The 246,136-nt window shown below is 42.0% G+C and overlaps 17 protein-coding genes and 3 long non-coding RNA genes across 35 annotated transcripts; 10 read left to right on the forward strand and 10 right to left on the reverse strand.

Moving 5' to 3' along the window:
* Window positions 1–8,720: 8,720 nt before the first annotated feature.
* klf1 (Kruppel-like factor 1 (erythroid)) lies at window positions 8,721–11,615 on the reverse strand. Of its 2 annotated transcripts, XM_034596660.1 has the most exons (4): window positions 11,396–11,615; window positions 9,567–10,389; window positions 9,251–9,475; window positions 8,721–9,048 (listed from the first exon to the last, which is right to left on the reverse strand). In XM_034596660.1, exons 1-3 carry the CDS (start codon window positions 11,471–11,473, stop codon window positions 9,300–9,302), a joined length of 1,077 nt encoding a protein of 358 aa, XP_034452551.1. In that variant the 5' UTR covers window positions 11,474–11,615; the 3' UTR covers window positions 8,721–9,048; window positions 9,251–9,299. The 2 variants fall into 2 exon arrangements, with proteins under 2 accessions (XP_034452551.1, XP_034452559.1); XM_034596668.1 differs by lacking the exon at window positions 8,721–9,048 and having other exon boundaries at window positions 9,230–9,475.
* Window positions 11,616–14,200: 2,585 nt separating this feature from the next.
* c1h22orf23 (chromosome 1 C22orf23 homolog) lies at window positions 14,201–17,916 on the forward strand. Its single transcript, XM_034596695.1, has 7 exons — window positions 14,201–14,347; window positions 14,550–14,643; window positions 14,806–14,868; window positions 15,447–15,620; window positions 15,727–15,861; window positions 16,040–16,140; window positions 16,681–17,916. The coding sequence occupies exons 2-7, from the start codon at window positions 14,550–14,552 to the stop codon at window positions 16,786–16,788; spliced, it is 675 nt and encodes a 224-aa protein (XP_034452586.1). The 5' UTR covers window positions 14,201–14,347; the 3' UTR covers window positions 16,789–17,916.
* On the reverse strand, window positions 17,133–32,557 carry micall1a (MICAL-like 1a). Of its 6 annotated transcripts, XM_034596607.1 has the most exons (17): window positions 31,621–32,557; window positions 28,602–28,650; window positions 25,702–25,843; window positions 25,296–25,396; window positions 23,925–24,064; window positions 23,132–23,534; window positions 22,909–23,101; window positions 22,765–22,825; window positions 22,150–22,586; window positions 21,416–21,807; window positions 21,191–21,325; window positions 20,905–21,031; window positions 20,636–20,726; window positions 20,007–20,080; window positions 19,456–19,570; window positions 19,319–19,365; window positions 17,133–19,156 (listed from the first exon to the last, which is right to left on the reverse strand). In XM_034596607.1, the coding sequence occupies exons 1-17, from the start codon at window positions 31,764–31,766 to the stop codon at window positions 19,014–19,016; spliced, it is 2,796 nt and encodes a 931-aa protein (XP_034452498.1). In that variant the 5' UTR covers window positions 31,767–32,557; the 3' UTR covers window positions 17,133–19,013. The 6 variants fall into 6 exon arrangements, with proteins under 6 accessions (XP_034452498.1, XP_034452490.1, XP_034452512.1 ...); XM_034596599.1 differs by having other exon boundaries at window positions 22,933–23,534; XM_034596621.1 differs by having other exon boundaries at window positions 21,416–21,765; window positions 22,159–22,586; window positions 22,909–23,534.
* A 1,593-nt stretch (window positions 32,558–34,150) lies between these two features.
* On the forward strand, window positions 34,151–43,668 carry LOC117768356 (ADP-ribosylation factor-binding protein GGA1-like). 2 transcript variants are annotated; one of them, XM_034596641.1, is made up of 18 exons: window positions 34,151–34,209; window positions 34,887–34,971; window positions 36,520–36,595; window positions 36,757–36,855; window positions 37,214–37,337; window positions 38,296–38,396; window positions 38,604–38,684; window positions 39,026–39,163; window positions 39,274–39,355; window positions 39,484–39,594; window positions 39,707–39,835; window positions 40,197–40,240; window positions 40,518–40,708; window positions 40,865–41,139; window positions 41,268–41,437; window positions 42,473–42,583; window positions 42,884–43,011; window positions 43,044–43,668. In XM_034596641.1, exons 1-17 carry the CDS (start codon window positions 34,164–34,166, stop codon window positions 42,992–42,994), a joined length of 1,974 nt encoding a protein of 657 aa, XP_034452532.1. In that variant the 5' UTR covers window positions 34,151–34,163; the 3' UTR covers window positions 42,995–43,011; window positions 43,044–43,668. The 2 variants fall into 2 exon arrangements, with proteins under 2 accessions (XP_034452532.1, XP_034452525.1); XM_034596634.1 differs by having other exon boundaries at window positions 42,884–43,007.
* A 2,766-nt stretch (window positions 43,669–46,434) lies between these two features.
* LOC117768367 (probable ATP-dependent RNA helicase DDX17) lies at window positions 46,435–55,412 on the reverse strand. The gene is made up of 13 exons (XM_034596652.1): window positions 55,076–55,412; window positions 53,352–53,511; window positions 53,159–53,255; window positions 52,730–52,863; window positions 52,409–52,474; window positions 52,187–52,328; window positions 51,594–51,754; window positions 51,324–51,496; window positions 51,088–51,198; window positions 50,916–50,977; window positions 50,303–50,362; window positions 47,871–48,107; window positions 46,435–47,743 (listed from the first exon to the last, which is right to left on the reverse strand). Exons 1-13 carry the CDS (start codon window positions 55,126–55,128, stop codon window positions 47,238–47,240), a joined length of 1,962 nt encoding a protein of 653 aa, XP_034452543.1. The 5' UTR covers window positions 55,129–55,412; the 3' UTR covers window positions 46,435–47,237.
* Window positions 55,413–55,541: 129 nt separating this feature from the next.
* Window positions 55,542–59,610, forward strand: ntan1 (N-terminal asparagine amidase). The gene is made up of 10 exons (XM_034596680.1): window positions 55,542–55,782; window positions 56,229–56,331; window positions 56,729–56,794; window positions 56,891–56,999; window positions 57,108–57,181; window positions 57,281–57,334; window positions 57,431–57,484; window positions 57,565–57,662; window positions 58,220–58,333; window positions 58,507–59,610. Exons 1-10 carry the CDS (start codon window positions 55,702–55,704, stop codon window positions 58,675–58,677), a joined length of 924 nt encoding a protein of 307 aa, XP_034452571.1. The 5' UTR covers window positions 55,542–55,701; the 3' UTR covers window positions 58,678–59,610.
* Window positions 59,611–60,614: 1,004 nt separating this feature from the next.
* LOC117778955 (mpv17-like protein) lies at window positions 60,615–67,351 on the forward strand. Of its 2 annotated transcripts, XM_034614933.1 has the most exons (5): window positions 60,615–61,448; window positions 62,925–62,995; window positions 63,184–63,213; window positions 63,576–63,845; window positions 67,216–67,351. In XM_034614933.1, the coding sequence occupies exons 1-4, from the start codon at window positions 61,145–61,147 to the stop codon at window positions 63,819–63,821; spliced, it is 651 nt and encodes a 216-aa protein (XP_034470824.1). In that variant the 5' UTR covers window positions 60,615–61,144; the 3' UTR covers window positions 63,822–63,845; window positions 67,216–67,351. The 2 variants fall into 2 exon arrangements, with proteins under 2 accessions (XP_034470824.1, XP_034470788.1); XM_034614897.1 differs by lacking the exon at window positions 67,216–67,351 and having other exon boundaries at window positions 60,617–61,448; window positions 63,576–65,162.
* bmerb1 (bMERB domain containing 1) lies at window positions 67,312–79,183 on the forward strand. Its single transcript, XM_034615057.1, has 7 exons — window positions 67,312–67,610; window positions 72,096–72,216; window positions 74,536–74,609; window positions 76,114–76,228; window positions 77,144–77,226; window positions 77,320–78,012; window positions 78,049–79,183. Exons 1-6 carry the CDS (start codon window positions 67,523–67,525, stop codon window positions 77,436–77,438), a joined length of 600 nt encoding a protein of 199 aa, XP_034470948.1. The 5' UTR covers window positions 67,312–67,522; the 3' UTR covers window positions 77,439–78,012; window positions 78,049–79,183.
* On the reverse strand, window positions 78,610–97,118 carry LOC117778723 (meiosis regulator and mRNA stability factor 1). Of its 3 annotated transcripts, none has more exons than XM_034614676.1 (27): window positions 97,008–97,118; window positions 96,236–96,446; window positions 94,654–94,869; window positions 93,604–93,766; window positions 92,951–93,165; window positions 92,235–92,352; window positions 91,969–92,141; window positions 91,149–91,667; window positions 89,382–89,536; window positions 88,967–89,128; window positions 88,656–88,842; window positions 88,334–88,512; window positions 88,096–88,176; window positions 87,739–87,978; window positions 87,506–87,625; window positions 87,222–87,400; window positions 86,919–87,139; window positions 86,678–86,820; window positions 86,424–86,557; window positions 85,770–85,972; window positions 85,075–85,302; window positions 84,174–84,413; window positions 83,806–84,051; window positions 83,511–83,577; window positions 83,309–83,413; window positions 82,947–83,114; window positions 78,610–82,414 (listed from the first exon to the last, which is right to left on the reverse strand). In XM_034614676.1, exons 2-27 carry the CDS (start codon window positions 96,389–96,391, stop codon window positions 82,209–82,211), a joined length of 4,824 nt encoding a protein of 1,607 aa, XP_034470567.1. In that variant the 5' UTR covers window positions 96,392–96,446; window positions 97,008–97,118; the 3' UTR covers window positions 78,610–82,208. The 3 variants fall into 3 exon arrangements, with proteins under 3 accessions (XP_034470567.1, XP_034470411.1, XP_034470489.1); XM_034614520.1 differs by having other exon boundaries at window positions 93,979–94,869; XM_034614598.1 differs by lacking the exon at window positions 91,149–91,667 and having other exon boundaries at window positions 93,979–94,869.
* An 886-nt stretch (window positions 97,119–98,004) lies between these two features.
* LOC117778883 (pannexin-1-like) lies at window positions 98,005–103,877 on the forward strand. The gene is made up of 6 exons (XM_034614801.1): window positions 98,005–98,452; window positions 100,558–100,679; window positions 101,287–101,480; window positions 102,357–102,858; window positions 102,939–103,108; window positions 103,252–103,877. Exons 1-5 carry the CDS (start codon window positions 98,269–98,271, stop codon window positions 103,098–103,100), a joined length of 1,164 nt encoding a protein of 387 aa, XP_034470692.1. The 5' UTR covers window positions 98,005–98,268; the 3' UTR covers window positions 103,101–103,108; window positions 103,252–103,877.
* Window positions 103,878–105,916: 2,039 nt separating this feature from the next.
* On the forward strand, window positions 105,917–111,937 carry LOC117752613 (nuclear distribution protein nudE homolog 1-like). Of its 2 annotated transcripts, none has more exons than XM_034570238.1 (9): window positions 105,917–106,089; window positions 106,519–106,606; window positions 106,730–106,883; window positions 107,318–107,466; window positions 108,239–108,375; window positions 109,438–109,614; window positions 109,697–109,782; window positions 109,897–110,051; window positions 110,773–111,937. In XM_034570238.1, exons 2-9 carry the CDS (start codon window positions 106,521–106,523, stop codon window positions 110,864–110,866), a joined length of 1,038 nt encoding a protein of 345 aa, XP_034426129.1. In that variant the 5' UTR covers window positions 105,917–106,089; window positions 106,519–106,520; the 3' UTR covers window positions 110,867–111,937. The 2 variants fall into 2 exon arrangements, with proteins under 2 accessions (XP_034426129.1, XP_034426049.1); XM_034570158.1 differs by having other exon boundaries at window positions 105,918–106,089; window positions 106,486–106,606.
* Window positions 111,938–114,078: 2,141 nt separating this feature from the next.
* On the reverse strand, window positions 114,079–146,933 carry myh11a (myosin, heavy chain 11a, smooth muscle). Of its 3 annotated transcripts, XM_034570028.1 has the most exons (43): window positions 146,789–146,933; window positions 142,684–143,048; window positions 141,963–142,119; window positions 136,867–136,894; window positions 132,571–132,670; window positions 132,425–132,451; window positions 128,871–128,963; window positions 128,678–128,741; window positions 128,024–128,119; window positions 127,563–127,706; window positions 127,372–127,467; window positions 126,620–126,738; window positions 126,341–126,493; window positions 126,025–126,198; window positions 125,734–125,907; window positions 125,459–125,573; window positions 124,686–124,879; window positions 123,985–124,106; window positions 123,829–123,898; window positions 123,551–123,711; window positions 122,781–122,889; window positions 122,500–122,631; window positions 122,120–122,326; window positions 121,843–121,980; window positions 121,604–121,727; window positions 121,330–121,501; window positions 120,957–121,169; window positions 120,640–120,784; window positions 120,298–120,504; window positions 120,100–120,204; window positions 119,685–119,837; window positions 119,252–119,500; window positions 118,738–118,950; window positions 118,392–118,604; window positions 118,120–118,281; window positions 117,065–117,193; window positions 116,893–116,981; window positions 116,671–116,794; window positions 116,357–116,565; window positions 115,746–115,854; window positions 115,432–115,604; window positions 114,998–115,030; window positions 114,126–114,524 (listed from the first exon to the last, which is right to left on the reverse strand). In XM_034570028.1, the coding sequence occupies exons 2-42, from the start codon at window positions 143,023–143,025 to the stop codon at window positions 115,006–115,008; spliced, it is 5,829 nt and encodes a 1,942-aa protein (XP_034425919.1). In that variant the 5' UTR covers window positions 143,026–143,048; window positions 146,789–146,933; the 3' UTR covers window positions 114,126–114,524; window positions 114,998–115,005. The 3 variants fall into 3 exon arrangements, with proteins under 3 accessions (XP_034425740.1, XP_034425829.1, XP_034425919.1); XM_034569849.1 differs by lacking the exon at window positions 114,998–115,030 and having other exon boundaries at window positions 114,079–114,524; XM_034569938.1 differs by lacking the exons at window positions 114,998–115,030; window positions 132,425–132,451 and having other exon boundaries at window positions 114,079–114,524.
* A 5,109-nt stretch (window positions 146,934–152,042) lies between these two features.
* cep20 (centrosomal protein 20) lies at window positions 152,043–155,276 on the reverse strand. The gene is made up of 4 exons (XM_034595880.1): window positions 155,140–155,276; window positions 154,204–154,401; window positions 153,064–153,148; window positions 152,043–152,569 (listed from the first exon to the last, which is right to left on the reverse strand). The coding sequence occupies exons 1-4, from the start codon at window positions 155,165–155,167 to the stop codon at window positions 152,440–152,442; spliced, it is 441 nt and encodes a 146-aa protein (XP_034451771.1). The 5' UTR covers window positions 155,168–155,276; the 3' UTR covers window positions 152,043–152,439.
* A 415-nt stretch (window positions 155,277–155,691) lies between these two features.
* On the reverse strand, window positions 155,692–180,646 carry abcc6a (ATP-binding cassette, sub-family C (CFTR/MRP), member 6a). 2 transcript variants are annotated; one of them, XR_004614739.1, is made up of 32 exons: window positions 180,040–180,646; window positions 176,967–177,143; window positions 176,686–176,811; window positions 171,804–171,941; window positions 169,351–169,473; window positions 168,179–168,240; window positions 167,911–168,042; window positions 166,667–166,873; window positions 165,283–165,460; window positions 164,885–165,046; window positions 164,688–164,780; window positions 163,916–164,119; window positions 163,389–163,535; window positions 163,204–163,291; window positions 162,567–162,636; window positions 162,352–162,478; window positions 162,077–162,253; window positions 161,803–161,970; window positions 161,381–161,567; window positions 161,175–161,259; window positions 160,969–161,086; window positions 160,221–160,428; window positions 159,794–160,104; window positions 159,295–159,494; window positions 158,996–159,122; window positions 158,700–158,801; window positions 158,449–158,595; window positions 158,181–158,339; window positions 157,846–158,012; window positions 157,490–157,684; window positions 156,436–157,136; window positions 155,692–156,386 (listed from the first exon to the last, which is right to left on the reverse strand). XR_004614739.1 is itself a non-coding variant. In XM_034594034.1 (31 exons), exons 1-31 carry the CDS (start codon window positions 180,079–180,081, stop codon window positions 157,028–157,030), a joined length of 4,536 nt encoding a protein of 1,511 aa, XP_034449925.1. In that variant the 5' UTR covers window positions 180,082–180,646; the 3' UTR covers window positions 155,692–157,027. The 2 variants fall into 2 exon arrangements, 1 of the variants encoding a protein (XP_034449925.1); XM_034594034.1 differs by having other exon boundaries at window positions 155,692–157,136.
* Window positions 180,647–185,984: 5,338 nt separating this feature from the next.
* On the reverse strand, window positions 185,985–187,450 carry LOC117765267. Its single transcript, XR_004614539.1, has 2 exons — window positions 187,303–187,450; window positions 185,985–186,341 (listed from the first exon to the last, which is right to left on the reverse strand). It is a non-coding gene; the product is annotated as an uncharacterized LOC117765267 (long non-coding RNA).
* An 8,688-nt stretch (window positions 187,451–196,138) lies between these two features.
* coq7 (coenzyme Q7 homolog, ubiquinone (yeast)) lies at window positions 196,139–199,912 on the forward strand. The gene is made up of 6 exons (XM_034594896.1): window positions 196,139–196,338; window positions 196,704–196,882; window positions 197,716–197,830; window positions 198,157–198,296; window positions 199,164–199,232; window positions 199,556–199,912. The coding sequence occupies exons 1-6, from the start codon at window positions 196,254–196,256 to the stop codon at window positions 199,631–199,633; spliced, it is 666 nt and encodes a 221-aa protein (XP_034450787.1). The 5' UTR covers window positions 196,139–196,253; the 3' UTR covers window positions 199,634–199,912.
* Window positions 199,913–200,641: 729 nt separating this feature from the next.
* On the reverse strand, window positions 200,642–201,058 carry LOC117767350. Its single transcript, XR_004614872.1, has 3 exons — window positions 200,866–201,058; window positions 200,748–200,753; window positions 200,642–200,709 (listed from the first exon to the last, which is right to left on the reverse strand). It is a non-coding gene; the product is annotated as an uncharacterized LOC117767350 (long non-coding RNA).
* Window positions 201,059–210,008: 8,950 nt separating this feature from the next.
* notum2 (notum pectinacetylesterase 2) lies at window positions 210,009–217,372 on the forward strand. Its single transcript, XM_034583363.1, has 13 exons — window positions 210,009–210,108; window positions 210,286–210,486; window positions 210,619–210,967; window positions 211,148–211,200; window positions 211,633–211,728; window positions 211,849–211,909; window positions 213,020–213,132; window positions 213,388–213,490; window positions 213,887–214,075; window positions 214,170–214,270; window positions 215,063–215,210; window positions 215,318–215,365; window positions 215,837–217,372. Exons 2-13 carry the CDS (start codon window positions 210,288–210,290, stop codon window positions 216,138–216,140), a joined length of 1,764 nt encoding a protein of 587 aa, XP_034439254.1. The 5' UTR covers window positions 210,009–210,108; window positions 210,286–210,287; the 3' UTR covers window positions 216,141–217,372.
* Window positions 217,373–219,040: 1,668 nt separating this feature from the next.
* rps15a (ribosomal protein S15a) lies at window positions 219,041–222,979 on the forward strand. Of its 2 annotated transcripts, XM_034583384.1 has the most exons (5): window positions 219,041–219,242; window positions 219,864–220,001; window positions 220,234–220,313; window positions 220,892–220,977; window positions 222,847–222,979. In XM_034583384.1, exons 2-5 carry the CDS (start codon window positions 219,869–219,871, stop codon window positions 222,938–222,940), a joined length of 393 nt encoding a protein of 130 aa, XP_034439275.1. In that variant the 5' UTR covers window positions 219,041–219,242; window positions 219,864–219,868; the 3' UTR covers window positions 222,941–222,979. The 2 variants fall into 2 exon arrangements, with proteins under 2 accessions (XP_034439275.1, XP_034439264.1); XM_034583373.1 differs by lacking the exon at window positions 219,041–219,242 and having other exon boundaries at window positions 219,835–220,001.
* LOC117760393 lies at window positions 220,320–231,393 on the reverse strand. The gene is made up of 3 exons (XR_004613671.1): window positions 231,379–231,393; window positions 223,471–223,477; window positions 220,320–220,683 (listed from the first exon to the last, which is right to left on the reverse strand). It is a non-coding gene; the product is annotated as an uncharacterized LOC117760393 (long non-coding RNA).
* Between the last annotated feature and the right edge of the window lie 14,743 nt (window positions 231,394–246,136).

Raw genomic sequence — 246,136 nt, forward strand, 5'->3', positions numbered from 1 at the left:
TGATTTTAATAATGAGAGGATCGTTGCTGATCCATTTGAAAACCTGCAACACCCACAGGTTTGGGTTTTCTCCCCAATTTTTTTTTTTACATCACTACATTAGATTAGATCATACAGTTATCAAAGCAAGTGTGCACAGTCATCATCGTGGCCTGAGTTGTCCTCATTTGCTCTTTGCAGTTCAAGGTAACACAAATACACTGAAGTGTGTGTTTGTACATGCTCTCTTTGTATCCTGGCATAAAAAAACATATGGTTGTGTATTTTGTTTCCCACACACAAAAGTTGCCAGTGTCAAAGAACAAAAGCTTTTTCAGTGACTGTTGGCTTTAGGGTGTAAGAACAAAATAAACCAATCCCTGTGTAAAGGCACCTGAGAGTTAATCTATAAACTATATAACCATGTATTGTAAATGTAAAGGCAGCTGCCTGCAGAGCGTGAGTCGCTAGGCTGCCAGGAGATAGTGTGAATGGAAAAGAGAGTTGTTATGCAATAGACCAAGACAGAGAGCATGTGAGGACTACGCTGTGCTGGAAGTTCAGCTGGGGTGAGGTTGCTCAGAAAAAAGGAACATTGTTCCACGAGCGGTCCGCTGCACTGTGACACTTCCTCCCCGCACATGCTCCAAACAGGACCTCTCTGTGTCAATTCCAGCATTTTCTTCCAAACAAGACAACAATTAACTTCTCATTCTTTCCTTTCTGTATGTCCTCTCTGAACCATTTACCAACAACAATGACACTATTGACCTGTTGCTTTGACCTTGACAGATCAATTTTTCATCTGTTTCCACTACAAATAGACTTGGTCTTTGATTTTTCTATTGAGTGTCATTGTAATGACACAAGATCTGATACTTCTTGGAAAAAAAATGTTTCCACAATTTGCTTATTAGCAGTAAACACTATAAAGTTCATGCTCATGGAAATGTAAATGGTTTTGCAGAAATTGTTGTCATAAACCAAATAAACAAAAAACAAATAATGACATGACAATGTCCTTGTAAGTCAGGGAATCCAAGTTATTACAACTCATTCTGAGGGGGACATGAATGATTGTAGTCACATCAACAACTATCGAGAAATTCAAATCAAAAGCAAAAATGTGAACCTGCCGGTGGTAGAGGAAAACTCAGTGTAAGTAATTGGGCTTCATTGTCTGTACATAATGTCATGGCAACCCGTCTTGAGATATTTCACTCTGGACCAGAGCAGTGGACCAACTGACATTGCACAGACGACTATCATAACCATAGACTGTATATAAAGATGGATTACTTGACGGTTCCCTAAAAGAAGCCAAAGCATCTTGATTGCCCCCTGGTGGCTGGCTGCAGTACATGTCACAAATCCTGCCTCCTCCATGTTGGTGGATTGGACATGGACCAACCTAAAAAGTCAAAGTATACGTCAGATACATTTTTCTCAAAGATGGTGTCTGTCATTTTAGGTAGTTCTAATCAAACTGATGTATGTTCAAGTGCTCATTTTCTGGTAAGTTTGGTTTTAATTAGTTATTTGATGCTATTTATAAAACGGGGTGAAATGCCATGATTGAAACTTGGGACTAACTCTCAATTGGTCGATACAACAGCTCCATCCCCCGATTGCTGCTGTGCAGACTCTGGCTCCAAATGTGCAACATGGCAGTGTTCGTATCGAGGATATTTAAGGTCCATTTCTGGACAGTGAGATGAAGTGGAAATGTGTTGTCCATCTTTATTTACAGTCATTCGTAAATAAGAGAGTGATTTGAAAAAATTTCAGCTGTATTATGTTCAAATGAATGAGTCACAAGAATTTTTTACATTCTAATGTAATGTTTTTGAGTGATAGTCTTCATTAGTCTACCTTGAGATTTAGTTTTGCAAATATAATTTTTTTTTAATCCTGGAAAAAAGCATAAATGTAGAACTTCTTATGGGATCTACTCATGATCTACTTACTATTCTTTAATGTTTGATAAATACAACTTAAAGAAAACAAAGTCTAGTGTCACAGTGGCAGCACAGAAACCTTGTCAAGACGTTTGCCATGATTGGTTGAAGTCTAAGTTTCTCTGGTACAGTGTGTGTGTGCATGAAGACTTTCTATACTGACGCACCTTTGAACAATATTACTCTTACCCTCAGTGACTCTAACCGTGTCCCCATGTATTGTGCTCAAGGTTGGTGCTGTAAAAGACCAACAATTGCTACATCACTGGACATGCTTCACTGCTGATGTGTTCACTCTGCACTATTATATAACTGAAATATTGTGCAAAATATGAAAGAAGCAGTGTTTGTGTGTGTGTGTGTGTGTGTGTGTGTGTGTGTGTGTGTGTGTGTGTGTGTGTGTGTGTGTGTGTGTGTGTGTGTGTGTGTGTGTATAATGAAACATCAGTTGAATAAATGATTGTTATATATGTTGTATCACATGAGGTCGTTATGCAGAAACAGCAAACACATTGGCAGACACATGTACACAAGAGAATTTTCCTTAGCTGAGTCCCAAACCGTCTCCTCAAGAAAAAACAGGGCTATTCTGGTAATCTGCCATGTTTTTAACCCATTAGCTTTTACTGCCGAAGAACATACATTTAAAATGTTTACCTTCAAGAGAGCTATTAGCGTCATGTTTATGTGATAAAAATAAGTTTTTAGGAGCTGGAAAACTACCGGTAATCCACTAAAGCGAGCATTTTTCACTTTTGTTATATAATTCTGCAGGTAGTGTTTTTGTGGTTTCTTCCTCTGACTCCAGGCTGCGGACAGCCAGTTACCACAAAGAAAAATAACTGCAAAAATGATTGCAACCATTGGCTTTTTTTTTATCCCTTTATTTTTTTTAATTTGTTTGTTTGCTTGTTTCTTTTTTTCTTTCTTTCTTTCTTTCTTCTTCTTTTCATAATTTAACCCGTAAAATAAAACACATTCATGTCAATTTATTTCACAGATCTACATGTGGTGTTAATGTGCCAGGAAGCACAAAGGCATCAACAAAGTCAAGGAAGAAGACAACACGAGGATAGAAATGGATGTTAAAAAAATGTAATAATCATAGATTATTCTATATATAATGACGATCAGGCCAATTCACATCCAAAACAACTATTTTCAAGAACACCAGTAGCTGCAGAGTTTGCAAATTCACATGATCAGTCTCTCATTATCATTTATTTATCTTTATTGTTTTAGATGTATATATCGTATTACACCCTGGAGGATATCTACACCTCAGATTACAGAGCAGAATGTGTCTGTGTGTGTCTGACTGTTAAGACTTGGTTTTAGGCTTATTGTTAGAAATAGGGTTTATGCTGAAGTTAAGGCTGTGATAGTTATGGTAAACAAGTTGTGATGCTCAAAGAGACATGTTAAAGTCAATTTACCACTCAGCAGGAGAACTATTCAGTCTGTTCAACATGTTGTTTAATCTCTTCTGAGGAGATTTATCAAGTCAGAGAAAATAACTCAAAGACGTCAGTTTGCAAATTGAGTTTGAGATTTAGATTTAGATTGGACTTTAGATTTTTAAAAGAAACTCTGTCTTATGAGCTGGGCAAGATGAGCTGGAAAGACGCTGGCATTTACCAGGCGGGTAGGCTCCAACAAAAGACACTTTGATAATCTATTTAATGTTATTTTAAACAGTGTTTGTATTAAATCACAGACATTCCTATTTCAGGTTAAGATAAGGGTTTTTCTTTTTGAATGCATGTTCTCAGAGGCACAGAGTAATTGACTGTCTCTGGCCGACAGTGGCCTTGTTTGACTTTGTGTCTTTGTGTGTGTGTGTGTGTGTGTGTGTGTGTGTGTGTGTGTGTGTGTGTGTGTGTGTGTAAGCTCAAGTTCAAATCAGGAGAACCATCCCACTCACCCCCTCTCCTCCCTTCCCTCCCTCCCTCCCTCCCTCTCTCTCTCTCTCTCTCTCCCTCCCTCCTTTTTCCGTTCCTCGATCCACTTGGACTCACAATCCCCCGTCAACAGTCTCAGTGCTGCAGCGGCTTTCACCACTTTAATCCTCATCCTGTTCTCGGACATCAGGCCAGGATGCCCATTACGTTAGGTTGTGCAATAGCAGACAAACAGTGCAGTCAATAATTCTGCACACGCACACAAAACCCATCATCAATATACATTGAATTAGATGAGAGAGAGAGAGAAAGAGAGAGAGACAGACAGAGCGCGTTGTGTTGGGCAAGTTTATCTGCATTTAGAAATACTTATCTGTCCTCACACATGGAGGGTTGCCAGTTTGGCTCCATATACGTGAATGTGTAACCGCCACGAAATTCAAATGAAGATAGATGTCTGCGTTTGGTATCCCTGCTGTTCTAAAGTAGAGGGGCTTAATAATGCAGAGAAAATCCATTTATAGATGCTCACTGGAGAGGCAGGGCTGCTGAAATATTAATGCTACAATATTCTCTTCACTCGCTGTTGTCTGAGACTGTGTTTCGCTGTGATGTTTGTCTGCTCTACTGAGGTGTCTTCTTCGCGTCAAAGCTTCTGCGCTGTTGTTCTGCTGAGGTCGCCCCAATGTTGCCATTCACAGGGTGTTGTGTTGTTTTAAAACCTGTTATAGCTTCAGTTATTGTTTAAATACTGAGCCACATGTCCCACTTTTTTAACTAGTGCAGTGCACCTGCCTGTTCTCTTTAATGCTCCTGAGCTACTTCAGATGTATTCCTTGTCATTGGTGAGGCCTCCTCAAATAGTTCTACAATGTACTGACACTTTTTGTTGTTTGTGTGCCGGACGTTGTCTGCGTGAGTTTTTTTTATACAAAGTCTATGGTGCAGGGGGAGACAGAAAACTTTGTGTTCATCCTACCTGGTTTATCTGCAGTGAATGTTTTTCATCAAATGAAACAGAATTTGCCTCATTACTGTTCACGCACGTGGTTTATATTTGAGTTTGAATGATTTACTTAAATGGTTTTATTCTTTTATACATTTCATTTCGGCTATTTCACAGGTCTGTAAAGAAATCGACACAACCTTCAGACCTAAGTTCACGAATTTTCAAAATAAAAGCTCTCTAGTTCAGCTCGATACAAAGCATTGCAGCGACAAAACGAATGTTGTCTTTTAACTTTGTACTTATGAGGAGGTTATTGAATGCTGTTGCCATGACGGGGATCAGCACCCATGACACCTGTAAATGTCCCTGTCGTGGTAAAATAAAAACACAAATCATCAAAAACGTCACTTTTTGAACCGGTTGTCGGCCGTGCTGTAGTTTATCGGAGAACGTAGAAGAAGACATGTTCAACTCGGTCTGCAGACTGACATCACACTGCCCCCACTGACTGCTACAGAGCCCTGGTCGTCTGTTTATTTCAAATTTTATTAATATTGAACTATCGCGTGTCCAAATCGCACCGAATTTGACACTGCACTGCCTCTAGCCATTAAGGACACACATACCAAGTGTGAAGTCGACAAGATGAACAGTTCACCAGATATGCATTCCACATACAGACAGACAGACTGACAGACTTTTGTGGAATAAGTTGGTAAATGCATTGATACAAATATGTTTTTTAAAAATTGAAATGTGTTCTCTTCAACGAGCACAGATTAAATTTGCTTCAGACCACACAGAGTTCAAAGAAAAGTAAACACAAGAAACGCATTATCCGTGCGGCAACTCGTAAATGAGGAAATTACATAATTTAACAGCACGAGTTAAGGGGTTATGTTTTAATCACATTTTGACTTCTCGGCAGCGTTTATTAAAATTCTAAATGCTTGACATTGATGGACTGTGTCATTTTTATTGTGTTATTATTATTGTTTTCATTAGGAGAAGAAATGACAACTGTTTAATCTCCGCTAACTTTCCCTTTTTTCCTCGCAAACATGTGTCCTGAAATGCCCTCTCAATGGGGTGAAACACAAACACACACACACACACACACACACACACACACACACAAACACACAAACACACACACACACACACACACACACACACACACACACACACACACACACACACACACACACACACACACACACACACACTGATTAAGCTGCATTTCTCCACAGAGGAAAACAAGAAAGAGAGGGGGAATTTAATTACACATTCGTCCTCAGTAAACCTTCTCCTCAGATCTTCAGCATTCAAGCTTTCCTCTGTGTTTCATATGCTGATGAAATATGGATGTGCTGGTGGCAGGAAGAGGGAAGTATTCTCTCTAATAATGCAAATTAAGTGGTTTAATGAGTGTTTTCCAATAATAATTTTACATTATGCCAATGGGACTTACAGAAAATTAAACTTACAACTCCACAGATCCACTGTCATTTGCTAAAAGAGCCAAAAACATGCAAACATATTACATAAGTGCAATTGTTCATAGCACATCCTATTCAGACTTTAAGCCTCATTATTATAATGACATTTTTTAACCTTTGACTTGTTAAAGTGCTGCTGCCATCTGGTCACAACACAATATGTTCCCAGGTAAACATTTCAAGTCATGCTGCAGGGTGTGTTCTGCAGCCTGTTAACGCTCGAGTCATGCCCTGAATGCATAATTCCTGCATAATATCCTCTTTAGAAGTATGGCATGATGTAACAGAGAAGAGGAAGAACCAGAAAGTGGAAGAGTGGAAGAAGAGAGGGGATTTGTTTAGTTCAGTTGGAGTGTTTGTTCTTTTTCGAGGGCAGCGCAGGTCAGCACTCCGCCTCTGTCCTCGTGTCACCTCTGAATCCCAAATCACGTACTCTCGAACACTGTGCTAAAATAAACCCATTCTGCAGATGGAGCCTCATGACTATCTCTGCTGTGGATTCATCCTCTGATGTGGAGCGTCTCGCCGTGCAACCGCAGGCTCAGTGGATAACAGATAACTGATGACCAAGGAGTATGTCTGTAGCATCAGAATTACCAGGACCAATTCACGTGTGTGTGTGCGTGTGTGTGTGTGTGTGTGTGTGTGTGTGTGTGTGTGTGATGTGTGTGTGTGTGTGTGTGTGTGTGTGTGTGTGTGTGGCCCAGTTATTACTCATGATGTGGGGACATAAATCTGTTTACACAGACCCCATAATGTAAATTATTCTATTTTAATGTGAAGACATGTTTTAAGGTTAAAGTTAAATAAGGCAAAGGGTCAGGATTAGGAAAGTAGTAACTGGTTAAGTAAGTGTCCAGGAAATCAATGTAAGTCAATTGAATGCCCTCTGAAGTCATGGAGACAAGACTCTGTGTGTGTGTGTGTGTGTGTGTGTGTGTGTGTGTGTGTGTGTGTGTGTGTGTGTGTGTGTGTGTGTGTGTGTGTGTGTGTGTGTGTGTGTGTGCGTGCGTGCTTGCGTGTGTGCCATGTCGTCCTGGATGAGCAGGTTTAATTGCAGTGCCAAACACAGATTATTCACTATGACTCTAAAGCAGTCCTAAAATACCAATGGGCCAAGTATAGAATACAGCAAATAAAAGCATTAAACCATTAAACCTGCTACTCTAAATATATTACTGTAAAAGCTGTTACCACTATCTAAACGTTTGCAACACATGCTCCATAAATAGCCTTTATATATATATATAGTGTGGACAGACATGCACTTTATATATATATATAAAGTGCATGTGCATGAACACGTGTTGCCAATGTTGGCGAGCGTGTCGTCTTAAGTTTATGGGGAGCTCCATAATGTGATGACGGCCTCCATCATCTGACATAATCAGGATGAATCAGAAAAAACTGCGTTACATAAACAGATTCTCATTCTAATCTCATCCTCACCCAGTTTAGAAACATTGCAGATGCAGTTGCCTGCTCACACTGTAGCTGCCTCCAGGCACCAGGGCCTTTTACAGAAGACTGCCACCTCAAGTCCAAAGGCTGACATTACACTTAGCAACTGCATATTTTTAGATTTATTCAGTATATTTTAAGATTTAAGGATTTTATAATTAATTTGGATTCCGCTCGAAGGCAGTTTAAAGCATTACAGGCCTTTATTGGAACTATACCAAAATAACAACATTTAAAACACTTTAAAGCACTCTGAGAATAGAAAAAACATTGTACAACAATATAATACCTTCTGTTGATATAAAAGATTGTGTTAATAAATATGTTGCTCATTTTTAGATTATAATAGGCAACTGAGAAAGATGCATATTGTTTACAGATCTGAAAATGAGAAAGAAATAAAAGCACACTTGTTTTTTTTAAATAAAAATTCCCTGAAACAGACAAAACACAAACTTAGATGACAATAAATACACAACCATACATGGACTGTACAATCATATACTTACATTTACAATCATTATTACCATAGTGGTGGTAGCAGAGTGAGCCGTGAGTTCCTACTGGATACACTATGGTAACCTATGTCACGTATATATTATTTTGCTATATATGTTGTTAGTGTTTAAGTCTGCTGGTGTGTACGTGCCCATAGTGTATACAATGTTTGTCCACGTGGCTCTGGTGAGAACTATGTCTTTGTGTTGGCATTATTATTAGATTTATAGTTTCAGGGTGATCTGGAGCTGAAGGTGCAGGTTGCAGCTGAATCCCCCTCACCTCACCCTCCCCTTCCAAACATGACAGAGAACCTGTGGTAGCCTTCAGTTGTCATAAGAACTCAAAAGGTGTTTAGTTTGTCCAGTCTGGGCTACTGTGAAAAATATGGCGCCCTCCGTAGAGAGGACCCGCTCCTGATGTAAATATAAAGTATTTAAATATGAAAGGCCAATTTTAGGGTAAAGAAAACAACAGTTTGTAAAATGTAGATGAAACACACTACTGAAAACATCAATAGGATTATTTTATATTCAATTTCTGCCAATAGATTCCTTTCACCTAAATCTTACACACTGGACCTTTAAAGTACGGGGAAGTCATTACACCAGTAAAGGTCCCCAACGTCTTACTCTTGACTTGATGATGTCTGAGTAATAAATCTGACTTCAAGTGATGTAAACTAGACTTGATTATAAATAAACCTGTGCTGTCACATTAAAGGGGAAGTTTACTGATTTGCTTGTTACGGATCTTGATGAGTACAACTATGCTCTCAGAAGGCGAAGGTTCCCCACAGAAACATGTGCGTGTATGTGACCATGCTCTAATGCACCTGCTGAGCTGGTGGCATTCAGATATTCAGATGTCAATTTTGCTGCATAAATTATGACTCTTCTTTCAAAACTATTTTCATGAATCTGAAGAAGTTTGTAAGCATAGGATATCTTACATCTTACGTGTGTGTGTGTGTGTGTGTGTGTGTGTGTGTGTGTGTGTGTGTGTGTGTGTGTGTGTGTGTGTGTGTGTGTGTGTGTGTGTGTGTGTGTGGGCTTCAAGTGTGTCTCTTCATGTGCAGAGCCAGGTGGTCGGAGCGGGAGAAGGCCCTCTGACACAGCAGACACTCGTAGGGTTTCTGGCCCGTGTGCTTGCGGTAGTGACGCGTCAGCTCATCAGAGCGGGCAAATTTCCAGCTGCATCCCTCCCATGAACATTGGTAGGGCTTTTCCCCTGATCAATACACAAAAAAAAGAAATGGTAACCATCAAACAAACGCATTAAATCCTATCTTGTGTTCAAACACATTTTCTTGTAGCTTTACCTGTGTGCGTGCGAAGGTGAGCCTTGAGGTGTGAGCTCTTGGTGTAGGTCTTGCTGCAGCCGGGGTATTCACAGCTGTGGACTGCGGGCCTCTTCTTCCCTGTGGCCCTCCGACCACGCTTCCCCTCCACCCCAGCAGGGGGCAGCTGGGCTCCCACCAGCAGGGGTTGCTGTTGATGGGGCAGATGACCAGTGGCTTGGCTGTGGGTGTAGTCACAGTAAAGGTTGGCGTTGTGGCTGAAGCCGGGCATGTAGCTGTAGTGTCGCGGGTCAGTGGTCACAGCTTGAGAGGAGATAAACCTGCTGTCGGGGAAGGTCACCATGGACGGGTGGTGCTGGGAATAGTAGGGGTTATAGTCCCATGATGAGGCCTTACTGTGGTTTGCTCTGCCTCCTTGCAGGAAGCCAAACTGATCTACGTTAGCTAGACTGGGAGCGGAAGTCCGACCTGTTTGTGCCTCACTATAATGGTGGTACAGCTCTGGATGGTGTGTTGTGGTTTGATCAGGGGACAGGAGCTCTGCCACGAAGCTGCCGCTGTTCACCTGCACACACTCCTGACCTGGTTGCTCCTTAAACGGGGCCACCTCTTGGTAGGCCGTGTGTGGGTCGAACAGCCGCTGATCACAGTTTTCCAGAGAAGGGTTGAATTCAGGAGAAGGGTTGCTCCAGTCAGACAGCAGGAACTCAATGTCCCAAGATGCTCGGCTGTCGTCGTCTAGGAGCTCCTCTGTCATCTGCTTGGAGACCTGCAGCTGCTCGGAGATGCTGGGTTTGTGACTGAGAGAGTCCAGAGGCAGAGAGCCGCCCTCAGACTTCCACACCTAGATGTTTGCAGGGAGGAGCAGACGACAGGTTCACATTTCTACAAATATATCTTAAAACAATGCTCGCATATGTTCATAGCAAGGGATAGTTCCTGCTGCCCAAAGCAGATGAGAAGACATCCTTCCCCTAAAGCTATTAGTACTTCTAGTACCACATTTCTAATTTGTTACTACTTTACAATTTCTCCACAAAGGAAACATTGTCTATAGAGACACAGATGGAGGATTTATGATTGTCTTGATTTGTCTATCTCAGATTGCTGAAGACTCATATTCAGAATCATTTTTGCACATTACAACATCATCATCACCACTTTAGGAAGGGGTTCCTTTGCAGCCAGTGTGTTGGCCACAGCAGGAACCACTGCTCACTTTTGTACAAAGCAACTTACAAGTGCATTCAAACTCGACCGGAAGAAGAGCTAGATTTAATCAAAAGCTGTAAGTGAATTCCCCCCCGAACAACAACTAAAAACACGCCCGTTGCTACAGAAAAATGCAAAGTCTCTCCTCTAACATGTTTAAACACGGGAATATATACAAGAGATATTCTTTTCACAAGGTTTAAACGTTTTCAATTTCCTCTTTTATCAGCTCATATCACAAGTTCAACTTAACAGCTTAAGACAATTGAAAAGTACTTATTAACTGTAATTGAATAAATTATGTGTGAAATGGCCGTCACGAGATAAAACTACAATGTCACCCAGTAGAGCACATACCTTCAACACAAGGCCCAACAGTCAACTCACGAAACAACATCTAACTTCACCAGATCAGATTGAACACACTTATTACACACTCATTTAAAAATCTTACGAAACAACAGACAAACTGACACAGACAGAAAACATAACCTCCTTGGCTGAGGTAAGAAACATATTATGTATGGTATTGATTTGTATTCATTGTTTTGGCTCCTGCTCTCATCTCTTTAACCAAGTGAACAGTATCAACTCAGATGTTCCTGTGTGGGACCCGTACACACGAACGTCTTACTTACTTTCATGTTGTCGCTGCTGGAGTGAGCGAGGCTGGAGAAGGAGCTGATTGACGGGAGCACAGCCTGTGTAACTGCCATCAAGCACTTTGATATGACAACAACTCTTTTTCCTTTTTCCTTTCTTTTTCTTTTTCTACTTGACCCTCAGCTAACAGAAAGTCAGAGCCTGCAGCTCAGGCCTCTCATCCCACTCACAGTCCACTCCGAGCTAAAAGGCCTCACAAACTGTTTCCCCCTCTCTCCATCCCTCCCCTGATATCTCTCCCTCCTCGGCCTTGTCTATCTCTGTCAGCTGTGAGTCTTATTTCAAATCTCTCGTTTTCATGTAGGTTTTGACAGTTAAGGAGGTGGAGCGTAAAGCGTGAGCTTCTCAGCTGGTTGCTTCTCTTTATGACTGAAGATTGTTCATTTACATCACCAACCAACTCTTCTATCTCATCTCAACTCACTGTCTTCCTGTTCTGCGGTATTCAGAGCAAATAGGCAAATCTGAAGAAAAAAAAACCAATGAGCACCGATGTTGGTGTTCATGGAGAAACACAGAGAGATATTGTGCTTAAATGGAAGAAACATGAAATAATACAGTCTAATACCTGAAGATGAATGTAATATAAATGCTAAAATCTGTGCTGAACTTCTTGACTGAATACATTTCGCTGGAATCTTAATAAACCTTTCTGAGGTAAACAAGATTCAACATTTGCTGAAATGTGGATTGACTGAGTTGAGAACCAGCTTTTAACGATTTACAAAGTAATTTAGTAAATGATAAGATTCAACTAATATAAAAAAAATATACAGTTCAATGATTTAATAATATTTAATAATGAGATTTAATCCTAATAATAATTTATATAGCACATTTGAAATAACCGTTGACTTAAAACAAAAATAAACTTAAACAGAGACAATACAATACAAAAGCATTAAAGCAAACATCATAAGTAATTGTGAATTCTAATATTGCACAATTATATAAGAATATATCAAATGAACAGTCACAATGTTTTTCATTCACAAGTAAACAGGTCGCTCAGGCCATTATCAGATGACTGCTCTATCTGAGACTGCATGCTTTGGCACAGGCTGCACAGAGAGAGCGTTGGAGCATGTGAGCTGAAGTGTGTGGACACTTTATACCAACGTGATGTGAGGAACATCAACACAAACATGAATGTGAATAGATGTAAAGTTTGTTCAGGCACTGATCAGAGATGATTGTTCATTATTAAAGAGCTGCTTAAAGACATAACACAAACAAATAAGTAGAGGTGCAGACATCTCTCATGAACTAACACCAGCTTTTAATACGTTTCAGGATTCTGGTTTGGAGACTTATTTATTGATCCATTCCTGCTGATAGTTTGAATATGCTTCACATGCACATGCCAACACAGATCAGTTCCTGTCTTCCCGTTGCAGCTTCTAAGAAGACCTGTGTGTGAAAGGTGATTATATTCTGGCTGCTGTTTATCTGTTGACGCGGGGCAGAGGCAGGCTGCTGTCTTCTCACAGATAATAGACCTCTGACTGCTGCTCACCCCCGATGACTCACCCAGCGCTGATAAACACGCTCTGTCACTGTAGCAGCTTCTTAGAGCTGCTGCTGCTGCTGCTGCTGCTGCTGGAGACCTTCACATTAGAGCTTCCTTATGGTCTAAAGCACAAATTCATCCAATGTCCGTTTTTTCTTTTGCCAGAGGAGAATTTCTGTGTGTAAACAGTTTTTTATGACAAAAGGTTTTTTTAAAAGAAGAAAAATATATATATATATATGCGTTGTATATAGTCTTATGCAATTTATTAGGAATTGTAAGTGGTCAAAGAAATATCTCAAAAATATTTATGATATAATAATGATAAACAATTTTTTATTAAACGTATGATGTAATATTTATGACATGGCAATTAACCATTAATACATAATATGAATCATTTTAAAAACTGAGATAAAACAGGCAAACGATTGAGGCTACTTTAACATTTCAGCACCATTCCCAGTTTAATGTGAGCAGCTTCTCAGTATATTAAACAACTACTTATACTTGTTTTAATCACCTCATTTCCATACAGTAATTTATTTTAACAAATATAATTTACTTCTCTAACGTTTCTTTTTGGTGTAGTGATATGATGTGGATTTTTTGTAATGACACCTGTGGTGGAATTAGACCCTTGACACAGCAAATTAAAGGAAAACATTACAGTTTAGATGAAACACTTTATTTGTCTAGTTCATCTGATAGCATTAGACTAACACACTCCTGTGATGATAGTCCATTCTAGTCCACTTTCATGGTATATGTGAAAAACTATTCTTTTTCATTATCAGGAGTAACAATAGATGTTATTTAATATCAATGATGTTACAATACATCCATGGTAGTAACTGGTGAAGTGTCATATCAACTATAATGTGAGATTAGACTTGTAGGCACCTATTTTTGAATCATTGCATATGAACCAAACTTTTTTAAATGCCTGGTTTTAACTGGTTTTAATATTTTCTTATGTCATCTTTCTTATTTTTATTTGGTCTCGTTTTTATCTATGTCATTTTATTCCAGTGTTTTTTGTAAAGCACTTTGAACCTTGGTAAGATAAGCGCTATAAAAATAAAGTTTTATTATAAATCCTTCTTGGGCGTCATCTAGTGTTCATATGTTATCACTGCGCCTCCATCTTTGCAAACAATATCAAGTGAATGTGAATATAAAATAAAAACACAGCCGTGAAACACAGTTTGTAGAGTGGGCCATTGCTAAGGAGTATAAATTTGTAAAAGGAATCATCTGAAGATCTTATTATTATTATCGTTATTATTGTGTTGGCTGAACAGGTTGTTGGTTGCTGGTTGCCATAGCAACAGCACTCAGTTGCACCGCAGAAGACGCTGGTGTTTGAGCTCCGGAGTTGGTCCGCAGATAACAACAAATAACACCACGTGTTTCAGTGAGTTCTTCCTATGTTGTGTCCACTTATAGATCTTATGTCATCAGGTTTATATTTATTTTATCTATATGACTGACGCTTCTGACGTTGTGCTGCTATTGTTAGCCACAGAGCTCATAGCTAGCTTCACTGAGAACAGCGGTGTGTTCATTCTTTAAACGACGACCCCTCGGGCATTGTGGGTAATGTGTGTCTGTTGCAGATGGAGGCCTCCTCACACAGCAGAGGTGGGAGGGGCCTGTGGAACAAGCCCAGGGTCACCGCGTACAGCAAGCAGACCCAGGACATGCTGAGATGTGAGATGATGATGATGATGATGATGATGCACTTCATGTTCAGTATGAATGGGATGTACACAGATAGAGGAGCTCACTGTGTGTGTGTGTGTGTGTACGTTGAAGTGTTCACCACTCTACTGCGTTGTGTATTCCTCTTCATGCTGTATTCCCTTTGCTCAGTGATGATGCAGGAGTCCAAACTCACCAACCTCCAGAGAAAGCACATCAATGAAAGTCTGAGGAGTAAGTTTAAAGCTTTAACGTTTTTTACTCAAGTATGATAATCAAGTATGGATATTTCAAATATTCTTAAATATTTTAACGTGGTAAGTGCTCAATACTGTGTTTAATACTTTATCTATATTGCAACACTCAGCATATGAGATAATGAAAACGACATAATCACACGTGGATTAAAGGTATAATAATAATAATACTGCTACTACTACTACTAATATTAATAGGGACTCTAGAATGGCCAAGGCCCAATTGTCTCCTTAAATTCAAGGACCCATACCACAGCATCCAGCGTGTTCCAGATAATCTGTCTAGTAGTTTTTGTGAAATTTTGCTGACAAACAAACAAACCAACAAACAAAAACTCAAACAGACAAACATAAAACCAACCTTCCAGCAAATGGAATAGTGTGAATACATTACCACCTATGTAAAGGTAATGAAATCATTAAAATTGGAATTTTCTCAGTGAGCATTACATTTACTTTCCTGCTGCACTACTCCCTAAACACATTTTGCGTATCTACATTTTGAATTACTACAATAAAAAACATTACTTATTTTTTTTTACTTTCCCTCCACAGATGGAACAGCTTTGCCACTGCCCCCTGACCCCAAATTGCTACCTTCTCCCCCTCAGCCTAAAACCAGTAAATCTGTCCAGAGACGCCTGCCAGGCAGACCTCAGAGACGCAGCGCAGAAGCTTGCTGTTCTGGGAACAGCTACTCCAGAGAAAAGTTCCGCCCCACTCCTACGAGTACGTTTACTGGTTCTGCACATTTGTGTTTTGACTGGCCTATATTGCACTTGCACGAACTACATCTGGTTAATTTTGTCCATTTTGTTTTTCAATCTGAATCCAGGAGACTTAGACAAAGAGAAGAGGAGGCTTCAGAATATAATGGCAACAGGAGAAGAAGAGCCCACATCTGCCCCATCTCCAAATGTTCCAACATGTTGGACCCCAGAAGTGGAGGAGAGAGACCAGTATCAGGAGGGTGAGAGTGACTCTACTAAGTACTGAGTGCTCATGTAAAAATGTAGTAAATTCTACTGAGTGTCATCATGTTGATGGTGTGATCCCATCATAAGATTGTCTGTTGAAGTTGAATTCAGTTTGACTTAATAAATCCACTGCCCCTTCCATCAGTCTAATATGAGCCTGTGTTTGTGTAGTTCTGGATGAGATAGAGGAAAGAAGACAGTTTCTGGCAGATATGGCCTCTCTTGGTCAGGAGAAGCAGTACATCCATATCATCAACACGGAAATATCACAGGTAAAGATGCAATTTTTTTGCACTCAAGATTATATTATATTATAATGTCATGCAGTGCTGTATTTTGAAAGGTTCTTGTAACTTCGTAACTATTCGGAATCATATCGACAAAATTAGAAAGCTCTCAGAAAGTACTTACCTCCGCCAAGGCCAAACAGTCCCATTAAATTCAAGTTTCACACACTCATAGATATCAGCTCTTTAAATGGGCCTGATTTTTTCATTATGATCCATGAATTATTCCCTGGGAAAATAGTCCAAAACCTGCAATGCTAAAGAAACTTAAAAATATTCTAGATCCCTGACCCATACCACATCCTTCCACCACGTTTCATAGAAATATGTCAAATGTTGTTTGCGTTATTCTAACAAACAAACAAATGCAGATGAAAACCTCCTTAGAGGAGATAGATATCAGTTACTGCAGGACAAATCCATAGCACTGCAGAAAGTTCAGATTCTGTGCGTACTGAAAATAGAATTCATTATCTCTGAAATACAATTGCACTGAATCCTGTCTCTGTGTCACCACTAATCCAGAAAATCAGAGAGCTGAAAATACTGGACAAGTCCCGCCGAGACATCCACATGGAAAGAGCAGACAACGTGGACTCGAAGGAGGCGAGAGCAGAGAGGACCAACCTCTGACTCTACACTCTTATTCTTAAAATTACTTTGAAATCAAATGCAAGCAATAAAACTGCAATATCAGTCAACACAAACCCCTGAATCGAGTTGATTCTGAAAGGGATGAGTGATGTGCGATGACAAAGAGGTTACAGCTCTTTACTGTGCTTCAGCTGAGGTGTGGCGACAAAGACAAGGATGAACTTCACTTGAAACAAACATTAGATTAACTTATTTTATTTCTCTGCCTTCCAGTGTCAGTATTTCAAATGATCCTGCTGCTGCTTGAGGACAATGTATAGAGCTGCAGAAGGACTTGGTTTCAGCTGTAGATGAAGACAGGCTCAAAGCAGAGATAGTCATACTAGAGATCAACCATTTAAAATGGAGGACAGACAGACAGACAATCTAAACGACAAAACAGGGACAGAAAGCAGTAAACAATACGGGCATTTACATGAGTTGCAACAATGAAGCTAATCAAATACATGGCACCCGTACAAAATGTAAGTATTCAAACAACTTGTCTTATCCACTTTTAAGGCAAAAACACAGAAACACAGAAAGGCATCGTAAAATATAAATTAATGATTGCATATTCTGGTTTTCCCCCCCAATGGTGAAATCTGTTTTCTAGAGTTTTTAAAAGCCAAGTATCTGCCTTCTCTAATATTCATTATTGCATGTGTGACCTTCCATATTAATACAACTGTCAGATATATCATACTTACTATAAAGCTGTCCTCTACAACTTGCATTGTCCAAATCCGTCAGACTTTTTAATCCCAGTTTAGTTTCCCATCGCAAACATTCATTAAAGTGTGTCTCAATTCATCCATGTGTTGCATGATGTGCATTTACACACATGACGACATCACTGAAGGAGCTAAAAACAAAGAAACTACAAACAACCATACTATAGCAGCTAGAAGAGCTAAGGTATTACTAATGAAGATCAAGGATAGAAGATGCAAAATTTCCTTTCACTAGTACCACAGGCTGAAACCAGACACGACATAAAACCTTCTTAGATCTCTCATACATCTACTGGAGCAGAGGATATTTTTTATTTTAATTCAAAAGCGTGGTCTTTCAGTTTGAGAGCAGGACTTATTGATTTCACGTTCAGATTTTGTGATGCTTTCCCTTCACTCCAATAGCCCCTACTTGTGCTTAGATTCGCTCTGCTTGTGCTCAAACTGTGAGCTTGCACTCAAATATCCTGTGCTCCAGCTTCACACTGCTTCTCTGTTGAGGTCACTTTTTCCCATAACATACTGGAGGGGAAAAAGAAACAGGGCGGTGTCTCATATATTTTTATAGTTGCTAGCAACAGTTTTCCCATAATGAAATTGATTTTGCCGCTCCATGTTCACCAAGGGATCCGCTGGACTCCTGCTCTACGAGGCTGTCGTCTTTTTCTCTTCAAGCGCATCAACAGAGACCACCCGAATGGGACTCTCAAACAAGTAAAGCCAACACATCTATAATGAGGGGCGGGATCATTTAATTTGTTCATTTTAACAACATCTCAAAGCAGATGTTTTAGGTGAAGCAGCCCGAGGAGAAGAGCTGGAAAGTGCAAGAGTGCAAGCATACCGTTTTAAGCACAAGCACAGCAAATCTCAGCACTGGGTAATTTGAGTGCAAGCACAAGGTACTGAGTGAAAGCATTACAAAAGTTGAATGTGAAATTAATAAGGCCTGCTCCTAAACTGAAAGACCACACTCTTGAATAAGATTGGAAAAAACTAAACAAAAGAGGAGACGTGTAATGAACATGAGCAATTAAGATGAGATTAAAAAAATTAAAAACATTAAAAACTCATGAGTAACAGAGATAAAATCACATCCCACTGACTTCATCCGAGGTCTCAGAGCTGCTGTGCAATGCAGGAAAAGTGATGCGGTAACATACAAGTCATCACCGCCATTTAGAAACTTCACTAGCTTGAAAGGTCAGAGAGCTTAACACACGCTCGTGTCAGCTCTTAAAGCACTTGAGTTTTTCATACTGTCTGTTTTAACACAAAGGCAACAGACAATCGTCACTGGTGAGACGTTTTTGGAGAAGCATCAAGTAAGAGGAGCAAGTAAGATGAGCAGGGAGTGAGTTCTGAGTTGCACTTAAAAGTCATTAATAAAATAACACGGTTATTAAAGGACACGTCATCTCTTCTTCTTGGCCTGTTTTATTTTCCTTATGTCCTCTTGGAGGGTAGGGTGAGAACTTTGTACTCCGCTGTTCAGCTCTTCTCCTTGCGAGGGCTGTGGCTATTGCCTGGTTCTCCTTTATGGCTCAGCCGCTTCAGAACCTTAATGGGTTTGAACTTTGCCCCTTTTTTCTTGTGGGGCTGCTGTTGCTTGCTGTCGGGTTCCTTGTGAAAGTCTGATGAGGAGGAAAATAAGAAAATAAACCTGATTAAAACTCACATAAGTAAGGGAGGGAGGACAAAAAGGAGTGAGATGCAACATTTACGTGTTTTAGTCAGCGACCGCCTTCGTCTGTATTATCTTTCATCTGATACAAATGAAAAAAACGTATTCCTACCTTTCTTCTTCAGCATGGCCTCCATTAGTTTGTCCTCCTCTTCCTCCCTGTGACAGAGCAACTGTTAAATCACTGGTAGCTGCAAACATCAACATTCTGTAAATCCTGGGTCAGAGTAACCAGCAGTTATTAATCACCTCTGCCTGTCCTGGTCCATGTTGTTGACGATTTGGTTGCGCTGTTCAATGATGGTGACCAGCTCAGACATTAGCTCCTGCTCCCGGCTCTTGTCCTCCCCAGTCCAGTCTTTCTCTGAGAAACAAAGGGAAGTTGATGGATTATTTGTGGCCTACTACACACTGAATGTGAGTGCCCTGAACAAAGATAACTAAGAGTGCTCTAGCATGTTGTGGGTATTTAGATCATTTGTGAATTAATGAAGCAACAGTAACATAAGTAAATATAAATGCAAGTCCTCAACAGACAGCATGCTGTTGAGTAGTGTATGCAGTGTATGTTACATGAACTATTGGGGGGGGGGGGGGGGGGGGTGCTCTGAAGTATGTTAGGATTTAGTGAACAGATGTTGAAACACTTTAATTTTAGGTATTCTTTTGGTGCAGATATAAGAAAATAGTGGTTCTTCGTTTGGAGAGAAGTGTGTTATTTGCTGTGCATCACAATTAACACACAGGTAATGAATCTGGTTATCCATGTAGCACTCTTCACATGATGAGGCCAAACATACCTGGTTTGTTGAGAAGACACCTCAGCTCATACTCCACATCAGCCTGCCTCTCCTCCAGGTTCTGCTGCTTGGCCCTGCACACAACATACAAACTCTGTTAGAAACTCGTATCTTCCAATATACTACTTTCAACCTGCTTTCTGCAAGGTAAAGAATAACAGAAACAACGCCAAAAATGTATATTGTACAATGTAATAAGCATATGACTAAATTAAAAATTTCTCTTCATATTTCAATATCATTTATCCTTAGATTTCTGGATTTCTGCGAAGCAAGAATCCATCTTGCCCAGCTCTAAGCTATTTCCTTTTGGCCAAACCACAGTGGTTCGGACCTGTCAATATCCTATGAGGGAGGAACTACAGGCAGCTATGGGCGTGTCTTAGATGTAACGATATGGGTTTAATGCTCTACATGATCATATTTCCTCCAGGAAAATGTCTGAACACAATTAATTAGAACCACTGAATCCCATCTTACTCATTAATCAAGAAGTTATTGGTAATTTAAGTGACTGATGATGTGAAGTAATCAATTAAAATTTGCATGTATTGCCATATTTTAAAGAAAGATTTGGGGTCAGGTAAAAAAGGTTCCTCATCGGCCTCTCTCTGCAGCCTGAAACTTACGTGTAGACCAGCTCCGCTTCTCGTCGGACTAAAAGGTGTTTCTCATGGATCAGAGTGAACCAGTCCACCAACAGGCACTCCTCATCCTCATCTGTAATCACAGCAAAGGAACAGAAACACAATGTCTTATATTTTCATTATTATTATTTAAAAGTTCAGGAATCTTGGCTTTTTTGATTTTCAGTAATTTTTCAATACTAAATGTAGTGAAAATGTCTGTGACACAGCATAAGGGGAGTCAAAGAACTCTCTTAAAAGCGATGTGATACCGTTGGGGTTGTCTCTCAGCTTCTTCTCCAGCTCCACTCCCCTCTGCTCCAGCTCATCCAGCTGTTTCTCCAGCTGACTCATCTCTCCGTGGATGTCCTCCACTGGGATAAACTGATCTGTCTGCACCTGGAGGGATGTTTGAATGAGACCGACCATTTACTTCTTCTGTTTTTGATGCAGAACTTTCTATTTTATGCATTTTATTTCTACACTAAAATCTGAATATGTATGAATGAGTGTTACACAAACAAGATGCTGTCTAGATTCTGTCTTTAGTTTTTGTACTTTGCGTTTGATGAGTGGGAAGCCGTGACCAGGGGCCGGGGGTCTTGCAGGACGTGAGCCTTTTGGTGGTTTGGTTTTAGACTTAGCAGGCGAGGGAGAAGCTTTCCTATTGAACGGGTTCTCTTTACAAATCCGCTAAAATGAGAGGAGAAACACACAGTTGGATTTATAGTAGGTGCAAAGTATTTTGATTAATATACCTTTATTTGGAGGTGATCCTATTACCTTGCTGTGTGACTGTGTGGCTCCGGAGGCCAGTGGGCTGGGGGTCGTTGAGGGTCGTGGTGGAGGGGCTCCAGCCCCTTTGGTCCCCGTACTGCGACTGGTCTGTGGGGTGGCTGGAGCTGAGCTGGCGTTTGAAAGCATAGGAGAAGGGTACGGGCTGGGGGAGGGATGAAGCAGGTGTTCGTTTGTGGAGGAGGAAGGCAAGTCAGAGGGGTCGCATGGTGAGCAAATGGAAGGCTCTGAGATACTTTTGGTGAAGGTGTGTTCCTGGTCCCTGCTGGCACTGCCACCCAAAGGTGGCTGGGAGGGGCTGTGGTCTGAGCCCGAGGACAGACTCTCTATGCTGAGAGCTGGAGAGGGAGAGCAAGAGGAAGGCTGAGATTGAGAAAGAACTGAAGAGGGAAGAAGATTCAGTAAAAAAATGAGAGCAAAGAATGCAGAAATAAAACAGGAATCAAAGTCGTAGATTGAAATGGAGACAGGATGGAGAAAAGAGCAAAGAGCAAAGAACAATTAACGTCTAGATTTGGGATAGAGGATATTTTTCGTTTCATTAGCAAACTGCAAATACAAGTCATTATTCCATGTCATCTGCTCTGAAATGTCACCATTTTAAATTGCAGGGTCATTTTATACTTGAAAGTATTCCCATCTCTGCTAAGAACAAAATTATTTCAGTGAGAGTTTGAATAAAATCTTAAGAGTTTTATGTTTGCGGTTCTGATCAAACAGACCTTGGTTACCAGCAGGGGGCTGCGGCGCCCGTGGTGCTGGACGACGTTTCTTGCTCTTTGCACTCCCGGGGCTGGCAGAGCGCGATGAACTCCCTCCACTAGGGGGAGTGTCGGCACCTGTTGAGTCAGCCGCATGAGAGATGCTGTACCACGGGTGACTCGCCACCACTGTGGGTGGAATCGCACCTCCTTCACCCCCCTCTTCTTCCTCTGCCTCGTTATTTTCATCGTCATCATCGTCAAATGGGTTGGCGGGCGGTGGCGGAGGCGGTGTGCTGGGTCTGGAGCCATCCCCTTTGAGAGAGGACAGAGAGCCTGCATTGGGAGGTGTTGCCAATCCGGCAGGGGGAGGGGGAGGGGCTTTCTTCTTCTTGGATTCTGATTGGACGAGGGCCAGCCAAGGTGGGTCTTTAGGTTTATGGGTGCCACTGGACAGGCTGGACAGTGAAGATACACAGATAGGGATGGAGGGGTCACAGAGGGGAAGACAACAAAACAGCCAAACAGAGGCATGGATGAGCAGACAACTCTCATACATGCTGTAACAAGATATGAGTCATGTATGTGAAATGGTGGCAATGGACAGGAGGAGGACTTTCAAAGAAATTGATCTACCTTCCGGGAGACTGGGATCTCTCTCGAGGTTTGGGAGGAGTTGGAGGCTTCAGACGTTCCCCTGTGATTTCAGATAAAAGGCGAGGATTAGTATCAAATTGTATATAACTTTAGAAAAGTTATTGCTTTGCTACGAGCACACACCAACTGCAAGGCCGTCTGTCGTACGGGGTAGTCGAACCCGAGGGGCAGGACGAGGAGGAGGAGTGGGTTCAGTAACTCTGCGCGGCGCTGGAACCGGCCGACTGACACCTTCATTATTACTGACAGGCGTAGAAGGAACGTCTCCGTTGGTTATATATTTGACCGGTGTTTGAGTCTCCTCCTCTTTCTCTCCCTCGTCCTCCTCTTTCTCTCCCTCGTCCTCCTCTTCATCGCTCTCGTCAAAAGGGTTGGGGGGAGAAGAGGAACGTGGTGTCTCCTCTATCGCTCCACTATCTTCTATGTCTTTTGCTTTTTCCAAAACATCTGTTTTATTTGTTGTAACAGGAGTGATACTGGCAGGGACACTGGTAGGCATGTCAGTATCATTTGTTCGGCCTACTGGGGATGGAGTCTTAGCCTGGTCTCTCACAGAGGGCGAGGTGTGAGGAGTCGTGCTGCGACCAATCCTGGAAGACGGAACCACCACTGGTTTCTTACTGATGTCCGGTCGGCCATTCTGGTTGGCTAAAGCTTGTCTTGCGAGGTGATGTGTACAGACCAACGATCCAGCGTCGCTCACCAATTTGTAAGATCCAGGAAGGAGAGTGCTGTGACACTCTGTGCACCTGAGACAACAACGACACAGGAAGAAAGTAAGATCTTCAACAGGTCACAAAGAGGGACAGTTATTACCTGACTAAGGATTTAGGAAAATGAAAAGAGCATTACAGCATTTTTAGAAATACATTAGACCTCCAGAGTAGTGCTGTCACGATATCAGATTTTCACAACTATAATGAACAAAAGAATCAATGATGACTATATTGTCATGATAGAAAGTACTATTGAGATTCATTGATTTAGATTATGATTCATTTACATGGCATTATTAAATGCTCATTATTACACCAATATCAATAATTAATTGCCAATATCTGGATATTGCAACAGCTCTACTCTAGAGCCTATTTCACTCAGTCCATGTAACACACAGTTACTGTAGCTGATGGATTCACCTGAAGCAGTTGCGATGGTAGAGCTTGCCGTCCACCAGAAACCTCTGCACCAGGTGGACGTGTTTCTGGCAGGCAGCGCAGGTGCTGCTGAGCGAGCTGCGCTGGACCGCTTCTCCACCCGTCTGCGAGGGCTGGCTCGGCTAGTGCAAGTTACAGGGACGTTGTTTCGCAGAGAGGGGACGGGGTGGAGACATCAGGGGAGGGGGGGGAAGATGGAGAGTAATGGGGGAGGGGGGAGGGGGAGATCAAACACGGAGTCAGGATTTGAGGATGCGGATTTTCGATCATTGTGTTAAGCTAACTACGTCTGCGTGGTTACTGCAACATCTACTGCTCGTTGTTTCACGTGCTTTGCTACTGCATTTCAGTTTTCATTTTAAAACACAATCTCTGATCAACTCAAAAATGTTTACCATGATGTATTTAAGTGTTTATTAGTAAATAAAATCCAAACAGCTGGGGTTAGTGGCCCTGCGAGTCACACGTTTAGGATATAACTGATATTCAGGGATGATATATCTGTTTTTTGGGGGTTAAGTAAATAATGTAAAGGGGTTAGAAGCAGCATATTCAAAAACTTGGCACACAGTGTTAGGATATTGCAATGGTTAGTCTTTTATGTAAAATATAAGATATGTTTGTTTTTTTAAAAGACTGACCTAACAGTTTAGCTTTCACCTCCTAGCCCACCCCCCAACCCCCATCCTACTGCCTAGGCTCGGGATCAGAGAGTGGAGGGGGGATCAGATGTGAGGAGGAAGAAGAACAGGAAGAGGAGGGAGTGGAATGGATTTCCATCTGAACTGGGGTCGGGAGGGGTGGAGGCTGAGGTGGAGGAGGGTGGCAGTACATTGGAGTGTGGGGATGGAGGTAAGAAGTTGAAGGCATGCGAAAGAGAAGAGAGACAGGATACAGGCTATCTTTATAGAATGACTCTACCTCTGTCGCTTTGGTTTTCCCCTGCTGTGCAACACAAAGCCCACAAGAGGAAGTAGTACTTATAAAATACGTATGTGGATATTGTACATTGTTGTACTGGGATGGGATTTGTATTGTCCAGATCTGATGCGTTAATACCCCCAGAATAGCACATGCAGAATTACACTTAGATATTCCAAGGCTTCACATACACAGCAATATGCAACAAAACAATGTGAGGCTTCACTGTACTTCAGGACACTGTAAACAAAACATTACTTACAGCTTACCAACAGGCAGCTCCATACTGTCATCATGCAGGGCTTACTGTGTAGAGTTAAGTGTGGCCCAAAGTCTACTAAGTCTTAGAAATTTAGAGAGAAGTCAACACATGCACAAGGGGAATTACTGGTCGTTACTTTGCCCTCTCCCCGTGCAAAGTGTCGTTCTTACCTCAGACTCAACCACTTTGTCTTCCAAAGGGGTCAAAGGTCTTTTCTGGGCCGGCTCATTATAACCGACAGAACTCGGCCTCTTCATGCAAGGTGGGTTTGCTGCAAGAGAGGATGTAGAGGAAATCAGTTAATGACAACAACAAAAAAAGTAAGCTGTTGTCACACCCACAAGTTAAGTGGCGCCATCTCCAGATGTGCCAAGAGTGGATTGTTTACAAGGCTCTGAAGTTAAATGAGGAATACAGTAAAATCCTTTTTGTAAATTGTAATATCCCTGTCTTCATTTAATGCATATATCTGTACAGAATGGGGATTGAATAACAGGATTCAAATCCAGATATCAAATGTATTTTATGGAGCTCATATCGCTACAAATCAAATCCAGCTGAATTAAGCAAACCAACCTTGAGATTTGTTGTTGAAGAAGTTGTAATACTGGGAGACATAGGTAATGATACTGAGCCGGTCAGGCACTTTCATGGACACCATGTCCTCTGGGTCCAACAGGGCTGGAATCCCCAGCTGTGTCTCGGCCACTTCAAATGCCTACAATGTGGAGAAGACAGAGAAAAGGGGAAAGAAGGGAGTTAATAGGAGAAGTAGTTTAGTCAGGAGATGAGAAAGAGACTGAAACACTATAGGCATAGGCGATTGTGGCCCAGGATGTACAGGGGGGTTTCCATTAACAGGAAGGTTGGTGATTCTATGTGTGAGTGATGTGTTAAAGAGAAAGTGCTGCACATAGGAAGTGCTGCACACAGAGAGTTATATGAACACAGACCATTTACCATTTTAATCAGTGAGTTTACATGAATGCAAATAATTTAAATACAGTCAAGGTCAGGGATCTGATCATGATGATATCTCTTCACTCTAACCAGGTGAACCACTGGATAACTCATTAAGATTTCAGCTGATAGTCATACTTGGCCTGATCTCCATCAGGACCAATTCTTTGGTATGAAGTAATCACACAGGAAAAATAGTGACAGTGGACTCTGTGCATTACCATGACTTTTTCATATAGAATTTCACATTGCTTCAAGCTGCATAAACAGAAAGTCCATTTACCTTCATTGTACTGGGGAGGCAGACACATTAGCAGATGAAACTGAAACTGTATGCATCACTGAAGGTTTTGCTTTTATCATTATTCCTTGTAATGAGGCTATCGAATAACACAAGGTACAGTTACATTACTGTAAATTTGTTTTCATCAAATTAAACCTTAAATCTTGGTATTTACAAAAGTCTGCTTATTTGTCTTCATGTAAACATATAGAAACTGAGGGCAGAATAATCTTTGTTGCGTGCATGTGTGCAACAGACCAACACGCTAACCAAAGCCCACTAACCAGCAGATACTTGTTGCCCTGAATAGTCTAACTCTGCTGCCAAAACATCAGTCATTTGCTCGCTATGTTATTTTGGTTTGTTCTTTGAGGCTAACCATCACTCTGATAAAGACATTCCATTGAAGACCTGAGAGAGCGGGTTAGGTTACATAACACAATACTTATGGCAGTTACACAACACTGACGTAACTCAAAAAAGGCAACAAATGGTCAACATGTAAAGAAACAGTTTTGTACACATAATACCTGCTTTACAGATTAGATGCTTCTCTATTCTTAGTTTTACTGCAATTTACTGAAAACTATTGAAACCTCTAGACTAATACACATATTCCGTATCCACTATCGAGACCTATTTACTGACCACAGACCAAAACAAAACACACTGCTGCTCTTGCTGAAGATGCCAATAGCTCACATGAACCTACTTCAGTTCAAATCAAGATTCTTTTAAAAGAAAATTAGGTAAGTGTTGTTGTTCGGATGACGACTCAATGATGATGATGATGAGTAATGCTCCTTCCAGACTGAGCTAACCCGCCTTCATGCAGCTCAGGTAGTTAACAGTACATTGGGCATGGAACTTTATTTCAGAGGGCAAAATATTTTAGTTAAATATATTAAAAAATTAACAAAGTCTCTACGATCTGCCTTTACAGAGACATCATTACAACCGTGCTACAGTGTACATTATTAAATTATATATATTAATTCAATCATTCAGTCCAACCTGACTCCTCTTGCTCTCTTCTCTCTCTCTTCTACTGACACGCAGACACTCACACACCGACTCAGCTGACGTCTCTAACCCACAACAGTTTAAACGTTGATTTGTTTGTAACCACCGCCAGATTATCAACAGGGATCAACACATAAGGATCGATACTTTTCTTAAATGAGTAGCTGCGCGTATTAATTATTTTATTCATGCTATTCTTAATATACATAATATGTATACATATATACATAATATACATGATAGGGGGGCTCAAGCCTCGTGATGGGCGAGGATAAGCGGTATAGATAATGGATGGACTTTTACTGCATAATGCAATTCAGTGCAAGTCATCACTACTGACACTAAGAGATCGACCTTTGACAGCAGTCTCACATGAACAGGGTGTATTCAGTGTACCATGATCTCCTGTATTAAAACGTCTATAAGAAAAGTAATCCATGGAGAGTCAACTGTGAACAAATTCAAGAAGCTCACATCTGGCAATTACGTAGTACAATCTGACCTAGAAGCTTCGCATGCTCTCTACATTACCCGTCGTGGATTACCTTCTAGGGCTTAGGCCTTATGGAGTCAGTACTTTACAGCCAGCATACCAGGAGTGTATTTCTGCTGCTACCACCAGTGGCCTCACTTTCCCTGAGAGCTGCTGGATAAAAATAATGTAAACAGCAGCAGAGAGCTGCCAAAGCTCTGCTCATACTGAAAATGAGGAGACTCCCATTTCATCCCTCAATATTCTGTTGGCTTACAGATGATGTGGAAAAAAAGCCAACACGGAAAGTATGATTTAAAAAAACCTTGGATTCATTCTACTTGCAAAATTACTTAGTGCAAATAAAGCACTCTTACGCTTTAAATCTTTCCCTACGTGGTCTCAACAGGCTTAGTCAAGGATTTGATTATTTTTCCCTTTTTTGGAGGCTGAATCCTCTGGTTTCATCCCTCTTTGGCCTCATCAGGATTAAGTGAAACTTTTCTCCACACATTCGAATACACTGAGGTCACACCCACCATGACTGAATGAAATCATTGAACGTTATAATGTTATGGAAGAGTGCAGCACACGCAGAAACAAATCCAACGCCTTAAGCTAAGTGACAGATAATAGTTGGGCCTCAGGTGATTAAACACACCACAGTGACATTACCACCAACACATGATTATAGAGCATCGTTCGAAGCTCAAAACATACAGCTGTAAACTGACTCACCAGTCGGTTGTTGTCGTAGACGTTCTCTTTAGACAGCAAACCAAAGTCTCTGGAATGACAAAAGAGAGTAGATGTTAAAGTTCAAATTAACATTTGGTACAGATATACAGCCTGCAACAACTGAACTTGTGGTATCTGCTCTGAGGCCAAGGACAGAATAGAGGATCATAAAGACGTGACTGTCCATGTTGATCCAGGACAGTACTGCATTTAGCTTGCTGGCCTATTTCCTCTTATGCTATGAACCATCAAAAAGCTATTATTGGCTTGACAGCGTGACAGGAAGAAATGGTGAGCGGTATGGCTTCCCAGCTCCTAGAAACAACTGGTCCCACACCACACAATAAATGATTCCTGATATAAACAACTGCCAGGACAAAAGGAAAGAAGTGCTGGCGCGAACAGGAGTGATGGGGCTGATAATTACAAGGTTCTGCTTTGAAAAGCCCGGAGCGATGGAACTAAAGCCAGAGCTCTCCCCAGTAAACATCCTGCAGTAAAACTGGAAAATGTCTGAGGTGTTTCTGGGATGAAAGTGCGGTTGTGTCTAAGTAAATTCATGTTGATTTAAGTGTCTCGCAGTACGACAACAGTGGGGTGGAAAAAAATATATAAAACATGGCGACCCCAGTGTGAGCTTGTGGAGACCATGTGGAACTTTCAACAAGGCAAAACCCTATGAATGAGCTCCGTGTTGGAGCCGCACAAAGTGACCTCTGTTCTCTATAATCTAGTTCCCATGGTCACAAACCCACTGAGCAGCAGATCTAATATCAAGATCATGTCAAAACAAGTCCACTGTGTCATGTCTGCCAATATAACCAGACGGAGGTACAGCAACCTAAAAACAAACACTGCCAAAACTGTCCCTGGAAGTTCAACGTTTTTTGAGACTCACAGGGCAGACAGTGCCAGCCGATGGCGGAGTGATGTGTGTGATCTGCACTGCAAACCTAATCCACTGGGACTCAAGAGTCTCGCTTCTAGGTTTATTTTCGGAGAGAGGACTTCTATTGAGCGGTGTGTCTGTGTGTCTGTGCACTGTGTGACAGTCCTTTAATATCCACATGATCAAAACCTGAGTGAACCAGTGTATCTGCTACATTTGGTTCAGTCAGGTGGTAAATTTGTGCTGGAGCAAACAGGATTGAGATTCAGTGATGCTGTGACAGTCAAACATGAAGCTTATAAATACATAATAATCTATAGTTTCCCTAGAGAAGTGGTAGAGACTAAACGACCAGTGCTAAACCGCAAGATGGAGTTTAATCAGGAGCTCTACATGAACACAACTGACTTTAAATACACTGTCCCATGGAGTTTGGTTAATGACTAGACTTGAATGGTTTATCGAAGTCGGATCTACTCCCTCTCCAGTTGGCTGAGTGACAGTAGAAAAATCAGATAAGGCCATTTGCCGCGCTAACGTCTCTCCTCTGGGCCCATGGATGTGTTTGGATGAAATCCCGCTCGGTGCAGGGTGGCTCTATGTTGGCCTGGCCCAGCATTAGAGTTAAATCCAGTTTGACAGGCCGAGGTCTCAGCCACAGATTAGCCTGACGGACTGTCTGTCTGGATCAGAGCACTGAGGGCTGGACAGGGAGGCATGCTGGGACACAAATTGGAGAGGCGGCGCTCAAAAGTTGGGTGTTGAGGATTTCTCCGTTGTTGTACTTGGAGCTTTACTGCTGCGACGTGTACGTAGATATATTCCACTTCACTGACTTGTACTTAAGAGACTGCTCCACGTTTAATGTTTACTCTGCTCCTATCCAAGCATGATTCCAAATTGTCCACAAAAGTCTGCCCCACCTGTGAGGTGAACAGCGCGAGCAAGACGCTCATTGTCTAAAACCCTCCCATCAGACCACATTTTCCCTCCAGGACAGAGCAGGGACACAACATGTCATGTACTGAGTGGTTTAACACAGTTCTCCTACAACAGCAAGGGTCAAAGAGTTGTTTCAGTCTGACTCAAACTACTAATCCGGATGCTGTCAACAGGCGGCTCTACCCACTGAGAAACACAGGGCCACGCTATGCTACACAGAACTGGTGCTTTTCTAGAGAGATCCACATGAATGTCAGAGTCAGTGTGTGTGTTCTGTCCCACTGCAAATACTGGAGATGTTTCTAATCAAATTAGTACAAAAAGGTCTACAGACATATTTTAACAAGGCACATGATGGCCCATCTTATCTGGGAGATGGAATTCCTGTGTCTATCAGGACACAGCAAAGGCTGGTCGAACTCACCTACGAACTTTAGATGAGCTATCAGCTGTAGGTCAATAAGTTAGTATGTCATTTACAGTTCGTTTTGGTCTGTACCAGTCATCACTTCCTCATCCCTAAAATGAGCCCTTTGAAAACACACTGACACTGCTGTTGTGTTCTGTGGTGGCTTCTGTACAGTGTGTGTGTGTGTGTGTGTGTGTGTGTAGGTGTAAAATGCAGAGAGGAGGGGCGTGTTGTTACAGACAGGGTACGACTTGTCAGCCTGGGTTAATTACAGCACACTGACCTCTCACTCACTCTGCAATACTGAATCTAAATATTTCTACTGGTGATTATGTCTACGATTAAATAACATTATCAACATGTACAGCGTCGACTAATTTAACACGGATTGGACATTTTCATGTGTAAGCATTCGTACTTTAATATCAGATTAACATATTTAAAACTATAAACAACTCTATCAATATCAATCATCAAAACTATAATGTTTTAGGCAGGTGCTTTACATAATCTCAGACAAACACAGAATAATCTATAGCGCAGATGAGTCAGTTGTGTTATATTTATGCATTATTATTATTATTATTATTACCCTGAATAGATGATCATAGTAATAATTTCTGTATTTTACTACAGAAAACAGTGTGAAGGCTGTCAACCTTTGACTGGAGCCAGCTGCTATATATCCACAACCAGTTCATTACAGTGTTAAAACGCCTGTGAACTGATTTCAGGTTAGTGGGCTTCGGTGTTACATGGTCTGACTTCAGGCTACTTACATCAGATCTGGTCTGAAGCGGTGGATTATGGCACAAAATGCCAAACCGTCCCTGAAGGACGTGGACATGTCCTTTACTTCCACATCGTTGTAGTTCTCACACTGTATCCGACACCACTCCTGCAGAGCCTTCAGGGATCCCATCATGCTGTCACTGTGCTCTTCTGTTCACATAAAACAACGTTGTCCTCGTTTCCCTTGCCTCAGAGGAGACAGTGGACTGGGTTTGTCTCCGGTCATGAACGAGTCGTCGCCTGTGAAGAGGCGACAGACATCCAGACAACACCCGATGTTACACTGCATTCATCCACGGCCAGTGAGTCACGTTAAACAGCTAGCCCCGCTCGCTAGCTACATGTCGGCTAACTTTGGCAACTCCAACACGCATTATTCCTCCAGGTTTATCTCATGGACCGGCTTCTCCACGCGGCGAATAACGTTACAGCGACTAAACCGGGACTTTGAGCAGAACAACCGGGTTGAAACACGGCTGGTATCCTGAGTTCATGGCGGAGGCTCTGCCAGCAAAGTTCCTCACGTAGCCAACTTAGCTAACGTCAACCAGCCACGTTAGCCTGCTGCTAGCTGCTGGTGCAGGGCTGGTGGTACTGGGTGTCCTCCTCGGTCTCCGCTGAAGGAGCGATGGTGCAGGTCCAGTGGACACTGGGTGGTAGTTCCCTCCTGGTGGACACGCAGCTCGGGGGTTTGCCTGCAGCGGCTGTTAAAACCCCGGGTACAGAGTGTGATGTCCGGTGCGGTTCTCCTGCGGTCCTCTCTGCGATAACAACATTAAAACACACTGCTACACACAGTTGTGGGTGATGGAGGAAGCAGCCCGGTGCCGGTGCTCAGCCACGCTAGCTGCATCCAGAGGGGCGCTGGCAGCGGTCTCTGCCGTCACACACTGTGTCAGGCTGCTGTTCCCCCTTGTGTCCAGCTGGCGGAGCTGCTGAGTCGATGTGTACGGAGAGCCAAGAGTGCCATCTGTCGTTTCTTTTTGTTTTCCCACCGCGTTATTGATCAAAAGTGATGCTTTTTCCCCCCATGGTTTTCCATAATTTCACGAGCTACTCCTTGGTCTCTTTTTTAATCATCAATAAAAAAATGTACAAGATTAGATACAATCATTATTTATTAGTCCCACAATGGGGAGAGTAGCAGTGGTACAGCACGGCCCCAATATAGACATCGGTAAAGTAATAAGAGGTAAACATGCAATGCTTATAAATGCAAGGAAGTACAAAAAAAGATATGGAATATAGATAATATATGCAGTGTAAATAGAATATGTACAGTGTGAAAATATGTACAGCGAAACGGATTGCACAGTTAAAAGGTGAAACATGAGTCTAAAGTGCAGGCCAGAAATTGGTGCGTGTGGTATACTGGGAGCAGATCGGGTTGTACGGGGCTACAGCTGCAGGAAGGAAGGAACTGCAAAACCCCTCCTTCAAACACTTTGGGAGGACCGGTCTGTCGCTGAAAGAGCTGCCCAGTAATGTGATGGTGTCCCTCAGGGAGTGGGACTCAGTGTGCATTAGAGATGACAGCTTTGCCTTCATTCTCCTCTGTCCCACCACCTCCACTGGGTTACGGGAGCTGGCCCTCCTACTCAGTCTATCCAGCCTCTTCCTGTCAGCGATTGAGATGCTGCTGCCCTTGCAGACCACACCAAAGATGATGACTGATGCTACCACAGAATCATAAAAGGTCAAACTAGGCAATCATACACAACATTTATAAAATATCCATAATGTAAAATGAACACTACATATTACTAAACAAGGGATCTATGTTGACATATATATATATATATATATATGAAATGTGCTCTCAATAGTGAGTCTTTGTTTTTGTGTTGTCGCAGGCAAATTTGAGTTAAGGCAGGTCATGTAAGACAATGATGACAGCCAATGACACGTGTGTGTATGTGAAATGAGCATGTGCCAGCAAAGTAGTTTCACTTCCTAGTGAGTTTCAGTTTGAGGAGAAATGATTCCCCACTGTGTGTTTATTCCTCCGTAATTATTTTCGGTCTACTACTGGGTATGCACGGCAGAATCGCTATTCAAACTATTAATCCCTGCTAACAATATAGAACATAAATAGACACAGAGAATAAAATTGATTTAAATCCTCCTTGTGTTTTGTATAGCTAGATAAAGAGCATTGGAATCTATCTATCAATGAAGAGCGCTTACCACTGTTTTATCTGTGTATCTCTGTTATCTCTTTTAATTCCAAAAGGTCTATAGCCTCAGAAATACATGATCTATAGCCTTGATGTGGATCACTTTGGCTTCATTTCTGGACAGTGGGAGGAAGTGTGGAAGCATCATCCATATTTATACATAGTCCAAGGGGGAAATGTTGGAGAAGAAATGTAACGAGAGTGTGTAGTGGTTCAAGGTCTCAATGTAAATCAAATGAAAACAGAGGCAGGAAAATATGGCACTGTTGACTTTCCATACCACCTGCACGTCATGCGTCCGCGCGATATGTTACAAAACCACGCGAGACTTGCTGCTTGTTTATTCTCGAAAGATGGCGGCGGCGCCTCCAGAAGAGGTTAGCCTGGAGTCTCGAATCAGTAAGTCACCATTCATTTCTACAGCAGATTCACTTCTAGCGTGAGGACGGGACGCTGCTGAGGAACCTGGGGATCCATCCTCAGTCTGTAGTCGCAGTGCTGTGTTTGTGGATTTATCTCAGAGTCGAGAGGGCGAATGTCATCAAATGAAAAAAGTGCTGTTGACGTGGAGGAACAGCCTGGTTCGGATAATACGTCACCTCGTCTGTAGCCTGTCTTCATTTGGACTGACGTTGTGTTCACTGTGGTCAGTGTGAGGTTGGCGCCGATTCACTGACATGACACGTTCATGTGCACACCCCAGTGAAGCTAACGTGTGAGCTAACAGCACCAGCTAGCCAGTTAGCTGCTGGTCTGACACATGAACCGAACCTGAACCTTCCACCTCCACCAGAGACACACGTGCTTCTACACACAGGAGAGTCTCTCCTCCTCTGCTCCACAGCAGAGCACTGAGATGGTGTCTGCAAACAACCAGAGGGCTAGTGACACCTGAGCCTGTTAAATCTGTGCAGGACCTGTCACTGTGTGTGGTGTCAGTGTGTGAGGTGTGACAGGCCCTCACAACCCATGTCAGAAGTAGAACATGTCCGGAGACTCAAGTTTAATATTTTTATCTCAATTGTCAGAAATCAAATGTTTATTTTAGTCTAATTTTTCCTTTTTCTTCTATACAGACAAGGCCACCAACCCTCTGAACAAGGAGAATGACTGGGACAACATCAAGGGGTTTTGTGATCAGCTCAACAATGAACCAGAAGGGTGAGATGAGGATGACGATCATCATCACACCATTTCTGAATAACTGCTCTAGTTCTCATCGTAGAACAAACACATCCTTGCTATGCCTGCTGTTGATCTACAGCCCAGACCACAAGAATTTTGGCAGACACCTCCCACACAGCACAGAAAGAACTGCAAGGGAGACATGGCCTCTTTAACAAATAATGCCTGGGTGTTCAAAAATAATTTGACAGATCCACACGAAGTCAAACAAAATCTTTACATTTAATATTTTGCGGCAACTCTTTTTCCTGAAGTCTTTAAACCATATTCATCAGCAGAATCTCTGTATCTTTCCTGGTAATTTTCACAGAGCTTCACTGCAGCCTCCCTCAGTGTTTCTCTGTGTATGTGTGTATATAGATAGATAGATAGATAGATAGATAGATGTATATATGTTTAAGATCGTTATCCTACTGAAATGTCATCCATTGCATTTGGCTGAATCTGAGCACACACACAGCTCCTCTATATCTCTTTGTTCATTCTGGTGCATCTGTCAGCAGTGAAGTGATCAGTAAATGCCAGCCTGCCACTTCCACATAGGCCCAAGTCATAAAGGAACCACCGACTGTTTGACAGAGGAGGTTGGTTGCCGATCGTGAGCTGTTCCAATTTTCATGTTTTAATTGTCTCCACCAAGACAATGTTTTCACTCCTGTCTGTTTATTTGTTGGCTGGTTTGTTTGTAAGCAAGATTACACAAAACCACAGTACGGATTTCCATGAAACTTGATGAAAGGTTATGGTTTTTCACTTTTTTTAACATCGCAAGATAGGGCTTTTTTTCAAAAAAAATTACATTTCCCAGTGAATTATTCATGGATCTTGATGGAAACTATGAGCGTGTGAAATTTGGTGCAGCTTGATTGAATTTGAGGGGACTGTTGTGGTGGTATGTGCTCTACTGAGTGCAGTTCTAGTTGCAAACCATGTGTTTGTATCTATTTGTGTTTTTGTGACACCTCACTGTTATTGTCATTGCTTCTTTCCTCCACATGTTGACAAGACAACTACACTTCTATCTAAATTAAGACTCGACTAATTCCCACGTGTGAGCTGTTTTGTGTCTGAACTAACATTGATATGACAAATTGAACATTGAAATATTTAGTAGCCAAGTGTAGAATTAGTTTAGAACACCGGTCAGTTTGCACAGTGTGTTAAAAGGGCTACATCTCCCACTCAGGTCTTTTTGTATTGATGTTACAATATTTAAGTTAAATCTGAGACTTGGTACTTATCAAAATCAGTATAACTGTTCAAATACTTCTGGTCTGGACTGTACATTTTAACAACCTGCTCTCATCCAGTTTCACAAATATTTTTTTGCTTAATAAAAAACATTAATCCTATAAGTAATGTAAAAGTTAATCACAACTTTAAGCATGTCTCACTGCTGATTTAAAGATTTTTTAATTTATTTTTTTACATCAACGGTGTTTTGCCTCAAATGTTTTTTGTGTATATTTATACTTAACATCTTTTTATCTGTGAGTAGAGTTAAATATCTGTTTTATCCACCAGTCCTCAGCTTGCAACCAGACTTCTGGCCCACAAAATCCAGTCTCCTCAGGAGTGGGAGGCTATGCAAGCGCTTATGGTGAGAGAGGAAATTACTTAAGTCTAAGTCTTCACTTGTGTAATGTGTGTTTTGTGGCTAATGCGTGCAAAGGCCTGCAAAAGGCACAACACATGTCAAATGTCATGACTATGCTTGTCTGACATGTAAAACCAGCAACCTTTAACTTTAACCACCTCCAGGTTCTTGAAACGTGCATGAAGAGCTGTGGGAAGCGATTTCACATTGAAGTGGGGAAGTTTCGTTTTCTCAATGAGCTCATCAAGGTGGTTTCACCCAAGGTAATCATAGTTCTAAGTTCTATCTCATCTGTTAAGCCATGACAATTATTATTGTTGGGGTTTATTTGCTGTTTAATACAGAATAGCTCCAAGAAGAGGTTTGATAGCAGAATTCAGAATAGAAAACTCACATTTGTTGTGTTTGAATATGAAGCTGTGACCATGAGATAGCTCAGCTAGTCTAAAACCCAGGTAAGCAGAGAGTAAATCACCACACACTAGTGTCAAAAATGTGTTTCAGTTTAATGGCTGTATCTCATCTTTTTTTATTCATGAAAACTGTCAAAGAATAAAAGAAAACAATTCAAAATTTGTCCATATAGATTTTTAAAATCCCTCCCACCTCCTCTCCCTGTAGTATTTAGGTGCGCGGGCTCCCGATCCAGTGAAGAAGAAGGTGTTAGAGATGGTGTACAGCTGGACGGTGAGGCTGCCAGAGGAGACCAAGATAGCAGACGCGTATCAGATGCTGAAAAAGCAGGGTGAGTGCTCCTGATGTTTGAGAACATGACAAATCATCAAGCTAAAGGACGTTTCTCGTTTGCTTTATTGTGACACAAAACCTGCTTCATACATAGACTGAACTCTGGATAATCTCCTGATATTATCTGGAGGGGCTGTATGTGAGACCGCAAACGCCAGTTGAGTTCGTTGAGTAAAAACACCAGAACTGTGTGAGAACACAGCAGGAAGCCCTCTGGAGGATTCACCACAAGCGAGTGGGTGTGTTGATGATGTGTCTTAACCTCGACAGATGCAAAACTGCAACCAAAAAAAAAATACACATCTCAGAATACAGGTGGTACACACGTAGAAAACAAAGATGTCAACTTGGACAGATTCGGGAGCTTTAGGTGATTCGGGTCGACACCGTTGTTGATGTGCAGTAAACAAAAACTCATGATCTTCACAGTGGAATTAGTAATTAACCTTCTGCCTCCTGCATGCTCTAACCTGCCACCACCCCTCATCTGAACTCTCTGGAGATTTCTGTGTTGTTGGCAACGCGTCTGACTGGAGAATCTCCTGCTGAGTTGATCATATGTGAAATGAAGTTGTATGAAGTCTGCGGTCATTTTCCAGAGTTCATGTCTGAGAACGGCCAATATGTGTGGTGTGTTATTCCATATGCTCTCCACACAGTGGTTTATTGATGCCCCTTTTTAAGTTGGTGTCTGATATTGTCCTTGTTTCAACAAACAGTGTTTTGTACTAAGTGCTGTCAGTTCTGCTTTTTATGCCGATGAGCCACAGACATGAGGTGAATGTAGTGTGATCTTAAAAATAGATTCTCGAACCACGTTGCAGTTGTCCAGCATCACACGTGTCTCTGACAGCGCTCAGAGTGATGTAGATTCTCTGGCAGAGATATTTATACACAATGTGAGTAAATAGGCTGTTGAAGTATTAAGGTTAGTAGCTGTCCTCGTTCTCTTCCAGGTATTGTCAAACAGGATCCTGTGCTTCCTGATGACAAGCCCCTCCCACCCCCTCCACCTAGAGCTAAAAGTGCAGTTTTTGAGGATGAAGAGAAATCCAAGGTATGAAGTCTGAGTGATGATGAAATATGTGGTTGACAAAGGGAAGGACTAAATTGTATCATCCTCATGTCTTGATCCATAAAGATCTTTACCCATCACATCCTTTTGAAATGAAGCTTGTGCTAAAATTGTTAAAGCACCAACAGTTTACTTATTCACATCCTCCACTCTTTCCTCTACCTCCTGTGTCCTATCCTGTTTTTGTAGACGCTGTCTCGCTTATTGAACAGCACTCACCCAGAAGATCTAAGAGCAGCAAACAAGCTCATTAAGGAAATGGTTCAGGAAGTGAGTCACCCGCTTTGTTAACCAGATGTGCATGTGTATTGTTTAAAATACACACTTCATTATAATAATAATAACTCTTAATCTCAAGGCACTTTCAGTATTGAAATTTCTTCTTACCATATTGATTTATACTGTGATTTAAGTTGCGTACTCGATCTCCTTAATCAAACATCAGCTTGTATATTCTATAAAACATTTGTGAAGTTAATAACACTCATATACTATGTGTGTTTGCTGTGATAATCAAAAACTGTAATATAGCCTTAATTCTCCCTGTTTTTACATCACGGAACAAATTGAGTCTAAAGGTCTGTGAGAGTTTATCGCTCTCTTTTCCGCAGGATCAAAAGCGAGTGGAAAAGGTATCAAAGCGAGTGAACGCCATCCAGGAGGTGAAGGAGAGCGTCAGCCTGCTGAGCCAGCTGCTGGAGGGCTACAGTAAGGAGAGCTGCTCCCAGAGCAACCAGGAACTCATTAAGGTGAGCACAGCTCAGCACATTAAAACATGCTTCAGCTACCGCCTCATGATTGTCCTGGGACTGTTCAGTAGATGGGAGATTTTAGGGTTTTCACGTGGTTCTAATTTCAGGATCTGTACCAGCGCTGTGAAAAGATGAGGCCCACACTTTTCCGATTGGCCAGCGACACGGAGGATAACGACGAAGCCTTGGGTTCGTGGGTAGTTTCTGGAATCATATGAGGAAGCTCAAGACTTTTCTGAAGTTTTTTTTCCATTCTGATTCATCCAGAGCATGACTAGATAAACCATCTGATGTTGTTAATTCATTTCTGCTTACAGCGGATATATTACAGGCCAATGACAGCTTGACACAGGTCATCAATCTGTACAGACAGCTGGTAAAGGGGGAGGAGATAACAAAAGATGGCACATCAATGCCCTCACAACCAGGTATGTGTTTTTAAGGTCAATGGGATTTGACATCCATCAGCATTTATAGATATGTACCATATTTCTGTAGACTATAAGATCACTGATGAATATTTTCTGTCCAAATCATCAGGCAACAGTAGCTCAGCACTCTTAGACCTGATGGGACTGAATGCATCAGCCAACCCAGAGCCCTCCAACCTACAGACCCTTAATCAGAACGTGGGCATCAGCCTCTTGGATGATGAACTCATGTCTCTGGGTAAGTTCCAGCTCGTTGCTTAGGAAAAAAACCCTCATCTGGCTCACTGAACACTTTTAACAAGCTTGAAAGAGAAAGTCAGCACTATTTCCTTATTTCCACTGGCCGGGGTGAAGGCTGCTTGTTGGCGAGCTGGCTAATACCCAGCATCCTCAGAGGCAGACCACACCTGGCCAGACCACAACAAAGCTCGACACATTTCCAGCCTCTTTATAATTAACCTTTCACAAATTCTGACATAAGCACTGATGTTTTTTATTGTGTTGTAAATCATTTGTCAGCAGAAACAAAGTTTGTGTAAACCACCTCAAAAGGTGGGATCAAATGTAATTAACCTTTTTTGTTGTTCTTGTCTCCTTAGGATTGAATGTAACGGAAAACTACGACTCCCAGAACTCTTTTCAGGTGCAAGTTTGAAGCTAACTTTGTACATATGGTCACATTAAAGCCAGCATTTTTGTAGAAGCTGAAATTGTAACTTTGGTGCCACCAAGTGGAAGTATTACAAACTACCAATATAACAATAAGATATGCTAAAATTAAGACATATCTACATTTATAAAATAATATTATACAAAAAGTGGCTTTAAAGCAGATATTGATACGATTCTCAAACCATGTAACATCATCTCCTGCCTCTTACAGCCCTGACACGCAAACTCTAACTTTTTTTTCTCTTCAGTCCTCTGATAGCACAGAATCTTCTGCTCCATCGGCATCGACTGCAGTGTTGCTACCAGCTGTGGTCCAGGCACAGCATGCTCCGCCAGCAGGGGGCTCCACTGCTCCTCCTAAAGCCATGGAAGAGCTGGATCTGCTGGGGAAGACATTAATGCAGCAGTCCCTACCTCCAGAGAGCCAGCAGGTCAAATGGTAAGAGACACACACACACAGATGTGGGGTTTATAATGTATATTTGTGGAGTTTCACAGTGTTAACATACATGTGGACGGGTGGCACTTGTAACTGTAGTGGACAAACATGTTTCATGTGCCTCTACACTCCTGATCATGTTGCTGTTACACACAGGGATAAGGTCCAACCTCACTCCAGAGTCACTTTACGAGATCTCCAGACCATGTCCACCGCCAGCTCTAGACCTGCTCCTCCTGCAAACACCACCTCCTCTGCTCCAGCTCCAGGGCCCACGTCCGGCCTGTCCGTCCATTCAGAGCAGCCCGACGCTCTCCTCCTCTCTAACCTCAGTCTCACAGCTGCTGAAAAAGGCTCATCGGCTGCTGGCGACCTCTATGACAGCATCTCTCTAAGTGACGTTACTGTGCCTCTGGAGTCAATCAAACCAAGTAAGCACAAGCAATAACACCAGTTCCAACAGGGACACTGGTTGTGGTCATAGATTCAGTTTTCTCTTTATGTCTCCACATCGGATTTCCATGCGTTTTTTCTCATTGTGTGTGCACCTATATTTCAGGCAGCCTGTTGCCAGTGACCGTATTCGATAAACACAGTCTCCGGGTTTTGTTCACCTTTGCTCGTGACTGTCCTCCGTCCCGGCCGGACGTGCTGGTGGTGATCATCTCCATGCTGTCCTCGGCCCCCAGTCTTGTCACCAACATCCGCTTTCAGGCTGCTGTGCCCAAGGTACGTCCCTCCTGTCTGCTCGTCACACTGAGGTCAGACACGCACTGTAGTCAAAGATGCCACCATGTACCTGAGGCGTCCCAACTACAGCTCTAAGCATTTGTGTCTTGTAAGAGTCCTGACATTCAGTCAACTGGAAACCAGATCCATTGAGATCCATTGTTTATCTGTTTAACTTGAGTGCAGCTGAGACACATTTTTTAATTTCTTTGGCAAACTTTTTAGCAGACAGATCCAAATTTATAAATGTAGCAGATTCAGAGAGAAAACTAGCATTCATTTTAAGGGATAGTTCACCCAGAAATGAAAATTGACTCATTACCAATCCCCACTATGCCGATGGAGGCATGGGTGAAGTGTTTGAGTCCACAAAACACTTAAAGAGTTTCAGGGGTAAACAGTGTACTGCTTGTGTGGTGTCATCCAAGTGTCGTCAAGCCCCGACATTCATATTCGACTCGAAACGAGGTCATTTACATCGTGTTTTTAGTCTAAAAGTCCACTGTTGTCTTCCGACGAGGTGCATTCAGGGACTGTCGGAAATGCTAACGTCCCCCAGCTTAGCCATTTCTGGTGGACCTTTAGGCTTAAAACACAGTGTAAATGACCTTGTTTCAAGTCTAATTTTCATTTCTGGGTGAACCTTCCCTTTTAAAGTTGTGTTTCTGTTCACTTGATCAACTATTTGAACATTCACTCCTTTTCAGCTCTGTTTTGGTCTCTTGGCTCTTTAGCATAACTTTAGCTACTAGTTCACTGTGTGTGTCTGCTTGTTGGAGCGTTTTACTGAAACACCTGCCCGCTGTGTCTTATAATCGGATCAGTGAGTTCACACTGTAACCTCAAAACTCTGTAAAATATCAAATATTATGTATGTTCTCCACAATCAACACTTTTCACTTTTTTTTGGTTGTTTTTATCTTGTTTGTTAAAACGTTGCTTTAAAATATTGATTTGAAGCTTCTAAAGTTTATTTGTGTGTGTGTGTGTGTGTGTGTGTGTGTGTGTGTGTGTGTGTGTGCCTATGTTGCCTAGGTGATGAAGGTGAAGCTGCAGCCTCCCTCTAGTACTGAGCTCCCAGCCTTCAACCCCATCCTGCCTCCAGCTGCCATCACACAGATCCTGCTGCTGGCCAACCCACACAAGGTACTCCTCTTCCTCACATAACACCATTTTAATACCATTTAATAACAGCATTTTATGTATGTCAGTTTCAGTCTTTTGAGCAAATATGGATCCAAACAATCTAAAACAATTTACTTTTCATGTGAAAGGAATGTTTGCACGTTTGTTAAACCATAATGATACAGAATGCTTTTCTGTGATAAACACACAGCGTAAACATAGCTCTTTGTTTACACTTCTATGATTTGTACATTCTAGAGGAGTTTGATTTGCGACATCATAGCTGGTAGCGAAACATCTGACATTTTGTTTCTGTTTCAGGAAAAAGTACGTTTGCGGTTCAAGCTGACGTTCAACCTGGGGGACAAATCTCACGACGAATCTGGTGATGTGGACCAGTTTCCCCCTCCGAACACCTGGGGGAACCTTTAGTGTGAGAGAGAGAGAGAGAGCGAGCGAGAGAGAGAGCGAGAGAGAGAGCGAGAGAGAGAGCACCCTCCTGTCATGTGACCTGCTGCTTCCTTTAGATTTAGGATGAAGTTGTCCCTCATCACTGGCAGAGGCCACGTGGTCTCAAACGCTCAGTAAGACAAACTGAGAAGAGACCAGTTGTGGGAACCCGCTTCTACCTTGTGCCTTCCTTCACAGCCTTCCTGTCCTTTACTCCATCATCTTCATGCTCCTGTGTTTCGTTGCCACTTTCTCTTCTTCTATCAATCAGAGCAGAGATATATGATAAATACAGCAAACCGTCAGAAACATTGACTCAATGCAGATGTGGAGCCTTTAAAAAACAAACAAAAAAAACCTGAATGTGTGCATCTGTCTGATTCACAAACTGCAAGTCCCATGTCATGTGAATTACATGCAACAGCTGGAGTCTGACAATTAAGATTATTCTTTGTTTTTTCTACACAAGCAGACACTCAATCTGAAGCAGGTGTGTGATGCAAACCTAACTTGGGCTTCAACATGTTACATATTTCCGAGTATTGTCACCACCTGTGTGTCCAGTGTTTGTTTTGAGTGTTCAGTCATTGTTTGTTTTACATCCATCAATACTGTTTCACAGCCAAACTCTCAAACTGCTGAAAGTGATTTTCAAAAAGACCCCCCCCACCAATACATTATAGCCTAGATATGGTAATAGTCACCTGATGGTACCTGATCAGAACTGAAATTATTTCAATTTAAGAATGATTAATGTTCTTTTAGTTTCAGCACAACTTCAGTGTTTTCAATAAGAGGTGCAACAGTGGATGAAACAGAAAATAGTATTATGCTCACCTTATTAGAATCTCTTTTCTAAATTGATGAGCAGTGAGAACTACATATGGATGCTGGAAAGACACTCATTAGAGTTCATACCTCAGCCAAGGTTGAAAAAATCCCTTTTATAAAACTACATTTAAATTCACTAGATCGAACACCTTGCTCCCCTAAACGTGCCTGATTTCTGTCATCAAAATCTATTAATTATTCTCTTTTTATGTCCCATCTCCCCTCCAAGTTTCGTAGAAATCTGTTGAGTAGTTTTTGCGTAATCTTGCTAACACCCAAACCAACCAACCAGAGGGCAGGGTTAATAATTACTAACTCTCACATTTCGAATCATTATAGCTGTTTTACTTCGGTTTCAATGGAGACAGTTCAGAGTTTGAGAAATTCATCTGAAATGCTGTAATAACTGTAGAAGGACCAGGAGAACCAAATGGAGCACAGCTAATGAATTGGCACGTCGTTTTTTAAGTGTTGTCTTGGTTTTAATGCACTGTCATTTATTAGAAAAGTGTTACGACTGGGTTGTGTATCTTAGCTGTGGCTGTCTTTTTACCATGTCTCCATGTCCCAGTAAGCAGTGACAGTGGTGCAGAGAGTCGGCATGCACATGCACAACACCAGGAAAAAAACTGAAGCAGCTAAATGGAATTCAGACGTTTTTCATATATGATTTCTACCCGAGCTTCTCCTGCTGTGATGCGTCAGATTGTTTTCTGTGTAAAAGGCCCATGAAGGAAGGGCACAGAATCTCTGCCCCTTTAAAAATGTACCTTTTTATTTCTGCACTTTTCTTTGTGATCAGTAGATTGGGACGCTGTTTAACTCAGGAGCTTGATTTGGAGATTCACTTCCTCGTCCTCAACATGCACTTGTTTTGTTTAGTTTAAATTTTGCACATGAAATCATTCCATTTAGCAGGATCTTGTTTATTTCTTTTTTTTCATTTGCTGCCTCTCTACTGTTGATTGACCCAAAGAGGGACATGGGAAGTCCTGAGCTGACGTCATGTGACATCCAGTTTGATTCTACCACATGTGCCTGAGATGGAACCGTTTGATTTTTTTAATTTTTTTTTTATTTACTCTGTACATATATGTAAACAAATGACAGGTTGGATCTTCGTTTCTGTTTTCATGTGTTCATGTCCTCATCAGAAAAAGACTCTTGACAAACACACAATGCATCAAACGATGTTACAGGATCATCTGAGCATTCATGGTCACTGAGTTGACCAGAGCACGGCTCTATGATCACTTCTTAGATCATAAAGAAGAAACTATAAAAAGATTGGAGGCAGAATGGTTCCACCTGAGATTCTGAAATACACATTCAATCTTAAACATGTGAAGTATGGCTTCAGCTTTTGATATCACAATTTGCCTCATAGGGTTCAACAATCTGTACACAGCGAAACAACCCTGTGTCCTTAACCCTCGACCAGGGGAGCCACTTCCAAAGGGATCCATACAAGAATTATCTGCTGTGATATCAATGTAACATTAATACTTGAAACCGTTAAAGTTCATATTGCAGATCACACAGTGCAGTGCCATTACTCATACTTATAGTGTTGTAACACTATAAATCAGCCACTTGATTTGTTTACAGACACATTTTCACTGTTAATTTATCAATAACAAGCAATAATGAGGAGAAGAGCAGCCTCAGTGACGATCTCTTCTTCATGGTTCGATCAGATTGTAAGTAATGAGCGTTTATGCTCCCAGTATAATTTGAACTATGCACTAAGGAGGCTGCTACAGACGTGGCAGGTTTACACAATCCAGTTCAGATTTTCCTTTTTGTCGTCGCAATAAGAAGTTAATTACAGGCTTCACTTCTTCATCTCCTTAAATATCATTCTCTTCTAACTGAAGTAGACTTGAGTGGTTTTAATGATGTTTAAACTGGTCCAGTCTGTACGATGTCCACAGAGACTGGGACTCTTGCTTCTTGTCTAAAAGGTTTTCTTTAAGAGCGTGAACTGGATCTAAATACAAGACTAACTGATGCATTAACTGCCCCTGAGCCAAATGCCATCACATCAGTTGAAGCCATTAAACTTCATGTTTGGCTTTAGTTTTCAATAAGGTTCATTTAAAGAGGCAGATTGTCATCTTTCAACAACCCTGTTAAACCTGGCCTTACACATGGCCTAGCATGGTGCATGCAATGCCTTAATATATTGATCAGACTGGAGCTCCTGTATTAACTAGGACCAGAGATAGAATTGCCCCCCCTGTGTAAATTGTGGCCCCTTAATGGCCCCTGATTCAGAGAAACCCCAGGTCTGCCACTGACTGGGACTCACCAGAAAAACATGATTAACAATTTACAAAAAAAACCTCCAAACTGGATTTTTCAGACCCCAAAAAGACGCTGAACTCAGTGGCAGCAGCTTGAAGAGTAAGTGGCAAGACTCCCGCCAGGTTCTTTTCCAGCTGAGCTCCTATTGTAAATATAAGCTTCATGCCATTATGTATATTTACCAATAAAAGCGACACATGTACATACTGATAAATGTGTGTTTATGGCAAATAAAGCCGTTTGTACTTCACCTGATGTACAAATAATTTGATCTTTAACTTGGATTCATTAATTTGTTTATTATGAAAACAGTAAAAAGTGCACAATGAATGAAAGAGGAGACAAGCAAAAAAAAAGCAACAATAATTCTGCATCAGCTGATTTCCTGAATAAAATGATATATGAGTAAAGGGTACATTTGTTTATTCTGACTTGCTGCAGGACAGGAAACAGTAAATGTATGCATTTAAATCTAAATCAAGAGAGACGTGAATTGCATTGTATCAAAACTACTGCAGAAGATTCACCCATTTGGACACTTGGACACTTCAAACAAACCAGAAAAGTAATGTAAAAATGAAAGTATGTCGCCAGACAAAACCCGAGTCTTGCTCCAACAGAACATGAAGAACATGACTGGAATGTGACATGATCTATTAGAAATGATTTGACCAATAGACCAGCACTCAAACACATGTTCACTGAGGCTTGTACATGCTTGTTGTTATTGCAACCAAATTCCTCCGCAGCCAATGAAAGGCACAGCTGTGACTAGCGAACGATGACAAAATGCTGAAATTACAGAGACAGTAAAGTTGTTCCTCCGTGAATCAGACTTGGAACAGTGACAATCAAACTGAAAATGAATATTAAAGGGAAAAAAGGTCCAACAGGAAAATATAAATTCCACATGTTGGGTTTATTAAAAAGTACAAAACATAGAAAATATCAGCCCTTGCGTCAGTATAAGCCTTTGTCAAATCCCTCGCTCTCTTGGAGTTACCAAGAGTTGGAGAGTAAAAACAAAGTTACACTGTGAGCACACCAAGAAGCACAAATGACCTCACTGCTTCCTCCTTTCATGATTCTACTTCCTGGGCGGTTGAGGGCCTGGAGGAGGAGGCGGAGAGGCAAAAGGGTACGGCGGCTGCCCCATGAAGCCCAATAGCGGGGGCTGTTGCAGAGCAAACTGCTGCGCCATGAGGGGCAGTGGCCCCCCTGTTGGCACAGGAGGAGGGGGAGGCTGGCCAAACTGACCTTGCGGCTGACCTGACTGATCCTGACTTCCACTGCCTGCTGATTGGGTGTTGGGACGGGAGTTGTAGCCACTGCTGCCGCTGTAACTCTGGTACTGCTCTGACCCCGAGTTGAAGCTGTTCCTGCGATCACCTCTGTCCCTGAAGGAGGAAGAGGAGGAGGAATTGGAGTGGTCTCCATCACGGCTGTTGCGGTTGTCACGACTGAAACCGCTGCGTCCATCTTTGCTGCTGCTGCCGCCGCCGCCTCCACCCGGACGCATGCGGCGCTCACACTCGTCGTGGAACATTAGGTTGGGGTTGCTGGAGTTGCCGCCGCGGTAACGCATTCTGCCACCTGTCAGACACAATAAATGCACTTTTAACCTGTAGATAACTATGCTTATCCTTATCAAGTCAATTCTATAGGATGATTAACCATTATATATCTCGATTTCAAAACAATCTGTGACGGTTGTTCTTACCGCCTCCACCTCCACCACGGCCTGATTCCACAAATTGAAGCAGTTTTGGGTTGATGGCCTGTCGGGCCTCCGCCAACACCCGCACAAGGTCTCGGGCCTGCCGCAGGTTCCCCGGGGTGAAGAAGGTGTAGGCAGTGCCCTTGTTGGTACTGCGGGCTGTACGTCCGATGCGGTGGACGTAATCCTCAGAGGAGTTTGGGTAATCGTAGTTGATGACGAACTTGATGTCTTCCACGTCTTTGGGATAGAAAATTGTATTTTACAGCAAAGGCGGAAAGGAAAACGATGCTAATCTCATATTCTGGAGAAAGACTCGATCATGATTCAAATCCAAGATCTGATGGGTTTTATTTAAACAAATTACAATTCATTATTTCAATTATTTACTAAAAATAAAAGATTGTTTAAATATTTTGGGTTAGAAGTCAAAAATCTTAACAAATAAAGTTACTTACCTGCAAAAATCCCAGGTTTTATTTCATTAACATACTACTTCAACTTCATAACTGACTTATATCGTGAGCATGATATTGAAGCATAAAGAAAACCATGTTAAGGCTTAATAATCTCCACACCAACATGATAACTGGTCAAGGTGTGTGAAGACAGTCTGTTTCTCATTACAGAAGATGTGGGGCTCTGACAGCACTGCTGATCAAAACGTCTCCCTTGTCCCCTCCCATCATGACGGAGTGAAGCTGCTTCATCGACCATGTCCCACTGAGAACTTTTACTTAATTATAACACGATGGGATGTATAGTGAGCTCATGGAGGAGTTAAGGGAAAGGGGTGGTGAGGTACTTACCCCCTTTATGTTGTTTTTACAAAGGTAGTCAATCCCCCCTGCTCAGTCCTGGTTCACAGGGAGGCGCTGAGGGGGAGGGAGAGGACTCATCCCTCACCTTCTACGAACGCCAGCAACGTCAGACGGGAGCAGAACCATTTAACCCCATGACACACACACACACACACACACACTCTCTCACTCACTCACACATACCCACTCAAACACACAGGGCTGGTTCTGTTGCTCTCTCGCCGCATTGCAGGACCCTCCTCAAACCCTGGCCAGGACTGGATCCAGACGAGCCCGTCTAACTCTCTCTCTCTCCCCTGTCTGTCTGCCTTTGTGGGACGGACCGATGGGCAGACATACAGGCACCTTAGGCTGCTCCCAAGGAAGGCTCGTTGGATTTACAAATACGGGATAGGGGCGATCGTAGTTAGATCTTAGAGGGGCTTAAACCCCTCTGAAACTAGCCGAGCTTCTAGTTTAGCGTGATTGAGGGGGGCAGTGACAACAGCATAGACTGTTACAGCTGCCGTGTGCTGCCAACCCTGAGAGGAGAAGAGGGGAAAAAGAACAAGGATACGGTCATGGGAATTTTGACATGTCAAAGACAATTCAGTTATCCCCCCTTCTCACATTTATCCTGCCAACAGCTGACATGTCAGACTAGCCACAGTAGCCTTCCTGAGGCCTCTGTTGCTGTCCTGCACATATGCGTCTACAAAACATGACACAATCTATCCTTAGGCATAATAATATCACTGGAGCAACTCTAAAATCTATGTGTGAAGAAACAGCAACATCATCGGTTAATACTGAGACCATTAAAGGAGACATGAGAAAAGATGTGCAGGAGCGTCCGCCCCACACACCCCTCCTTTCAGGCAGCGTGCCAAAGAGCCCCGGGTGGAGGAAGCTTTTTAACTGCAGTAACAAGAAACAGACTATAAACCAAGTGGACCAGAGGGTCTGCAGCCCCCACACTGGAGGTCACAGTCCATCAAACTGTCAAGTTATAATAAAGAGGGGAATCCTTCCACGTAATGTGCATCACGAAATTCAAACTGATTGTGCTTTCTGTGTATTTTCTCACATTTGATCAACATAATTACTAAATATTTTATCCCCTGTAAACTTTGGAAAGTTCAGAGTGCGATGTCCTTCATCAGCTTCATCACCTGAAAGTAACCAGCGAAGAAAATTCCACAAGAAATACATGTGTTTTTTAAATTTGTGCTTCAATTGTATTTGCATCTCTATACACTAATCAGCTGCAACATTTAAATATGTTTTAATATTGTGGTAAACATGTATATCAATGGCTTGTTTTTCAATCATCTTCCATGGTTTAACAGATCAGAAACAACATTCAAACTAGTTGCCAGTTTTAATGTTGTTCTGATCTTTGCAAATGGAGCAATAATAGGCTGCTGTCAATGGCTGTTACAACAGCTATATTATTTGCTAATATACTAACCCTCTACCAAAAATAAATCAGCGAAACAGAAGTACAGCTGTATGTGAACTTGTGTTATTCTATTATGTGCAATACATTATTATTCATTAAAAACTAAAAAACGAAGAGAGAGGAGTATCATGTGGGATTATGCAGCTTTACAATGTATGAGAGAAGAGACGTACCCAGACCACGAGAGGCAACATCAGTAGCGATCAGTATGGGAGCTTTTCCACTACGAAATTCTGTGGAATTAAACAAAATAATGATTTGAATATTAGCAAAAAAGACTAAACTGAAGAGCAAGATGGACATTGTTATCATTCTCCCACCAGACCTCTCAGGTCTTAAGACAGTGGCTCCTAAGTGCCTTTAGTAACTGAGGACCTGCACCTCTTGAATTCTTAACCTGACGACTTACAAGCTATAAATACTGTCTGATCATTTAAAGCCAAAGTCAAAACCCCAAAAACCAATGTTTGTGTGTTTGTTGCAAGATGTGGGGCAATGGCAGTGTGTGTGTGTAATTGTATTATGGGTATGTTCCTATACTGTATATATGCTGCTTTGTTATTATTTGTATTGCTATGCCACTGTGCTGCATATACAGGATGTTTTTTATGTAAATCCAATTGAATTTCTTTGTAATGAAATGACTTCTCTCTAAATAAAGTTGTCTTGGTTTGATAAACAAAGTGATTTTACTCCTCCAGACAGATGAACATCAAAATTATACAAGAAACTGATCCACAAACAAGTGAAGGGCAGAGGTCACATTTACATTTGATGTGTTCTTACCTGTGAGAACCCAATCTCTTTCTGGCTGGCTCTTGTCTCCATGAATACACATAGCTGGCCATCTAGAACAACAAAATCATAATATAGGTGAACACTCTAAATACCTTCTGTCCATCAGTTTCTACTGAATCCTCCTCAAACTGCTGTCATGTTGTTCTCAGTAATTCCTCACCCGTCCCGCCTCATTCTCCTGGTGAGATCATCACAGCGCTTCTTGGTCTCCACAAAGATGATGGTTTTGTTTTCCTTTTCAGCCATAATTTCCTCCATGAGCTGAAAAAGTCTGTAAACACACAGAGGCACTTACAGCACATCTACACAACTGAAAGTATGAGCTCATCTTCTGTAACATTACACCAGTGAGGATCATGACACAGTGGTGGTCAGATATTTGTGGGTTATCCTTACTTGTGGTCCTTTTCAGTCTCCATGCAGACATCAACTATCTGCAGGATGTTGTGGTTGGCGCTGAGTTCCAGAGCGCCAACATTAATCTGCACAGAGTCCCTCAGGAAGTCCTCAGCAAGCTGCCGAACGTCCTTCGGCCATGTCGCACTCCACATCAGCGTCTGTCTGTCGGGCTGAAGGACAGAAACAGGGAAAGTATCCAGGTGATTGCTATGATCAAGATGGTAATTTTGAATTCAGTAGACAAGGTAAGTAAGCCGTTCTCCTCACCCTGATTTGATCAACTATCTTGCGAATTTGTGGCTCAAAGCCCATGTCCAACATGCGGTCCGCCTCATCCAGCACGAGGTAGGTGCAGCGACGCAGGTTAGTCTTCCCCCCCTCCAGGAAGTCAATGAGACGGCCAGGTGTGGCGATGCAGATCTCAACACCTGTCAAAAAAAGACTATGAAAACTGTGTTTGCTTTTGCAATACTTATTTCAACCACAAGAGGATGAAGTGCACCCCTGGTCAAGTTAGGACTAGAGGCTTTCAAGTTGTGATTTTTTATTTCTCCATGAACTCTAAATACATGGTATTTGTTTTCAAGTTATGAAAAAAATGTATTTTTTGTAGAAATACATTCTAATCAGCAGGGCTCTTAATTGCCAATGACTTTCTTTATACTATCATTCTGAGGTGAGAGAATAAAGACGCGGACCAATTGGTCAAGTGCACAACATTCAGCTGGGAGGCCATTTACTGGGCCTTCCATACAATCACAGCATTTTATCATTCTCCACTCAGCACTTAGAGGGGACAAGTATATTGAACAGGATTTTTGAATAATCCATAGAATGTGAACTTTTATAATAATACCCACCCCTCTCGAGGTCTCTTATCTGTGGTCCTTTGGGTGCTCCGCCATAGACACAGGTGGTTTTGATGCGAGAGGTCTTGCCATAGTCGAATGCAACCTGCTGGACCTGCTGAGCCAGCTCTCTGGTCGGGGCCAGCACCAGACACTGAGGGGAGGAGGAGGGAGAGTTTACAGACTGTGTGAATGCTCATTGATTTACATAAGACATGTTTTCTTAACACTTACAATCGGTCCATCTCCCCTCTCCAGATAGGCCTGATGGTTGATGTGCACAATAGCAGGGAGGAGATACTGAAGGGAGCGAGACGACATAAACCAAATTAGTTAGACAGTGGGAAAGACAAACCAATTCATTCACCTAAAAAAGGCAGTATTCTAAATGATATAATCTTAAATCTGTCACTGCAATTGCACTGCTGTTCCTGCTATAGATTTGTTCTTGGCTTCCACTCTAATCTTGTAAAATGTGCTGTTTAAAGATATATATAAATGTATCCAAAACAGTTGCCATCATCATGCAGTATTACGATCGCCAGGTGTCCTTACAGCCAGTGTCTTTCCAGAGCCAGTCTGAGCGATTCCCACCATGTCCCGGCCGCTCAGGGCCAAAGGGAAGCCCTGAGACTGGATCGCTGTGGGCTCCGTAAAGTTCTGCTGCATCAGCACATCCATCACATACTCTACCAGAAGAAACAGGAAGTCAACCAACGACACAGTCACACAGCCTTACTGTTAGCCATTACATCAGCAGCATGATACACATACCACTAGTTCTCGTAAAACACATTGTACTTACATTGCAACATTTCTTTTCATTTAATTAGTCTTGTTTTGTTTAATATCATTATGTAAGTGGCTTGAAAACAAAACAGACATTTTGAAGATCCTAGATGCCAAAGAGTACTGCATATACTTATTTTTCCCAGTAATTATTTCTGCAGACATTTTTTTAAGTGTAATGTACAGTTTACTAACGAGGAAACTGCGCCTGGTGGAAAGCGGTGACAGCTTTTGGACAGCCAGTGCCTCTGATGGTGATCTCCTTCTTCCTGCGATACTCTTCCATTTCATACTGGATATGAAACCAAAAGGGGGAAAAACATATATGTAGACTTTGTTAATACTAATATTTTTCAGGATATCTTGTGATATTAGATATAGAATTTACCTGACTAATGTGTTGGATCTCAGGGTGTTCAGTATAGAAATTCTTCTCAAATTTTGGCAGCTCGTCCATGTTCCACTTCTTCTTGCGGAGACGCTCTCCTGGATTCCCAAACTTCATGGGTGGGGGTCCACCTCGACCACCCGTGGCCCCAAACCGTGGCCTGAATAATGTTGATCAAGACATTAAGACCACCAGAGAATCAGTGTCACCACTGCAGCACTAGCCTTTACCAAAGCAATTGTGTGCTGATCATGTCTATCTGTCTTTTGGGTTTGTCTGACCAACATGGTTACGGCTGAATCGAAATGCCCAGAAGTCTCTGCACTTACAGACTTGACGGCTCATAACTGTTCTCTCAATTCATAGGGGCTCATAAGAACTTTATGGCTGTGATTTATAAGAGATCTCTACCAGTCTACAAATGAAAATTACCATAAGCACAATTTACACAGCCTAAATAATCTGTATTTATTTAAGATTATTATTTTTCTCATATTTTCAATCTATAAGTAGATTTATGTAAAGAAGCTTGAACGTCGCAAAAAATGTATTAGTTTGTGATGATTTTCATTATGAACTTAGGTGTGAATACTTCAAAAAGTGTTCACAACTCTTGTGTTTTTGTATTTTATTGTGTTTTATGTGTTTAGAATTTTAACTCAAGCAAAAACATGTTGCAGTCTTGTTTATTTATCATAAGAAAAAAAATTGTCAAGTCAAATATCAAATAAATCTTTTGTTTGCAGTTGCAGCTTCCAGTCTCTACATGCTTTGCACCCCTGGACTTAGTCAGATTTTCTCACTGAAACTCTGTCTGGACTTGAAAGGAAAGTGTATGTAATTCACCATCTTCAGGTTTCTCAGTTAAAGGGATATAACAGCATTAAGTACTACGTCTGGCGAGTGGCTTCCGTTTGTTCAAGTGAGTTTTGGCTTGTTTTTTGCTTCCCTGACCATGACCCTTCTTGTCTGGTCTTGGAGGACCCCTGGTGGTTCCAAACCTCTTCGATTTTTGCAGTGATCAAAGCAACTGGGATCCTGGGAACACTCACAGATTTAGAAGTTCTTTATAGCCTTGCTCAGACTTATGCCTTGGCCCAGAGATGGACAACACCAAACAAGTATAACAGCCATAGTTAAATGAAAAGAATACACAATCTGCAGGGCTGTAGCAAAGGATCTGAATATGTTGTTAAATAAGATATTTTGGTCTTGAATTTCTTTACAAATTTGCCTTTGTCTTCATGGGTTATTAAGTAATACGATTTATACGCAATATTGCATCATCAATTTCAATTCAAATCTACAATGCAGTAAAGAGTGCAAAAAGAGAAATGATGGGGATATTTTCCGTAGCCACTGCAAATATAACATCAGAGATTCAATTTAGTGTGGAAGAAACCCAGTGACCTCACCTACAGCGCCACCATCAGGCCAAATTGAGACTTTCTTAACAACATGACATTTACCCTGGGGCCAAATTAGGATCAATAGTAGGACGAAAAGATTGTTTAAAAAAAAGGTTCTGTGGTTTTTAAAAGTGTTTACAGTGTTTACAGTGGAAGTAAACAACAAGGTCTGTGCTCGCTCTGCTCCCCTGATAGGAAACACGAGTTAGTAAACATGTCCTCCGCTCACACACTCCCTGCGCTGTCCAGACATGATGCAACACAGCCTCGCTGGTAAATAACCGTGTTGCTTCCATGAATAAAGTGCGGAGTTACCTGTCTCGCCCGCGGTCTCTGCCCCTGTCTCCATAAGACGAGCCTCCTCTCATGTTGCTGGAATCCTCTCCGCTGGGTTGGACACGTTCGCTCACTTTTCACGCCGACTTTTTTTAACGTTAAGTTCTGTATTTAAGTGCAAAATAAAGAGAACAGATACCTGTAAAAACACCCGAGGATTCCTATGATCATAAATAAACGTTTAGTGGACGATTATTCCGCTTAAAAGGACTTCAGTAAACAAATGCTAGATGCGTCACGGGCCGCCGCGCTCCTGTCTCCCCTGCCCTCTTTAGCGACGTAACTCCAGCTAGTAGTTCTACGTAGCCTCCCGTCAGTGACAGCGACGCTACGCAAAAACAGTCCGCTTAGTGCAAATGGTGAATGTGATAGGCGGAGCTACTCGCGCTTTGTAACAGTTGGCGGCAGTAGTAGTAGTGTGTGTCACCGAGCCTCTCTTCCGGGGAGACCGTAGAAGAAGAAGAAATGACCAGGAAGTTCAAGTCGTCGGTCGTCCCTGTGGAGCGTGATTAATACGAGATGTTTTTAATGTCTGGAAGAGGAAGTTTCCGCTCTAACATGTTGTCTTGACCTGCGGATTTTCACGGAGGACCTAGTTTTAGGAAATGCCTTTGTTAATTCAGAAAAGAGGGTTAGACCGCTTAAACGCCACAGCGGAACTGTTCGACAAATATCCTCATTTACAGGTTTGTTTCCTGAAAGTGTGGCTACGTTTAGCTCAGTGAGTCACTGACGATTACTTAGAAAACGGGCTTCACAACAATGAACCGGATTGGGCGGTGGCATGTGATAAGAACAGATAAAACTGAAGTAGTGTAAATAGCAGCAAATCTAAAATCACTGGAATGTGAAATGTTTGTTTATGTTATGATCATAAATGTGGTAAAATGCCATTGACATACAGGATGACCCTTTATTATTGTTATATAAAGACATCCAGTGAGACAGCTACTAAACTCAATGGTGTACTCGAATAATAACCAACCAGACAGACCACAAAGTTTTGCAGTCTGTGTTCATATCTATGAAGTAGCACCACTGTTTACAATTGTGATTTACAATGGATTAGTGCCACTGGTGTCAAATCCACAATGACCACTGCTAAACCTAACTTTTAATTCTCAATCCACAGGATAGTGCAAGAACATTTCGCTCGAGGCCGCTTGTTGATGTCGACCCAAAGTGCCTCCTGTATGTCCAACAACGAGAGTTTGCTGCAACGACCCCAGCAGACGGTGAGTACGGCTACATGATGTGAGCAGATCATCCACATATCAACCCCGCAGCTCACCTGAGTTTGAATTTGAATCGTATGAGTCCTTTTCAGAGACAAATCAAACAGAATATGTTACCAGGCACCTGATTTGAACTAGTTGCAATGGAAAACTTTATGAGAAAAGGCCTCAGTCACTTGCATTGGTATTCCACAATCCCTCATGGAAGAGACAGAGTCATGACACCTCAGTTGTCTTTAATTCATTAAGTTTAGCCACAAGATTAGCTCTTGTTAATAAGGAGCCCTGGTTGGACAAGTTAGACTGTTTGTTTCATGTCTGACTCCCAAAGTGTTCTTCAGGTTCACTGATCTGCATCCTGATTACAACACATGCTTCTTTCTCCTGTTTTTAACAGATTGTGTTTCGGTCCTTGGATCTGATGATGCCACCACCTGCCATTTGGTTGTTCTGCGACACACTGGTAACGTTGCTTTAGTTAGATTTATTCTGTGTGCACTATTCTGCAGGTCTATGCCATTTTAATAACTAAAATAACTTGAATGTTATTATTTCTCAGGAAGTGGAGCTGTCTGCCTCGCTCACTGTGATGGTTCCAGCACTTGGTCTGAAATCCCACACCTTGTGAAGTCTGTCACGTCGCTGAGTAAAGTCAGTAAGGAGGGCAGGTATGAAACCCACAGACACATGTGGTAACAGTGTATATCACTCAGTTTGAGCATCCATTCAAATGTTTTAACATTTCTTTCTTCTCTCCTTTGCTTTCCATTTTATAGACTTGAGCTCCACCTTGTTGGGGGATTCAACGATGAGTCAAAGACATCCCATAAACTCAGCCTTAACATACTGGGTATATAGTCCTTTAAAGATATCTCATGTCTCTTTGTAAAAAATATGGTGGCAGCATTTGAACCTTGCAAAACTTAAACAGCTCTTTTCCACTTTACAGCAGCGTTTCATAAACAGAAAGAGGATATTCATCTGGAAACATGTTGCATCACAGGTAACATTGATACTTTTGTCATATAGATAATCATTTATCATTCAGAAATATCCTTGCAATTCATCCAGTGAGCCCTTCTGTTCTCTGTTGTTGTAGAAATGAACGATGTTGTTGTTGATGGGACTCATAGACCGATGGTGTATGGAATAGGTAAGTGATGAAAAGAACAAGAGGCCTGCAATGCTTTAATGGCACATGACCTCCAATACATTGTGTCTGTTTCTTCATAGGTGTAAATGTTAAAACAGGGGATCTTTTCCCTTCATCATTCACTCATAAAGGACCTGCAGAGGAGCTGCGGTCAGCACGGACCTTCACTGGAGGACAGGTCATACACAATTTCAATTTCTATGAATAATATGGACATCTCTAGGTAAACAAATTCCCCTTGTGTGAGACAAAAAACATTATTTGAATTTAGGCTGTAGCTAATTATTTTTATCATTATGAATTAGTTAATATAAATATTTTCCACTTAATTGAATAATCAATCAGTCTATTACATGGCAGAAGGAAATGGAAATTTCCCAGAGCCCAAAGAAAAGTCAGCAAATAATGTGTTTGCTTAACAATGAGTATAAAACCATGTAAATTACAAACTTATAAAACAAAGAAAATCTGTAAATTCTCACATCAGAGAAGCTGTATGAATATATTGTTTTATTTCATTGTTGATAAATTACTTAAAAGATTCATAAATTACTAAATCTGAAGCCCTGTAATTTTTATGGATTAACTGATTGTTTAATAATTGTTTCAGAGACCATATAGATTCTCTTAAAATAACAAAGTGTTAACTGAGCAGTTGTTTAAATATTTGGGGTCAAATATATAAAACACAAAGTCAATTCAAAGATGATAAATAAAAGCTTCTTTTCCCTGCAGATGGCTGAGGTATATGACTCAAGTCGGGGACTTGTAAAAATCGGCCCCTGCGAGTGGTCTTCAAATCTGGATATTGCCTTCTGGTTGTCACAAAATGATGACACAATTTTAAAGGTAAAGATATAAGGAAGTAATTAGCCTCATACGGTGTTTGCACCTTTTTAATTTTTTTTAAAATCCTTTTCCAGAGCCTATCTTCAGGGGATCTGTTCCTACACAAACACTTTCCAAAATGAACTCTAGGCGTAAAACAGTGTATGACTCTGGTGTTTCTCTCTCCTGTCCAGTACCTGTCCACTTCTCCGATGGCCGAACCGCCGCACTTTGTCCAGCACATGAAGTCCACCATCCAGTTCCTTTTAGAGCACCCCGACTCCGATAGCCTGTTTCCTGGTGGTCAGCCGCAGCTCTACCACAGGACTGAGGCGGGGGACTGGGAGAGGGCTGTCCAGTCATAGAGGCCTACTCCCATTTTCCCCCTGAACCTCAAACATGAAACCTGACTGATTTGTTTTGCCTCTTGGTGCATTGGATACACTGTGACTCTTCCACCCTCTATCCATTTTTTTATTCATCGTGTCTTAACAAGATGGTGACCCCAGGCAGGACCGTATGTCTGCTGATTGGCTGTCCTGACTTATCTGGCTGGTCCGGTAAAGGGAACAGAGGAAGAATAAGTGATTCTGTTGATGCCTGTTAAAAAGTAAACTTCCATTCTTGTGAGGTAGTTTAGAGTCTGCACCTTACACCTCCTTCTGTGTTGCAGGGTGTAAAGGTCAATGTCCTTCTATGCCTGCTTATCCAGTTGATTTTGTATGTTTGTTTGTTTTTTTTGCCTAAAAACTACGAATGCTGAACTGTGTTCCAAAGTATAAGTTCAGTTTATACTAGTACAGGACAGCCTTGAAAAGTGATGGCCTTCATATTACTGTTGTCAGTTACTATGGGCAGAAAAAGGGTTGGCACAAAGCAGACGTGGGAGTTGTGAATAGGATCAGAGGATTATATAAACTGTACAATGAGGATTATTTTGCATTCAAACGGTTGCTTTTCAGCTGTTGACATTTCCCACACATACCTGAATGCACCAACAAAGATTGTATACCTGTAACTGTCAGAAAGAAGACAAAGCCAATGATTATTGAGAATACTGCGAGTTTCAAGCACTTATATTTACAAAATTTCAAATATGAAATATACATTTAGGTGCAAATTCCATTAAAAGCTTATACTTTGGAAATAAAGACATGATTTGTAGTTAATAGGCTGAAACATGTACATAAAAACATCTGTGTGGCCCTTTAAATCTAGCGTTTGACCTGCTGCTAACGAGTAATTACAGGTGATTTAATTGCAGCATGAACAATTAAAAAATAAAATCATTTTGGCACCCTGTTTCAAACAGTGAAGACATTAACAAGAGCTAAACTTCACCGCTGAAGCTGAACAAAGTTCATTTGTCTCTACTAACGCACCTTCCTGATGAGAGTGAAATGTACGCCATCAATGATGCTGTATACTTGGCTTTGAATGTGTACGTTTTAGAAAATAGCATGTGTAAATGTGTATGTTAATCTCAAAGAAATCATACAGATTCTTTTGAAACATGAAAAAATTGAGAACAACACCATGTTCTGTATAAGGCCTTTTTTAAAACATGTTCTACAGAAAGTTGCACGGTGCTTAAAGCGTTCAGCATGCAGCGTGTGAACGTTCCGTACCTGTTACTATATGAAGGTGACATTTCTGGTTTGACATGCTGTGGGAATGGTCGGTGAGTAGATTTTTGCAGTGGAGCTTTTGAGGACATGATAATTGGTAAGGGGGATGGCTCATAGAGATTGAAACCTGACGAAGTGGCTCAGCTGACATGACCAAACAATATCAGCTTATGGTATAGATGTCTCCTGAAAAATAAAAGCAATAGGACACAGCAGCACAGAATTGCCAAAAATATGTTTTTATGTACTTTACAGTGTCTCCCTTAACCTTTAGTGATTAGGCAACCTAAATTCTGTAAATCAAGATTAAAGTCTCCATAACCTGAATTTTTTTTTTAAGCGCACCATATTCAGGCACATTAAATCATATTTTATTCGTACAGCCCATATTCACAAATCCCAGTTTGCCTCATAGGGCTTGACGATCTGTACAAGGTGTGACATCCTCTGTCCTTAACCCTCGACTAGGGTGAGGAAAAACTACCAAACTTTTTAATAAATATGCAGAAACCTCGGACAGAGTCACAAGTATGAATTTACTCTCAGCCAGCATGACCTTGTCAAATTAAAAAAAAACTTTTAAATTCAATATATATATATATATATAGTCTTCAAAATCTTGTTTGGGCTGAGCTCGCTTGCAAACGCGCTATTCATAATAATAATAGATTAACATTCGTTATATTATAGTGGGTTTTATTGAGGATTCATTATCACTAAAATCCTGTAGACACCATTAACTGATTCGTCTCAACAATCTCTGGTATTAATGTTTCTCTCAGATGAACCTGACAGTCAGCTCCAGCAGCTGATCTGTGATCGGATGTGTTTCCAGCGTCGCTCCGCCCTGCAACTCTACGCTCATTTCTATTCGTAAACAGGGAGCGTCGGTTATTCTTTCACGCGGAACGAGGCGAGCCGGCGGATGACAGACTGCTGACAGACAGTGTCGGTGGGTGACAGCTCCTCACGTGCAGGTATCCTCATCTTGGTTCCGTCCACCAGAGAGTCCGTGGCTGGTAGGGTTATTATTTTTCCTCGTGGGGAGCGGCGCGGTATCTGTGACCGGCACGGAGATGACGTTATGATGGCGTCCCGGTAACAGGAACATTCAGCTCGCTCCCTCACAGATAACGTCAGCTGAGGTGACACATTTCGCCTTCTGCCTATTTGACTCCACTTTTATTCTGACCCTGATCTAAAAATGCTGAAGGCGCTTGTGAGACACGTCCGTCGGTTCCCGTGGGTTTCTAACGTCACGGTGTACGGGTGCCTGTTCGCCGGGGGGGACCTGGTGTACCAATTGCTCTCGCGCAGGGACAACATGGACTGGAGCCACACGCGCAACGTCGCCGTGGTGGGGTTCAGTTTCCATGGCAACTTCAGTTTCTTCTGGATGCGCTTCCTGGAGCGGAGGTTTCCCGGGAACTCTGCCCGGATGGTGGTGAGGAAGCTGCTGTTGGACCAGACCATAGCCGGGCCCGTGGCCACCAGTGTCTTCTACACAGGTCTCTCTCTCACACACACATGCACGTCTCTCTGAAGTTGTCATATAATACGTTCCCTAGCCCCTTACCCTAACCGTAACCATCACAACTAACAGCATAACCCTAACCAAAACCAAAACCTAATTCTAACCCTAAAACCAAGTCTTAACCCTTTAACAGCCAATTGAAAAATGTCCTCATTTTCCATAGATGTCCTCACTCTGCAGGGTCTATGTTTAAAATGGTCCTCACAAAGGTATAAGTACAGGAACACACAAACACACACACACACTTGTCTCTAGTTGTGAGGACACACATTGGCCTAATGCACTCCCTAGCCCTTTACCCTAACCTTAACCATCACTACTAAATGCCTAACCCCAACTCTAACCAAAACTCTAACATTTGAATGTGTGAGGACCAGCCAAAGTGTCCTCAACCAATATTGGCCCTCATAACTATAGAAAGACATGTGTGCACACACACACACGGGAAGTCAATAGTTAACTCCAAGACAGATCACATATCTGTCAATTTGTAACAGAGCCCGCGTCATATCTGTGCTCCTGCGCTTGTGGGGTAAAGATCAGCGGTTGTTCATTGTCCCATGAAGCCAACCTTGACTAGCAGAGGTCACATGAAAAACACAGATTTCACTGAAAAGAGAAGTGTGCTCCAACAGATAGCGACACAGGTGTCAGTCGGATATCACCTCGTCAGTATAATCAGTGGCTTGAACCTGAAGGATTTTTATTTCATGTGGTGATTTTATGAGCCTGAGAACTCACAACACTGTTTGATGCTTCCTTTATAATTTTTGTATTTTATTAGAGTAGAAATGTTGCTCTAAAGGTGGCCTTCATTCCAATCAAACAAATACAAACTGGTTTAAAGTTGAACGGGAAAATAAGGTAACTCAGTTGTAATGATTCTCACAGCAGGAAAACCAAAACAGCGAGATAAACTAGAATGGTAGGGTGCATACCTTCCCCAAGGCCCAACAGTCACCTTAAATTCAATCACGCTTCACCAAATTTCAAGCACTAATAGAAATCAGTTCCCTAAGTTTGACTGATGTTTTTCATCAAGATCCATGAATTATTATTATTACCTGGGTAAACGTGAAAATTATGTAAAACTCCCCATCTCGCATTGTTAAAGAGAGTAAATCCGCGGCCCGATCCAGATCCACACCAACATTTTGTGGGCTCTTCCCTGACCCATACCACATCCTTCCCACAAGTGACGTAGAAATCAAATCCAGTAGCTTTTGCATTATTCCGCTGAATCCAGACAAACAAACGGCATGTTAAGGGAGGGAGAGCTCATAGATTTAAATTTTCCTTACTCCAATAAGACATACAGCTCCTACTGTGTGTCTGGTTTCTAAAAAGTCTAGTTCCACTGTCTGTCTGTGAATCTTCTTATATGTCACATCATTTTCCATCAGGCTCCCAGAGAATAACCCCCTGCCCCCTTGTTGTCTGTGTCATCCAGGTGTCAGTTTCTTGGAAGGCAAAGAGGACATCTTTGAAGACTGGAGAAACAAATTCCTGAATACTTATAGGGTGAGTTGCAGCAGAGACGACCTGTCACTGCTTGTTTTTTTCCTGTCAGCATCAACTCCGCGGGCTTTTCGCTGACATGTACCATCCACGTTGATGCTCTGTGACAGTTGACTTGTGCCATTTCAAATCAAACAGTGAGAAGATGACATTTGCGACTGGCGTGCTTTCTGTTTTGTCTCTCTTTTCAGACGGGGCTGATGTACTGGCCGTTCATGCAGGTAATCTCTCCGGTGAATTCTTTGCATTTGGAAACCATAAATAGTTAGAAAATCTAAGTTCAAATTTCCACTTACTAACAATTCAGAGCTTATAACCACACCTCAGGGTCACGCTAGTGGATATTTCATATAGATTCTCTTCACTTCCATTAATGTCAGTTTTTTTTTACTAAATGATGAATTTTGATCCATAGAGCAACCTTTAAAATAATAGATGTATCCCAATTACAAGAACTGCACATTTTTGTTGACCAAAAGTATGGAGTCTTACATCAATACTTACGAAGGAATTTTTTTTAAGTATTTATTATATGTACCAGTAAAAAGGCATTAATATAGTGCAATCTCTACCTGTCCCTCAGTTTCTGAACTTTGCCTTGGTGCCTCTATTCGTACGGACCACCTTCACCGGCTGCTGCGCCTTCGTCTGGGCCATATTCCTGTGTTTCTCACAGCAGAGCGGCGATGGCACGGCCGGTGCTGCTCTGAAATGGATGTTCTCCAATCAACAGGATGAATCAGAAGCCACAAAGGAGAAAGTGGACGCTGAAGTCAAGGTATTGGCTCTTAAAGACGGAACAGCAGCGTCTACATCTACTCAGAACTGAAACACGCTGAGCAGGAAAACACTGGTATGAACAGGATACGACTGGTCCAGTGGACAGCTGTCCTGTCTGTGGTTTCTGTTGCACTGGCACTGGCAGAATTTGACTCTGAAGTCTCACTGGGGACAAAGTAAAGTGTGACATATGCTGTAAGGTGGTTTGGGACTGTATGTATGTGTCTACAGCATATTTTTCAATACTTGAACAGGATATATCCGTTCTATGGGAAAAGACATTCAATCCCATTCTTCCATTGCCATGCTATATTTCTCGGGTTTTAATTGTTGTTTTTATTAACTATTGAAAACACACATGAGGACTTCTAATGTCTGGGACAGAAGGTGTATCGATGGATGTTCCAGATTCCTCAGATTTTCCCCTAAATGAAAAACTGGAACGAGTGGGGGAAATCATTTTTAACACAATGTGAAGTGGCAGCTAACACATTAGCTCAGACCTTAAGGTTCATAAAACTTGAAAAACTATCATTCTGAACATTCAAATATGGCTCTTTCTTTATGAGCAAAAGTGCTTTGACTGTTATTTGCATCTGTAACAGAGTGCCTGTCTGTATTGATTCCACCTTACACTGGGGTACACTGCACAAGTACAAGTTTTTACATTCATATTTATATTATTAGGCGTTTTATACATAAGGACTATATGATGCACTGAGCAAACAGGAGGGATGTGGAAAAAACCGTAAAAAACACTTAAACATATCATAAAACACGTGTTTGATTTCCACATTTTAACTTTTTTACTCTACATCTAAACAAGTGCTAATGAAATACTACTGAATATCCCTTTGAGTTTGTCTGATAATGATTTTACAACCATTAACAGCATGAATGTGGACTTGCTACCTGCTTGATGTCGTACTTGTACTTCACATGTGATACTGTTGAGTGTTGCTTTGCCCTGTTTCCAGATTCTTTTAACACAGTTTGCTATTACAACCTTTTTTTTCACGTTTGACCTCTGTGAAAATGATACATTATCGGTTTTACTTGTCAGCAGTGACTCTTGAAATGTAACATCAGCTACTTCCAGCCAACAGTTTTCTACAGAGGTCATTTTATAAATAGAGAGCAGCTCAGTATGAGATCTGACTGTTATTCCTCTACATAGAGTGTAAAGGGGAAACGTCTCTCTTCTCTTCTCAGGTAGATAACAAAACATTCACACTTTTGCATTTTTCATTGTGTTCCCACGTATTACTGAAAGTCCTGATGTATCTATTTTTGTTTTTCTCAGCTAAATTTATACGGTGGTGATAATACTAAAGCGTTTGAATTGGGGCACAGAAAAAAAACACTAAAAACGTTGTTTGATCTCTTTTACCAGACTTTTAAACTGCACACTTAATTATCGTTACTTAATGTACTGTACTATTTCGTGTCAATTAATTCCTGATTATTTTTACACTGATGTGCTACACTGGAACTGAAAGGTTAAATGAATGAATATTCCATCTGTTCATATCAGCAACTGAAAACTAGAATAGTAGAATTCTGTCCGAATGTTTTTGACAGGTTTTAATATCATGAAGAACCACATAATATATCGAACAATGATTTAATTACATTTTGTACTGTGAATGCTAAATCGAGATAAACACTATTTATTGTTGAATAAAATGAAAACACCCCTTGGATTCAGTGTGATGATTGAACAAGCATACAGCTATAGCAGCAAGAAACCAGCTGTTACTCTTATTCTGCTACCAGAGGTGCATCCTGGGTGTGTTTTGGCTTGTGTTCAGTATAACTCTCACTCATCATTTACATGCGACTGCAGCTCTGTCTGCATCTCTTGTGGGAATATATTGAGCACAGTCTGTTCTTTGAAAAGTCTGCCTGCATGTAAACAGTAGCTTTATTCTGCAGCTTGTGTTTTCATTCTCTGTGGCATCTGTTTTGACTCACATCTACTTCTGAGACTCCAAAAAGAAAAGAAGAAGCATATATACGGTGCCTATAAATAAAGGTATGTCTAATTTTGTATCAGGCTCCTCCAACAGATTCCATTTGTCTAATTTTACCCCCTGCAACCAGACCCCCTTGTGTGGAAACACCTGCCATTTAACCTTTGTCAGTTGTATCAGCATGTAAATAATAACCAGAGGTACCCTATAGAGACAACTGCAAACAGTCATGGCCCTTTATCCAGCTGCTAATCCCACAAACGTCTGTCTGTCTGTCTGTCTGTGGAATATGTATCTCACACATCTCACTGACTTCACACGTGACATGTGTATTGTTAAGGGTCCATGGAAGTGCAGTGCAGTTTGGTGTGATTTCAACTGACTTTATGTTTTTTATTAATAAAAATTGAATAATCAGGTGACCAGTGTGTCTTCAGATGAACATGTCTTAATCTACCATCTCTGAGTAACTACAGCAGTGCTCAGCAACCGACAGCCTGCACCCAATGATATTCGTCCCGCCAGATCAGATCATTTGTTTATTTTTCGGGGGGGGGTGGGGGGGGGGTGAGTCCACAAAACATTTTGGGAGTTTCAGGGGTAAACAGTGTAGCAGCCACATTCAATACAATTGAATTTAATGGTGATCACTTCTTCGAACGTAAAAACATTAATCCTCCATACTGCTCCTGTGGTGTCATCCAAGTGTCCATAAGCCCCGACATTCAGATTCAACTCGAAATTAGGTCATTTACACTGTGTTTTTAGTCTAAATGTCTTCTGTCATCCTCCTGCAGAGCCGCGTTAGTGCGTGGATCACAGGCCTACGGACACTTTAAGTGATCTATCCCTTTAAGGTCTCGACCTATTGTATATGTAAAGTGCCTTGAGATAATGTATATAATAATTTGGTGCTGTAGAAATAAAATGTATTTGAATTGAATTCATAGAATCACTTCCTCTTTAGCAAATTGTCTTTAAAGTAAAAACACAACATTCGTTTTGTTGCTGTAATGCTTTATATCAAGTATAGAGCTTTTTGAAAAGCAGTTAATTTATGTGTCAGGATTGTCACTCACTTAACACACTTCTGAAATAGCCAACATGCAATTTATGAACAAACAGTAGTTCAATAAATCATTCAAACGTAAATATAAACCACACGTGAACAATAATGAAGCAAATTTCATTTTATTTTATGAAAAACCCTTACTGCAGATAAGATGAACACAAAGTTTTCTAACTTTATTCTATAGACTTTTTTTTATAAAAAGCTTCCAGAAGCTGTAAACAAGAGAAAAGACAGTTTATTGTAGAAAATATTCTTCATGTCACAATCATAACACAACCTGGAAACAAGGTAGCAGGTGTGAACTGAAAACAGGAGAAGTCTGGACAGCAGTGACTCCTTCCCAAATGTAGCTGTGTTCTTCATGTAACTTCAATGTTGCTGTGCGCCTCTTGTTTCAGTTTGAACGTCATCTCCTTGTCAGTGGGTGTCTCCCTGCATCCTCACGTCCCTGCTCGCACTGCGCATGCTCCCTGCATCCTCTCCCCTGCCCTGCTCTCCATCCTCACACACGGTCCAGGGACTTGAAGAAGCTCGGATAAAGATGCTCATCGTCTCGGGTCGCCGGAGCCTTGTCACCGGGTGAAGTTGAGTTCGCAAACAGAGGAAGCGGCACATCCAGCAGCAGCAGCAGCAGCAGCAGTATCAGGACCTCCACCAAATCTCTCTGTCTCCTCTCTCTCTCCTCACTCTCTCTCTCTCACCGACATGGAGCTGAAGAGGTCTATTTCGGACAACGAGCGCGCGCTCAGGAGCTACGGCGCCGTGTCGGAGACGGCGTGGACCACGGACAAAGGTGAGCGCCGAGCACCACGCAGAGGAAAGTGGGGTTTATCGCCCTGTCAGGAAACGTCTCTGTGTTGTTAGTGCACGTTCGAGCCGGCGAGCAGCTGCAGCAAGGAAGTGGTTAAAACGCGTGACTCACAAAGGGTTTGGGCTGTTTTCAGCAGCGGAGCTAAAAGGCCCATTTACCCCTCTTCACTGTTTATGAATGAAACCGAGCCATGGACTAGCCTGACCCCCCCCCCCCCCCCCCCCCACACACACACACACACCCTCAATACCCAGCTCTGATCAATAATTAGTCTATATACATTTATACTGATCTTTGAATGTGTGTGTGTGTGTGTGTTGAAATGAGTTTAATCAATAGTCTGTCTACATTTTCATATACTCCATTTTTCAGAATACTTAAATAAAATTGTGCTGATATGAGTCATAATTACAGAAAGTTATCACAGTCATAACGGGTTTTTTTTCCCGCAAATACAAAGAAAACAGCTTTAAAACAGTTCCCCCACAGTTTCAGCTAATAATGAAAGTGATAAGCTGCAAAGTCATTTAATTAAATGGGTCTATTATTTTCTCCAATTATCACTAATACAGTTTTTTTTCTTGCTTCATTCAGTATTTGGTGTTCAAACATCAGAAAAAAGAATGTCCAATGTGATTTAAATTTAAAATAGACAAACACAAAGATGTTTATATAACAGAGATATAATACAGAGAAAAAACAACCGATCGTCACTGTGGAGAAGCTGGAGTCAGAGAATACTCTGCTTTTGTTCAAGATTCAAGATTCACTTTATTGTCATTCTGACCAAACACAAGACACGTGCCCGTTAGAATGAAGTTGCATTGCATCCAGCTCATGAACACAATTTAGAATGCTGTTTCCCACATAAGTATGAGTAAATAAATAAATAAAAGAATAAATAGATAAACGTGCTACAAACAGATGTGAGGATATTGGATGCAACTGAACGAAATGACACATTCTGAATAAATCGATAAATAAGATGTAAACGGAAATGACAATTAATAAATACATAAATATAACAGAAATTGTGAATGTGAACAGACAGCACATTGCACACACTGTTCTTGGTTAAAGGGAAGATATCTGTATATTAAATGGCTAATTGACTAATCATTTAATCATCTAATGATTTCAGCACTGATCGATGAAACCGCCGGCTGAAAAATGGCCACAGAGTTGAACAAATGCCAAATAAACATTATTAGTATCAGAGACGATTGTATTAGGAGTTTCCAGGGGATGAAGGAGGATGAAAGACTCGTGTCAACAGACGCAACGCTATAGTGACAACAGACGTGGTTTCAGGGTTAGTGCGTCGCGGTCGGTTCTGCTGAGGACGGCTCGTCACAGAGGAGCAGGGTGTGAAGAAACTTCCAGATTAAGAAGAGAGGGGGGGAAAAATGCAGCGGATATTTTTAGACACAGATTCAACCACTGCTCTCTCTCTCTCTCTCTCTCTCTCTCTCTCTCTCTCTCTCTCTCTCTCTCTCTCTCTCTCTCTCTCTCTCCCTGTGATTCCCACAAACACACACATGCAGCGAGAAAACAACACAGAGCTAAAGCACAGTGAACGTCCCTCGCAGTTTATCCCCTCTAAGACAAAGACAAACACTGCCTGTGTTTACCTTGCACTTTCTATTTTGTGCTCACCATTTAGTTTTCTTCTACTGGGGGAGGAGGAGGAGGAGGAGGAGGAGGAGGGTGTCAGAGGCTGTATAGCATCATCAGCAGCAGCTCTGTGTGTACAGTGCGACTGCAGGATGTGTCAGGGCCGTCTGCATTGGGTGTCATACAGATGCTGACACCTCCCCTGTTGTGGAGCCTCCTGTGTTCGCTGCACCATGAAGTTTCCACCTATGCTCTCCAGGATATTTACTCCTCATCTAATCATAATCCTGAAGTCCACTGATACGTGGACGTGCACAATGTGTGTGCACGTGCCTGCACTGATGAGCCTGTTTGTTTTTAACAGCGTGTGGTGTGTGATGCGAGGAGCAGTGTCACTTGCTGAAACTTTCAGCGTTAACCTCACCTGCTCCCCGGTGAACACATTGCTTTTAATCAGTTGTTCTTTCCCTGTTACGTGTTTAATGCTGAGCATGTGAGAGTGCAGATGAGGGGGAGCTGTTGGACATTATTGAGTTGGCACGTTGCCGCCCGGGACTTAATGCTGCTTGGTCTCATTGATAATGAGCACATGGCTGAGAGTGAGAGTGAGCTGCGTGGGTGTTTGCAATAGTACAACAGGAGAAAGGAAAGAGGGGGGAAATGAAGAGTGTGTTTCATATCCCGCTGCAGTTTCATCAGGCAAACTTTGATTTGTCTGAGTCCGAGTCTGTCTGTTCTGAGCAGACACTTTAACGTGATGATTCAACATCAGCGAAGTGGGCCCTCAGACTTCTGTCTGCTGTGGTGAGTCAGCTCTGTCCTCAGCAAGCAACGCTGAAAAAAGTACCACAAACACACACACTGCACTTTGTGTTGCTGCAGGAGGATGAAGAGCTGATCCACTCCTCTGTTACACTGTGGAGAAATACTGTGCAGCACATTCGACAGTTCAGAATTAAATAAGCAAATAGTTTGTTTACTCAGACCTATCAGGTTGTGGACTGGGAACATGTTCTTATTTATAGAAGGGATTAGTTTACAGCCTGTATGGACAGGAAGAGTGATACAGAATAATTTGAATAAGGACCATATGGATAAGTGAGTTTGCACATTGACAAATAACAACTTTAACAAATGTGAACCTGCATTTGACGACATTTTCTTGGCAAAAACAAAGAAAAGGAAACATCCAGGTTCCAGCTGCTTAAATGTGAATATTTGTGATATTTATAGTAATTGTTAAACACAGCCCTAATGTTTTTTACACATGGACTCTGACACCAGCTTTGGGTGATTGTGTTGACATCCAGGCTCGTTGTGGAGCATTTAGTTCTGGCTCTGGGAAATATTCATGTTCTGCACAAATGTGGAAGAAAACTGTTTATGACTCAGGGCTGCAGAGAATCCAATCCAAGACATGTGACTGATGGTTTGGTAGTACTGCCAAATTTGACAGTATTGCAAAAAAATTTAGTTTTTTCTTTTCTTTTAATTTCTCATTAATCTCTCTAGTGATTTAAGTAGGTATTACTCCTCAATAATGGTTGAAATTGCCAATTTTCAAAAGGTCAAAATAGAAGCAGCAGAGGCCAGAATATCCTGAAATTCAACCTCTCATCGGAGTCACCTCCCAAAAAGCCTGCTCCTATAAGTTCCATAATGTAACTTGACTCTCAGTAAACCTCACCTCCTGCCTGATGGACATCTTACAACCTCCACACACCCTTCTGTTAAAGAGTGTCAAGAGAAACTGTGCCAACATGATATCACCACAATATTATCACAGGCATTTTTCTCAAACTGTCAAGAACCACAGATGGCATCATTATTATATACTTATATATATATATATGGATTTTAATGTGTAAAATTGGTGCAGTGTTCTTTTAATTATTTGATATATAATATATATTTCAGAGTAAGGAGCTGAATGACTCGAGCAAAGGTGTTGAAGAGGAGGAAACCGGGATTCAGTTACCTCTTAAAATGAGTATCGTACTGTACATGTGTTGATTGTATGTTTTTACACGCAGGTAAGGTCAGTGCAGGTGCCGCAGCATTAGCGGTGGTCAGTGCATAGATCAGGGTAATCAGTGCCTGGTCAGTATAGTTAGTGTTGAGTGGTTGCAGTGTCTGTACACGCTCATGTCAGCTGTGAGGAGAGAGAGGTCTGAGGTCCAGCTCAGGTAGGAAATCATTGATCCATGTTAGGAAATTCTTTTCTTTGTTTTTATCCTTTCTTTTTTGAAAGAGGGGTCAAAGGGCCTTCAGTATATTTTTATAATCAGATTTTATGCAGGCCTCACACACATTTTCACATCATTAGTGATTGAAACCTTCCAGTGGAAAACAGGAATTTGTGCTTGAGGCGCTGCTGTGACTAGAAATGTCAAATCATCTCACTGAATTCCATATGCTGCTCTCTCTCCAAACATCATGTGCTCTGCTACTGTGAAGCCCCACGACACAGGGAGACGAGATGAGAACTGTGTTTGCCAAGAAACCGTCGCTATTGGAAAGTTTACAAAGATAAAAAAGACAGAATTGAGGAATTCAAGGATGGAACAGTCACATAAAATTATAGGAGAATGAACCTATGATTAAAAACCTCAGCTTATACGTGTTGTGCCACTGGAGTCTGTGATTTATGCTGAGTGTAGTAAGTATTTTCAGTCATTTCAAACTTTCAAGCACTGTTCAAGGTGAGGAGAGTTGCATAACAGACCGGATCCAAGCAGAGGTGACCTTGTGGATAGTAAACAGTCTCCTGTTTGTTTCTTCTGCCTCCCCCTTGACTTTCTTATTCCTCCTTATTAATAGTTACTGTGTGTGTGTCGTCCCTCTTCCTCTCAGGTCACTCAGACGTGTCCATGGCAGAGAGCACCATGTCTCCAGATGAGATCGAGGTGGAGATGACTCGTATCCAGCGCCTGCGGGAGGTCCTGGTGCGCCGGGAGTCCGAGCTGCGCTTCATGTGAGTCCCTGAAGTGTCAGTTTTCTGAGTTTTTATAACATCACACGTCCCAGAATGTGACAGAGATTATAAGCAATACGCTGTCACTCCAGCCCCCGCTGCTGCTGTCCTTGAGTGGATGATGAAGAGATGAAGGCCTAAGTCGACACCATCGTGATGCACTGCAAAGGCACTCGATTGCTGTTTCTATGTGACATAAGTGGTCAGTTTTAAGACAGTCTCCATCCTGAGCGAGGCAGTCCATTTGTCCATTGATTATTCAGAGAGCCTGACAGTAGCTGTGAGTCACCAACATGAACTCATCGGCTCCTCGTCAACAACAGTAGCTTCAAGGATCATGGATCGTATTCCGTATTATCTCTGTCTCAATCCTCGCTGTCGTCATCTCAGGATGTTGAGTCGGCTCTCTCTGGCCAGTGTGGTAACATGGATGTTAATGAACTGATCACACAAATGTTGATTTTAAAACTATACAGATCTGGTGTTTTAATGTATTGTTCAATACACACAAGGCTGCAACTCAATTATTTTCATGATCAAGTACAGTGAAGATCATCACAATTTACTAAAGTAATTTAATCAGTTGTCTTATTCTACTATAACTATCATTTATTGTTATTAATATTTTAATATAATGTAGGACGAGGAAATGCAGCTAATGCTGATATGTGAGCAGCTGTAACCATTAATTATTCAGCATTGTTGTTTGAAAGACGTCATAAATGATTAACCGATCCGTCCATAGACTAATTGATTAATCAAATAATCGACAGACTCACAGTACATGTAGGAATGGAAGATATGAGACAGTATTAATTCATCAACCATCACATGTGTAAAACATACATTTGGTGACATTAAACATTACAGGTAGTGCACTTTAAAAACTAGAAATATAGATTTTACAATGTGGAGCAAAGATTTAGTTGTTGTTATATACACTTTGCTTTTGACAATCTAGTCTAAGTGAGCCAGGAAAAATGCATCATATTATTATGCAAAAATCTCCATTATTACATTGTAAAACTTTTATAAAAAACAAATTGAACGTGGAGATAACGAGCCGTGGCCTCAGGCTGTTTGTTTTTTTCACTGTTGAAAAGACTGTATATCAAATCGTATCACCACCGTTGCATATAAAAACGGAACGGAGTATTTTCTGGGTCATTACACCCCAAACATCTGCAGTGTGACGGTTTTCGCGTGGGATGAAGCTGATACACATCTCAGAGACTTCACTTGGTTGATAATGTTAGTTCACACGCCCCCACTTGAGCAGCTTCATTAGGCCGCCACGCTGCTTATTGCTTACGTCTCTGTTGTCAGGCTCTGTGTGACTCAAGACAGTAGAGATCCACACACACACACACACACACACACACACAAAGTAGCAGATGGAGTGTCAGAGTGCAGAAGCTGCTGGAATCCACAGATTGCACTGAGAGAGTAAAACACAAGGCAGAACAAGAAGCTGAAGGGAGAAAGCAGGAGGGAGGTGAAAAAACGGAGCAGGGATAAATACAGAGGGAGGAGGAGGAGGAGGTGGAAGGAGGCTGTGGATGAGTCATCGGCATGATATATCACAGGAAGAATTAAATCTGTGGTAGCTGTCACTGCTGTGCAGAGAGAGGGAGGGGGTTTAGGGAAGTGGAGGGGAAAATGTGGAGGCCCCCCCGAGGGTGAGGCGTCACGGCTGCAGGAGGCTCAGAGAGCGGCGTGGATGGATTTCTGTCGCGTGTTTTTTCATCTGCACACACTCGTGATATACGACACGTTGGGGTGCCGAGGCTGTGATGTCTTACTGACAAGTACTACAGCGAATTAGATTAGGAGCAGCACAGTGATTAGTGCTGAGACGATGTGTCGATTAATCAATTATTCAGGCAAGGCAAGTTTTATAAAGGGCGAGAATGTCTGTGCCATATTTCATCCCACTCTGTCCAGTAGTATTCTCATTTGATGCAAAACCCCTGATGTGAAACTCAGAGATCCCTCATGTCAGGGGGTACTAGTACTATCAACTAGCAATGATCAATTCTGTACAAAATATCACAGCAGTCTGGACCAAAGGGACGGACCAACTGATATTGTCATAAAGTCCAGCATCGATAAAACAATTCATGATAATAATAGAAGTAAAAAGCACAGTTAGAATACTGCATTTTATCAGTTTTTCTGTCAGGGTTGGTTATGAGACATAACTCTGTCTAACATCATTTCAGTCAGATAACGAAGTCCAGAGTGGAAGCAGCTCAAAGCATCTGCTGTTCATTAATCTGATGGAAGCAAGTGACCGTCTGTTTTCTGTCTTTTTCGAAGGATGGATGACATTCAGCTCTGCAAAGACATCATGAGTTTAAAGCAGGAGCTGAGGCTGATTGTTGCAGTACCAGGTACGAGTTCAAACACACACACACACACACACACACATTCTGCCTCATAAACAAACATCGACATGACAACCAACCTACTCTTTATGTCCACTCTCACTGTCTTGGGTTTGAGGCAAACATCCACAACAGTCCGTCGGAGAAGGCAAATTTTGATCATAAACTGTATATAAAGATGGACGACGTGTCTCAGATTCCTTCCAATGTGCAGAACTGAAGGCAAAGTATCCTGGATACGGTCGACAGATTAGTTTGTAAAGGGAGTGACCTCCCTCTCCTTAGTGGTGGCTTCAGCTTTAACTTTGTTCTCGACTGTTGAGGGTCCCTCTTTGTGCGGCCACTATCCGTTAGGGATTATTGGTCTCACTAACTGCACGCTGTCGCACAAAAACTGCCCCTCGTTGACATTCCCGTGAGCCACTGGGGCCTCATGTGTGCAGTTGCCGGGTGTTCTGGCATCCCATTACTTTACAGCAGTACAATGAGGGTCACAAACCCACTGCATGCTGCCTCTACTGCTCCTCTGACATTGTGCATCGTAGCCATGCTCCCCTCAGATTGGCCTGCCACTCAGGATATATACACTGGATCTGCTCCACTTTATATCCAGATGGGGCAAAGTTTGCTGTTGTTTCTCAAATCCCCTTTTTCCACGTAGCCTGTATGGCAGCAGTGCCAGACACCCTGCCTGTGTGTGTGTGTGTGTGTGTGTGTGTGTGTGTCTATTTATGCACGTTGTTTGGTCTGTTGATGTGTCTTTGACTGTGTATTGGAGTGTGAAGGTTAGGGAAGTGAGACAAACCAAAGTGACTGTGAATGCAAATTTCTTCTCCAGTTGAAACAAGACAGAGCTCTTTAGCATTTGCATTATTAAATCAGTGCCTTTTAAAAAAAATACATTATACATGAGCACAGAATTGAAGGTCTGTTTGTGGTGTGACTCAGGGTTTAAGAGCCAGATGACTTTGCTATACGGCAGTGGCGGATCTAGGATTTTTCTGAATCAGGGGTCATGAAGGGGCCACAATTTACACGGGAGGGGCCAAATATATGTCCAAGTACATTCACAATCCTTGATTCAGTAAGATGCTCATTTAAGTCATTCCTTGTTTACTGGTAACTCTATAGCTTCGAGCAAAGCCACAAAAATCATTGTGTACTTCAAAAAAAATAAGAAAAACTAAATTCTTCACAAATTGTCATATTTATTGTGAGTAAGTAACTAGTTTATTTAACAACAAAAGGACAGGGGCACTTCAAGGGGCCATCAGATTTCAGCTGGGGCCAGTGCCCCCCTGGGCCCTCCCCTGGATCCATCCCTGCTAAAGTCAGTATTTTTTTAAGGTCTGTTGCAAATAACTACATGTACTAAACATGAATTTATAGTCTACACGAGAAAGCAAAATATGAAGGGGTCTGTTCTGCGTGCTTGTCCTCCCCCTCCATACATCTATTTATTTGTCTATGACTTTGCCTTTCATCCATTTCCTTTTTTCCTTTCCCCCAGAGAAAGAAAAAACAAAGAAGCACCGGCAGCGGGAAGAGGAGCTTATCCTGAAGATCCATAAACTGGTGCAGAAGAGGGATTTCCTTGTGGATGATGCTGAGGTGGAGAGATTAAGGTGGAGTGCTCCAACATGTAGCCTCAGTCAGTCGGTGTGTGCGGTGATGTCGCCGGGAGCTGTCGTTATTTTTAAAATCAGTGCCAGATTAAAGAGCATCCATTGTTTCTTCATTAGAATCACAGGGTGGTAGAGAGACAACAGGAAGGAGACTCACTAGAGTGAATTTATTGAACAAATGAGAAGATGACTGAAGACCGGGGATGGGCTCACTTCATCATTATAACACTGCCTGCTGTGTGTGTGTGTGTGTGTTTGTGTTTGTGGGAGGTTGACTGATGACCATGGCTGTTCATTCTCATTTTTCTTCCTCCTCCTCCTCAGCTGCCACAGATAACCCGCAGACCGACGGAGATAACATTCAGACAAAATATGTAAAAATAACAGACTGGTTTTGAATCAATGAAGTGTCTGTGGAGCTGAAACAATTCATTTAGTGCACTACCACTAGTGTGTTATTTTTAACAGCTTCATCAAAATTTTTCTATACGACACACTGAGCAACAATAAAAAAAAAATGTTGTGATACATCGGGGCCACATTCAAGCCCAATTTGTGCTTCTCATGTGTGAGTATTACACTCAAGAGCTTCCATTTTTCTAAAAGATGAATCCCCAATAATGAATGAAAAACACCAAGGGGTACACAAAGGTACACTTTTTTACTATGCGATCAAGATTTTGAAGTCATTTACCTGGCAACTAATGCATTTTTGTTCATAACATTAAATAATCTACAGACACATTAAACTATATAAAATTTAATCAAGCAATGTAAATATACGTGAGGGTGGGACGAGGCCACACTCAAATCACTACCCAGTTTACTGTGTAATGTAAGTCATCTAAAAGCAACATGTGATTTATTGTGTTGAATTTGAGTCCTAATTTAAGATGCATCTGTTTGGGCCCTCAGGGAGCGAGAGGAGGACAAGGATATGGCAGAGTTCCTCAGACTGAAGCTGATTCCTCTGGAGAAGAAGCTCAAAGTCGCACAAAGTGAGCAAGAAGTTAAAAAAAAAAAACTATTAGTATATGCACATCTATTTCTCTTTTCTTGATCATTTCCCTTTCCTTTTTCTTAATGGAAAGATCCTCCAAAGCCTAAGAGACAAATCCTGGAGCTGCCACCCAACAAACCATCCATCACCAAGACAGGAGTGGCCATCATTAAAGACTGCTGCGGGGCCACCCAGTGTGCCGTCATGTAACCGACAAGAGACCTCTTTATAATCCCGTCCACGCATCAGAATAACACACGTGCTTCACATGACATGCCATACATCACTTCCTATGACTCAGAGAAGCCCAATGTCTCCCCTGGACTCTGTTCAGGAGTCAGGTTTGTAATTTTAATACAGTTTCTGCCACAAAGGGGCATCCAGAGGTTTGGAAACTTATCCCTGATCAGTACTCAAACAGCTTGTGTAAGTGCAGACGGCTTCAGCTGTGTATGTGGAGTGACGTGGAAAGGGAAATATGGCTATTGTAAATAAAAAATGAATGACCTTTCTTGAGAGGGTGGTGATAAGGTCTATGATGATGTTTCTGATACACAGTGCATGTAGGTGAACTACAAGCACAAATTTAAGTTTAAATCCTGGGTTTCTCTGTGTGACCGGGAAAAAAAAAATCATGTTTTCATCTCATCATGTTTGATAATGGATAGTTCTTCTTCCATCTCAGCCATTTATCACTAACCTGAGACATACAACTATACATTTTCATCATTGTTACCAAGTGGGAGGAGCACACAGTTCATACAACAACATGGCTGCAGATTAAGTGAACGTGCAAATGTAAACCAAGGTGTAAATGCAGGAGAGTGGTGGATGCTTTTTGTACTATAGCTGACAAATATTTTTGCCTCAATGCTTTGGCTCAAACAGCAGAAAAATCTCTAGACTCAATTCTGTTCAAACCATCTCACCATTGCAAACAAAAATGTGTTGTCCAAGCAACATAATAACGAGACAATGTACTAAAGATAAAATAACATGTGGCTAAACTGCCGGTGCATCATGATCTTTATAACCAATTCATCCGCAGCTCTTTTGTGTTCCTCAATACTCAAACCGCAGAGACGAGGGGGGGCAGGGGTCACATGATCAAACCAAAGGTTATAAAGTGGTGTTTAAGTGGAATTATGTTTTTTTTCAACATGGGCCCTATTTTTGATAAATTTAAATAAATGAAATAAAAATAAATGGTCAAAAACTTTTGGAACCGGTCCAGTAAATTACCTCTGCTGGCATAAAAGCAGTGGCTACAATGTAATCTAATGGGGCAACTGCGACAGTCCAAGAAATGTCCATGTTATCCAAAAGAGTGACACTTCTCATTGAGCGAGTCATGTAAAATGTTGGCAGACTCTTAGAAAAGATCCAAAATAAAAATCTGTGCATATAATTGGTGAAAAAATAAGGATTTTGTGCACCGTCGCATTTGCCCCATAAGATTTCATTGTAGCCACTGCTGCTGTGTCACAGCTGCCGGTGGACACTATCTACTGGACCAAATCCAAAGGCTTTTGTAAGTACCATTTACACACCCACATTTATAAACATAGGGCCCGGGATGAAAAATAACAGAATTATCCTTTAAAGAACACATATATGGAAACAAGCTTGGAGTTGAAGATCATTTTGTAGCACTACACTGAAATGCGTGTTCAATATTTCGCATTACACTGAATACTAACAGCAATGCAACCTCATTTGAGCCACTTTTCTAACAGCGTTTTCCACAAGTAACACGTCAAATTTTCTGGTTAACCCCTGTATATGCCAACACTAAAATAAATGATGGGGTGTTTTATTAATTTATGCATTTTATTTTAAATGGTCCACTCATTCATTCCTCTGACGCAACACATCATCTCAGCCATCAGCTACTGAGAAATAACTGACAGTGGTAGTGTGACATTCATTATTGAAATCAGATATTGCCGACAAACCACTTGCATCCTCCGAATTTAGTCTTGTGTTTTTATGATAATCAGGAAATGAATGCAACTCTCTTGTAAATGCCTTCGATAACATGGTGTATGTTTGAGTGTATTTAGTGACTCATGTCAAGCAAAGTGTTGCTCTTCGTCACTTTACCTTCCCTCTGATAACTTAGTGTTCCGTAGTTGTAGTACATTTATGAAGGTCCTGATGTTGAGTATTGAACAAATATGCAGAAAATAAGCTGAAACTCCCTGTACATACATGTTTAAATAAAGAGCATCTTTCAGGAACATGGTCGCGGTTTCCTTTTTTCAAAAACAACCACACAAACTTTTGAGACGAGGCAGACGTGATGCTTGTGAAATTTATTAACGTAAATCTTTTTGGTCCCTTCACTGATAGACTGTTACAGCGACTTCTGATGCAGTGAGCCAATAAATCAGTGAGTGAATGGAGAGAAAACTGTCGAGCAGGTAAACAAAAACGTAAAAGGACTTTCACGAACACTGCGATGATGCCTGAGGAAAGTTCCTTAAAATGATATTAACAGTAAACTGCCGACTAGAACGGTCATGAAATGTGTTAACTGAATAAGCAACATTGTGCGAGTTATATCCAAGAATAAACAGTACAAATACTTTTCAACCCCTCTCCAACACAAAAACATTTCACATGTGTATTTCATGAACCAAAACTATGCAGAAGTGCATATTTGGAAAGATACAATAGCTTCTCACTGATGTAACCAAGCAACAAGAGAAGGCTTCAATAGGGAAGATCAAATATACATCTGAGTTAGTTGTCACCGAGGTACACTGAGGAATGCTATGGTTTACCCAAATACACATTCATAAAGCCAAAATTTAAATCTAGATATTTCCTATGAGCAGTTTATGCCATTTTCTATCATTCGCAATTATAAATTATTATTCTGATCTGCTCATTTTTTATTAGAGGTTTCCAGACAGTCAGTAAAACAGCGTAGGAGAGATGAGCCTTAGCGGTCATATTTAAAAACATTCTAATTGGTGCTTCAGACATTTCAGTGAGTTGGCAGGTGAAATCTCTCAGCATTAAGCACTTAGCACGCCAAGTCAAAATCAAGTCAAGTCAAATCTGACAAAGAAAACCCTGCTAAACACTGAAACTGCACAGGAGTTGATTGAATGGGCTCTTACCCATTCTTTCAACAGCGGCGCCTGGGTCATGCTAAACTTCTTGACAGCCGACAATAGTTGGTGGCACTTCAGCAGCCAGCAGTCTTGTAAACACTTGAGACAAGAGGTAAACTGAGTAAACCAACACACATCAGTCAGTAAAAACTCCTCTATGTGGGACGTGAGGGAGGGGAACGACGGCGATTCCTTTGGCACCGTGGCAAATACAAGCCATTGTAAAAGCCCGGCAGATTCCAGAGAGCCGCAGGGGGTCCTCTGTGTACGACACAGTCTGTTCAGGAGGCTCCTCGGAGTCGTCATGCTGCTCCACAAACAGTCCATCGCCTCGCTCTCCCATCTCCTCTCCCTAAAACCTCACAACCGTTCACCTCGTCATTAAAAATCAAATACTAAGGAGTGCTCGCTGCTCCTCTACAACGCATCAACTCAAGACGGTGTGGACGCCACCGCTGATTTGCTACCTGCCAGCAACAAGGTTGTCTTAAAAACCTTGATCGTTTCTGTGGCAACTGCAGCGATGACGCCAACTCCAAGATCCTTAAAACATGGTGGAAATAAAAGACTGATCTTAAAGAAAGTTGGGGTATCATCTGCTCCTCCTGGGCTTACACCATGCATAAATTAGTTTATGCACAACATGCACATTACACACCACCTACTCCAGTGCAAACCCCTCACAGACAAAATATAGCTAAGAGAACACAAACACACTGGCTGCAGACAAACAAAGTATATGTCAGTTGCTGCTGCCTACGCACACACCTGGCTGGAGTATTAAAGAGGCACCTTTTCTCCGTCAGGTCTTCATAAGTGGTCTCGGAGAGACGAGCCAGAATCTTTGCTAGAAATTAAGTTGATATTCTACAAGAAAAATTCCTGAGAGCAGCGATTGTCGCAGTATTAATCAAAACCCTTAGAGCCAAACTGTTCAGAGACTGTTAGCTTCCTTTAAAGAAGACACTTTCTGAGCAGTTCCAACAAATCAGGCCAAACGAACCAAACTGTCTCCTAAATACTCTGCATAATATAAAAAGGAACTGAAAATACTGTCCTGAGGCTACTTTACAACAGAGAAAAAAGCTGAGAATTTACTCTAAGAGAAGCTACCTCCTGAGCCAAGTACAGGGAGAATGGTTTGCTCTAGAAACGACTAAAAGAATGAAACAGGCACAGCAGCCAGTTTGATTGACATGTCTGGGGTGACCTACAAAGTAAATCTCCAAACTTCGAAATTAGTTCAAAAATGAGTTATAAATGAAAAGTTCTGCTTTGGAGGATTCAGCAAGGAAGCAATTCTGAAGGTTTCTCATGAACAAAGCATCTCTTCAAACCTTCAGGTATTTGTCAGGTTTTTCAAACAGAGTGAGAATGAGGGTAACTAAACTTTTGGGGATTAAACCGAGAAAACTGGGTGACTCATACCAAGCATTTCTACCATTGTTAACAACTTCTCTAAACAGTGACAACTTACTCAGCTTCAGTCATTGTCTGTAAGCCAGCAAGTGTTTTCACACAACGTGGCTCCAAACTGAAGATGTACATTAACTTCCCATGAGATTTAAACACAGTCATGGTCAATGAATTTGGCAAATAAAAGAATTGCAGAAAATCTGCAAAAAAGTAAACTCACAGCTTGATGAGCGTCACTGGGAGAACAAAGATGGAACAAAGAATGAGTAATAAAGAAGAAGGAAGAATACAACAGCCTGTCTGTAGAGGGGATAATACTACAAATGCTCTGCTGGGGTCAGTGAGTTTAGTGTAGCCGGTCAACTCATCCATTTAGAGTTACACTATGTGTGAACTAGTACTGCTTTGTCTGTGTGGGACTGGATGTGTTAGTGTGACAGGATTAGAGGCCTGCTGTGAAGGAGAAGTTGGCAGCTAGCTTGATTCTGCTGCGTGAAGCTCTTCTGCTGGGACTGTCAATGGTCAAGGGGGTCTTCATGTTGGGGGCTTTTGGTGGTTTGGTGACGGAAGACTCTTCTGCACTGCCACACTCCACATGTGGATTGGATGTGCTGCCAGCGACTGCTGCAGCTGCGAGCTCATCGCCCTCTGAAATCACAGTCACACACTGAGCTTACACCTCACAAAAGAAAAAAGGTGCAAATAAAAGTGTGAATTATAATTCAAGTGTAAGAAATTATTAATTATAAATTTTTGTTCTCCTACAGTGAAGTTTCTTGCTCTTGCACCTGAAAACAACAGCACTCTCAGAGCAGACATTTGGGCCAAGGCCACGGAACCCAGCAGTTTGCCATTTTACTAAGAGCAAATCTTAAAATCTTTTATTTAACATCAGAGACACTTATACATTCTAAATAAAACTGTTTTTCCTCGTTGGTAAATTGTTAACGAGCCATGGTTATCTGTTAAAAAAATCTAAATGTACATCCCTACTCAAATTCTTCAGGCTCCCAAAAAAACTAACACAAAACAATAAAAAAAACTGATCAGTTCAAATCTTGTTTCCATTTGATCTCGTGTTAACAACCTGATTTCTAATTCAGTCAAAGCTAAGAGTCACTTTGCAAAACTATTATTAACAGTTAAGGGGTTAGAATTGATACAAATACATAAAACTGACCTGCTGGTGGTGGAGTTCTCTCTTCAAAGTGAATCAGGTCTGCCTGCTGGAGGAGAACAGGGTCGGGGTGAAGCTGAGGTGAAGGTAAACAGGATGGTACAGGACCACACAGCAGGTCCACCGGGGAGGTCAGACACAGCAGCTCTGACTCTGCAGCAACATCGCCACCTGGCAGGCAAAAGAAAGATCTAGACTTGACTTCTCATTTATACTTTAACTTGAAAAGATCTACTAACAGCAGTTAGCATAAACGAACGGGTACAATGAATAAATATCAAATGTCGACATGAAGAGCAGCAATGAAGACAGGAGAGTGCAAATAAACTGAATGCTAAGCAGTCTACATAAAGACTTTGCATTACCTGGACTCTGGGCTCCAGAAACTGTGTTGCTGAAGGTGTCGTCTCTTGGGCTTTCTCTGTTCATGTCTGGCTGAGGGCTGCTGGGGACTGAAGAGTTCGTCTTAGCTACACACAAACACACAGAATCAGCACCACGTCAGGAAATCACTTCGTTGACTGGACTTAATTAAATGAAACAAGCTATTAGAAAGATGCCCATCACCGTTACCTTTCATATCGTTCTTCAAAACGATAATCCTCTTGTGACCGTGCCCTTTGATCCAGATCACCTGATGAGGACAAGCCCCAAATATATCAGAAACAAAGTGTACAGAAATGAGAAACTACAAGAGTTGTTAGATTTATATAAAAACTTGAAAATTTCTGAAAAGATTTAAGTAGCACTAAAATCCCAATAGAATATTTCACATTTATGCCTCATCTGTGGACCCAGGCGGGTTTAACGAAATGTTAAATACTAGTGGGAATACGGTTTAAGTGTCTGAGATTATTCCCACCTGTGGAATGGCACTGAGCAGCTCATCGGTGTTGGCGTATCCATAGTAACGTGGTTCAAGGCTGCAGCCTGTAAATTTGTTATAAGCTCCCTGGAACTCATTTAGGAAGATCTGGTTGTAATGGTACGTGTGGAGCAACGCGCGGATGTTACGGGCAAACTGATAGAGCCTGGTCAGCCTCACCCACTCCTCACCATGACCAGTGCTACCAGCGTTACTGTTTTCATCAGTTTCTTCATGGTAAAGCTGTTAAGGACGGAAAAAAAAAAGAAATTCTATTTGGTCAATCCTGCCTGTGGAAATAAAGAGATTGTGAACTTGAAGCTTCCATAATGGGGGTTTAAAGGAAATAAACAAACTCCACTCACCTCCACGAGGTAGGGCAAACTCTTGAGTAACTCGCTGAGGGAGAGGAATCCATATTCACATGGGTTAAGTGGTGCTCCATGGACAGTCAGGTAATGTAGGCTGAGCTCTTCCACCTGCAGACCCTTGGTGACTTGCTGCTCTTCTTGAGACATGAGCAGGGCCAGTAGTTGGGATGTCAGCGAGCGCAGAGACTTCCTGTTGATCAACTGCACCTCACGACCCTCTGAGCCATCCACCACCTTGAAAGTGTTAAGAAAACAGGAGTATTGGTATTTCATTTTCGACTCAAAATGAGGTCATTTACACCAGGTTTTAAGTCTAAAAGTTCACCAGAAGTGGATAAGATAGGGGACATGAGCATTTCCGACAGTCCGTGAATGAATCTCGTCGGAAGATATTAGCAGACATTTACATTACAAACAGTGTAAATGACGTTTCAAGTCGAATATGAATGTCGGGGCTTCCGGACACTTGGATGACAGTATGGAGGCATGTTATGGTTTTTCTGTTTTATTGCGTCTGAAGAAAAACTCACCATTGACTTCAATTGTATTCTGCTCTAACAAAGTTTACCCCTGAGACTCCAAAAGTGTTTTTTGGTGATAAGAGCCAACATCGGTGTTGATGTGCAGTAAACAAAAACATGTGATGTCTGCAGCAGAATTTATACATTCCGCCCTGCCTCTTTTTGCTGCACCACCCCTCACCTGAACACTACAGAGATTTCTGCGTTGTTGTTGTGAACTCGTCTGAGCAGGGACTCTCGTACTGCATTGTTCATGTGTGAAAGGCAACCTGCGGAGAAATTCCAGACCCAATTCTGCAGACATCCTCCAGAGTACATGTCTGAAAATGCTTAAGAGAGAAAAGAAACCACAAACTCAGAGGGAGGCTCTTTACCTTGACAACATGGCAGAGTTTGTTCAGCAGAGCCAGCAGGGAGCTGGCGTCGTAGTCCTGCAGGCGCAGACCGTAACCAAAGGTCTTGCTGTACTCTGTGAGCAGCTGGCTGACGGGAAGGCTCGAGTTTTTCTGAGCACGCAGCAGCTTGACCAGCTGAGCCGCCAAGGCCTTGATACGCTCCACCTCGGTCAGAGTCAACACTTTCTCCTCACCACACTCCAACACCTGAGACACAGAGCACAATTGTTTTCAACATTGATGGAATCAAAAGGTCAATTTATTAGATCTTTGCAGAGAGGACCAGCTGTGTGCATTAAAATATTAAAAGTGAGAAAAAGTGGAGTCAATAATCACACTAAGGACAGAAAGATTGGGGGAAAAAAGGGTGAGAATATCTTGACCTGGATCAGTGAAAATTCAGATGAGCCATGTTATGGTGATCAGGGTGTGTTCAGCTACTAGCATTTTAGCTTGAATTAACGAATCAAGAAGCAAAACACAATTATCATTGTCACAGATGACCATATTCCTCTTGGTTGCACAACATGCTGGGAACATGGATACGCAGCTGTTGTCTTGTACACAGGTCACAATATACTTAGTTAATATAAAGGGGCAGTGAATAATCCTTTGAAACGTCCTTATATATGCACAGCATACTTTATACAAAGACCCACATCTTTCTCACTCACCATCAGTACGTCTGGGATTGCCTCAAAGAGTTCTATGAGCTTAGTGAAGCCGTAGTAGCTGAGCTTGCACTGACGTCCAAAGTGGTGGTGATATGTGGGGATAAACTTGCTGAAGGGCATTCGGTAGTGAGGCTGGTGACGAAGCAGGTCCACCACCTCCTTTGCAAACTGCTTGGTGCGCTCCATTTCCTCCGTGGTTCGCTCTGAGGTCAAATAGAATGGAGAGATGATACGTTTAGATTTCTTCATGCTGCAGAGGTTTTCATCTTCAGTTGGCTTCATGACCTATTTCACAATGATGTTTGCCCCGGACAGAGGAAACTGTATTGTTTTTATATTATTGATACCATTCCTTTTAGTACAAATATTAGGGTAATCACAGTTTGACATTTGAGTATAAATAACACTGGATCTCCAGCAATCAGACTTTTCTTAAACATCTACTAAACCCTTACTAGAAAGTATAAAACATGAATATAGCTAAACTATAAATTATATCATAATATCATCTACTGCAGTTTAAATCTGTGTGTACAGAGATGCAGCAAGTACAATAGTTTGCTGTTAAACTAAGACACAGCTCTAAATAAACAGATGTTGATTCTTCATGGTAGCCTTCATTTTTACAGTTTTTAATAGCTGGTTTAAACCAACCTCTTTTGGGAACAGAGATGACCGTTTCTGAGGCCTGTTGTGTTATTGTGATGGTGGTTTCCGGGATCTCAGTCAGCAGGTCCATCAGGTCACATATGCCATAGTCGATAACGCTCCAGTCTCTAGAGAAGCACCTGATACACAAAGCAAAGAATATATTTTGCATTACCAAGATGCAAAGTTTTTTCCAACATCTACAACAATCAAAGACAATTTGAAGGCATCATTAACAACTCCAAGCAGTGTTGACTGACCAATGGTATGCCTGCATGAAGTCCTTGATTGCCACTTGTTTGCTGGCTTGAAATTTGAGCAGTTTGAGCAGGTCCTGGGTGAAGCGCTTCACTTGAGCACGATGGGTCAGGGTCAGCAAACGCTTGGTACCCATGCCCAAGATCTGTAGTTAAAGAAAAGAAAAAAAATGGAATTAAAAAAACATGAATATAAAATGTACAATTAGAATTGCAAATGTGTGTTCCTGATTATTCTCGCTACCTGCAGAACGTGTGGTATAGCCTCCAGCAGCTCCAGCAGTTTGGAGTAGCCGTAGTCAGAGACGCGGCACTGCTTGGCAAAGTGATGGTGGTATGAGGGTATAAACTTGCTGATGGGCATGATGCACGAAGGCTGGCTCTTCAAAAGGTCAATTATCTCTCGGCTGAATTGAATGAGCTGAGGGTTGCCAACTGGACTTTTACAGCGCTGAATCCATTGCTCTATACAAAAAAAGTAAAATGTCAATGAGAACCTCAAACAGTACATTTCACAGGATATTGTGCAGATTGAAAATGTTCATACCAGAGTTTGGTGCTGGGGGTTTGTTGTGGATCCACTTGATGACTTTGAAGCCATTTTGAGCTGTGACTATTGTGATACTGGGGACACATGTAATGAGATGCTCCAGGGATACACCACCCTCCAGTGTCTCACTGCCCAGTTGCAGTGGGCAAAATTTTTCTGCATAGCAGTCTGGAAAACTAAAGGAAAAACACACTACATTAATGACTTTATTCATAATGTGTGAAAACATGCTCCATTTGTATATAAAAAGCTTATACGTGGGTTAAAGAGCTGATTGTCACCTGAGCAATGGAAGGGTTCCCTCATGTGACTGCAACAGACTGTGGACCTCAGAGGCCAAGGTGTTCAGAGACATCACAACAAATGGGATTTTATAGGAGTCAGGGTCAAAGTCAGCCTCACTGCAAAAAGAGACAAGATACAGTCAGTGATAGTTTACATAATGGTGCCGAAAAGCTGCCCAACACTGACCCCATCATTTTGCATTTCGTGCCACATTCTAACTGTTGGGTACCTGAAGTCCTGCTGTGCATAGTGCTGTCGGCAGACAGGTTCATGGTACTCGAGCTCCTCGAACACCACAGGGCTTCCACTAGTAGAAGAGGAGCCCTCGTGGGACTGGGAAGACCCCAGTGGACTCTGACGCATTTGGCTGTTGGGCAGAAGGCACACAAGCCTCGAGCCTCCCTGTTCCCGCACCGCCACCACCTCTGGTAGTCTGTACAAATCCCCAACAACTAGCTTACGGGAATATCTGGGAATGGGATAAAAGAGAATATACTTTGGCAACAAATATTACTTTGTAATTAATGGAGAAAAGTAGTAAAGTTGCCCAAGTTTGAATGTCCTAAGTTGAAAACCAGCAACTTACTTTTTCTCATAGATCTCAGAGAACTTGAAGAGGGGGAGACAATTGGCAGGGGCATCCTGAAGAATGTTGATGATCTCTGTGCTGTATAAGGACAAAGCTGAAATTTACCACCACAAACTATAAATCTGATTAAAAACATTTATCAAGTAACCTGAAAATCCTAAACTGCTAATGTCAGAGAGTAAAAGAAAGCTATGAAAATCACCAACCCTCCAATGTTACTCAACCCAGACTGTACCTGTGCATAGCAAGAGATTTGCTGCTGCCACCAGTGATCAGAGACACCTGAATGCGCTTGCCTCCGATCTTATAACGGTGTAGGCCACTGACGGCGCTGATGGCCTGCTGCAGGGACAGCATCTGAACTGTGGCCTTCAGCTGATAGTCGGTGTGAGGGCTGAGCTCCACAGCTTTCACCTGAAGTCATACCCACAATGAGATGTTTTGGGACAGCAGTGAAGCCGATTTCAAACAAACAGAATTTCTCCAAACAATCTTATTAAAAAATGACTTTGTTCTTTAAGACTGTCAAATAAGAAGATACATGGAATAGGAATTACCCGTCCATATCGGGAGAAGGTGTCATGCAGTGTCTGCTGCAGGTCCTTGCGGGACATTCTGTAGTCCAGGTTGCCCACCTGGACCTCTGCTCCCTCTGAAAATGGCTCAGATGGACCTTCAAGACACGGGGTGCGAGGGGCAGCAAGAATAGGTGAGGAGCGGCTGGACAGGCATGGGGACGCACTCCTGAAATGGGAAATATTGCATCTTATATTACGAACTGCACATTCAATATTATGAAACTTTGTATGCTCTTGGTAGGCTCAAGGCAAACTTAATCAAACATAAGTGAATTTAACGAATAGGTCACCTGGAGGACCAGGAGCCCTGGGAGAGGACAAGAGGACTGAAGCTCCGGTGCAGGTTCAGCTTGCTGAAGGCTGAGGGAGTGCTGATCTGGAATTCCCCTGGGCTCCTCTCGCCTTGTTCGACCGGGGATTCAGTTACGCTGCGGGGATTAGAGCCCTCTCGTCTAAATGGAAAGATTGCTTTTTGTCACACCATTGCTGGTTTGTTCGTTCATGTTGCTCGATTATTTTCTTTCTGAGAACCTGATTTGTGTTGTGAAAATCATATACTCCCACAAAAATGGTGCATTAGGTTAAAGACAGCACTTACACGCCGTATTAAAAGAAAAGTCTATACAGAGCAAATTATCAATGGAGTTTATTTTGTTATCAGATCCCACTAGTCTCATTATGATGTCCCCCTCGCCCGGTGTGTACCTCCTCCTGTACATGGATTCTGCAGTGAGGCCAGGTTTGGACAGCTGCTCCAGGGTCCCGCTCTCTCCATTGCAATGAAGGGAAGAGTTAGCAATGCGCCCTTTTTCCAGTTGGTGAAAGCCCATTCTGGACTTGCCCTCCAAACTGCCCAGCTCCTGGATAAGACAGATGGCAACTGATGATATATGTTGAATTGCTGCAATGCTGCTGAGGTGTTTGTGTGCATGCATGTGTGTGTGTACGGGAGGTGAGACTGAGAAAATTGGTTAATTTTGTTAGTGAGAACTAGCTCAATGGAAAAGTTATGGAAGGTCATAATATGATGTTCTACAGGAGGTGAGCATTTAAAATTAACTATTAAACACAGCCAGCCCAGTACTTACTGATTACTACTATATATTTTTGCGGAAGGTATGACTGAAGAGAATATGAACTTGAATATACTGTACTATACACAATGTGAGCTGCTCCAATTAAACAGCACTGTGGCAACAATGCTGAGAAGCTGAAGGCTGAGCTGAAACAGTCAATATGGTTGCCATTATGAAACTACAAAATCAGCCTATTATAACATATCTGAACTAGTTCATTGTCATCATGCTGTAACTGTACAGCACGTAAGACAGCTAGCAGACTGTTTATGATACAACCATGTGTGTGCTTTACATGTTTTATGAATATAATCATGAACCATGTCTATGACAGAAACGTTCGTTATGTCAGTTTGTTTTTATTATATTAGGATTTTACTTCCTCCTGAATTTTACCTCTTGATAATGTTTTTACTAGATATTTCTCTATTCATCTGCCTGAATGTTGATCTTTGGTGTTACTCGGACACTCCCTGTGTTAATATATAACTAAACAGAGCCTCTAATAGCATTTATGACGGCTATTTAGCCTGAACCTGTTATGGAATACAAACTGTTGATGTGGCAATCATTTTATTCATATGCAAGTTTATATTTTGTACACTATTTTTCTGTGTTATGTATGAAATGTATATATTCTGTATTGCCGATACATCAAGTGATTTGTTCAAAAAGGATTTTGGTTATTCAATATGGTGATTTTCAGAAATCTGAGGAAGAGCCTCATGCTTTAAATGTCACTGGCAAATAAATCCCTTAACGGGAGCTTTAGGCGTGCAGAGTTTGTTTTTCAAACCATTGGTGTTATTAATCATATGGACATCTATTTGTAAAGAAATCTGCAAGTTACTTGGGTCAAATGATATTGGATAAACTGGAAATGAATCCTTACTGTTTACAGTGCATCTACAGAGAAAAGTTTAAATGCCCATCTATAGAGTAATCTATAACAAGTCTGACACACTGATATGTTTAGTAAAAAGCAAGCAAGAAAAAGTCATTCAAGCCACCAGGTCAGCATTTTCATAATGAACAACTGCATGAGCCATGTTCACACTCAAATAAATAAAAGCATGGAACAGACTTCGGACAAAACACAGAAACTAGCCACTCACATGAAGCAGTATATCAGCACTGATATACTGGACAATACAGTCAGGGGAGGGTATAAATGTTAATTAACATGCAGGACAACAGGGGACACATGAAGCACTAGCAACAACTAACACATGCTACCCCATGCAGACAAATGAAGCAAGCAGCTACAAGCCGTTAGTGTCAAAGCAGCAATTAGGGCACGAGGGGGAAAACAGCTATTGCGATTTAAAAAGCAGCCCAAAAAAGGATAGAGCGCAATGGAGGTTAAGGGGAAGCAGGCACTGGCGAGTCTGCTGACCTGATGGGGCTTGGCTGGAGCACCACCGGGAGGCCCACTGCAACCCCTCCTGGGGCTGTAGGGCCTTTCAGGCACTGGGCCAGGAGAGCGGCATTGGCGGGTTGCTCGCCGTGGCCTCCTGGGTGACCTGGGCTTCTCCAGGGGCAGAAAGGAGAAGGAGGATATGGATGGGGGAGGGCCAGGCATTGAATCCTGGGTTTGATAGGGCTGTGGGAGAACCCGAGGGAAATGATGGGGCTGAGACTGAAGCTCAGGCTCAGGACTTGCATCATCTCTGGGTCGTGGGGAAAGGGAGAGGCTGATTCGGCAGCCAAACACATCCTCATTTTCCATGCGCTTGCGGGCGCGTGCAGCTGCCTCAGGGCTGCCAAAACGGAGTACTGCTGTGCCCTGGGACATGCCCAGCACCTTGCCACCACAGTTGTCAGACAGGCGGCGGAGCCTGAGCTTTACCGCGTTCCGCAGGCTCTTTTCACAGATGACCGGGAGGTTGTGCACATACAGGAGGTTGAAACTGGGCTGAGGGAGGGGAGGAAGAGACAGCGTGCCTGTCTGGTTTGTATACTTTACACTTAGAAGATTCAAGAAGTTTGGAGAATGGCTGACAGTGTTATAGGTTAGGAAAAATTGCAATGACCCCTTAAAAGAAAATTGAATACGATTAAATTCACATTCAAACTGCCTCCCTCTCTGCCCTATTCGTCCACACTAAAATTAGATTCTGCTTGATTACTTTTTCCAGGAGGACCTCACCTTATTTACTTCAGAATAGGATCAACAAGTATATTTTAAGTCTGAATAAAGCATTTTTGAGGCCTACCTGTGCTTTGACAAGCATTCGTGGGGGCAAATCAGCTGTGATCTCCTGAAAGGTCACTTGACGGTGGGCATGCTGCAGAAGAGCTGAAGATGTATGGTTGCCATGGACCAGGATTACCTGGAAACCATGGCGATGACGTAGGTCACTCAGCTCACTTGCAAAGTTAACATCCGCTGTTAATAACAAAAAGAAAAAAATGTTAATGCAAAATATTTTGTGGTAAGAAGACCGTAGTTTTTTAAATTGTGAATCTGAACAGAACTCACAGGATACTAGTACAACAGTTGCAGGTGCAGTGTGGGTCTCAGCAAAGCGTCGTAGGCTCTGGCGAAGTTTGTCATCCGCAGCATTCTTGGCTGTGGCGTTGATATGTGCGACAGTAACCTGATGAAGCAAAGTTATGTTAACATTTTGTCAGAATTAGCTCAGTGGTAAAGAACTATTCAATCAGGTATTGGATAATACTAATTTGTTGTATTTAGGGTTGGGCGATTAAACGATAATTGTCGCGATTCCGCGATAGAAATTTAAGACATGTCGATAGAACTCATTCCGTTTGACAAACAACACGAACAGCCAATGTGCTCCTCAGTGGCACTGATTTAAGTTAAGAAAATAAAACGTTATTAATCCACACACTGGGGAAATTCAGTTGTTACAGCAGCAGGCAGCTCAGAATGTGGAGCACAGTATGCACATCATATACTGTACACCTTTTCACTGTAGGGGTTTGTATGAAATGTTATAAGTTAAGTGCAGTGGCACAGGATGAGCAAGTTAAATCTGTTTTGTACATTAAAAAAACCATCTGTACATAACATAAACACAAACGTGCAATAAAGTTGTTTTCTGGTTATTTGATTTATATCGAGATATATATATATCGATATCTACCAGATATGATTTTTTTTCCATATCGCCCAGCCCTAGTTGTATTGTAAACATGAAAAGTTTTCCAACATTAAGACATTATTGCTTGTACCTGGCAGTTGTTGAGCTCTTGGATGACAGCTTTACTCTCCTTGCTGATATCACAGACGCAAATGAATTCCGCCTCACGATGACCCTGGAAGAAACGGCTGCGAATACGCTGGACCACAGCTCCAGCGGAGCGACCACTGGGAACACTGCAGTTCTCAATGTCCCAGAAGACACCAACTGGAGGGAAGTTCTCAGGACCACTGTTCTCTGGTGAACCTGACACACAGTAAACAATCATTCAAAGTCATTAATTATTTTATTGTTTTGCAGTTGACTTGGATGGAAGATCATTTCATATGCACTCATTTTAAACTCAATGGAGCTTGCTGGTTCAAACAATCCAATAAAGATCAGCAAAACAAAACTGATGCAACATTTCAATAAATCTAGAGGGACATGAAAATGTTTGGGCTCCCTGGACAAAAATGTCCCCCTTTTTTTTGTTTCTTTAAACTGTAAAGTATGGAAATAAAAACTAAACTTGCTTAAACATGATAACATGTGTCATCTTTAACTTTGTCTTTTAGAAATCCGATAGTCTTTTAATTACTTAGCTTTTTAAAGCAACAGATATTTTGACCAGGGGTGTGAAATTGTTTTCATGCCACTGCATGGCCTGGTATTTACCAACATTGTATTATACAGCCCACTAACCATATTTCTGGCCAATCTTGGCAAGGCTGGTCGATGACATGTGCATCAATCCATCGGAGGAGGTGCCACAGCCATTGCAAAGGGGGATAGGGATCGGAGCAGTCTGGGGCACAGGAACATTGGGCCAGACTTTGTTGGACTCTGATGTCAGACCATTCATTGGCTGCATTAACCACACATCAATACAAGTGTCAGGTAAAAGAGAAATTACACACAGCTAATAACATGCAAATGTCCTTTAACAATAAAATACAAAACCTCATTCTAAGTTTAAAGGAATGGGGTCATCCATGCTTATAGCACGGTTACCTAAAGTTATCTTTATGGCACAGAAATTCAAAGAAAGCCACAGTGAATAAAGAGAACTCCACCAACCTTCAAAAAGAACTCCTGACAGCAGTGCGCTCCCTTCACACAAACCGTGCGTTCTACATTTAGGTGCATAGGATTAGAGCAGAAGTGTGCTGAGGTGGTTGTAGTAGTAATGGTGGTGGGGGTAGGGTGGTCACCGAGTGTGCTTCTCTGGGATCTTCTGGCTGACGGGCTACAGTCCACACCACAGGTGTAGTAGCCAGAAGAGGCCAGGCAAGAGCCATGCAATGGTGCAGATAGAGAGGAAACAGAGGGAAGAGAGGGAGCCAAAGGAGCGGAGGATGGAAATAACCTGGGTTGACTGCATGATAGAGGTACAGCTGGGTAGGTGTGGAGAAGCCCTGAACAACAGGGGAGGTAGGGGTGTGATGAAACAGGCTGGGAGGTAGCGACAGAGGAGGGAAGCTGAGGTTTGCAACCAAGACTGAGCAAAGGATTGAGCGCTTTAACTCCACTTCCGAAGCTCAGGTTATTCTGATACTGATGAACAGATGAGGATACAGAGCAAGACCCAGATGTGCTGATACTGCTGTTGCTGATGGTTGCTCCCAAAGAGCTTGGGGCAATATACAGTGAGACAGCTCTAGCAATGCTGCTACTGTTACCAACAAAACCTCCACCATCTAATAACCCTTTGCTGTCTGTGCTGCAATAGACACAGTGAGTGCAGTTGCTTACTTTGGGGCTACCCCCCTCTTGTTGATGCTGTGGTGGCTGCTGTTGGTGGGAGCCTTGCGTGAGCTGAGGTTGATGGGGCAAGCAGGGATAAGCCAAAGGGAGAGCAAGAGGGGCCAGAGGGAAAGGCTGGGATGATTGGGAGGAGGAAGGATGGTGTGGGGGAGGAGGGACATCTTTCAATTCCAGGATAGCCTTTCTGCTCTCCATGTAATTGTTCTGGAAGATAATAAAAAAAGATTAGATAATTATGATCTAAAATTACTTCAGTGGATTATTTTGGTTAGTCTGGAAAGTTAGTTTAGTGAACTTAAATCACATAATATTTGCACAGCACCCTCACAGCAGACAACTGCCGTGCCCACCAGTGTGGCCATGCAGGGAGCAAAAGATGAAATGTGTGAAAGTTCTGTATAATGATTATAGTGACCAAAGTATCACAGTTATCATTGTTCTGCATTATTGTTCAAATGTGATGAATATGTTAAAAAAGTAGTGATACACAAACTGAAGTAATTTCACCAAATTAAATATCTAGATAATATATCTTTAAAAAAAATCATAAAACAATAATATTTGTATTATTCATTAGAGCAGAGGAGAGAAGGTTGACAGCTTGTGGGGTGAAGTGCAGAGAGTTGACCCCAAACGACAGGTCAAATTATGAGCGTGTTAAAACGCATACAATTTGGCAACAGTGAATGCTAGCATTCACTAGCTATGGTCAGAGCACTATCAGCACTCCTGGTGTTACAGCCCCCACCTGCCTGTCAATCCTTCCACCATGTATTTACACCACACAACACAACACATGTACATTGCTTGCTCTGCCTGTGTCTAGGGGACTTGCTAACTTTGGTTGATGCTGGAAATTATCAACCAAATCATCAAGGTAATTAAAGATTAAATGATACAACTAACCAGTAATGTTACCACTATACTGTCAAACCGTTAAGGGATCAGAACTTTATACAAGGCTCTCCACCCTTTACCAAGCTGGGTCATCACCATTAATTGACTTAACCTGCCATGTTTGCACCGGTGAGAAGCATGGCCAGAGGGAAATCACCATTCTTGGGATTTGAATCACTCTGATTTCTCATCCAAAATATTGACCTTGTTCTGTGCTTCGGCACCATGTACAAACATCAAACCAATATAAGTAAATATTTGACATAGCTGTTCCCTCACAAGGTTAAGCTACTGTTATGCCTGCATTGCAAACTCTGATCACAGTTGCTCAACAATTTTGGAATTCCTTATAAAAAGGCCTTTAAGAGCAGATGCACTTACTTGATAATTGTTATTTCCAACGCAAATACAGTAATGTAGAAAACATTTAAAACCCAGATTCAGGTAAAAGAGCTGCCTGAGCCAAGGTACGTCAGTCCTGGCATACCGAGGGGCAAGTTAATTAACAGATAATAGTTTTTAGAAATAACCAACTCATTGATTAATGCATCTGAACCACTTTTTCTTCGAATCCAAATGCCAGAATACAAACTGATTCAACTTCCTCCACTCTCTACCTGTCCGTACAGTCTATGTGTAAAATGATGGGAGCTGCATTTAGATAAACACCTACCTCTATATCCGTGTGATGAGGAGCGGTTGTCTCAGCGGTGGAGAAGCAGTCTTTGAGTTTCCATAGCAGGGTTGAGGCCTCTGTTTTGGGGTGATTGAGCCATGGGTAGTTAGAAGCGTTGCACATGGATCTCTCCTTTCCCAGTCCGTCCATCATACAACCCAGAGAGATCTTTCACCATGCTTTGACCTCTCTTCTCTCTCATGCTTTCCTTTTGACGGGAAACGAAAGTTAGAAGTGTGCACTGTGTAGTTTCCCCTACGTCATCGCTTATTGACCCACTAGCCAGGTCCTTCCGTTCACACTTGTTGTCAGACATAGAAACGTTAGAGTAAAGTCCTCAGTGACTCATCCATGGTACTTCAGGTTGGTGGCGTCGTAGCAACAGATTGATCCAATAAAGCGGACATCTGTGTGTGTATAACGTTTACAAACCTAGCAAGTCTGTGTTGTTTACCTGAAGCTAACAGACGCCACGGTTATGTTTGACCAAAATGAACAAAGAAGCAGCTAGCTTAGCATCCTTTCTCTGCGCGTACCAACTACTGTTTACGGCGACATTTTGCTCGCTTATTCAACTAGCTCGAGAATGTTGCTGAAATGAGCCAGTCTTACGTTGTTTGGCCGCAGCTAGCGTCACGTTCGTGCTAACAACAGGCTCCATTTACGTAACTTAGCTTGTTTATCTGACTCAGCGCTGCTCCCACATACTTCCGTTCATTGTCTCCGGGTAATTGCGAATAATTGACAGAGCAGTAGATTAGTCCTCTACCTGAGAAGGTCTCGACTTTCACATCTTCCTCAAAGGACCGTTTCCCTCCGTGTGTCTTCCTAGAAACCCGCACCTTTTTGTAACCTACGTCTGCCGTAAAGCCCGCACAAGTGTCGCAAATTGTATCGTTCCGTCCACAGACTGTTTATAAAAAAGATTCTATCTCGACAACACGGGACCAATGACCTGTTCAAAATAAAACTAATATATACATATATCTTTTCTAGAAATGTGCTTTAGAAATACATACAAATCTTCTAACGATTGACAAAATATACTAGATCATAATAAAAATGTAAAATATATATCTCTCAATTTATATATAGTATTGAGCAATACATCACATTTTTTATATTATTATTTTTAAATTGTATACATCTGTAATGTAATAATAGTTTTAGGCTACATACATTTGGAACATTAGCCTATAGATGTATATATTTACATGGACTTATTTGCACAGACGTATTTTCAGGTCACAATGACAGTCTAGTTTACAGTCAATTTACTCAATGATACAAATGATCATCTTCTGCATTTGTTTGGATGAGCATCAATCACTGGATTAAAAAATCCCAGTTGGCTATTTGGGGTCCTCTCTGATCATTTAACATTTCATTCGAGATTTCTTCAAAGTAAACATAACATCACTATTGGACAGTGACTCAGTAAAATACTCATATTTTATCCCCCCCAAAACTTTTTATTTTTTCCACACATGATAAAATGCACAAACACGAAAATGTACCTGCCTGTTTGCACTTTTGTTTTGTCACTCTCCTCTGGAAAATGTGCAATAACCTATACATACATATTCCTATACAGTTTAGTGTTGTTACCACATTAGCATCCTCGAATGTGACTCTGCATCTTTGTATTCAGTTTTTAGTATTGTAGTTTTTTTATATCAAGCTTTCTCTATTTTGTTTTCCTATTTATTTTATTATTTCCTTATTGCCCTGCTGACTGAACGATGACAAACACGTGTGGCTCAGTTGTGGCAGGTGCACCTAACGGCCCCGCAGCGCCCCCTGGTGGCCGGCAGGCAGCCAGCCGTGTGATGAGGGGGCTCCAGTTACGGGACAGCAGCCGGTCTCTGGTGATGAATGGAGACCTGTGAACAATAACACCTCGGTGGTTCAGACGTTATTCGCATTGCTCCACACCAGAGGGGGAACTCTTCCATCAGTTCGCCTCAGGCTCGCAGGAAAGAAACCGACTCCTGCATTAGTTACGCCGGCGGTTTGTGTTCCTCTCCGTCATGGCGATTGCCCACGTAGCGACGGAGTACATGTTCTCCGACTTTTTGCTGAAGGACCAGTCCACGGAGGCCAAGTACAAGGGGCTGCGTGCGGAGCTGGCGGTGGACAAAATAGTGACGGTGCTGGTGGTGGGGCTGCCTCTGTTCCTCATCTCGCTCGCCTTCGCTCAGGAGGTGTCAGTGGGTGAGTTGCTGAATGAGTGAGCCTCCTCTTCGTCACGATCAGTGCACAGATCATGGAGGAGCTCCTTTGTCTCTTTGTCTTTGCTTTTAAGTGAAACCCTTGTTAGATGCAGTGGTGGCTGAGGCACAGGGACATTTGCATCTAAACACACACATGTGTGCTCACACGTAAATGAGCAGAAAGAGAAAGAAAGAGGCGGGAGAAGGTGTGGTTCATGTCTCCACCCTTCTGCTTCATTCACGCCCCAGACAGTCATGTGCTGCAGCTGCTGCAGCTGCTGATGCTGCTGCAGAGGGGGATGCTTCAATTCTATTTATGATTATTAGCGTCAAATCGCAACATACATTGTCTTGAGTTTCTTAGTAAGGTCGAGACCTTACAATATTATCGAGAAACCCAACAATTCTCACAATGAACAAGCAACAACTGTGGAAAGAGAAAACTCAATTTTAACTGGGAAAAACCTTTAGAACCAGACTCAATGTGGGCAGATGACATACTTAAAGTTGTAATGATGAAAATGGCATTTTGCAAATTAGTGTCATCCTGTGCATTATCCGTTTAACATATACCAATTATATCATATTTTATTATTCCACATGTGTTTACCAATAATATCATATTATATTATTCTACATGTGTATACCATTTATATCACATTATATTATAGTATTCCAAATGTATGCCACTTATTGTGAATATATATTTATATATATATATATGCATATACAAGAATATGTCATATTTTAATATCTCCTTGTCCTAATGCACAAATACAGTGTACATCCTTATGTATTGTAAAGTTGTATATTATGTACATATACTTTAATTTATTTATTTAAAATTTGTATTCTATTGCCTTTTTTTATTCTCTCGTCTGCCTAAATTAATCTCTATCTAATCTTCTCTAAGAAATACATTTCACTGGTGTGGGATCAATAAAGTTTTATCTTGTCTTATTAATGAAAATATGGTATTAATGAATACCTCACACAAACAAGCAGGAGGTGATGTGCTCAGTTCTGGGTTCATGATGCCCGCTGTAGTGTGAGCACAAGCTCGGCTCGATCAGCATGTCTAACTAATCTATGTAATCCTTACAGCTCATAATGGCCACAGCCTGCCGTTGTTATAATTATCTGCTACAGTGCTGTCAGTCCTGCTAAGACTTCAAAGACTGGTGGATCCATTGCACTGTAAGCCCCTGAGAGAACGGACATACGTCCCTGTTAAATACATTATATCAACCACAGGGGGTGAGATACACAGAGGAAGAGGGAGATATGAGATATGAGAGACATGAGGTACCTTAACTTGGGTGGTTATAGCTTCTCAAAGTGAAGATTGGACTCATTTGCCACTATTACATTTGGATATAGATACATACAGAATATCTAAACCAAAACAAACTATTGGTATACATGGACAATAGTAAGTTAAATGTTCTCTATTTTTTTAAGTTTGACAGACTAATCAATGAATTGAGGAAATAATTGTCAGATTAATCAATCAATCAATCAAAAGATCATTAGCAGCCCTGTTATCCTCAAAATACAATCCTTAAATAACCCATTGATCTCCAAATGGGCAGGGTTTTTTAAGTGTTAAAATACAACAACAATACTACTACTATTACTACTACTACTATTACTACTACTACTAATAATAATAATAATAATAATAATAATTCACAAATTACTGATACTGTACTTGATATCAGTAATAGTTGCTGGACTATATTTAAATAATGAAAATCCACTGAAAATTAAATCACTGTTGCGAGGATGAGCTCATCCACATCAATCTGTGACATTATAATATGACAGCCACTTTGCTACCAAAATATGATATTTACATACAATGTAATGTTGACTATCTGGCTCATTTGTGAATTCTACTTGCCTGAATGAATTTCCTGTTGTAACCCCAGCATACTGGGGCATGGTGTAATTACTGACACAAAGTATGCTGAAAATAACCCAGTAAATAATTAATCCAATTGAGCAGAAGAGAGGCGACTGACAACTGTTGCAGTGTTTGTGTCTTTTTGCTGATTTACCATAAAGCCCATCAGCTCTGACGGATTCTTGCCTTTCCTCCTCCAGGTACACAGATCAGCTGCTTCGCTCCCACTAACTTCTCCTGGAGACAGGCCGCATACGTGGACTCTTTCTGTTGGGCTGCAGTGCAGCAACAGGCTGACAGTTCTCCACTATGGCTGCACAAGGTACAGACGTCATGTCAGCAGACGCTGCCAGGGAGGATGATGAGTGCTGACAGTTTGATAATGTGGAAATTGTTATTTTTGTGTAAAGCCGTCTTCGTCATTGTTGTATATTTAAGCAGCAGTGATGTTGAAGATGATGATGAAGGAATCTCCGCGGACACCGTTCTTGCTTGTATAATAAGGTTTATTACACAGACGTTACAGGTCAGGACAGGTACCTAGGTATACCCGGAGACGTTCTCAGCCAATGCAGAAGTCTGTCTCGCCGGTGTCGGACAAGCATTCATATAGTGAAGTTGTTTACGCCCAAGACTTGAGATAAAATGACGTCACACATAGGGGCCTCTAATTAAAGACATGCTTCGTACATAAAAATGGAAACCCCTCCATCGAACAGGTCAAAGAGCATTCTCCGAGGGAGAGAACTAACGAGTAACATATGGAATAATAATTAGGAAATCTGAGAGTCCAGAAACGAGGGCCCCCTAGCTTTAAACCTGTCATTATGTTTTACACCCATGTCAAAACGATCTACGTTAGCTGAATATACCACATCATCTCTAACATGTTCCTCTGCTCTGTTTCCCCCTCTCTGTGACTGGCTCAGTTCTTTCCATACATCCTGCTCTTACTGGCCATCCTCATGTACATCCCAGCCCTGTTTTGGCGTTTCACTGCGGCTCCGCACCTCTCCTCTGACCTCAACTTCATCATGGAGGAGCTCGATCGCTTCTACAACCGTGCCATCAGACTGGCAAAGAATCTGGCTTCCAGCAAGGAAGTGCAAGAGGACAACCAGAGGTAAACGTCACCTTCCCTCTTAGATCGTTATCACCCTATGTGAGTGTGTGTGTGTACAAAATAACTCAACAATGCATGGATGGATTTTCACAAGATGTGGTTGGAATATAACTTAGGAGTTTATATCCAGATGACTTTAATACATGCACTGAACTCCGGATAATCTCCTGACATTCTTCAGAGGGGCTGTATGTCCAAGTCAGTTGCTGCGGACATTCTCTGGAGTATCACCAGCCGGCCCCCTCTTAAAACTCTGGATATTGTCCGAGTGAGCCGATGTTAGGATACTGCAGGAGATTATCCAGAGGATACACAGTGAGCGAATGGGCATGTTCATGACATTTCTAACATGCGACTGACGCAAAAGTGAAAAAAAACTGGAAAAAAATACATGTAGAGGACGCAGACGAAGATGTAAAAAATAGAAAGACAATGAGATTCAAGAGTTTTTGGGGATAGGGGCCGACGCCAGACCCAATTGTGTGGAAATTCTCCAGAGTTCATGTCTGAAAACGTCTTTTTGGAGCTGATCGGTCAAATGTCAAAGGTCAATGTCAACAAAAATATGGCCGGAAAAGCACAATTTCCAAGATATCGCTGCAAATAATACATCTACAGAGACAATCTAAAGCATTTATTGCGTTAGATAAAAAGATTCATAGGAGACTGAGAAATATTTTCTCTGTAAAACTTAACATGTGCACTTTGATCCCAGCTGTTATTTGAATCAAACGTCTTTTGCGTTTCTTGCTGTGTTCCTTTCAGACCATGATATTATTGTTATGTGTTACTCTTCTCTGTTACATTGCATAATATTTATTTCTAAACAAGTGAACTGGTTTAATTTCTCTCTGAATGTACTTAATTCTGCAACAGTGCTTTGGATGTGACTGAGGCCTGCTTCAAGTACCCTTTGGTGGAGCAGTATCTGAAGACCAAGCGCTTCTCTCACTGCCTTGTGGTGAAGTACCTGGTGTGCCGGGGCCTGACCCTGCTGATCCTCCTGATGGCCTGCCTTTACCTCGGCTACTACATCCAACTGGCCTCCTTAACCGACGAGTTCTCCTGTGACCTGCGGACAGGAATCCTGAAGAACAACAGCATGGTGCCGGCCGCTGTCCAGTGCAAGCTCGTAGCAGTGGGCGTCTTCAGACTGCTCAGCTACATCAACCTGGTGGTGTACGTGCTTCTCGCTCCGCTGGTGGTGTACGCTGCTCTGGGCCCGGCACGCCAGAGCTCCGACTTCCTCCGGCCTTATGAGATTCTGCCTGGGTTTGGTGCTTTGGGTGTGGTCACGCCATTCTATAACGACCTCAGTATCTATCTGCTGTTCCTGCAGGAGAACCTGAGTGAACTCAAATCCTTTAAGTGTCTGCAGGTGGGTCACAGCGCTGATAATGTGGGACCAGGGCGGTGGTTAAGAAATGTCACATATCACTACAAATGTTTTATTTGCAGGTGCTAGAGTTATTGCAAGAGGCAGGTGAGGAGGGGTTTGACTCCATGTGCCTGCTGAGAACTCTGGGTCAGGTGAAGTCTGACGTTTTAGACAGTAAGAGGACGTGCGAAAAGACGTGTGCACGCAAGGACACCAAGAACACTACTAAGGCTGAAGCATGATTCTGAAGGTGAGGGAGCACATTTCTCTGTTTTGTCCAAGTAAATTAAGCAGCATGATGCAGGCTAACATCAGTGAGATAATTTGCCTATGTTGTGGATTTAATTTAATCTTGTTTTATCTTCCTTCTGACCTCTCTGCCTTGTTACTCAGTAACTGACGCGATGAGGATGAGCCCTGCCTCGATGGAAAAGAAGAAGCGGGAGTTAAACTTGTGCACTTACTTTAATCTGAACTGCTGGTGGTGTTTTAACCTACAAAAGTGTAATCCACATGAAGAAACACATTTTGTAGTTTTGGCCAAGAGACCTTACTTTTACCTCTTAGATGTCGTATTTTTTATAGTTATGAATAGTCCTGATGACAAGTTACTCAGGTCTGAGATAACCCTTTTTTCTGAAACGAAATTCCTGGGTTTTAATGTTTGTCTTTGCTATATGTTACCTTTCTCAGGATCTGAAATTCCTTCCAGTCATTATATACAGTAAAAGCCATTTTCCTTGGAAATAATTTTCCAGCTGCAAAAGCCTTCTTCCTGGGCTTTATGGTAAAATTTGACTGCTGGTGGTGCTTTAACCTACATAAGTGTAATCCATAGGAAAAAACCCATTTAGTAGTTTTGGCAAACAGACGTTTCTTTTATCTGTGTCGTATTTTTTAATATATGTGAATGTGTTATGGACCCGGGAAGCCTTGCAGTACAAAGAATCCAGTGACCCAAAAATGGACATCGCAGGCATCCAGGTACGAACAGGCAGGAAGTGGAACATCTTCTCCGCAGTTGCGAAAAGGCAATTGTTGACCGCGTAGCCACGGCCATCAACAACACCAGCTGAAGAAAATCACCTTCCTAAGAGCCGGAGAAAAACCCTACCCACAACCTGGATTGACGGCGGGCCTCCTCACCACAGCCAATGACTGGTGTATGGAAGTGGACCTGGGCAAACAACTTAAGTTTCCAGCTGGTATAACACCATCACGGCTGCGGCCAGACACTAGCTGTGTCTCAATTCAGGGGCCACATCCTTCGGAGGACCCGGCTGATTTCAGCTGCATGCTTCATCGGCCTCGTAGACCGCGTCGGCCGAACCGAAATGAGACGGTCTGGTCTTCTTTAAGCCTCTGAAGGATGCGGCCCTCGAATTGAGACACAGCTATGATCATTGTTTCAGACCCCACCAAGCAACTGATCATGCTGGAACTAACAGTGCCCTGGGAAGAGCTTTTGGAGGAGGCCCATGAGAGGAAGCGTGCCAAGTACGAGGAGCCGGTGGGTACGTGTGGAAGGAAAGGCTGGTGAACCTGTGGAGGTGGGCTGCCAGGGTTTTGCAGGGCATTCACTCTGCTGGGCAAGACAGGGAAGGAGAAAAGGAGAGCCATAAAATCTGTAACCAAGCTGGGGTCTGATCCAGCCTGGCTGGGTCGCCAAGGAGGGGTGTGTATGATGTTGAAAAACCCGATGACCCCAGGTAACATCTCTGACGATGTGTCCCAGTGCATTCACTACATGTATCTTTCACCTGAATAGTTCAGAGGACAAGTTACTCAGGTCTGAGGCAACCCGTTTTTTTCTGAAAGGAAATTCTTTGCTGTTGCTGGTGTTGTTTTAACCTACAAGTGGAATCCATGGGAAAAAAACGTATTTTAAATTTAGTAGTTTTGGCCAACAGACGTTAATAAAATTAGAAAAGTTTCCGAGCACTTGGTTTACGTGTGTTTATAGTTTAGGAGGAAAATAAAAACCTGTAATGACTGGTGAACTTTGATCCATCCAAAGTAGCCTTACAAATTGGTAGAAGCACTGGAGAGCATTTGTTTGGACTGTGATTATTTATGTGTAAATGTGACGTGAACAATAGCGGTTACTGACCCTGTTGTATAAGGGTCCATATACAAATAAAGAATGTTTTTTTTCCAATTAAATCATTATGGGGTGTTTTATTACATTACCAACCTTAGATACTAATGAGATATATCCATCCACCAATCCATCGATCCCTATAATACACAAAATGAAAATTCAAGGCAATGTGCAAAAAACATGTTTGTTTTTACAAGGAATGTAAAACCTACAATCGTACATGGTGAAATCATTCACACCCGATCAACATATGTATTCAGTGTTTCTCCATGTTCGCTCCAATACGTGCCCACGGTTTCCATCCAGTGTCATCGGCCATTCCCAGTTATATGTGCAGTACAGGCAAGTTGTTACCTCCTCCAAAAAGTTTGTTTCTGTCCGCATCTGTCTGTCAGTTAGTTAGCAGGATTATACAAAAATTAAGGATTACCACATAACACCATTACGTTTTGTTGTGGATCTGGATCCAGGATATATTTTTTTTTCACTTTCTTCAACATTGGGACATTTCTGTTGATTTCTCAGAAAATAATTCATTGATCTTGATCTTAGAAAAATCCAGCATGTTTAGGGTACTGATATTTATGCATGTGTGCAATTTGGTGCAGATCTAATTAAAGATCTAGTGAATTTGAATGTGGTTTCATTCCATTTATGAAACCACATTCAAATTCACTAGATCTTTGTCGAATTGGATTGCACTCTAACATGTTTCTTATTTGCTCTTCTGTGTCTGTAAATCAGGGGAAGGAAATATTAGAAACACAAATCAGACAACAATGTTTTATATTTCTCTTCCACTCTGCTTGCTTGCACTAAACAACAGACAACTGTCCTCTTGCAATACTTCAGAACATCAACAGGAAAGTAGTGAGTAGTGCTCTGCCTCGTTCAGCAATATGGTTGGATAATATTTACGTGACGTCATCTGTGTTGTCCAATGGCGACCGAGAACCGAACCTTGGTTTGTATTTGATTGGCGAGTTGTGCTTCTTCGTTACCGGTCAGAGCATAATCACAGATTAGTTGAACAAGTCACTTTACGTTTGTTGCTCAATACGGAAAATTGCTATTATTTCGAATTTCTCTCTGTTAGCATTAGCATGTTTTAATAGTTCCCGTGTATGCAGGTGAGTCTGCTGGTTTTCTCTTAAACACTGTTGATAGCACACCCTGGCTACGTCACTTCGCTAGCATGTTAGCTTAGCTGCAAACAGGGTCTGAAGGTATTCGCTGAAGTTGTGTGTAGTTCCCAACACCGCTGTTCGCTTTAAAAGTAGCAACGCCTTCACGTCCCGTCTCTACACGTCTTGACTCGTGTCACTATAGCATTTTTTTGTTGCTACTAGTCGTCCCAGCCTTTGTATTTACTGACCGAATGTATAGCGCCGGTGAATTATATTAGCTAACCTAGTTAGCATTTGCTGAACGCAACAATTTGGTGCTTTGAATTGTAAAGCTGTACATGGTGTCATGGTTAGTAAGGGCAGCACTGGCGGGTTTATTAAGATACATTTTGTTGCTAGGTATCCCGTCCCCATCATCCTGACTCGGAGCAGACATGGTAGAGCCAACAACACACAAGTTCGCATCCTTAGAAGAGGAGCTGGGCTTCTGGAAGGAGCAGGCGCAGAGACATCAGCAGAGGTAACAATAACAAAGCACACACCACTCATTGACCTGGTACTTTGAATAACCAAATGATCTGTTTATATCTTTATGTCGTAAAGCATGGGAACAGGAGTGAGTCTAATGTTGTTTTCTCATCAGGGCTGACGAAGCTCAGGAGGAGCTGCAGGAGTTTCAGCTGATGAGTCGAGACTATGAAGCAGAGCTGGAAACGGAGCTGAAGCAGTGTGAGGGCCGAAACAAAGAGCTGCTTCTAAACAACAACCGACTCCGCATGGAACTGGAGAACATAAAGGTTGAGCAGCTCAGTTATATTTAGACTTAAGGCTCGAGTGATGACAGATAAACACGATACTGCACCTTCTCTCAGACAGAAGCAAACAGACAGACAGACAGACACACCCACACAAACTGACAGCTCCTATTCAACACAAATGTATCATTGCGAATGCCATTAGGAAAATTGCTGCCCAGCTATAAACAGCTGACTGCTATTTTTGTTCAGTGGTCCATTGGGAGGGGGAACGTTAATGGAAGAAGTGAATTCAGGATTGTGCTGATTGCTTAAAGGTTGTTGGGGACAAGGAGGTAGATAAAACATTCAGTGGGATTTTATTGCCTCAGCTAATGTCTTTAAAAATACATTTGCATTGGCTAATGAATTACAATGACATAGCAAAAATTTCACTGTCAGTGTCAGTTAATTTGATGTCTGTTTGATGTTTGCAGGAAAAATTTGATGCCCAGCATTCTGACGCTTTAAGGCACATCTCAACCCTGGAGGAAGATCTGGCACAAACCACAGCAGTAAAAGATCACCTGCAGAAATACATCAGAGAGCTCGAGCAGTCCAATGATGACCTGGAGAGGACCAAAAGGTCAGTGTCTTAAGAAAGCTCATGTCACTATAGCTGTTTTCAGACATGAACTCCGGAAAATGTCCAGACAATGGGGTACGGACTTTCTCTTTTCACATAAGAAGAACGCTGCAGGAGATTCTCCAGTCAGACGTGTTCACAACAAAAGAAAAATCTCCGGAGAACAGGGAATGGGGTGGAGCAGCATGCAAGAGGCAGGATGTAACATTAAATCCAATGCGAATTCACATGTTTTTCATTGCATATCTATTACACATATTACATGTCTGCCCATATCACCAAAACATCACAAGTCTCGTTGTCTTTCCAAGTTGACATCTTTGTTTGCGTCTTCTATGTGCTTGGGTCCTCTTTTTTTTTTTTTTTTTTTTTTATCCATTTTTTTTTTTTTTTCACTTTTGCTTCCATCACGTGTTAAAGACATAATCGACACACCCACACGCTCGCAGTGAATCCTCTGGATAAACTGCTGCTGTATTCTCCCATGGGCTCATTCAGGCACCCAGTTTTTACTAGCGGGTTGGCAGGAAAAACTCTTTCTGGAGCAACTAACTAATTTGCATTCAAATGAGTTGAATTGACATTTGCACTCTCACAGACAGCCCCACAGGATAATTTCAGGATATTATCTGGAGTTCAGTGCATGTCTTAAAGCCCTTTATCACACCAATTATTGAATTAACTGTCAAACTAACTGGCCAACTTTACCCTTGGTGCACAGACACGGACATTGTTAAGACTGCAGCATGCTAAAACTATTTGTTTGTTGCAGGGCTACCATCATGTCTCTGGAGGACTTTGAGCAGCGGATGAACCATGTCATTGAGAGGAATGCCTTTCTGGAAAGCGAGCTGGATGAGAAGGAGAACCTGCTCGAGTCTGTTCAGAGGCTCAAGGATGAAGCCAGAGGTAGAAACGAACACTCACTGTAGCTTCTCAAGTTTACAAGAACAGCTGATTCCTTCATAAACTGGTTTACACCTGACTCAGTGAATTTTGATAGTGAAACTGATTCAACAAATCCCAAGACTATCCTGTTTTCCCTGTACCTGATATAATGTGCAGTTGTATTCTTAGATATTTGTTCTATCTAACCTCATTAGAAATTTAAAGGACCGTACACTGTTTTTACACATTTTAGCTCATTTAAACTGAGTAGTGAGTTTTACAGTACTTGACAGATTTGAATTGTGTTTTTCCTTTTTGCAGGCATTAATTTAACTGTGAAATGAAAATGAACTTGCTTAAGTGCAGTTGTCCATCACAATGAATATCATTTCTGCTTCTAATGTCGATATTAGCTGCCCACCCACAAAGCCAACAGCTGGCTGTCAGGCGCCCCTTGCTTGGTGTTCCAGATCAGTGGCTGACAACTGCTTATCATCTTGGCTGCAAATCTGCCCTAGTTTGTACTAGTCAACCATTAGAAGTGATTTTCCAGTTGACTGAACATGTTTAATTGGTGACAGAGGCCGTCAGTGATGACTTTATAGTGTAATCTTTTGCTTCTGCTTTTACTTTTCTTTCCGACAAGAAAATGTCTACAAGCTGACAATGCCTGGGCAAAGGGAAAAGGAAAAGGAAAACCAGCCTTATTATTGTTAGCGGGAATTATTTTCTTTAGCATATTCTCTATTGGTATTTTTAGTATTTAAGGAGAATTATATTGTTTGTTTGTCTTTCTTTTGTTCTTCTTCTGCACTTCTTTAACCAAAGACTTGATCTTTTACTGAGCTATGTCCTTGATATTGGCTTGGTGATAAATTACATTATTATTTAAATGCAGTGTTTCGTTCAGATTGACCGATTTTTAAATGTGTCAACTGTATGAAGCTGATGATTACAGATTTCACATAGTTAAAAAATGATTTGTTTTGAATGGAATGGAAACCATTGTTTTTAACACATGGCACTGGATTCTCAGTCATTGCTGAAACGCTGACTCGCAGTCTGTTTCTCTGTTTGTGGCAGATCTCCGTCAAGAGCTGGCTGTTCGTCACAAGGAAAGACGTCCGTCCAGCAGTCTCTGCAAAGACGCAGATCGAACAGATCTGTCGTGCCCCTCGGCTGGAAATCCATCCTTCCCCGTCACACCCTCCAAACCTCTCAGCTCATTTGCCACACCCCCTCCGTCCAGTATCCGACGAGGTGACTAGAACATTTTAAGAACTTCACTAAGTAGGTACACCGACTTTGTTGTGTTTATCTGCTCACATTGGTTTTGTTTTAGGTGATGGTCTAACAGGGACTCCCCTCACTACGTCTGCTAGAATATCTGCCCTCAACATTGTGGGGGAGCTGCTGAGAAAAGTTGGAGTAAGTACTATTATAATAATTTCATAGATCTGTGTTTTTATTGAATAGTATAATTACAGGTCTGGGTTTTGCATGTATGAGCTGGCTGAAAATGCTTTCTGAAACCCCTTCCAGAATCTAGAGTCCAAGTTGGCATCCTGTCGAGACTTTGTGTACGACACGTCTGTCAACAGACCGGCACTTCCAGCTGGTCCTGCTAGTCCTTCAGGTGTAGAAGCAAGGCCCGAGGTCCAAACCTCCAGCATGAGCCCCCCTCCTCAGTACGACAGGTGAGGAAAAAGACAGCGGCAAAGTCTAACGTGTAACCAAATGAAGAACTTATGTTTTTGTTGCTGTCTCAATAATTAAATAGGTAATTTTTTTTCTGGTTAAAGAGTATCTGTCATGTAGTTTGCACTTAACCAGAGGTACGTGTTCATGTTTGATTAGAAGCTGTTATAGGTTCAGTTCTGCCATTAATGTTAGTACTGTGCAGTGGTGTTGAATTTTCATGTTTATTTTATAGGTAGAAGACACTGTTTGCTGTATTCTTCTCACTTAACTGTATGTGTGAACCTCATGTAAGATGTGATTGTGCAATGATAAAGGGAAAAATTCACCTGGGTCTTTACTTGTTCTGCTGTCAGAGTTGGTGTTTCCTGAATCTTCACATTGTAAGTGAAAAGTTGATATGACCCGTAGTCAGGGCACAAAGGGTCAGAGTCCTGCACGGGTCCAGTAGGGGGTGGGCGATTTGACCTAAAATGAATATCACTGTATTTTCCACTTTTTGGACGGTGTGTGTGTGTGTGTGTATACACGACCTGATCTGTTACCCATAATTATCCAATTCGGACCCTCCCGGACCTCTCACCATGTGACCCGCACCCGACCCATGATTTAACACACACATGCTACATACAGTCGCTCACAAGAGTGGTTTAGTTGTGTTAAGTATTTTCCCTTTTTAATTTAGGGTTTGTTAATAAGTGTGTGTATCTTGTCTTCCAGTTTAGTGAAGCGGTTAGAGTTTGGACCAGCTCCTCCAAGAGGGTCCTCCCAGGGGGCCCAGTCTCCGCAGGGAGGAGTCAAGATCCTGCTATGAGACAAAAAGAAGATGAGCCTCCACCCTCCTTCATCAGCCTCAATAACACCAACCTTTTAATAAACTACAGCAGTGGGACTCTGAAGTGAGCTGTCTTCCCTTGTTGCCAAGTGTCAGCTGAACTATTTGAAGAAAGCCACTGTCCTCGCTCCATGCCCCACATAATCAGCACATGGACTGCTGCTGCCTCAGACTAGTATCACACCATATCTGTCACAGGAAGCAGCGCTTCAGCCTGCATTACATCAAGGAATGCTGCTGATCATACTCCACCTTCAACTATATCTTTGACACGGCTCTGTGACAACAGATTTGCTGTCAGTGATGGATCAAGCGCATCAGGGCTTTTGGGACGTTACTGCTCCCAGATGGATGTTGCCTATGCCCATTGTTTCATTGAACTAGGGAACCAAATTAGAGCAAGTTATATTAGAAGTGATGCCGGTATAGGGACCAACAACCCACTGTCATTCATAAAAACGTTCAAAAGAACAAATGCTCTGTTTCTGACCAAGTCCAAACCAAAGCTGTGATTAGAATAGGGAAAAAAGAAACATTAAAGGGTTAAGTGATGAGGTTTAATGTCATAAACTAGTCAGTTTTTGTTCTTTATTATTGAAACTAAGGGCTTGATTAATGTAGTTTTAATCTGAAATGTCATGATTTGACTTATAACTCACAAAGAATTGTGTGGAGGAGCAAGACTGTTGGTTAAAACAAGGATGATCATAATTCTTTCACTGTCACAAAAATGTTTTGAGAAGGATGAATTAGTTACTGCCGTACGTTGAGGTTTGAGCCTTTGCTGCCTTCAGTGTTTAGTTACCTCTTCAGTTTGTAGGTCTTGCCCTACTGTGATATTTAAATTATTAACCTCAATAATGGATGATCTATTTGCAAATGGCATATTCACATGCAGAATCTGTTTATAGAGATGAATCTATCCCTAATGCTTCTAGAAGTGAGGAAATGTCACTTTCCTTTGAGCAATGTCACATCTTGGCTTGTTAAATTCAGTTTGGCCCATATCATTTCTGTCAGCTCCTTCCGACATTGCACAGACTTGTTTTTTTTCTTCACTAGTTCTCTTCTGGTATGCAGGGTTTCTAAATGTGAAGATTAGGATTAGGTTTCCTGCCTCAGAGATAGCATTCATCATTCTGCAGCTTTATGATCTCCTGTTACCAAGAACGTTTTACCAACATTTTTTGACTGAAGACTTTAGCGTTGTGTATGTGCACTACTGAATGTATAGTAATAATTCTCTAGGAGTGAGACCTCCTGTCTGCCATTGAGGGTTGTATGTTGCGAACAGGGCAAAGATACAAAGCAATAATAGATTTTAACAAGTGAAAGAAAAGCACAGCTCGTACTATATTTGTGTAGATATATAGAGCCTATATCAGAGACCCCTTTTCCTGCCTTTTTAGTAAGGGATGTTGTTAATGGGAAAATAGTGACTTAAAGTTTTAATGTGGCATCTTTCCCTGAAATGTTTCTGGTTGATCGGTAACTCTCACGACTGTCATCCATCAGCTCATCAAACATATTTCGGTACATATCTAAATATCACGCACATACTGAAGTCATCACTGGGTACTACACTGTAGCCATGTGTGGGATTTAACTTCATACATATGAGAAATGCAGTTTCTGCTCCTCTTTGCTGTCGAACCTTCCTCAAACTAACACCAGCCGACAAGGACGCTGGAAGTAGGGGGTGCTGAAGGGGCTCTATTCCCCTACTGGTAAAGCAGCGTAACTGCAAGGCCAAATAGTTTTTACAAAACAAAAACCAAAAAAACATCATTTGATTTAATTTCCTCAGGTAACATGTCCGCCCATTATTATTTGAATTGTTTATTCTGGTATTCTGCTGGGGCGTGGTCTCACACAAGCAAATGTTTCAGTGGTGAACCGCCGCCTCCCGATCACTTCCAATCTTCACCAGCAGGGTTGCTAATAAAACATTTCCTTCCTGTGGTGAGGCAAATTGCAGCGTTCAACTTTGGTGAACTTTCACCTGCGATATTCACTTAGCCTGTAATCTGCCCGATTTCTGGTGTGGAAAATACCTGCTCCCTGTGTGTGAACTGTCCCAACCTCAATATGACTCAATTCTGATTTGAAATGCAGAGATTTCATTTTAAAGTTTACCATCTGTTTGTGTACAATTTTCTAAAATGGGTATAGTATTGGCTGTTCAAATAAATATAAAAATCCTACATGCTGAACTGCAGCACTGAATTTTTATATCGTCATTACATAGTTTTCTCTCAGCACCCCCAAATCTGACTAACTTCCAGCATCCCTGTGAGCTCACTGTGAATGTACATCTATGACCACTGTGTACTGGTTGTGTGTGTGTGCAGCACCTCTGCAACTGCTTATGCTCTATCTAGATTTAAAACTGTATGTGCCTGAGGTACTATACCCAACTTTGATCCTGTCGGTTGGTTCGCAGTTGTTTTTCTACTTGGCTGAACAGATGAGAATCTGTTGTGAGGATTCAGTTTGATGTCTGGAGTGAAGACAGAAACATTAAAAGGAGAAAACCAAAGCTTCTTTATTTTTTTAAAATATCTTTATTTCTTGTGCAGGTGGTTCAACAATGAATAGATACGAATGGTGTCATGTAAACATCGGTTGATTACAAACGTCAGAGTACTGAGTTTAGGGTGATGAGGTGCATATTGAACAGGTACAGTAAATCTGGACGAAGGACAAATATGGAAGGTGTGAGTGCGCCAAAGTGTCTGATACTGACACATCTGGCTCATCATTTTATAGTTGAAGTTACTAAACCTTGTTTGACATTCGGCTATTTCTGGAATAGAAGTTCACTTGACATATCTGGAAACAGGAAAGGTGCAAATAATATATAAATTGGCGACTTTAGAAACGCCTAAATATTTGTTCATTGGGGTACAAATGGCAGCACTGATTGGAAGCAGACTGGGTAGAGAAATATAATCTTGACTACATATCCAGTCTGATGAACCACTTCAGTGCTGCTCTGAAACACTTAAACAGCAGTCACAGGCAACAGGACGACAACGGGGGACGTTGCTGATCATAGTTACACATCTGTAGATTTACACTATGTCTCTGCTTTATCTTCTAAGGTCACTTATTGTGGAGAGACCCAAGATTTTTCCTGGCAACTTAGTGTGGTAATTAGAGGCACCTACATTTCGTGTACAAAACCTTGCGTAAGAAAGTCATTCAGTGCAGTACAACACAGTGTAAATGAAAAAAATAAAAAGGAACTGCAAATCACACATCAGCAGAGCCAACGAAACAACTCCCCTAGTCGACACCAAGTCCTCCTGATTGGTTTGTCAAGAAAAAGTGCTCAAAAACAAGAAGACAGATCAGTACACTACTGGAAATGGGAGAAAATATCTATACGTTTGAAGTGATATGGAAGAACTAGATAGCATGTCAGGCATTTAAAGTTATTCTTGGTTTTAAGTGGCACACTTTGTCCCGGAAGATAAATTTGATATCTGGTGATTGGACGTCACCTTACTCCGCGGACTTTGTTCCATTGAAGTCGCCCTGGGAGTCGGCCTCCTCCTCTGAGGCATCCTCGACCACCCTCCGGCTTCCGCCCATGCGCCGAGGTGTGCTGCCAAAGGAGGGCTCGTTTCCACGCCTTAAAAAACGCCACCGAGACGCACACAGAAGACAGAGATGCAGAAAAACATGGTCACAGTGAGAGGGGGGAATATATTCTGAGAACCACCTGGGTGCTGCAAACTACATGGAGGATTGAGGAAATCAGAAGTTACAGGATGTGCTTTGGTTACAGGTTAAGCACGCTGGTTATCTTTGTAACTCATTGAACTCCTGGCTCAGGAGAATGAGTCTGGTTTATGGCAACTAAACCAAGCACTGAGAAAAATGTGGCCACCAAGAAATGGGTGTCATGGAAACCAAATGGTGCAACTAGACTTGCTGTTAAAAATATATTTTTTTACGGGAAATCTGTGGTAGCTGATGAGCCATATTTCTCTCAGTTAGGCTCAATGAAAGAAATGACAGCATTAAAAGTGTGCATGGGGGATGAAAAGTTATGGGAGGTTATAGTAGAAATGGTGATGGGGGAACATTTAGGGGCAGAGGTACCTGCTGTGTTACTCCTTGGGTTCAGGGTTGCCTCTGGAATAGAGATGGACATGATTGTTTTGCTTGTGCTCAGTAAAGCTAAATCCACTGAACTAACAACCAATCTTTAATGCTTTAAAGCAACACTGTGTCGCTTTGACCAAGCAGCAGCGCCCTCTGCAGCCACAAATGGGAATTCATTTGCACGGTTTCCAAGTGGTTTTCTAGTGTGTATTTCACACATTGTCATATATGGTGCATCCTCAGGATATACAGCATTTAACGATCTACCCATTTTCCCTTTGCAGTATCTGTGCCACCTTGTGGCTTCACAGGAATAAAGTTGCTATTAAAAAGACAGGAACATAAAACACAGTTGCCCCAAGAATAAAGAAAAGTAGAGATTCACAGACCGACAGGTAAACGGACAGAGATTCCTTGGCCTTTAGTCCTACCTGAGTTTGCTCTTGAGAGAGTTGACCTCGCGGCTCATGCCGTCATTTGCCTCGGTGGCTTCATCCAGCTCCCGCTGCAGCTTCCTGCGGGCGGCCGTAGCGCGCTGAGACTCCTCCTCCGACTCCTCTAACTGCCTCTTCAGCTGCTTCATGCGAGTATTTGACTTCTCAGCCTAGTGGGCAGACAGGTTAAATTCAGGCTTACTACTCCCTCATGCTTCACTTCCCCAAACCATACATATGCACTGTACACATGTACTTGTCGGTGGATTTAAGACGCATGACTAATGTTTGAGTGTGTGAAGCGATGGTACCTGTTCTTTGTACTGCTCTCCCTGCTTTCTTTCGTCTTCCACCTGCATTATCAGGTCCTTGAGCTTCTTGTCCTTCTGACGTATACCCTTGGCTGAGGCCTGCTTATCCCTGAGAGATCCAAGAGTTCACAGTGTTTAGGGAATGAAAATAAAAGTAAAAAAAAATATATGAGAAATTAAAACCAAATAAACAATAACAGAGTGCAAGTGCAATGTTTTTGTCAAATACAGTATAGTATAGTAGACAATAGGTAGCATTGGAAGCATTTTGGAACAGATGATCAGTAACCTAATTCCTTGTTTTACTTTGACATCGATTTAAGTGTAAGGACTTAGCGCCACCTACCCACAAAAACAACATACTTCATTTACCTCTGCCAAGGAGGTTATGTTTTCACCCCTGCCCATTTGTTGGTTTGCATGTCAGTTTGTTATTTAGCAAGATTAGGCAAAAACTACAGGACAGATTACCACAAAACTTGGTGGAAGGATGCGGTATGGGTCAGGAGAGAGCCAATCAAATTTTGGTGTGGATCCGGATCAGGGATCCATGAATAATTCTTATCATTATTTATTCAACATAATTCTTTGTGTGTTTCCTTGTCTCCAACCTGTTCTCCTGCTCCAGCTGCTCCTCCAGCTGGGCCACTTTAGCCTCCAAGGCTGTGATGGAGGACTTGAACTTGGACTTGACCTGGTTCTCCATCTCCTGGAGCTTGGTCTTCAGCTCCTTGTTCTGGCGCTCCATTTGCTGCCGAGCGCTCTCATTCTTCTGGGAGGCACTGCGCTCTGTCTGCAGCTCGTTGTTCAGCTGATCCGCCTGTGGAGGGAATACAAGCTGTTAACATGATACAGGGGATATGGATGAGGTATATAGACTTAATGAGCCTTGTAAGGACTCATGTAGCTGCAGCAGCCGGGTCACCTGCTGCGTGCTCTTCCTCAGCCTGTCGTTGATGATCTCCATGTTGCTCTGCTCCTCCTCCAGCTCCTCCTCCAGCTGGGAGATCTTCGCTTCCAGACGACGCTTCTCATCTGACAAGGCTGACCTGAACACAGGAGCCACAGTGGAAATCAGATATAATCACATTTCCTTTTCTAGTTTCACTTTACACACTCTTACACACAGAATTAACTCTCCACCCACTTTCCAGAGGAGTTGCTGGCCAGCTCGTCGGACAGCTCGTCTCTTTCGGCTTCTGCCTGCTTCCTCGCCCTCTCTGCCGCAGCCATTTCCTAGAAACAGATAAATGACAAAGTAATTTTTTTTCACATCAAAATCTGCCCACAAACAATTTTGTTAGGAAACATTGTGTTACCTCCTGCAGCTGCATGAGTTCGGCCTCAAGACCCTTGGCCTTCTTCTCGCTCTCCTTTGCGGTGGTCAGCACCTCCTCCCTGGCAGCACGGGCATCGTCCAGCTCCCTCTGGAAGTCCTTCGTCTGGCCCTGGAGGGAGGAAGAGGAGCAGGAATAGAGACAGAAAGAACAAAAGGAGAGTAGAGACAATAAGAATCAGACTGTGATTTATTTCAATTTTTAAAATCTAATGGCTGATGCCGCCACATATCACGTTCAGAGAGCTCATAATTTTCAGCACTGCCTATTGATCAGGCTTTCATGGCAACACCATATTTCTGACCATAGCATTTGAACATGCACTTAGTTAGAAGTTGGTACTGTCATCATTTGAAGCACAAACCTGCACCACGGTACAATCTTAAAATAACTAAGTAATTGTCACAATTATACAGTAGCAGATTTCACGCTGGTTAATAATGTGGGGTGCTATTCAGAGTCAAGTATGACAAATAATAAGGAAAATAAAAAGCAAAAACTTTTGTCAAACCAGACAAAACAATGGGCAAACAGACATTAACTATTCTCGGAAGAAAAAACAGCATTGCAAAAGCAACAGACCACAACTCAAATCAGCTTTACAATGTGTATTCACCCAAAACAAACAACAACCAAGGAATACGAAGTGTATGTGTGTGTGTTTGTGTGTGTGTGTGTGTGTGTGTGTTGCTCCTGAGTGAAGGTTTGAACTCTTCTTTATAAGCAGAGAATGAAAAACACTTGATAAACATCAAAACGTTTTAAAAATCTGAAGTAGATTGTGTGCTTACTGTGCTTACACAATGCATAAGCAATATATCGATATATTGGACTTTTGTTATATTGCTATTGATGAAAATTATATTGCGATAATTATTGATATTGTTTTATCACCCCGCTTAGAAATAGGAGGAAAAGATGAACAACAATGTGCATCCAAAAAATACAAAATACTAAATTAAATGAAACCTAAAATAAGACTGTTGAGTGTTTATATTAAACCTGCTGCTGGATGTATTCCAACCTCTCAGTCTCACCTGAAGCTTGCGGAGCTGCTTGATGGCCTCGTCCCGTCCCTTATTGGATGTCTCGATCTGTCCCTCCAGATCTTTCATGTCTGTCTCCAGCTTCTTCTTGGCTGCTGCCGCAAGGGTCCTCTGTTTACGTTCATCCTCCAGCTCCGTCTCCAGCTCACGAACCTGTGATCGATCATTGTTTATCATCACTTACTTCTGATGCAGCTGGTGCAATGTTCTCTAAGGTAGGTCTTCTCCAGGTAGGAACATAATACATTTCAATGCTTTTTTACCTGCTTGACAAGCTGCCTCTTCTTCTCCTCTCCCATCTCATCACGTCCCTGGAGGTCTCTCTCGAACTGGGCCTTCAGCGCCTGCATGTTGACCTCCAGACGCAGCTTGGCGTCCTCTGCCGCCTGCAGCTCGTCCTCCAGCTCCTCCAGCTGAGTCTTCATCTCCTCCACCTGGGCATCCAGGCCTCGTTTGGACTTCTCCAGCTCGTGGACCTGCCATTGAATACATTTTCAAATCAACTGCAATGCTGTGGCCTGTTTATAATAAACAAGTTATACCAGTGAAACCACTGGATCTACTGACGAATCCAGTGCTGACAGCCTGAAGCGTGACTCGCTCACTTACACTTTTTCCCACATCATCCTTGGAGCTGATCAGGTCCTCCATCTCCGCCTTCAGGATCTTGTTGGCTCTCTCCATCTCCTCTCTGGAGACCTGGGCCTCATCCAGAGCTCTGGCCAGGGACAGAGCTTTGGTCTCCTTCTCTCTGGCCTCAGCTTCAGCCCGGTCTCTCTCATCTGCATATTTACTGGAGATGCTCTTCTCCTCAGCCAGCATCTGGAGGACAGATAACCATAGATAAGTGGATATATGTAGCTGTTAAAGAGATTCAATCCACACTATACTTTCTTTTTTTAAGTTCTAACCTTACATTTGACAAAATCCTTTCAACAAAACATTTGTTTCCCATTTTCCTGAAAATGCACTAGCATATTATTGTATTATGTGGCATTAATCAGAAGTACTTGTAAACACTTTTATGGTGGTTGTACTTTAGGTTATATTATCAAATTTGTAATCTGTAATTAATTACTTTTCCCGTAATAATCCAGTATCTCAGTTTTCTGATTTATCTGACCTGGTCAAACTTCTTCTGCTTCTTCTCCAGGTTGGACACGTTCTGTCTCTGGTTGTCCAGGTCCATCAGCGTGTCCTCCAGCTCCTGCTGCAGACGGTTTTTGGTCTTCTCCAGCTTGTCGAACGCCGAGGCCTTCTCCTCAAACTGGGTGTTGGCCGCCTCCAAGTCTCTCTGCAGACGTTTCTTGCCCTCTTCAAGCAGCTCAACGTTTCCTGTCATTTCCTCAAGCTTCTTCTTTGAATCTGACAGCTGTGGGCAGAATAAGACTGTGTTAGGTCACTGACAATAAAAGAGGAATCTTGCGTTGGTGTTTTCAGGTTCCTTAGCAGTGAATTTGTCTTTTGAATTGTTCATGTTTGGAAGACTATTGTCTTAAAACCTCCCACTTGACTAAATCATCTGTTAAGTAATGGCCCCTGGTTTGAGCTCTGACCTGGATGTTGAGGGTCGACACGTGTCGATCCACGTTCCTCTTGGCCTCCATCTCCTCCTCAAGCTGCTCCTGCAAACTGTTCTTGTCGTCTTCCACTTGCCGAAGCTTTGTGGAGAACTGCAGCTTCTGGCGCGTCTCCTCGGCCAGCAGCTCCTGCAGCGACACGCCAGTTCAAAGGTCAATGCTTTTAGTTCAACATGTTGTCAAAAGGTACTTTGTTTTCTAAGCAAGATTACACAAAAACAACTGAACAGATTTTTCACAAATCTTGGTGAAAGGATGCAGTATGGGTCAGGGAGGAACCCATTATATTTTGTTTGCATGTTACTAAGTGTTTAAGTATCACAGGAAATATCACATGTAAACTGAATAGATAATACAATATAGCTGTATATTCTGCTTGAAGTCCAGTTACCTGTGAGTCTTGGAGTTGGGAGGAGAAGCTTGAAACATCTTTGCTCAGTTTGATGTTCTTGCCTTCTGCTTCATTCAATAGGTTTGTCACACTCTCCAGTTCAACCTGCATGAAGATGAAGATACAGTTTCTGAGACATTTATACAAAAAAAGAATATTTTCTTTCTCTGTACATTTGTGATGTAACTAATTACTCACAGTGGTCTTGGAGCAGCGCTCTCCCAGCTCAGCCTTCTGCTTCTCACTGTCGTTGAAGCGTGACTGCAGATCCGTCACCTGACCCTCCAACTTCTTCCTCTTGTGCTCCCCGTCTTGTTTGGCCTGGGCCAGTGAGCGCACCTCCATCGTTAACTCGGACGTCTCCTTCTCCAAAGCTTGTTTGGCCTTCTCCAGGGTTGACTTCACCTGAGAGTAGAAAATCAATATCGTTGAGATTAGAAAGAAAACAACAGTTTTTCCTTATAGAAACTTTATCAAGCAAAAATAAACAAGCTCATTGGCTCCTAAGTTATCAGACTGTGTGAGATAATGCAGGCCTACTCTCTTGGACTGCTCCAGCTGCTCCGTGAGCTCCTCCACAGCCTGGGTGTGTTTCTGTCTCATCTCATGGACCTGGGCCTCATGGGTTCGGTTCTCCTCCTCGATGGCTTTCTTCAGCAGCGTCACATCCTGTTCACGTTTGGCTCTGCACAACAGATGGATCGATAATGCAGATGTTTATTTGACAAATATGAACTCATGGCTCTTGGTTACATGTAATATTTGGATTTAACGGTCATTGTATGTTACTTTATACAACCAAGAATATAAGTTAAATGCATGAAATGAAATGGATATTTTAGTTTTGTATGATTAACCTTAGTTCTTGCTGAGTGGCGGTGGAGTCCAAGGTGTCCTCCAGCTCAGACTTGAGGGCCTCCAGCTCTTCCCCGAGGTCTCGTTTGATCTTCTCTGCCTTGTTCCTGGCCGCCCGTTCAGAGTCGAGGTCCTCCTGCAGGTCGGAGATGTGTCCCTCCAGCTCTCTGATCTTCTTCAGTGCGTTGTTCTTCTGGGCTGTCTCATCTTCTAACCTGAGAAGGAAAATAAGTGCAGAGGAAGAAACTAGTGAGTATAATAGACGTTTATAGTTGCTGTGGGATACAGGAGAAGTACATGGCTTTTTAGAATCCAGTGTATTGGTGATTCATTTAAATTAATGCGTGCTATGTTTGTAACGTCTCAGGACTTTACCTGGCCAAGGCATTCTGTAACTCCTCCTCCTTCTTGGCGAGCTGAGCTTTGAGGTCAGCGATCTGAGACAGCAGGTCAGCTACCTGCTCTTGTAGGTCATTCGACTCGGCCTCCAGCTTCCGCTTAGCCTTGTCCAGCTCCTGGCGACCCTTCTCTTCTTTCTTCAAGCGGACTATTAGTATGGGGGAGGGTTACAATTAGCATAAATCTACATTTTGTAGTACAAGCACAGCTCCAGTTGTCCCGTAAGTAATGGTTTATAAAGGATGATTACCTTCTAATTCAGAGATCATGGACTCGTGTTTATTTTTGAGCTTGGTGAGGTTCTTTGACTTCTCCTCCTCCTCAGCCAGATTGGAGCTGAAGTCTGCGATTCTCTCCTCCATCACCTTCCGCTCCTACAAAACATCATTGATTTGTTTAATTTGCATTTTTTTTAACACAGGAGCTCTCTTGGTAAGTGATTGACCAATATCCAGGCCTCTTGGATAAATACTATTTTACAATTCTTACCTTCACCAACTTGTTGTTCTGGTCCTCCATCACCAGAATATCGTCATCCAGCTTTTTGATCTTTCCCTCGTAGGTTACCTTCTCCAGCTGCAGCTTTTGACGTGCATCCTCCTCCTCTTCCAGATGTTCCTCCAATTCCTGCATGAAAGAGTCTCACACTCACTCACTGCATTGTGCACAGCTAAACATGGAAATAAATTAATAAATGAATAGCTTCTTAATAACATGATCAAAAAAGCAACAGTAAATGCAGAACAAAAAGCAAGAATGTGCAGACCTGCATCTGCTGTTGCATTTTCTTCTTGTCCACGAGCAGCGCCTGAGCACGTTCTTCCTCTTCGTCCAACCTCGCCTCCATCTCATGAAGGATCTCTTCCAACTCCTGCTTCTTGGCCCCCAGACGAACCCTCATCTCCTCAGCCTCAGCATACAGCTCCGTCTCTGCCTGGAGCTGCTCCTGCAGTGCATTCCTCTCCTCCAACACCTGGAGCACACAGACAAGTGGAGATGTGCTTCAGCTTCATTATCAGCAGATTCAACTCACAGTGCTTAATTCTTATGCTTGTATTTAATAACCTCATGTATTGTTACTTTGAAACAGTTCTAGATGGCTGTGACCTTCAGTGAAAGCAAAAATGTGTCGGCGTCATCATTTACCGATGTGTGTTTCAAGGAGATCTCCTTGAGCTCAGATTCAAACTTTATAGCAACTTCTTTGGCTTTCACCAACTCATCTTCCTTCAGACCCATCTCCTCCTCCTGTCGGGTCACTTGCAGCAAAGGCTTGACCTGGAGAATTGAAAACATATTTTTAAAATGAGGTCAAGCCTTCAAGTCTTTAATTTAAGAATTTTTATACAACAAAGAAAAGTAAGAAGAGAGACTAAAATACCAGGGTGTACTATGATATTGTTAGACTACATGAATAAGAAGCTGACCTTTGTGAAGAGCCTCCACCACTGCCAGTTCCTCAGTTTAAGGTAGGCAGCACAGTTCCTCTGAATGACTTTCATGGCTGTGAGCTGCTGTTGCCTCTTTGCAAATGCCCTTTAAAAATACAGCAATATAAATAATATAATGTAAAGTTGTGATTTATAGTGATAGAAACTGCAAGAACAAAGAATGAGCCAAAATACAGTTTGAAAGATTAGATTGACTGAACGTGTGAACAGTAACATGCATCACAGACAGTACAATTTATAATAGAGTGTAGTAATGTGGCGGCTGGTCAATACGGGGTGCTGGGGCACCGCCCCCTCCAACATCCTGAGAAAAAAAAGCCTTTATAAAAATGATAAACATTATTGAATTATATAATGATAGTTTACTCGTACAATGCTGTACAATTGTATTTGGTTAATTTCTGTCTAAATACATAATACCTGCAGATTTTCCTCGTGGCGCAGCCCTCTGTTCCCCAGACACTCCCACTTTTAATTAAAGCCAATAGGTATTGATTTATATTTTTACATTTTAAAAAAATGTGATTGGTCAACCCTGGACGCCGTCTCAGGTGCGTCTGATGTCACTGAGTTACGTCCACTGCGAGCTGACCGGCTTCAGGGGAACTGCAGAGTTGTTTTTGTTGACTCTGGCTTCAGTTTGTTTACCCTGCGCCAAAACTCTAAAAACTCTGCGCCCCCCCCGATGAATTTTATCACCAGCCGCCACTGGTGTAGTATGTGTGAGGAGGCTTGCATGTTCATACTTTCTGGCCAGGAAGCCTCTAGTCTGGGCCTGGAAAGCGATGATGATCACAGTGATCTTCAGATCTCTCTCCTCTTCCAGCTGGGCCAACACTCCTGTGCGGAAGAAGATCTTACTCTGTCCAATCCTGTACAGGTTGGGGTCCAAGTCCACATGCTTGATCTACACAGGAGATTAGTGAGAAAGATGAAGCTCACAAGAGGTAAGAAGTAAGTAGGTACGACTTTATACATGGTCTGACTGTGAATAACAAATGTTGGGACTTTGAACTACATTTACCATGAGGCAGCAGGCTTGTTTACCATCCATGAAACCTTTGGGAATAGAGCCAGCAGCCAAGATCTCATAACTGCGAGGAGACATAAATATATCAAACTTAATATGGTGATAAAATTTACTTGATTCGAAAACATGATGCAAGTAGATCCGACTCACCGTTGGCGGAACTCCTGGAATAGGATTCGGTTGGGAAACCCTTGTCGGCAGATCCTGATTCCCTCCAACACACCGTTACACCTCAGCTGCTCCAGGACCAGATTAGCATCCAGCTTCCCTGCCTGAGAAGAACAGTTTTTTATTACACCAGGTTTTATGAAGGATATAGACATGACTGCCTCCAAACGGGGCAGTGCGGTGAGGTGCGGTGCGGTGGTTAGCAAGGAGGTTCCCGGGTTTGAATCCCAAATTTGCTGAGTTTGCATATTCTGTGTGGGTTTTCTCTGGGTACCACGGCTGCCTCCCGCTGTCCACAGACATGCAGATTGGGGTTAGGCTGATAGGAGACTCTAAATTCACCATGTGAATGATAGTGAATGGTTGTTTCAGTCTGTACGTTGGCCCTGCGATACACTGGCGAGCTGTCCAGAGTGTACCCCACCTCTCCAAATGACCCTCACAGGACAAGTGGTATAGATAATACATGGATGGATGCCTTCAAATGCCCATGTGCGGATATTGTGTTGCTTTTCATATCAATAAATAAATCAACATGTTTGAATGTGCCATGAGGCAACAGATAAAAGTACTGGGTCGGGTCTAAACATAATAATTGTTTTGAAAATGCTCATCTTGTTCAGGTTCATAGGAAATGGAGAGCGTGGTCTCACATGGTCCAGACCACCAGGCTTTTTTCTTACCCTCTTCTCGTGGTTGGGGATGATGCATCTGACAAAGTTGGGCTGGGTGTTGTGCAGCGTGGTCATGAGTTTGGCCAGAGACTCCTTGTACAGCTGTCCCACCGTGCGGAACATCCCCTTCTTGGTCTTTGAGGAGCTCGGCATGGAGCTGTCTGTCATCTTGGCTATCGTGTCGAGGCCGACCACTCTGTCCGCTGCAACGTACAAGACGTGTTTATTCAATGCAAGATGGTAAAAAAATGTTCTTGAGCGAATGTGTTTGGTTCCTGTTGTAATTTTTATTTTCCTGTGAATAAAATAATGCGTGAAATCTTAATGTGATGGCACAGTACAAATTGGTGCGTATGTCTCACTTGAAGTCCAGTTATCTGTGTCCACAGGTCAGATTTGTTTGAGGCCAATGGCGGCATGCATTGCTGTCAACGACAGTGTTTTTTGTGATTTCAGATCCAACAGTTAGAGCCTTTAAGTCCAAAATGAGATGTATGCTAATTTAATTTGAACACCATCTGCAATGATTATTGGTGACAGCTATGTATTCCTTGCTCAAATAGTATTGTAGGGTTTGTGCAGATCTAGTTCGGATCCAATATTCAGCTTTATTAGTATCACTACAATAATTAATTCAGCATGTTAACATGTCTACTGTACAATTTAACAGTTTTATTTTCATTTTTTAAAACATATTTGCAGGAATATTTCCTTCAAATATAAATATAACCCGTTGTGGGTGAGTTGTGTCTGACTCAAACCAGTAAAGTCAGATATCTCACCATCTTTCCAGAGATCTTGCACAAACTGGCTGGAGGAGTTGTTGAGCAGCGCTGTGACGTTGTCATTGAGAGGATCCATATTCTTTGTCAACCAGGCGTAGGCGTTATAGTTCACCTACAAACAACATCAGTGTTACTTTGGTTTTACAGATTTTTTTTTCCACAATACATCAGCAATTTATACTTAAATTATAGCTCAACATATGAATACTAGGTTTCTATACTCAGTGGGGCAACAAATCATGATCATATTATAAATGTCCATTCATACTTACTTTCCCAGCATAGTGACAGATAGAAAACTCTGTCTTGTCTTTGAGTTGTTTGGTTTTGGCAAATTTAATATGGTTTCCTTGTGTGTTCAAGAGTTTCTCCACAAAGGAGACATCTGTGGCTTTGGGGAACCAGCACTCCTCATCCAGCAGGGCCAGGATACCAGGAGGGTTGTTCTACAGAGAATATGTACAGTGGTTACAAAGTTTGACCGGCATTTTTTATTAAAACAAAATAAATCATAAAATATCTCCAAGTGTCTGCGGATCTTGTTTGGTTTAACTGCCACTCACTGGTCTCTCGATGAGCTCGATGCAGGGCTGCAGGTCGAGACCAAAGTCGATGAAGTTCCACTCGATGCCCTCCCTCTGATACTCCTCCTGCTCCAGGATGAACATGGTGTGGTTGAAGAGCTGCTGCAGCTTCTCATTTGTGTAGTTGATACACAGCTGCTCAAAGGAGTTATCCTGCAACAACCAAAACACAGAGCTAAAGACCCTCATCCCGTATGAATATATTCTGTAGATTTTAGTATTCATCTTGTCAAATTTCCAAAAACACGTAGAAGCTTCTTGATTTCTGGCTCATCAGTGATCATCGTGTCTATACCTCAAAGATTTCAAAGCCGGCAATGTCGAGGATTCCCAGAAATGAGGCTCCCTGGCGTTTGGTCTTGTCCAGGGCTTTGTTGACCCGCGTCAGGATCCAGCGAAACAGTCGCTCGAACACAGCCTTCGCCAGAGCTTCGATAGCAAAGTCAGCCTGACAAATACACACAGACAGACAGGAAACGTCGGATTGATGAGAGACAGGCTTCGGAAGTGTTCAATAGAAGCAGAATAGGCTTCTTTGTTCTTATGGTTTCACACAGTGCACCAGGTCTGGTACCTGCTCTTTGGTCTGTGCCTTCTGCACCACCTCTCTCCCCACTTTGATGCGAGGGGTGAGAATGGCACGGGTGAAGTCGGTCACGTTGATACTCTGAAGATGACACACCTTCTGAGCCGCTGCACAGACAAGAGGAAATGAGTCATGTAAATAGTTGTAAATATCGCTGTTGTCTCTCTGTCATTTCTGTCTGTGAAGACCAACTGATGTTTTCACCCTGTCTTGAGTTTACAGATGTGCCTGATGACAATGTTTGTGTGTGTGTTGGTGCAGACAAGAGAGATAGAGCGAGAGCAGGAGGGCGAGCAAAGTCAGGAGGGGCTGAATGAAGAGTAAATGTGCGCAGCTGTGAAGAAAGATTTTTATCAAATTAAGAAAGGAATCAGTCATTAAGTGGTGATCAGTGTTATATATATATATATATATATATATATATATATATATACATGTTGTTTGCTAGTTGGATATTGTATATTGGGTTTGCCTTTACCCAGTGAAAAGATGTGGCCACATGCGTCTCAGACCACCTCCATTTGTTAGTTTTGGTTGGATTTCAGGACACGTGGGTACGTTTAGACCTGAACTTTGTGCGGACCACTTGTGATCGGATCACTCAGGACAGATGTTAATACCAGGTCTATACTATGTCTTTATTTAGAAGTACATTTTATATTGTAGTCAGTAAAATTAACATGTGGCTAATGACCACATGTTCATAGACTTTCTAATAGTTTGAAATAAAGGTGTCTAACCAGTGTTGTCTGGCATAGTGGCCTGCTCCTGGTTCCTCTCTTTCTTGAACTCGATGTTCCCCAGCTGCATCACGGTGGAGCAAACCTTGAGGATGTCTGAAACAAACAAGCGTGACAGCTCAGAGAAACAGCTGACTCCATCCCATCCTATTCTGTCCAAGCAAAGATAAGATCAGAATTATCACTGGTACCGATTCTCTCCTCATCAGTGAAGCCCATGATCTTCATGGCCTCCATGGTCTCCTCGTACAGCTCATCGTCTTGCTGGCCAGAGACCTGAACGTGGCCCGCGCTCAGGAAGCGGTAATTACCGAAGGGCTCCAGAAGCAGTTCCTCTGATAATAAAACACATAGAGTTATATCGTTGGTCATTTAATGTAGCTTCAGTGTTCTCTGAATGAGTGAAGATTTGACTTTTTGCAAATTTGAATCATGTTTTCTCAGCCTTGACTTTCTTATTATAGTTTGACATCAGTAAAGGGGTTCACATGTTCCCCTGCGAGCTTAACTTTTTTAATCTCACTGGCTCAACTAAAATATTTATGACATTTCATTTCAGAAACATAATGTTTTTATGTTGGCTGTGATGATGTGCAATGTATGGTCAATCAGCCTGCAGTTGTTAATGGAAGTGCTGCAGATTGTGACTCACCACGATATTGTTGGGCCCCAGCAATCATGTAGTAGAAGATGTGAAAAGCTCTCTCTGTCTTTGCCTGTCTGATACAGCGAGACTTCTCCAGCAGGTCTGAGAGCAGGCAGCTGTTAAAGAATATAAAATTCTGTGTTCATGATATAAAAACCTTGCCTCCCTTTGTGTCGTTTGTACTGGGTGAATAAGACAAAAAAGAAACAAATAAGGGACACTATGCAAAGATATTGAGCAGATTAGAAGCGCACTCTTAAATAAAATGCATTGAACGACATATCTAAACATATACCCTCTGTACGGGAAACTATTTATAAGGGCCTGGAATAGTTGAGCAATATAAATTAAACAATTAAGGTCAAATTCATAAAAACTGTGAAAAAGAAAATATTCAGAAACAATGAATACAAGATGGCAGATTAGCAGTGGTACTCAATCTTAAAAGGTGGCGTCTCCATTTTTTAAAACTTTTAATAATTACTTAAAATCTACATTCATAAAAACGGACATTAAAAAGCCACACAATTAAGCAACGATTTTGAATAAAATTATATCATTCCACGGTGTCTAGAAAATCTCACAGAAAAGTGATTTTAGATCTCATTTCATTTTCAAAAACGGAGACCAATGCTTTTTTAAGAGAGAGAAAAAGGATACACGTCTCAACATTGGCTCCAACAATGTAGCCGGTCACATCAAAATTGATGCGGATGAATTTTCCCTGTTGGAGTGATGAGGAAAGAAGACGTTAGAGGATGAGGAGATGCGATGAACAACAGATGTACAAATTATAAATAAGAAAGTTAAGACTCATGCTCAATATATCCACTTCTACAAACAGCAAACTCACAAATCTGGAGGAGTTGTCATTCTTGATGGTCTTGGCATTTCCGAAGGCCTCCATGATGGGATTGGCCTGCAGGAGCTGCTTCTCCAGCTCCCCCTAGTGATGACAGCGATATACAAAAACATGGCTCTTACACACTGATGGATTTGGAGGCGGGGGGGGGGCAGAGGGTGTTGTTTGGTGGGGATGAGGTGATTGAGGGTGGGTATGGGTTAGGGTGGATTCAGCAGAATACCATCACTGAAGAGTAAAAATCAATAAACAAATAAAAACATGAAGGACGTAATTGGCTCGCCATAAATCAATAAATATGCTGACAAGTAAATCTATAGATAATATGATTTCATACTAGTTCTTCAACATATTATGTAAAACAGACCCACTACCTACATACTTGTCTCTTAGAGAGAAACTGTTGCTGTTGATGATGTGGAAACGGAGCTGGAGTTGCATGAGCGAGGTTATGTTGAGTCAGATGAGACATCCGACTAATGTTAACTAAACTAAATCATTGGACGATCCTGCCAAAGGATTCAGTGTATCGCCAAACTCAAATTGATTCTGATTCACAAACAGCCTTGAGGAGATGCGATTTGCTTCCAGCGTGACTACAGAGCCGGTGGACCGGTGGGTGGAGCCGGGTGATGGTGGGTAAATGAGGCAGACACCCTGTCACTCTGCATCGGGCTAATCCACCCGATCAAAGGGGCTTGTGTCAGCCCAGCAACAAGGTCAGGTGCTGTAGTCCTCTACCTCACCTTCTCTCTCACTTCAAAACACTCCCTGCAGCTATCACTGTAAACGAGCTAACGCCAGGAAGAGAGGAAGAAGAGCGCCACATCATGATAAAACTGAGAGTGGAATTGGCAACGTGAGATGACAACAGTAAACAATGTCAACACATGATCTTTAAATTTAAAAAAAGTCAATGAGAGGATTATTCTCCTCTACTGCAAGACAACAAAGTCTGATTTTGATGTATGTTTAGAATTAATGATGGACAGTGCCTTTTAAAAATATTCAATTGGCTGATAATTATTAAGGGGATTTCTATTAAAGGGGAATTCTGGTATTTCTCAACCTTGGTCCTGTGTTCATAATAATCAAATTGGTTCCAGTAGATCATCTGCACCTGCAGCCGCAACATGGTGGCAGTGGCAACTATGTAATCTTATGGGCCAACAGCCCACAAAATGTCAAATCAAAGTTTTTTTCCACAAATAAAATTCTCAAATTGTTATTCTTTGTCTTGGCTGAGAGTGTGGAACATTACACATGTCTAACTCAATAAGAAGTCTCACTCTCAAGTCTCATGAGAATTGCATTGTATGTGTAAGAGACAGAATTGGAGAGAGGAGTTTGGATTTTACTTAGAGAAACTATCATGGCCGAATCTTTTTCTGATAAGGCCAATGTCAAAGAAGCATTTGAGCACATTTAGTGGACATTTAATGGGCCGTTGCAGTTGCCCCATAAGATAATATTGTAGCCACGGCCGCCGTGTCGCGGATGCCGGTGGAGAGGATCTACGGAACCGATTCCACTGTTTTTTTGACTACTGTTCATTTACACACCCACATTTATAAACATATAGGATGTATAGATACAGGAATTCCCCTTTACACTTTATCTTGTTTTTTTTAACTCACACAAAGAAGTGAAGGTGATTGAAGGTAATTAACGTATTCTTTTTACTGTGAAAATATGTTTTGTTGTCCTGCTGGAAAAGTCTATCAACAACAACATTAAGTTTATGGTAAAATTGGAAAGATACAGACCAGCTGTAGAGGTGCAGTTCAGAGTTGGCAAAGCAGAGAGGAGGGGGGGTCCTTTTTATTCAAGCCACTGGAAAAAGAAAGGAGAGAGAAGAAAAAAGAAAAATAGAGCACTAAAGAAAGTAAAAGCAACAGCTGGTAGGAAGGACTGTTTTCTTTTTGGTTCTGTTTTCATAAAGAAAAGTTATGAAGACAGAAGCAGCAGGAGTCAGAGCAGCGCCTGAGGAGGAGAGAGAAAGCATAAGCAAAAAAGATCAACCAGATGCTATTTCTGATCAGGCAAGGTCCCTGGGAGCAACGAGGTCCTACAGAGGACAGGGGACAGAACAACATCTCCTCAATCAGTCAGAGGTGAAGGGAAGTGTCTCTTTAATCCATGAATTAATCCGGCTAATACCCACACCAACGCTACACCAACATCACAAACCATCAACATCTAGTCAGGAGACATCTAGGTCCTTTCCAGACTTGGTATTAACATCTGTCCTGAGAGATCCCATCAGAAGTGGACAGTGTTAAGTTCGTCTGTTCACACCTGACATTAAAGTACGTACTGAATGTGTCTCCTGTGACCACCTGTGAAATGACCTCACTTCCCTGCTCTATACGCAAAAATCACGTCCATCACTTTTGTTCTTGAAGACCAAATCTTGTTGGTTTTAACAAGTTAAGTTTACAGATATGTCTAATGTCACTTTCTATGTTTTCTATGTATTGTAAGTGATTGAGAGTAGAGAAATAGAGTAGGTATCATTATGTGGTGTTGTTAACATTGTGGCGGTATTCCAAATCAACACATGGACACTGAGAACTGTAAAAATACATATAAACTATAGCAGGTCCAGGACATCAGCTGAGTAGGCAGTCCTTCATATGAGGACACATTGCATCACACAGCAAAAAGGAACGTGGCCACATCCCAGGCCACCTCCAAATGTGGCCTGAGTAATCAGGTCTCTGGACGCATTGAGGATGCATTTGGAAGCTTTCAGACCTGAACTTAGCGTTGAGCACTTGTGATCGGATCACTCAGGATGGATGTTAATACCAGGTCTGGCTAGGCTTCTGGTCACAATCCTACTCAAATAGAATATTTAATCAGGAAGGTGTCTGAGCTCAATTCAGTCCAGTTGGAGCGTTGAGTCTCACAAGAACTGTGGTTTCGCCTATACACTGTGCAAACCACAAGGTACAGTGAAGTCTACAGGACTGGACAGTCAATGGCCCACTGTCAGGGCAACTGGCAAGGTGAGAGGATGAGGAGGAGGGAAGGAGGGTAGGGGGGTCTGTGTTTGAGAGACAACAACAAGAGATGGGCATGCTCACACTGTGCTCGTTGATCTGTGAGAGACCCTTTCACTGCCGGGGAGGCTTCAGTTCTAAGCTCCGCTGGCAGTGAAAGGGTGTTCATAAGAAGACGGATTAAGACACAAAACTCAACACAATGAACCTGTTCAAGAGTATGCAACGCTACACATCCTTCACTGAACACTTCACAGGTCTGAAAAGTGATTACGAGTCACTACTATGATGATGATGATCATGCAGTCTACTTCAGTTCTGGTTGGGTAAAGATACACAGGTTTCAAATGTTAGGGGGAAACACCCTCAAGCTAACAATGTAAGGTTTGGGATCTTGACCATCGCTGAAATGAAAATTATTACAAACAGCTACAAACAGAGACTCAGAGACATCATCTTCATGCATTTTTCTAACCTAATGAAGGAACACGCACAAACACCACACACAAAAAAACACGCCAGGCATTCCCCTTTACTCACGTAGGCAAACTGTGTTCCTGATTGTTGCTATTTGGAGGAAATGGCGATATACAGGATTAAACTGGGCAGACATGTTGAATAGTGAGGGAACTGGTTGGCATATCCTAACCTTTAATACAACATGGTCACTGAACATGGATACTTACAGCACTGCTGTCCTTCTTGCCTTTGTGTGATGAGGCCACAACAGCCAGATACTGGATGACCTTCTTGGTGTTCTCCGTCTTCCCAGCGCCGGACTCTCCACTAGAGAAGGAGGAAAAAACGAAAAGGGGATGAAAAGATGCGAGGGGAGATATAGTGTGAGGGAATGATAATCAGCACTGGCAGGTTCTCTGTTCACAGTTGAATAAACCAGGTTAATTGAATGGAGATCATGTGCAACATTTTTTCAAAAGATAAGATTTTTCTTGGCATCGCTGCCTTCATTCTTCACAGTCGACTGTGAAGAAATAACCAAGGTGAGAGAGGGGTGTACGACATGCAACAGACTATTTTCCTCTGACATCACACATGCTGGGATCCAGGCATATACACTGAAAAATCGGACATGTTTTAATTTCACTGCCTCCGAACTGACCAGCAACTGAAAAGACAATGGATGGATAAAACCTGGAGGGTCATGGGACCATGTTTCAATGTTTAACAACATATCTGACAGCACAGAAGCTGTGATTAGACAACAGCTATAGTTTGCATTTAACAATGAACTGTAACATGGTCTCCTCAATGGAGAAGACAGTTTAATCCTGAAATACCAATGCATCTCTGGGACACAAGTATTGAAGCCTAGAAGTAAAGTACACTGGGATCTGGCTAATAATCTAACGCTAAATGCTGAATCTAATGCCAAAGTGCTTGATGTAAACTGTAAACTCAAATCATAGGATTTGAGCTTCCCACCTTGAGTGTGATGTCAAAGGATAATAGCCGCCATTTGAATATGGTCTATAAAGATGGTTTACTCTTTTCAATAAATGTCTACCTGTCAGCAGCACAGAATGAATCGCCTGCTACTTCGTGCCTATCCAAAGCCAGTGTCTATGTAGCTTGTAGAAACTTCATATGACATTTACAAGACTATTATGAGAGTTTTATGACAGATACCCTCAAACTGGTCCGACGTGTCAAATATCATTAACACAAACGTTTTTTAAACAGAAGCCAGAACACTTCACGTCTGTCTTTTCAGAGAAATGATCTCGGACACTCAGGCAGACAAAGTTGAACGATCCCAGAGCTTTCAGCCAGTAGTACACAGACACATTCTCAGGTATGGGGCCATAAAAGGCATGGGATGCTCTCGATGTTAGGGGCTTGGCAGCTCTGATAGGAACCTAATTACTCTGTCCTGTTCAGGTCCGGTGAGGACACACGACATCCAGGCTCCTACTGTAGAGCAGAAGACATTTTGATGGGACTTTTTTCCGACAGATGGTCCATCAAACTGTCTCATCCTGCATGCCCTGCATATCATCTGTACTCGTTTCACTTACGATTACAAGAATATGTGAAAGGACAGAGTGGAGAACTTCATTTAAAAAAAAAACAAAACAAATATATAAAAAATGTGCAACCAGTGATGGAGTGTGGGGGCGGGTTTTCGTTTGTGTCACTTCAGGCTTCTGAAATTTAAATTGGATCTCGTAACATTACAAGAAAAAACAGATAAGAAAAAACCCCTACAGATAAATCAAAAGGATTTCCCCTCTTCCATATGTGTGACACATTTGAACCCACTGGAGAATCACAAAAGAGCAACATCCTGCCACTTTGTGGCCACTATATTCATTCTATCAGTCCAGTCTTTCACACACATGCAATGAATACTAAACAAAGGAAACTGCTGACCCTGCTGAGATGCAATGTCAACATCTCGAGAATGGATTTAAGTTTGCTCCCAGCTATTTCCCATGGCAAAGTCCTGCTACTGTGTGGCAGAATCTGAGGAATAAGATTCCTGCAGAATAGTTTGTGTCCAAAAAGTACAGTAGAAACCCTTGTGGAATCTAATGCAATCCAGTAGAGAGGTTTCACTTCAATTGTATTTCAGCACAAATCCCCTTTTTCCATTGTGATAGTGTCATACTAGACAGCAAAATTATTGGATTTTTCCATATTCTTTTTTATAAACAATGTCCTAGTCTCTGATTGTATATTAAACGAGCTGGTTTAAAGTAATTTATTACTTTATATAATTAATATGCTTTTCAAGAAATATTTTATGTTTTATGTTATAAATCTGTCACTTGGATGATGTATTAAATAGTTCCATAAAAAGCATTAAGTAGTCCAAACTAAATGAATTCACATATATGCAGAAAGCCTTTCTAAAACATTGTCAGATCATTTCTTTTGTATGAGTAAGTTAAAAAAAAAGACAGAAATGTTTTACAATGTTCTTTATACTACTACTAAGTTTTGCAAGAGTTTTCCTCCTCACAGTCGTAAGTTATAGTCGGTGGCAGTAAATCCTATTCAGCACTACGCCATAATTTCCATACCAATCAGATGTAGTCCTTAAATTGAAATAAAAAAGTATAGTTACACAAGTCTTCTATGACAATTAACAAACACTGAGTTTCACACTATGAAGATACAAGGCCTCTGTGATGAACTACTGTAAAAGCACTCTGGCAAAGAACATACTCTGCAATTAAACACACTAACACATGCACGCACATACACACACACACACATACATGACATTCCATGTATCGCACCAGAAACATTTCTGCCATATATGGCTCCAGAGGCCGGCTGAGGCTGAAGCTCGGCTGCTGGCTGCTGTGGCTCAAAGTGTGTGTGGACCTGACGGACAGCGAGCCAGAGTTTGTGTTTCAGCTCGACTGTATCACATCACTTACACTTCATCACTTTGGACAGTTTCAAAGTGAGGCTCCTAATAAGTTTTGTCACATCAGCATCAAAGAGTCAGTTTAACATGTCTGTATACCTAACAATACCTAACAACAAGTCCACACACAGACGGGCATCAATTCAACATAACCTTTCCGCAATCTCGCTCTGATAAAGAAGCTTGAGAGTTGAGGAAATGGACTGATGTGATGATCCTGGCATCACTTCATTTAGAATTTTAAAAAAGATACTTGAGGAGGAAGAGCCCTAACTCTCATTTCCTTATTTTATCTAACTCAATGATAAAAAGTAAATATTATCATGTTAGCTAGCCCAGGGGTGGATCCAGGGGTGGCATCAGGGGGGCACTGGCCTCAGCTCAATCTGAATGGCCCCTGAAGTGCCCTTTTCCTGCCAATAGTCTTTTTCTTTTTTTTAAATAAACCAGTCACTTACTAACAAAGCTCACAATAAATGAGACGTATTAAGAATATAAATATTTTTAAGCTTTTTTGAAGGACACAATATGTTTCAACAAGGACAGATTTTCAAAATATATTCAATGAACTTTGGCTTTGCTAAAAGCTATAGAGCAAACAGTAAACAAGGAATGATTTAAATGTGCACCTTACTGAATCAGGAATTGTGCATGGGACATATTGGCCCCTCTATGTCAATTGTGGCCCCTTGATGGCCCCTGATTTAGGATCTACTGCTCATCAGCTAATTTACAGTGACTGTAGTGGACTCAGTGAAAAGAAAGTTTATGTTCAATATATATTACATAATGGCTCGATTCTGTTTATTTTATGCTCAAAGTAGTTTTTTCCTTTCTGAAGTTATTCTCCTGCTGTACAGTTACAGTAGAAGTGGACTGAAATAAACATAGATCATAAGCCAGTGAGAAAAACAAATGTGAGAAACTAGGAATGAATCCTATAGAAAAAGAGGTAAATACACTGTTTTCGAAATTAATCTAATCATACTTACACACAACAATTATGAACATAACAAAGCCTACTAAGCCATTAAAACATACAAAGGACAAAAAAAGATAAATGTATTTGTGTTCTTTGAATCAAAATCCAAAGATTATTGCCTGACAAAAGGAGCCTGTCTGTCCCTGGATTTCCAATCACCCTGCCAAAGTTCTCAAGAATTAGCTTAAAATAAATAAACTGTCAGAATGGAGCCCAAACATTTGGAGATCTAATCTGGTTCTCCCATCAGGACGCAGGGCACACTTCCTGACCGAGAGTCTGTGATGAGAGCAAGGCCACGGCCCCCAGGGAGAGCTGCGGACGCATTCATGCTAATTCACTTGGGCTCCATTTAATCACATCTCAATTGCACAGTGCGACAAGCAGGAAAAACCGAAGAAAACAGCCAACAACGTCCTCAAAACAAACACAAGAAAAACACATACCACTGTTACATTATGAGTGATTTCTTGGTGGCTGACACTGTGAGACCAGACAGGAATCTTATTTGTTTAACTATGTGTTTACACGATCATTATGTAACTGTTCCTCCACACAAGCACAACGCACACACAGACTTTGAGGTGACAGATGATCACTTACGTGCAGAGGATGGACTGGTCCTCGCGATCTGCGGAAACAAAGACATTTTACAGAGTTAGACGTCTTGTATGAAAAACGGATTCTACAAATATGCAGGTTGTAAGTGAGTGTGCAGATCACTCTATAAAAGCAGACAGATTAGGTGGTAAATCAAAGGAATCTGCAATAGCCAGATTAAATATACATCATTTTTATTATGTAGCACGAGAACATTCACAGGACTTTTCTTTTTCCCGCTCACGCTTGGCCAGAGGACATTTGTACAGTTATGCCCAATAGCACAGTACACTTAATAAAGATCACAATAAAGACCAGTCTGGTGTAGAACTTAGACACCAGCTGGGACTCAGTTCAAAGCTCATTTGTGAAGGCTCCCCCGTGCCTAAAGAAATATGTAACTCCCACAAATACTTAGATTTCTAACCATAAAAATCAACTCAGAATGTGCTGAGCAATGACTCATTATATTGACTCCAAAATACTCCTGGGAGAATACACACAAGTCCATGTACGGCTATTTTGTAACTGTATCCTTCATTACAATCCAGCCCTGGGGGAGTACAGGGAGTAATGCTGAATGAAAAGATAACTGCAGTCAGACATGAAAACTCTCAGTAAGTGAAACCTTAAAGCTGCAAAACATTTTTCTTAATACAGCAAAGCATCGAAAGCTTCATACTGTCATTCACTACAAGCACACACACACACAGACACACACCCTTATTCCGACTTTCTATTGACATACATTCATTCTGGACAGAGCTAACCAAAACCTTACGCCTAACCTTACCATTACCATTGCATATATATCCCTAACCTTAACCTAACCACAATTCACATCTTTGCACTAATCTTAACCAAGACTTTGAAAATTAAGTTTAGTCTCATTGGACTGCATGTCTTTGGTCCCCTTGAGGTGGACTGGTCCTGTTAATGCCGGAAATGGTCCTACAGATGCAACAAAATGGGGCAAAATGTTATGAATATCTTTGTGAAGCTGATTCTGTCATGGGGACAGTAAAAAATCTAAATCTCACATGAAAGTTTCACTGTCTTTTTTCTTATGCGGTAACGTACAGTAAACACTGGGAGCACAGAGGGACAACACATCAGTCATCAGCTGCTCGAGACACAAACACTCTCTTTGGGAATTTCACATTTTTATCTCCGGCACATCAAAGTCTGAGGGAACATTTTCCAAGGAGCGGAATCTCAGCCAAGACTGGAGGAAGAATGTGTCGAAGCTGAGGAGAGTTATCTGGATTTGCTGTAGCCACGCACCACTTCCACTTTAATGTTAAACGACCTGCTTCATTGGCCACTTCTTCATGGGAAAGCCTTCTAATGCAGCAACAATAACAGCTTCCTGTCAGCCATGTTATATAATACATGTTCAAAGGGCTTGATAGATGTGCAGTTTTATCCTCAACCTTTGGTAACCTTTTGGATGAAAACATTGATACTTACACTATCTCAGAAACAAGGATTAAAAACAAACATGTCTATTAGAAAAGTGTTAGGATTAAATATTAAGCTTTAAAACTTATTTTTTACTGCAGTTAGCATCAGTTAGCACTCATTTTGCTCTTTTCTGCTCGCTTGACGTTGGGCTGTGTACGTGAATTTGTCGACTCGCTAGTTCATCATCACAAGTTAGCCAAACACCTCCATGTGATTATATACACATCATGCTCGGATATCGAAAACTGCGTTGGCTACTTGCTTATGTGTTAGCTTGTAACGCTACTGTTCTCCTCCGTGAATGCAATGAATGTGAAAACATTTACTGTTGGACCCCAAAAAGGTGTCAACTAATGAACGTGTGTACAGCTGTGTGCACGGGCAGGCTCAGACCGCAACTCGTATTTATGGCGGTGAATTATAAATCCCACCTGTAGGGGGAGCCAGAATGTAGCAGAGAGTGAAACTTGCGTTGTGTTGCTTTAAAGCTTCACTTTTATGTGACATTTTTTACTTATTACGTGTTTTCTGTTTATGCCTTTATGTTTGTATGTATTAACTGACCGTGCTGTCACTGCTGTTGCTGTTTACTTCATCAGTTTTACTTGCTTGTAAAGCAGCTTAAAGCTGTGTCTTGAATTCCGAAGCTGAATGGGTGGTCTTTGAGCTAAAATATCAATCGCCATTTCATATATCATGACTTGTTTAGTCTGAAATTTAAAAAAAAACACATTCTTGGTAGTGAACAACGTTTCCTGGGTGCCAACAAGTGTGAGATTTTCCTATCAAATGAAAAATACTTTTATGTTGCAGCTGTATCTGTGTTTCTCTCCAGGGATGTGTTGATGAAGAGTAATCCAAACAGTTTCACAAACACCAATCAATCCTCCCTCTTCTTGTTTACTGGTGAGCCTGTGTTTACACACCATAGCTGTTGTACAAAATACCAAAATTTTCTGTGTACTGGCCAAGTAAAACCCTCCAATGTACACATACTCATTAGTGACAGCTGAGTTCTTTAAGTAAGCATTAGAGCATTAAGTTTAAAGACCCAATCATCAAAGAGCCAAACCAGATTTAGGGATTTAAAATGACAATAGGTTTTAAAAAAAAAAATAAGGAAGTCAGGAAAGGGAGCATTATATTAACAGTCACTCTGGTTTTACATTATCCACAGATTAGAGCTGGATGTAATCGCAGCTGCTTTTCTTAGGCTTCTGTATTTTCCTTTCACATGATCAGTCTTGTCGAGGAGCTGCCAGAAACCTGTCACATTCATTATCAGTTTCCTTTATATGCTCAGCTTTCATCATGAGTCCGAATGCACTTTCATAACGTGTGTGGCTTAACTCCTAGAGATGAAGATGGACAGGAAGTGACAACACCAGTGTAGTGGGTACAGTGGGGACCATGCATTTGGTGTTCTATATCTGTGATCAGTATAGAGTGAATAATATGGACATGAACAGCAGAATTATGCAAAATCTACTGGATGGATTACCCCAAAACTTGGTGGAAGGATGACGTGCGGATCAAGGGGCAGATCCAGGATGTTTTTCAGTTTCTTTAGCATTGATTTCTCAGAGAATATTTCATTGATCCCAATTAAAAAAAGATTAATTAAGTATAACTAATATGTACGATTATGTGCAATTTGTAGCAGATGCTAATGGAAATTGAGATGTAAATGTGGTTTCATAAGGGGTCTGTTGGTGGAGGAATGCACTAGTGACATTCTAGTCGTATATTTATGTTTTTCTTCTGTAAATCATCAAAATCATCTTGATTGGGCATCAGTCACATATCAGTGTCAATATTCTGTCAGTGATGCTAAAATTTACAATGAATGGACTGGACTAAATTAATCTGCTGACAGACTTGACATGAAATCATCAACACAGACAGACAAGTGACAAGTATGGGAAGTCTCAGACTGCTGAGAGCTAGTTCAGAGGCTGTAGGAGGAATTTGCTGCTGATGCTGTCAACATTCTCAAATAAAAGTCCCACAAGTCCCACAAATGTGTATCTACCAGTATGTATGACAAAATATAATCTGGATTCCAAACTTTCTTCTTTAAGAAATGCATTTTGTACTAGAGGGCAAACATCTCCGCTGTCTTATAAAACCACTTAGCTGTTTAGTTGGCATTATTTTAGCATTATCATCCGTTCGGGTTGTCTATTTTAAGACTAGACCTTCAGCATCTCTGTCTGCAGCCAGAGAGCTGAGAGGGCTTGATACTGGACGATCCCACTTTCTCTGAACAATTACTTCCTAACAATTACTCGTCCAAACATCCCGTTTCACAGGAAAACCTCTAAAGTCTCTTTTCTCGCCCCAAGGTAAAAACTCTTTGGTATTTACAGTACACAGACTCAAAGAGAGAGAAAAATGTTGGAAGATTTGAACGAGGAAGGGGAGGTTGCTGAAACAGGAAATGTTTCACGGCCGTCCACCCATCTCTCAATCCAGATGTCAACTCCTCTGAGAGAACATCCTCACGTCAACATGCAGTCCTGTGGGCATGACCCCCTGGAGGCACGAGAAACAGATTCTGTGGGAAACCAGCCCCTCTGAAGTCGTACCACTGCAGGGTTAGGCCCAGAGCCATTTACTGTAAGATACACTCTGCCGACTGTCCACTATCGCCACCTCTACGAGACACTGACTCTGAAACAGTCCATAAAATTATCTTTTAGAATTTATTATGCTATCATTTTTTCATACCTTTGTAAAGAAGTCGCAGCAGAGGGATGGGGCTGAGAGGAAGCTTCTGGACTGCACGTAATAACAAACACAGTTCTGCATTTGAAACTGACAGCACTGGGCCATTTGTGGTTTTTATCAACCACTTTGTGAACATGATAGAGCTAAAAGGCTGCAAACTGTCATCGCCCAGTGAGAAAAATCTAAACTTCTGTCAGCTGATACCACAGCTCACCCACACCAAGGCCTCAAAGCTACAAGCCAACACTTCAATTTGACACAAAAACTCAAGAGGCCAGCAGCTTGCTTGCTTTGTAATGTGAGGGAGGTGTCGACGATTTCTACACCAGCTCCTGTGTTGCTTTGTCATGCCTCAATTTAATAGGATCCATTCATGTTTATTTGAGGATTTCCACGCAGTAGAAGCTGGAGCTTATTCAGGTAAGCACTGGGTAGACAGAGCTACCAAAAACAAGAAGCACAGACAGGAACTGGGACAATTAGCGATGTCTCTTTTCCACCTGATCGGAGTAACCCACTGGACGAGCGGGTAAACATAAAAAGAAACTGAATGAGGCAGGGACGTCACTATGATGGAGTATTAGTGTCGCGTGAGGGGAAAAAAATTGGTGATTTCGAGAACTTTAACATCTTTGAGAACTTTAACAAGACAAAAGTCATAACTTTACAATAATAAAATTGAAAATATCAGAGAAATAAGTCTATTATTAAGAGAATAAAGTCTCTTAATTTAATTAAAGAAGTTATAATATTACAAGAATAAAGGGACAAAAAACATTTGTAGGAAATAAGCAGTAAGGAGAAGCCACTCATACAAACTCTTGAATCTCAAATATGTTTTTCCCCCTGAGTGGCCCTACTAGTCGTACATCACATAAGGAACATGAGGTATATAAGAATCCCACCTTGCATCATGTTTCTGTAGGCGTTGTCAGTGATGGAGTAGATGTGAGGGGGCACTTCATGTCTTTTCTTCCCTTTGTACATGTCGATGATCTTCTCTGAGTAGATTGGCAGCATTTTATAGGGGTTCACCACGACGCAGAAGAGGCCGGAGTACGTCTGAGAGAAGAGACCACGGGAAAGAACAGGATTTTTAGAACGGTTTGTACATGTTTGTCTTTTTGGTATGGGACAACTGAAAGATGTCAGAAAGAACAAGAAAAGGCAATTATACAGGTTGAAATACTCAAGCAATTCCCATTCAATTTTGTGGAGCTGTGGCGCATGACACAAGGAAAGACCCACTAAATTTGGTTTGGATCCAGGATATATTTTTCTCTTTCTTTAACATTGCAAAGGCCGACATTTGTGTTGATTTTTCTGAGAATAATTCAAGGATCCTGGTGAAAAGAATCAGGCATAGTTAGGGGACTGATATTTATGGGTGTGTGTAATTTGGTGCAGATCCAAATAAAAATTGGGATCCAGTGTATTCTAATGTGCTTTCATTTGGTGGAGGAATGTCCTTTATAGTATTAGAATATAGTTCAGTGGTTTTAAGCTCCAGATTCAAGGTTATTAATCAATGAAGTTCAGAATAGATACAAACTTTGTAGTTTACAGTAATGTTACATCCAGTTATGATTTTGTGAGTGTTGACATGTTTTCGGGGTGTATACTTACATATATGAGACCAGAGAAGTACCTCTCACGGATGTTGTGCAGCACGGACGCCTCATTCAGGCAGGTGAGCTCGGCCATGTCCTCCACCTTGCTGAACTTGGGCGGGTTCATTTTCTGGATGTCGTCCTTGTTGACCGTCATCTTCTTGGCGCTATCCGCCAGCTCCACCAGCACCTCGTCACCGTGCTCCTCCTTGATACTGGCCGCCTCGAAGCCGTGCTTCTCCGACGGGATCCACACCAGCTTCTTGGCCGACCAGTCGGCCTGCGCCATGGGGCTGTTCAGGAAGTCTTTGTCGACAAAGAGGAACTTCTCGTCCCCGGTTGGGGCCTTCTTGGACATCTTGGATTAAGGTGGAGGGCCAACTGTTGAGGGCAACAAATGGAGGGGATGAGTGGAGCAGAGACAGAAAGGAGGCAAAAAGCAAGGAGGGAAGCAAGGAAGGAAGTAACATAGGAAAGAACAGGCAAACAGGAACAAAGCAAGATGGGAAGGCAGGAAATAAATAAAGATGAGGGCAAGAAAAGAGAAGCACAATACTATAATGAAAAATGTCACAGCTCACACTTTGTATCACGCATCATAGATGAACAAAACCCTCTTTTCTTTTAGGAATAACCGACAGCACAGGCTTATCCAAACACAACAGTAGATGATGAGTCTCCATTGGTGGGAGACATGCTACAAAACTTGTTTCATCCATCAGGGAGTCCTTGAGTGCAGTCCTTCTCGCAGACCTCCACCCCCCCGACCCTACACTTTCACATACAACACCAGGGAGACATACAAACAATTCCCTCCCTAATTTAGATACAGAGATTGAGGCTGGGAAATTGATATGAACTAAGTGACAAACACAAGTACATTTTGTCTGCAGCCAGAGAGCTGGGATGGTTTGATACTGGACGATCCCACTTTCTCCTGAGCTCTCTGAACAATTACTTCCTAACCATTACTCATCCAAACATCCCGTTTCACAGGAAAACCTTTAAAGTCTCTTCTCTCGCCCCAAGGAAAAAACTCTTTGGTATTTACCGTACACAGACTAAAAGAGAGGAAGAAAAGTTGGATGTTTCACATTCACCACCAGGGAGACATACAAACAATTCCCTCACTAATTTAGATAGAGAGATTGATGCAGGGAAATTGATTTGAACTAAGTAACAAACACAAGTACATTTTGTCAGCAGCTTTATCTGAAATATCCCCAAATCTTTAATACTCACTGTCATGTGCTCATACTCATAGGCATTGCTTAACTGACATCAGTCATTTTTTTCCTCATCTTTCCCCCCCTCCTCGTCTCTCTCTCTCTGTGTCTCCCTGTCTCTGTGCAGGGAGGCTTCAGTCTCGTGCTGTGATGACCATATATGGACCCCTTGTCTGGAGCAGGACTCTTTTCTGCGGACCTAAACAGTGAGGCAAGTGAACTCCCAAACAAAGCCCATATAGGGAATAGTATGTCTCTCGCCGGCCTCGTCGTTTACTCCAAAATGATAACAGTGGGGCAGCGAGCCTGACGGGGGCCCGGAGCTTTAACTATCATGTCATTTTTAAATGCAGCAGTGAGAAGCTGAAATATGAACAAGTGTCTGGGACTCTGGGAGCCGTACCTGCGGTGGGAGGCCATGCAAAGTGCAAACAGTAATAAGCGCATATGACTCCTGACAAACATAAATAAGAAATACAGCTTTAGTAAGTGCTTCCAATACATCCCCTTGTCCTGCACTACACAAATCCATCAGCAACCTAACTACACTGTTCCAGTAAGGATGATATAACTGTGAAACCGTGTTATGATGTGTGGGACTGGATGAGCCTCTGAATTACGGACTGTCTCTTGTCCACAGGCTGTTTAGCCTACTCACTTCACACAGACTGGCCCACAGTTTAATTGAGTGGGAAGTGGGAACAATATAAAAAAAGCCACTGAACCTCCTGAGAAAGCCCATAAATGTACCAGAGGGACGAGCCAAACCAAAACCACGAGAAACTACTGAAACATATTGTATGAATATGAACTCAACCCAGAGACAGACGCTTCCTGTTTGCCCCACAAAACTGCAAAGCCAGTGCAGCGAGGAAACAGGGAAGGGACCAGCTGATACTTTGATGATCGGCGATTACCGCAGAAAAGAGTAAACATGGCTTTTCCTGACACTCCTCCAGAGCTGCCAGTCAACTTCCTCCTCCTCATCCCCCCTTTAACTCGGACCAGCCTGGCTTAATACCCTTGAAAAGCTGCCCCCCACCTCTTTCTCTCTCTCTCTCTGTTGTGTCAACACAGCTTTGTACTCAGCCGGTGTGTTGAAGGCAGGTGTCTGAAGTGGGGTTGACAGGATAACCGGTTGATACCTACTGACTGGAAGTTTAGAGGATGATAAGGGGAAGGAAGGGGTTTGCTCACATGCACCACACTAAAAACTAACTCACAATAACACAGCAGCTCCCCGTGCAGCACGCACACTCACTGACCTCCTCAGTAAAGTTAAAACACTATTACTGTATTACAATGAGCCCAATATACAAGGCCATTATTTTTAACCCTCCATCGAGAATAATAAACAAGTGGAAATGTCACCCCTAGAGACTGCGTGACCTCTCCAAGAGAAAGGGGTCGACCTTCAGGGCCTGTGAATGATTTCACCCATTTCCTCTCTCAGCAAATATTCCTCCTGTTATCGTTTCCTTAACAGCCCTGACACGTTTCGATTTCCATGCCTCCTGAGACTGTCAAAGACCGGAGCATGAAAATAATGAAATCATGCAGACCAAAATAGACTTGAATGACAAACACACTTGATTTGTCCCGTTATGGAAATGCTTTTTGGCTCATGGAGAAGGTCGGCGACTGCAGAACTGGTCCGTTCAAATACGAACAGGCTCAACACATAATTTCTCTTTCAGAGACACGTTGATGTTAAAATGCGAAGTCAGAGGTGTTTTCAGCACAAGCACTGTTTGTCTTGGCAGGTTGCCACTGGGTCGTGCCCCTGACAGAGGCATATGCAGTTCATCCTTCGCTGAACTCAAAGTGAGGTGCACATATGAGGGAAACAACCAACGCAGTGACATCAATGATGACTTGCACTTGTAACATGTGAAAACTGTCAGTTCTCACTTCGGCTTCTGCATCTTCAGCCACAAGGTTCCACACTTTGACAGACATGTGCTTTTATAGAACCATATTTGGAAAGCAGGAAAACACTATGGTTGCCATCACGTCTGTTTCTCTGAGAAGATATCCAGACTTAACTTCCTCTCACTTCCTTACTGCAGCATTTATACTGCAGTGTGTCACGCACACAGCGTTATTGTACCGTTTAAAACCACTTTACTCTATAAAGTCCCAGAGACTAATATGAAAACTATCTATACATTATGATGTTTTAGTTCAGTTTATTTCGAGTGTAAGTGTTTACCATCTATAATATTACTTCAATTAATTAAGAAAATTCTAAGTAAAGTTATTAAGTTATTCCAACACAATGTATCATATTAATATGAAAAAGATTATTTCATTCACGAGTCACCAATTGAAGTATTGTTTTTATATTTTGAGGTTCGTAAACTATTTTCTTATTTCAGTGTACTTATACACATTCCATGAATGAAAAGGGAGCAGGAAGACAGAAAATCTCATGTCACCTGCCCCTTTTATACAAATAACATAAAGACAGACTGACATCCTTTTTGATTTCCTTTCTTTTCACACATCATAAAATCAATTATCTATCATCATTACATAAATATTATTCTTATTAAGTTTAGACACATATTTCTGCAATAACTTTCTTTAAAAGAAGTGATAAAATAGCATAGTCAAACTTGTCAACAACCAGGTCATGTAATAACTTTCTAAATAATGCTTTTTACAGACTGACACAAAAGTAATATTCAGGTTTTGCTTGAACGAACTCTTGTTTTAATTTGATTACTTACAACATCTAGGGGAAGAAAAGCAGACAACAACATAAAACCTCTTCCTCAGTTAAAGTTCCAGACTTAAAGACATCAAACTTGTGAAAGTGCTGTTGGACAAGTGCAGCGCAGCAGCATCACTGCTCAGAGGACAGCAGTGCGCGGTCAGTGCCATGATACTCACATGATGAGCAGGAATTAGAGTAGAGGGGAGCTGTGGGTTTGGAGAGTCAGGGTCGGGAGCGGCCGGCGATGACGAGGTTTATACTCCAAACACGACCAGTCCAAATGACCCCCGACCATTTCACAGGCTTAGCATTTAAACTGCGCACCGCTGTGTCAGGGTGGAGCTGCTCCAGCGGACCCTCCTCCAGCATCTGCAGGAGGCAGGACATGCGCACTGAGGACAGGGCAGGTTCAACGCTGAGGCACTGCAGAGACTCGACACAGATCTGAAACACTTGACTTTACTCTATACTTTATATATACATTACATTACATTACATTACATTACATTACGTTACTTTACTTTACTTTACTTTACTACATTTCAATACATTACTTTACTTTAAGTTGCGTTACGTTACGTTCAATTTTGTTACGTTACTTTACTTTAATTTACATTACTTTACATTTCAATACATTACTTTACTTTAAGTTACGTTACGTTACGTTCAATTTTGTTACGTTACTTTACTTTAATTTACATTACTTTACATTTCAATACATTGCTTTACTTTAGGTTACGTTACGTTAAATTCAATTTTGTTACGTTACTTTACTTTAATTTACATTACCTAACATTACATTACATTGCTACATTATTAGACTTAAATGCAATGTTTGAGCTGGATGCCACATTATTCTCTTTCAGCATGAATTGGTCATGGTTAAGGTTAGCGATAAGGTTTTGCTCTGACTTTGCATAATGAATGGAAGTCAATGCAAAGAATATGTGTGTGTGAGAGAGAGACTCAACTAAAAGCACAGATGTATCAACAGTTAATAGTACTGAAGTATCAAGTATTTGTTCTGCAGTAATATGCCCCTGTGATTGAAGCCTGTATCATTATTATATTAACTTATAACAAACTCTAATGTGGAATATTTATATTTCATGATACCACAACGTGTAAGCAGCATTTTACTGTTGTAGCTGAGCAGGTAAGGCAAAGTATATTTGTCTACTTTACAGTTAGGATTTTACTTATACTATACCTGTACTTATATCACAGTCACACTGAACAGCAGAGGTTTGTTATGTTAAGAATATTGCTACTAATATGTATAGGCTTTGCTTTAGGTTACATTTTTAAAACTGATCTGGTAACATATTTTTCACAGCACAACCATGACAGAGTGACAATGAGTCAACATGCACCAGAATCCAGCCATCGTCACTGTCACAAGACTAAATGACTTCTGTGGTATTTCTAGTTTTATATACTGTAGATTAAGAGCCTCACTTCTTCTTTCACTACCGGTGTATAAGAGAGATACTGTGTTTTCATAATTGGTTGCCTTTTTTATTCAGATTTTACGATATTTTATTGGTCTATGAAAAGTCACTGAGGTATAATGGTTCCTTGCTGAGCTAAATGTTTTGTTTGTACCTCATTAGAAACAGTAACAGTTCGGTTCAGACGGTTTTCTTAAATTTCAGCATCTATGTTGTTATTGCTCAGGATCACTCAGTTTATAACTTCTCAGGTAAAATATTCGTTGGAAAAAACAAGAAGGCATCAAAAAAGGATGGACCAACAACCAGTTCCACACATGCTGCACTTCCACACGCTGTGAGGTTGCATTATTCAATCAGCGATCAGTCCTCATAAGGCAAACCAGCTTTCCCCAGCACAGGAATCTCCCTTTACTGTCACTGCTCCACAGAGGTCCCCCCTCCCCCCCCCCCCCAATACACATAACTCATAGTTCACATAATTAATGTGAGTTTCTTTCTGTGTGTGCATCCTTCAAAAGGGTCTCCTTTCATTACGCACATTGCGTTCCACTATCAACCCCCCCCCCCCCCCCGGTCCTGCCCCCCCTCCATCCCTCTCTTGCTGCATCCCTACTTTCCCCAGCTTCTTTCAGATGGAACTTCCTATATAAGGACACTGTTCTGTTTGCTCCAGTAAATCAAGCTGCCGGCTGATGGCTGGGTCTGTTTTATACCAGGCAGACATGGAACTGCACGCGTTCTCCCAGTGTGTGTATGTGTGTGTGTGTGTGTGTTTGTGAGAAACCCGATGACAGAATAAAGACCAACCTGCCAGACCTTTGGGCTACCTCTGGCCAGCCTCATGGAAGGTGGGGCGGCGGTTCAGACGAAGGAGGAACCAAGCTTGAAAAACTCACAGGAGACAGGGCGAGAGGCAAGACAGAGAGAAGAACAAGACGAAGAGGAGGAGGAGGAGGAGGAGGAGGAGAGGGAGAGAAAGCAGGGGATACATTGAACAGAGAGGTTGCAGTGTGTGCCATATAAGGACAGTGGGTCTGTGTGGAATCTCGGCAGCTTTCTGTGTTACTATCAAAGTCGAGCACAGGCCAGCACCCCGAGCCCCAGTGACTAAATATGGTCCAGCAGCAACAGCATTGTTCAAACAAACAAAGTTGCCTTTATGGAAATGACTCTTTTATCTTACCTGTAGTTAGCTGGGACACAGAAATTGTTTATCAATCTGTGGTAGACCAAGGGAACAAGGGAATATCCGAGGACTACAGATCTGTCTTGTTATTGCTGATGAGAGAAATATGACGGATGCAGTTCCATGTGGTTCCCTTTTCAAACCCACACAGGCTATATGATGAAGCTCATTAGCCCCCCACAAATGGTCAATTGTCTGTATATATGTATATATATACAGTACATATATGTTCATAGTGTATTTTTAGTCTTAATGGCCCCTCAAAGTGCTTTACACTACAATTTTGCCATTCACTCATTTACACACACATTCTCACAGTGCATCTATGTGCAGCACTTACTCTATCATACATCCACTCACACTGTTTATGGGGTTGTTTATCTTAACACATCAACAAACGGAATGGGGAGACTGAGATCGAATCACTGACCCTCTGGTTAGTGGACGACCCGCTCTACCTCCGACCGCCCACACAAGTAAATAACAAGGTCATTACTCCATGACTGCTGTAAAAAGGTCACTTCTATAATTTTTTTTTAATGTGATGTGAGGAGAAGGGAGGACAGCCCTCTCCTTGCAAACGACCTGAACGGTTCACATGGGACAATGTGCGCCTACAAGAGTTGGTCCTAAGTTTTGGCCGAAACCTCCCCCCCCTCCCCTCCCGGCTCTCTGAGACAAATAATAATTCCTGAGTGATTCCTCAAACCTGTGAAAACTCAGCAGTGACATGGTGGCGAGGAGGCGGTGGGAGTCAGCATGAGAAAAAGTCTCAGTGAAGCATGATGAGTGCAGTGGTGTTCAGTGGATTCTATTATTTTGCATTGAAAATCAATAATCTTGGAATTATACTGAAAAAAAATGGAATTATCCCGAAAATAAAACCATTATTTATGTGTTTTTTTCAAGCAAATAATTTCGGCTAATTTTACACGGCAAATGACGTTTCAGGCCTCACATTTATGTCCCTCTACACAACGGTGTAGAACAAACATGCAATTAAACACAACATGACCTGTAATGCAGAGATCCCTTAAATGAGATATCTTTAATGTTTTTCCTCACGCTCATGTCCATACATGGCCATCTATCAGAGAGAAAATATGTTTATGGATATGTTTGACCCTCGCGGAATGCCATTGCCGTCTAATTTGAGACCAGGGGCAAACATCGGTTCACTCTGCTGCAGTCGAGAGAGGACAACTACATTTAATACTATTTATACAGCTGTCTCTTGTACACACACCACTAATTTATACAGTGGAGGAGAAATGCTACCTATTACGGGGCAAACTGCCAATTGAACAATCATCTGCCATTGTCCAACTTCCACCGCTTATATAGCCATTTTGAGGAGTGCACTCGTGGTGCCAATACACTAGGAGCCCCAGGGCCACAGGTTTTGAAAGCAAATAAGGTTTGTTCCAAGGAAGCAATGTAGATTCAGACTGATCCAGATGATGCACTGTTTTAATGCAATAAACAACACATTATTCTTTACCTGTGCCATGGAGGTTATGATTTAATCTGCTTTTGTTTTTAACAGTATTACACACAAAGTACTGGTATGTTAGAGGAGACAGGGCAAACACACCTTTAGAACTCAGAGTACTTTGGACATGGATTAGGTTAGAGGTGGTAGAAGGGGCGGAGCTCGTCCGGCATCAAGTCAGGCTGAGATACGGTCGGCTCGGTGGATAATTAGTTCCAGAAACTCTGGGTTTTAAGTGGTGTGAGATAAGAATGTCAAGTTCCCTTAAATGGCGAGGCAGGAAGTGAGATGCAGAGAGTGTGGGCTTGTTGCAGAAGATGTTTATGTGTCCAGCACAGGCTGTGGTCTGCATGTGAAGGTTGTTTTTTAAAAGCATATGCATAATTTTAATTAACGGTGTTAGTTTATCCATGACTAGGAGAACTCGATGAAACTCTGCACTGTCCTGCCAAGTTAATATGATCCTAGTCTTGCATCATATTTGTTGAAATCAAGGCGATCATAAGGACGTCTAAGCCTCTTCTCTTCAGTCGCAGAGAAGAAAACGCATCAGAGTAAAAGGTCTGAGGGGGGGATGGCTTCTTCAGCTCAGCATAAACATGTAGATTATAGAGATCAAGATAAGACATCTTAACAGTCATGAGGTATCTGACTATTACATTCAAACATGGCTGAAGTAGGATTAGTAAATACATTTGTGGCTGGTTCAAGGGAAAGGGTGCAGGGTGGGTTCGTCTGCACAGAGGACAATCACAGGAAGTAAATGTGACTTAAATAGATTAAATAGACTTTTGGCTGCAGGTTATTTAGCACCATTTAAACGGACCTGATGTTATAACTGCACAAAGCAAATGCATTGATGCAAAAGAACATAACTGTGCTTGCAAATACACTTTTGATGACAAATAATACACCTCTTATGAAGGAGTGTTATAGTCTATAAAACATGATATCTTTATATTGTTTAAGTGACATAATGTAGTTATAGGATCATGTTTAGCCGCTGTATTAATGTATACAGCTGACTAAAGTGCACTCGTGGTCTGTACTGCATTTATGACCTTAAATGTCTGAAAATTTGAATTTCATTTGGCACAAATATTCTAAAATCAAATGCCTCTTTGTTAAGATGTGAGATTTTTGCTAAAGCTTTTAGATATTATTTCAAAGTTTCAGGTTAAAACCCGATCTTACTGTTCATCCTCTGGCTGTACCAGTCTACAGCTTTATCTTTTGTGACACTGCCACCATGTGTTCCCCAATAAAACTGCACTTTTACAAACCATTTTGACTCAGTGTGGTGTATAAATATAAAACATTTATTTTTAACAATTAAAAGACAATATTAAAGTATCCAAAAATATTATAGAGAAAACATCACATTTCAGTCGGAATTATGGAGAGAGCAAGGAATATGATGACTGTGATCAGTACCAATGTGACTGATGCTGAAATCGGTAAAGCCAGAAATAAAAATCATAACATGAAAAGGTTATCTGGGGCATTTAGCAACCGCAAGAAGAAATACAAATGCTTTCTGCCACCATATTGTTCATATACTCTGTGCTGTAATGCATACAGATGACACTCACAGTAAAATCTGAGGACAAGATGTCAGATGCTGCTACATTTCCTGCCATGTATGTATTTACATTTTAGTCCAAGGTTTGCCAGTATTCAACGCATTGTCAATTCTTAAGCATTAGATCCAGGTCCGATGTTGCTGGCAGTGGGGCCGGCTGGCAGAGAGGATCCCCGCAGGAACACCTTCCCTCCTTTATCACCGCTGTTCAGGAAGTGGGACACTAAGCCATAGAGAAGAGGTCTGCAAAGTAAAATGAACCTGTAATTCACATTGTTGCATTTTTCTTTCTGTTTTTAGCAAATGATGACAGTGAGAAATGAGCTGGTTGATAAAGTTCTGTACATGTTCTATTCAATTCTGTTAATTATGCGTTTTTCACTTTTCATTACTGGTCCTGAGGTAAGTGATTGGGAAAGAAACAGAGTGTTAGGAAGTGAAACAAGCAAGTCTACAACCCCCTGCTACATCTGCTGAGTCACATCAGTTGAACTAAGACCCCCAGAGAAATGTGGACTTTCACAAAACAAACTGCTTGTGGTCATGTTTCTCCAAAGCAGGGGGGCAAGCTGAAATTATTCAAAACCTCTTGGTATTTCAAAATGAAACTGATGATGGAGATGATCCACGGAGCTTTCACTAAATATATCATTCCATAGCTGATCGTACCCCCCCAGAGAGTTCAGTAAGTCTTTAAGCACTGTGGAGAGCAGACTGTACTGTTTTTTTTTTCTTACACAGACTTGGAGCTCGCATCCTCTGTGACTTTCAGCTCACTGGCCAGGAACTGTCTGTCCAAAGGGACGTCAGGCTGGCCTGACTCTGACAAAACAAACAGAGAGAGATCAGATGAAATACACTTTGCTCTAACAGTGAACAACAGCAGTTGGAATCTGAAATTGTTAATGAAGTTAACGCTTTAAGATTGTAAGGTAAGATTTAGGAACAGTTACAGATAGTGTTGTTTGTGAAATGATAAAACTTATGTGGTGGTTTGATGTAATTAAGTGAAAACAGAGTTTTTGCAAATCCAATCAACGATAATCAAATCAAAATGGTTATGGATGGAGTTCTTGATAAAAGAGTTTCTTAAGCCAAATTTTTGTGGTGTTGCAATAGACGACAAACTTACTTGGGAACCTCATTTATATATATATAAGTATATAAAGAGGAAAGTGAGCAAACAAATGCAGCACTGTACAAAGCAAAAAGACACTTTAGATTTTGCATCACTTCATATTATGTATTGTTCACTTATTCTTCCATATTTTGGTTGTTGGACAGATGTGTGGGGCAACACGTACCAAACTAATACTAGACCATTATATGCATTACAGTAAAGAGCAACAAGGCTCTCTGCCAATGTAAGAGAACATACCAACAGACTGTTTTATTTACTGTCATTTCTGTTGAATCTTACATTTTTAGTTGATATAAAAACATGATTGTTATGTGTAAAGCCAGAAAAGGACCTGAAAACTCACAATAGCTGTTTACAGTAACATGACGAGTGTATATATATTATGTTGATGACTATGGATTCATGTATAATTGATTTGTTATGTAATTTGTGAAAAGACAGGAAATCAAAAAGGGGATGGCTTCATGTATTTATGTTATCTGTATGGAAGGGCAGGCTGATATAAGAGTTTTATTCTTCTTACTCCTGTTTGGTTCATGGAATATGTAGACACCTATTGTTTTGATGGTTTTTGGATTACAATGAAATGAATGAAAACTAAAACTGAAATACAAAAGTGATCAATCCAACAGTTTGATCATTGAGAAGGAAAAAAAACAGTGAATCAACATTAACCAATGTAAACAATCCTAAATGTGACACCACATTGTTAGTGAGTCTTGATCTCCCCACCTACCTGCTGTCAGTACTGACTCCGTGTACTTGTACCTGTTGAACTCCAGGTACTCTCGGATCAGCTCGTTGATGAGCAGGTTTTCGTGGGACAGCGGAGGTCGAGGCTCCCGCTGATCATCCAGGGCGCTGAACACCTCCGCCCGGATCCGAGCCTTCAGCTGGCCCAGCACGCCGCGGGACTCCAGCGTGTCCCTCACGGCTACAATATTCACATCGTGACCGGGTACAGATTAGAGAATCGGGTTGATAAACTTCCCATGTTACTACAATGACTGGAAGCTTGCCTGTTGTATAGGTCAGTGTTTCCAGCTAACATGTGTCCTGAATGATGGGAGTTTTCTAAACATCCGCCATACTTCATTCAGATATTTGAGAATTTAATTCGATTTTCGGAAATGACAGAGCTTAAGACCTCTTCAAATGTGAAATATGCGCTTGTCAGAATTATTAAAGACCCTTCTTCAAATCGGAATACATGTGAATAACTACTGCGTCTTTATTTAACAACAGCGTGTATTACAATTACCCCACAATCGCCTAAGGCTTAATGTCACCGAGCTAGCTAGCGTTAACATGAGCTACTAGCTAGCGGATGATAACAATGTAAAACCCACAATAACCAACACACGTGTACTTTGTATAACGTTTTCAGCTGAGCCGAATTGAAACGCATAAAGTAGACATAGAGAAGACCGTGAAAAGTTCAAGTCCCACGTCTGCCTCACTTTAACAGACACCTCAGTTCGCAGAATTATCAAGTTTTTGAATGGAGACTCGTAGACGATGTTGTTGTTAAACTAACCTGAGCTAACCCCTGTTAGCAGCTCTGGGTTAACTCATGCAGGGGCTGGACCTGTCGTGTATTGGCCTCTGTGTGATCTAAGAGTGAAATGTGAGCGCCTAAACAAAAACACCATGAAATACAGTGAGCTCTTACCCCCCTTCAGCTCAGTGATGGTCGCCATTGAAACCAGTGTAAACAACCGACAGTCTGCAGCTGTTCATACTGTAGAGCTTCTGCCATCTAGCGACTGGCTGAAGTAACTACAACTGCCTGGTTCATCAGCACCCATAGAAACAGGCCTCACTTCAGTCTGTTGCATCTTTCACCAGCTTAATGACACAATATTTACTCCACTAGATCATTGTAATATAGATCATTGTTTATGTGTTACATCTCTAGAAGGAAGGTTTGTGGAAGCAGTTTTTATTTGCGAAGCTTGGAAATAAAGGCAGAATGTTGTGCTGAAATGGAAGATAATGTTGATGGATCACTGCAACTTTAGCTTTGGTGTCTTATTAACCCATGAGTGTTGGGCACTTCTGTGCGCATGACACGAAAAACAAAGAAGCAACCAATCCAGCACCGATGTCATCAATGTTTTTCTTGTGCCCAAGAATTGCCCTTGAGTAGTTCAAGGGCTGAGTTAAAGTATGTATTCTTATGCATTTTGTGCCAAACTCCCTTAAAAAGACACAAATTCACGCATGGATTCAAATACATTTTATTTATCCAGCATGATGTATGGAACAAGACAGTACATTTACAGTAAAATAGTCAATGAAAAATTAACAAGCTTGCTATAAAAAGTATAAATATAAAAAAATCCTCAGAATTTGAAGGAACTACATTTTGTCGTTTGACATAAATAAACTATAGGCTTTCTCTTAGAATATATTGTCTAAACCAGTAAGACAAAAACAGCAAATGCCTCTGCTCTTTGAAAAGTTCATAGGGTTCTTTCCTCGAATCGAGACTAAAGGTCAACGTGGACTATATACAGTCTGACATGTCAGCACCAATAAAACCATAGTGATGTTTTTTTATACTCTGTGCACATGTGTATGTGTGTACAGCCTGAATTTGTGCGGTGGAGGCAGAGAGATAATCACACAAAGATTCATCACCATTGTTTTGAAGAGGCATTCTCTTCATTCATGGTGGTTTTTCACTACCGGCGTCAGGTTAAGTCTGACCAGCAAGGTCTCTATTGACCTTTTTATATGTTTACTTTGACAGAAATAAACAACAGCCACAACATAGTTGGACTGTTGCTAATGCTTTGGCTCAATTCAGTGTTGTCCTCTTTTTCTCTGACATATAAAAACTCCCAATTGGCGTCTTCGAGCTCGGATCCCGAAGGCTGCGAAAACTCACTTCCCCTCGCATTCGCCAGGCTGAACCTTTTGAAGGTTAGTGTGTCAGAGTGTTTCCTCTCCCAGTTTCTTGGACAAGATGGCAGAATAGGTTTCCATCTAATAACAATAACAAAAATTGCCTCTTTCTTGGTATACAAGGCTAAAAAAGTATGAGTAAACGTCAACATTTAAGCCTGAGAGAACATCAAAAATATGCCATGTGCTTTATAAACAGTTACAAAAACTATAAAAATAATATAGCCTCCATTAAAAAAAAAATGAAAATCCTTAATATTTGTGGTACTCTTTCAATCCAGCCTTTGCCTTAAACATTTCATGGAATAAACTGACTCCACTACTCTATATACAATATTTATAGTTTGGAGACTCTCAACAATCGACTGTAGCCTTCTTTTGAATGTTCATCATCTGAAGTTAACAAATGTCTTTTCCTGACTTACAACAGCATGTCTGAGTGTGTGTGCTAAAAAAACAAACAAATTCTGTAGGGACTGCGTCAGCAGCTGCTCTTGGGATTCGTACACAATGCCCTCGTGGAGAGGCGTTCTGAGCTGCCATAAATCTGGGAATGGCCCGATTTAACATGTGTTGGAGAGCCACAGGAGTAAGGTGCCACATCAGCACGCCACATCACCAGCTCCAAGGAACGAGGCTCCAGCAGAGACCTAGACCAGCCTGGCCTCCCGGCACATTCGGTAAAACTGTCCCCGCTGTGCAATGAGGTTGGCTGGAGTGTCCATCTCGGAAATGTGGCCTCTGTCCATTACGATCACTCTGTGGAGCAGCAAAAAAAGGATACAGACGTTTTGAAATTATTGATCGTTTAATTGTTGGAACTAAATGTTAATTTGTTTGGACAATAATAATATTTGTATCTACTGTTTTGTTTGTGAAGTGTCAAATTTAAGATAAATCCCCAGTACATGTTTTTCAGAATCCATACTAATGTCTATCTATGGGTAAGTGTTCAGGTTACAGTGACAGGAAACAGACAAAATCAGCAAACTTACGTTTGAGAATCGGCAGTCATTAAACTTTAGATATTCTACTTGATAAATGTCTTGTCACTGACCAGTTGACCATTTTACCTTTGACTTGATGCATAATTGTCTTGGATTAAAACGTACCTTGTGTAGTCCATGATGGTGTTCAGGCGGTGAGCGATGGTCAGGACAGTGCAGTCTTCAAACTGTGTGCGGATTGTGGACTGGATGAGTGTGTCTGTCTCCAGGTCCACAGCAGCTGTCGCCTCATCCAACACCAGGATCTTGGTTTTCCTCAGCAAGGCTCTGGCCAGGCACACGAGCTGGCGCTGACCCAGACTACACAGACAAAAGGAGAGTTGGAGAGGGACGAGTGGAATCACATATTAGACGGGGACTGATCCTGGAACTTAGTGTAGATCTCTTTAGAATAATTGAACAATGACTGACTTGGCAAAAACAAATAGCTGGTTGTGTATCTGCACTGCAACGTGTCGTACCTGAGGTTTTCTCCTCCCTCGGAGCATTCGTGGTTGAGTTTGTCAGGCAGATTGGAGATAAAGTTTTTGAGGTGAGCAAGCTCCAATGAACTCCATATCTCTTCATCAGTGTAGGTGTCAAAGGGGTCAAGGTTCATCCGGAGGGAGCCTGAGAACAGCACGGGGTCCTGGGAGAGAGGAGAGCAGCTGTTATCCAGCACTGAGCTGTTCGGACCGCTAACAGGATTATTACAATTTGGAACGGATTCTTTCGGAGTGGATACAGATTGAAGCTATTGCAAACAGTTTATATGATGAAAGCCAGGACTAAGTTTTTGTTATTTCTACTGTCATACCTGAGGAATGATAGTAATGCGGGATCTAAGGTCATGGAGTCCGATTTCTTCGATGTTGATGCCATCAATGAAGATCTTTCCCTTCGCCGCCTCTAAGATCCTGAAGATTCCCAGGGCAAGTGAGGACTTCCCTGCACCCGTTCGACCCACAATTCCAACCTGTGAGAAGAGGTTCTTAGTTAGAATTTAAGTATGACATTACGCTGCAATTTGAGTGATCCAGGATTAAGTAAATTTTGTGTGTTTTGTATCACATTAAATGACTCACCTTCTCTCTTTCATGAATATGCAAGGTAATGCCTTTCAGAGCCAACTCAAGGCCTTTACGGTACTGCAGCCCGTAGTCCTGAAACTCTATGGTGCCGGTCTGGGGCCAGGCCTGGGGCAAGGAGCTGCCCTCTATACTCCAACTGGCCTAAATGAGACCATAACAAAGGGTGAGTTCAGAACAGAGAAGACCCTCTCCTGTACATTGTTGGATTCTTCTGTGTGCTAGGTAGTGATTCTATTTCTGTGTACCTCTTTAGCAGTTTCTGCGTACTCGCTGACTCTCTCCACAGAAACGATGTTGTTTTCCACATCGGTCCAGGATCTCACAATCCAGCTCAGGAGTCCAGTCACCTGCAGAATCCAAGACAGCACAGTTTACTTCAAAGTCTTTTATTCATTGCCACATGCAACATGCCACTGGAGGGTTGTTAATACGCTGGACACTGTGTGTGTGTGCGTGCGTGCGTGCATGCGTGCGTGCATGCGTGTGTCTGTGTGTCTGTGTGTGTGTGTGTGTGTGTGTGCACCTAGGTAGAGCCACTTACCTGGAGGGAGTGTGACACAGCCAAACCAACGATGCCCGGGCTCAGTGTGTTTTTTCCCATCACAGAGAGAATGGCAGCAGCTAAGACCACGCCATTACCCACAAACTCCAGGTTGACTGCCAGCCACCTGTGGATGTAACAATGATTTAGTTGTGGGCTGACAAGTTCCAAAATATCTCCTGATTATTAAAACCAGAGGCAGTTTGTTGAACCATTACCATGCTTTTCTGTTAACTGAACAAATTAATGTAAGAATTAAATCGAAAGACTTCATAATTCATAATCACGAATCATCTCACCGGGTGGCCACAAATCGGGGGAAGTAGGAGGTCTGATTGAAGTCGACCCTGTGGTTGGCCTGTAGAATGAACCTGGACTGCTCCCCAAAGGCCCGGATGACGCCAGCGCCCTGCACCGTCTCATTGAAGTGGGTGTAAATTGGCGAGCGGCTCACGGCTTCCAGCCGGCGCAGCTGACAGGATGTGGCGACGTAGAAGCTCTGTAGCCCACAGTGGAAAAGTAAAACACCAGCTTTAATGAGTGAAACCGAGGGGAGCGCTGAGGGCTTTCCCATAATTCATAGTGAATGCATGTAACATCTATGTCAGCAGGTGGGGGAACAAAATACATGTGAAAGGCAAAATCAGAAGGGTTGGTTTTGGAACTCAGAGCGTTCCAATAACACACAGTAATGGGACCCAGCTCTTGGTGGTCCATGTTTAAAATAATGCTCTCAAAGAAAAAGTAAGGATCAAAGTCATTGGCGGGGAGTTTAAACGTCAGGGGGGGGAAATGTACCTGGACGAAGGTGTAGAGGAAGGCGAGCGGCAGGATGATCACAGCTGCGAAAGGCATGGCGATCAGCACGATGATGCAGACCTCCATGAGTTTAAAGACGTAGCTCAGCATCATTTTCAAGCCGTCGGGCACCATGCAGTCAATGGCGTCAATGTCTTTGGCAAAACGGTTGAGTAGGTTGCCGCTGGGCGTGCACTCAAAGAAAGACATGGGTGAGCGCAGCACGTTGATCAGCAGGTCCATGTGCAAGTGGCGAGAGGCGATGATGCCGCAGATTGAGATGGCAACGGTTGTACCAAAGATAGCGATACCTGAACAAAGTGGAGAGACGTTCGATCAAACCAGAGCCAGACATTATAAACCAATGTGACCTGTTCAAACATTTGGAGTGTTTGTCCTTGAGGACTCACGACATTGACTAACTGACCTTGTACAAAGCCCAGAGCCCCAAACACAGTCAGTTTCAGGTCTGTATCGAGCTGAGTGCCGTTAACGATGGGGTCGTCGGCCCACATGCTGAGCCAGTAGCTGTACGCCAGCGAGGCGCCCTGCTGGAAGGCGTACAGGAAGACGATGGGAATGATGATGGCCAAGCTGATTGACTTGAAGTACTTCTTGTACATGTCCAACCTCACCTTTTGCAGAAAAACACAAAAATACTTGTCAGTCTCAAGGAATTAAAGGAACCTTTTGTTTGTCTGTGTGTCAATATCAAATCTGTAACGACTGAATGACTTATATTTGGTGTTGCCTTTCTGGTCACCAGATGAAAGGAAGTCTAATATTCCTTCTCATTTTAGCTCTATTTTGTTCCCTTTACTTCTGAGGAAAATCTGTCTCTTTAGTTGCTTAAAGCTAAATTATGTCCACCAGCTATTTGCTAAATGTGTTTGTTATGTGATGACGAGGAAGTGTTCAGTTTTTTGTTTTTTTTTTACTGAAAAAAGCTACTTGCTGCAGCCTAAAATGTTTTGAATAACTGAGAGTAAACTAAAATATATAAGTTGTGGCTTAGAAAACCAAAAAAACAAGGCTAGGGCAGCTGTAAATCAGTAAGGATCTGAGGGGAACTGCAAAGTTGGATGCTAATTCTCATTTGAGTCATTTGATCTAATTATTAATATAAGAATATTGGTTACAGAATCTTTATGGGGAGAAGCTATTGTCAGACTCACCCTTCCAGTGTGGGCCTTGTCAACCACGGTCAACTTGCCCAAGTCCTCTGGTATCTGTTCCTGGTCCGTTTCAGACACGGGCTCCATATTCTGCAGGTTGGTATTAGTGGTGTCACCCCTGGAGAATGTGGAGAAGCCAATAGTCAGTCATAAAAAAGATGCTAGGGTTGCCACACAGCTTTGTGACACTTTATGCATGCAAGTACCCGATGAGCTGCTCCTGGGACAGGTCTCTGGAGAACGGCATGAAGTCGACCATGCTGAGGCGAGCGTTGGACCTCCTGGAACCGGCTACAGGAAAAGGACATGTTCAATGCACATGTAAGTACACTTTACTCTATTATATAAAATTAATGATAGTGCAATGAACATGACAGTGTCTTTTGAATTTTGTGCTGAAACGTCTCCTCACCTCTCTGTATGGCGCTCTCTTTTCGCTCTGTGGTGTTGGCAAAGGTGTGGATGAAGTCAGCAAATGCACCGTGGCGGCTCAGGAGCTCCTGGTAGGAGCCACTCTCTGTGATTTCTCCATCTACCATGACGAGAAGGAGGTCGGCCTGCGGCAGGAAGCTCATCCCATGGGTCACCAGGATGCGGGTCTGCACAGCAAGCCGCACAGGTCAGAAATATAGGATGTAAGCACAATCCAACACTAAATTTAAGCTTTCATAAAAAACTAAAGTGTCAGCAAAGTGGTGGCTTCCGTGCGATGATAACAATAGCACTGGACTTGTGCTTGTAAGTGGTTTAGGTGTCATAAAACCATGTTTTGGCTCTTTGCAGCTGAATTGTAGAGGGTTAATTGCACTGTGCAGCTTTTGTTACATGCATTACCTTGTCTCTGAGCACTCCTTTGGGTCCAATGACTTTGTCGAAGATGTGCTGACCCACGTGTGCATCCACAGCAGACAGCGGATCATCCAGCAGGTACACGTCCGCCTTCCTGTAGACAGCCCTGGCCAGGCTCACCCTCTGCTTCTGCCCACCCGAGAGGTTCAGTCCCTGCATGACCAAGATTAGGAGAACATTTCAGACATAACTCAGATGATTTTCAAGACGAGAAAGACTTTTTAATTGTTTATTTTAAAAGAGAAAAACATTTGCATACCTTCTCTCCGATTTCTGTAGAATCTCCAGCAGGAAGAATGTCCAGATCTGGCAGCAGAGCACAGGCTTCCAGCACACGGTGGTACCATGTTTTCAGCTTCTCACGTCCAAAAAGGATGTTGTCGTGGACCGTGGCGTTCTGGATCCACGCCTGCTGTGGCACATAAGCCACGGAGCCCTGTGGAGACAGACGTCCAAAGAGAGACTGTCAATATTTATTAAAATGTAACCCGCAAACTACGAATAGATCTTGCACATGGGACATGAGCTCATCACCTTGACAACGACCTGACCGCTTCTTTTCTCTGTTTCTCCGAGCATGGCGGACAACAAAGACGACTTTCCACTGCCCACATGTCCCACTACAGCAACAAGGGAACCTCGTGGCACGTGGATGTCGATCCTGTCAACAAGGACGGGAATTATTCAGTAAGTGTCTCTTAATTTTATTGATTTAGGTTCTTTTTTTTGTTCTTTTTCACAGCTCTTACCTTTTCAGACACGGAGGGCCCTCTGCAGACCAGCTGAAAGTGCCGTTGTTGATCACCACGTCTTCCCCCTCTGAACGAGAAAGAAACACTGAGTGAACTCAATACAGCCTGCAATAAACACTAAAGGAAGAACAGGTTCTTTCAACCTGAGCGACAAACAAACCTTCAAAATAAAATTCCTCCCTTGAAGTGACTTGTCAGAGAGCAGTCTGGGCATAATTACAAGAGAATTTGCTTAATCATCCAAATTACAGAGCTGTTGCTTTTTCACGAGCTGTTTTAGGAAGTGTTGACAGATTACAGACACAGAGCGCAATATGTTTTTTATTTCTCTATAAATCATACGTCTGAATTCATGCTCTGATTTACGATCACCCGCTAAATGGGAACATCCTATAATTAACGTGTCTACCAGTCAGGCCGAGACCCAGGAAGTGACAGTGCACATGAGTGCACATGGGCTGTGGTGCTCCACAGATATAAACAGCAAAATCTTGCGGGCTGCTTGTATCGATTATGACAGCCCATGATTTCAGACAGTATAGGAACCAAATTATGGAAATTGGTGACACTAAACAGTGCAGTATATTAGTTTATTCATGCAGTGTAATAGTTTATGCACGGGTGGGGCTCCTACCACAACTCAATGGATCCTTTGAGACATTGTCAACTTTCAGTTCTTCTGCGCACAGGTACTTTCCCAAACGTCTGAGTGAAACCACAGCCTGAAACAGAGTCAGTGGTTAGTTAACTGACCTGTTTGCTGCAACAGGAGAAAACATCTCAGAGCAGTCAGTAGAATTTATGTGAAATATTACCCACCTGCATGCTTGTGCTTATTGCAAATGGCAGCTGACTGAGCGGCGTCTTCAGGATGTTGATCAGCGCCATCGAGACAAAGACCTTCTGTGCGTCGAGGACGTTTCTTTCGTCCAGCGTCACGTAGACTCCAAACATGGAGAAGGCGATCTGAGAAGAAAGAAAAGATGCTCAAAGTTAGATTTACAGACAGAATGCGTATAATAATAATAATAATAATAATAATAATAATAATAATAATAATAATAATAATAATGAAAACTTTATTTATATAGGCCAGTACGTCGCTTAACAATGTTACAAAGTACTTAACAAAGAAACAAGTAAGACAAACAAAGACGGACTTTGGAACTAGAGCAGTGCAAAGGACAGAGCTATATCAGGCTTTGGGTAAACACACATGTTAGTACAATCAATGAACAACTGTTTTTTCTCTTTTTGTGCAACGAAGGTATCTCTCTCTATGTATACCTCTGTCAACTTTGGAATTAGTTTCTTTATCAGGGGTTCTTTCAGTTTCCTGCTCTTACCAGGAAAGAGGAGGAGTTGAAGGAAGCAATGGAGATGGAATAAAGGATCTGAGACTTCTTCAGAGCCTCCAGCTCCTTCTCTCTGTAGCCCAACACCTGCTCCAGGAAGGCCTTCTCCCAGGCGTAAAACTTCAAGATCTTTATTCCATTCAGGATCTCGTTCATCAGTCTGATGCGGCCGTCCATGAACTTCATCTGGATCTCCTGTTGACCACAAAGAATGTGTTTTTCAATTTTCTTTTTACATTTTATGATTGAAATAAAATATCTTAAACTGAAACTGGGTTACAGTTACCAATTACCAATTAAGACGAAAGCAAATCCATACATTTGTGAACATGGGTTGGTCTGCCCTTGTTACAGCTACAGTTTCCTGAACATCACAGAAGTTGTTTAATTCAGCAAGAATTTACTGCCTGTTACATTCTAGTGATTTTTTATGACAAGGAAACAACAAAGGGCCAGGAATGTGGTCACTCCGTTGAAGCCAACGTTCGATTAAATTGGCATCCAAATTTACAGAACCGTCTGTTGTTTTGCCAAAGAAATGAAAAATGATGTCTTCCTACTGCCCACCCTTTCCTGTCATTGTTTTTCAAATGTGTTATATGGGGCAGACATCAAAAGGACAAGGGAGAATGTACCATCCAGGCCAAACACCCACACTGCCCTTCAGCCACTATCTAAACCAGCTGTGGCTTCCCTGACCCAACATGCCAGATGTCAGCCTCACTGGAGCGAAGGAGCAAAGGATTCCAGTAACAGCTTTTACCTGCAGCTTGCTCCTTTTCTTTGCAATGAATCCGTTGAGTGGAAAAATTAGGATGACAGTGGCAATTCCTGCCAAAGCCGACGGGCCCAGATGCTGAATAAAAGAAGGGATAAAAGCACGTCAAAGGGCTTCTGAGTAAAATGCACGCATTTGTGCATGAATGGGAGGCATTGTGAAGATACTACACTTGGACATACCTGCCAGAGGAAGAAGAGACAAAGAGCAATCTCAATAGGAGCCAGCCAGACAGCATTGAAGTACACCACAAAGTCCATGAGCTTCTGAGTGTCTGCAGAAACCAGATTTACAATCTCGCCCACGGTGCACGTCCTCCTGGCAGCGCTGTTTATCACCAGAGACTGGAGTGACAACAAAAGAGACAAAGACGTTTAGCCCTCAGTGCATTGTGTACAATATAATTTGACACCCTCATAAAGGTTTCCGACGATCATACATCTTAGGTGGAGAGCACTTAATTACACTCTGCGTACAGTTTCCAGTCTGGAAGCAAAGCAGGCTTTTTGTTTTTGCCAATTGAGACATAATTGATGTCACATCTCGAGGTTACATGTCTTGTGGACGCAGATCTACCCACCTTCCTGTAGACCAAGCCCATAACAGCTGTCTTCACCCTCATTCCCACTGTGAAGCAGGCGTACATGTACTGATGGTTGAAGAGCGACTGGAGGCAGGAGAGCAGGAACATCAGGGTGGCATAGAAGTAGCCTTTCCACAGCGGGGCGTCTTCGTCTCTCATGAAATCCAGAAGAAGACTGAGGTAGAGGAGAAGCAGATGGAAACAGGTTTATCAGAAGCTTGAATATGTTTTTACAACATTTTGGTTTGACCCTTTAGTGCACTTTTGAGTCACTGCCTTTACTTTATCAAAACCTTATGTGATTTTCCCTGGAAAGCAGCGAATGATACCAATCAAATCAGATGCAGGCGGGGCTTTTACCCTGTCAACACAGTTTTTTGCTGTGTTTTTTTCATTCAATCTGGTTATTATTTGACTTTCATTGTGTGTCTTAAACCAACGGCCTTGAGCGCTGCTGTGGCTGCTGGCTGACTGGTCTGCACAAAGCAAGCTCGGGTTGCACAACAGTGCTCAGCCTGTGGCCGTGCTGCCCTCACACTTGGCCAGCGGCTCCCTTATTGTGGTCCAATTGCTTTGCTGCCATTTAGAGCCTCCTTTCGCTCTCCGCCTGTCCTCCGTACTGGAGCACAGAGGGCTGCGGTCTCGTCTACTTTTCTTGCTCACAGCTCCATGACCATAATTAACACTTCCACTGATTCTGTGCTGTGCATCAACAACAACATTCCAGTCTGGCCAGAGGGACGGTGTGGAGGGTGGCGGGTCAGCCGTGACCTGTTTTCACTGCTGCCAGCCTCTGTTGTTGTTTGGCTGTCGGTATAACAAATCGTTTTAAATAGAAAAATGAAGGTGACATATCTGGAGTTTCTTCTGCAACCATGTCTATTTATCTATCTAGACTGTGGTATCTTGGGGTTTCCCCCCCACAATCTTCAAAACCCATGTTTCTATAAATTATCAAATATCATATAAATTGAATTGGACAGTTTCAGCTAAAAAAAAAACCCACTATAAAATCCTTTTTATACTCTAGCCTGGAGTGCTGTGCATCCAGGAGCTGAGGTTTGGAATACTGGCTGCAACTTCCTTAATACAGAGTATGCAATGCCATTTGGTTTGTGGAGCACTGAAAAAGTTATATGTGAAAAACACTGCAACATTTCTTTCCAAATATAATGACACGGTTACGTGCTATACTTTTGAGCAGTTTTCTTAAAATTGTCTAATAATCAACTGCCTGATTTCTGTCTTTGTGCTAATCCCAACAATATCTATGACCCAAAAATTCAGTAAGAGACATTTTTGGGGGCCTGAACCTTATGGAACTGGGTTGAGGTGCAGCTAAGCTAAGACACAGAGAGCGCGCTCCCACTTCATGTCTCACCTGAGCACCTGTGGGATGGCGAACATGAAGGCATCGTGGCATATGATGCACAGGGTACCGGTCAGGAAGTATGGACCAAACTTGCGGGCCAGTGTCCTGAGCAGGAAGAAGCCGGAGCTCTGCTCCTTCTGCAGCTTCCTGAGGAGCTGAGCCTGGTCTGGCAGTCTGCCCCCCAACGCCACACCCGACGCCAAAGCCTTCTCCTGCCTGCCAGTGGGAGAAAACGCACAAGTAGTTAGAGACAAGACTTCTGTGTCAGAGATGCCCCGACATGCTTCTGGGGCCTTTCAAGTCTTTAATGTAAAACACATTTTGTAAAAAAAAAAGAAAGGGTTTTATTAGCCATCACTGATGGACTGAAGAATCTGCCAGCAGCAGTAAAAGACATAATTTAATGACATAATAACTTAAAGGCAGATCTTCAAAGAACTGGCTCATGTTAACAAGCTTTGAAAATGACACAGGGCTCTTGTCTTGACATTAGGGTCCAATGTGTCCTCAAGCGACTCCTCTGGACCCATTTTCTGGCCTCGAGTGCCTCTGGTAATGAGACGTACCAAATTCAATCTACCGCAATCATGGCTAAGTCATGCTCTGCTTGGGTCATTAATTCAACTAACACCATGTAAACGTGTGACCGCGTCGCAATAAAATGGAATTGATGCTTTGGCTGTTAAACCATGACAATAGTGAGAGCTGTGTAGTGGTTAACAAGCTCGTGTCAAAACAGCAGGACATACGAGCCAGAGGAAACATGGAGGACAACGTGTGCACGCCCTGCGCATGTTGTTTCCCTGTGAAGTTTGGTCCTCTGCCACACATTCATGTTATAACTCTAGGCTAATACACATATAAGATTAGGAAGCCTATCACGGGGGATTAAATAAATTAAAGGTCAGTTTGTTCCTCACGAGGACACAGTTATGTTATAACTTCTGGAAGAGGCTTTTTAAAGTCTGAGAAAATCAATGGGGTTTTGATGTCTTCAGCGTAATCTCTACACTTTGGAGTCTAAAATTTCACAAGAGAAAGTCTGTGTTGTAAGAGTGTGTTAATCACACAGGGATGATGCAATTAAATGCTACTGTTTGCACTGTGGAAATGTAGGATCTTTTGGAACTTGATCTGCACCGGGGACAAAAGGTCTGGATGTCTCGACCTCTGCTCTTTCGACTTTGATCAACACTTAAATGCTGGGATTCACTTTGAAACCATCAGACATCAATTATCAGTTCAATTCTCACTTTTGAAGTTTGGCACATTCCGCTGCCCAGTCCTGATGGAGCTCGGACATGATCTTGTTTGAAGTGTCTTCCTGCCTCAGGGTCCACAGGTCCTCTGCTGCCAGTGGGTTGCGATAGCCCTTCACAACAAGCCTGCAGAGGGAGCACAGCGATGATTCACGCTCAATCGTCAAACAAACACGCATTTTATTGTAAACAAGCACAAACTGTCACAGTAATGAGTCAGCCGAGGGCCTAAAAATGAGAGGGTTCTGAAGAACCACCTTACCCAGTGAACCACCAGAAGAGGATCTTTGACAGGAAAGAAGCATCTTTCACGGGACAGGGATTCTGCAACAGATTAAAGACCAGACTCACTGTTGTTTTCGTAGTAAATCTCATGACACTCAGAGGCGTTCAAGAAACACACAAGCTTCAGCGAGGCCGTCGGTTCGTGGTTGAATGCTGCACTTGTGAAGGGGTCAAGATTGAGAATGCTGATGTGCACAAACAACGCTGTACAATCAGGTGGTCCATTGTGGGGAGAAGAGGCCACGAACTCCCACACGACAGAATAAATAGAGCTCAGTGTTAGCACCGGGCAAAGATGACGTTTTGAGGTCTGGTGCAGACGGCAGCGGAAATGTGTCATCACAAACTCTCCAACGGGTGGACAGAGAGACAGACGCACACACGCCAGATACACAGAAAGTTTGTGCTCTCACGCGTACTTTATGCCGTTCCTCCACCCTGCCACCCCCGCACGTGGTGTTTGCTCTCTTTAATATGAGCACTCTTGCCCTTCATCCCCTCACTTCCCCTCTTCCTGTGAGTAACTCTAACCAGAGCATGGGGCAGAGAGGAGGTGGAGGAAGAAGAGGAGCACGCAGCGAGGAGCGACCAATGGGTGTGTCCATCACGCCAGACTGTGGCTTCTGCACCCACAGCCTCCCCGCCGCCCGCCAAGAGTTTGTAAGGGACTTTTCCAGCTATTTTGTTTATTACCGGGGAAACAATACACCGCACGTCTATTTGATTGATTAGAAAAAAAAATGTCATCCACCTGTCAGCTGCTCTGCAACAGTACCTAGATATTTTGAGGTTGTAGGGTTCTTGTCAGGCTTGTGTTTGATGGGATCTGTATTAAATAAGGGCTGACATAAGCAGCAGTCATGATGTTATCCGATGCGGAAGTGAGTGAGTTGTGTTGATGGTATGCAGGAGAGCAATGTCAAAGACAGATTCACACCCTGCATCCACAGTCCTCGCACAGGAAGCTAAAGTGGTGAAGTGAGAGAGAAAGGAGGGAGGGAGGTGAATTACTCATCATCATTTCCTCCAAAAGGGAAAAGTGTCCTCACAAAAACAAAGCTGAAACCACAAGACAGTTGCTCAGGCATTTTTCCATCCCTTGTAAATGGACGTTTTTGACGGAAGTGGGACACATTCTCCTCTGCCTACCTTTTCCAAGACTGTTTTTCCCACTGGAGGCTGGTCAGCAAAACAGCACAGGAAGAGCTGGGCCAGCTGGATTGTGAAGTAGGAGAAGAAGGCGAGGTATCGTACAATGTCTGAGGCAATGCCCTGTGGAATAAGTAAGAAAACACAGAATAAGAAGGCTGCAGTAGAGTCTGAAAAAAGAGTTCTTTCAGTTTATTTGCTTTAAACTATGCCAGACTAGTTTCGTAAATGTGTTTTTTATGAAAAATATTAATTGGCCTCATGGCCAAGCAAATGCCAAAGAAAAAATAACATTGAACTTACATCCAGGCATAAGGTTTTCAACTGGATCAAAATGTCCTTTTATGTCTTTCAACAATAATTAACAAATCACACAGCATCCTGTGGCTTCGGGTGCAGATCCACAACGCCATTAGTTCCACTTTATGTTTTTTCCCATGCTTGTGCATTGTACAGCACAGGATAGAGTTTATACACCGAGATCACAGACACAATAAATGGTATTTTGGACGTTTAATCTAAATCAGAGTGAAAACCCAAAGTCTTTAATGGCTTACTTTATATAAATGAAGCGATAGTTAAAGCTGCCTCTCAGTCACGCTAAGCGGACGTATCTGTAAATAGGGAGATTGTGGTTTTACAAACCAGCACTCTTACTTTCAATCAAGGCAACAGCTGTGATATTAACCACTATGTGACTTTTGTGAAATGTCGAGCTGCTGTGTTATTCTTGACGTACAGAAACTGCGGGCTCTGGCAGAGTCATTGTTTACTACTGGGTCAACACCCCTGCCACAGCCAGCCTGTTGTGCAGCCGTATGGGTACCCATGGAAAGCAGAGCCATGGTAAACAGTAAAATGAGTTTCTCTGAAAAGTGTGGTGCTGTGCTCAGAAAGGAGATATGAAGGGTACAAATGGATCCGGCCACACGCTGAAAAAAAAAAGGGCCAGGATGGTTGGAGAGTGGTAGGGAAAAATGTAGGTCAAGTGACCAAGAATGGCCAAGGGTCCACAAATATGAACTTTGTCAACTCGAGCCGTCAACACAGCAACGTGAATCACACACAGAGAACTGCTGACATGTGCTGCATCATTTGTATTACAACATTACAGCACCTATTGTTAAGCATATGCATATTTACAATATGTATATGTTCAAATATATAAAAACTACTGACAAAAAGTGTTGTGCTATTTTATAAAATCTGAAACTGGTTGGGATACGTGAGGAAAGAGTAAAATGGGGGCTTAAAAGTTTACTTTGGTTTCTAAACTCTGACAAGAGTTAGAAAAACATTTTGGGGGAATTTGGAAGTTAGATGAGAAGATCGGTACCACTTTCATCACTGTACACAAAATATATAAGGTAACACAAGCAGGTTGTATCAGCTAACATCTAGTCTGTACAACCGTAACAAAATCCACTATCCAGCACAGTTCATTACTCGACACATTATATCTTTAATCTGTAGGAGAAGGTGAAAAAAAATCCCTGCTACATTGATGCACCTGCCTAACAATAGTCTGACACATGACGTTGCATGAAATACATTATTATTGCCCGTGAGGAGAAGAGGTGGCTGGATGGTATTATGAGCTGAAAAGTAAAATGAATGAATGATATGGATCAAGACGTTAATATTCAATACGGAGGAGAAATACAAATGTTGTCACGTGTGTTATGGGGGATGTGCACGTGTGGTTTTACATCTATGTCTACATTCCAAAGGGTATTATGTGTGGATGCATAGATTTCCATCTGGCTGTGTTTACAGCAGTGTAGGCCCATAAACACAGCGCTGACGTTCCTCTGGTCTGACCCTGGGCAGCCGTGTCTCACCAGCAGTTATCCCAGGGCCATCATTACTCTCCCCCAAGCAGTGTGGGAATGTCACACCGAGGACGATAAAACAGAAATATGGATGTGTGTGTGTTTGTGTCTTTTTATAGAAATGCAAATGCGACTGCCCCACGGCCCTGTGTGCGCTTAAATAGAAACTTATCCCATGCAACAATGATTGCAGTGTCTGACAGGAGACACAGGAAGAAAAGGGAAACTTAAACACACACAGGCTTGACCAGAATTGGCAGTGTCATCCTCCAGCACTTGGTTAACTTTAGGTTACCCTGGTTCAAATTGGGGGATGAAAAAGAAATGCTTTGCTGACACAGGGATATCTCCAGTTTTGCGCCTGGAGTCTTGTGTCTAGACTATGGGTAGAAGTAGACCTGATTAGATATCCCTGCACACCGTTTTGACACTGCAGGTTCAACGGGTTCAAAACTGAAAAACACACTTTGGCTGCAACTTATACCTGATTTACGATATAGAGGGTACTTTTGTGGGGCTGTAATATACAGCAGCGTGTGTTATTATATTGCAGATTCTATTCATGTTAAATCATACAGCACAGTGTTAATATTACGTCTTAATAATAGGCTAACTATATACCTCGTCCATGGCCAGCTGGATCTTCGCTCGGAGAGGCACCAGGGAGCAGACGACAGCCAAGACCCAGAACAGGAAGAGGAACACCGAGGAGCGACAGCCTCGTATTCTTTCCAACTGGATGATGCATAAGGCCAGAATCTAGACAGAGACACAGAAAGACAGAAAGGACTGAATTAGAGAATTCACATGAGTGGTTCTTATTTCACAAGAGAGGAAATAAATCTGTCTCGGAGCCAGAGAGCAGAGCGCCAATACTCCACTGACAAAAACAAGGACAGGAAAAAAAAAAAAACATGATTTCCAAGTAGTAAAAGTCCTGAAGTAAATTCACACCAAATTTTTTTTTTTTCTTTTTCTTTTGTGAAGAATTCTTTCAAAACATGAAGTAACTCCAGGGAAATGATGCCCCAGGAGATGAAGCACTAGCTCCCCTGTATTAGCTGCCAATGTTTTCAACAGAGCAGAGAGGATGGAGTCAGATTTATGCTGATCTAATGTAGGCGATGGTGGTTTTAAGAAAGCACTTGGGTTTCTGGGATTCCCCTGGCCGCAGGGACAGATGTGACTTGGCAGACTTCCGCCTATAAAGAAATGCACATGTATAGTGTGCTGCGTACCCTAAACATATTGCTCAATGTTACTATTTCAGTTAACAAAGAAGATAGAGCGTATATAGTGTTTTTTTCCCTCATTCAGTGGTTCCAGTTATCTGTCTGTTGTCATAGAAATCCTGCGTCTGTTATTGAACCTCTGTAATTGGTTCCTCTTTAAGTGGTCGGCCAAGTGAGACGTCACTTTGTCATACTAGCTCATCACCCAGTGGCGAGATTGCTGGTTTAGGCATAATAATAAGAAACATATTGGTTACTATGGGATGAGGCACAGCATCGTCCTGATATAAACTACAGCGGTCTGGTAATTATATAAGTCTTTCCAGTCAACAAGCTGATACACAGTAGGTGGAGATGTGTACAAGAGGCTGGAAATCTCTCTGGTTGATATAAACAACATCCAGGGTTCCTGTTTACTCAGTGTTGTGACGATTTCATTTTTTTGTTCATTCACATTTCCCTCATACTTCTTGGCAGTGCATCGAAGGATGAATGTAGATAGTAGGCCACTCTGCAGTCATACATATGGGGAATTTAGAGTCCCCAGTCCACTCGAACGTCTCTGGGATGTTGGAGCCAAAGGCACACGAGGCAGAACATGCAGACGGCAAGCACGTGATTGTTTAGGAATTTTCTATGTTTTAAGGGTGAAACATCCTAAAATTACTCTATTAGCAAGTACTTTCATATATTATCACCACAAAGTTGTTATGTTGAATGTGATGGTAAAAGGTGCTTGTTATTCATGCAGCAGATATAAAGCAAGATTTGTATTTATATGAATTGTTTGTGTCTGAACAATGAATCAAGTCTGATATTCATTCTTCTTTTTGCTTTGCTTCGGTCCCCAACACCTCCTAACTAAATACCTGACTCTTCAGCTCTACTGTGTTCAGCAGCTTGTCTTTAACTGAACTGTTTGGTGGCGGGCAGGTAGTGGTGCTGGGGCTGCAGATCAAAGACAGCAGTGGGACATTAACTTTTTGGGATACACACAATGGGCACTCTAGCCCCAAAAGGTCTAAATGAAGACTGATTAAGGTCTGATATTACACCATTGTTGTGACTTTACTTCATCTATCATGAGTCCTGTATGTTCTCTCTTGTTTTCTCTAGATATTTGTCTACACATCCACCTGAATGTTGATCTGTGGTGTTACTCTGACTTTAACATGTAACCAGACAGAGATGCCTTTAACCTGTAATGTAATATCAGCGATGTGACATGAATTGTATATGTGAGTTTATATTTTATATCTTGCATACGATTTTTCTATTTATTATGATATCTAATGTGATCTAATGTATATATTCTGCATTGCTGAAACATCACGATGTTTGTTCAAAATGGATTGTGGGTATTTAAGATGGTGGCTCTTTGGGCGTGCAGATTTTCTCTTTTTCAAATGAGCAGTGGTACAGAAATCTTAAAGTGGCATACTGGGAAACCAAAAACAAAGAGCTCAAAGACACCAAAATACTCCAGAGAACTGCTTTACTAGCAGCTTTGATATTTAAATGAACCAACAGCTCTTTAGGTGGGGCCTGGACCTCAGCTATACATTGCCAGAGTCTCTCCTATTATAGCCCTATGCTCTGACGTGCCCTATAGCTGTAAACCATCAGCCTGTCGGTTTGTACAAGTCCGTGGGTGGAACTAAGAACTTTCTGTTCCGGACTTCTGGGTCTTTGAGTCCGGATGTGAGGAGGTTGAGGCTGCATCAGCCCAAATACAAACCTCTACGTAAAGTAGTGAAAGCAAATGTATAGCTGACCCTGGGTCAACCATACATTTCCAGTGCCCCTCCTATTATAGCCCTGTGCTCTGACTTGCCATCTTGATATAAACCATCAGCCCGTCGGTTGGAACGAGTCAGTGGGTGGAACTAAGTCCATCACTCAGCCCCAAATCAAAACCCTACCTTATAATTACATGGGTGTAATGTGTGCAGCGCTGGGGAAGGAACTGGAGCTTTACGTAATGTTATTGCTGATTATAGTCAGTGTCATGTGTGTACTTTCAATGACTTTCATCGCTAGTGACCATGATTCCTCCTGTGGGCTGCCTGACTCAGGCAAAATCGTTCCCATACATCAGCCCGAGTCGAAGGGCAACAAAACAAGTTGGTCGAAGCAACAAGAGCACAGTGTTCCCGGACTGCACCCAGAGAACGGCTGGTGGTGGGTGGCTACAATCAACATCCCGAAAATTATATGCTTTGATAATAAAGATAGATCTGGCCAGTAGATTCAAAGATTAGCCACGTGCTGGTAGTTTGTTGTCTGGCCCTCGGGAGTGATTAATGACGTCCTTAAAATAAACTTTTTTTAAAAATGTATTCGTCTACACAAAAGGCGTCTGAGATGTATTTTTACCCAAACAAGTGCTGGTATTTACTCAGGAGTCTGAAAAGACCACAGGTGGGCCAGGCTGTCTGACTTGGAGAGGGAGACTGTGCAGGACCTGTGCTGGGCTGCAGAGAGAGGGAGCTTTGTGAGTGAGGCTCTCCAGCTCTGTGGGTCAGCTTCACAGACTCACTGGACTACAGCAACCCCCCCTATCCGGGCTGAACTGCATTGTAATTCTTAAATCACTCCTGCGCAGCATAAACATGCATTTCAAACTTGTCATGCCACCCATGTTGTGAGCTGCGCCCTTCTTCTGTTTGTGCTTACGCATCATTTAAGCATCATTTAAAAACGAGTGGGGTCGATGCTCTCAGAAACATTCCATCAACACATGCTGCTGAAAACATTTCTTTGATTGCACACTGGTCCTTATCTTCTATAAATAATGATCTGTAGCCCACCTCACACACCAGCCTGATCCAGGTGGTGGGAGAATATTCTGGTTTGATTCAAGATGTAAGGAGGGGGAAAAGGCAAACAACAATTGTAAAAATTAAAGACCCGAGCAGACAGAATAAATATGTACTAGTTCTGAACAGATTTGGAGCATTTTAGTCATTTGAGCTGTTGCATATAGTTTGGGTTTATTTTATTTAAGTCTAAACCTCGGGTTCTTATTCCAAAGTAACCTGGATGAGTGTTTTGCCCTTTTGGTCTTTTCTCTCTTTCTGTACAGGCAGTGCAATTAAACACCTTAAATACAGTTTTGGTCAGAACAATGGCGCTCAACAGAAGAAACTGGCGTCAGGCCCAACAGCATACCTGTAGAACCTTTAAAGGCTGAATCTCTCTGTGTAATTAGGTTAAACATACGCTATGACTGCGAGTCATCACCATTGTATTCAGCGGTTTTGTGTTGTTTAAAGATAAAGGCTGGAAGAGATTCATATGAAGCTCATTCAAAGCACATGATTAGTCAATGCGCACTGAGCGACACAGCTGCTGCATTAATGGGCAAACTTGACGCAAGCTCTCGAGCGGACAAGCAGCAACAGCCAGTGCTCCCAGCTGACTGACTGGCCTGTAATCTGTGATGTGGGGTAATTATACAAAATCATGCTGAGTTTTAGCCTGAAATATCCTGATTTATGTAAATATTGTCTCTTACTGACAAAGCACCTAAACAATCACATTTAATTGCACTGGAGCTTTGCATATATGTACACTGAACCACATCAAACAGTAATTCATGTCACTACATATACTGTATATTCTGTACCCTGGTGAGTAACGGTCTAAGAAAGGTTTTGTTTTACTGTGATGTGTACATTGCCTATAAATCTGTCCCTGTTACGCAACTTTGCGCCTCAATGTCTGGCCCACATACTGCACGTGCGCTATATATTCTTTCATGTGTCTGCACATTGACATGTGAGCAAGCAGAACTCACGAGGAAATATGCCCACGTCTCTGTTGCCCTGAGCAACGCGCGCGGGGGGGGGGGGATGTTGAAATGTGTAATTTGGGCTGCAAATCAATGGCCATGGTTGAGACCTTTTTCATACAAGAACCCTAAATACATTTAAGTAAACTATTGTACAGTTGCATAAATCACTTATAGTCAATGAGTAGGATGAAAGCACAGTCTTGTTTAACAGCTAAAAGTGGAGAGTTATGGTTAAAGCCCTGTAACATAGTTGGCTTTATATCACACCCAGTTTGATTACAGTGGTATCTTGAATGTGCAGTTTTCCTGTTCTTTAATAGTGTTAACTCTATACACATACATTTTAGGCCTGCATTATCTTATTGAAGCCACTGCCTACGTTATCTTAATGTAACGTAAAGTCATCTGTATCCAATTTGGGCAGATATATGCAAATGTGTGGGTAAATGCTAGTTTAAGGAACCACAGTATTTACCACAGTCATGCTGCGTATGATGGGGCTCAGTAGGAAGACCATGTGCTGGTGGATCTCCTGACTCCTCTCCAGCAGAATATAGAAGAACTCCACGAAGCCGAAGGAGGCCAGCAGGAAGCCCAACACCTGAACAGGACAGGAAATGAATGAGAATCTGATTGGAGGATCTCACTGGACGTGCCGTCACATTTGCATCTGCATTTGCACATCTGTTTTCATTTATGTGAATAAAAATGGACAATACACACTGAAGAACGGCCAAAGACTGTGTGAAGTCTCACCATCTTAGAGGAGCAGAGGCAGGACATCTGAATCCGTCCACGGTCATGGCAGTAGAGGTGGAGGCAGTAGAAAGGGGCCAGAAACCACAGGTAGATACAGGGAACCCACACCAGCACCGTGTTCTGGAAACACTGAGTCAGGTCCGGGTTGGCCGTGTACCACGTTCGATTCCAGTCCTACAACAGACACAATGTAAGAAAAGTAAAAAAAAAGAAAGAAAAACCTGATAAAGAGAATGTATTCATGAGTCTGGAATTGAGGTCAAACTGTGAGATTATATTCATCATCATGAAAGACACAGCTGGCGAGAGCTGAGTCAAGAGAATCGAGACTTTGTGCACGTCCTAAGTTTCATCCATCAAGGCAGTGGCAAGTGAAACCACAGTACGTTTACAGAAAATCTATCTGGCCCCAATCCTGAGAGAGTGCGAGTTGGAAGAAGCCTTTGTTCTGCTGAAAAGAATCAGTTTTCCTCACTGTGTCTCTGACCTGTTTCCTAATTTGAGCAGAACAATAAAAACTGTCAACACATTAAACAGTGAGGTCAAGGATTATACTAATAACAATAAAAGCCCACGCATACGAGGTGTGTTGGGCAAATGCTGCCAAAATGTGTGAGATTACGCAACAACAGCAGCAGCAGCAGCAGCAGCGGAACCAGGATAGGTCATCTATTGTTTTAAAAAAGAATTCCAGGGAGCTAAGTGACTTGTTGTTGTTGCTTGTCTTGTTTATCACCTCACTGGTCTAATGAGGGGCAGGGTGTCTGGCTGCACTAACAAGAATGCCCTGCGGAGTCGCCACAGGAAGTGGTTTAAAGATTCAAGTATGGCAGAGCAGTCTGGCCCCGCTGGTAGACTCCCAAATTGGATAAGGGAGAGAGAGGCCACAATTGGTGGCAGCTGCAGGATCATTATGCAACAACCGTGCCAACATCCACGCAGCGAGTGAAGCGCGGCAGGTGAGATGTTCACCTCGCGCTGACTGATGCTGCTGCACGTCAGGGCAGCGTGTCTCATCATGAATGGTGATTAATACAGGTTTACCATCAATGGCTGCCGCGCTTCCATCCACAAGGCGTCTGAATCATTGGACTTACTGTCGCCAACCCGTTTGAGTTCAAATGAAAGCTTGTCCCAACTCCACCACAAGTAAAGCACAGGTATTCCCACATAAATCCTTATAACGTAGCTGGTTATGGTTATGTAATAAACTTGCCATTTTGCACATACTGCACAGTAGAGTGGTCTCTGTGAACGCTGATGCACTGCAACGTGTTTAAGTGATAAATCTCTTGAGAAGCAGTGAGTGGGAGGCTGTTTTTCACAGACCCCTCTGACTCCTGTGGTCAGTGGCAGGCAGATGAACACGGCACTTTGATGCAAGAGATCCAACTTGTCAAACACACTCTGGGCTTTTTCTCTTGTGCATTTTGCTCAGTGCTTACCCTGTTTCTCACCCTGGGTTGAAATGCTGGCAGTAAACTAGCAGATGCCAGCAGCTTGGGCACGGCAAGGTGTCTATTTTTACCTGACAAACACTGTGATGTGAAAGTTGAGAAAAGAGACTTGTACTTGTACGGCGAATCTGCTTAATGTCCCCTGCTTTGTAATACCGGCCTAATAACCCCCCTATAACGCAAATCGTGCTAATAATAAGGCTAAATAAGTGAAATCTTCCACCTTGTTTGTTAGAAAAACAGGACTGAGCAGCATTATGCACCAATAGTATTTGTCATGTAAGAACCAAGGACTCTGTGATTTTAGAGAGCATCGGTCCCTCTCCTGACACTTTCACCAAGACCCTGACCTCTTGTTTAAATAACAGGATGGATTGGTTAAAGGTGAAAGAAAGTAAATGTGCTGTTAGCTCCTGGACTGAACATGCTTGAGTTCCGTTTTAAAGCCATATAATCCCACAGCAATACCCCACAGCTGTGACTAATGCGTCAGCAGTGACGCCTCACCTAAAGTATGCAAAAGGTTGATTACCGCCGCTAATAACTGATAGCTTCGGCGCCGACCAGAGGCAACAAAATCTTTTTAAAACAGTCCTCGGCGCTGTTTAAAGGATGTTCTGTGGCTAAGAGCATCGCATCTGCACTTTGAACTTTCAGGGCAGAAGGATGATTCGCAGTTTACTTTCACTTTCTCGACAATGGCTGTTTTGCAGAGGCAAACGCAGCGCCGCAGCTGTAATGAGAAAGAGAGGGAGAGAGGAGCCGGTGGGGTGAAGGGGGCGAGCTGGGATTTTGTAATTTTGGATTTACCAGCTGGATCGCGGCCATTCGTCTATTTTTTTCGAGCCGGGATTCAGAATGTGGAGGTTTGCTGATATACAAGTCTAATAAACCTGTCCAGCTACAGCAGCTCGGCTCAGTGTGCCAAAGCCTGACTGTTAAGCATCTCATTGGGCTGAATCACAGGGCAGAGTGACGGTAAACACAACTCAGGCATAGACCAAAGTCTCCCAGTTGGATTGGCTTGCTAATGAACTCCGATTTGTACATGGTGCAAACAGATAAGTTCAGTATATCCTATGCTGAGTTTCTTTCTGTGCTGCTGCTGAGTGCTGCCAGCAAACATTATCTACCCCCACACAAGTTAAAAAGTTGCAATCTTATTGTTTACTTAAACTCTCAGCAGGATGGTAAAAACCTGTTGAATGCAAATATCAGCCTAGTTGATGGTCAAGGACCCTGCATGCTAATGTGGCTAACACTAATACTATATTTCATCGAATCATATAAATTGTCAAAATAAAACATGTTAATAAGACTAAGCAAGCAAATAATCAGTGTAAAGACGTTCAATTTCCAGAAACAATTTGTGAATGATTCAGCCTCAGAAAGACACAGTCAAACATTTACATAAACATTTAGTCATTTATAAACATTACTCTTAGCCTAGGTGACATGAGCAACAACAAAAATCCACTCTATATAAACTTTATACACTTAAACTCACTATCACTGGACTGGATGAAGGCTTTACGCGATCTGCTCATGACAGAAAAAGACAAACACAGTAAATAAATGAGATTCCAGGGTCAGTGAACGCATCACAAACTCACCCACAGAGGGTCCAGACCACTGAGTCTGCAGAAGGCATCCATCCACTCGCCCGCTCCTTCCTCCCAGATGTTCCACTTGCTGGGATTGAACAACCCGGCTTCTGACGCTGGGCAGCACACACACTCAGCACCAGTGTGTGTGAGTGTGTGTGATGGTGGGGAGAAAGAGCAGTATATGTGTCCCTATTAGACTTTTCCTCTCTTACTAATGCTGATATTTCTCGGAATTAGCTGCGTCTCTGTCTGGGTGGCACGCTCTGTGTTTATTAGTGTGCGAGAGTGTGTCTGTTAAACTTTTCCTTCTCCTTTAATAAACCATCTTCTCTCAATGAAACTGTTTCTGTCTGCCTCGCTGTTTGAACTGCTGCTGCCCTGAGATCCTCTGTCCTTCTGACTCTCACTCGGTCTGCTTGCTGTTTATGAGTATGTCTCCTTGTTGGGTGGGTGGAAATATTTCTCCCTCTCTCTCTCTCCCTCCTTCTCTCTCTCTCTCTCTCTCTCTCTCTCTCTCTCTCTCTCTCTCTCTCACTCTCACCCCTCTCTTCTCTCCCACATCTACTGGATTTCGATCAAAACACCACAGCTACTCCCCTTAATGGGATGACAGTCGCACACCCAGACACACTCCTCCCACTTTCCCTCATTGCCCCTTACCTACTTTTACATTCCCTCTTTTCCCCCTTTTCCCCCCTTTCCCCCACATCCCAGACCACCAGTCGTTTAGCCACACACTGTCTGTTTGTGGATTCAAACTGAGAAGAGAAACACTGGGATAAATGCCAGTTTTAAGTTTTTAGTTTTAAGATCTCGATGAAACTTCAAACCATGACACAAGCATTACACCTGAGCTATGAAGCAGTAGGTGGGTGGATTGTAATCAGTGGCAGTTCAGACTAAACTTGTGGAGTTTAACACAAGTTGGTAGGGAGCAGGGTACTATTGATTTATTTTTTCAAACCCATCAAAGGTCAAGGTCACAAAGTTTTGATGCTAAAATGTCTTTTATTCATTTACTTTGATTAAATCATGAATAAATATCTACACATGTTTAATGTACCAAATTAGAAAGACAATAGAAACATAAAGAAATAGTTTATAGAAATAAATAAATATATTATGTTCATCAGGTCTTTACTAGTTTATGTGGTGTGCAAGTTATTTAACAGTTGTGATCAAATTATAATATCGATATCTTGATAAAACGTTATATTGTGCATTAAAAAAATATCACTTCTGGGACTTAAGGGGCTCCATACAAGTGACTGTTGTGTGACATATCGTTATCATATTATCATATTATTATTAAAAAAAGGGGTTCTGTATGAGTGACTGTTGTGATGCATATTTCATATATATCAGCACTGTGCAAAGCTGGAGTCACCAGCTGATTCGACTATTTCTGTCCAATGGAAAGTGTACAGTCACCTCAATGACACAAACCATCACATGCGTTTCCAAGTATTGCAAAACAACTTGCTGATATAGGAAGAAAAGTCAGTAGATCTGTTAATTAGTCACCTCATTGGGCAGAAACTTGCACAGTAAGTGGAAAATGACTGCGCAACTGTGTCTCAACGAGTCAGGTTGAATTATGAGCTTTAAAGTCTGGGGCCATCTTGTGAATGAAGGTATAGTGAGTGGCACTAGTGGTGCAACATGCTGTTAAATCTTAACAGGGGGAATGGCATTTGGCCATTCTGCTGCCCACTCCTGGAAACAACTCCCAGCGGATATCAAATCTGCCCCAACCATGCCTTGCTTTAAAAATAGATTGAAACTATTTTCCCGTGCCGTCCCTCAATCACTTAGTCTTACACTTTAATTCAACATTATCTGTTTTATGCGGTTTGTACACCGTTTCTATACTAAACCTTTTTAACTGCCATTTTTTTGTACAAGTGCTTTGTACCCTAATTTTATACTACTTTTATGACCTCTTTGAATAATAATCTGCTCCACATATATCAAGTGTCAAAAGAAGAGAGTAACCCTGCTATTTGACACTGGGATTAAAAAAACAATCATGAAATAAAAATACACGTGTATCTCCAGAAATACTATAAGCACAAAAACAAGTGTGTGTGTGTCATCAAAGCTCTTTGTAGTCTGCTGAAATGCATCACTGAATGGCGTGTCGATGGTCACTATGGTCAAGACACAGGGAAATATTCCACACAGCAGCTGCACAGGAAAGTATGACACCAACTCGACTGGGACTAACACCACCGCTGGCATCGTCATCGCAGAGAAGAAACATGGAAAGTTCGGCAGAGAGGCAGCAGACCACCACCAGGCCCTGTGTCTCGCCATGCGCAAATATGAGATTATTATTCTTTTAAAAGTGAGTCATCGCTTTATATTTCTCTTGCAGACGAAGTGTTTTCAACCCCCGGTGCAAAATGTTGAGAATTATATAACGTGACGTGTGAATTCATTTGAACTTGAAAATTAAAAAGTTGGATTTGAGGCTGTTGTTTAAAGGTGTAATTGGAGGTGACACAAAGAAGCTGGAGCTATACCTGTGGTTAAAAGTAACGGTCAGAGGGTAAATATTTTGTGCTGGGTGTGTTTCTGGTAAGAAGGTCAGGAAGTTCAAAATGTCCATTTGCTGTCCCCAGAGTTTATGCTGCTGCCTTCAGCCTTTGTGCAGCTTTTATGAGAAAATAAATGACTGCAACAGAGTCTAATGTAGCTGTCAGACAGATCTAAACAAAGCCAACATCCAGGGTCTAACTGACTGTTGTGTTATGTCTCCGTCCCACAGCCTGACCTGAATGTCGCTACCACCAACAAATGGTCCGAAACACCACAGGTGGTATAACACAGCCAGTGAAGTGGAGAGAGAGAGAGAGAGAGCGAGTGTGTGTGTGTGTGTGTGTGTGTGTGTGTGTGTGTGTGTGTGTGTGTGTGTGTGTGTGTGTGTGTGTGTGTGTGTGTGTGTGTGTGTGTGGCACAGGCTGCAGTGTTTACAGTGCACCGTTTTGTCCCAAATAATACCCAGGGTCCAAACACAGAGAGAGAAAGACACTTGGCCCATGTTCCCTCGCTGTTTTAACTCACGTAACTGCCATGCTTGAATCTCTGCGGCTGAGTGTTTGTGTTTTCTAATCAACAGTAGACGCATGACAACATCTGGTGTTTGGCTGTGGGGGTACATTTTTATGGGTATGTGAGAACCTTTCTCTTCACACGCGTCGTCCTGAAATTGCCGTGTTGTCTGTTGTGCAGAAAAGGTTGTTAGCAAATGTGTTCATACATTCTGTGGCTTTTTTTTGATTGGGATAGTTTAAAATGTCCCCCGTTGCGTCCAGAATAAACTTCATTGCAGCCTCCGAGGCGGGTCTCTTCAGCTGATCTGAACCAGAGAGCAGCTTGAGGTTGGAGGTGTTGCAATGCTCAGAGCAAATGTCGCACGAAAACAACACAAACATTCAGATTTGTGCACATGCAATGAAGAGCGAGCGCTGTGCACACTGCTGATACAGGCCCAAAACGGGTCAGTGCATACAAACGAATGCACATCTGGTCTGTAAATGAGCTCTGCACCCGCCGATGGTCCGACTGCAGACTGTTTACATCAGTGAGGAGAGAGAGAGGACCCAGCATGGACCTGATGGCAGGCTGGCAGTGGAGCAGGCCACTTGTGGTCATGGTGTATAGTAGTAGTAATGTGGACCTGGCAGGCAGTGGATGCAGAGGGTGGCTGCGGGGGCGGCAGTGCCCCAGCCAATCCGTGGTCAAGAAGTGGTTAACCAGTCTAGGTCACCTACACTTCCTCTGGCTTCTCTCCCTCGGAGGAAAAACAGTCTAGTCAAAATAATGGTGTCATTTTGACCTCTTACGTTTGAGCAAGAGGGGACAAATTTAGCAACAGCAAAGCAGAGGGAGGGGCCTAAAACCGATTAAGGAACAAGTGAACAAAATCTGTATTTTTTCTCTCTCGCTCCTTGCTCTTAAATAAGCAGTCTTAAATGAGTAACACAGTTCTAGTGCAGCCTGTAAATTCAGATGTGCCTACGCAAGCAATTATAACTGGGCTCCGTCTTCCGCTTTGCTCCCCCCCGCTTTTACCCACAGTGCCGTCTCAATCTGTTCTCACTGCTCCACAAGACTGAGCTTTGACTCCGACCTGCTTCCTGTCTGTCAACAGGACTGCTGTGCTGTGCAAGTTGATATGACGAGGATGATACTGTGTGTGTGTGTGTGTGTGTGTGTGTGTGTGTGTGTGTGTGTGTGTGTGTGTGTGTGTGTGTGTGTGTGTGTGTGTGTGTGTGTGTGTGTGTGTGTCAGACCTGTTTCATCAGCCTTCAGACTCTAGACCCGTCTCACAAGCTTCTGTGAGTGACATGAGCCTAAAAGTATGTATCACCTTACTGAGGAGCTACTCATTCATACGACGTCCAAATAGGCCACATAATGTTAAAGAAATGAACACACACACACACACACACACACACACACACACACACACACACACACACACACACACACGCACACACACACACACACACACACACACACTCAAAGATGTTTTTTGTGATTTTAGGTAGTTCTTATCACTTGCTATTCTTTAATTGGTCATTTGATGCTATAAACGGGCTGAAACATCACTATTGTCAGCTGCGACTATGCTGTGGTCAAGACTATGTATCAGCAGGACATTGATATTGAATTTCCTCCACTAATTGCTACTGTCTTTTGTGTCCAGGACATTTTTTATTTAATTGCGGACAGTAAGATGAAGTGGAGACGTGTCGCTCGCTTTTTGTCCCCAGAAGGTGACAGTGTAAACAGTTTGAGGTCTCCACAAAACTAGTAACACACACACGTACATAATCACAACTGGTGTGTCCACATGGATTGTGCAGATGTTCCAGTGAGCTAATTTGTGCTAACAAAATTAAGCAAAACCTCCTTCTTTGTTTTTCTTTTTTACTAAATTGAGCTAAATGACTGTTGGTTGAAGCTGCATATTTACTGGACAGGCATTGAATTCCTCTTGTAACTCTCAGCAAGAAAGCAACTATGCGTACTTCCCGGAATGTCAAACTGATGCTGTGGAGGGCCACGTATTTAAAGGCTCATCAGAAAAGCTCCAAAATTGACCTCAACCAGCTCCTTGCACATGATATTTACTCTATTTATTTTAGTCACCCCATGCAACGAGACAAATTGGTTGCAGAACAAATTTAGAATTAGGACAGTAATTGCCAGGGCCCAAGTTTTTTGTTTGTTTGTTTTTTTAATCTCAGCCTGACATCTGCAAACCTCAGACACAGTAAAGATGTGCTTTTTCTTCTCAGACTGCAAATTCGCTTGCCATCATCTTCCCAACAGTCCTGGAACCAGAAGGTGTCTGAATGAGCCGGTGCTGTGATTACCCGTCAGAGGAAAACCACGCGCGATAACAGCCAGTCGGCAGAACGGCAGAGATGCGGCAAAGCTGGTTTGGTGCACGCGCTGTAAATAAACACTTCTTTGCCATTATATTTTGCATTTATTGTGCTAATATGAGCTTATATCTTTAAAAAAAGTGGCCAGTTGGAAGGTATTGTTTACTCTCTCAGTAGAGAAATAACACAACAAAAGTTAAATATAAGAATGGAATGTGTTGGCTCCTGGTGGTAGAGCCAATGATGACTTATCACTGTAAAGAAAAGCAGATGCAAAGGAACAATCATCACTGAAATTATGAAAGTAGTGTTTTCCACGTCTTCTTGAGTTTCATCACAGACTGACAGCATGTTTAGCAGTTGCATCACCATTTGTCTTTTGTTTCCTAAGGTTTGAGTTCAAGAAAACTGGTGATATGGTCATTCAGTCTTTCAATGATAGTGATGATGAACTGATGTATTTTTTTCTAGTGACCAAAACTGGTGACACTTGTTTTGTTAGTATGCCTCCGGCTGAAATTAAATCTTCTGACACACACTAAAAACTAGGAATTTTGTGAAATGAGATTTTATTATGTGACGGATTACTTTTCTTCTATTTTCCAAAGGTTTGGACAATAAAGAAACAAGTACTATAATTTGTGAAGAGTCACCTGGATTTACTCTTTGAATGTAATCTCGGTAGATGATGCACCAACGCTTTCACACTCTTTCAGAATAATGTGGAAGGCATGCAGAGGCCACAGGCATAATGTTGGGTCGCTGTATTCTGTGTGTCAGCCAGTGGTGAGCTTTGGTTGGATCTGACCTGGCCGTGCCTCACAGTAACCCAGCCACAGTCCAAACAGGTTGAGGCAACCTCTAAACAAAGTGGAGCCAGGGGGACACAGCATGGCAGGACTTTTACAGCTGCAGGCGAGAAATGAGAGGTTTAACACTCAAACTACTTCATCTCTGGTGCAATGGACTTATTTTCATTATGATTTGAGCACACATTTAAATTGTACTGAAATATATGGAAACTGGGGTTTAGATAGAAGTTGTGCAAGTAACAGATTAGATATATACTTAAAAACGGGCCTTGGATTGAGACATAATTATAAAAATATGTAACTTGTATTTTCATCCATCCCTCCATCCACCAATCCACCCATTGAACTACAGATAGTCAGATTTTGTTTTAGTTTCTCCATAACAATTCGCTACTAGTTTAGCCAGCTGTTGTTTGAATGGCAAAATGTTGTGTATTTAAATAGCAGCTTTATTAGTCTAGATGACCGCTCACAGTGCTTTACAGTTCAGTCTTTACATTCACCCATTCACACACACATTCATACAGTAACAAGCATGTTGTCATCAGTTATCATTACTTCACCTGGTTCACCATGTAAAACACAGCATCTCTACATTGATTCTTTGTGTATGTGTGTGTGTGTGTGTGTGTGTGTGTGTGTGTGTGTGTGTGTGTGTGTGTGTGTGTGTGTGTGTGTGTGTGTGTGTGTGAGTGTGTGTGTGTGTGTGTGTTTGTATGTCTTTGTGTTTGTGTGTCTATGTGTGTGGAGGAGCATGCACTGCTTATGCAGCCCCACCCCTGGAGGTTTTGCATTAAACCAGAGCCTAACTTCCATCCACTGAATTTGATCCTATCCACTCATCCGTGGGTCCATCCATACATACATATAATGTATATCCATCCATCATCTACTGTATATCAATCCATCCATCCATAGCCTTGCTCTCTCTCATGTACCATCTGTAGAGCCTCAGGAGCTCCAGTGTAACCAGGCAGACTCTATGAGTAAACACTGCTCAATTACTTTAACAATTCTCTAATAGGATGTTGTGGCTTCTTTTTAAACCGAAAACAGACCTGCTGTAGCCCTGAAATAGCAGCGAGTGGAAATCCATGGGACGGTCCCCGTCACTAGCTGCCCAATAACCTGGGAGAGTGGCTCCCCCCTTAATAGAGCCTGGAGCCTGACTCCCACTCCTGGCCTCTTGTGACGTATGGAGGCACAGCTCATCAGGAGTCACCACACTGAAGTGGTAAGACGAGCATCAACAAAAACAATTCCTTGCCATTTCACTTGATGATTGTGGGCCGAGGCTCCTCTAAAAATATCACCAAGAAGAACTGAGGGGGAGGCCAGAATTGTGGTTGTGACATTTAATGGAGAATTGTCCACTCCCTTCGCGCTGTAAAAACATTGTCTTTTTCAGGCTGGAAAACAAATGGGATGAGTACAATGTGGTAAAATAATGACGAGATGACCAGCAGAATTTTCTACCACTGGCTGCTCTTGTTACAATATCATATTTTTGTGTTCTGACTACCACAGAATACCGCCACAGCCTTAATCCTGGTCTGCTTCACCTTATATTTGATGTCTTTTAGACTACTGCCAGCCGTTTTGCACTATTGGAGTCATGGATGTTTCACAATAACAGCAACAAAGACAGTTAATGGGAGCTTGATAGTTTTAATCCAAGCACCATAGTGGTAAAATGATCCCAAAAGTTATTCAATGCTTGTAACTTTATGTTTTTGTGCTTTAACTCTAAATTGCTTTCAGAAATGGACTGAACTCCGGACATAACATTTTTCCTGAGAGGCTGTATGTGGGAACACAAATACATACCATAGGTTGATACTATGCTTTCGTATTTTCCTTCATCTCAATTCAGCCATAAAGCTGCTGAAAAAGTGACACATACACTACAGTAAAAGTAGCACTCAACACTGAACTTGCCCATTTGAAGGCCTACTACAGTATGTACTCATACACTGGTAACCCACAGTTTGCTCTCTGTAAAACACAGAGCACAAACATGACTTCCGGAAACACCATATAGGAAAGCAAAGGCCGGGACGCCAAAGCAAAATGAGCCACATCCTGTGGCTAACAGGAAATGCTGGTTAAATGACAGGTTTCATAAATAAAGGGCTGCGTGGCTTGCCATCACACCCTTCTAAAGGATTGTTGCCCTAAATGCATCTGCGTCTGTCTGTGACTATCAGCGTGAATGAGAAATCCAGGAAGCCTCTGTCGTAATAGAAATAGTAAATATGAACAATTTACTCAAGAATCAACAAGGTGTCCCATCACCTTTCTGGGTTCATGCTCACACCGAGCACACCTTCTTTACATAAAGTAGTTGTCTGAGCTTGAGGTAAATATAATCTCAGATGACTACGCTGTACTTTTAACTCATTTTCCTGAGTTTGTTAACATGTTTCCGTCTTATATTGGGCTGCTATGAATGTGTTTTCAGCTTCCTAGCATAAATGGCACTTATTACCTGCCTGGTTCATTCAGAAATCTCTCCCAGTGTCTTGATGAGCACTGCCTGAACATGTATGAGTTTTTCAATCCCCCCCACAATAAGCATCAGATTTAGACATTATCTCTGATCGTTTTTGCTGCAAAAAAAACAACACGAAGGAATACTGCCAGACAAAAAAGGGCCATTTAACTTGTACCAGACGGGGCTAAATACACTCTCCAGTGTCCATGAAAATAGGCGGTTTAGAGTGTGATTTAACTAGGTCTGCAGGGTGTGCAGGATGGATTTCTGAGTGTAAACAATTCAATAATGGAAGAGAAATCACTTTTCTTGGCTTTTAATCTTGTACAGCCATCTATAAAAAAGGGTTAGAGTGGCTTTTTAGGAGACTTGGAGAATTTAAATCAGATATTCAACCTCTTTTTTATACTATTTTACCAGACATCTTGCCTGTTCCAGAGGGATACCACCAAACCATAAAACGGTTGGCTTTTTTAAACAATGTTGCATAACTCACTCAGCCTACTTTTGTACCAATTTGGATGAATAACTGTTGTTTTTAAGGGGAATACCATGCAGTTAAAGAATTTATATTGTCAAGTGCAGCCCCACCAGTATTTGTGGATATCAGCCAAGGTCATAAATGAAACCCAAGTGACATGCAACATGGGTTGTTACAACCATAACTCTACAGGCTGTTAAAAACACGTTCCTGCTGCTGATCTTGCACTTAGACATTTGAATAAAGAGGATCAAAAAGGTTGCAGGCAATAAAGGTGACTAGATCTTAAGATAACAATAAAAGTGACACAAGTTCTCACTAATTAGCTTTGTCACCTCACAGCGTGCCCCTTAAGAGTGGGCCTTAAGGCCAATTGATAGTTTCTGTGTCTGCCTCTCCACTGGGGTGCACTATGGTCCACATCTGCTTGGGTGCACATGGATCCCTATGCAGACGTCTGCATCTAAAATGTATGGCCGCGCCACATGCTGGGATGGATCGGAACGGAATGTGGGATCAGGTTTGCATCCGTGGAACACCAGACCAACAAGGACCCTAATTCAAATGTGAATTGAACCGTGGACATGTACACGTGACCAGAAAACAAGTATGCAACTCAGCGGACATGGAACAAGCAACGTATAGTCAACCTTACTGATTCAGGTCGAGGGAAATGGCAGAAGAAATAATTAAGCATGCTTAAAAACGGGGCCACTGTTCTCCCCATGTTCTTGTATATTTCCCTGTAAGTGCCCCACCTTCTCCTTACAGTCTAAAAACACATCCTGTCCTGGGACAGAAGCCAATTCCCAGCTGTGACTCTGAATTAAAATGGGAGGCTATATAATATATATGAACTACGTAACTGTACTTATGAACAGTGGCCCAGTGGACAACAACCTCTACAGGGCCACAAGTGTAACGGGTCTTTTTTCTTGCCTGTGTTTCTTGTTTATGCAGAATCTGAAACTGTAGGTAGATGCTTTCTATGCAACTTCAATTTCAAAGAACTCTATTGTATTTAATATATTTAGAGAGAGCTTTTAGAAGAGACAATCAAAATTCAAAAGTACAATTAATTAAATAGCGTGGTTTTTCTCACAGTAAGAAAGTTCACAATTCAAACCAATGTCATGCAAAGTCCTTGTTAAGAGGCTGTGTGAGTTTTCTCCAGGTAGTCTGGCTTCCTCCCACAATCTAAACACATGCAGCTTAATCAACTGGGATTGGCCCCCTCCCCACTGCATCCCTCAATTGATTATCTAATGGATAGGTGGATGTTTCGTCAGACACATCTAGTTTAGTTTCTCATGAGAACTTTTCAGTTCTGCTCCTGTGATGATGTGAGGACTGTACATATTATCTGGTTGCATCATAGGTAGTGTATCCATGTGAGTCTCTCAACAAAAGTGCAATTGCAATATACATCATTAAATACATTGTTTTTTGTATTGTTTTATGGGTGCTAGCATTGCTGCTGTTATCAATAATAACATCATAACATCTAAATATCGCTATTTTTATTACCTCCACCAAGGAGGTTATGTTTCTGTCTGCATTTGTTTGCTTGTGTGATAGTTAGCAGAATTACGCAAAAACTTCTGGACAAAACACATTAAAAGTTGGTGTGGATTCCAAATTTTTAACTTTGCAAGATTTTTCAACATTTTCATTGTGGTGTAATGAATTTAAATGTGGTTTCACAAGGGGATTGTTTGGCCTTGGTGCAGGTATGCACTCTACTGGGCGTCATTCAAGTTGTCATCATTAAAACCAGTTATGCCTGCTTTAAGCTTTAATACAAAAGTTTCACAATTGTTCCTGGTCTCTCTCTCCCTCTTCTCTCTCCCCCATTCTTCCTCTATTCCACCCACCTCTCAGCTCTCCCGCATTTCTTTCCTGTCACCCCACACAGTCTTGAAGTGCTTGCTCATTGTGGGAACTGTTGGGTTTCTCTATAAGGTCGGGAACTTTCAATGTAAAGTGCTTTGATATTATATAGGTTGTGGTTTGGTGCTGTACAAATAGAACGTCATTGAATTGTGTGTATTTTTTGAGAGAAGACGTCAAAAACATTATTATTACCTGCATCAGTGTTTGCACTTGCACACATAATAATATATTCATATTAATATCTTATTACTAATTTCACATAAAATATGCATGCACACGCACGCACGCACACACGCACGCACACACACACACACACACACACACACACACACACACACACACACACACACACACACACACACACACACACACACACACAGGTTGTCCCACCACACCAGTCGGGGACCAAATCAGACAAGACCTATCATGTCTTCTCTCAGTGAGAGCAGACACTGTTGACTCACGCCTGTGTCCCACCACAGCTATGCACTGTCTGACCAGAGCCTCGGAGCGAGGGTGTGCAGACTCACACATGGCCATGGATGCATGCAGACATTACACAAACACAGTCAGACACATATACATACAGGTACGTTCAGAAGCCATTCTCACGCTTTCCCCAGCGCTGCGGTTTGCTCTTTAATCCACTCATCAGTCACAACACACTAAAGAGCAAGAAAAACACACACTTTCTCTTGTTCTTTCCTTCCCTCAGTTGAACTACCAAATTTTAGACTTAACTGTTGATTACTTCATCCATCCGCTGCAAAGTGAGAGGGAGTGTTTACTCACTGGGGATAGACGTTGCACCTGTCAGACGGTCCTTTAAAGCCCCTTTGTAAACCACTTGCGCTGAAAGGCTCAGTTTTCTCCCCACAAATCTTCCAACCATGTGGCCTGAGTGTGTCAGACCAACTCCAGCCTGTCCACAAACATCAAAACCAGGCATTAGCTTCACTTGAAGGTTCACAAGGACCTGACATCATCATTAATCAAATAGTGCTCAGGCGTTCATCCATTGACTCCTCACACCCATGCCTGGATTAAACTGTCACGATGTCTCAGGCAAAAGTTTGTTGTCAGGCCCCCACTGCCCCCTCATCCCCTGGCCTTATGGATGGACTCCTTCAATTCCATTGACTACAGTCTACACAGCAGACTATAAATGGCAGCTTCACCATTAGACATCATTAGAAAAAAACATTACTCATTTGTAGAAATAATACTACCTGTCCCTGGGTTTTCTGTGAATTAATTGTTGGTTATTTTAGAATAAGTAATATGTGAACATAATTAGGATCTTAAAGGATTACTTCTAGTCTTCCACAAAGTACCTATAGTCGATGTAAATGTGTCAATGAGAAAGGGTTTTTGGTTCAATCTCAAAGCTCTCATAAGCAGATTTCACACAGATTTTCAGACATTTTCCTGATAATTTTGTGAGGGGCTTTAGTCAGTTGCCCTGGACATTATCTGCAACTTTTCCTGGCAATGGAAAATGTCCTGAAAATGTGGGTGTATTCATGATGTTTACAACATACGATGTATGCAAAACTGGAAGAAATCAAATATCACAGGATGAATAGAAGTGTCACACTCGTGGTCGACACAAACAATAGCGTCAACTCTGAGATTCAAGAGCTTTTGGTGATAAGGGCTGAGGCTGGTGTCAATGTGCTGCAAACAAAAACATGATTTCCACAGAAGAACTTATACATTATCTCCTGCCTCTTGCTTGCTCTACCCCGGCGCCACCCCTCACCTGAATATTCCAGACATTTTCCTGTTGTTGTGAACGCATTTGACCCAGACAATCTCCTGCTGCGTTCTTCATATATGAGGGGCAAAGAGTTCATGTCTGAAAACTATAGTATTCGTGTCTTAAGCAGCAGGCGGTCTTTGTCAGAACGCTCCTACAACCCTCCTACACTGCATAACTACACACAGCAACTAACTGATGAATGTGGTGAGGAAACTTTTGTGACCAAAGAAGCAGATGTTTCTCACTGGAGTTTGTTGAGATTGAAAACAGAGCTAAAAGAGACTGAATGTTGTACTTACATTCTTTAGGTGAACACATATCTTGACGCAAAATCAATTCTCAGTTTACAATCTGTTATCGTTGCCCCCCAAGACAAACAAGTAACAGCAAGTTTTTTTTATTTATGAGAGTTCAAAATTGAGCAAGATATCTTTAGGTCAAGATATCTTTAAGTGTCTTTAAATATTTTTTTAATTTTCATCCATCTTGGTTTTTTGAAGTAAACATATCAGGAGGAGCTGGGGTTGAGCCTGGCCGAGAGTTCGAGGACACTGCATACTGTGCTTTATCATCTATTTTACTCTAAATGGGACAGTAATTTACAAAATGAACATCATGCTGTATTGAAGATTTGAAACATAAGACATTGAGACCATAAACTCTTTAAAAAAATGTTTATTGATGTTACAGATCAAAAAATAAACGCATAGACTATTAAAGAAACCGACTTTTTTTTTTTAAACCAGTGGAGTCGCCCTCTGCTGGTCATTCAAGAGAATACAGGCACTTAAAGGCATCACTGCATCCATTTTTATATCCAGTGTATTATTTTTGTCCCTGGTATCCTGGGTAGAAACACAGTGTTAATGACATTGTTTCGAGACGAACATGAATGTCCAGCAGTATGGAGGCCTATTTTTTTTTTTTTTCAGTTTTTCTTTTTTACGTCTGAAGAAGGGGTCCCATTTATTTCAATTCAATTGGATTTGGCTGCAACACTGTTTACCCCTTAGACTTCAAATGTGTTTTGTGAACTCAAACACTTCACCCACCCCTCCATTGGCATAGTGGTGAGTAGATAATTAGAATTTAAATTTTTCGGTGAACTATCCCTTTAATGTGGCATTATGCAGCTTTATGGGACTAAATTACATCATCAGGTTTATTTTCTTAGAACAGCTCCCTCTAGAGCCTCTGAAGACATCTGTTTTCAGCTCAGTATTTCCATGATGGGTCCACTGAACCTCATGTGTTGAGTGCCCCTTTAAAACCAGTATGTACAAAGTGTGACAAAGTTTCCCTTTACAAGACTTAGTCACGATACTATGTCATGATCACAGGATCTGTCTGGGTTGACGTTAAACATTTAGTTTAGTTTACATTCAAACATTTACAATTTTTTTTAAAAATAAATTTCACAATATGGATCATCAGCAACATAAGTAGTGGATAAAACCCCAACAAAAAAAACATAACAATACGTATATACAGTTACATTAATTATTTGACGTATAGCAATTGATGCTGGGTTGTAGTGACGTAAATTCCTGTAAATTCCCACTGAAAGTTGCAGTTGATTATATTACCAAAAAAACAAATGACAAGTTGTGAACCTGGGACTTTTGGCCTCGTTCACACCTTTGACCTCTGCACTCTCACGCACGAGAACCCAAAAGGTAATCGACACCTCCAGAAGTGCAGCCACACGTGCGTAGCCACCCACAGTCAGACAGACAGATAAGGAAACACATAACCGGTGTCTCACCACAAACACACACACAGACAAAACCGACACACCCCACCATTCACCGTCCTGGCCTTGTTTACTCATGACCATCACCACATTTCAGCAGTCAACCCCATCATTCCACACATTCCTGTGTCCTAGCTCTATTTTATGTGCTTTCCAGAAAGACTCGTGAGTCCTTTTTACAAAGACCGGAATTATATAGGCATTCCAAAAAAAGCTGACTAATGCAATTAAAGTAAATGATGGTGTGACTGAAGGCTGAGTGTATTTTTTAGTTTTTTGCATTCGATAGGTGAAATCTAATCCTTCTGCATGGTTGCACTGTGGCCCTCCAAACAATTTGACTCAAACGGAAACAATGAAAGCTGGGACCTGCAGGTGTTTACAGTGCAAGATGTGCCCCAGACCCCCTTTATCTGTGCAACACTGCCATCTGTAGACCATCAACAATTTCTCTGATCACTCTACAAACTTGCTTAATTTTATTTTTGTCCTCTTCACTCTTACACAACAAGCCCAAACAAAGGATGCACTTATGATCTGTTTGACACAGAAAGGCCGAGAGTGTCTGGCCAAAAGATAATTGTCTGTTTTTACTTTATTTCCTCCCACAGACCACAGATATGTGGGCCAGGTGAACTGTGTGAACTCCAAACTGCCAATTAAGTGTGGGTTTGCTTGTGCTACGTCTTTGCCCTGTAAAAGACCAGTGACCGGTCGGACCTGCTGAGACAGACTCAGCATGGCCCTGTGATGGTGCGCAGCAATATGCAGCTATAGAGACCGTATGGAGGACTTCACAACACATCGCTCTGGGACCTTTTGATTAATACAATCCATATAAGACCAAAAATGATGTGAGCTACAAAAAGTAAACAATGATAATATCAATAAATCTCAACTTTATTGTACTTATGGCCAAATAACTAATACAACGTGAGTTAATTAGTGCTTCAGTTGACCTTGCACTTGAACAACTGTTTAATCCATTCTTTTTGCAGCTAAATGCTTGAGGCCTACAAACTTATTATTGACCTGTTATGTTCAACAGACTAAAATGAAATAGCCCAATTTATTTATGACCTTTTATTTTTAAGATGAACATCTGCCACCTTAGGAGAAACCCTGGATCTGCAGGCTGACAACCATGCTCCACTCATTGTGATTTTACTGGATTCAACTGGTTTTTATCTGTGGTGATATGTATTTATTTTTGTATTTATCCATGTCATTATCTATGTATTCATCTATGTATTTATTTATGTATAGGTGTAAGACATCAAATTGTATAAAACATCCCCCCAAAACTTCCATAAACTACGATCAGAGGTACATTTTCATTTGATTAAAAAATAAAATAAATATTAATCATGGTCGACAGATATTTTTTTAATAATAACAAAAATGAATGAAACCTCAAGAAAATGTGCAGTTCAATTTTAACACACTGGACTTGATATTCATAAAAGAAATATGCACTATAATTTTGCATGGGGGCTGTTGTGCGAGTCGCGACGCGCTTACGTCATACGCCTGCGCCACGTCCACCCTCTGACATTCAATGACAGTTTTGCACTTTTCGTAACGTTTCTCTGATAACACGTGTGGTTAAAGCAGAACGTGTCCGCCATGCAGAGAGCCGCGCACACAGCTTTGTACGACTGGTCTCATGTGGTCGGTCCAGCGCTGATTCGTCAGTGTTCAAAATGCAGAGGTAAGGATAAGCAGTGAGGTTAGCAGCCCAAGCGCTAATGTGCTAAAATGCTAAAAACACCCGTGTGTCTGCGGTGTGTCTGCGGTGGGCACGTATCACTATTAGCTAGCTACAGGTCAAGACTCCCAGTGTAGCAGGAGCTTTGTGGACACTACGCTAATGTGTCATGACAACAACGTTATGTGTCTTTATTTACAACATGTTTTAAAGCAAACGGTTTAAGGTGGAAGCCAGTGACTCAATAATGTAGTTTACATGCTTTGAAATATTTTGGACATACTCTTTCCTGAAGGGGCCAAAACTTTCCTCTGTAGCCTCAGAGAAGCTAACGCTAGCATCATGTTTTTCCTACTGTGGTGTAACAGCGCCCCTGCTGCTGAGCTCGCGTGCCTACAGCGTAATCCCGCCCCCGCGAGACGCCGAGGAGAAGGAGATGCTGCACCGAGTCCTGCGCGTGGACCATGCGGGCGAATACGGGGCCAACCGCATCTACGCCGGCCAGATGGCGGTGTTGGGTCGATCCAGGATCGGACCTCTCATCCAGGTCTGATCACAGTGTGACACGTAGCTTGGAAGTAGGGCAGTAAGTCGGTCTGCCCTCAGGCTGAGACTGTGCTGCGTGACTAGTGAATTACATCTTAAACCTCATCTACACACAAAACAATACAACCAGCAAGGGAGGGTTTGAATTCCCTCAACTCAAAGCATTCTAATGGATAACAACAAAAGAAGCAGTGATATTGTAAGGTTCAAACCTCTCCAGATGTTTCTCTGGAATACAATAAATAAAGTAGTTTTTTTGGGGTGCACCTTCTACATATTTAGATCTGATATTAGATTTTAGTGTGGGCAGAAACTCGGTTGTATTTTCATACAAAACAATATTGCTTATGGGCTTTCACACCTACATTTTTTGGTCCGGAGCTTCAGACAAAAGTCTAAAAGTCTAAACAAAACCGACTGAAATTTTGTCTCAGCAAAACCGGTGGTCTCGGTCTGGATCAAACAGAGCCATGGTTGCATTTGTTTGCCGTGTGAAAAGATAATTTTTTTTGAGACAGACAATAGAAGAAAAAGAAAAAGGATTGGAATCTGCTCACAGGATCGTGTTCATTTGGCTGGTGTTAATACCACAGTGATATTACAGTGTCAACAAAATTTGTGTTCATTTATTGTCTCAATTCAAACAGAAACACTACGTTTTTGTATGCTCTTTATCTTGAGACTTTAAGGTGCGAAAACACTGTAAGTGCGACTCAACTCAAACATGTAGAAACTGCACCTTGCTTATTTGCTGTTTGGTGACACAAATAAAACTTGTACATGTGTGTTCCGCTCCTGTGTAACTGTGCTATGTTCATGTTCGTTTTGCTTCAGGAAATGTGGGATCAAGAAAAGAAACACCTCGAGAAGTTCGATGAAATTCTGGCTGAGAACAGAGTTCGACCCACAGCACTGTTACCCCTCTGGAATGTCGCCGGGTTTGTGTTAGGTTAGTACAGCCCATAAGCACAGTTTATACAATTAAAAGACAAACTTACCCTCAAGAGCAAGACTACTTCATAAAAGATTTTGTCACAGTCTTAAATGCTGCCTTTGCTTAAATGATGATATACCTCAGGTTAAAGATGTGTCTTCTGTAAGAGAGACAGATATTTTTAAAAGTTGATGTAATAACCAACAAGTATATAAATACATTATTTTAGGTAGCTGAGTCTGAACCTTATTTCCCTAGTAAATCTGCTGCAGTTTTTATGGAACGATTTGTTGATTTATCATATCATAATGTGTACATCTCTTCTTTGAAATCTCCACTAGGGGCCTCCACTGCACTGCTGGGGAAAGAGGGGGCCATGGCGTGCACTGTGGCGGTGGAGGAGAGCATCTCCGAGCACTACAACAGCCAGATAAGAGCTTTGATGGAAGAGGACCCAGAGAGATACACTGAACTTTTAAAAGTGAGTCAACCACGCAGTACTGAATACTTCCTCCTAAAAACAGTTTGCATCGACACCAATCCAACACATCTCTGCTACAGTTTAAGGGGAGTGAACAGCAGTAAGTGAGGGTGTTTACAATGCGATGTACTTGAATTATTGAATGAATTACACATGGACCTCATTCCCTGTGAACCATTTGAGTGTGAGGGCAAATTGATTCCAGCATGAAAGCGGTGCACTCCACGACTACTCGAGGAAACTATTGTATAATGTGATTATCACAGAAAGTAAGAAAGATAGAAAGAAATGGAGGAGCTCAGGAGTGTTACGACTGGACTAACAGCAGTGAATGCAAAACGTTCTAAACACTTACTGTCGATAACAGCTCCACCTCATCTTCGGTCCAAGAAAGTGATTCCCTCATCTTTCTTTTCATTCTTGTTGTTTCTTGTCCGTAGTATCTCTGTAACTAAGCAACCAACTGCAGAGTAGACAATCTGCTTCCTGCATGCACAGGGACGGATGGGGATTATTCCTGATGCAGAGCAAAAACACATGTGGATGGAGATCGTTTTAAGTTTTATAACTCAGTTTTAAAACGGACATAGCCTGAGATTGAGTCACTGAGCGCTGTTGCAGGTCGCAGTTTGTCTTTTCTAGTTTGGACCCACTCCACATACCAGAACAGTGTATTTAATTTGTTCACATACACATAATGTTACTAATTCAACGAAAAATAGATTTGGCATTTAGTCATTGGTTAATCGGACTGCCTCTCTGGATACTTTCCAGATGCTTCAAACCTGCATCCAGCAGAGACGCTGCTGGGGTTCAATCTGAGTTAGTTCACTTTCTTAATGAATGTCCTGGGGTATGTTTTAATAGGTCATAAAGGAATTCCGAGACGATGAGTTGGAGCATCATGATACAGGACTAGAGCATGATGCTGAATCGGTAAGTATCCTCCACAATCTGGTTAACAATGTTTGTGTTGCTTTGCTTGATGGTTCAAATGTCATTCAGTCAATATGAGTTTGTTTTTAGTATCAAGGAAGTAAAGAAATTTAACTCGCAATGAACAGTCTTCACAAATACTTTGGTTTCACATAAAGCTGATCAAAACACACCTAATGGTATTGAACTCTGCTAAAATAATAAAATGCTAATATATTTAAACCAATGTTTATTCATAAAAGTACTCTAGTCTTTGCAGATTTTACTGAATGTCATGTAAACCCTTGTGATTCACTGTTTTATTTGTTTGTTTTTTATTTCAGCTACCTGGATACTGGCTACTAAAAAATGCAATACAGCTCGGATGCAAAGCTGCAATATATGTTTCACAACGGGTCTAATTGTTTTCAAAGGCTTGTTTTGATATCTTCACTCAGTTTTTTGTAAACGGGTTCATTTAGAATTTTTGTCATTTTACTTTTGCCAGATCAAAAGTAGTGTATACAAACTTTCATACTTATACACATGAATCTGAATGTTATTGCTTTGTACAGAATATAATTCATGGGCTGTTTGAGTTGGTGAGATGACCCTTCTTGAATTAAATGGCAGATCTCAACTCTGTTTGAGAGTGTAACTGTTTTATTTATAAAATGATAAGAAAATTGGTTCAACATTGACATTAGATATATAATCCTATTACTGGTTTAAAGTTCACCTGCACCTAAAGATTTCATGCTCGCCTTTGACCAAAAGATACATACTTGTATGATAAGAACATATTGATACTTGCACAGCCATGCCATCATACCCTTCAACAAACTCCAGTTTCACATGTAGTAGTTCATATATCAAGCTGAGCAATGACTTGTCATCATGGCCTAACTGCTAAGCGTCCTCACACAGCTGTTCTGGGTACATTAGGTCACAGAGAAAGAAGGACTGACAAGAGGCTTGTCCAGGAGCCCCTAATCTATTAGGCCTTTCAGCAGGTCGAGCAAAGTGTTCATTCCCCTCCGAGTCGGTATCAGTTTGTTCTCAGTATACAATGATACTGACCCGGGCCTTTTTACCTGTGAATTGGCCTTTTCCAGCGCTGGGGACATGGCGGTGTAGTGATTAATTGTCAGTGGCAGGAGCTGATGGGGCTTAAATGAAATCCTTTGATGGTAATTTGTCTCTTGGATCTAGCAGCAAGATGTGAGGGTTGCATGTGGCTTGGATTTTGACACAATGTCGCTTTTATATAAGCTTCTATTATGAGCCAGAGTTACATAAAGAACCATTGAAATTAGAGGGACCTATAACAACATATCTGATGCTCAAATGCCAAAAAGTATCCCTTTCCAGCTTCTCATTTCTGTGGATTAGTTGCTTTTCCTCTTCATTAAGTGATTATAATAATGATAATAAAGTGAATTTCTTAAGGTTTTGGACTATGGTTATTGCAAAAATAATGTGAAGATGTCAGCTCAAGCTTTAGAAGCATTTTTCACTGTTTTCCCATTTCCTGACATCAACCTATTAACCGATTGAACTAGAAAACAGTAACTATTTAGTGACCTCTCATGCCCTTTGCATTTGTTAGTTGTTTCTCCACTCATTTATTCAGCTTTTCCTTTAAAATTGTCACCCATCCATACATCAGTGTGTGGACTGGCAGTGTCTCACGGAGGTGAGCTGTTAGGTTCACAGGAAGTGTGATCTATTTAGCCCAGCATGAGGTCAGAGGAGTTATTTTAGCTGGGGTGGGTTTGCATATCAGACATGACATCAGGGGTCAATGTGCCGTATGGCCTCCATTCCATAAAAATAGGTTCGTCTTGACGGTCTATCAGTCCAAGTAAGAGTTTAAGTTAAGAACCCCCCCCCCTGCCCCGCAATGTTTATTCTGATGCTTGATGTTATGAGACTTTTTTTTTAGTTTTACCTGAAGCTCCGGCCTGTGATCATAGGATATACTTATTGCATTTCTTCATACAAATAGAATGGTACTCAGTAGATTGCATACCTCCGCCATGGCCCAACAGTCTCCTTATGACACCTCATTTAAAATGACTAGATCCTAATATTTACGTGGATCTGCATCAAATTGCACACACTCATAAATATCAGTCCCCTACACATTGATGATTGTTTTTCATCAGGATCCGTGAATTATTCTCTGAGAAATCAACAAAAATCTTCCCGAACCCTCATCCACCAAGTTTCATGGTAATAGGTCCTGTCGTTTTCGTAATCTTTCTTACAAACAAACCAACCATCAAACAAATGGACAGGGGTGAAAACATAACCTCCTCCATGGAGATACTAAAATGATGATCACTTAATCAGAATAAGTCAGTTCAACTCTGAGGGCTGCCTCAGGGTGGTGTCCGCCCCTTTCCTTGACCTCACTTATTAGTATTTGTACTAAGAAATTCTTATATTGACAATATATTAGTTCTTATAGATATTCTCAATCATCTTACTAAATAAACAAGAAGTAGTAGTGTCGTTGTTGTGATGTGACAAGGACAACAAAGGTATAATATGACAGCTTTGCAAATCTAAAGTAGAGCACCATTCATTATCTCAGCTCCTGATTAATAGTGCTGACAGTTTTATAGTTACATGCAACTGTTTAAATACAGCAACAGATGCACAGCTCCACCATTTTGGGTGACAAAATTACACCGGTAAATAAACGTGACTTCAAGTCACAGTGCCAGTATTAATAACCGTAAATAACCTTCAGCTCCACATCTAAATTAGCTGCCATGTATAAATATAGACACAATACCCTTTAAAATAGTAAATAATATCTGTGTGTACTACATTTCTAGTACATCAGACAGCTTGATTCTGCATCCATCTACGGCCATCAGGAGTTCATGTAAATTGTTTAGGTTCTTTTCCTCAGAATCACGTCCAAAGGAATCTGCTGAAACGCTGACTGAGATATTGGCAACAAGAATGTGAAGAGGGCAATAAAACTTAACTAAACTAGGACTGTCTTGCTAGCCGTGAATAATCGTGGTTGTAAATTTTGAGCAGCACGAATAACACAAATCCCTATAAGTCATAAAAGCTTTCGGATACAGATTGTATTGCCTGTTGGCTTGAATATATGCAGACTGTCGGTCATCAGGTCTGTGTTGGATTTATAGTTAGTAATAGGTAGCATAAGCTCCAAGTGTAGCATTGAGGAACCACAGTGGAATGAGTGGATATTGTTTCGAATCTGCAGCTTGGAATATGATAGCATTTGACTTTTCATAACTTTTAAAATGTTTCCTTTCAGGTTATGTAAATGCACTCACATATAAGGATTTAAATCTCACTTCAGTCCCTTTTTAAAATGATGGATTATACAGAATCATCCTTTAAACAACCATCCCCCTGTCCTCTGATGATACATAAGCGTGCCTTCTGGGAAGCCAGATGTGAGCTGTAAGACAAACTATCGTCTCGAGGATAGTTTTGGACAAATGCACAATCCATCCAAGAAATTTATCCTTCCAGGCAAAACACACAGTGTGGATGAATGAAATAGCTTTGTTTCGGTGACAAATTCTTGTCTTTTTTTGTCATTCTTCACTTTTGTATTTGAAGGTAAGTGCTTGTATTCCTATTTAAATTCATTCCAGTTACTTGCCTCATATGCATTGTCCTATTTGACAAAATACAAGACCACAGTCAACAAAATCATTTAACTTTAGTGTCAGAATTTAAAATGTATTCAACAGTGGGCATATGCACTGCAAAGCACATTACATCTAGTTTGATTATCACTATGAAAGTATAAAGGGCACCCGGGTAAACCGTAATGGCTGATGAATACTACATAACTTCAATGGCCACAGTTTGACTCCTGACCTTTGCAGCATGGCGTAGGCTCCCTCTCTTTCTCTCCCTCTCCTGATGTCTCCTGTTTATTTCTACATTGGATGTGAAAGAGATGAAAAGTTGCTGCGCTCAGCCAGGAAATTGTCTGGCAGTCAACCCCCTGCAAAATCCCCAATGTGTTTCTTTTTTTTTTACACTTTATATTTTTGCACAGTCAACAGAATATAACATAGGCTACTATCTTTAGATGCACTTCCAAACATGTTTAGTCTTTGTGCTAAGCTAACGTGCTGCTGCCTGTAGCTTCATATTTGCCTACATACCTGCATCCACTTTTTCTTTCATTCTGCCAGGAAAATCATTCCTTTATCTCCAATATGCTGCTAAGTCTATCAGCCATGAGAGAAAACGGAAAACTTAGTATCCTGGAACGGCATGGCTTAGCATGGATTCAACCTGATCTCTGGCAACATGATGATGTTATGTCTTGTGCGATGAGCTCAGCCCAGTCGACTGCATGGGGTGATAAAGCTAACACAGATGCTAACTGTCATGTCACCATAAATTGTATGCGCGAATTGTGCATGCTTATTAAAGTATGCATCCTGACCCTTTAACAAGGGGGTTCCCAGAAGTGAGGGGCCTTTAGCTGAAGTGACTCAGTTGAGATTTTCATATACCTCTGGTTATCCAGGTCAACTACTCACCAACAGCAGTGTGGCCCGCCACACTCACACAGGCAATTCTATAAATAGTAAACAGTTAACATTTTTACTGTCCTGTGGTATGTCTATACATATAGGGTTAGGCTAGCATACATACAGTACATACTGTAGGTGATGTCACCGTGTGCTTTCGATTGCCTTCTTACCTCGCTAACAGAGTGACCAAGCTGCGTAAAACTCAAATGGACTTTGGTCTCACATTAATGAATCGGTCATTTAGCTAAGGAGTAAAAACACATTCACTTGTTGTGCTAAAAGATATCCATGATGCACATGCACCTGCGATCAAATCCTCTGCCCGATCGAGGGGTGTGTGGCCTGAAAGTGTTGTGACCACGTGTCCACAAGTCCTCACAGTGTGAAGTGACAACACATGATGCAAAGAGCTGACATCACTTCGGCTGGAATCTGTGATTTACAGCTTGTCACATAGTGCCATCTACCAACCCGCTCTGGAGAAAGAAAAAACAACACACCAAGGTCAGTCTTCTTCGAGGAGGGTTCATCAGTATGGAATTTCCAACACTGAATTTCATCCTGACAAGGTTGTCAAGAGACACAACCACAGCAGTGGCATAGGGAAGCTGATCAGGATTTTGATATTGAACAGATGAATATACAGTCTTTTATTTAAATCTGTTTCAATAAGTAAAATAGACACTCATACACAAACAAAGGACTTTTATACTCCTTTCCCATTGCCAGTACAGGAGTTTGCCTCTGTTGTCTTCCCCCTTGGTGCATCTTGTTCAACATCATGAATGAACTGACAACACTCTCACATCGCTGTCCTGCCAAATTAATGCATTCCCCCAGGTGTAACATTTCCATCAATGCTGATCAGAGCTGGAGCCGATAAAAACCAGAGTCTACTGCAGAGTAATTTGACCCAGGAGTGAACGCCGATTGTATCAATTCTCTTTGCAAACAAAAGCCAGATGTTAGTGGGTGTTAGAGGGTTTTTTGACTGGTGAAAAAGTTGCTTTATAGAAATAGCCAGAGTATTTGTGACATCACACACAACGTCCACCATTTTAGATGCCTATTCTTGTGTTAGCGTGGAGCATAGTTATTAACGTCAGCATGAATAGTTAGCAGCTACTACATTAGCCAGGTTTTTAATTAGCTATCAATCATGATGATACTCTCGACTTCATTCACTTTTCCTTTTCAGTCGTAAATCTTAAACAGACCTATAAGCATGAGTTAGCGAGCATGATATGGGCAAAATCGTACAGATATTTCAATTCTGATGTATAATAGATTCTATATTTGCCAAAAATATATTATATTATTAATATAATATTGTAAATTCGTTGATGTGTTCGGCTACATCTATTGCATCTATTGCACTTCTGTCCATCCTGGGAGAGGGGTCCCTCACATGTGGCTCTCTCTGAGGTTCCCTGTTAATAGGTTTGTTTTGGTAGTTTCTTTCTCACTCTTGTTGAGGGTTAAGGACAGAGGATGTCGCAGCTTGTTAAGCCCTATGTGACTTATTGTGTTTTTTGAATATATGCTATGAAAATAAAATTTGCTTGATTGATTGAAAATCATCGCAACCCTAACAAAATTCCTGGTTATGTTGTCAGTGTCCTTTTTTTGGTGCCTGTTCTCAGTGAAGTTTGTATAGAGGTTCATGGTCCCCATAGGATGAATTCCAATGACATTGGTACTCCCTTTTTCATTCAGCGCCACCATGAAGTTAATGTTTTAATTTGTCCAGCACTTCTTTTGGGCCCAATACCTTTAAACATGCTAAACGAAGATGGTGAACATCGTAAACATCATACCTGCTTAACATTGGTATGTTAGCATGGTGACATTAATGTTCGGGCTCAAGGCAAAGCCTCACAGAATTGCTGGCTTTGCTGTCCTGTTGTCACTTCAGACAGGTGAGTCTTTCACGTCTATGGTCCTCACAGATCATAGCTATGTAACTGGTTGGCAATCTGAGTTCTTTTTAGGGCATGAAATAGATTTTTTACAAAGATCCTACACGGTGACGTGTGTGTATCTCTTATCAGACGGGGCTTCCGCAGGTCTCACTGTATGTGAAGGACCTATTGATGTAGATGAGCATGGTGTGACCTCTCCACTGGTATACATCACGGCTCTGACAGGCCTGGTGGGTTATCCAGAATGACTCCAAGGCCACGTTGCTGCTCCACTGTGTCATGAGCCCGAAAGACACTTTGAACTGTTCACTCAAGCACAGTATGTCCCGCCCCCCCTCTTCAAAACAGGTGGTGCACTTCGGTAGGAGAACAAGGCCTATAGAATCCATGTGAATTAAGTATTTTATTATTTATTTCCATATCAGTTACAGAAAAATGAGCACATAAAATTGAGTGCTAAGCTGCTTATCCGAAAAAAATAATTGATTGCCAAATCAGATGAAGAAAGACACTTTTGGAACCTGAAGAATTTTGCGAAAACAAAACTATATGTCAGTTGTAAAACCTGATATTTGGTTAATTTGTACGTATTTGTGAAACCAAACTTTTGTGATGTGATGCTTTTATGTCAATAATTGACCTTTGCACATCTTTGGCTGTTAAGATTGCCGTTTGTGGCACTCATTTTCGAGGCTGAACATATTTTACTGAGATGAAGATGCATGTGGCACAACAGTAAGGTGGACAGAACACAGAGCTGCAGCCACTCGTAGCATTCAAAACATTATCACTTGTCACCCATCCTTATCTATGGCTGTTAGATCACTCCCCGGAGGCTCTCCTGAATCCAACACCTTGAATCCCCTGCCGACCCTCCATTCATCACTTTGATGCATCCATAGTTTGCAAAAGGTTTCCACGCAAGACCTCTTAACACCTGGTTGAGGGGATAGTTTTGCCCACCCCACCTGCTCTCCTCCTGCAGTGGATCAGCACTTTACACCGATCCCGCTAAGACCCCGTCTGTCGTCCGCACGGATTGAATGGCGAGCTCTGGCAGTTTTGCCCTGACCAGGTCTCATATCTCTCACCTGAGGCCCGTATTTTGTGGCTTGTCCAAATGCCACTCTTATCACCTATTAATCATGGGCCTCTTTCCCCAGCTATGCCCTTCAATGCTGGTGACAACGTAGATTCAGAGTGATGCTGTTGAAGATTGTCACATTACACGCAACACGGTAAAAAGAGCTGCAGGGCATGAGCGTGGATGGACCATAACTTTATTTAAAGGTTTTGTTGTTTTACACATACAACATCTGTGTTTTAAATTGCATTAAAGTAGGAGTTTGTTGACTGCACCACTCTATGGGTTCAATCTGTTGTTCATGTGGAGTTATTATTTGTGGGTCACAACCTTTCTGCACTGTGGTGAGGACATAAGAATCCAGCATATGACTGCTGCCTCTGGCTCGTTGTTCTTTGAAGCTCACGGCCGGTGCCCTCAGATATTGAGGCTGGTGATGACACACATGCTCAGCAGACAAAGTGCTCAGGCCACCCGGGCTTTAGGTGTCCTGACCTTGGAGCTTGGCTGTGAGAAATAACAACACAAGGGAGAGAAAGAATGCCTCCTATGCTGCACAAGGGGTCAAGCTGTTGCCCCTGTCAGGGTGAAGTTCAACATGCCTCCTGAGCCTCATATGGGTGTAAAATGTTTGTTTTACAAATGTAAAGAGACAAATGTAATAGACTCCAGACATTTTGAGCCTGAATGCGTCTGTAGACGCTGGTGGGGACAATGTTTGTCCCAGTGTAGGCTCTGGGAGTTGAATCACTGGAGGTGCAGAGAACAAATTCACTTTAATCCATTGATCTGAAGCCTGCTCTGAAAAACGTATCATTCTGTCCAATCCCATATCAAAGAAAAACAAAATAGCAGTAATGCCATCTGCCTGTTCGTGACATTCTGGAAAACAGTGATAGATTTACAGCAACTTCTTTCGTTTTTCAGCTATTTGAGGTATCTGTTAAACAGATTGTTGCATTGATTTCTGGGAAGACAGATGGTGGTGTGCATGCCTCAAGACAAGTGGAGGAATGAAAAATTGTTCAGCTCGGTAGATCAAATTCAGTATAGTGATGTCCTTAGGGTACATTTTTATTGCACGTAGGTGCATACGATCTCAAACACATATTTTTGAGTAGCTTTGTTTTCTTTCTGGCCATAGTTGAAAGTAGCTAAAATCGCATGAAATGCTTGAAAAATGAACAAAAATACCATTTCCACCCTGCCAAAGCAACGAGACAAACCTTGATAAATCTGTCTGCCTTATTTAAGTCTTCAAATGGTTATGTGACTTTTGCAGACAAAATACTGTATGATTTTGCTAAACAATATTAACAATCCTCAACACACCCAGAATAAAGCTATTTTGCAACCCATATTTATATTTCTTTATATTCCTTCACCCAAGTACTGCATGCTACTTATGTGATGTCTTTCTGCTGCTGTAACATTGCAAATTTCCCCAGTGTGGGACTAATAAAGGACTTCTTAATCTTAATTTTACGGTCAACCTTTGACCTAATCATAATGTTTTATAAGCGCTTTAAAATTGAAACTGTTGCACAACCCTTCATGTTGTTCAAGTATGAATGTTGAGTGAATCTGCTGTTGTCAGTGTGTCTTGTCTTCTGAAGGGGATGTGAATTGAAGCTATATTGTCTTAGCTATAATGTAATTATTATTTTCTTCTGTGCTGAAGTCATCCTCAGACCTCCTGCCACCCTGCAGTCCTTTCAGTCCCAGCAGCCCGATAAAGCCCTGTGCAGCCTCTGGCCTCCCTAGTGATCATTATTGTTGACACGTCGGGATGGTGTGCATTTCATCGATGAGAATTTTACAGCCCTGGGGCTCGTGATCTTTCAGGGAACAGCACTACGTCACCCTACAACCATCCCAGGGGGGACAGTCACAGATCAGTTTCAAATACTCTGCATCTTTCTTCACCAAAGGCAAACTAACCTAACCTCCATCCAGGAGTCTGCAGAGACAACCTGTAAGAGGAAGCAACTGTAGGTAAAGACACTTTACACACTGCATGAAACCTTTCAATCTAAATTATGTATTTCTAATCTATCTGAACCACTTAATTATTGCCCTGTTGCAACTCACAATTTGAAAGTTCTCTCTAGTGATGAACCTAAGACTGGAATGATAAATCGGATCAAAGAATCTCAGAGTGGAGGTTGCAGCACATTGTATCTGCTGCTTCAACAATCCTGCTATAAAGTATTTGTATAAGTGACATATTTAAGAGTCAGTGACAAATATAAAATAGTATCATCTGCATAAAACTGTAATTAAAAGTCATGGATAAATATTTAAAATCTTTGATTTGTTCAAATGTTACACTCTGCAGGCAAATAGCCTCACAGAAATCGAATTTAAGAGCACGTTAGTAATAGTGGCAGGCCAATCAATCCATCATATAAATAATAAACATTTTTTAAACTTAAGTTTTTGGTCTTTCTGTTTTTAAAGGCATGAAAATTCAAAGCACATTGTGTGTTAATTGTGCTTTTTAACTACCTGACGGATTTTGACTTCTCCCCCCATTGTGGAATAATGATAATTTTTACATGACATTAAAGGATTATATCGAATAAAAAACTTCCATTGGATATACTTCCAGTTTGTATGTTGCTTTTAAGAAACAACAAACAAAACAAAAGCCCTGTACTTGTCATGCAATGGTTGTTCTTCCATACATTAACACAACATATGACACCATGACACCATGAGTGTCCAATTGTTGACCATGCAGGAACCTTGTGGTACTATTCATTCCTGTGTTGGAAAGTGTTTGAGGTGTGTACTCCAATGACCTCTGGGTCAAATAGCACACAAAGGGGCTGTGCACTTGTGACGACCATGTAGATGTTTAAATCCAAATACTGGCGATCAGAGGTGTAAGGTGGGAGGGAGACGAGCAGTGGGGACTGGGGGGGAAGGAGAGCTCGTTCTTGAGCCATGGTCAGATGGGAAAGTGCCGGGTGGTGGGTGTGTGCAACGACTTGAAATATGTTGAAGAGATGCGTGTGTTATCTTTTCTCCTCACCACTGGCCGTCCAGTACCTCCCCTCGCGGTGTGTCGTCAGCAGTTTTATCTCAGCCCCTGGCAGGAGCTGCAGGAGAAAACAGGAGGAAATCTGATCCATATGGTGGCACTATAAAGCTCACCACTGATTTGCAGGCTTCATCGAAACTGGTCAAGTCTTCATCACTTCATATGACTGGCATCCTCCTCTCACACCAGGTCACTGCGTTCTGAACTTCTCACTCCTTCCTCAGCAGCATCCGTTATCTACCTGACCTCAGAGGTGCCTCAGCAACAATCTTCAAGGCTGATTCGTCTTTAAGAGGTAATTTTATTTTTAGGTCAAAAAGTGATGGACATTATTTGGATAACAAGTTTTAGTTGATGAGATTAAAAGATGAAGAATACTTTGTTTCTAACAGTCATTTTTATGCATGTGCATGCAAAGCCAAATTGTTAGCAAGTAATAATGAATGTATCTTTTTTTCTTGTGTTGCCAAAGAAATGAAGATATTAGGCCAGATTGCTTTCTTGCTTCTGCTTGGGGGAATCTGGTGCCAGAACAACCGTAATGCTAAAGCTAGTGGCAAGTCCACCAAGAGGTCTGGTGGGAACCAAGGAGGTGATGTTGGCCAGTCACCCCCTGTCGTTGAACTGACTCCTGGAAGCACTGGAGCCACTGGAAGTACGAGAGGCACAGGAGGTACTGGAGTAACTGGAGTTACTGGAGGCACAAGAAGCACTGGAGGCAGTGGAGGTACTGGAGTTACCTCCACTGGAGGCAGTGGAGGTACTGGAGTTACTGGAGGCACAAGAAGCACTGGAGGCAGTGGAGGCAGTGGAGGTACTGGAGGTACTGGAGGTACTGGAGGCACAAGAAGCACTGGAGGCAGTGGAGGGACTGGAGGTACTGGAGGTACTGGAGGCACAAGAAGCACTGGAGGCAGTGGAGGGACTGGAGGTACTGGAGGTACTGGAGGTACTGGAGGCACAAGAAGCACTGGAGGCAGTGGAGGGACTGGAGGTACTGGAGTTACTGGAGGCACAAGAAGCACTGGAGGCATGGCTGTAGCCGGACGGGAGAGCGCTGCGGGGGCTCGAACAGCTGGACAGCAGACAAATGATATGAGGCTGCATTTCCTCAAGAACACCCAAGTCACATGTAATGATGGAACAGCAGCTGGGTGAGATGGGTCTCATATTTTCTCTCACTTGTTTTCCTGAAACTCTTAGAAGAAGATTTTGATTGTAATTTGTTGCCATTTGATGAATATAGTGATTTCAGTAGCTACACAGAGCATCATTGTGTCATGGATGATTTATCGTCACCATCTCCTCATTCCTGATTATTTGTGGTTCTACAGGTTTTACCTAAAGGAGTTCAGAGGAAGCCGCCGATGGCTGTTATTTCTGGAAGGTGAGTATTTAAGAACCCAACTGGTTAATTTTGGTTCCCAAAGGTCAGCTTGTTTTGGCGCGACGCCCCATTGGAATTTTGATGGGGCTGTCATCTTGGCCTGTCATCTTCTATTTTTCTCCTTTTTTGGTTGTCATCTGTCACTTTCATAGACTTAGGTTAGAGTAAACTTTTGTGGATTGTTCTCCTGATTGACTTCTGTGGGATTTCCAAAAAGCCACAAACAATTTACCTGGGTGACATGACAAGATTTAGAAAACACGCCTGTATTACAGACTGTGAGTGAAAGTATGGTACAGCCTTGTTAACAGACCAGGCTAAAAGTTCATTGCTTTCCCTCTCCATTCCTCACAGGCCTCTATGATTGGCTAACAAGGGTCTCCCCTGCTGTGCCGGATGTGACAGTCTAATATTAGTCTCTATTATTTTTAGGTGGCTGGTGCTGTCACAGCAGAGAGACCTGTGATTCCAGGTACCAAAATATCCCACGACTAATGAGCTCATCAGGGTGGCCCCAAACAAAAAGAGGTAGGTCAAGCGGCCATGTTTTAAAAAGCACGTCCTACATGTTCTCATAGTGTTGCTTTTTTCACGTAATCTGTAGTGAGACAAAGGGACATGTCTGATCTCTGATTGCTCGATTTACAGGAACCGGACTACTTTCTTCCCAAGCAGAGGAAAACTCTCACTGGCATAATGCAAACATTGTGTAAGTACCTGTAGGTCCTCACCGTGTGTCTTATTATTGTGGCTACTCAGCGAAGGCTGTTATTTGTTACATGTTTAAAATTCTGTACTCATTCAAATATAATCTCATCGCTGACAAAAGCTGCAAGAAACGTCTGCCTGGTGTCTTCCTAATTTTTTTTGGCACCTGTGGAGACTGGAACAAAATCCCCCACAAGTGTCCTCTTTCATGTTGTTGATATAAAAATGTTTATCAAACAATGTATCAGTCCCTGCCCACAAATTCCAATGTGTCTTTTACATTTGCATGGTTGCAGAGCAAAACATTCACTAGAGGGCAGTGCAGAGTCAACTGTTTCTGACAACAACAAACATGCAACAGTGGTGAAGGTTGTGATAATGGACCTCTCTGCGACAATTAGCTGCTGTATGGTTCACAGTGAGACATCTCGTTGTGTGAGAAGTAATGTGTAGTATTACCAGACTCTTAGCAAAGACCCAGAATAACAATTCAAGCCTTTTATGGGCGAAAAAAGGCAACTTTAGAGGACATTTCTTGGACTGTTGCAGTTCAAATCAAATCAAATCAAACAAGTCAAATATACTTTATTTTATACTCCATTTTTGTGTAGATTCTTCTCGGGACAAAGTGCTACAGCAGCTGCAGAACAATACATTTTACAACAAACAAAAAAAACAGTTCCTCCACAGGATTACATTGTGGCTACTGCCTGTGTGTCGTGACTGGCAGCACAGGCAATCTTCTGAACAGATTAAAAAGATTTCTGTAAATACCATTAATTTACACACCAATATTTCTAAACGGTTAAAAAAATACCAGAATTCCCTTTAATGTTGAGCATAAAGTCAGACTATTTCACTTTTTAAAGAAATAACCTCTTACAAATGAAAAAGATGACTTCATAAGCAGTAAAAGGCGTCCTCGCTCAATTCTATGTGCTCATCAGTTTTGGGCTGCTTCAGCTTCACTTGTTATGATGTGACCAGCAGCTAATAGCGGTTTATGCTGGAAGAGGCTATGTGCTGTCTAAGTGGATTTTTACAGAGGAGATAGTTCTTTTGATGGCCTCAAGCTATGGTCTACCAGATGTGATTGTCTCCTTTATTGCAGATTCATCCCGTACTGTTCCAGTGATGTATGGAGTGGTACTGGGCCGACCCCAACCCCCCCGCCACGACCACGACAAGGAAGAGAGAAAGAAAGAGCGCAAGATGCAAACACAAGTAAGTTCCTTTAGATCCTTCAAGTCCACTAATCATAGGGTCAGTGGTTCTCCTAACTCCTCCAGTCACGCATGTGGATGTGAATATTAGTGAAGCACTGTATGCATAACATGAGTGCTGAGTGAATGGGTAATGAATATGCAGTACACTTACCATTTTCAGTGAGGTTCCTCCCTTACAGATTTACGATATGATTGATTAAACTGTGTGTTGTGTTGCTCCCAAAATGTGACGTTGTTACTCTGTTGTTATCAGCTGAGTACACCTTCATGGGATCCCTGATCATCCGAGAGGTCATCAAAGACCTCATCCCCAAAGGAATCAAGCTGGCCAAGATTGTAATGCTGTCTGGCACAAGGTGAGTTAGTTTTATTGCTCATGCTCTGACACTGGGGACAAGAGCCTGCATCCTCTGTCCCATCTGGACCATCTCCATGTCTAACATTAAACTAGTAAAGCCCTATTTTGGGTGCATCCTCTTGTCAACAATAAAGATGTTTGCAGTCAACTGTGAACAGTGACATAATGTTTATTAAAGGGCCTTGCCCTGTAATGGTGAACATACCTCCAAGGTTAGCAACATGGTCGTTAGGACACCCCCAGGCCCTAAAACAAGATCCACTGACTGGATGCAAAAGCTGCAAAATTTTCACTTCCCTGCGGTTGGCTGGCATGCACTGTCATTTTGACACCCCTAACATAAACATGTCTCTCAAAGCCAAACTATTTATTGATGTTTTTGGCTCCCCTGAAGTGCTGGCGGGACAGGTGTTTTGCTGAACATCGAGAGGGTGGCCAGTCAGCTGGAGCAGCTGGGTGCCGAGGCTCAGGTCCGAGGCCTGGTGGACTCTGGCTGGTTTTTAGAGAGTAAGCAGCAGAGATCACCCAACTGTCCCGAGACTGTCTCCTGCTCACCTGAAGATGCCATCAAGATAGGACTCAGGTGGGGATGTCCATTCTTCTGGCAGGCAGTACAGATTAGGTGTTTAGGTTTAACATTGTAAGCTTTTAAGCAGTGTGTGTGTGTGTGTTTTCAGGTTGTGGAATGGGGTTGTGCCTGACAGGTGTCGGCAGCTCTATAAGAGAGGAGAGGAGTGGCAGTGCTTCTTTGGACACAAACTCTACTCTACCTTGACCTGTGAGTGCTCGTTGGTACCCAAGTTTATCTTGGTGTTTGATTAACATGCAATATAATTGACTTGGGCTGTTTTAAAAAAGGTGCACATTACTACGACATGGGGAGTTTGATATGCTCAGAAGCTGACAAGTTAACAGACTCTATACAATCCAGGCAAAAACACCTGGATAAACAATAAAAAAACGGAAGCCATATTTTCCTGAAATTTTCTAGATGTGACAACTCTGAAGAACTTAATGTCCTCAACTTAATGACCTCAAATAAGAATTTTCCAACAATACAACTTTGGCAACTCGGAATGCTAGTATCAAATAAAGACACTATGGAGACAGCAACACAGGCTGAACCTGAAGAATTTGCTTGTTTTTCTTCAAGGTATCTTATTTCTATTTGGTGACACGGGGGCAACGCAACAAGCCGTAAACACAAAAGTGACATATTACCGTTACAGATACAGAACATGATTGTAAGTCCAATAACCATTCTCCTTTTATCTCCTCTGGTCCCTACCAACTACTGAGGGAAATATCTTACTCTTTATCTGCCAAATGCTCCACTCTATTCAGCAGATAGTCTCGGCTGAATAAATAAGCTTTTAAATAGGCCTTTAAAACCTAAACAATTATCTAAAACAAGCTATAAAACATTGTAGAGAGGGGGGGAACCACGGAGTGATCTAATGATAACTCTCCGCGAGTCCGTCGCGACAAGCGATTACTCACAGTAACACATCGGATTAATTGTTATATCGATCAAAGCAGCTTTAATGTTGAACTCTTTTGCTCCCTGTAGCCCCTCTGTTTGTTGTGCAGTGGCTGTTCGATGAGGAGCAGCTGAGGGTCGAGAACATCTACATGGGAGGACAGAGTCTGTCTGAGCAGCAGTGGCAGTACATACAGAACCTGGGCAGAGAGCTCACAACCTCCCTAAGAGATGTCACGTGAGTTCCCAAACAACTTCTTTGGAGCTATACACTAGATCGAATATGCCCCAGATGGTGAATGGGCCTAAGCTTAGAAATGACCGTATTCTGTATATGTTTTTCAGGGCTGTATTTGCTCCGTCTTGCCTCTCCCACACAGTGCTGACTAGAAGGTAAGAATGGATATGTGACTCATGTGGCGGTAATACACTCTTACACTTGCCACTCTCGTCTATTCCAGTGGCCATCTTTACCTACTGAGCTTATGCTGCTGTTTCTGCTCACTCGTTCATCATGTCACATTCTTCATGTCACCAAATGCTATTTCACACTTTCCCTAACCCCTCGGTAGCACCCCCTGAACACACTCATTCTTTTTCCTGCACACATGGACACTGATAGGTCAGGGCAGTCTTACGTTTACATAGTCAGACCAAATTATAATTGGTGTTTGTGCAGTGTCTCTGCTGTGATGTAACACTTGTTGCACCCAGACAATGAGACAAGAGTGTCCAACGCAAATAGCAGACCATGACATGGATGATTATACTTTCCTGTCTAGTACTTTGCTTTCTGCTAACCTCTGCTAGCCTCTCACTCTTTATTTCTCATCCCCTGACATTTCTGTCTTGTTGTTCCTCCAGCAACTGGATGACTTTCCAAGTCCGAGGTACTTCTCTGCCGCGGGCCCTGCACTGCTGGGACAGGAGCCTGGAGGCAACACGCAACAACAGGACTCCAGCCAAAGGTTGTCCTTTTCACCTGGTCGACACCTGCAAGCGGCCCCAGTGCAACCCCACCTGCCCGGCCTTGGTGGACCAGGCCACCCAGCAGGAGCTTACCCTGCTCCAGATGCTAGTAGCCATGGGCCTCAACCTCCAGTGGCTGGGCTTGGATCCCCAGGGAGATGCAGATTCTCTTGCCAGCATGGTCAGCAACGGTGGCTAAGTGTATGAATGGAAAGCAGCTCCAGAGAAAACCTGACAAAGGCCTAACAGAGGGAAATGTTTTGAAATTTAAATGTAACCATAGAAATAGTACAAAAATCTGGTTACTACGTCTTGTGCTGCTCAGCATTCCATTATGCTCCATGTGTCTGTTAAATTGGTGGCTGGTGGGTATGTCACTGTGTCTGGGTGTGAGTGGTTTGGCTCTCCCTCTACTGGACACCAGAGGAAAGAGCTTTAGGCCTAAACTAAAGGTGTTTCACTTGTAGTGGTGGGAGAGCTTAAGATTTTAGCAGGTGGTTGGACATACTGTGCCATCTACAGCTCACTGTCATCCTGATCACTCAACATGAAAATTCTACTTCAGAGCATGGTAGTAGAGTTGATAAAGAGGCTCCTGCAAGAAGCCAGGGGCACAAACATGTTGCTTGGACAGGAAAGAAATATGCGTACATCATATACTGCAGTTGTTATGTTTAAATTTGCTCTAGATATAGGTTAATTTATTATCATTGTACACAACAGTCATACTTTTCATATGATTGCAATTTTTTAGGATGGGATGATTCTGATTCTCACAGAACAAAATTCAGAGCACTCCAAAAGTGCACTCACAGCGATAAAAGTTTTTAAATAAATACATAAAGCTTTTGCACACAGACAAAGACAGTGAGTTGTATGCTCATGTGTGATCATTGATATCGGCAGGAGATCATCTCTGAGAGAGAGAGTAGATTATACTACAGACATAATTTCTTCTCATGTATAGAAAATATATAAAACATAAATATATTAAAACATAATATATATATATATATATATCCTTTCATTTAACTTATTTACTTACAAAAGAAAAAAGATCCATAAAAAACAACAACAACCGTGGTTATTCACCACTCCACTGTTGGGATCATGTGTATCCAGTGATATCCAAAGACATAATACAGACTTTGTATTGCAAACCTTTATTGTCATTATTTAAAACCAACCTTTTTCATAATGTCATGCTACTTTTACCAGGCATTTGCAGATGTTACTGTAACTGTGTGTTTTAATTTCTTCTAGGTACTGTATGATGATCATATGATATCATATGATAAGGATTTGACTAGAATGTACCTGCTGGTAATAAGTATCAGACTGAATTGTTGCACATGTTGAAACAGGGAATAAAATATTGCCTGTCCCTAATAATGTGAAGTCTGCATTTTTTTCATGCTTCACCCAAGTCTGGCTGCTCATTTTCTTGGCATTTTCAACTATAAAACAATAATGTGCTTGTGATTTTTCTTAGTTTGTGTTAATTGAACTACATGAAGGAAATAAATAAGACTGTTTAATCTTGGCACTAAATTCTTAAATAAAGTGTGAAAAGAAGTGCACATGCTCCTGAAAGGGTTTGCACAGTATGCATTTAAGATTACACAAATGTACAGAGACCACTGGGATCATCATGTCTCTAAGAGCCATTCAAGCAAATCTGAGAGCAGCAGAAACAACAGGGATAAGTTGTGAGATGTTTCATGCCCACTTAAATCTATCATGTTGCAGGACCTCTAATGTTTACTGAGCCAGGGCAGTGTAGAAACTGTGTTTTTTTGAAAATTGCACAGCCCTAATCTACAATTAACTCCGAACAAATCATCTCATGACACACATCCCGCCCACCTTCCTTCACGCCCAAACCACACTGGTCATTTCCTCCTGTTGTTGCACTAAAGATGTGTTACATAAGCAGAAAAGTCTGGGCTTTGTTGTTGATTATGCTGAAAATTACCTCGCTTTCCAAATGTTCTATTTAATGTGCGCCTTCAGCAAATGTGAACATTGATTGCTCTCACCAAGTCACATTACCCTCGTCAGGAACGCGCATATGAGGCGCTAAAAAACTCTTTCTTTTGTTTTGGTTTCTAACAAATCCACCAAATATTTATGGCTGAGCCAAATGCATCAGTAGGGTTAGAAATTGATACAGTATTACTCTTCCTCGGTCCTGCTTTAAATCTGACTCATGGTTACTGAAGATCCTGCATGAAGTGCGAATCTGGTTGTGAAATCAAGGTTTTTAAAATGTGGCTGAATAGATCAGAGTATTCCGATAGACATGTATCAAAGTATATGCAATAAACCCTCTCTGATTAAATAAATAAATATAATAACAATAAATAAAATATTTCCAAGCCACAAGCCATGTTAGTGAAAATAATAATATGCAAATCATCTCTGTATCGTTTTTCACTAAGTAGAGGAGGAAGTACTCAAACATTTCACTTAAGTAAAAGTACAAATAAATACACAAAAATGTTCTCCAGTAAATGTACCACATTAACGTATCTGCTTAATTTAATGCATGCGCTTTTAAGTATACTATTATATCATAATATCACTACGGTATTAATAAGTAATTCCTGAGTGTAGCCTATTCCATAATGCAAAGGCCAAATCTATTCAAGGTGTTTCTGTAGATGTATCTGCCTGCTCTGATTGGATCAGTGAACCTGATTGATTACTTTTAAAAGTATTTTTTTTAAAACATGTCAACATGTAGCACAATACATCGTAAACAACCGATATTTGCTGATATATGTAGTGGAGTGAAAATTACCTGTAAATAAATGTACTTAAGTACATAAGCACAGTAACAAAGTAAATGTAATAAGCTACATCCCACCACCGCAACCGGGGCACTATACGAGACAGTATTTTCGCAACGGTGTGGCTCATCTTCGCTCGAGTCCATCTTGGATTTGTTTCCCATATTGCATTGCGGCTTTTTTCTACTTCCTCTTTCCGCCATATTGCAGAACCGGTAAGATGTCTTTCTCCCCCGTCACCTTCAATCTTTTACGTATCGGAGGCATCTGAAGGTTAAATATCCAACCGCTGTGATCACGTTGTAGCGAAAGAGCAGATGAGTGATTTGAGACCAATATTGTGTCGATCGGTGAAAGTGGAGAATCACAGCCGGGTTTCAAAGTTCCTCCCCATCGCTGTGTCCGGCCCTGGGAGGCTGCTTCCAATGCGCCCGCGCTGAGCTGTTAGCTTAGCGGCCACACACGTCTGTTTTCACCGCTAATACACTTTGAGTAACCGGCCCTGTGAGGTGTGTGTTTCTGTCCGAGCGCAGCACGTGCGGGTCTCCTCCGGCTCCGAGCTCACTGTGGACAGGTAGAGCTCCACTTCGCTGCTGGAGCCGTTGAGGCTAGTTAGCCGCTGTGTCTGCTCATGAAGGACCATGCTGTGATGGGGGAGTCTCGTGTGGCTTATTCACCGGGACCGAGGTTGAAGCAGCGCTGCCCGCTGGGTGTAAATGTCCGCCGGTGTCCGCACGGAGCTCCCCTAACCTGTCAGATTTAGTTTAGCCAAGTTGCTATTGCTCATTTGTAATGTACGAAAGCGTCGCTACTTGCTAAATGCTAGCCAAGGTGTGCTAGCTGGACAGAACGAGCCACAACTCGCACGCCTTCATATGCTCCTTGTTGTTAATGGTTGTTTGTTGGTTCCACTCAGTGCTTAAATTGTGTACTTTATGTATTAGGACTATTATTTGGAAGCGTGGTAACAGACATTAGCTCTCCTCCAGTTTGTAATGCGTTGTCCACTGACAACGTATTACACCCACTGGTGTCAGGACACTGGGGAAACTAAAGTCAGGCACATGTTTTTCAGTGTATGTTCACAGACCACAGGTTCTCAAACCAAGTCTTTGTCTCTGTGTCCACAGGCATCATGGTGCGCATGAACGTTCTCGCAGATGCTCTGAAATGCATCAACAATGCAGAGAAGCGTGGGAAACGCCAGGTCCTCATCAGGCCCTGCTCCAAGGTTATTGTGCGCTTCCTCACCGTCATGATGAAGCATGGTGAGTTGCTGCTACTTCTCTAGTCTTGGTGGGTGTGAAACATGTTAATAGTGTTGCTTGTATATGTGCTAGTATGCATTTGACATAAGATGGGTCAGCATGTCACCAGCTAAAAGTTTAATTAAGTCCAAAGTGTGTTCATCTAATGTTGATGTTGTTCCCCCCCCCCCCCCCCCCCCCCCCCCCCCCCCCCCCCCCCCCCCCCCCACCCCCCCCCCCCCCCCCCCCCAAGGTTACATTGGCGAGTTTGAGATCATTGACGATCACCGAGCAGGAAAAATTGTCGTCAATCTCACAGGCAGGCTGAACAAGGTAAAGTTTTGTTTCTGGCTCAACCTTCCACTTCCACACTCTGACTATTTAAATGAACATTTGCTTTCTACATGTTGGAGATCTCGACCTTATGGTGAACATGATGTACATTTGTAAAGAGCTTGTTACAGTTTCTGGTCTCGGTCTCCTCAGTTCTGCTGAGTTAGGGTACGGTCACACATGCGAGCATGCAGGCGAGTTAGCCAAACTTGAACATCACAAACTAAACCAAACTGTGGATTTACTTTGCCTACGGAAGCAAATTTTATTCCCCCCATTGCTCACACAGATTGGAAGTAAACCTGAGGCGAACATTTTCCATAGATACATTTGCGCATGTGTGACCGGGACCTTACTCTTCCATATGTCTCTAGATATAAAATCTGAATTTATATTTCTAATTGCTTCTATTTTATTTTGTTCCTGTTTTGTGAAGTGGTGAATTCATTAATACACTCAATGAGCTGTTGGGAATATCAAAGTTATCACAGATAGTTCATCTAATAGTATTCAACCAGGAGCTGTGTATCTGCTTTTGTATATTTTGAATGTTAACCAGTCTTTTCTTAATTTTTCAGTGTGGTGTGATCAGTCCTCGTTTTGATCTCCAGCTCAAGGACCTGGAGAAGTGGCAGAACAACCTGCTGCCCTCTAGACAGTTTGGGTGAGAATCCCACACAGACTATTGCAGAGCCTTTCAACTGAAATGCACATGAGTGACGCTTGCTGACAGAGCCCCCAATGGTCCCCAGTCTTACTGTAGTTATCAACTTGCTTGTCCATCATGTGTCCTTACTTGTCCCTCCTAATCTGAGATTGGTCTAATTGTTTTCACATCAAGAGTTAAATGGAAAGGAAATGAGTTGAGAATCTCAATAGGCCCATTTGTCTTGCTTTTGAAATTACTATAGGCATTGGTGTTACGCTGGTCAGGGCTTAATGTGTTAAACAAAATGTATTATTTTGATCAGTGGTTGAGTCACTTTGTTTGGAAGGACGCTGAGGAGACCTTGTTGTCATTAAGGTGAATCGTACACGAGAGAAGTGGAATGAATCTGTTCAGAATTTTTGCCCCAAAGAACAAAGTATCATTGCCCTGCAGATGCAGAACATATAGAATAGTGTATTTAACAGGGTGTCCTTGTTGTACCACCCTGTTTGACATATACAATGTGAATTCACCTTAACATTTGTCATTTATGGTGGATTACTGACATGATTTGATTTGTCTGCATAATCACAACACGTAGGTTAGACACTCAACATAAAACTGATTTTTACTCATAACTTTTTACTGATTTATTTTTTTTGGGGGGGGGGGCATTTTGAACACTAAAATTCTTTTGAAAATCTGAAGAGTTTTGGGTGAAGAAACTTTTGTAGTGTAAAGTGAAAAATGGTTGGTGGATGGTACCTGTTGCGTTTCAATTGAACTTTCACTGGTACAGCAGGGTAATAAGATAATTAATTGTTTGAGGGCTTTTTTTTTCATCACTTTTATGAGGTGCAGTCTTTGTTTTATTAGAGGATGTAGCAGAAACGTTAAAGGCCATGAGCTTGTATTATATTGAGGGTAGCATTAGATCCTGGTCACATGTACACGTATGTATCAGTGGCGAACCTTCGTTTCCTGTTCAGTTCCAATCTGCGAGCAAGAGGGCGAACATTTGCTTCTTATGGTGAGGCAAATGCGGCTGTGCCCTTTTTCTAATAGGTTTAAAATTAATTTGTGTTCTCTCATAATATCCAAGAACACCTGGATTGGATTGCTGCAGTAGCTGCTGGCTGCCTCACAGCTTTGTTCACTGAAGCTGTTTTCAGGCATTACCTCTGGGTAAAATCTGGAGAATTGTCTGACTTTACCCGTAGTCTGCGTTTCACACATGCACCACACGGCGGCAGGTTTTCTGCACAGACATTCACAACAGCATCAAATCCTCTGCGTTTTTCAGTAGAGGTGCAGCAGACGTAAACAGGAAGCAACGTATTGACTCCGCTGTGGAGATCATGTGTACAGCACCCCCAACCCCGGTGTCTGCTCTTATCACCAAAATCTCTCTAGACATCTTTGTCTGTCTTCTATGTGTATGGCACCGCTTTTTCACTGGGAGATATTTGTTTTCTTTTTCATTTTTGCATCTGTCGCATGTTAGAAGCGTCATCAACCCCCCCACTCCTTCGCAGTGAATCCAGCGGGGATCCCCTGCTGAATTCAGACATCGAATTTTCCTGGATTTCTACAGACTTAATACTAGGAGGCCAGGCAGAGAGTTCGCAGAAACTGCGGTGCGTCTCAGTCTGATATTTGCAAATGCGCGTCCTCTGGAGAAAATGGGGAGGAACTGCAGAGTTCAGTGCATGTCTGAAAGCAGCTTGAGTCTCACCTGTAGCTTGCAATCAATATAGTGAATGTTATATTTTCAAAGCTACACCAGTTGGTTTTGATTTGTCTACTCCCACCACACTTGCAATGCCCTGACTGTTTTAATGCTATCTTGAGCAGTGTATAAAACATTGACTTTTCTTTCCACAGATACATTGTGCTGACCACCTCGGCTGGCATCATGGACCATGAAGAGGCCAGACGGAAACACACAGGAGGCAAAATCCTTGGATTCTTTTTCTAAAATGTAAAGAACTGCAAATAAAAAACCAACCAAGAGGAAGCTGGTGGTCTGCTGTTATTTCATGTCTGTAGAGAAATGGTTTTCTGTAGCACTGCAGCTTTAATCAGATCCTTCAGAACAGACAAATCAGGGTGCTGGTATTGTTTGATAAGAACTTGATAGTTAAACTCGCAACATCATTTGATTATGTCCTTAAACTCCACAGAGGGTGAGACAAAAAGTAAACTCATAGACAACTTGAGCAACATGAGTGTAATTGGCAATATGAAAATTCAAGTTCATATCATTAGGAACTTAAGAACAAGAAAACTGCTCATCTTGCCCCGTTTCCTTTGGCTGTGCAACAGTTTGATCAAATCTTAAGCCACTAATGGAATCATGTCTGCACACAACTTTATTAGAAAACCTGTACACTAGCCAGTGCAATGAGTTCATGCAATGAAATCAGTCCATGTTGCTGCAATGCTAAACAATACAGGTCAAGAGCTTCAGTTGTTGACATCAAACCTTAGAATGTGGCATGATAGAACTACTGATCTGGGATTTTAAAAGGAAAAACTTTACTGAGATAAATCAGAAGGCTGTGAACAAAAAATGGTGAGAAGCAGATGTGTGTGTGTGTTAGTGTGAGAGAGGTTAGAGAAGATTGATCATATATTCAGTAAATCCATCTTAAAGGATCACCCAGAATCTTAAGACTCATAAAGGAGCAGCTTCCAGCTCATCTCACCAAGGAAACCTCCTCGCACCCCAAGCTCTACCAACCCTTCAAGCAGCGACGCGATGTCCTGTTGGAGAACTTCAAACAGCAACTGAGCCCAACAGAATCAGCAAGACGACTTCACAAAACTGCGAACTGCACAGCAACTCTTTTTCCCCTTTCCACGGACAGGTAACACAACTGGGCTTAATAATTATACTAGGCTAAGCAAGACTGTTTATTCGATTATGTGTGATGTTTATAAGTTTGATTTGTGTTGTGATATTTTGGTTATAAGTTAATCGAAAGTAAAGTTAATGTTTGTTATGCTCTTCACAGACTTTCTTTGCATTACACTCTTTCTCTAACTTGGCACACAGACACACGCATAAATCTTCACCTAATTATCTCTACATGTCGTAAACATTCCAATAGGGGGGAAAGGGTGTTATCTTCAAAGTGGCCAGCCGCCATTTTGGAAGCACATAGACACACACATGCATACTCACATACCTATCTTTGTTTAGTAAGTACACCGTTAGTAATTTGTGTTTTTATACTTTATTATATTCATAATAAATATTTTTCTTTCACAAATGTTTTTTCATTAATGTTGCATAAGTGAATTTTGCCAACCTCTACACTGTCAAGAACTCCATATCCTTCAACTTAGCTAACTATCTATATGGTAATTTTGGTTATAGTTATTAATTTAATTGTTAATCAGAGTTCCAAATTTGTAGTTAGTACTTTTGAGACTTAATCAATAAATTGGCTATCTTTTCCCTTCCTTTGAAGGGTGGTGCCCCGAGGTAACTTTAATCAATTAAAGTTATTTAATATTAATAATTAAATATTAATATTTTATATTTTATTTGGATAACCAAATTTATTGAATGCCGAAAGGCACACCATTTTATGGTATCACGTTTAATGCATTATTGCACAACATATCACACAAATAAGGAATTCAAAAGAAAAAATGTATTGGTGGTATGCATAGGATGGAAAGTCTGTATTGTGGTTCTTTCTCAACAATATTTATAAAACTACAAACAAAAGGGATCTGATCAGATTTTAACTGTGTAAACTCGGCTTGTCTGGGAAAGGTCTCTGTAGTTTGAGATAATGTGTGTCAAGGGTTTTGCTCTAATCGGCTACTTCACCTTATCTTCAGTTATGGGAAACCTAAATTATTCTGGAACTCCAATATTCCTTGGTATCTTTCGTACTTGAAAACTTCATTATGGTCTTAATAGTCCTAAATTTAACTTGCAGATACCTGGACAAGACTGAATGGAGTGATGAAGGGGGTTGGATGAGTTCATCTGTGGTCACTGTTTCTCACCTGATGTAAAGAGACTCAGCAGGAATAAGACCTGAGTCCTTATCCTAGGGTTGTTATTCCTCAGGTAAAACAACAGGTGGACAGACTCAACTGTTTGTGTGTAAGACTGAGTGAGTGATAATACGTTTATCAGTCAACCACTAACAGCAGCTAATGAGGTAAACACGTGGATGACTTGTGACAAGGCCACACCCCTCAGAGGACTGTATCTCTATAGACAACAGACCTGACGATGAACACAACTTGTGCTCTAACCCCAGACAAACCTCAAATAAGCACATCCATGTTGTGGCTGTGGCCCCCAGTGACTGGTAAGAGCCGCCACCTCTCTGCTACGCGGCTGGCAGCTTGTAAAGGGCGCTGGCGTTCTGCCCCTGCAATCCTCTCATCACTGTGACCTTTTCTGGGCTCCTCTGCGTATTTTAGCCGTCGTCCCCATCCTCTCTGGAGCCCGGCGGCTGACCTTGCCTCAGACTCTAAACAGCCCCGCTAATGCAATAGCTCTGTCCAAGTGCTCCTTGAGGGCCGTGCACACAGACTGATTGCCTCCCACATGGCTTCACAGCACTTAAGCGCTTCCTTGTAAAGGGAGAAACAAACTCTTTTGCTGCTGCTGTTTTTAAAGAGCGGGCACTGCAGCCGGGACGCAGAGCTCTGAGAGTTCAGAGGAGCTGCGGAGTTAGGCCTCTGTTGCTCTGTTAGCAGTGTGCCTGTTGACATTTAGAGCAAATGGATGCAGCTGTATTGGCTGCAGGGAATAAATCCGTTATTTAGGTAGCTTGTAAACAGTTTGATACTTCTTATTTTGAAAGGGTAGATGCTATAGTGTTTCAGAAAAGTCTACAGACGTCTGCACATCTTGATAAACACTAGGTGCTGGACAGAAGGGACACAAACCAGAAGAGGAGACATGTCTGCACATCAGCCGATACTCCCACAATTTATTTAGAATTTTACCTCCCAGGAATACTTGGTCTTCTGAGATGCTTTGGTGTGAAATAGCTGCTTTGGTGCTCACAGACTGAAAGAGGCTGTGGTGAAAGTCTATCCAAGAGCAACCTGAAGGCACTGACCATACAGTGAGTTCCACATCTGTCAGGAAGCCTGACTACATCTGTCTCTTCTGTGTTTTTGCTTCACTTTTCTAATGAAGCTCTAAGGGCTTTAAAAAGGATAAGACCTGAAAAGCTGTCAGACTACAGGAGGAAAATAAAACACTCCCCCGTGGAGAAACATGAGAAAATCGGGTTTTTAGAACAAGTTTCTTGTGGTGAGCTAACCCTAACCCTAGTGGCATTATTGCTTTATAAGATTAGTAAGAATTCTGTTTCAGAAATAAGAAAACATTCTGAGTTACACTGACGTTTGTATTAAAAAAAAATGACATCACTCAACTATGTGGTAAATATCTAATTGATCCCATCTATTTTAATGACAATAAGCATTTTGTCATTTGTATTTTTTATTTTTTATTTGTTTGAACAGATTTTTTAAAAAGCATAGAAAATGACAAGATTAATAATATACATTGCAGGAAAACACATGAGCTAGTTTAAAAACCTCTAACTAAATAATGAGGACATTTTACAAAGTAAGGAACGGGAAGAAGAAATTAGAAATGTTCTGTATTTATATAGTGCTTTTCTAGTCTTGATGACCACTCAAAGCACTTTACAGTACAGTTTATTGCCATGCACACATTCACATACACATTCATACACTGCATCTATTAGCAGAACTTTTTTCCTATGAGGGGCAATTCGGGGCTCAGCATCTTGCCCGAGGACACTTTGGCACGCAGATGGGGGAGACCAGATGGGGATCGAACCACGGACCTTCTGGTTAGAGGACGACTGTTAACCAGACGGTGAAAAGAAAAGTGAAAAAGAATGCCTGGATCCGCCCCAAGATCCAGATCTGCACCAAAATGTATTGTGTTCTTACCTGATCCATACCACATCCTTCAACCAAGTTTCATAGTTATCCGTTGGTTAGAATCTGTTTCCTGGTTTGTTTTGGTATCTACAATTGAAAGCAGCTTTGTTTTCCAGGACATCTTAACAGGTCATGTCATCATTATGGATCCAATATGCAACTGACTGTCAATGTTTAATATTTAACACATTCCTCCATCTTTTATGAGCACACTTTAGATGGAGTTATTGCAGTATAAACACAGCTGGAACAGTGAGCAGGAAATAATGATCTGGCTGGAGGAGGAAAACACCTGAAGTCAGATCCACATCTGCGAGGCCTCCCTCACTGTTTGTGCCACAGTGATGGAGTGTGTTTGAAGACAATGTGCGTCACTGTAACATCCCAGGGTCGCGGTCCACAATCCTGCCAGCCTCCAACACGTTCCTCCAGCCCTCACCATCTGTCAGCTGGATCCCTCAGATACCCCTGAAGGGGTTTAAAGCACAACTGTGGTGGAGAAGAGGAGACGTGCGGCTCACCAAACAAACAGAATTCATTAATACCGAAACAAAAAGCCTGCTGTTTGGCCCGCTTTGATAGAGAGAGAGCGCCAGAAGCAGGGGGAGCAAGAGAGCAACGGGGGCGTGCCTCTGCGCGCCTTTGTTGAACGACTGAGTCAGAAAATATTGTACTTATGAAAACATGATGACACATGATGACATGCTCATGTGTCGAATGACTAACACACAAAACCATTTAGCATGTAATGACACTTACCTTTTACATGTTCGTCTGACCTTCTGAGCTGTACCTGCAGCGGCCTTCAGGACCAATTCCAGCCTGGGCACCAGATTGACCTTTAATTGTTTTCTTAATTTTTTTGTTCATGTGTATCTTGATTTCGAACCGTAACACCCGAAAACCTGGGCCCCCACCTTGTCCCGAACCTATACCTGAACCTAAGCTTATCTTAAACCTAACCTTACCCTAAACCTAACCTAAACTTAAACTTAACCTTAACCTTAACCTTAACCTTAACCTAACCATAACAATTAACCTTAACCTTAACCTTAACCTTAACCTCAACCTCAACCTCAACCTAAACTTAAACTTTACCTTAACCTTAACCTAACTGTAATCGGGTGTTCAGAAATGACGTTTTGCCTAATTAAGTTGGGACTGTCTATCTTAACCTGATTGTTATGTAGCCAATCAAATTTTTCATTTCCAACCCAGTAGCGTTTCCAGTGTGAGGCAGGTTTGTGATGCAACAACACTGAACGGTATTGTCTCATCCATTCTTCCCCTTTCTCCCTCTGTGCATCACTTGACTGTATGTAATCAGGATATGGGTGAAATGACCCTTTAAAAGATGTTGTCTGTCCACAGTGATATGGATTGAAATGTTCTGTTTCATTTTTCCTGAGGTAATACTCTCAGCTCTGGTCACTTGTAACACATACTTTGTTATGTGTTTCCCTGGTGTTGAGACAGCACCACTCCATTATCCACATTGATCTGCGTTGTGCCTGCTAACCCCTTGTCATTCTGCAGACAAAATCTCCATCGCCTGGAGTAATTCTCTTTTGTGAAAAATGAGCGCACTGTGAAATGACTTGTCCTCTCCTGGTGATCTTTCCCAGTGTGCTGGTGATGGAGCTCGAGTGGAGCAATTGAATGTTGTAAATTCCTGGCAGGAGGAAAACATTTTGCAGTTGACACCGAGGTCCTTGTGCAAACATCACACCCATTATCACTTACAAGTGAGTCTAGGAACTTATTAGTCCTTTGCTATGGCATCACTTTTCATACTAGCTGCTCTTAATACCAGCCCCCTTTCTGCTTCCTCTGTCCTTACGGTTCCTCTGGCGAACACTTGAGGGCAGTAGAAACACGTGTTTGTGTGGGGTTTCCTCCTCTTCCGCTCCCGGACCTCATACCGCATTCAGGCCGGGCTGGTGGTTGGCAAGCAGCAAGACTAATTATGATTGATTCGGAGATAACAGAATTAATATTGGAATAGCAGCAAAATTGTGAAATGCAGATTCATTCAAAAGAAAGATATTTCTTTTTACCCAGCTTCACACTGTCTTCTTCCGCCATAAATCACTTAGAGGGTCACAGAGAAATGAGGGCGAAAAACACAGACGAATGGAAAACTGAAAGGGGATATGTAAAAGTGAATTGAAGCTATATATGTTTAAGTTTGAGCTTATACACGTATAAATTGAATAAAGCTTTGTGATTTAAACACAGCATCTGAAACAAAGACAGTTGGAAATCAAACCTGACTCATTTTACAAGAGTTATTTGAAGAAGAAAACACATTCAATATTTTGCTAAATGCATGTAGAGCTTATATAGACTTTATATGTAATTGTATAGAGCAAAAATCTGAACTCATGTCAAATATTCACACATAGAAGAGAGCTGAATTTAAAGGCAAAAAAGCTTAGAGAAAACAATATGACATCATATGATGACGTTTTCCATCATATAAAATATTCACACACTACATATGTCTCCATATAAATATGATTAAATGCATATTCACACATTTGTAAATTCATATTTACATAAATGTATCGACAGCTGGGATTTTTGTAATCTAATATTTAATCATAATTACTTATTTATTCCTTTTATAAAAAGTTCATTTTCCCGTACGAGCAGCCCATGAGTCATAACTTTACATTTTCTCTGCTCTCATTTGTTTCTCAGCTCTTTGCTCTGCGAGCTCTTACATCATACGTGCAGGTGCTTGCATTTCGCTGCACATTTAGTCTCATAAATACAACTCGTCATTTTTTCGTGAAAATTGGACAAAACAGAGGAATCGTTTCAACTTTAATCAGCACCATCCTCCGTTGCAATAAACCTGCATTAATGACATTCAGGGAAAGTAGAAAACAAACCAGACAGCAAATAAACTGTTGCATCAGTGAAAACAACAGGAACAACAAGTGATTTCATTTTATGAGGTTGCACATGTAGTCTCAGGGAAGGCTGCTTCTGCAACAACACAAACACGTCTTGTTTGTGTTACCGTGCTGGTGTTGCATGAGATCATATTCTGCATTGCAGCAGCCATGTGATTTATTCCACCACCCAGCACAGCTCCAACACACCCCGTATCTACAAAGAGCCGAGGAAATTCTGAAATAAATGGTGACCAGCTGAGAGAAAGATATGAAAATGTATATTTTGTAGAGCGAGAGAGAGAGAGACAGAAGGAGAAAGAGAGAGAGAGGACTGGTGTCCCCGCCCCAGTACAAATGAATTCACACACTCCAAGGAGAAATAGAGGGCTGTGCATTGTCATATGGTCATTTCACTGATACACTTATCTCATGTTTTTCACTCTCTGTCCTATCTCAGTCTGTATTATTTACTACAGGACGAAGCAGGGAGGTAGGACTGGTGCTGGTGTGTTCACAGTGCGGAGGAGTCTGGTGTGCATATGATGAATGAGATAGTTAGGGAAGCGTTGAATTTATGGTCGTGAACGCAGCCATCCATTCTACCCTGCAGTCCCAGGCTGTCCCCAAGGGCACCGTGCTTCTTGGGGTCCCATCTTATAGGTGGCTTACAGGGGGGTCCCACCGCCGCCACTGCTGCTGCTGCCGTGGATCCATCCTCCACCCTTCGCTGCACGTTAAGCAATGGTTAATTAGCAGGCAATGAACACAAGCTGTTAATGCACATATAATAACGGCGAGGCCAAGAGGTGCCAGCGACAGGCCGCTGTTATTAATTAGGCCTCTCATTTGTCCGCTATAGATCACCTTGAGCATTATGGTGCAGTTCGGCTTCTTATGTGGATGATGAATGGTACGGCCCACAGTAAATCACAGAGGAAGAACCAATTACTGCTCAGGCTTGAATAATTAATGATGGAAGTAATGGTAGTTCATGTAAAATCGTCATTTCACATCACATTTTATTGAATCTAACAAGTTAATCCAAACTAAATAACAAAATAAACTAAATATGTTGATGGATATTTTGCCTTCCAAAAGGATCCATATAAACATTCTCTGATCTGACACTCTTTGGAAGAACCCCCCCAAAAAAACACCATTACAGTTGTGACTCAGGATGTTTGATCTGCTGCTGCCTGGTTGAGGACAGAGACAGATTGTGGTTAAGGGTTAAAACCAGACTGAGAGTTTGCTGCTCTCGAGGCTGCCGGGCACAGTTGTGCTTTAAGCCATGTGCTAATGTGAGCACGCTAACATGCTTTAAATGTTAACACGCTGATGCTTAGCAGGAATAACATTTACCATGTCATTACCATTACCGTGTCATCTACCTCTCGTTTCTGTTGAGTGTGACGGCATTTCCCTTTGGACCAAAGTGTCGGGCAAATGGATGTAATGTAATATTTAATTATGGCAGTGAGTGTCTTTATTCTTCTTTATTGTGAAGAGGGCCAAAGCATCTGAGTGTGCAAATTCTCCATCATATCTTTACCTTTTTTTTCCCCTGATGATTGCGCTGGATGAGCTTTCCAAGCTTTTATCTCTCTGGTCACCACTTTCTTCACAGCTCACAGTGTGGAGCACATAAATATCTGCAGCATGTTTCATGGCAATCCATCAAATATTCATCGAGATATTTCAGTCTGGACAGACCCATTGCTCTGGGGTTGGTGACACAGGGGAGAACTGGTTTCCTGTGTGAGTGTAAACAAGCTTGCTCCCAACTAAACACCCTGACCTCCTGCTGCCTTAAAGCTTCACTGTGTGAAGAGATGATTAAAGCTATAGGTTGGCAATCCTGGAAAAGCCAAGCAAGAGCAGGCTACACTTCGGAAAAATGCAACGGATACATCCCACCCCCTCGCATCAGCTCCCTCGACAAAGTTACGCCCACAAAACACAGAAGAAGACTTTTCTACGACTCCTTCGCTAACTTCCGACTATCGTCTCTGCTTCAGCTGTGTGTCTGTACGACTTGTGAAGAGTCTGGTCAGTGAGAGCACAGACAGTTTGTGCACAGGCAGGTCGGTTGGTGACAGGGCAAGAACACCTGCAAATGATTGGTCATGTTTATTTCAGTCCTGCGATCTATTCATCGATGGCTATCAGGACGTGAAGAGGATTTCAACTAATGAGAATTACCAACCCTACCTTTAATGCAGCCAATTTTTCAGCGAGGTCAATTTCATTGGATCTGATTGCATTGGTTTGCATTGCATCGCATGTTATCGTATGGCATCGCATCTAATTGCAGCATTTGATCAAATCCACAAGTATCAGACCCTGCACTCATCCAGGCAGGAAAATTATAATAATTATTATTATTATTATCATACTTTTCCTTTGTAAAAAAAAAATGATTCCACTTCCTTAAAGTCCGGAGCTTCTCCATGCATCATATACTTCACAGACATTTTCTGTGGCGTCTCCAGGCTCCCATCTGCTAACATGCGAGCCAGTTTATTATCAGCAGGTGGTGAAATATCCTCTTTAAGCTGCGTGTTCTTGGCACCTCAAAGATAAAACATGTTGTCTTTCTATTATGCCCACTGAACACAGCCTTTCTTATTCTTGTCAAAGATTATGAAAATAGTTTTGGAAATAAAACAGAGCTTTCTAAATAGCAAAGGATTTTATACTAAATATGTTAATGGCTTCAACGTTCCTCCAAGCAATCTGAGGATTCAGGGTCATTACAGAATAAAATCCTTACAGCACGTACAATTTTTATCTCCAAAAGCAATGATAGTCAAATTCTTTTTTAGCTTGGCATTCCTTTTTTTTTGTTTTTTACCTCACCACCGTCTTATCTTTGCTTTAGAACAATCTGCTTTTCTCTGGTTTATATTCTTATCCACTGCTGTATTTAGCAACAGTTCTTGTGAAATTTGTTCAAGCTTTAACGAGGGTAGCTTCCTGTGACATTGAGTTTTGTGTTCAGGGACACGAAACGTCTACCAGCAGGTGACGGATGCACATGAACAGAACTCCATGTTAACAGGCTCTGCTGCTGAGTAAGGGTGTTGTAATTTGCACTGCTGCCAATGCCCTCTCCAGACTTTGTGTTTCAAGGGTCCCCAGGCTTAAGGGGCATGTTGGGGGGCCCTAGATCAAAACAGAACCCCACATTCTCAACCAAACCTCAATTAAAAATGATTAAGCTTTTGGCGGAGTTAGTGGCTTTGTGTAACCTGTTGCAACAGCCCAGTCAACACTAAATGCTTTGTAAAAAGTGACATCACCTCCCGATTACATCATCCTGTTAAAAGACACGTATCCATGACAGGCCAGAAACACTTTGACTTTGTATTTGAAGAACCCTGATGGTCCGAGGCCCAGTGTGACATGTGCACATGACTGGAAGCGGAAGGATATTAAAGTACCGGGGCAAATGTGAATGTTTGTGCTTTTATGTGTGTACTTATTTAAATGAATGTGCGTTTGAGTGTTTATGTATTTGTGTGTGTTTGTCAGAGAGAGACGTAGCAGCTGTAGGAGTCGGGGGGCCCTCAGGCTCTAGAAGACGTCAGGCCCAGCTGGACGCCTCCAGGGGAGGTCAAGATGTGTTGACAGATTCTTGAGGCAGATGAGAGAGCAGAAGTGGCCCAGCCTTTCATCTCAAGTGTATGTGGGTGCCTGTGAAGATGGCACAACACATCACATCAGGTTTCTCTGTAATTAACACGTTTCAAGGGGATGCTGGAGGGTAGGTGTGTCAGTGGGATGACGGAAGGTGTGTGTGTGAGTGTGTGTGTGTGTGTGTGTGTGTGTGTGTGTGTGTGTGTGTGTGTGTGTGTAGGCATGTGTCATCAATTCAAGTAAAAAATCACAGAAGTTATTTGCAAAAGTGTGTGAATCCAGAGAAGATGTGCATCTTTGCACCCTCCTCACTGATGCGTCATTCTTAGGAGAACTAGTGCAGTGTCCGTTCTAAACGCGTCTGTTTGGAACGGGCTGTTTACTTGTTCTGTGGTGACGCCGGTTGCATCTTTCATCCTGACAAAGTGTTCTGCAGAACACTGAAGCCTCACCACAGCTGCTGCACAAAGAGCTGTTCACTTGTTTATTCAAAGTTCAGTGAAGCTCGACTCAATACGCAGAACCCCAAACTGGAGAATCAGCTGTTCTTGCAGTTGTGGTGAACACACTGTTGTCGAGATCGACAAAGTCACTAATGTTGATGTGTCCCAACCACTGCTGTCACCCTTTATCAAATTTTACTTATATTGAATGTATGATTTATCCAAATAGCCCCTAATCCAAAACTGCACTTCTTTGGACCCTTAATAATACACATGCCAGGTGGGAAGCCAATATGATGGTCGGTTCTCGAGATATATGAGTCACACACAGATAGATTACTGGAAGTAGTAGATAGATACTCCTGGTATTCACGCTCACACGTCAGCATGTATCAGAAGCTGGAAGGTGGACACAGCTGCTATGTTTAAAAATAAAAAAAATCACTTTGACTACACAGATTCCTCTCATGCAAATATGCATTTTAAGAGACAGCCTTTGTCAGGTCACAGGTTTCCCCTCTGTTTAGGCAGCTGGGTGATGCCAGATATCATTACCTCGCCCATCTCACGATAACTCCATCCTTCTCTCACAAAAAAAAAGATCTCCCCACCATCGGCACCACTGGCCCTCATCACTTAGAGCCATGAAAAACCACGTCCAGGTGCAAAAGGGCAGAGGCGGCTGTGATCCAGGCAGCCATCCCACAATCTAGGTGCCTCGCTCTCCGCTTGGCAGCCTCCATATTGATTTGATTAGTTGCTAATTAAAACTTGGCAGGCTGGGCCGGGCACAAAGGAGATCGCTCAATTAGCAAGGTGTCAGAGAATCTAATTCTCTCTCTGTCACCCTCTCTCTCTCTCTCTCCCTCTCTCCCATCCTGCTCTATCACACATCTCCATTCTGTTTAATGAGTATAAAGGATGAGTGAAAAGGGAGGATGGAAAACTCTCTGAGGAAAGAGATTGAGCACTCTCAAGGAGCTAAAAGTATCCAGCCCTGTAATCCTTAAACTAATCTTTGCTTAAAGATGCAGTTTGTAGGTTGTAAAGAAAGCGCCGCCTGCCAGTGGACGTTTGTTCGGGCACGTTGCCTCCAGTGCGCCTTGATGCCTGCTCCCTTCCCCTCCCCTGGCAAGACAACCAAGCAACACACAAGCTGTTGCAGTTTTAGTGGTGGCGCCTCTGGCAGAAGGAGTTATAAGCTTTAAGATGCTGCTTTTGTATCTGTCAAGTCACAGATTTTCAAAGCTCTGTCGATGGGAATAGTGTTCTATTATGGAGGCTGTTTCCACGGAGGAGCGCCTCGCGTCGATCCCGCTCATTCCACGATGACATTTGATCGTTTTTTTTCTGAACTTAACATCTCGCAAAACTGCATCTTTGAGGAAACATCTGTGTTGGAATAACAAGCTGCTGCTGCAGGTCCTTTTGGGTTTGAATGTGCTCCTCGCTGAATTCATCCTTTTATTCAAAATGACTGCCTGCCTGCTCTCTTAGATTCTTGTCTGTGTCTGTCTGCAGCACAAAGAGAGGAGGAGGAGGAGGAGGAGGAGGCAATACCATTTTCATCGGAGAGATTCCTTCAAGGCCAGAAATCTGGTCAAGATGAGGCTACAGGTTTTATCATGTGTAGGCTCTGCACAGTTTGAAATATGTGTCCTCTCATTCAATCATTTCATGAACACCTTACAGTTGAATATATGATGCAGAGAGGAAGGTAAGAGGGATGTAGAACTGGGACTATTTGTTTATGTTGTTATCAGTTCGCAGCAGGAGTCTTGGCTTTTCCTGGTTCTTCTTTGCTTCCAGCAGCTGCATCTCTGGTGACAGCTCCCACACGGACCCCGGCTTTTCATTCAGCAAACCCCCCAACCCCCCAGCTTAACAGTTCAGATACTGTCTGCGACTGTTATGTACTGTATTTCGACAAATACACACACACGCACACACACAGGAGGGGTATCTCCTATAGCAGGAACAGCTGTTAGCATTTTCAAGATGGATACCGAGACATTTCTTGGCTGATGTCAAATGAATAAAAGACTGAGAGCAAAGGGCAGATTGATTTTTTTTATATTTAAAAAAAATCCTCCAACATATCTTGTTTATATAACACGTAAAGTTAGTTTTGCTGACTTTATAAGCCTGCAAGGCTGCAAAATAAGAAACACTTCCCAAACTCACACCCACACACACACACACACACAAATACATAACAGCTCTCCTAAATGTCTGTGCTGTTAAGCCTGGCTGTCATCGTTCCTCCCGCTCCTGGCCAACAGGACAGGGCCTGCATTCATTAGTCAACTCCACACTCTTATATAATATTTACAAGCAGCAGTTTATGTGACTGCAGAGACCTGGTGCCTCCAGAGCAGCCGGGACAGGGCCCTGGCTGCAGGACAGCACGGCTCACCTCAGACCTGATTGACCGTAGCTCTGTGCGCCGCTCCTCCATTTTGCAGTGCGATCGGTGCAGCCCTAAAATGTCAGCAGTCGCCAGTTGTTGGTGCCAGCGACAATTGCTCATAGGCTGGCACTGATTAGCTTTGAATCAGCCTGAATAGCAACCTGGCCTGTGGGGTACATAGTGGGCTTTTGTGTGACGACTGGATGCACACCAGGAGGATATACCCCAGACATGCTTGGATAATGTTGACAGATTAGTCCTATTATTCACACAAAGCTACTCCTACAGATTATGTTACTGCCTTGAAGAGCTGAGAGCAATACACTGATACAATGTGGTACTGGGGTGTGAGACTGCATAAAATAAAGATTTCTCATTATTGTATTATTGTGATGAAGCTTGTATTTAATATGTTTTCAATCAGCTTCTCTCAATTGGCGATAGGTTCCTACACCAATACAACAATGTTTTAGTTTGAACTGTTTTGATTATTTCATATGAGGGATTTGTCTAGTTGTGTTTTTGCTCTTTTAACTGGTTTAAGGAGGACAGGGCTCAGATAAAAAGGGGATATTTTATTCTATTTTATTGTATTGTATTCAAACTCACCCTGTATCAGTCACTCAGGCGTCAGCATGGATGTACTTTAAGAACTGGATACCGGAGCAGATGGCACATTTTCATTTCAATGGATGTCCCTTTGTGAGTGAATAACTTCCTTTGGAATCATGTGACACATTTAAAAATAGATTTCCTATGCTCTGTGAAAGTTTTGCGTATATAAAACCTCTAAATTCAAAGATCTTAATTCAAAGACGAAGATTGTTTGCAATAAGAGGTGGGTGTCTTTGAATGTCTGTCTCATGATGATGGTATATGTGGGGAAGACAAGATAAGATAAGAGGTAGAGGAATTTCAAAATTGACACAACAGTGCAAGGAAGTAGCAGCACAAAGGGAAAATGTAATAAGAAATGGAAATAAGGATAGAAAAATAATCTATTAAAAAAAGATAAAATAAATACCCCACAAATTAAGACTGTGAGGACATTTTCCTCGGTCCCTGAAACTCTAAAGAGTTGTTTGAGATGTCTTGGTTTTAGGGTTCAGGTTAGAATTAGGTATTAAGGCGAGGGCTCAGGAATGCACAATGTCAATGAGTGTCCTCACAAAGATAGACGTTAAAATATGTGTGTGTACGTGTGTGTGTGTGTCTGCCAGGTGACAGAGAGGGATGGGGACATGGGCAGGTCCTGGTAATGAAGGACTGATAAGTCCCTATTTCCTGGGCCGGGGTTAATTGTGCCCACAGATAAAGGGTAATAAATTGTCACAGGGTAATGGCAGGAGCCTGGGCTGGGCCCTGTTCCACATTCATCACCACTGACTGGGCCTGTGCGTCTGGAGATCAGGCAGGACTTAAACACCGGTAGAGCCAGGCTGCCGGGGAGGGAAGTCAGGAGGGAGCAGATGAGGATATGATGTTTGTCTGTCTTACAAGGCTTCTGCACTGAGCTGTGTTGTTGCTGCAGCGAGGTACAAGAGATGACCTGGGTAAAAGAGCTTACAAGAAAAAATAAGAAAACTGTGAGGTAGATAAAGTTTAAACAGTCTGGCTTTAAAGGATTAATACAACCCACTCTTATCACCACCTTGGGACACTTAAAATGTATCCCTGATAAACTGACTAAACTGTAATAGTGGAAGTACTCATATGATTTTCTTGAATAAAAGTCACAATACAACAAAGTAAAAAATACTCAATCATAAAAAAGCCATGCATTCAAATCCTACTCACATGATTAGGTAGGCGATAGCCACTTAAAAACATAATCTGTCAAATTAAAGTGTCAAGTATTTAAAACATCCGACCTTTTCAACAGGGTGCCCTTTGACTGTCAGAGGTTGACAGTGAGATGTAGTGTTTACTGCATATAACCATTTCTTTAGTTGCATTAATAATTAGCTCCAGAGCGTTCGGGGTGTTACATGAATAAAGTACAGACTTTCTCCTGCACTGTTCCCTTCATGCAGGAGATTGACGAGAGCCGTATCGTTCACGTATTTAAATAAACTTAAATTTGAGTCTTGGTTCTGAATTCTTTGGTGCATACTCTAAATAATAAAGGCAATAGAATGGCACCTTAGGGTGTGCTTGTGTTTAAAATTCTGACACGTTGCCATTAAAGGACACTCTTTGTGGGGAGTGAGGGAATCTGATCCACCAAATAAAACCACTCTCCGACCCTTGATCCAGAAGCCTGTGAAGTAGGATATGTTTCTTAATTGCATTGAAAGCTGAACTAAAGTCAATAAATAGAACTCTGGCATAGTGTGTGGTTAATTCTAGATGTTTAGCCACTGTATCAATTCGAGTAAATGCAAAACAGTAGATCAGTTGAAAAGATGGTGACATTGTTAAAAACCAGCGTTGAGGAAACTTTTAAAATATGAAGAATTCTGAACAGAGTCTGGTTTATTTGTTACAGCAGCAGCTCCTCTGGTTTAGGCAGCTAGGAGATCATAAGGAATATCCACCATTCAAAATCAAACCATTCAAATCAGCTAATTCTGCAGAAAGATCTTGTATCATATCATTGTACATTGCATTCAATTATTTACAAAAACATTTCCCTGTTGTAGCAGGTTGATAGGGAGCCAGTGTTAGCTACTTTATATAGCTTCATACAGTGTATGTATTGATTCAATGAATATTCTACTCAGGTTTGATTCACTTCTCATCTCGCTGCAGTGATGTAGACGTGTATTCTAGGGTGTGGCCTGTACGGCTGGGTGTGGTAACAGGTGCAAAAACCACAGCCAGCAGCGGTGCAGCAGATTTAGAGGAAAAGTAGTTCAACTGTTTTTTATTTTACAGTACGCCACAAAGACGTCAGCTGAGAACCTGGTCCTTCCAGTTGCTGTAATCGTTTTCTGCTTCTGCTATTAGAGGATTATGTGTTAAAAATTGATGTGGCCCTCATGGACTCATGAAAACTTTTCCAGAGTCGGTTGTATAACGTCAAACATTCATTTTCATCCAACTGACATCCAGGTTGATTCCCAGTTGCTGAAAGGTGGCTGTTTCACTGATATTCCATGTGCTGTTTCATACCCAGAGCAAACAGTCACACATGGTGTCACCGAGATTTAGTCAATTACGTGAAGAAATAAGTCAGTGTTCGTCTTAGTGGGACTCGGTGCACCTCCTTGCCAGCATGACAGATCACCTCCTCACACTGAGAGATTGTGCTGGTTGGAGGTTGGCGCAGCGGCTGAGGAATGATGCATCCCACACATTACACAGCCGAGCCTCTCCCAGAGAGGCAGTTGATGTCCCCACCTCGCCATGATGACACTCAGCGTGTCATGACATATGATGTGTGTACAAACAGTAAGCACATAGGCTGCGGCTGTTGTTCCTCTTAACTGTTATATGGGTCACACACGACATGCCGGGGCACAGCGGGGGAGAGGGGACGTTTTTCATGGAACCCATAAAGGAGGGAAAGAACAATGCCCTTGAGACGTGACTTCTTGTCTCACGGGAATCACCGCGCAGAGTTATGTGGTACATGCCCGTGACACTGAACCACCAGAAGGGTCGCGTTCCTACCCGGTCACAGTTCCCCCTCTGACTGCTCACTTTTCTCGAAACCTCGTTATTCTAACCAGGAACCAGAAAAATGGTGCGTAAAGCAAGTGTGAGCTTTAGATTTGTCTGTCGTATAGTTCTTGTTTCTCCCCACAGAATAAATCAGGCCCGTGAGAAACTGTGATATCAGATACACTGTTGTCACAAATTCACTTTCATTACTCAAACTGAGACCATTTCAAATGGCCAGGAAAATGGTGTTGGTGATTTATAAGTGAGAGTTTTTTTTAAAGAGAATAGAAGAGAATCTTATCTTAGTCTTCGTCGTCCCTTGAAGACATCGACGATCTGCCCATCTGTGCCTGTCCAGGACTGCGTGTTAGGCCTCTCCCCGTGTAAGAGTTCCCTGCCATGTTGTTCTGGGCTGACCTTGTTTGCAAACCGTGTCTCACTTAGGGCGGTCTTTGGTATGTGCTTCTCGTCCATTCTGAAGACATCTGATCTCTAGCACCAGGCTCTTTAGTCTTCTTGTAAAGTTTTTCATTTGAGATCTTTTTAGGCCCATGCTGGGTATTTTCACGAGGCATTCATTGTGGAAGGCATTGATGTTGTTCATGTGGCCTTTTACTATGCCCCAGCATTCCAAGCCATAAAGGAGAAAACATTTTACATTTCCATTGTCCGACCTTTGCTCTCAAGTTCTCAAGAGAAAAGAAGAGAAGCTGAAAAATAAGGAATAAGGTAAAAAGTCTATAGATAAGATTGACTGAAGAAGACTGATTTCAAGAATAAACGCATTGGTTACGCCAGGATTATAAATGAAGACATTTCACATCATCAGTGAAGTGTTGGGACATTTTCACCGCTTTCGATCATTAGCAAGCACTGGAGAGTCCAAAGTCAAGGAAAGTAGCTTATTTGCTGAATGTCACCAGTTTTATCTAACCCTCCTCTGCCACAGTAACAACTTCAACATAAAGATCCAGGTTTCAGACAGACACACAGGAGTCATTTGAATAAACTGTGTGAACTTATCGTCATGTTAGTGACTGAGCTGTCGCACTGACTGTTAACTGCATGATAAACAGATCTGGGTCCCACTCATTGAAAATCAGCTCCATTGCTCTCCCACTCTCTGGATATCGACACCTGTCGATATGTTTGCTGGAAACTACAGTTTCCTACGAAGCCACTTGGGACATGGAGATCATTTTTGCATTACCTCGTAATACTTTTCTGTTGTTTCATAATACTTTGGTGTTACCGCACATTACTTTTCTTCCTCTATTCCCTCTGAGCCATACGTAGTAGAGTGCGGCTCAGGACGCATTTTTCTGTCTGACATGTCAGACACGTCCAGCTAACGTGACCGACTCAAACCTGACGATCATTTAGAAATTGGCTCAAGTCTGTATTCACAGTCTAATTCGTAACCCATTTCTGCTTGTCTCCCAGCGGAACCCCTCAGTATGGATCAGCTTGCTTTGAACTGGGTGTGAAGGATGCTGATATAGCAGGTCAGCAGGCATGATTATATAATTAGTGAAAGTAAACTTAAACGACTTCTTATATCAAGAGTTCTCACAGTACAGTGATCTGCTGGATGTCGTCTGATGCATTCTGAACAAATGGCTGTACTCAGGACAGATGCACGGATACAGATGATGGCACAATTGTGCACCTATGATTAAATGACGATGTTACATGGTTTGAACAGGAAACTACTGCGAGATAAAGCAAAAGTACATACGAGGAAACGCAATATGTGAGGTAATGCAACATGTGAACAGTTTTTAAACGATTGGTTCTGTGGAGCACAGTCGTGCTAGGAAAATACTTTTTATGGTATTTTATGGCAATAACAAAAATATATCAGCAGCCTTATCCTTTAAACAGCAACTGAGGAGGGAAAACGTAAAATGCTAACTTTTCTCTCATTAAGATTAAATAATAAAATAAGTTAAAATAAGAGAAATGTAGAGAAGTAAAGAGGAAAATGAAACTGAAAGATGAGAGGGGAATCTGTTTTTTTGGACAACAGAAAATTAAAGTGAGACTGGAGGGATAGAGGATTTCACAACACAGAGAAGATGACAGTGGATATCAAGGGAAAGAGGAGGAGATGAAAGTCCCCCCAAAAAAAGAAACGAAAAGTGAGAAGACAGAAAGCCGATGAATGCTCAAATTCATTTGTACGATGCTTTTCTCTACCTGGCTGCACACAGCTTCTCTCCGCTCCAGCAGTCAGTGTTCACAGCTATAAATCTTGGAGTGACATTTTGGCCGGTGAGTCCCACGTAAACACGGCCGGCGAAATGTCAGCGCGGGAGGCAGACAAGCCTGACGTAGGGAGAGGGAGAGTAGAGGCAGTAATGTCACCACACTTTGACACACTCGCCATCAGTCTTCATGACATTTAAGAGATCTACCCCTGGGTCCCGGTGGCCACAGCACACAAAGGGAAAGTTTGGAGATGAGGCTGCGAGGAGAGGATGAGTCAGGGGGGGTTTAATAGGCAGATCTGATCACATACGGACGACTCTTGGCCTCACTTAGATGCATTTTACTTCTATTGCCAGTCAGAAGCTTTACAACTGAACAGACACGTATTCAAACAAGAGGGAGAGCTCAGCCGGGAAGAGAAATCCATGACGTAGTTTAATTCTTGTTTTACAGCTGTTTACTTCTCCCTCATCCCGGCGCACCTTCCTCACAGACCTACTTGCTGTTTTCTCTTCATCATCAATTGTCCTAACTCTATTTCGCTGCTTTCAGACATGCACTGGACTCCAGATTATCTCCTGACATTATCCAGAGGGGTTGTATGCGTGAACGTAAATGTCTGAGTGAGGGGCTCCGGACTTTCTCCAGGGTTTCTCCTGCCAGCCCCCTGAGGAAAAACTCCATATGCGAGTGGGCGTGATGATGACGTTTCTAACACACAACAGATGCAAAACTGGAAAAAAAGAAAACAAATACATATGTCTCAGGATGAAAAAGCTGTGCCGTGCAGGTAGAAGACACCAACGAAGATGTCAAAAGAGCCTCTGGTGATAAGGGTGGACACCAGTGTCGATGTGCTGCAAACAACAACACATGATTTGAGCAGCTGAATGAACACGTCTGACCGGAAGAATCTCCTGCCGCGTTCTTCATGTGTGAAAGGCCAACTCTGGAGAGAGTCCAGGCCCAAGTGAGAGGACATTGTCTGGGAAACGGCTTGTATCTCTGCAGTGAAGCGGCCCTGAGGACGGTCTGACCTCTCACGACACGACAGTCGCATCCATTTTTTTCCACAGCCAACTTGTCAGAAAAGTACAGTAAGGCTGTGACACACATCACACACACCCACAAGCTAAATAACTGATCACAAATTAAAACCATCCACCTTCTCCTCCTCTCACGTTCTTCCCCTCGGCCTCCCTCGCTGCTGCATGGGGCTCGTATTGATTTCTAAATGAATAATTGAGGAAGTCGGCCTAACTGCCCTTTTCAAATCTCCCTAGCCTCCTCTCTGGTTCACCTCGCCTCCCCCGCCCTCTCGTCTTTCTTCCCCCACTAATTTACGTCTTCCCCTTATGTGTCGTGCCATCTCCTCTCCTCTCATCTCTTTCTCTTGTACCCTCTTCTCTCCTCCCCTGACCTTCCCCTCCCCACCTTTTCTCGCCCTCATCTCTCTTTCCTCTCCTCTCCTCTCCTCTCTCTTGCACTGCTGATGGGGATCCTATTCGGTGACGGGCTGTTCAGGAGGGAATGGGGCTGCTCGCATGGCTGGCCAGCCGGCCTCTGCGTATCATCCGTCAGCAAGACACGCTGTTGTTTTAGAGTTCTGCTGGGAGCTGTCTCCTTGTCTCTGTCTCTTTCTCAGTTCCTCCGCTCCCACACACACACACACACACACACACACACACGCACACACACACACACGCACACACACACACACACGCACACACACACACACACACACACACACACACACACACACACACACACACACACACACACACACACACACACACACACACACACACACACACACACACACACACCGTCCTTTGTCTCTCTCTGTCTCCATCCCTATTCCTCCTTCTCTTGTCTCCCTCCTCCTGACTTATTTCTACTGCACATCTCAACTCAAATACACAGCGAGCTGATCAGCATTTTAAAATCGACCTCAGGCTCTTTGCTTCGAGGGGAATCAATGACTGTGTTAGGCTGAGACTGAATAATCCTAATATGTTAATTCAACAGAGTGGGTGTTGGGAAAAGCTGTTTTGTTTTGGGATAAAAGCTGTTTGAAAACAACATCCTCTTGTCTGTCTCCTGAACAGATGTTTCAGTTTAAAGTGCTCATTTACAGGTTTCCTATTTTTAATTTGGGCGTCTACTTGACAAGGTTTGCCTGCTGTGATTTAGCACCTCTTTTCACCCTTTGTCTGAAATGCTGGATTTCTCTTGAACCAACTCCCCAAAAATCTCAGACTGTTGATTGGTCAATTGGGCCGCTTTCTTGTGATTGGTCGAGAGTGAGTGTCGGAAATGTCCCAACCCTCACCCAGAGGCTTTCTGATCTGCTGTAAACACTGTTTTAGCCACAGTAACAATAGCCTTGGTTCTGCCGTAGTCATTTGAACCAAACTATCTGCTAGCCAGGCATTTTACATATAGATGCTACATGGGAAACAAAAGCCTGTCGTCTCCATGTTAGTCAATGGGACATACGCCCAACCAGTCAAGGTGAAATTAATAATTCTCAATGATGTTTTTTGTCATTTTAGGCAGTTCTTATAACTCTGATGTTTGTTCAAGTGTTAATTTTTCCAATAAGTTTAGTTTTAATCAGATATTTGATGCTATAAAAATGGCTGGAAATTGCGAAATCCCAGTATCTATGTGTAATCTTTATTCGTGAGTGTGAGGGACAAATTTCTAGCACAGTTGAACACACAGCACATAGGTTAGTGATGGAGGCAGAGGGGTTCAATCTGCCTGCGTCGTATCTCTATGCTGGTTTCCACACTGGTTTTAGGTCCAGATGTTAAAATGCATGCACTGAACCCGCCTGCATGATAATAAACCGCAGCTGCTTCTATTGATTCAAAGAAAACGAGATCTTTATCCAACATTCAAAAGCCTTTTTCACTATTTCTTTTTTTCTTTTTTTCTTTCGTGTCTGCCTGATGTACAGCAGATCTCTGCAGACACTCCCCAATCGTCTTCTCCATACATAAATGTATGATGTCTGTGTATGAACTTACTCTCAGCTGGGCTTCCCTGCTTGTGGTCAGGTTGTCTGTAAGAGTGAAAGCTTGTCTCCTCCTGCCTCTCCACCGCTCACACGCCTCACCTTGTTCCAGCAGGTGTATAAGTGGAAGCTCGACGGACGCCTTCCTCCAGCCTCTCTGATCAATGTGCCGTGTGGCCTTGGCCCGCTTCTCGCTCTTAACGTTCGTGGTGCTCTTACCGTCCGACCGCTGACGTTTTCAGACACTGCCTCATGTAACACCGACACCAACCTGTCACCCCTCACCGCTGCTCCCACAATGTCTAGCACCAGGCCCTGCCGCATCTCCTGCTCTCTTTCTCACTGTCTGTGTGCTGTTATTGAAATATTTAGCACCCACTCCAGCTTACAAGCATCTTCTGCCTGGCTGGAAATATATCAGCCTGGCAGTATAAGTTGGAGCGGAGCAGCATGGATGTGCTTCAAATCCGATTTGACTGTTAAGGATCTTTTCCTGGTGTTCAGCGGACGTGCTGCTCTCCACAGAGTAGCAGCATCATGCTGGCCCTGAAAGATGATGTCATTATTCTGTCCAGTGGATAGAAAATAGAAGAAATAAGTGTCATTACCAGGCAGCTGGTGATGAAAGTCCAACCATTTCCATTTCGTTTGAATCCTTTAGTGGGTGGTGATGGTGGCTTCAGATGGTAGTTTCCCCAACCAGATCGATTCTCATCTCAGCTGTAGTGTTTTGCAGGCCCCAGTGTAGATCCTTAAAACTCATGAGCAAATAACATTGGCAATGTTGTTGCCGCACATTGAGAGGAGGAGTTCATAAAGTCAGTGAAATCCATGGTGTATTCAGTGTTGCTAATGGAAGAAAACATGCATACCACTGGGCTGTCACCAAGTCTTCAAACTGCAGGAATTTCAGACACATCAATAGTGTCCTGGGAAAAGGAATCTGAATTTTGGGGAGTTTGGTGAAAAATGAAGTGTC

Source organism: Hippoglossus hippoglossus, chromosome 1, assembly GCF_009819705.1.
Source record: "Hippoglossus hippoglossus isolate fHipHip1 chromosome 1, fHipHip1.pri, whole genome shotgun sequence".
Lineage (NCBI taxonomy): Eukaryota > Metazoa > Chordata > Actinopteri > Pleuronectiformes > Pleuronectidae > Hippoglossus > Hippoglossus hippoglossus.

Coding starts and splice junctions, on each gene's coding strand:
- klf1 (XM_034596660.1), bottom strand. CDS start 11,473: ATGGCAGTTACACAGGCTGTGCTCCCGTCAATCAGCTCCTTCTCCAGC. Junction 10,390..11,395: donor CCAGCAGCGACAACATGAAA/GTAAGTAAGACG, acceptor GCAAACATCTAG/GTGTGGAAGTCTGAGGGCGG. Junction 9,476..9,566: donor TCACCTTCGCACGCACACAG/GTAAAGCTACAA, acceptor TGTATTGATCAG/GGGAAAAGCCCTACCAATGT.
- c1h22orf23 (XM_034596695.1), top strand. CDS start 14,550: ATGGAGGCCTCCTCACACAGCAGAGGTGGGAGGGGCCTGTGGAACAAG. Junction 15,621..15,726: donor GTTCCGCCCCACTCCTACGA/GTACGTTTACTG, acceptor ATCTGAATCCAG/GAGACTTAGACAAAGAGAAG. Junction 16,141..16,680: donor TCAACACGGAAATATCACAG/GTAAAGATGCAA, acceptor CCACTAATCCAG/AAAATCAGAGAGCTGAAAAT.
- micall1a (XM_034596582.1), bottom strand. CDS start 31,766: ATGATGGGATCCCTGAAGGCTCTGCAGGAGTGGTGTCGGATACAGTGT. Junction 20,081..20,635: donor GAAGCGGAGCTGGTCTACAC/GTAAGTTTCAGG, acceptor TGTTGTGTGCAG/GGCCAAGCAGCAGAACCTGG. Junction 19,157..19,318: donor GGCCATGCTGAAGAAGAAAG/GTAGGAATACGT, acceptor CCTCCTCATCAG/ACTTTCACAAGGAACCCGAC.
- LOC117768356 (XM_034596641.1), top strand. CDS start 34,164: ATGGCGGCGGCGCCTCCAGAAGAGGTTAGCCTGGAGTCTCGAATCA. Junction 36,596..36,756: donor AGGCTATGCAAGCGCTTATG/GTGAGAGAGGAA, acceptor AACCACCTCCAG/GTTCTTGAAACGTGCATGAA. Junction 38,397..38,603: donor AGGATGAAGAGAAATCCAAG/GTATGAAGTCTG, acceptor CTGTTTTTGTAG/ACGCTGTCTCGCTTATTGAA.
- LOC117768367 (XM_034596652.1), bottom strand. CDS start 55,128: ATGAGAGGAGGCTCGTCTTATGGAGACAGGGGCAGAGACCGCGGGCGA. Junction 52,864..53,158: donor CCACCAGGCGCAGTTTCCTC/GTTAGTAAACTG, acceptor TTCTTCTGGTAG/AGTATGTGATGGATGTGCTG. Junction 52,475..52,729: donor GCTCTGGAAAGACACTGGCT/GTAAGGACACCT, acceptor CGCTCCCTTCAG/TATCTCCTCCCTGCTATTGT.
- ntan1 (XM_034596680.1), top strand. CDS start 55,702: ATGCCTTTGTTAATTCAGAAAAGAGGGTTAGACCGCTTAAACGCCACA. Junction 56,795..56,890: donor GGTTGTTCTGCGACACACTG/GTAACGTTGCTT, acceptor ATTATTTCTCAG/GAAGTGGAGCTGTCTGCCTC. Junction 57,000..57,107: donor AAAGTCAGTAAGGAGGGCAG/GTATGAAACCCA, acceptor TCCATTTTATAG/ACTTGAGCTCCACCTTGTTG.
- LOC117778955 (XM_034614933.1), top strand. CDS start 61,145: ATGCTGAAGGCGCTTGTGAGACACGTCCGTCGGTTCCCGTGGGTTTCT. Junction 61,449..62,924: donor CACCAGTGTCTTCTACACAG/GTCTCTCTCTCA, acceptor TGTGTCATCCAG/GTGTCAGTTTCTTGGAAGGC. Junction 62,996..63,183: donor AATTCCTGAATACTTATAGG/GTGAGTTGCAGC, acceptor CTCTCTTTTCAG/ACGGGGCTGATGTACTGGCC.
- bmerb1 (XM_034615057.1), top strand. CDS start 67,523: ATGGAGCTGAAGAGGTCTATTTCGGACAACGAGCGCGCGCTCAGGAGC. Junction 74,610..76,113: donor GCTGATTGTTGCAGTACCAG/GTACGAGTTCAA, acceptor CCTTTCCCCCAG/AGAAAGAAAAAACAAAGAAG. Junction 76,229..77,143: donor GCTGAGGTGGAGAGATTAAG/GTGGAGTGCTCC, acceptor TTGGGCCCTCAG/GGAGCGAGAGGAGGACAAGG.
- LOC117778723 (XM_034614520.1), bottom strand. CDS start 96,391: ATGATGGACGGACTGGGAAAGGAGAGATCCATGTGCAACGCTTCTAAC. Junction 93,767..93,978: donor GTCAGGAGTTCTTTTTGAAG/GTTGGTGGAGTT, acceptor TGGTTAATGCAG/CCAATGAATGGTCTGACATC. Junction 87,140..87,221: donor ACCCCCAGCACCAAACTCTG/GTATGAACATTT, acceptor TTTTTTGTATAG/AGCAATGGATTCAGCGCTGT.
- LOC117778883 (XM_034614801.1), top strand. CDS start 98,269: ATGGCGATTGCCCACGTAGCGACGGAGTACATGTTCTCCGACTTTTTG. Junction 98,453..100,557: donor CGCTCAGGAGGTGTCAGTGG/GTGAGTTGCTGA, acceptor TTCCTCCTCCAG/GTACACAGATCAGCTGCTTC. Junction 101,481..102,356: donor GTGCAAGAGGACAACCAGAG/GTAAACGTCACC, acceptor ATTCTGCAACAG/TGCTTTGGATGTGACTGAGG.
- LOC117752613 (XM_034570238.1), top strand. CDS start 106,521: ATGGTAGAGCCAACAACACACAAGTTCGCATCCTTAGAAGAGGAGCTG. Junction 109,783..109,896: donor AGCTGCTGAGAAAAGTTGGA/GTAAGTACTATT, acceptor AACCCCTTCCAG/AATCTAGAGTCCAAGTTGGC. Junction 110,052..110,772: donor CCCCCTCCTCAGTACGACAG/GTGAGGAAAAAG, acceptor CTTGTCTTCCAG/TTTAGTGAAGCGGTTAGAGT.
- myh11a (XM_034569849.1), bottom strand. CDS start 143,025: ATGTCCAAGAAGGCCCCAACCGGGGACGAGAAGTTCCTCTTTGTCGAC. Junction 128,120..128,677: donor TGGAGCCAATGTTGAGACGT/GTATCCTTTTTC, acceptor GCCTGCTCTCAG/ACCTGCTGGAGAAGTCTCGC. Junction 124,880..125,458: donor GCAAGATCTCTGGAAAGATG/GTGAGATATCTG, acceptor TGTACGTTGCAG/CGGACAGAGTGGTCGGCCTC.
- cep20 (XM_034595880.1), bottom strand. CDS start 155,167: ATGGCGACCATCACTGAGCTGAAGGGGG. Junction 153,149..154,203: donor GGAGTCAGTACTGACAGCAG/GTAGGTGGGGAG, acceptor TTGTTTTGTCAG/AGTCAGGCCAGCCTGACGTC. Junction 152,570..153,063: donor GATGCGAGCTCCAAGTCTGT/GTAAGAAAAAAA, acceptor TTTACTTTGCAG/ACCTCTTCTCTATGGCTTAG.
- abcc6a (XM_034594034.1), bottom strand. CDS start 180,081: ATGGATGCCTTCTGCAGACTCAGTGGTCTGGACCCTCTGTGG. Junction 177,144..180,039: donor GTGGTCTGGACCCTCTGTGG/GTGAGTTTGTGA, acceptor TGTCTGTTGTAG/GACTGGAATCGAACGTGGTA. Junction 158,802..158,995: donor CTGTGTCACACTCCCTCCAG/GTAAGTGGCTCT, acceptor TGGATTCTGCAG/GTGACTGGACTCCTGAGCTG.
- coq7 (XM_034594896.1), top strand. CDS start 196,254: ATGCAGAGAGCCGCGCACACAGCTTTGTACGACTGGTCTCATGTGGTC. Junction 196,339..196,703: donor TCAGTGTTCAAAATGCAGAG/GTAAGGATAAGC, acceptor GTGGTGTAACAG/CGCCCCTGCTGCTGAGCTCG. Junction 198,297..199,163: donor GATACACTGAACTTTTAAAA/GTGAGTCAACCA, acceptor ATGTTTTAATAG/GTCATAAAGGAATTCCGAGA.
- notum2 (XM_034583363.1), top strand. CDS start 210,288: ATGAAGATATTAGGCCAGATTGCTTTCTTGCTTCTGCTTGGGGGAATC. Junction 210,487..210,618: donor AAGTACGAGAGGCACAGGAG/GTACTGGAGTAA, acceptor GAGGCAGTGGAG/GCAGTGGAGGTACTGGAGGT. Junction 211,729..211,848: donor GTGGCCCCAAACAAAAAGAG/GTAGGTCAAGCG, acceptor CTCGATTTACAG/GAACCGGACTACTTTCTTCC.
- rps15a (XM_034583384.1), top strand. CDS start 219,869: ATGGTGCGCATGAACGTTCTCGCAGATGCTCTGAAATGCATCAACAAT. Junction 220,002..220,233: donor CACCGTCATGATGAAGCATG/GTGAGTTGCTGC, acceptor CCCCCCCCCAAG/GTTACATTGGCGAGTTTGAG. Junction 220,978..222,846: donor CTGCCCTCTAGACAGTTTGG/GTGAGAATCCCA, acceptor TTCTTTCCACAG/ATACATTGTGCTGACCACCT.